This window comes from Pan troglodytes, chromosome 2 (assembly GCF_028858775.2).
Source record: "Pan troglodytes isolate AG18354 chromosome 2, NHGRI_mPanTro3-v2.0_pri, whole genome shotgun sequence".
In the NCBI taxonomy this organism is placed as follows: Eukaryota; Metazoa; Chordata; class Mammalia; order Primates; family Hominidae; genus Pan; species Pan troglodytes.
Window position 1 is genome coordinate 180,602,972 of NC_086015.1, and position 288,358 is coordinate 180,891,329.

Consider the following 288,358-nt stretch of genomic DNA (forward strand, 5'->3'; position numbering starts at 1 on the left):
TGGGGCAAACCAATGCAAAAACATAGGCTGCTTTTATGTGTATATGATCATGTCTTATAGGATGTTGCACTCTGGAAGGATGGATTCAAGAATGTGTGGGTCATGCTAATAGAAGTCTCAGATTCAAACTTTTACTGGCATCATCAATGGAAACTCAGTCCTCCAAAGTTCTTCTTCTCTCCTTGTCAGGGCCCCCAGCATGGTTCAAGTGCTCTCTGGGGGTGGTCATTATAGTTCCTCTCTTTGCTAACAGGAGGTCATCATTCACCCTTTCTGACCATATTGCAGTTTTGCTAGTTGCTCTGTTGCTACCACCTTTTAATCACAGGGTTCCCATAAACACTGCCTTGTTGATTGAGTCTGGGCTTTTCTCTGATTGAGATTCAGAGACTGGAATGGGTGTCACATGTCTCCTCCAATTCATAAAAAGGCAACTTATTGTTTGAATATTGTTCATTCATTCACTTGGCACCTGATTCTATAAGACATTAGAGACAGTATAATAAATGAAGGAAAGGAGAAAATACATAGCTGTAGAAATCAGTACCAAAGAAGGATATGGGTAGGAAACTAATAAAGCAAGAAGTGAGCATAGTATACTAAAGCACATATTGCAGACATATGGCCCTGCAGAGTTTTTAGATGTAGGATATTAATTTGGCTTAAAAATTCCTAGCAGCCATAACAAAGATGGAAACCAAACAGGTATAGAATTCACTACATTCACATTTACAAACAAAGCAACTATTTAGGGATACAGCTTTTGTTGACACTCAGCAACAATAAATGTTTCCCCATGGGTTTGGGTAAGGTGGACACTGTGTCAACGTAGAGCATGATGCCTTCAACAGCATCTTTGTGTTAGATTCCTTTTGTCCTTCAGTGTTAGATTATACTGTCCTTCAGTGTCAAGCTGATGGCTGTACAGCTCGCTCGTGCTCTTGCTTGATCCAAAGCTTAAATTTGAAATGTCTGGGAGAATTGACAGACTGCAAATTCTCCAGGCACCTTTCCATCAGTATTATTTTGGGCAAGTGCTTTCTACCTGTCTTAACTCCTAAGAGGCAGTATAGTGAGTAGTTAAACATGCAGGCTCTGGAATCGGACTACCTGAGTTCAAGTCCCAGCTCTGCTATTATTACCTTCAGTTTCTTTATCATGAAAAAAGGATAATACATACCACATAGACATGTTATCAACATGACATGAGGTAATGCTTTTTTTTATTTTCTTTTTTTAATTCTTCCTATGTGGCCCAGGCTGGTCTTGAACTCCTGGGCTCAAACGATCCTCCCGCCTTGGCCTCCCAAAGTGCTGGGATTATAGGTGTGGGCCACCATGCCCAGCTGAGGTGATGTATATAAAGTGCTCAGTACTGAGAGTGCTCAATAAATATAAGCCACTGCAGTTAGACTACAAACAGTGGCTTTACCATCAAAGTGCCTTCTGAGCGACATATTGCTCCTTTTTTGTTTGCCCTCTCTCTTCTTTCAGTGGTAGGAAGATTATCAGAATGCCCCCATAAGTCATTGATGCTTCTTGCTGATATCCAGACAGGATCCCTTAATTGAGCTTGACCTCTTATCCCCCTAGAACGGACAGGTTTTCTATTTGGCATCCACAGCAGGCATTGAAGGGATAGCCCCATTTTCCTCCAAACCTGAGTTTTTCAGTTCCCTTCATTCCGCATGATGTGTTCTAACTCCTTTTGTAAAGGAAACTCTGGCTAATCTACCTTGACCCACCTACATTCCTGAGAGGCGCATGGAGTGTAAGGCTTCTTTTGAGATTCTTGATATTCACATACTGGTAGACTCCATTAGGGCTAGAGGTTGCATATGTGGCCTCAGTGTTCAGTCAGCACAGCATCACAGTATTTTGTAATAAATGTGAAACCTTTCAGGACATGTGCTCTCTAATTTCCACTGTTCTCACCAAGGCTTGCGTTCATGCAGTCAATATAGGCAGAGCCACAGTGGAGTTGTGACATAAAGGAAAAATCAGTATGCTATTGATCCTGTCTGTATTTAAAAATTTGATATTTTGGCTGGGAACGGTGGCTTATGCCTGTAATCCCAGCACTTTGGGAGGCCGAGACGGGTGGATCACGAGGTCAGGAGATCGAGACCATCCTGGCTAACATGGTGAAACCCTGTCTCTACTAAAAATACAAAAAATTAGCCGGGCGTGTTGGCGGGGCACCTGTAGTCCCAGCTACTCAGGAGATTGAGGCAGGAGAATGGCGTGAACCCAGGAGGCGGAGCTTGCAGTGAGCTGAGATCGCACCACTGCACTCCAGCCTGGGAACAGAGGGAGACTCCGTCTCAAAAAAAAAAAAAAAAAAATTGATATTTTGTTAAAAATACATAGATTTTTACATTAATTTTGTTTTATTGAAATGTTATTTATCTTGATCACCAAGTTTTTGGTATCCCCTAAAATTTTGCACCTAAGGCCAATGCCTCACTTTCCTGTAGGACCCTTGTTCCCTGCCCTGCATGCAGATCCAGCGATTTGCAATGTCCTGGTTCTCGAAGGTATTTGAACTCTAGACTCTAAGGCACTTGTTCTCCAATGCAGGTCTGTGACAAAATTTTCATCCTACTGAGGAGAAATAAGAAAAGGAAGGACAAATATTAAATTTAAAAAATCAAGCTAAGTTTAAATAACATGATAATGCCTTTTTAATTTTTTGAATTAACATTTATTTAAAAAACAGAACCTGCAAAAATATTATTAATGCTTTAAGTCCTGATGCTAGTGGGTGTTAGTAGCTTTATAAACATGCACTTATTGGGCAAAACAACAGTGTGGTGACTCAATTAAAAAAATAATGACCTACTCCAAATATTCCTACACCTACGTGAAGCTCTTCTCTAGGAGCCTGGTCAACCCTCTCACCCAGGACAGCTAAGGAGGAGCAATGACAGATGTGGTGGCTGGAAGTCCATAGCAGGGAGGGAGAGATCAGGAAGCTGGCTGAGAGGAAATAAGGCACCTGCTAGTGATAATGGAAGAATGATGGGTGACAGCCTCCTGTGTTCAACCAGGGGCAGGCTCTCCTGGATGCAGAGGCCCGGAAGCAGGTGGCAGGAAATGAAAACGGGCCAAAACCAAGAGCAAATATTGAGCTGCAGCAGCAGGGGTGTTGGAGAGGGAGGTACACGTGCTGTTTCCCAATTGGCGTATATTCCAGCTCTCTCCTCATAGTGCTTTCAGTGCACCAAACTGCAACCTCAGAGAGATTTTCTGAGGAGAAGAAAGATATTTTTTAATATATCTAGTGAATTTGTAAAACCAAGAAAGGTATAGATGTGTTGAATACGGAACAATTCCTGGAAACCTACGACTATAGGCCCGCATTGTATTTACTGAAAGAAGCATAACTTCACATAGCAGGTAGCAGACAAATGGTACTCACCAAGGACAATGAAAGCTTAGGAATGGAGATAAATTCAAGGCAATAAATCCAAGGCTGATTTTCCTTGAAAGTGTAGATGTTTGCAAGAATGTTCCCTATCTTTGAAAAAAGCAGAAGTTTTATTTTTTCTGGTTTTTACTCATCATCATTGTTACATTTTTTTTTGCGTTGGAAATAGTTTGCAGTTAGAGTAAAAGGAATTGAGCCTAAGTTTTAGCTTTTTCATTTACTTTGTTAGTTGCGTTACTTCAAGGAGGTCATTGTATTCCTTCAGGCCTTGCCTTCCTCATCTATAAAAAGACAGAATTGGTCGGGTGCAGTGGCTCATGCCTGTAATCCCAGCACTTTGGGAGGCCGAGGTGGGTGGATCACCTGAAGTCAGGAGTTCAAAACCAGCCTGGCCAACATGGTGAAACCCCGTCTCTACTGAAAATACAAAATTAGCCAGGTGTGGTGGCGGGCACCTGTAATTCCAGCTACTTGGGAGGCTGAGGCAGGAGAATTGCTTGAACCTGGGAGGTAGAGGTTGCAGTGAGCTGAGATCGCACCATTGCACTCCAGCTTGGGCGACAGAATGAAACTCTGTCTCAAAAAAAAAAAAAAAAAAGATAGAATTGAACATTATTGAATTATCTTGAGTTACAAAATGATAAAATTTGTCATGATTTTTATGATGACTTGAAGAGAACTCCTAGTAAGCACTTCTAGTTACCCTCTTTCAAGTTCAGAAAAATGCTTTGGACCAGAGCTGCCTGTAGAGAAATTTCCACCTTCATTCTGATATGTTACTGTGCAGTTTCTTATATGATTAAGTTCTTTGGAACTAAAAGAAGGTCATTGAATTTCTTTGGGCCTTACTCTACTATATCTGTAAGACTGTTTTTATGCCTGTATCACAATCTTGATGTTTTCTGGATGAAGGAATTAGCTACAGTAATGCATCACTTTTTTTTTTTTTTTTAATTGATCATTCTTGGGTGTTTCTCGCAGAGGGGGATTTGGCAGGGTCATAGGACAATAGTGGAGGGAAGGTCAGCAGATAAACAAGTGAACAAAGGTCTCTGGTTTTCCTAGGCAGAGGACCCTGGGGCCTTCCACAGTGTTTGTGTCCCTGGGTACTTGAGATTAGGGAGTGGTGATGACTCTTAAGGAGCATGCTGCCTTCAAGCATCTGTTTAACAAAGCACATCTTGCACCGCCCTTAATCCGTTTAACCCTGAGTGAACACAGCACATGTTTCAGAGAGCATCGGGTTGGGGGCAAAGTCATAGATCAACAGCATCCCAAGGCAGAATTATTTTTCTTAGTACAGAACAAAATGGAGTCTCCTATGTCCACTTCTCTCCACACAGACACAGCAACAATCTGATTTCTCCATCTTCTCCCCACATTTCCCCCCTTTCTACTTGACGAAACCGCCATCGTCATCATGGCCCGTTCCCAGTGAGCTGCTGGGTACACCTCCCAGACGGGGTGGCGGCCGGGCAGAGGGGCCCCCCACTTCCCAGAAGGGGTGGCCGGGCAGAGGCGCCCCCAACCTCCCGGACGGGGCAGCTGGCCGGGCGGGGGCTGCCCCCCACCTCCCGGACTGGGCGGCTGCCGGGCGGAGACGCTCCTCACTTCCCAGATGGGGTGGCAGGGCAGAGGCGCTCCTCACCTCCCAGACGGGGTTGCGGCCGGGCAGAGGCGCTCCTCACATCCCAGACGGGGCGGCAGGACAGAGGCGCTCCCCACATCTCAGAGGATGGGCGGCCGGGCAGAGACCCTCCTCACTTCCTAGATGGGATGGCGGCCGGGAAGAGGCGCTCCTCACTTCCCAGACTGGACAGCCGGGCAGAGGGGCTCCTCACATCCCAGACAATGGGCGGCCAGGCAGAGACGCTCCTCACTTCCCAGATGGGGTGGCGGTTGGGCAGAGGCTGCAATCTCGGCACTTTGGGAGGCCAAGGCAGGCGGCTGGGAGGTGGAGGTTGTAGCCAGCCGAGATCACGCCACTGCACCCCAGCCTGGGCAACATTGAGCACTGAGTGAACGAGACTCCATCTGCAATCCCGGCACCTCAGGAGGCCGAGGCTGTCAGATCACTCACGGTTAGGAGCTGGAGACCAGCCCGGCCAACACAGCGAAACCCTGTCTCCACCAAAAAAATACGAAAACCAGTCAGGCGTGGTGGCGCGCGCCTGCAATCGCAGGCACTGGGCAGGCTGAGGCAGGAGAATCAGGCAGGGAGGTTGCAGTGAGCAGAGATGGCGGCAGTATAGTCCAGCTTCGGCTCGGCATCAGAGGGAGACCGTGGGGAGACGGGAGACGGGAGGTGGGAGATGGGAGACGGGAGACGGGAGAGGGAGAGGGAGAGGGAGAGCCTAGTAATGCATCACTTAAGGATGACACATTACTAAGCCCGGCCAACTTTTCTTTTTCTAATAAGTAGAAGGGATATACTCTAAAATCGTCATAAAACTATAGTAGAATAAATATATAAACCAGTAGCATAGTCATTTATTATTATTATCAAGTATTATGTACTGTACATAACTGTATGTGCTATACCTTTATATAACCGGCAGTGTGCTAGGTTTACTTACACCAGCATCACTAAAAACACGTGACTAATACATTGTGCTATGATGTTATAACAATAGGAGATAGGGATTCTTCAGTTCTGTTATAATCTTACAGGTGCCTTGCCATATATGTGGTCCGTTGTTGACTGAAATGTTGGTATAGAGCATGGCTGTATTGTTTTATTTGTTAACATGAATGTCAGTGATAGTGACTTTGAGAAGCAGCGTTGACCTAGCAAGCAACGCTCAATAGCACTCCATCCCCAATCTTATCCCCCGCCAGCAAATCTCTTGCACTCCATTGACTGAGGTGCCTGGAATTTCAAGATTCATTTGTTTGCTTTCAGGATTTCCCTATTTCTTAGGGCTGCCCTTTAATTGCCCTTTAATTAGTGATGGCTTGATGTTTTTGTTTTTCTTCCTTTAGCGGTCACGGTGGTCTTACTCATGCCTGTATCCAAGCATGTGTGCAGGGCACTCTCCCAGCATGCTCCTACTCCCTGGCACTTGTGGCCAACATCATACTGAGCAGGGAGAGAGCATCCAACTGCCCAGAGACCCAGCTCCCAGATTAGGGGAATTCTCTATTGAAGAGTCTCAAATGTTCCAAGGGCCACACAAGTTTCTAGTAAAAACACCCTCAAGACAGGCAATTCAGGGAGCAGCTAATTCTTTAATTTAAAAGCCATCACCGAAGTATGACTAGGACTGGCCCTGTTGCTTTGGGAAATGCAATAAAACTCACCAAATCATGATTGCATAGTCTTCGCCTACCTTGAGCTGACATCTGAAGAGAGAATTCTCAGCACTAACTTGATGTCACATTGCTTATTTTATTTTGTAAAGACGCTGTCTATGTTAACAACGTGTTTCCTGTTCTCAGTCTTTGTCTCAGTGATAAGATGGGAGTGGAAAACAATAGTTACACTTGAACATAATATCTTATTTCTTAGAGGCAGCTGGTTGCCAATTAAGCAGGAATACTGTAAAATAGCAAGTGGATATTTACCCACAAACAACAGGGAACTGGAGAGACAGAGAAGGGCCTCAGGAAAGAAGCTGTTATTGTCAATAAAATAATGATTGGATTGTCTTTATGCAATTATTTTATCCCCATATTTAGTTGAAAAGTCCTAACCTGTCATTTCCCAACAATTCCTATATTTAAAATGGAACTGCTTACATCTCTGATGGTATTTGCATTTACTTTACATGTTTGGGAATAGCTTATGGGTTGGAATACATATATATATATTTCGATATTGACATCCTTCATGGATCCAGGGTTACCTCTTTCTGAGCCTTCTCTGAGTCTCTGGGCAGAGTTTGTCACTTCCTCTCTATGTGTCCTCACTCTGTGCTTATTTCTATCATAATGTTGATCTTAGTATGTGGCAGTTGTTTATTTATGTGTCCATCCCCCTGACTGTTAGCTCTTCAGGGGCAGATAACCTGGCAACTGGAAGATCCTCAAATATGTTGGGTCATGACTCAATACATGAATGAATGATGATGGTGGAAGAGCTCATATCTTCTCCTCAGCACTTGCAGTTGCCTTTCTCAGCCACTTGTCCATCAGCATGGGAACCCCCAAAATTTGGTGCTAGGGTGGCCACCCTGGCTCAGTAGAGTCAAGGAACAATTCTGATCCGCTTACTATAATGAGGCTTTAGTTGCAATCATAACAGATATGTGGAAGATGTGGGCCTTGGAGAATGGGTAGCAATGGTGGCAAGTGTGTTTCCCATGGAAAAGAGTGGGATCAGCAGTTTTGTGTTTTCATTTTGCTGGAGTATAGAATGCTTGACAAAGAGAGATAGATGGATAGACACACACACACACACACACACACACACACACACACACACACACAGAAAGAGAGAGAGATTGAAGGGGGCAGGCTGAGATTCTGAGACTCTTAGGGACATGGAACCAGAACAAACTGCAACCTCAAATCTTACTCTATTTCTGTCCTCCTGGTTAAATGAGAAAATAATTTTCCTTTTGTTTAGGGCAGTTTAATTTGTGATTTCTGTTAGTGGCTACAAAAATATCCTAACTGATAATAACATTTTATTGGAAAGAAAAGTTGGAGCCAGACTATTGAGAATAATATTTCAAAGGCAGGTGGAGCCATTTAAGGTTTTTCAGCTGAGGAATAAATTGATTATAACTTTAAGGAGATTAATCTGGCAGATGTATGTAGGATGTTTTATGGAAGGGAAGAGAGTACCCACAAAAAAAGTGGTACTCCCTCTAAGGTAAAAGTCTCTACATGTGGAATTATCGTGATTAGCAAATCAAGTCTTCATCTTAAGTCAACTGAAATTTTGCATATTAAAATGTAAAAGGAATCCCTGTATAGCTGAGGAGAAATCCTAGACTAGCAAGCTCCTGTCTGTCCTTGAATTGATTCGCGTGGTACAGTTTTTGTTTCCCCTGTTGTCATCAGATCTACATAGTTTTAGTTACCCTATACAAGGTAGAAAGAGTGACCCCTTCCCAGCAGGCTCTCTCATGCCATAGATATCCTTTCCTCAACCCATGGTTTTAGATTTCCAGAAGTTTCTAGGCAGACCTCTAGTTCCAGTGGTATTCATCAATGAATATTCACAAGTGTGGAGATACTCAATAAATCGTGGAGTGTCTGGCATCTGGGACTTATCTGCTTCTGCCGCTTATTCTATGGCCTTAAAAATAATTCATTGCCTTAAGCCTCAGTTTTGTCAACTGTAAAATGAAGATGGTATAATATCCACTCGGAACATTGTTGTGGGAAGGAATGGGATAATGTAAGTAAATACATAGTAAACTCCAATAAGTTTTGTTGTGTTTGTAGTTGCTACTTGTTTTAATTACCAGGAGGCTTGGAATAAGAGATTAAACATCTGTTCTCTTGGGAGGCGTGAGGTCTACTAGCCTTTCTGTATCCCATACCAATTTAGTAGGCACTAACGAACAAACTTTTTTTTTTTTTTTTGAGACAGAGTTTCACTCCTGTTGCCCAAGTTGGAGTGTAATGGAGCAGTCTCGGCTCACCACAATCTCTGCCTCCCGGGTTCAAGCGATTCTCCTGCCTCAGCCCCCCAAGTAGCTGGGATTACAGGTGCCTGCCACCATGACCAGCTAATTTTTGTATTTTGATAGGGACAAGGTTTCACCATGTTGGGCAGGCTGGTCTCAAACTTCTAACCTCAGGTGATCCGCCTGCCTTGGCCTCCCAAAGTGCTGGGATTACAGGTGTGAGCCACCACACTTGGCCAACACAAGCATTTCATATCTGATTTTGAAAGGGCAAACAAAAGAAATGGGTAATAATAAAAACACCTTTTGGGATATTTAAAACTCAAAGATCACTGATCTTTTAATTTATTGTTGACTTACAGGTATGACATAAAAAGACGAGATACTTTGAGATTGAAAAAGACCTGAACCAATGAACTGGAATGGGGAAATTATGAAGAGTGACAATTCAAAAGAGAAACATTGAGTTTTGACAATATCTGTGAATGTTCTCTGTGGTTTGTGCTGAAAACTGAGATGCTGCCTTCCCCGATGTTTGTGTGAATCTAATTTTAACCTAACAAGTTGTAAAAATAACATTGTCTATCAAATGTGAGGAGACAGAGGACTGTGACTTTTCCTGCCTGGGCCCTTTTTGAGACTTCCCCAATAATGCCTAGCCCAAAGTACCTAGGCTTGTCCAGTCTTGTTTATATTTTAAATTTTCCATTTTGAAATAAATTTAAATTTATAGAAAAATTGCAAAAATAATACAGTTCCCATATTCCTTTAATCCAGCTTCCCCCTCACATTAATATCTTAGTATCCATATAACAAGTATGGAAACTAAGAAATTAATATTAGGACAATACTATTCTTACCAAACCACTGACTTTTATTTGGATTTTCCCAGTTTCTCTATAAGTGTTCTTTAGTCGTTCTAGGAGTCAATCCAGGATCCCAACGTTATACTTAGTTGTCCTGTCTCCTTAGTTACTTCCTATCTGTGATGATTCCTTGGTCTTTTGTTGTCTTTCATGTCCTTGATACTCTTGAAGAATCCTGGTCAGGTATTTTGGAGACTGTCTGTCAATTTGAGTTTGTTTTCTTGTGGCGAGATTAAAGTTCTCTGTGTTATATCAGGGGCTCGTGATGTTGATGTGTTTCCCTGCTGGTGATGTTAACCTTGACCACTAAATTAAGCTGCTGACTGCCAGACTCTCCACTGCAAAGTTACTGTTTTCCCCTTAATAATTAATAACTGCCTTGGGAGAGATACCTTGAGACTGTGCACACATTCTCTTGCTCTTCAAACTTTCACCCGTGAATTTCAGCATTCATTGGTGGAGCTTGCCCATGGTGGTGATTGCCCCAGGGGGGTTTCTAACAGTGATTTTCTGTTCCCTTTTCTCCTCTTCTTACAGAATTGGAATTCTTCTGGAAGCGACAATCTTTATTTTTGATAACACCGGATAAAATTTACCTGTGACTTCCCAAGAAACATTTATACTTTAATTGTCACATTTCCATGAAAAGACTTTTTTTTTTTGCTTATTACAAATGAAATACAAATTCAATAACAAAAAGCCAAAGATAGTAGAATTTTAAAAAAGTGTAGTCTCACCCAGAGACAACCATCTTAATGTCTTAGCATCTATTTTTCCATATATTTTTCTATGCATCTATATGCATGTATTAACAAAAAGCAAATCATGCCATGCATTTAATTTGAAAACCTGCATCTTTCATTTAACAATACATTTTTTATTGCAATAGGTACATTTCCATAACATCATTTTAAAGGATGGCCTAATGGTTATTCTATGAATGTCATAATTTGTTAAATGAATCACTTACTAGATATTTTGGTTGCATTTTCACCTGTCCTTTTTGCCAACACTGATGTAATGACCATCCTTGTACTATCATTTTTATGTATAGACAATAATATGGATCAGGAACAGCAGTGATATTTATCAGACTCTCATACCTTGCTGGGCATAGTGCTGAGCATTTACATGTTTGAGCTCATTGTAACCTCATGACAGCCTTGTGAGATAGGTATGAGTGTTACCCCTATTTCACATACCAGGGCAGTGAAGTTCACATTCTGTAATTCGTTCAAAATTTCATTGAGCTAATCAGTGGCATCAGGACCTGAACCCAGATTCTGTTGACGTCAAGGACTGGCTCTTAACCACTGCTCTACATTGATCTTTAAATTACTTCCTGAAGCAGATTCCTAGAATTGGAATTTTTGGTTAAAAGAGTATGTGCATTTTAAAGACTTTTTGAAACATAATATCTAGTTGCCTGCCAGAAGAAAATCTCATCAAGTTTATCCTTTACTCCCCGTGCAGGGGTGGGTGTGTGTGCTCATTTTCTGGAACCAATACCAATCCTGTGTATTCTAATTAAAAAAACAAAAAACAAAAAACAGCAACAACAAAAAACTCTTGTTAAGGAAGGCTTTTAAAGGGGGCTGTTCATATAGATGAGAGTCTGGTGTTACTGTTCGTGGCTAACCAAACTTCCCCTTGGCTTCCTGATCCAGAATTCCAAGGCTTTAGGGAATAGAAAACAAGAAAATAGTATTTGTTTTTTTGTTTTGTTTTGTTTCATTTTGTTTTTTTGAGACAGAGTCTCGCTCTGTCGCCCAGGCTGGAGTGCAGTGGCACGATGTCGGCTCACTGCAAGCTCTGCCTCCTGGATTCACACCATTCTCCTGCCTCAGCCTCCCAAGTAGCTGGGACTACAGGCGCCCGCCACCACGCCCAGCTAATTTTTTTGTATTTTTAGTAGAGATGGGGTTTCATCGTGTTAGCCAGGATGGTCTCTATCTCCTGACCTCGTGATCCGCCAGCCTCGGCCTCCCAAAGTGCTGGGATTACAGGTGTGAGCCACCACACCCGGCCAAAAATAGTATTTGAAGAAGTGAATGAAGAAATGATTGGATACACCTGCCTCTGCTAATGGCCTCAGCTTGGCCACCTCCCATGGCAGTGGCTTGGGAAGGGGGTCTGAGGGAGTGGCCACTGTTCCCACCCTGGCCTCCATGAAAGAAGGGACCCTGCCCACTGGAGGAGGAGAGAATAAAGGAAAGCCTATGGCCTGGCTTTGTCCTTTTCAATCTCACACTCAGATATGCAAAACTGTAATCTTTATTTTCTTATAGTAAATGTAATTTCTGACTTGGCAGAAAGTTTTGATTTTAGTCATTTCCAAGTAAACTCAATCCAGTTCAGAATTTTCTCTGCAAGTTCAGGTTTATAATTCAGTCACATTCACGTTAAAATTCCCCCTCAGATCTTTTTAGTCTTCCTCCCCCACCTTCCTGGGGCATATTCTAATCACTTAGATGTTTGTGCAACTGCCTCATTGTCCTCAGAGGAGGTCACTGTCTGCCTCTTCGTTGTGACTTGTCTTGGACTTTTGCTGCCCTGCCACTCCAGACACATTCTCTGATGGCCACCTGGACAGTCTGTAGGACAGCGATGGACTTCCCAGGGCTCCCCAGGGTGGGAAACGTGCTCAGATGCAACCTCATCTGCTGTTGTGTGAAGGGAACCTCCCGCCTTCTTCTGCTACATGGCACTTGTCCCAGCCTTAGCACGTCTCTCAGCATTGCTTTTTTTGTCCTTCTAGGAGCCCAAGGCAATACTTCTTTATAAATACATTTACAACTCAGAAAAAAAATTGTCTCCAATCACATGTCCTGATTTTGACTCAGAAAAATCTGTTTATTATACCTACAGCTGACTTGGAAATATGGGAGGGACTATAGAAATATTGTTTCAAAGATCCAGTAGATAGATTCTTATCTATCCCTTTTACGCATAAAAGCAACTCTACATTTCTCCCACTTGGACTTGTGTTGTCCATACAAATGTTTATTTTGATATATGAATGCACCCTTGGCATTCACTGATTTAACATTCCTGGTTTCCACTATTTGCAGATGACCCAGAAGATTTATGACATGGAGCAATTTGTTCTTCTGCTCCAGCACAGATTTGAATCACATGCTGTCTGGCTGCAGTGGCCCGGGAGACACTTAGCTGGGGTGTACACTTAGCTGACTGCCCAGAAGCCCTGCCATGCAAATTCACTATTTTGATTTCTTCTTACATATTCTGTTATTTTCATTATGCATCTAATTACAATGTTTTAGTTCATTTCACTGCGTTTAATGGGAGAAATTCTATTACGTACTATGATAAATTTCATGAATCTAGGCTTTTGACAAGTACTGACATGTATTCCTTGGGGATACATCTAGGGTGTGTACCACAAGGCTTCCCTCTACTACCAATAATCCTGACCCCCTGCTCTCCCCACGAGGGTATGCTTGTGCTTGGAGAAATGCTCACAGCAAGGCAGGAATGCAGGGATGCTGGAGCAGCAGCTTGAGCACCTGGGAGTGGCCAGAGATCACTCAACTACCTTTGTACCAGGTGAACAGCCAACCTGAAAACTCTGCAGCCTGAGTTTCTTCCCTCTGAAGGCAATAAAGTGGCCACATGCCTACGCAGGAAGGAAGAAGAGGAATGGGGCAGGCAACCTGCAAACTCCAGCCCCAGCTTGCTCCAGCCCAACCAGGAGAATCCATGTTGCCAGTGGCCAAGGCCAGCTATCTGTTTACTGAGACTCCAAATGTGACTCTGAGACCCGCCCCCTCCAATCACATGGGAGCTTGTTAAAAATAGAGATGCTCAAGTCTCATTAAATCCGAGTCTCTGGGGGTGAGGCCTGGACTTTGTTAGTATTTAAAATATCTCACATGATTCTAATCTGTGCTGGGACTGAGAATCACTAGGCCAGAATAATAGCTTTTCTTGGCCCTGAAGAGACTGGTAGCATGGCTATGTGCTTTCTATAGGCCAGAGACACTTCACAGCCACATTATACTCCAGATATTCCCAACTTGGATATGACTATGTCTTCGCAATTGATGTCCACCTTGCTGGCTATCCCTTCTCTGTGAAGCTCACTTCTATTCATTCTTCAATACTCAGCATGAGCATCTCCTTCTCTAAGAGGCCTTTGCAATGACCTTCGCTCCCAGACTACCACTGTCACCTCCACTTCCTGGCTGGTTAGACACTTCTGTGTCCCCAAAGCCCCAGTACTCTGAATGTTAGCACCTTTCACATTGTTTCTTTCCTATGGACCTTGTAGGCCTGTATTTTTCATCTCTCTCCTCTAGCTCTTCACATGGTGCATGACACACACATGCATGTACATGCATCCACATGTGCACATGGCTACACACACACGCACACATGTCCACATGGGCAGTCACTTGCAGTGACTGCTACATGAGTGGACCAAGTTCAGATTATAAAGCCCAAGACCTCAGAGGTTGTATTAAACAGAAGGAAAAAATGGGTTACTCAAAGTTAAATATTGATATCTACTTAGATAAATGAAAAACAAAAGTATGACTTTTTTTTTTTTTCCTCTTGAAATGGAGCCTACTATTCTTCGTGTAAAGTTATGGGGCAATGATATTAGCACTGTGGTTCTCAACTTGGTAGCACATTGGGATCACCTGGAGAGTGTCACAAACTACTGATGCCTGAGTCTCACCCCAGATATTCTGATTGAATTGGCTTAGGGTCCAGGTGATTACAATGAACAGCAAAGTTTCAGAGCCCGTCATCCAGCGGTCTGTCTCAAACTTGAAAGTGTCTTAGGAGCCACCTGTGGAGCTTGTGAATTGGGCAGAACCGTGGGTCCTGTCTTGGAGATTCAGATTTGGAAGGACTGATTTGTTGACGGTTAGCAAACATCCCAGGTTATTCTGATGGGGGTGCTCCTCCGCCAGGCTTTGAAAAGCCTTGACTTAGGCAACTGGCTCTGAAACCTTCTACCAGAGCATACTGATAGCTGAGGGGAAGGCTCATGTTGTTTGAGTTTTCCAGGCTCAGCGTTTCCCTTTTCACAACTCCAATATCTCTACAGCGTTACACCTCAGATGCACACATACACATATCGTTTCTACGCAGTATTAAATATTTGTGATTTTAAATCATACTTTATATCTCTCCTAGGGAACTGCAACTCTCTGGGGCTGGGATTATTCATTTTGTTTTTTCCCTGCTTATACTTGGCACAGCGCCTTGCAAATAATAAGTGCTTAATAAATGTTGGTAGAAGGAAAGGGGTAGAAAAAGCATTTAGGTGTTGTTCTGACTCAGCAGCTCACCTAATTCAATTTAAAACAAAAGATGGCCAGGAGAGGCGCATGGAAGGTGACATTAGTGTGAATTCACATCAATTTCTAATATTTTCAGTTATAAGGCCAGGCTTAAAACATGTTTTGAAACAGTTTCTTGAGGTGTACATTTTAATTGCCAAATCATTTTCCTTCTCCCTCTGCCCCAGATGTTTACAGTAGCTGCCGTCTCAGTGGAATGGAGTTAAGGAGGAACAGTGGCAGGCTCCAGTTTGCTCAGCTCGGAGGGCATGTTCCATTAGAACTCTTCTCTCCCGTCTTATTTAGGTTCTGAAAAGCACTCTCTGAAGCCTGGGGAGGAGGCTGCCCTCCCCGCTGCCATCCTCTTCTGTTTTTCAGTTAAGATGTCATTTTGTCCTTCTGAAACTGTCCTCCTTCTTCATCTCCACACCTCCGTGGTGAGGAGAGAGGCGGTCTTTAAGGGGCTGGCAGCTGTGGCCTCCCTTGCCAGTCTGGCTGGCTGGCCTCCTCCCCTCTGAGGCTGGGGTCCTTGGTTTGTTGTTACTGTGAAGAGGGTAGGGCTGCAGGTTTGGGGATGGGCTAGTCCCTCTCTGGTTTCCTTGCATATCTTTCCCCTTCTGTTCTGTTGCCTACTCATTTCTAGGTCTTTACCTGGAAGACAGAATCTCTTCAGTCAGGAAAATCTGGGGACTGTTGCTCCCTCCCCACTTGGCACAGGGTGAAGGAGAAGGCTCTAGACTAGGCCTATAATCTGCTTCCTGCCTCTCAGTTGGACACTGGGTTTACTAATACAGAACGCGACCCTCCTTCTTAAGTCTTGGAAATCATCTCTTTCTTTGCACGGATATAGCAAACTCTTTCTGTAAAGGGCTGGATGGTCTCTGTCACAACTACTTGACTCTGCCGTTGTAGTGAAAGCAAGGATAGATGACACATGAACAAATAGTCATGGGTGTGCCAATAAAACCTTATTTAGGGACACCGGACATTTGAATTTCATGCAATTTTCACGTGTCACAAAATATTCTTATGATCTTTCAGCCATTTAAAATGTGAAAACCACTCTTAGCTCACAGGCTGTACAAAAACAGTCAGCAGGCCGGATTTAGCCTGTGGTCTGGAGTCTGCAAACCCCTGTAGAGTGCCTTTAAAAGAGAAATAAGGAAGAAGGAATGGGGATAATTTTTTTCCCATAAACTATAATGGAATGCTCTCTATAGACCCATGCATATGGGCTTTAGCATGTGAAAGGGTCTCTAGGAGTCTAGAAACCCAGTGGGTTGAGCATTCTTATCTGGAAACAGCTTCTGAACTATGTTTAGTAAAGGTTTTAGAATATGATCGAGGGTGCATTCCTTTGTCTCTCTAAATCAAATATAACTTGCTCTGAGCCCACATGAATGTGACTGGTAGAAAGCTCAATCTCTGATTAGTCGTTTTTTTGGGGATTATATAAGAAATCGGGTTTGTTTGGTACTCACAGGGCACAATGGAGATGCCCGTTTCCAGGCCATGGTGCTGCCTCCTGTCATTACTCTTGCACTTTCTACTTGGTGCTGGTGTTGAGGCTGGTTGCCTGGTGACACTGGGAGTTCAGGCAGACATTTGCTTCCTGTTGACTGCTGTGGACCTCACCATCTGTTGTGCTGTCAGTGTCCCCTTCTACAGGAATCCTGTGGTATTGGGAGTGAAGCATGGAAGAGGAAGCTGTGTCTATTATCATGGGGGATCTTTCCATCCACTAAGAAAACTCAAATCGAAACAAAAGCCTTCCCATCCTAAAGCTCCTCAACTTTTGTCTCCACTATGCTTGATCTCGCTGTTTCAGCCTAATGAATAAGACAGTTTTCTCTATCTCCAAATCTCACCAACCCTTCTCTATTCACGGGCGATTCCAGAGAAATTTCTCTTTCTGGGTGAAGTATACAAAGACCTGAGATATTTAGAAGCACGACACTCTCCTCTTTGGGGGTCTGGGACTGTCATGGGAAGGGTTAGGAAAAGGAGATGCTAATATTAGTTAATTTCTTTCATAATAACACACCCTTTTATTTCCTTCCTTTCTACCAGTCCCTGCAAGAAAATGTCCCAGCAACTTCTTGGTTGCCTCATGACTTCCTTCTTCTTTAGGGGTTTGTCCTGGTTGGAAGCAAAAATTAGAAAGAGATGAGTCCTGTAGGAACAGTGGACGTTCATATATTATTTGAAGAACTGTACTGGAATCCTTAATCTTTTCAAGTTGAGTCAAGTTTTTTCTTTCTTTTTTTTTTTGAGACAGAGTTTCGGTCTTGTTGCCCAGGCTGGAGTGCAATGGCACGATCTTGGCTCACCGCAACCTCCACCTCCCGGGTTCAAGCAGTTCTCCTGCCTCAGCCTCCCGAGTAGCTGGGATTACAGGCATGCGCCACCACACCTGGCTAATTTTGTATTTTTAGTAGAGACGGGGTTTCTCCATGTTGGTCAGGCTGGTCTCCAACTCCCAACCTCAGGTGATCCGTCCGCCTCGGCCTCCCAACAAACTTTTCCTTTAAGCATTCATCTTTAGAGTGTTATCTGAATAAGAAAAGGTAGTTTTAGACCAAATGTTGAAGAGCTGGTGCTAAGGAATCTGGACTGTATTTTATAAGCAATGGAGAACTTTATGGAGAAAGACAACACACTTGGATTCTTTCTTTTGGGTAAAACTCGGCAGCAGTGTGGATGCTGGATTAGAGGAGAGCAATCCAGAGGTGGGAGCCTGTTATTTGACTCCTCCAACAATTTACTCAACCCACGTTCAGATTCTTTACACACACATCTGCCCACTGCTTTCCCTAGATTGGGATTCTCTCAAGAGTAGAGATTGTTAGCTTCAATTTTAACTCCCTCCGCTCCCAGCCCCCAGATCCTCGAATGTATTAGCTTTCACATTTTTGGCAGTTAATAAATATTGACTGAATTAGATTAGTCCCAAATGAGCTCTTAGAATAAAAACACTCAGAAATAAAGAATCTCCATTTTTCACAAAATTTTTACTGTGGTGTGCTGTTGGAGTGAATCGCCTTAGTCAAAACAAGCTATTTTGGCAGTAAAACCAATGACAGACTTAGGTAAAAACTTCCCCCTCCCCCACATGTTAATACCAGAAACTTAATTCTCTACTCTGTTTTATAATATATATCCATGGCAATAGACTATTAAAATCGCATTCTCAAGTTATAAATACCATAAACCACATTTTCACATGGTGGCCTAGCCACTGTCTTTTGCAACAATTTGGCATGGAATTACAAGTAGCATCCATTAAATTTCATATGCTCTTTAATTTTTTTATCTCTTCATTTGCATGCATGTATTTTATAATCATTCATTCTGGTAATAAAACCCACAGGATCTTAAATTGAACTGAAGTCCCAGATGCTTTAAAAGAATTTATGTTGCATAATTGTACTGGTTGACCTGAAAACAAACAATAACATATGATTTAAATATTCTGCCCAGGAGCGGAGTCAAACTCTTCCTTAAAATTCTGTGGTTTCTATTGACCGACTTATTGTGAGGGAAAGATTCAGAAAACTAAAGGGACTATAAAAATGACAAAGCAAAGGAAGCAGACAGTAGTGGCTTTCTGAAGATTTTATCATCTAGAACCATATGCATATTTCAAATGAAATATTTGTGAAGCAGCTACAGAGCTTATTCCCCAGTCAGAGAGGGGAGTCAGTGGATTAACACCAATGATTTGTTTTTATGGAGGCAAAGGAAAATAACTCTACTTACTTCAACAAGAATAACCTGAGAAAGCCTAGGCAGGAGAAATGTTTAGTATTTGGAGGAACTTCCCAGGACTTGAATTTGTTGTCCATTTTTACGTAACAAAATACATCCAAACTTAGCAGCTTAAGGCCACAGATATTTTTTTCTGTGGCTCAGGGGCCTGGGAGTATTTTAGCTGGGTTGTTCTGGCTTAAGGTCTCCATGAGGTTGCAGTGAAGCTGTTTGACAGGGCTGCAGTCTCACATGAACACTCAGCTGGGGAATGATCGTTTTCTAACTCACTCACATGGTTGCTGACAGGTTTTAGTTCCTTGCTTGCTGTTGGCTGGAGACTTTAGTTCCTCACTCACCGTGTGTGCCTCTCTGAAGTGGCCTAAGCATCTTCATGATATGACAGCTGGCTTTCCCCAGAGTGAGTGATTCAAGACAGAAACAGAAAGAAAGAATACCCAAGTCGGAAGTTGCACACTTTTACTAACCCACTGTCAGAAGTGCTGTTATATGGGGTTGGTTATCCAGACCAACCCTGGTACAGCGAGGGAGCATATAACACGAGGGTATGAATCCTGCAGGTGGGGGTCATTGGTGGGTATCTTAGAGACTGCCTCCCCCAGGGCTGGACTGGGTAGGGACAGTGACTCAGGGCCACAACCTGGAGATGGCTTATAAATCATGCCCTTGTTTGATGAAATGTTAAAGAAAAAGAGGAGAGAGGGCTGAAGCAACAAGATGGCTCTCAGCTGCCTTCCTTTTCATCTTCTACCCAATGCTACATCTCCACACCTTTTTCTTTGAGCTGTTCCTGGAGAACACCAGAATAATGACTGGAGAGAACCCTTGTTTAGTCATCAGGAGTCATGTGATCTGGGTTTAAATGTGGTTTGACCACGAAAAACTTGGAGGCAGAAGGATGTATTATTAAATGAGTATAGACTTTAGAGTTTAATAAGTTTCACTCAAAGTCAGGCCTCAGCCCTTACTGGATGTGTGATCTTTGGTAAAGCATAGGCAAGCCTTGTGAGGTTGAGTGTGTTTGTACATTTTACCTTTTAGGATAATATTTTACCTTTTAGGCTGGTTGAAGGTTAAATAAAATGCGATTTCCCTTGCTTGTTCCCTATGGGATATTAAATCATCCCTTCACTTCTCTGGATTGTATCTCAATGGGAAAATGACAATGACAGGGGCTTCTACCCAGCGGGGTCACTGATGTGCTCTCTTTGGGACTCTGAAGTTCTGAGCTATGCCTTAGCAAGCAGATTATGCAATCTGTGCAGGGGGCTGGGCTGGGGATGGACACATGATCAAACCTACACTATGGTGACGGTGGGGATGGGCAGGGGCAGGATGAAGAGACGGGCTGAGAGCTGGGCTTTTCCTTATGCCTGAAAAACATTTTTTCACAATGTTTAAAGGGAATATAAGAAAGAAGTCTGATTGATGGTTGCATATTTTTGGTATTGCAGAAATAAGAGAAATTGTCTAGTAAAAACAATCTTAGATAAAAAACAGTGTTAAATCTCTTTTTCTTCAAATACACGAATGTTAGTCCATGTTTTCAATTTGAGACAATTTTTTTTTTTTATGGAGTCTCACTCTGTCGCTCAGGCTGGAGTGCAGTGGTGCGATCTCGGCTCACTGCAACCTTCGCCTCCTGGGTTCAAGCGATTCTCCTGCCTCAGCCTCTTGAGTAGCTGGGACTACAGGCGCCTGCCCACCACGCCCAGCTAATTTTTGTATTTTTAGTAGAGACGGGGTTTCACTATGTTGGCCAGGCTGGTCTTGAACTCCTGACGTCAGGAGATCTGCCTGCCTCGGCCTCCCAAAGTACTGGGATTACAGGCATGGGCCACCATGCCTGGCTGAGACAATTTTTTTTTTTGTCGCCCAGGCTGGAGTGCAGTGGTGTGATCTCGCTCACTGCAAACTCTGCCTCCCGGGTTCATGCCATTCTCCTGCCTCAGCCTCCTGAGTAGCTGGGACTACAGGCGCCTCCCACGACGCCTGGCTAATGTTTTGTATTTTTAGTAGAGATGAGGTTTCACTGCGTTAGCCAGGATGGTCTCGATCTCCTGACCTTGTGATCTGCCTGCCTGGGCCTCCCAAAGGACATTTTTTTTTTTTTTAATGACAAGGAATAGAAATCTACTAGCTCAAGTTCAGAAAGGCAGTTGGTGGAGGATGGGGTTAAGTAAACTCAAAGAATCCAACTGGAACTGGGAACTAGAAATCAGAAATGAGGCTATTTTCACTGTCTCTGTGGAGTTTGTTTCTTTAAGTTCTCTCTGGTGCCTTTCTTGACCTACTCTCCCTGCTTGCCCGTCTTGCAGGACACTATTGGCCCCAGCTTTGCATCATAGCCTTTGGGCTCAGTACCCACTACAGCCTATCTTTATGTCCTGTTTGCTCAGATTTGAAGAAAGAGGATCTTACTGGTCAGTGTTTAGAAAGCAAATTGGCTGGCTTTTGCTTATATGTCCATCCTAAAACTGGTTACATGGCAGTTTTCTAGAAGGAACTGCAAGAGAGACAGTCAATAAAATTGCATTTGGGAAATTATTTCACCCAATAATACATGGTGAGTATGTAGAATGAAAGTGGTTATCTGGCTACCTCTTTGCATTTAGGAGGACAAGGGTGGGGGATGGAAAAGTTTGAAGCTCAATGCAGAGGAGCTAATAGACAATAGTCAGTCTGTCTCAATTCTAGGGGATACAAATCTGGGGGTGGGGAAAAGAGAAAGCTCCTTTTTTCTTGTACCTAAAGTAATGCACATTCTCTAAGTCAGTAGTTCCCAGACCTTGAGAGCTCTTGGAGTAATAGAATTAGAAAAAATCAGGGACTGACATAGGTTGTGGATTTTATATTTTTGCCAAGTAAATATCTTAAGCCCTTCACAATTACTATCTTTTTTTTTTTTTTATCATTTCATAAAACAACAAAAAAAGTATTTCCAAAGAAATGCAAAGGACATACAGACTACAGAATAGTTCTCTAAATTAAATAGATTTAGCCTTATGACAAATCAACTATATTGTCCTTATTTACTTCCTCTCACACCATGCAAACTGTTAAAAATTTCATCACGGGCTGATGCTTGTAGGCTGACTTGTGTGTGGGAACTGTTGCTGTAGTTTATAAGGAGGGACACATAGATCATAGAAGGTTAGAGTAAGTCATCTAGTGACAAGATGAAAAAAACTGAGCTGTATTTGATCATTCATTCATTAGACAAATATGTGTTGAGTACCACTATGTGGTTCATAGATATTTAACAACTTATTTAAGATTACTAATTAATTTTTGTTAGTTAATTGCAGGATTGGGCAAAAAATTAGTAATCTTTCTTCTTATGCCTTTCAAATTGGATGGATATGGGGAGATTAAACCCAATTATTAAACATGCTGGAGCAAGACTTTTAAAAACAGGGGTCAGATCCAAACTAAACCTCCAGAAAAAAAGTTGAACTATCCATAACCATTCAAATGTAAAGAAATTGCATTTGCCAATGTCCTGAGAGGTAAAAACCTGAATCATTTTGATGAAGTGAAATCTTTAATTTAAAATTTCTTTTACTTTTTAATCTTCGGTTAACACTACTTATATAAATGCATATATGTGGAAACCCTTTTTATTTCAAGGAAGAGTGCTTATATAGCTGTGTTTTTGTACAGAATCATTTCCCCCCTCATTCTTCAGGGCGCTGTATCATTTATGTGAGTGTCTGGAAATTTCCTAATTCTTAAGATTTCTGATCATGACCACATTTCATTCAGGTGCTGCTCCTCTTCAGATAAAAAAGTTTGAATAAAACCTTTATCTTTGTTTGACAGAGAGAAAAAGTAAAGGCAGAGTGTCCCAATTCTCTCAGTTTCCATTAACTTTAAACGGAAGCTTTGCCTGTGGAAAGGAAGATATTCTGATGGCAAGGAGACTGAGGAGATTAAGTGGCTTTCACACCACCATGTAGGATGTCATTCACTGAATACCTAGATAACCTGATTTCCAGATCCACACTGAGCTATCTGCTCCACTCCATGCTGTCATTAAGGGTCCTGATTTACTCTGGGACCTTTACCTGCCTTCCAGTTGAGTTACAGGGCAAGCGATTTGCACTTTAATGTAGTTGCAAAGTCGGTGAACGTTGTTCCTCTGTGTTCCATTCCCATTGCTAAATGTTGTTCATATGTTTCTGGGCCATTTCCCCCCTCTTAAATGCATTTATAGGATTGAAGAATTTACATGAAACTATGTCTGGCTTTAAATGATGAGGAATTTAGTAAATGCAGAAAAAAACCATAAACGCAATGAAAAATCACCAGTAACCCCATTTCCCAAAGCAAACCACTGTTAGCACTTTGGCATATAGCCTTTTCCTACCCTGTAAAATAGAAAAAAAAAAGATGTTATTTAGAACAGCAGTGACTAAAGAAGCATCTGCATTCTAGAGGAGTGGCATAATTCATCTCGGGTGCGTTTTTTTGTGTTTTTTTTTTTTTTTTTTTCAGGCCAGCAATTACTCAGGAGTAATTCTGAATATGGACAACAGAATCCAGATAAACCTCATATTTGAAAAGCCAAATTTAAGACTTGACACATACATCCAAAGATAGGTATTAATCCACAGTTTGCAAGAAGTAAGAATTAGCACCCTATACAAGAAACAAAAAAGGAGAAACAATAATTCAGTCAAATTGTGGCATTGTATCTATTTACGCACAGCAACAACTACCTCTGTTTATTGTCATGCTCATTCAGGTTATAAGAGTGTTACTGCTTTTTGGCTTTACATCTTGTAATACAGTGGTTCCCCCCCACCCCCTCCATTGTGATCAAGGACTGAAGGAGGGGGGGAAGAGAGAGACTTAGTGAGCCATGACACAATTAAGATTTTGCATTGTAATGTCTCTCTGGTTTGTTGTGTTTTGTCAAAGACATGTCTGGTAGCTATTGTTTTTATTATTTCCAGCTGTCCTAATTATTTCTCTCATTTGATTTTAATTCAGCTTTCAAAGAGGAGCTGGCTTGCCAGGTGGTTATTATTTTTTCTAAACTCTTTCAGCTCTAATTAAAAAAGATGTCCAAAGAAAGTCATTATTTCAGCATTTACTTGTAACATATTTATGACCCCATTGAAGAGGGAGTCACGTGTTCTCATGCTGATTTCTATTGTTTGCACTGCACTCAGGCTCAAGGAGATAAGAAATAGGCACAGCCTTCGGAATGTGTGTGAATTTCTTCTTAAAGGAAAAAAAAAGCTGCTGTCTTCACTGGAAAGAAAATGTTGTAATAAGGCAAATGTCGCATATAAATACCCTTAAAAAAGTAGTCCAAATTAAGATTCATTGCTGCTTAAACTTTTAGTTTTCATGAGCTAGGTTTATTTGTGTTAGATTTTAATAACTGAAATACTAAAGTTGGTGAAAAAGGATATAAAAGGCTGGATCTAGGGACAAAGGGGAATATGAGGCCAAGTTCAGCTCCTTAGGGTTTGTTGGGCCATTTATTGATTTATTTATCTTTGGGAAGTGAAACAAATAAGTAAATTTTCTCATTATTAATTAACAGGACAATTATCATCTGCTCTGCAGTTTCCTTTGGGAGAGGCAGAGCCCTGCATTCATAGATGTTTTCCCATCTTTACTCCATCAACCCTCTCCCCAACTTGCCTCATTGCCGAAGGGTAATCTCAGTCCCATCTGGATCCATCCTCTTCACCCTTGCCATGTGCCCCCGATGCCTCTTCACTAACTTCCTTGGCTATCCTGTCACATCTAGGCACCACCACCTTTCACTCCTCCTAATGTCTTTTTTTTTTTTTGAGACAGAGTCTTGCTCTGTTGCCCAGACTGGAGTGCAGTGGTACAATCTTTGCTCACTGCAACTTTCGCCTCCCAGGTTCAAGCAATTCACATGCCTCAGCCTCCCGGGTAGCTGGGACTATGGGCATGCACTACCATGCCTGGCTAATTTTTGTATTTTAGTAGAGACTGGGTTTCACCATGTTGCCCAGGCTGGTCTTGAACTCCTGAGTTCAGGCAATCCACCTGCTTCGGCCTCCCAAAGTGCAGGGATTACAGGCCTGAGCCACCGCACCTGGCCACTCCTCCTAATTTCAAGTCTGATTGCTCAGTGGTGAAGGAGACACAAATGTTACTACAGACAGTCCCAGGCTCACAATGGTTCAACTTCACAATATTTTCGACTTAGGATGGGTTTATCAGGATGGAACCCCATAGTAAGTAGAGGAACATCTGTACCTTGAAAGTTGGACTTATGGGGTCTCCCAGAGGCCTTGGTTTACTCAAATATTTCACAATATAGTCAGCAGCCTGTGCTGCCCCAGGGAGGGCGGGCTCTGTATAGGCATCTGCATTGCTCCCGTTAACTTCGTTAGAACCATCTACCAATTTGTGCTGAGCACATGAAAGAGCTGGTGAAATTCCTTGATGCTCTCAGCCTGCTTTAATGCACACGTATTAAAATTACTTAGCAACAGGGAATCATGTCAAGATGGAGGCCCGCTGAGCCATGGTGTTATTTTTTTGTAAAATGGGGGCTCTGAGAGATGGGGCAGATGTGAGGGTTCAATAGTATATGTTTCAAAGCAGGCTTCAATAGATAGAAGATCCTGTCCCTTCCACCCCCAGGTAGGTATTCCAACCTCAAATTATTTCTCTAGGGTAGGTCAGTGGAAAGTGTGGGTAGAGTCCTTGCGTATTGTAGTGTTATTACTTGAGGCTATATGTGTCCCTGCTAGACTCATCCTTGCAAATGGAAGTCACGACTTACGAATAACTTCCAAAGTGTTCTAGGAATGCTTGGGCTAAGATAGTCATTTAAACTTTTAAAAAAGAAACCTAGACTGAGCGCGGTGGCTCACGCCTGTAATCCCAGCACTTTGGGAGGCTGAGGTGGGCAGATCATGAGGTCAAGAGATCAAGACCATCCTGGCCAACATGGTGAAATCCCGTCTCTACTAAAAATACAAAAATTAGCTGGGTGTGGTGGTGCACACCTGTAATCCCAGCTGCTCGGGAGGCTGAGGCAGGAGAATCACTTGAGCCCAGAAGGTGGAAGTTATAGTGAACAGAGATGGTGCCACTGCACTTCAGCCTGGTGATAGAGTGAGACTCTGTCTCAAAAAAAAAAAAAAAAGAAACCTAAGGCTAGAATTATGGACGTGACCTTTTCCCTCTCTTTGAGGAATAGGAGGATAGTTTCTGGAAGAAAGAGCTCAATGCATAAAAACAGTCCTGCACTCAGAATTGTAAAATGTGTGCTTGAACTGGTTCTAGATCTAGTTTTAAATATTAGCCCTGACACAAATTGAGTACCATTTTTGTCCTTTCACACAGAAAAACACCCAGGCTTATCTGATTCAGGCTCAGCACAGCCACGTGTGCCCAGGCACATCCATGCTTCCCATCAGTCATAGCCAGCGGCAGGCTGCTCCCCTCGTGAGCGGTGGCCCAGGCCAACCACCTCATCTGCTTCCTTTGCTCCACTGTGACCAAGAATGTCTCCATCCTGATTTCTAGGACTCCTCCTTAACCCAGGACTGAGAATCCTACCTGCCCTCCCTTAGCGAGCACCCAGCTAGTGGTTGAGGAGGAGATTAGAGGCAGGTGGTGGTTTCTTGTTGTTCACTTGTAGGAGGACTCGGATTCTCGCTATACTGAACTGGGCACCTCAAAAACTCCATCTCCCTGGCTCCCCAACTCCTGTCATTTGGAAGCAAAGGTCTAATTACCAGAATCTCCAGGTTTCTGGAACTGCCATCCAGAAATGATTCTGGGAGAATATCTTTGTAGCACAGCCTAGATAGAAATAATCGTCTAATCTTGGATTTACATAAAAAGATAATTTTGTACTCCATTGCAATTTCTAAAATAATTTTTAAAAACTGTGCACTTAAAGCTATTTTTTGCATATGTATGTAATAATGGATATGAGGACCTTTACTTAATGCTGTTTTAGGCATATGTGTGTGGTAACAGTACAATGGCTTTTGTGAATAAATTAAAATGTAATTATTTGCTAATAACCTAGAGCAGCTTTCTCACCTCAGGCTTTTCACCCTTTTGTGCCAGCTTAACTTCTGCTCCTCTTCTGGTCCCTTCCTCAGGGAGGCCGTCCCTTACTCTCTGGGCCAGGTGACTTCCCTCTGCCGTGCTTATTATTATTATTATTATTATTATTATTACCTGAGACACAGTCTCGCTCTGTCACCTAGGCTATAGTGCAGTCGTGGGATCTCGGCTCACTGCAATCTCCGCCTCCCGGGTTCCTGCCATTCTCCTGGCTTAGCCTCCTGAGTAGTGGGGACTACAGGCGCCCCCCATCAAGCCCGGCTAATTTTTTGTATTTTTAGTAAAGACTGGGTTTCGTCATTGTTGGCCAGGCTGGTCTGGAACTCCTGACCTCAGGTGATCCACCTGCCTCTGCCTCCCAAAGTGCTGGGATCACAGACATGAGCCACTGCACCCGGCCATGTGCTTATTATTTTAATTTTTACTAATTATTATTAAAGACTTATTAGTGTCAAAGAAGCAGCCAAGAGGCTCCGGGATCATATGGCACACATTTGAGTCTTGGCTGTGTCTCTTATTTGCTTTGTGATGTTGGGTAATTTGTTTCAGTTTTCTGTGTTTCACTTTCCCTACATATAAAATAAAGTAATGAAAGTATATACCTGTAGAGTTGTAGCAAGAACTAAATAAAAAATACTCCAGAAAAATTCACACAGAGCCCGGCACATAGAATACTTCCATAAATGCAAACTATAAAATGTCCTTATTGCCCACTAGACTGAACTGTAAGCTTCATGAGAGGAGGCTTTATGTTTGTCTTGCTCATGACTCTGAAGGGCTGAGAGCCTACTGCTTACTGATTGCTTAAATGCTGACTAAAAGAAACACCTTTTCTTGCACTTACCTGGGTTCCTAGACTTCCAGAAATCAAATTTGTTGAGTGAATCTCAACAAGAAGCTATCTAAGGTTGGAAGCTTAATTTAGTCTTATTATTAGTTTTACTCTTTTGTTATTATTTTTATTAATATATTAATGCATCTTTAATATCTTTAAGATAACATCTCTTATCATACCTTTATCATAACTTTCCTGCCCCCTCCCCAGAATCTTATTGATATGTTATATAAAAGGAATAGTGGCCAGGTGCAGTGGCTCATGCCTGTAATCCCAACACTTTGGGAGGCCAACATAAGTGGATCACTTGAGGTCAGGAGTTCCAGACCAGCTTGGCCAACACTTGGCCAACATGGGGAAACTCTGTCTCTACTAAAAATACAAAAATTAGCTGGGCGTGGTAGTGCGTTCTTGTAATCCCAGCTACTTGGGAGGCTGAGGCAGGAGAATCGCTTGAACCTGGGGGGCGGAGGTTGTAAGGTTGCAGCGAGCCAGGATGGCACCACTGCACTCCAGCCTGGGCGACAGAGCGAGACTCTGTCTCAAAAAAAAAAAAAGAAAAGAAAAGAAAAGAAAAGAAAATATCTTCAGGAGTTCGAGACCAGCATGTCCAACATAGCAAAATCCCGTCTCAACTAAAAATACTAATATTAGCTGGGCATGGTGGCATCCTAGCTACTCAAGAGGCTGAAGCAGGAGAGTTGCTTGAGCCTGGGAGGTGGAGGTTGCAGTGAGCTGAGATCGCACCACTGCACTCCAGCCTGGGCAATAGGATGAGACTCCAACTCAAAAAAAAAAAAAGAAAAAGTAAAAGAAAAAGAAAATAGATAACACATTATTAATCAAAGTTTATAGTTTACATTAGGGTTCACCCTTGGTATTTATTCTATGGATTTGACAAAAGTATAGTACCATGTATCTTCCATTATAAATACAAAGTTGCATTTCTTTTTCTACTTCTTGGTTCATATCACTCTTAAGAAGTAGTCAGAGCTCTTCCTGGTCACAGCTCTTGAGCCCAATATACCATCTGCCTCCTCCTCCTATTTTAGCCATCTCAAATCTTTTATAGACTCACAGCCTCAAATGTGTTGGCACTGAATAGGACCTTAGGGATCCAAGGCCAGCTCCATCATTTTACAGATGAGAAAATTGAGCCTCAGAAAGGGAAGTCATTGCCCAGCACCCGGAGCTAGTTAATGGAAGGGCTGAGACCAGACCACTGGACTCTTAATTGAGCTCTCCTGCCAATATGCCACACCCCCATTGCTTTGCATTGACATCACTCAACTTTTTAAAAATTTTCTTTAACACATTATAAATCTTCTTTTACTAGAGAACATTAACATTTCCTTTAAGAGATGTTAAACTGACCAGGTTTTCTTGCTTTCTTTTTCTTCTTTTTTCTTACTTAGGGAATCTATTTAGGTTACTCTTTGGGTCTGAATCGGGTCTGTAGAACTGAATTGCTTGGTGAAGTTAGGCCAATATTCAGCTAGAAAATAACCCACATAAGTTGTGCAGTGTTCTGCTCAGACAGTTAGCAATGATGCCCCAAATTCCCAAATCATACAGGGAGCATTGAGATCCAACATTTAGCCTTTCTAAAATGAATTTTAGATAGTCTTTTCCTGGAACAGTCTCTTAAGGATTGCTTTGATGGTTATATGGAAAAAAAGATACAATGCTACTGATTTAAATAGAAGACAGATTAAGAATCTGAAGTGTCATTATATCTTTTAGCAGGCAAACTCACAAATGGAGTAAGTTTCGAAATAGAATTTGCTGATTGAAATGAGTGAGAAACATTTATAACTTTAGTATCAGATAATGCTCTGGTATAAAAACCTAGGCTATCTTTTAGGGAAGTTACATGTTTCCGCCTTGAGCAGGGTCATCCAACCTCTTCGAAGGCCACATGGTGGCTGATCAGAAGGGACAGGTCATTTCCAGCTCACTCACACATTATACCAAGAAGACGTTACATTTATTCATCAACTAAAAATAATCACTAATAACATGTTATTAAAAAATAGCAATGAAACCCCAAGCAATAAGAAAAAGCGATCTTTGTGTTCAAAGCTTAAGACATGATAAAAGTCATAAATTGCTAAACTTATGTAATATCCATTAAAAAAATTATCTAACTGTCACAGCAGAGACCAATTTTTCACCACGCAAAATGTGACATCATCTCTAAAGGCCCCTGCTACAAGAGGCATTTGCCAGTATTGTGGGTGTATTCTTAAAGGCTAATTAAAAACTTTCAGCCCTTAGGTTTCAACAGTACAGTTTTGCTACAGCAAAGTGAGATGGGGAAACTTAAGTCTGATGGGCTATGCCAGATGCCAAGGGGCAAAGTTCCAGGCTCTCTTATAATCCAATTGACACATGCAATATTTATTACAGAGCAACAGGAGTTCGTGATTTCATCAATAGGCTGGCAGATTAGATGATTTTTTTTCAATTGAATAACTGGTCTACAATAATGGAATTCTATATCAGGTGTGGAATAAGCCAGTGGTCTGTTCTTTTATACCTCCAGTTAGTGCAGTAAACAAGGTGCCAGAATGGCGTGCTGTACGGGATGGAAAGAACATGCCCTTTTAATGGTTTCCAATAGTGGTTTTGATAGTTACTTGAGATCATAAAGCAAACATTAAAAGGGCTACCTTTGCCAGATTTCGTGTGCTTGGGTGACGAGAATGTATAGCTATGGCAAAAAAAAAAAAAAAAAAAAAAAAAAAAAAAAAAAAAATTAAGGCAGCTATAAGGGGGTGGCTCTGTTTCTTTCTTCAGAGTAATGTTAACATTTTCTCCATATTTCCTGAATAATTTGCCCTTAACAAGCTAGGAATGTTGATTCCTACACATACAATTGGAGTGGATGCTGTGTATAAATTCAGGATGCTCTGGTACCTTCCGGTTCTCCCCAAAATCAGGGGAGATACTAAAAATATTTAACCGCTAGTAAGATACAAAATGACCAATCGAATTGGATCCCGGCCAGGATGCTTTACCTGCAGGCAGAATGTAAGCCCTGCCAGGCCTTCTGTTGAGACATCTTGGGATTTGGCGGTTTTCATCTCTGAACCCACCGATGTTGGGAGGATGCTCAGATGACTCCGAATCTGGGAATTGCCCCAGAGTTGCATGTTCATTTCCTGCATATTTTTGTGTTATGGGTTAAAAAAGCATGAACAGCATGGCATGTTAGTAAGAACTCTGGATGAAATGACCACAACAATTTGCATTCATGTCCCAACTCTGCTACTTGCCAACTGCATGACTGTGAACAGTACACATGCTCTCCCACTTAACTATAGAATGAAGGAATTGGATGAAAATTCTCCTTTGCTCCACAGTTCATTTAAGCTTCACACTCATGCCTGCTCAGAGATAATTAATAAAACCTTCCAGCTTTCTGGCTTGTGAAAGTGCATAGTCTCCTGCCAGTGGAAATTTCTGATTGTTATGCAGTGTCACCCCAGAGATGTACTTGCTTTACCTTCACGAGATCCATATTTCTGCTGGGTGAGTACTATTAGCTAAAAAATTTGTCAGGTGTTCAGTGTTCTCTTCTATCTTACAACTTCCATATCATGTCACATGAAATTGGCACAGTTTCTTAAGTGGGAAACATTAAATGTCTAGGCCTTTAGACCATGCCTCTGAAGGAGAAATGCCACATGGGCAGAAAGTTTTGAAGCAAGTGTGCTGGAGTGAATTGTTGATCTCCTTCCTATACTGCCAGCCTTATTATGCACATTTTGAAAGAGGAATAAGTTGACTAATTATGTCACTTTTCTTGTGTTTCTTAAAAGTCATTGAGCACAAAAGAACTGGCCTCGATCTATCCATTACTCTAAGCAGTGGCAAGCAAAGACTTCTATCTACTTCTAGTCTCTGCCCAACTGCCGTGATGGCCAGCCCTGCTCCAACCCTGCTCCACCAACCCTGCTCCTCCTTGCTACTGCTTTTTACTGAGGGTTAAAAATGTCCATTGCCTGACAATTGTTGTGAGGAAGAAAAACTGTTCCTGCCTTCATCACATGTGGGTAGGTGGACAGGGGCTTGCTTGCCAAGTCCAAATCTTTGTGTGGGGTAAATTACTCCTTACACTGATCGTAAAATAAGCATCTGACATTTCCTGCAAATGCTCTATTTCTTAATACAGAGTTAACCTGCCAAAAACATTGTGTTTATAATCTAAATATTTGGATCATAAGCCAAAAGGGTGGGGGAGTCTGTCTTCCTCCATATTTTGCACAGTGACATGTCTAAAAATGTTAATTATGATAATAATAAATAATCAGAAAAGAACACGTTGGAGGGAAAGTATGAGGAGTCCGGGAGGCTAAATTGCATTAGTTATGAGAATTATTTACGGGAGAAAAATGAAGAGATGCCTCTGGATTGCCCATCCCCTTGCAGATATTTTCCTAGTTTTCATACCCACAAGACATGCTTCATTCTGGGACAGGTGAAAGTGTTGTAAAGACTGATGCCAGGGTATCGGCTGGAACACCACTCAGAAGGTACAAAGCTTCCTGAAGGTCTAGTGGGGGTTACGTTTTGTCTGGGAACAGGTTGAAAACCCAGAGCACTGTCTCTGGAGTCAGACGGACTTGGGTTTGGGTCAAGATTCTAACAGTTCTAAGTGGCCTCTCCTAGCCCATTTCCTCATCTCTGTTACAGGGTTAGTAAATGCTTCTGTGTCAAAGGGCTTGTATGAGCGTTGAATGAGATTGTGCACGGAAAATACTTGGCATGATACTTGCATGCAGAAGAACTCAACAAATGTAATGATGGTGGCGAGGATCACTGGAATCTCCCTCCTTTAATTGACAGCTGCGCTGGGCCTTCCCTGATGCTCGGGACCCGGTGCCCGGGGCATGCCTTCTGTTGTGCCTTCACTCCTGCAGAGGCATGCCTGCTTCTTTCGTGGACCATATGTCTCTTTTTCTGAGACAGCCTCAGCTTCAAATATTCTGATCCATTGTTTCCATAAATCAGTGAAATAACAGAGAAGTCCAGTATTTGATATATAGTAACTGAATGACTCAGGTCAATAATACAATAAAAACATGTGTCACCAAAAAATGAGTCACAGGCTGAAGAATTGATACATTAATGAGGACACATGTGTGCATGCTAGCCCACATTCGATACGATGATGTGTGTGAATGTGCTGTTGTTTTAGCTGTAAAGGTGAAGAATATTATACTTTTAAAATCTTGCCACATTAGGGGCAATGCTGAGGTGATGGACTGTAATGGGGTGGCTAAACGGTGACTATTTCTACTTGCTACTGAATGCACTTGGGGAATTTAAAATAAGTTTGAAATTGTTTCAGAGGGTCAGAATTATTTTCGTTAAAATTTTAATTTAATTTTATTTTAACATCAAAATGCAGAATGATTGCTAAAATTTGATTGGATAAGACATTTTATAAGAATTCACAAAATCAGACCAGACCAAATTTAATCTTGAAACGGTGTCTAGACTTTTTATTTGGAAATTATGATTAACATATTGCTAATCAAAATTCCTGAAGCAGAGGCCTTTGTCTATACTGAAGACTTACAAAGGAGAGTGAGATGTATTTATTTGAGATGATGGCCACAAAGCCCATGTGGCTTGCATTTGATAGAGTGATAATGGAGTAGCATTCTTAAGCCTGTGATTAATTGCAACAAGCCTTGGAAAGCTACTTGAAAAACTATGCTTTGTTTATAGTGTTTATTTCTTTGATTCAAGAATTGTTCCAGTTGCAAAACTCTCCTAGGGCACATGTTCAAATGATTAATATATTATTTATATGGAAAATAACCTAGAATAACAACTAAACTAAAAGCAAATAGTTGCCTTAGTACCAACCTATGGCACAAGACCAATTAGGATAAAAAGAAGATGAGACCCCCTTCTTGGCTTTGTGTTCATACATGGTGAGGTATCCTCAGAACTTTGTATTATGGTACCCCTCTGGAGGCTGAGATAGAAAGTTCCTTAATGATGGAGACTAACAATCTTTAGCAGCAAAGGAAGAGACTGGGCGTTTTGTACATATATGGTCATGATTTGGAGACTTATGAGGAAGGCCAAAGTGGATTGGGTGTGGTCTCGGTGTAGCACGATGGAATCTGGTGGCTTAAACCTAGCTGTCCACATTTCACTATCTGAAGAGCAGAAAATGTGTTAATAGGAGCCTGGTGAGTGGAGGAGACTGAAGATGGAGAGAGAGCCTGGACCTCAACATGAGCATTTGGAGCCATTTGGCAGCATTAGGCTGTGACCGCTTAGAGAACCGAAAGGTAAGATCCTCCGATTAGTTCCTCTTTTTCTGAGTTCATGTTTGCAAAGCACTTTCTAACTATAAAAGTTTCCTATTTCAGTTTTCAAATAGGGAGAATCTGCACTGACCAATGTTTGGTGTGTTCATCAACTTGGTTATAGTTGTCAGTGTAAATTAACTCACTGTCTGGATAGAGGGGAGAATGAAATGACTTATTCTGTGCCAAAGAGAGACAGAGTGAAAAACAGACTTCAGAAGGCTTGAAACTCAGGCCTGTTCTCTGTCTCTAACATGCTTTCATTAGCCTGTAGAAGCTTGAGAGACGCACAGACACATCTTGCAACATCTTCTGGCTTCTCGATGTGCATTTATGTGAGTGTGGGAGCCATGCGTGTGTGTATGCTGGGAGAGGAACCCCCATCTCCTCCTCCCCGGCAATGTCCCTGCTCTCTTTAGATCCTTATGAGTTGACTCAGTTCCCATGGATGGATGCTGTGTGCAGAAGCGGGCCACTGGCCCTGGGCTCCACAGCTGGCTTCAAGCTCTGATCTCTGTGTTCATTTCACTCTGTAATCTCAGTCCCAGCAGACCTCTCATCTTCCTGGGTGATTGAGTGTAGATTCTAGTTTTATTCTTTTAACACTTTTATTTACTGATGAAGGAAAATCCTAATTTATTTTCTATTGGGAAAAAAAATATGGACCAACCCCATAAAACCAGAACATTGGCAACTACTGCCATTTTGAATCCCAGTTCTACAGAGTTTGGAGATTTATTAAATTTTTCTAGTTAAAAGAGACCTTAGAGACCTTCGAGTCCACATGAGAACAAAAGAAATACATTTTATATTGCAAAATGCACACACATCCACCCACCAACACAAACCAATATTCATACAGACACACACAACTGAAAAGTTTTTTTCTTTTTGAGATGGAGTCTCACTCTTTCACCCAGGCTGTAGTGCCGTGGTGAGATCTTGGCTCACTGCAAGCTCCGCCTCCCGGATTCAGGCCATTCTCCTGCCTCAGCCTCCCGTGTAGCTGGGACTACAGGCGCCCGCCACCACACCTGGCTAATTTTGTTTTTGTATTTTTAGTGGAGACAGGGTTTCACTGTGTTAGCCAGGATGGTCTCGATCTCCTGACCTCGTGATCCACCCGCCTTAGCATCCCAAAGTGCTGGGATTATAGGCCTGAGCCTCCGCACCTGGCCAATAAAAGTTTTTAATGAAATAAACTGCTTACTGCATGGGGTTTATATTGATATTTTCTATTCTATTTCATGAAAACTACTACTGGTCGCTAACCAATTAAGTTGGTTTTAGAGTCACCTAATTGTGTGTCTGTGGGGTGGGCTTGCTGTGTTTAACACTTAACCTCTGCTTCAGTCCATCTCCTAATTCCTGTCTTCTTCCAATTGTAGGAGCAGGGACCAAATGGGACTTATCCACCTTATCTGTCACTGAACTGGGGCGTTATGATGACTAATGCAGAAGGAACACAAAGTAAGCTAGGAAGGCTGGCATGAAAACAGAGAAATGGAATAAGTGCCTGAGAGCAGAAACAAGCCTGGTAGGCAGTAATGCAGCCTCAGGCAGGGCTGGCAAGAATGTTTTGAGTATCCTTTAGAGATCTTCAATGCTGTCAGTTTTCTACATGTCACTGAGCTCCAATTCCCTTATCTGGGGCACAGTAGAACCTCCTCTGAGAGAAACTAATGTTGCTGACTGAAGGTCATGGCCAAAATCATGGTGTGCACGCACCCCCAGGGTCACATTCTTTCTGATTCAGTGATGATTATACTAAAATAATAATAGAAATAACTGCCATCATTTCTTTCTTTCTTTCTTTTTCCTTCCTTCCTTCCTTCCTTCCTTCCTTCCTTCCTTCCTTCCTTCCTTCCTTCCTTCCTTTCCTTCTTTCGTTCTTCTTTCTTTCTTTTCTTGAGACGGAGTCTCGCTCTGTCACCCAAGCTGGAGTGCAGTGGCACAATCTCGGCTCACTGCAAGCTCCGCCTCCTGGGTTCACGCCATTCTCCTGCCTCAGCCTCCCGAGTAGCTGGGACTACAGGCACCTGCCACCACACCCTGCTAATTTTTTTTTTGTATTTTTAGTAGAGATGGGGTTTCACCGTGTTAGCCAGGATGGTCTCGATCTCCTGACCTCATGATCCGCCTGCCTTGGCCTCCCAAAGTGCTGGGATTACAGGTTTAACATCATTTCTTAGTGATTATTATGTACCAACATGTTATGTACATTATCTTATTTAATTTTTGTATGAATCTTATGAAGTAGGCAATATTTCACTCATATTACAAATGAAGAAATGGAGACTTGTGGCAGGGCCCGGTGGCTCACACCTGTAATCCCAGCACTTTGGGAGGCCGAGGCAGGCGGATCACCTGAGGTCAGGAGTTTGAGACCAGCCTGACTAACATGGTGAAGCCCCCTCTCTACCAAAAATACAAAAATTAGCCAGGCGTGGTGGCACACACCTGTAGTCCCAGCTACTCGGGAGGCTGAAACAGGAGAATCACTTGAACCTGGGAGGCAGAGGTTGCAGTGAGTTGAGATCGTGCCATTGCACTCTAGCCTGGGAGACACAGCAAGACTCTGTCTCAAAAAAAAAAAAAAAAAAAAAAAGGAGACTTGGAAAGATTAGATAAGTGATTTGCTGAATGTCACACAACTAGTAAGTGGCAGAGGTAGGATTTGAACTTCAGTCTGCCTCCTTTGTTGTGTCTATTCAACCGCAATACATACATTGTATTGCGTATGTATGAAAGTGTTCAGATGACCTTTAGATTTGAGGAAACACTTTCATTAGGAAGTTGTACCTCCCCTCATTGCAGAATTGCCAGTGTTTTCTGGAGATCTGCTGCCAGAATGGGTTTTTATATCCTGCTGTTCTAGAGACATGTATAGAAACCAGACTAAACACAATAACCTTTCTTTCAAAGAATGTTTTCTGAAGATAGTAGACAAAGTTTAAAAATTCTCCCAATTGAAAACACATGGTATTTCTTTCTTTTTTTTTTTTTTTAGACGGAGTCTCGCTCTGTCGCCAGGCTGGAGTGCAGTGGCGTGATCTCGGCTCACTGCAACCTCTGCCTCCCGGGTTCAAGTGATTCTCCTGCCTCAGCCTCCTGAGTAGCTGGGATTACCGGCACCTGCCACCACACCCAGCTAATTTTTGTATTTTTAGTAGAGACAGGGTTTCACCATGTTGGCCAGGATGGTCTCCATCTCCTGACCTCGTGACCCGCCTACCTCAGCCTCCAAAAGTGATGGGATTATGGGCGTGAGCCACCATGCCTGGCGACACTGGTATTTCTATGTATGTGCTACCAGCAAAGACTAGACACAAGCTAATGTTTATAGGGGGCAAAAATCCATGTGTTATATGTATGCTTGCACTTCTATTTTCAGAAGATTCTATGGGAGAAAGTTCTTTAGTAAATCAGATCAAAATGTAAACAAAACCTAGTTTGCATGTTGGAAAATGTAAAATGGGAAATTAAAACGTAATTGTGAAAGGCAGACAGACTTTTATTTACTTAGTACCATATTATAATCACAGTGATTTAGGCCACAGGCTTTACTTGAATAAAACAAAACCTTGGGATTATAAGTATAAATGTGAGTCCAATGCTTTAATTTGCTAATTATGCTTCCTGGTGATAGAGGGAGGCTTATCATCTGTGTGGGTGGTGTTTTATTATGTTATTTTATTGACATGAGAAGAAGAGGCTATAAAAATGGTGCAATATTCCCACTTAGTACACAGATTTTTTAAAGCCTGAAGTTAGTAATTATGAATAAAATTAAAATCCATTGCATATTAGTTGTAGAAAATAATATATAAACTTAATTACATCTTCTAGGTAGCAATTATTTATTCTATACCAGTCATCACTAGAGAAACAAAATACATAACAAAGAGGTATTTATGAAAAGGATAGAAGGAGAATTATAGGGCTGTAGAGCTGGGGTATAGTATCTTAAAGATGACATTGTTGTTGTTTTTTGGATAGGAAAATAGAGTCTGAGAGTGCTTAGGTAGCTTGTATAGGTCACACAATGAGCAGTGGCACAGCCCAGGGTAGAGAAGCCATGACTCCTTATTGTCCAGGCTGGCGAGTTCCTCAGTGAGTTGTATTTCAGTGCAGCAATTAGCTTGGGCAGACTCTGGACCGTAAAGCAGGAAGGGGCCTTGATAATAGCAATCGAGAGACCAAAAAGCCAACTCACAAGTCTTTCCTGAAGGAATAACAAAACATTTTTTTTCCTCAGTGTTTCGGTTTCCATGTCCTATGGCACTACATTAATATAATGTATTTAGGGAACTGAGAGGGTTTTCTTATGCAACATATCACAATAATGTCCGTCAGTCTCATGAATGAACTGTGAAAGGATCGCTGACCTCAGGACAGCTTGGCAGTAAGCACCATTAAGCACCCAGACTCTTTATTCACACCAGCCTGGAGTAAAAATAAGGTTCTCTCCAGGTTAATGACCTTTTTGTGAATAAACGGAATCTCTGACAGTGATCCTCAGCACATGGTTTTCAAGACACGTGAGCCACTTGTTTTTGAAATAGAGCGACATGCTGAAAGCCTCAGGGAAAAATAGCACTTAAAACATAAAAACACGGCAATTCCTATTGAGCAATCCATCCCCATTGGCGTACCAGAGCTGGAACCATATGTATGAATGGCCTACAACACGGGCATGGGGTTATGATGGATGAAATACTGAATGCAAGTGCCTCTGAAAAAAAAATCAAAGATGAGAATCCCAAGTCAATCATTATCCTTCTAAGGAACCCGAACTTTAAAACCCCTACTACCATTTTTTCTCTTTTCCATAAACACCGTATAATATTAGCTACCCTTTATTGAATAGCCTTCACTGTGGGCTGGATGATGTGCCATGTGCACTACCCTAAATGGGTTTTGCAAAGACTCTCTGAAGAGTCCTTATTACCCCCATTTTACAGGTGAGGTTTGGAGAAGTTAAAACATTTGCTACTACATCATACAGCTCACGTATAAACCTAGGTTTGTAGGACAACAAAATCATCCTCTTTGTGACCAAATAATAGCAATAGCATTATTGCTATTATTATTATCTTCTAGGGATAATCCATTTAAAAATCAGGCAAACAAGTGTTTTCCCTGACATTAGATCACCAGCTAAGTCAGTAGTGGAGGAACTGACGGACTTGGGAAACCTAATATCAATTCCAGACCTAATACACAGTTTAAAAATATTGAGAATCAGGCAGCAACCTTTATTCGGTCATTTGGATAAAAGTACTGTTATTTTATAATAAAATGTTTCTGTGCTTTTTTTATATCAGAAATATGCTTAATTATTTGGTCAGTTCTGACTACCGGATGACATAGTGGCTCCTCAGCTGGTTAAGACTGATTTTCTCAAGTTTATAGCACTAGGGCTTAATTAATTTGCACATTCCGTACAGAATTTGGAGAAGAAAATTCTTAAAAGTTAATGGGCTAGTTTTATATTTAGTCAATATATCTTTAGTACAACTCTGGGCAACAACATTTCATGTTGTATAGCTTAGTGCAATAATAATAGTAAAAGAGAAGTTGTTGATGGCTATAACTAAGGTTTACATTCTGGCTTAAAGCTTTTGCTTTCTGTTTCTTTATATTAAGTCTGTTGTTAATGGATGGGAAGGATTTTGCAGGCCTGGATGAGGGTGGAGGTTCAAGTAAGGACACCGGCAAAGCAGGTGACTAGAATCTGATTGAGAAGTTTGGTATTGGAGTCAGTCCTGAGTTCAGATTCTGAGTTTGCCGCTTTTTAAAGCTATTTAACCTTTAACAATGTAACCCATCTGTGCTACAGTTTCCACATCTGTAAAATGGGAATCATAATACCTACATGATAAGATTGTGGCAAAAATTGAATGTCTCAGCTTGGCCCAAAGCAAGAGGGCAGTGAACGGTAGCCACTATCGGGAGGTGCTCATGTAAAAGACTTGAAATCTGGCTCCTCAAAGTGAGGACCTGCCCTGACCTGCTCCAGCTCCCGGAAAGGCAGAAAAGCCTGGCAAAGAGCCCACTGTTGTTCTTAGGCAGGCCTCCTCCCCTGCTTTGCACTGAGCTCATCCCTCGGGCTGTACTCACCTGGGTCACAAGGAAATATGTAGATGGTAAGTCCCAGAGTCAAGTACAGGTATTTTCCATTTTCATAGCAACTTGTATTCTATTGGGCACACAGTGGTTGTGTGGTAAATATGTCTTGATTTTATGTATAATGTGCAGGGCAGAGCTTCTTTCCCCTGGCTATGAGTTGAGAATGGTAATAGGTAGATGAGTCTGCATAATAAAGAATATGGGGCACGTGGAGAGGAAAAAAAGGAATGAGTCTTCCTAAGAGCGAATATGAGAAATAAGATTTTCCTACAAACCCAACACTGTTATAAAAAGAACAAAAGTCAACCCAGTAAACATCTTATTACCTTAACGAACACTAATTTGATACTTGTGGAAATGCGCTTCAGATTGAGCTGTAGTGTACCGTGAGCCTCTTCAAGAGAACTATTCAAGAGAACTGTGCCGTTTTTGAGGCATTTTTGTAGTAAAGCTGGGTTAATTGCGCATCATTTTTATTCATTTCTTTCTACTTGGCAACACCCAACTAAGATAATTTGAATTAGTGGATGCAGGATATTGAGAACTTCTGAAGCTAGTTTTCTTTAAACTACTAAAAAAATTTATATTCACGTAGTTTGGGGTCCTTCTGTCAAAAATGGACAGAGCCTAAAGCGTATTACTTTAACACACTATGTGTACAAGCAAAGCTACAAACACCTATGGAGTAAAGCTGGTCAACTGGGCTGAGGCCAGTCCATTTTTCAAGCTTTTATAAAGATTACTTCAGGTGACAATTTTTACTGAAAACATGTTTTGTTTTGGTTAACAGCAGTGATAGATTTGTAAATAAACTGAAATTCAAATGCTTATTCATGCTTCAATAAAACCCCTTGATAGGTTACGAGTTTCTTCTTGAGAATAGATTTCCTTACTGTGAACTACTGAGTATTTCCTGTTTTAGGTCAGATTGTAACTACCGCGAAATGATCTATTAGAAAAATTTGGGTCCTTCTAGTGCCAGAGGAAAGAAATGCACAATTAAATACACTCAGATACAAAAAGCAACTGAAAGACAAAGGAGAAGAGAATAAATAGAGAAGAGCCTTATGGTCCTGACATTTTATTTTTGAAGTGTAAGAAAATGACATTTGAGATTTTAATGTGGTTTTGTCTGAGCTCAATCTAAGATTTTACTTATTTCTACGTAACACGTCATCATTAGTTTCAGCTGACCTCATTGCCACATGCATAGCTGAGGGCTTGTGGAAAGAAATCACAGGGATTTCCAGAAAAGGTGACCTCACCACAGAAGCACAGGAGCAAGGAGACCGAGGAAGGCTTCAGGGCTGAGAAGTGAAGTTAATGGGATGAATTCCTGTAGCAAGCCGCAATGTGCTGTAAACAGGGCCAGACTTGCAGTGGCACCCAAGCAATGAACAAAGGCAAATGGGTTGGGAGACTGTGGTTGAGCCCTTTCCTCAGGCAAATCTCCTTTCTCAAGGCCTCAGTTTCCTTTTGACTCAATGTGGCAGTTGGACATAGCTGGATGTCTAAGTTTTCTTTCTCAATGCTGTGGTTCTGGGTGACCAGGTCAAGAGCAGACTCTATTTCTGTTATGCAAGATCAGAGCTCAGGGCCCTGCACCGTCACCTGCTGTGGCTATGAACCCTGTGTCTGCAAAGAAAAGAGATGGGTGGGGAAATTGCGTAACTATGAGCAAAATTGCAGGTCAGGTCTCACCCCTGTTCAGGAAATGGAAGGGTTTCCTTTTATCTTCTTGCATAATGGTATTAGCTAAAGATGAATTTATTATAAATAATAAAACAGTCAACATCTATTGAGTGGTTATGATGGGCCAAGTGTGACACTAAGGATTTTTCATGCACTGTCTCATTTACTTCTCACAATAACCCTTTGAAGGAAGTGCTAGCATCATTCCCATTTTTATATACAGATAAAATTGGAGGCCCAGAGACAGAGAATAACCAGCCTCAGTTTCCTAGACCAATAATGGCAGAACTTGTATTCAGACCCAGTTTGACTGCAGAGCCTGGGCTATTTATTGATTTAGTTTGAAGTAAGGGTTGCACTATGTCACTGAGATTGGAGTGCAGTGGCAACATCATGGCTCACTGCAGTCCTGACCTCCTGGGCTCAAATGATCGTCCAGTCTCAACCTCCCATGTAGCTGGGGCCACAGACATGTGCCACCAAGCCAGGCTAATTTTTGTATTTTTTGTAGAGATGGGGTTTCGCTATGTTGCTTGGTCTCAAACTCCTGGTTCCAAGCGATCCTCCTGCCTTGGCCTCCCAAAGTGCCGAGATTACAGGTGTGAGCCACTGCACCTGGCCTGTACCATCTTTTAAAGTCTCATGGCCCAACAGGATGCAAGTTAAAAACATATTGATACAATCACCTGGTGCAATTTTATTTTTGGAAAAACAATGGATGCTCACAGGCAAATAGAAATATTCACTGGGGCCGGGCATGGTGGCTCACGCCTGTAATGCCAGCACTTTGGGAGGCCGAGGCAGGTGGATCACCCGAGGTCAGGAGTTTGAGACCAGCCTGGCCAACACGGTGAAACCCCATCTCTACCAAAAATACAAAAATTAGCCAGGAGTGGTGGTGCGTGCCTGTAATCCCAGCTTCTCGGGAGGCTGAGGCAGGAGAATTGCTCGAACCTGGGAGGCGGAGGTTGCAGTGAGCCAAGATCACACCATTGCATTCCAGCCTGGGTGACAGAGCAAAACTCCATCTCAAAAAACAAAACAAAACAAAAACAAAACAAAACAAAACAAGAAATATTCATCGGATGGCAGGATTATGGGTGGTAACTCTTTTTTCTCTTCCTTGGTGTTCCGTTAATGCTGTCTGTGTAATGAGAAACAAAATAATAATTTTAAAAACCCAAGGAAATAGATTTCTTCTTTGATGTACTCCTTATAAGAATTTGGTTTCCAGTAAGCCACGTTCTTCTGAGGAAGGGCAGAGAACTTTGAGTTACGTGTAGCAGACGCTTATTTTGCCGAGGCTTTATGTCAGAGATGGGCTAATTCATGTTTCTCAACAGCCCCGGTGTGCCAGGCTTTGTATGTATAAGAAAACGGGATGCAGTGTTTGGATTACTCTGCCTCGGTTACTCCTTGTGTAAGCAGTATGGATATTTCTGACTATCCTTTTGATTCTAGTTGAAGCTGCTTGCCACAGGCATCTCTTAGTAGATTGCTTTGTGATTTATGCAGGTCTAAAGGAGACCAAGGATCATTTATCTTCAAACCAGGAGAGATGAAAGCGGCTCGGTAGTAAAATTTCCTGTGGAGTTAGATGAGAGCATCAAAGGGGAAAAAATGTCATTGTTTCATGAAAAACTAGGAAACGTGAGTCAGTTTCTAATGTCGCAGATATTTTCCTGTGAAGAGTTCATGTTTTTGAAAAATCTCCACTAAAGGATAAAAACAACTGAAGCAGTGAGTGGGTGCGATTGAAACGCTACCGCCACAAAACATGGCCTTTTCCCGGCGGTTAAGATGAAAATAAAGGAGAAAGTGGTGAAAATCTTAAGCTGCCTTAAGCCATTTGTAATTATTTTTCCCATGATTAAATCTAATTTTCTGCTGTTACTTAAATATTTGAACATTATTCTTCTTATTCTTTCTTCGAGGAAAAGAATTCCTCAAAATGGATGCTTCTCCAGCCTGGATATCTTTTGTTTGTTCACATTCCTCATACTCCACGGCTTTGTATTCATCGACAGCCTCTGTAAAAATGATTCTACCCCAACTGTTTGATGCTCTGCGCTAATTTGTACCATGGTTACTGTGTTTGGTATGTTGTAAGAGCCCTATTCTTTTTAAATGTGTTCCACAGATTTAGAGATATTTAAAACACTGTGATGCCCGGAGGAAAAAAAAATGTTGTAATCAAGCCATTTGTCACTGTGCATAGGAATATAAGATTTCCACCAGACAGAAAAGATATTATGGGTTTCTCTCTGGCTACTGTACATGCCATAAGTAAAACAATGATGCATGAAGTTGAACTGACTGCCAAAAATAGATCAGGAAGAAAAATTTCTCCCATGACAACTGGCTGTGATCCTAGGGATTTTCCCTTTCACTCTGAAATCTTGAATAGGACTTTATCTTTTCTCTCACTTTCCTTTTCTTTCTTTCCTTTCCTCTCCCTCCTTCACTCCCTCCTTCCTTTCCTCCCTCCCTTTCTTTCCCCTCCCTCCCTCCCTCCCTCCCTTCCTTCCTTCCTTCCTTCCTTCCTCTTTTTTCTATCTATAAACATACTGTGATTTTGCCTTGAAATTCTCAGCACAGTAGTAGCAAACAGAAGTGTGGCACTGATCAAGTTAGTTTGAATGCAGAGCCACTGCAGTGGCTTTCTAGTGGAAACATGTTCTCCTCACTCCTAGTTCTCAGACCTTCATTCCTGACTCAGAAGAGCCTGGTAAGCCTGGGGTGATGTCATTTTCAGTCCTGAGGTAATGCTATTATTCAAGACATATTATTAAGCAATTGGGTAGAGAAAGGAGTTCCTTTGAATGAATATACTTTATGCAGAAATATGATTCCTCCACAATCAGAGGCCCACACCTAAACCCAGACATTAAGAACAACAAAAGAACATCACCACCATCACCCCCCAAAACTCAGACAAAAAATTTAAAATTCCTCGGAGCATCAATACTGGGCCACTTGAACTGTGTAGTCCACACAACTATCACTTATAAATATCTGGAGAGTCTAAAAGTTGAAACCATCTGGCATTGTGCAACTGACAGTGGACATGTTGGAGTCTGGGGGTAGTATAGTGTATGGGTGCCGGCAAGCAAGAGAACTGGTATAGAATCTGAATTTTAACACTTAGCATATGTTAACTTTGGGCAGGTTACTCAGCTTTTTCCAGTTTCAAGCTCCTCATCTGTAAAACCCTTCATCCCTTTTCTGAAGCCATAAGGGAGTTATAATTAGCACGCCTCCACTGGCTCTGTTTTCCTGCTATTAATCTTTCTTAACATTTATACCTTGTCTTCTCGTTAAGATGGCGGGAGCCTGTGGCTTTGTGCACTCAAAGTCTCTATCATGGTTCTTTTTTCCGAGATTCACAGCATGAAAGCAGTAGATGAGAGAGAATGGTTTTCAGGAGTTTTCAATTGGGTTTGAAACCTGTCAAACTGGTTAAAAATTGCATGTTATTTGTACAGCACCCACTTATTTTATCAGTTGATTAATGAGGTGCTAGAGTAATGTGTTGGTTGTCTCTAATGTCTTAGAATTTGGTATGTAGTACATTTCATGTATAACTGATATGTTATAGTTTTATTTATTTATTTATTTTCTTTTTTTGTGCGCAATACATTTCTTGAATTTATTTTTCCTATTTAACCAAAATTTTCTCTCTCCCTCCCTTCCTTCCTTCCTTCCTTCCTTCCTTCCTTCCTTCCTTCCTTCCTTCCTTCCTTCCTTCCTCTCTTCCTCTCTCTCTCTCTTTCTCTTTCTCTCTCTCTTTCTTTCTTTTATTATTATGATACTTTAAGTTCTAGGGTACCTGTGCACAGCGTGTATTTATTTATTTATTTTGAGACAGAGTCTTACTCTGTTGCCCAGGCTGGAGTGTAGTAGTGTGATCTTGGCTCACTGCAACCTCCGCCTCCTGGGTTCAAGCGATTCTCCTGTCTCAGCCTCCAGCCTCCTGGGTTCAAGTGATTCTCCTGCCTCAGCCTCCTGAGTAGCTGACATACAGGTGTGCGTCACCACGCCTGGCTAATTTTTGTATTTTTAGTAGAGATGAGTTTTCACCATGTTGGCTAGGCTGGTCTTGAACTCCTGGGCTCAAGTGATACACCCGCCTTGGTCTCCCAAAGTGCTGGGATTGCCTGGCCGATATGTTATAGTTTTTTTTTTTTTTTTTTTTTTTTTTTTTTGAGACGGAGTCTCACTCTGTCACCCAGGCTGGAGTGCAGTGGCACGATCTTGGCTTACTGCAACCTCCGCCTCCTGGGTTCAAGCAATTCTCCTGCCTCAGCCCGAGTAGCTGGGACTATTGGCGTGCACCACCACGCCTGGCTAATTTTTGTATTTTTAGTAGAGACGGGGTTTCACCATATTGGCCAGGATGTTCTTGATCTCTTGACCTCGTGATTTGCCCGCCTTGGCCTCCCAAAGTGCTGGGATCACAGGCATGAGCCACTGCAGCTGGCAGTTATAGTTTTAAAAGGTTAAAAATTATATGTAGAAAGAGAAGCCATAATCCAGTGTTTCTGGAGGACAAAGTGTATCTTTTTTGAAATACCGATTGAGATCTACAAATCCAGATCAACCCCACTTACAGATGAGGAAACTGAGATTCAAAGAATGATTTGAAAAAAGACATTTGGTTGATCAACTGTGGGGGACATGTACACATGCTGCCCAGATAGCCTTTCAAGGAAGGACTTTGAGTTCAGCTGTGGGGAGCGGAGGCAGCCCCACTGCCAGCTGTCAGCATCTTCAGGCTCTGTCCCAGCAGGAGAGTTGCTGTGACTGAGGTATCGCCCTTCCTAAGGGAGCCAGCATCTGTGGACCAGATGAGCCATGGGTGAAAAGGCCTGGCCACGGGGCCCACTGTGGGACAGTTTGATGGAATAGAGTTTTGAGTTTGATGGGTAATTCTTGTTCCAGTGCTCCCTAAATTCTACCGGATATTTTGTCCGGCTTGCACTGCAGCCATCTTCCTTCCTCTTTCTTCCCTTCATGGGTGTTGATTCTTAATGAACTTCCTGACCCTCAGCTCTGTCTCAGTGCCTGCCTCCAGGGAAACCCACCTATGTCATTAATTGATTGAAATTACACAGTATATTGGCATTTCAGGAAAGGGATTTATTGAGATAGTTATCTTTAAATTAACACATTTTATAAATATGAATAAAAAGTCTTCATATCATCAAATATAAAGGGTTGAAAAAGGAATATTTCTTGCCATAAATATAAAATAATCATAAAATAGGCCAGGTGTGGTGGCTCACACCTATAATCCCAGTACTCTGGGAGGCTGAGGTGGGCGGATCACTTGAGGTCAGGAGTTTGAGACCAGCCTGACCAATGTGGTGAAGCACCATCTGGACTAAAAAAAAAAACAAAAATTAGCCAGGTGTGGTGGCAGGTGCCTGTAATCCCAGCCACTCGGGAGGCTGAGGCAGGAGAATCACTTGAACCCAGGAGGCTGGAGGCTGAGGCAGGAGAATCGCTTGAACCCAGGAGGCAGAGGTTGCAGTGAGCCAAGATCACAACACTGCACTCAAGCCTGGGTGACAGAGTGAGACTCTGTCTCAAAAAAAAAAAAAAAAAAAAAAAAAATCATTAAATAAATTCAAAGAATATTTAAAAAAACTTAACATTCTAGCTGAATTTTTTTCTGCCTAATGTTCTAGACTTCTTTTTCTCTGCATAAAAAAGATCAGCAAGTGTTGGAGAAGTTAAGATATACTACCAACAACCAATTCTCTCATCTTGATGTAATCAGAGAATAGGAAGAGAATTAAAAGGGAATAACTATCTCACTATGTAATCCAGTGTTATTTAATACTAAATGAGAATTTCTCTAATTCATATCTGTGTACCAGAGTACTGGGGCCATAATGTGGCAGACACCAACTTAAGTAAGTGATCAATTGTGGATCCACCATCATTTATCAGATATAATTTCAGTCTATTTTTGTAAAACTCAAAATGGAAATATGTCTGATGTCTTTTTCTCAGCCCAAATTTTTCCACCAATCCTCCATTCTAATGTAAAACTGGCCTACATTTTCTCTTTGTTCTGTTTCTATGTTTAGAAAAGATTAGAAGATTCCTACAGATAAGCCTCCTCCCAGTTCAGGTGAATTTACCTCTTTCATTTAAGCAGAAATAAAAAATTCAGTTCTTTCTTTCCTTGATTCATTCACTGAAGAATATATCTTTTGATGTCTACAAAGCTGGCTTAGTATAGGATAAGTGCGGAGAGACAGGGATAGAATCTGAGAGGGTGTATTTGTGAATGCTACTGTCTGGCTATAACAACCCCAGGCATGCTTGGGGAAAAAGTTAGGGAATTAGAAATTTTGGACAAGAAAGGAAACTAAAGTGTAAAGATAAAAAGAAGAAAGTAAAAGAATTAGTAAAGGAATGAAGGAAGATTTTCTTTCATTGTATAGACCCTATATATAGAATATCATTTTTTTCCTCGATTCCAGTTTATTGGAAAATAGATGTATCACAGGTATGATAGCCTCTTATATACATGTTTGAAAGAGTGATTTGAAAAAACTAATTAATATGTAAATGTTCATTGTAATGAAGGAAATGAGTCTTCAAGTTCTCAGATCATACAAAGGAATCTCATAGATTTGGGTGCTCAAAGCTCTGTTCTGGATATGTCTCCAAAAGTTCTTTACTTTTAGCTATGTACTATTTTTTTTGGAGAAAAATTGCCACTGAGAACTTAAACGTGGAATCCCCAGATAGGATTAGGCCTTGTTTTGGCACTACCTATGAGGTATGCTACTTGTTTCTGGCACCTGGATCTTCTTTGAAATTGTCAATTGGGTCCAACTGGTTCAGAAACTTCTTCCAAGTAAGGGGGGTTGAAAGGGATCGTTAAATTTGTGATTTTACAAAACTTCACCTGCTAGCCAAGAGGGAACAACATGAATTGAATTTACCCTATTGCTTGAAACAACTGAAAAGATGGATCAAATATATGAAAACAAAATAAAACAAGACAAAACAGTTTTCAAGACTTTAGACTTCAGTGTTCCCTGAGAGATGGGCAACAAATGAGGTGACTGAGTTTTGTGATTATCCCAACTTACTCCCTGGAGAGAGTTTCCGGGCCATGAGAGGGAGAGGGAACCTAGGCAGAGCCTGGCAGTTATCTTGAGTTGAGGAGGCCAAGGCAATGTAGGATACAGTAAATTCCTCTTCAAAGTTTAGCCTGTTAACTTCCCTTAAAATTCGAGAGGGAGAAAATTGTTAAGTAAAATGAGTTCTGGGTCCCTCTCCAAAGAACCAGTGTGGCAGTATGTTCAGCTTCCCTGTACTTTGTTTTCCATTTTAAAGTTTGACTTCCTCATTCTTTACATCTCCTTGCCTCTAGTTTCAGTAAACAACTCCCTTTTAGCCTCTATCACCTGCTCTGTCCTCAGTCATCCTTAGTCACCTGCTCTGTCCTCAGTCATCCTTAGTCACCTGCTCTGTCCTCAGTCATCCTTAGTCACCTGCTCTGTAACCATCCCTCCCACCAAAACTACTCACCCTGCCACTCTGGCTTGTACCCTCACTCTCTTTAAAATAGCCAGTCAGAATTAGCTTAGACTGTGTGGTCCAATCCCAGCCAACAGGGGAAAGACACAGCAGTAGGGACTAGCTGCATTAAGAATAAGACCTCCCTTCCCCTCCCTTGTCTGGTGTGCTCTCGCCATTGCTCCATCCATGAGATGTATCTTTCTATAGAAGTAAATTGCCTTGCTGAGAAAACTTTTGCCCGAGTGCTATTTTCATTTGGCGGCACAGAGCATTTACTTCCAAGAGCAGCTAGAATTTGCAGGTAGGTTGCTGTAAAGGAGACAGTTGTACAGAGAGAGGACTCTGGAGACCTGCCAAGGGTCCTCCTTGAGTCTTCAGCTGAATACCGATCAGTGCATGCTTGTGAGAAAAATATCTTCAGGCAGGAGAAAGAACTAGCTGAAAGAAGCAGAAGAAATCATCTTCAAAGTTCTCACAGGGCTTATATTATTCCTGCTTCTGCTGGCCAGACTAGAAAACATCATAATTCATGGGGCTTTTGGTAGAGTATTTGGAGGGATTTGCCTCAGTGGTGGTGTAAAATTAGTGCAGATTAAATGCATTAGAAATTGAAATATGTGGGTGCTATGGTTTGGATATAGTTTGTTTGTCCCCAATGAAACTCATGTTGAAATTTGATCCCCATGTGGTGGTGCTGGGAAGTGGCGCCCAGTGGGAAGTGTTTGGGTTATGGGGGTGGATTCCTTGGGAAAGGCTTGGTTCCATTCTCATGGTTGTAAGTGAGCTCTGGCTCTGACAAGACTGACTGGATGGGTTCTCATGGAAATGGATTAGTTTCCCATGAGAGTGTGTTGTTATAAAGCCAGGACACCCCTCTGGTTCTGTCTCTTTCCACATGTTGGCATCTCTTTTGACCTTCTCTGCCATGTTATTATGCAGCATAAAAGACCTTGCCAGAAGCCAGGGCCATGCCCTTCAACTCCTCAGCCTATAGAACTATGAGCTAAATAAACCTCTTTTATTTATAAACTACTCAATCTCAGGTATTCTGTTATAGCCACGCAAAACTTAGACTGTGAGTAAATGTAAAGACTTGTTTTTTCTTATTTTGGTGTCTTTAACAGATGATCGAAATGGTTACAGCAAAATTAATAATCATGTATTGTGGGATTTATAATGTGTATTATGTCAAATGCATGACAAAATAGGACAAAGGTTGGGAAGGAAGAAATGGAGGTAGATGTACCAGTGTCAGGTCCTTCTACTTTATGTGAAGTGAGTAGTATCACTTGAAGTCAGAATTAATTCACTGGTACAGTATGAAAGTTCAAAAAGTGTACAAGTAACGGAGAAGCTGTCACAGGCATCAAATGATATCTGAGCTGGTCGGAATGTGTAAAGTGGATTTGAAAATGTCACTACGAAGGAAGAAGGGCACTCAGGGTGAGGGAATAATGTGAAAGAAAATTAATGAAAGAAGGAGAATAAAGAGCCTGTGTTGTTTATTGTGAACACTCCTGCTTAGTTGGAATATGGGAATGTTCCAATGCATAGTGGGCAGTAAGGCTAACAAAGTCAGTAGCAACCAAACCATGGAAGGCCTTCTGTAAGTTTGTACTTTCTTTTGTAAGTAAGCAGTGGATGTGGACAGCTTGCGAGTGGTGGGAAGGCATGGTCAGAACTACACTTTAGCATTTGTGCTAATCTGTCAGTAATGTATAAAATGAATTAGAGTAGACAAAGACTTAAAGTAGGAAAGTTAGGAGGTTGAGGTAAAAGTCCAAATGAGTATAATAGGCTTTAACTAGGACAGTGGGAGAGAAGATGGAAAGAAAGGGATAGATATCAATGAAGAGCAGAGAGAATTGATGGGTTTGAGTAAAGGGCATGAGAGAAGAGAGAGGTAAAGATGTCTGCCTGTCTGATCTAGACTGGGAAGATAATGGTACCATGAACAGAAACAGGGAAACACAGGTGAACACACAGGTTTTGGCTTTGGACTTCTCGGCTTGGGGTATCCTGGATTCGTCTGGGTGGAGAGGATTGGCAGACAGCTGAGAATGCAGACTAGGAGCTGGGAAAAGAGATCGTGATGAGAGAGGGATTTAGGAATCACATGTACTATGTGAGTGTTGAAGCTGTGGAATTAGATGAGATCATCCAGGGAGACAGTAGACAGCAGTGAGAGAGGAGAGGGCAGGGAAAGGAACATTGGGTCAAGCCTTCATTTAGCAGGCAGGAAGAAAAATACCAGAAGAGGAGGAGTATGTGGAGGGTTTTTTTGTTTGTTTTTGTATGACACCTTGGTGAGATTTTTCTCTGTCTCTCTGGGAGGAAACGGAAAAAATCCTTGGAGAAATAATTTCTTTAAATGGTTGTGGACGCCCCCCTCCCTTATGCATGTATATATTTGCCAAAAAGAGCATAATTTTACAGGATGCAAATGCCAAAAGTGGAAAGAAGACTTGTGTAAAAGAAAAAACAGCACTGAATAACTTTTTATAAATGCAAGAAACAAGAAGAATAAAGCAGACCACTACAATGGTAAAAGAAACTATTATTGTTATTTTAATGAAAAGAACCAATTGACAAGTCTAATGACATTTTCGAAGGCAGGAACCACTTTTTCCAGTGATTTGCTTCCCTGTGCGAGGTCTCCCTTCACCCTTGCACCACTTCAGCAAAATGCTGAGCACATAGTAGATGCCCCATTGTGTTTTAATTAGATGCCACGTACTCAGGCAGGATTCGCCAGCCGTGGTCCTTGAATGTAGAGATTTCAGAGGTGGGAGGAGGGGAAGGAAGAAGGTAGTTTTGTTTACGTTTGCAGCAGAGGCGACTGAGAAGAGGGAAACACTTTTATTTCCCTTGTGGACTGGCCGTTCACTTTGCTGTAGCAGCTGCTAATGGAAAATAATAAAACCCATTTTCATCAGGCAGTATCTGGAACACTTACAGGTCAATTGAGTGCTCAAAACAGATTGTTACAGAACACATTATTAGTTCGTCATCAGCATCCACTCTGGTCAGGGGATTTTTACCATTGGAAATTGAATTTATAGGTCATGGTTTGTTATGATTCCTGAAAATCATCAAATTTTTGTAATCTAGTGGAAGCATATAGCCAATTATTATAAATGAACACACATCTTTCCATTTGTTAAAATCACAAAGGTAGCAAATTAAGCTGTGGAAGAATTCTACAGCAGCTGCAAAAATATGACTTCACTAATTCTAAACCTATGTTATGCCTATTAATTGTTCCAAACTGAAAAATTTGGTCCCAGTTTCATAATAAATCCCATCCTATAATACAATGCCAGGAGGTAATGCCAACACTATTTTTGTAAAGCACCGAAACCCAAGCATGAGATGAAATTCAAGGGTGTTTTTCTGTTTGCTATCATTCTCGTATATGAATGTGCTGTTTTAAAATGATCCTTTCCAAATGCAGAGTTAAATGAAGTTAGCTGGACTTTTTTTTTCGAGATGGAGGTTTGCTCTTGTTGCCCAGGCTGGAGTGCAATGATGCAATCTCAGCTCACTGCAACCTCCGACTCCCAGGTTCAAGCAATTCTTCTGCCTCAGCCCAGCTATTTGGGATTACAGGTGCCCACCACCATGTCCAGCTAATTTTTTGTATTTTTAGTGGAGATGGGGTTTCACCATGTTGGCCAGGCTGGTCTCAAACTCTTGACCTCAGGTGATCCACCTTCCTCAGCCTCCCAAAGTGCTGGGATTACAGGCGTGAGACACCGTGCCCAGCTAGCTGGACTTTTAAAACACAATACCCATGGTGGGGATTGAATGGTCTGGTGGAAAGAACCCTGCCCTGGGCATAGGGTGCTAATTTTGTCATTTGCTAACTGTGGGACCTCGGGCAAGCTATAGCACTGCCTGGGCCTCAGTTTCCTCCTCTGCAACATGAGGAATTTGGATTAGATGTTTTCTTAGAACACTTTCCTGTATGTTTACAAAATATTCGTTCTTGTTTCTTTCGAATTACATAAATATATGTTTATGGTGGAGAACTCCCAAAATAAAAATAAGCAAAAAAGAGAAAGTGAAACTCATGTATAATGCTACAACCCAGAGATACACACTATTAACATTATGATGTCTGTTCTTCCAGTTCACTCGTGTGTATACCTATGTACATTTAAATATACACATACCATTCTATATATACGTCATTTTGCAACCTAATTTTTTTCACTTAAAAATAGTGCAAGTATTATTCTCTAATGTGATTTTTTTTTCAAATAGAATCCCATTGTATGAATAGGTCATTAATTTCTCTAATTCCCTATGAATGGATTACTTGGTATTTTTCAATCTCTTGCAATTTTTCACAATGTTTGAATAAAAACTAATATGGCTAAATCTCTAAACATTTCCAAATTCTTGTCTTAGGGCAAATTGCCAGAAACAGAATTGCTGGGTTACAAGGTATGCGTGCTTCTTAAAGATTTAATGTCTATTGCTAAATTCACATAAAATTTAAATTATGTGTTATGCTTTTTTGTCTCTGGAGATAATTAATTACATTCAGAGTCAGGAATCCTGAGTGTGATACTCCCTTATAATAAGATATGGCTGGGTGCATTTATACACATACACTTTTATCCATGAACTGTTTTGATATTATGCGGTTTTGTGATAACTCAGAAGAATTGCAGTACACATTTATGTGGCTATCTTTCTGCTTTCCTCCCAGGGAATGTTGTTAGAGAAAGAAAACAAAATCGCTATATATTTCTGAGTTTGCAGAGAATTTTAAACCGATTCTCTAAGACTCTTTCTAGCTTTTATAATTTAAGTTGGTGTTTGTTTTATCTCAACACACTTATTGAGTTTCTACTACATGATTAGTAATGAGGCCTGTGGCATGAAGAAGCATGATGTTTGGGAAGAAGAGTTATGCAGCAATGATGAGCGTACATTGTCAGAGGCAAGCTGTATAGCGTCGGCAATCGTGCTCCAAGGATGTCTGGCTGGCCTATAGAATAAGGAGATGGGGAATTCAGTGAGGTCTGGGAAGATACTGTGTTAGCTGGAACTCTTTGATTAGCACCTAGAGAAAACCACCTCAAATTAACTTAGCAAATAGGGTTACATTTATTGACTCATATAATCAGGCCCTAGAGAGGCCGGGGTTGGAGCAGGGCATGACTGAAGCAGGAGCTTTCTTCCTTTTTTTTTTTTTTGTCTTCTGTTTTCTTCATTCTCTCGGAATTTTCTAAGCTGGTGGCTGGAATTAAGGATCTTAGCTGCTTATGCTTACATCTTTAAAGCCTTAAGTCCAGAGGGAAAAAAGTCATTCTCTCAGCTCCAGTTTGAAAAAGCGTAAGACATCACTCTGGTTGGCCTGTCTGGGGTGACGGACCCACCACATGGAACAGGTATTGGGCCAAGGAGGAAAACCATGATAGGCCAGCTTGTGGCAATCCCAGGACGGGGGTATTTCCTTAAGAAGAGGGAAGAGGGTGCTGGACAGAAAAAAAACATGAATGCTTAAGATGGGCAAGATTTCTATAGGCAAAAAAGGAATTTAGCAGAGGGTGTACCAGTAGCAGGTGATTAAAATTATGCATTGAATAAATAAATGAATGAAAGGGCATGAGTAGCAGTGGAAAAGAAAGTATCCTCCTTGATTACTAGGAGTCTACATTAATTATTTCTTTTCATCTCCATGAAACCTCTCGGATACGTAGGTTCCCATTTTGCAGATAAGCAAAGTGGAGAGGATGAATTAACGTCCGTCATTACGCTGCTAATGGGATGCGTGCTTATAAAGTCACTATTAGCTAGGCATGGTGGTATGCACCTACAGTCCCAGCTACTTGGGAGGATGAGGTGGGAGAATTTCTTAAACCCAGGAGGTCAAGGCTGCAGTGAAAACAAACCCAATTTTCCTCCTCAGCAAATACACAATAAATTGTTGGCACATTTTGTTGGCTATGTCAGGGCAAATGGCCAGAGAGATCATTGACAGGTGCTGTAGCAGGTGTCTGGCCCCTTATTACCCCTGGTATTCCAGGGCAGCACGCTTCCATCTAGCAGAGTTGGGAATCCATCTCCGTGGGGAGAACTAGATTCTGGGAGCAGCAGCCCATCTTCTAGCAAGATCAGGGGCTGGGATTTTATTTTATTTCTTCTTACTTTTTTGAGACAGGGAGGGCTTCACTCTGTTGCCCAGGCTAGAGTGCAGTGGTACAATCATAACAGTCACAGATAGTGTTTTGGTTAAAAATCAAAACAGAACAAAGTAAACTACAATAAAACCACATTCATCTATAACCAAAAAAGAGTTTGAGAATAATTGAATTTTTTTTTTGGTTTCCAGAATGCTTCAAAGAGGAATCCTCAACTTTTTGTGATCTCCCCCACTTTTCTTGCCCTGTACTGGCTTGAGCTCCAAGCATCTCATCAGCCCCAGCCCTAGCTCATGGGCCTCTATTTTCATCTCCCAGCCCCATCATGACTCTGCATTCCAAAGCCGGAAGTCACTGGTCTCAAAGAGATAGACTTTCCTTGGATATAAGGGGAAAGAAGACTAGGAAGAAGCTGGTTTAATGAGTGAGTTGGGGGAGGCTGTGAAAATTCCTGCATTATTAATTTCGTTACAACCTACTTGACCTACTTTTGAGTGGCGCTGTGATTCTGACTCAGATCTCACTCTCAGATCTGTGTGTTTTGCCCCTCACCATTCTACCTGGGGAGAGCAGTGAAATAACTTGGAAAAAGACTGAGGTTTTCTCTTATCATCCCAGGTTCTGACTTCTTGATTTCTACTATCCTAAAACTTATATGTAACACCTATCACATAATTAATCACCGAATGATGTATAATAATAGCCCGATTCTCTCATTATTTCCCGTGTTTGACTTAGGTCAACACAGCACATCACTATTCCCTCCCTCTCAGGTACACTTTTCCTGCTTTGTCCTCTGGTGAATGCCTGCTCATCCCTCAAAGCCCAGCTGATGTGTTTTCTTCTCTGCTATGCCTTCGCTAGGGCTTTGCAGGATTCTGTGAACATATTTTTAGTGTCAGCTTATCACAGTGTGTTGTAATTGTTGTTTACCCATTTGCCAACCCCAGGAAAGTTTGAGTTTCTCTAGGGCAGGGGCCATGCCTTATCCATCTATTCTCCCTCCAGTGCCCAGCATGGCTTCTGTCACTTAGTAGGTGCTCAATAAACATTTTTTTAAATGAATAAAAAACATGAATGACTTGGTTTTTCCTGTGTGTAGCAGAGGGCTATGCACCGAACAGGATGCTGAGTAGTATGAACTGATTGATTGATTGATGTGAGAGTAGGAGGGAGACACCATAAGTCCTGGAAAAGGGAATGGCATTATGAAATTCATGTTTCAAGAGAATGGATGTGGCAGTAAGATCTGTTACTTGAGACTTTCAGACCTTGGAATAATTGCCTGTGTTTTGACATTCTTCTGTAACGTTGGGGAAATAAATGGAACTAATGGGAAAAAACTCTTCTAGGACATTCTCAGATGTAACTAATATTGACTCAGCAAAACAAGACTTCGGAAAGGATCCTGGCACATTTCCTTGCTCCCCAAGGTTCTGGGAGTAATTTCCTTGTGCTTGGTCTCCCTTCTGCTTTCTACGTTTACCCACAGTTGTTAGTGCTCTCCACAACTCAAGTAAGATTTAGAATAGGATCTGATCTTCCTTATATTTACCACTCTACCAATTTTTCTTCATAGGAAATTGGATCTTGTACGATTGGCTCACATTTGATGTATAAGATTTTCAACCACCCCGTAAGGACTTAACTTGTTATTCAAGAATGAAATATTCTCTGGTCTACAGGACTCATATTTGGAATCTCCAAACCCGGATTGCTACTGCCTGGATCAGCCCAGCACAAGTCCTGCCAACCTCTGTCTTGGCATGCGCTTGAGTTCTGTGTGTTCTCACATGAAAGCAGAGTTTATAGATGTTCAAACAGAGAGAGCTGAGAGTCAGTGATGCTAAATGGTTACTTAAGGTCACACAGCTCTAGGAGAAAGCCCCAGACCTTAAAAACACATTTCAGGAGAATCTGGAAAGAGGAAGACCATTTAGAAAATGGTGAGGTTGGAATTATTTAGGACCATTTAAAACTAAGGAGAGAGTGTGCTCAGCATGTGCTGAATGACACTAAACCACTGACATAATTTGAGAAATTTCTGGGACTTAAAAATTTTTGTTTCATGACATACAGAAAGGTAACAGAATCAACTTTCTGTTGGGCAGGAATTTAAGATGTAGTTGGTTCCATGTAAGTGGCTGTAATTTCCACAGTTTTGAGTTAGGCCCTTCTGGTATTTTGTAGCTGGGTATCGCTACCTGCAACTGCACAGCCTTCTGTAGATTAAAACATTAATATGAACCAATCATGATCTTGAGTTCCAATTTTAAATTTCATTTGCCTGAGTACTAATTTATAAAGATGAAAAAAATGCAATGTGGGTAATCCAGCTTTTCATTATGTATTAGTTGCATGCTGGGAAAGAAAGATACAGCAAAGACCCTGCCCTCAAGGAACTCACAGTTAGAGGAAGGGCCAGAAACCTCATCAGTCATGGTGGTGATAGAAACATGGAAGTAGTCCACCCTAGAAACCTGGGAAGTGATACCTTATGTGTTGAAGGATGTGTTAAGAATGACTTGAATTAAAGAAAGATACAAAGAATACAGCATGGACAAGAACACTGAGTTGTAAACAGATGTTATTTCAATATGAGTCATCAACCAAATTAACATCGGCGGAGATATTTTCTCTATCTCAGAGTAGAAGTTTTAGTGCATTTCTAATTACATATTTTACATGTTTGTGAAGACCAGTTTTTCCCATTTTTAGATCTCTGGTTGACTTTGCTGTTGCTCTTCCTGGTTCCCTTCCTTCACGTCTGCTGTTCATATTTAGATGTGCACTATCATTTGGATTTCAACAAGGAAAAAGATAAAGATTACGTTGATTAAATTATCATCCTGAAAAAGACGCTTAAGGAGGCAGTTTGGTTCACAGATTCATGTAAATCCAATGCATGGAAATGATGTACAACAATCTCTCATGTGAAAAGTCAATTGGAAAGTGATATAAAGTTCAGGCTTTGCCCCTGGTATTCAGTTATTTGAATTTTGTGGCAAAAACTCCCCCAAACTCATATTCTAGTAAGTTGAGTGTGACTATTTTATACTAGCAGCTACAATTTTAGGGAGACTCAAGAATTTTGGATTCAGAGAGGTGTGCGTTTTAACTCACTGCTGTGTTTTATTTATTTATTTGTTTTTGCGACAGAGTCTGTCTGTGTCGCCCAGGCTGGAGTGCAGTGGCGCCATCTCAGCTCACTGCAACCTCCATAACCAGGGTTCAAGTAATTCTCCTGCCTCAGCCTCACAAGTAGCTGGGACTACAGGTGTGCACCACCATGCCCAGCTAATTTTTTTTGTATTTTTAGTAGATACGGGGTTTCACCAAGTTGGCCAGGATGGTCTTGATCTCCTGACCTCGTGATCTGCCCACCTTGGCCTCCCAAAGTGGTGGGATTACAGATGTGAGCCACTGCACCCGGTCACTCACTGCTGTTTTTACTTTGAGCTAGTAACTTAACTTCTTTGAGCTTCAATTTCTCCATTCACAGAATGGAAGAGAAATATCCAAGTGCTATTTTGGGATAAAATAAAAAACATTTAGTAATGCTAAGTACAGGACCTGGAACATAGTAGGTGCTGAATAAATAACTGTTATTATTATTATTTTGCTACCTTCATTCCCTCTACAATATCATATTGCTTGGGGATTCAATATGTGACATTCAGAGTCCAACTTCATAGTCTGAGGTGCAAATTAACTGCCAGAGTGATTGAGAGTGTAAAAGATCAACTCCTCTATTTGTCAGTAGGAGTAAAAAGTGTAGAAGTCCAATTGGCCTTCTGCAACTCCTTCCCTGTTATACACTCAGAGAGCTCCTGAGTTTCTTGGGGAGAGTCTAGTCCAGCTCTGCTCTGTTGTGTTGTGCTGTGCTGGTGGTTGTGAATGACAGTGAATGCTAGCATGAATAAATTGAGTGTGAAGTGGAGATGGTGAATGTGGTTCCCAGCTCTTAAGGTGGCAGTAGCTGTTTGGGTGGTATTGCCCCTACACCAGCTTTCACACTTTTGTTGGCTACCAGTTCCTTAGTGTACCTGGCACTTCTCTCACCAAAGAAGAGAGGGGAACAACCAACCAAACAAACCCAATTTTCCTCCTCACCAAATACACAATAAATTGTTGGCACATTTTGTTGGCTATGTCAGGGCAAATGGCCAGAGAGATCATTGCCAGGTGCCGTAGCAGGTGTCTGGCCCCTTATTACCCATGGTATTCCAGGGCAGCACGCTTCCATCTAGCAGGGTTGGGAATCCATCTCTGCGGGGAGAACTAGATTCTGGGAGCAGCAGCCCATCTTCTAGCAAGATCAGGGGCTGGGATTTTATTTTATTTCTTCTTACTTTTTTGAGACAGGGAGGGCCTCACTCTGTTGCCCAGGCTAGAGTGCAGTGGTACAATCATAACTCACTGCAGCCTTGACCTCCTGGGTTTAAGAAATTCTCCCCCACCTCATCCTCCCAAGTAGCTGGGACTATAGGTGCATACCACCATGCCTAGCTAATTTTTAATTTTTTCTTTTTTTGTAGAGATTGGGTCTTACTGTGTTGCCCAGGCTGGTCTTCTTCAACTCCTGGCCTCAAGCAATCCTCCTGCCTCAGCCTCCCAAAACACTGGCATTACAGGCATGAACCACTGTATCCATCTCTAAGGACTGGGATTTGATAGCAAAATGATCTGGCAGGATCTTGCCTCCATGCCTATCTTGTCAGCCAAGTGTTTGTGACTGCAGAAGCATTAGTGCCTGTCTTGGCAGCATTGGGGGCTGGGGTCCAACCTTGAGGTTGTGGTTGGTGTGATACAGTGAGCTTATGGCATGATTCACCACCACAGTGTTCATGGCTGGGGAAGCATTTGTCCCTTCCCTGGTGTAATTGGTGTGGGTGAGGCTGGGGGCCAAGTCTTGCAACTAACTGGAATTGAATGCCTTGCGTACTTAGCAGTGGCTGGTTTCCATGGATATTTGCAGGAGACCCATTCCTTTTTGGAAGACAGACTATAGAGAGTGACCAGAGACAAGGTAATCCTAATCAGTGAAATACTGATCGACTATTGATGTTACAGTTTAATATGAAAACTAGAATTGCTTTCTTCTACTTTGTTAGCCATTAATATAAATTTATTTATTTTTTCCACTTTTAACAACAAATTAATTGAGGGCTGCAGGAGTTTGGCATCTGATCCTATTTCTTGGGCTTGTAGTAGGACCTTGTTATCTGCAGTGGTAATGAGTCTGACCTTAATCCATAACACCCTTGATAAAGATGTAGAGAAGCAAGTCCCTGTGGACTTCCATGTAGTTGTTTGTTCATTCATTCAGAAAACTTATGCTTACTCATGATCTGCTGATTACATGCAGCAGACTAATGGAAAAACACTACTTGGGGGATTAATAGCTTGCTCAGAAAGGAAGATGAGCCTGTGGTATAACCAATGTAATAAATGCTGCAGCAGGAGTAATTGCAAAGTTCTCTTGAACTATAGAGGTGGGAGTAATTAACTTGGCCCTGAATAACTGGGGAGAATTTCACAGTGGGTATACTATTCAAGTCAGGTCTTGAAATGGGAACAAGATCTTCCCTAGTGGAGTAGAGGTGGAAGGACTTTCCAAGTAGGGCGCATCACTTGTGCAAAGGCCTGGGGGTGGGAGGACCATGACTTATTCACGAAGTGGCAAAAAACCAGTAGGGCTGGAATCTAGGTTTGAGGCTGGTGGTGGTGGGGGTGTGTGTGAGAAGAAAAATAAGGGCCCGTCTGTGACTAGGAATGTGGGAAAATCTGTAGAGTGGAGAGAATATTTAGGGGCGGGGGAGGGGTGTCCCACTATAGGCGGGAATTCAGAAGTCTGCTTTTCTAAGACAGGATTTCCCCAAATATGTCCCATGGAGCACTAGCCCCTGAGATATTCTTGGACTGAGAGACTTGCAGACAAACAAGTATGGGAAACGCTGCACTATATATATCTCTCTATATATTCACATATATGCAACAATATTATAGAAGCTCTGACAAGTCATGTAGGAAAAAAATCTGTTTAACTCTGTTTGACCTCATATTTTACCAACTCATTTGACCATGATTTGATTTTGTGTTATGGGGTACTTGCTAATATCCCAGAGAATCAGCATCCTTCGTTTCACGTATGGGAACGTTATTCTAGGGATATGTAAACTCAGAAAGTAGATCTGGAAGGGGGAGAAGACAAGTTGGCCCCATATTTTGTTAGCTAAGGTCCCAAGAGGCCACTGTCTATGAAGCTCTGGGCTGTTGATTAATGAGGACACCGAAGGCAGATACCTGGAAGAAGTAGAGACAGGTCTTTAGCACTTGGGAGCAATATTGAGGACCCAGCCACAGAGGGGGTGGTTTTTGGGGGTGTGCACCCAGCCCTAGAGCGCTAGACAGTGGCATACTGATACATTAAGGTCAGAGTAGACTCTTAAGAGAAGCCTGAAATGAAAAACAATTTTTTTAAAGGAGACTGGCTTGGGAACAGTTTACATGAGACCTCATGCGTTCTTGCAAAGTCTCTAGCCCTGTGGGGTGGGGGTAGGGTGTGGATGGATGCTAAAGGGGATTTCATTTCCAGAAGCTCAGAGAATGAGATCATCAAGCACATCCAGTCTCATTCTCTCTCCTCAACTCACTCCCTTCTGTTGCCCTCAGGACATATTCCTGTCCTTAATGTGGCTTATAAGGTCCTTCTTTTTCCATTCCCTGCTGCTAGCTCCAGTGTCTTGTTTGAAATTCTCACCCGCCCCATGCTCCAGAACCCCTTGCTGTCCACCAACAATGCCGCCCTCTGTCTCGTGCTGTTAGAAGCTACCTCCCTTCAAATGCTTATGATGCATTAGGTTCTGTGCTAAACACTTGACATAAATTACTTACGTATAGTGTTTACAGTAATCCTATAACGTAGAGGTGCCACTTAGGAATGTATTTGGGATAAATTATAGAAATATCCCACTCACAGTGGCTTAAACAAATATGGGTAATTTCTCCCAGATAAGAAGAAGCCAGAGGGAGGCAGCTGTCGAATTCATTCTCGGTGATGCCCCTACAGGCCCCAGACTGTAGCTTTCACTCCATCTTCCTTCGCTGTTTGATGATTGTCCTCGTGTTTTGACCTCATGGTTGCAAAGTGGGTGCTGTACCTCTAGGCATTGTGCTGACATTTCACTTTACCTAGAGTGTGTGAACAAAGCCTTCCCAGAACCCCTCAACTGTTTCTGTTTTGTCTCATTGGCAAGAGCTATGGCCCATAAATTTCCCAGCGGAAGAGAAGCTGGGAAATTGGGGATTTAGCTTCCTATTCTTTATAGTTGAGGGAGGCAAGGATGAAATGGATTGGAAATGGGTATTAGGGTAGCCAACCCTCAGGGCCTGCTTGATAGGCATTGTTATTCCCATATTAGAAGACAAAGCTGCTCAGGAGGCTAAATTAACTGGCTTGGAGTCTCATGGCTGCTAAGTGTCAGAGGCAGATTCCAAGCTGACTCCTGGCTCCACAGCCTATGGTGGTTTCACTGTTTCACATAGGCCCCTTCTCAAATTCTCAAAGTTCACCTCAACCTCTGTTTATTGAGCATCTACTACATCTAAAGCTCCCTATTGGTGTCACATATGGATACACAGATGAGGAAAACATTGTTCCTGCCCTCAGGAAGTGAATCACCTTGATGGAGGGAGACAGCTATGCACATTGCCAGTTTAAGGTAGTTTTTTTTTTTTTTTTTTAAGACATTGTCTCGCTCTGTCACCCAGGCTGGTGGAGTGCAGTGGCGTGATCATGGTTCGCTACAACCTTTGCCTCCTGGGTTCAGGCGATTCTCGTGCCTCAGCCTCCAGAGTAGCTGGGATTACAGGTGGGCGGCACCATGCCTGGCTGATTTTTGCATTTTTAGCAGAGATGGGGTTTCACCATGTTGGCCAGGCTGGTCTCGAACTCCTGACCTTAGGTGACCCACCCATCTCGGCCTCCCAAAGTGCTGCGATTACAGGGATGAGCCACTGCACCCGGTCATGAGGTAGATTTTAATGGTTAACATCACTGGGGCACAGACAGTAAGTTGTGGGTATTCTGGGGGGAAAGAGAGGAATTCTGCCTGGGGGATTCAAGAAGCCTCCCTGGAGAAGGAGAGTTTTATCTGGGTCACCTGTATGTAGATGTTTCTTTCATAAACATTGTGGCGGTTAGTTTCTGTTTCATTAAACCTAAGGTAAGTTTAACGTATTTTGTTCTGGGTCATCTCAGGCATTGTTTATGGAGGAAGCTAATGCAGAGATATAATCTTTGAAAGTAAATCAACTGACCATGTTTCTGTTCTTATTTTAATATCTCCATAAAAACCATAATCTTGTACTTTAAACCAAAATTTGTCTAGTCTATGAAATTAAAATTCATGAAGTAAAACATTCCCGAACAGTAATAAACACAAGGCAATTTAAAATAAGCATAACCCATTATATATTTTCCTAAACAAGTTTAAGTGTCAGGTTGCATTCCATAAAGAAAAGTTTTTATATTCCAATTACACAAAGGAATAAAATGACAAAGGAACCATTTTTAACCCCGACACAAAAGACAATACCATGTATTGTTCTTTCAGTGGGAGAAAAATTAGTTACAATAGATTTGAGAGAAAGTGAAGTGAGAATGATTTTAATTATAGACCTTAGCCAAAAAAAAAAAAAAAAGAAAGCCCTCAAAAGATAAAGGGGCAAAGGGCATGATCAGAATGTTCACAGAAGAGGGAAAAACAAATGGCAAAAGGCATGTAAAAAAATGGAAAGCAATAGAGAAATGCAGAGAAAAATGATGCAGACATCATTTTCTCTCTGTTAAATTAGCAAAGAATTTTAAAAGGATAAATCTATGGCAAGAATTTGGTGAGATGGCAATTTCATAAGATTGTTGTAGGACTGTAAAGTAATATAATCTTACTGGGAAGCAATTTAATGGTATATATCAAGAAACTCAAAACATTGATACGATTTAATCCAGTAATTCCACATTTAGAAATAATTTGACATGTTAAAAAGATATATACACGAAGATATTTATTTCGGAATTATTTATCATAATATAAACATGAAAATTTAAACATTTATTAATAGGGGATTGGTCAAGCACATTATAGTATTAATATAAGACAATGATCTCATCATTATGAAAAACATTTTGAAAACCTAATGATATGGGGCAATCCTAACATGATGTTAAATGTATAAATAGTGCAATTGCAACTGTAAAAAAACATTTAATAGGAAAAGTCTGGAAGGAAACATCAAAATGTAAGTTTTTGTTGGGCTTTGGCATTTGGAAACGTTTATTTTTTTAAATCGTTTTTTGTACCTTTTACATTTTCTTTATTGAGTACATGTGATGTTTATGAGAAAAAAGAATGATAATAAGTATGACCCCTGAATCTGCCTGGTGACATTGAATGCCCTTTGTTGCGTCTCTGAGACATCAGCCTTGCAGCTGAGCCTTGTGGCTGGATGACAATCCTGAGCTTGATGTTTAGAAGCTTTCTCTTGGGGAGGCAATGGCTGCTTCAATTCATCGCAGTCCTCGGCCAGCACAAGATCGTTGAAGAAATCCCCACAGGATTGCAGTATTTGAAGGGCAAGGCAAGGCAAGGAAGCTATGACTGAGACATCTCATGTTTCCCATTGTGGTCAGGTTGCAGACTGCCCCCATTCTGGCTTAGCAATGGGGCAGAGCTGTCAGCTGTGTGCTTGGAATACAAACGTGCTGTTCAGGAAGACAACTTTACAGAGCATCAGCACCTACATCTAGAGGGCTTTATCATCTCTGTGTGACAGCCATGGCGTCCACCAGCTGACCAACTCTAGGGTAGCTGTGAGCAGGCTGTAAACCCTAGGGAAGTTTGTGATAGTCCTGGAGATGAGGCAGGATAACAAGCCAACGATAGGCAGGATTGACTGCCCTACTTTAGTGTCTAATTGTGTGCTTCTCTAAATTACATAAACTCTCTTTTCTTGATAGGACTCGGTTTATTTCATCCATGGAGTCTATCTAGGCAGTTATAATAATAATGATAGTCACTCAGCACATATGCTGGGCCGTTCACCTACGGTATCTCATTTAATTGAATCTTTGCTAATATCCTTTGAGGTTGGTGTCATTGTCCTCATTTTATAGATGGGAAACTGACTTAAATCTCACCAAATTATGGGAGAGCAGATCCAGGATTCAAAGTCAAGTCACTCTACTTCCAAAGCCCATAATGTCTGTAACCAGAACACGAATGTTTCCCCCAGTTTAGTCGTTTTAGTGTTCACTACCTTCACCAAAGCCATGCACATCTAAACGCTACATAATATTTAATATTATAATATTATTAATATATTACAATATTATTATATATATTATTTAATATAATAATATTACATATTTTTAAGTCAATTTATTTTTTTCCAGTTAAAAAAATTACCCTAATCCTAAACAATAATTGATGTGAAATCATGAGTTTAATGTACTCGTTGTGTTTTTTCTAATGTGTACAGTAAAAAAAGCTAGAAAAAATGTAAAAGGTTTGATCCCTGTATTTTCTAAAATACTTGCAATACCAGGCGATATGTACTGCACTTTGGGAAACTACATTATGGGGTCTCTTTGACTATGTTATCTCTTGGTGGGAATATTGTTATGGCAATTCCTGCATTAGAGAAGGAACTGACTTATACAGTCTTTAAGGATAACAATAACATCAATAATCTAATGATACTCTACTCTTGCCAATCCAGAGATTCTCTCATGATTTTATAGTCTCCATGAACAACTGATATTTTGGGGGCTTATTATTGCTGGATGCTCTTACTAGTATGCCAATGATATCTGTAGAGAGTTCGTATGTTTCTATTTTTCTGTAGCATCCCTCTTATGGTGGTAGAGGTAACAGGAAATTCAACAGTTTCTCTTCACTAATGGTCATATCTTTCTGCCCTTGGTAGACTCTAACTGGCTGTAATTGCTTCTTTTTGATGTATCTATCCCAAGGCAAATGGTTGCTCCTAAGAGCGTCATCTTTTCCTCCTGTTTTCCATTCTAAGCCCAGTGTCCCACATGTGCTGCTCCCAGGCACAGGCACTGCTGCACGGGGCTCCCCAGCTCAAAGGTCAAGCACATCAGGCTTTGAGAGACCAGAGCAATGGGGCTGGCTCTTCCATGGGCATCTCACAGAATGCCTGTGTAATATAATTTGCAGCGTCAGTGTTGTGGAGCAGCTTTGGGGACCTCCTAGGACCACTTTATTTTGCTTAGCAGTGTGAGACCTAGCTGGATGGCTGAATGCTGTCAGTCGTGCATTTGGCCATAAAACATTTTATCTGATATAAAGTGTCACAGGGAAAAGTTAACATTGCTTCACCCCGTGCCGTAAATGGATGACACTTTCAGGATTGTGGCGCTAAAGACAGAGAGTCTGAGAAAAACTGGAAAGCAGCAAGCTTGCCTCATGAACAGAACACTCAACTAGGGATTAGCAGGCCTTGGTTCTCATCCCAGCTCTGCCAGCTGTGTGACTGCAGGAAGGTCCCATGTTTTCTGGGCTTCTGTTTCCTCATCTATAACGATATCTGCCTCACAGAACTCCCGAGAGGTACCTTGAGCGTGCAACAGCACATTGTCAATTAGAACATTTCTGCTGAGGTCGTTGCTATGATGCATCCTCATATAAAACAAGGGAGCCACAGCAGTGAACTTTGGACTTCTCCAAGCTCTAGGACGCTGACTCCGGGGAGCAGGCAGAGGAACAGAGGGGTCTGAGCACATCACACAGGCATATTTGGTTAGCTGTGCAAACAAGATGGATGACAGTGTCCTCTGTTTCTATTAAGCTTCAAAACTTATTTGGGAGATATGGATTTGGGAGCTGCACTGAGGCAGAAACAGAAGAGAGAGAAATGAAGAAACATTAACAATAATCCAGTCATCCTCACCCTGAAGCATAGTTGAAGGGAATCAGTGTAGCCCAGGAAAGGTAATAGCACCAGGGATAACCACCAAATATCTTGTTCATTGGCCAAAAAAACAACGACGACGACAACAACAACGACAACAAAACACAACCCAAGATGTGTTGAAAAAATAGAGTGGCTAAACCCAATTATTGCACTACTGTGTTTTCTGGCGAGATGGCCATAAAGAGTTGTGTGACCTCTATACATGGTCATCTTTTACAGAGTGATTTAGTTGTTTTTTTTTTTTTTTTTTGAGATGGAGTCTCGCTCCATTACCCAGGCTGGAGTGCAGTGGTGCAATCTCAGCTTACTGTAGCCTCTGCCTCCCAAGTTCAAGTGATTCTCCTGTCTCAGCCTCCCGAGTAGCTGGGATTACAGGCATGCGCCACCACACCCGGCTAATTTTGTATTTTTGGTAGAGATGGGGTTTCTCCATGTTGACCAGGCTGGTCTCGAACTCCTGACCTCAGGTGATCCACCTGCCTCGGCCTCCCAAAGTGCTGGGATTACAGGCGTGAGCCACCGTGCCTGGCCCAGAGTAATTTAGTTCTGTTATCATGTTAACTCCCAACAGCCCCCAAATTTAGGAAATGATTTTAACAATACTGTGATTTTTCTAGTAATAGCTCTGTGCAAAGCATTTTAAGAGGGAAATTGTCTTTAATCCTTATAGCAGTGCCATGGAATAGATAGTATCACCTCCTTTGTACTGAGGAGAACACAGGGCAGGGTGGTTCAGCCATGTTCCCGAGGCTGACTGCTTAACAAACAGCAGAGCAAGGGGCTCAGATCCTGCTCTGTTTGACTCCAAAACCTATGCTCATGGCTGAATGCTGCTTCAATCTTCACTCAGTAATTCTTTCTGAGAGGGTAAATCAACATCGTTGAGGATTAAAAACATGACTTTTATTGACGCGATTGCCAACTCTTGACAGATCATTAAGAGGAGCAGGGAAAAATATGTCGCTGAATATGAAGTTTGAAGTTTATTACATTAGTTATCATTCAAATAGGTTTTGGAAATCACTTATCTAATTAGCTACGATGATTATTCGTCAGTTGTTTCTATGGATACTACTCATCTTATTACTCAAAATAGACACTCATTTATGTGCTTATTTCTGCACAGTCTAGTCATCAGCATCTGATAGTTCTGACACAGGAGGGAATCCTGTTTTTTTTTTTTTTTTAGTGGGCCGTTTACTGGTTACACTGAGTCCTATCTTGTAAATACTCGTAATGCACTTCCTCAGGCTTTGAAGTAAGTGAATAAGCGCAGCCCTCATGGATTTCATAGCTCGAGAACAGTGTTTCTTAAACTTGGCTACACATTGGAATCACCTGGGGGTGATTGTCCACTCACAGAAATTCAGAATCTCTCCAGGGTAAGACCCAAATATCATTGATCTTAAAATCTTCCAGGTGTCTCCAATGGACATCTAAGTTTGAGCACACTGGCTCTTAGGGTAAACAGGTGCAAACATTCCTAAGCAAACATTCACAAAATTCTCTCTCCTCACAGGCATGCTAGAACATGAAACTGATTGGGTTGGACATTAGACTCACTGGGTAGTGGGGCGGGGGAGGTGGGCTTATAGACAGACTGATGCCTGGCCCCCACCCTCATCAGATTTTTAATTCAATGGTCCCTGGAGAAGGCTGTGCTTAGCGATCAGTATTTTTAAAAAGCCCCTTAGGCCACTCATATAAACAGCCTGGTTTTGAACCACTGAGCCACACCTACTAATCTTGGGAGAAGGCCCAAGGCTCAAGAGAATTATGTTTCCGTTGCATTAATTTCCAGTAAGGCCTGATGCTTTTCTTTTTTTTTGTTTTTTTTTGTTTTTGTTTTTGTGACAGAGTCTCGCTCTGCCACCCAGGCTGGAGTGCAGTGGCGCAATTTTGGCTCACTGCAACCTCCACCTCCCGGGTTCAAGCGATTCTCCTGCCTCAGCCTCCTGAGTAGCTGGGATTACAGGCATGGGCCACCATGCCTGGCTAATTTATGTATTTTTAGTAGAGATGGGGTTTCATTATGTTGGCCAGGCTGGTCTCGAACTCCTGTCCTCCAGCGATCTGCCCACCTCGGCCTCCTAAAGTGCTGAGATTACAAGCTTGAGCCACCATGCCAGCCAGCCTGATGCTTTTCAGCAGACATCTTCCTGGTTCTGAAACGAAGAGGTGAAGAGTGAAAAATTCAATTTAAATAAGATTTTCCAGCAGTGTAGGGTTGGAAAACCATCTTGCCAGCCTGAGTTATTGAATACCAATGTCAGGAATAATTGAAGCAGCAGCACAAGGGGTATCTGTGAGGGGCGGAAAGGTCTAGTTTAGTTGATCTATTTGACCTTGTTTGCTAGAATTTGAAGTCTTCTTTTCCTCGCAGAAATGAAGAGTTTAAAACAACAACAAATCAATGACCATATCACATTGTATTGGAATATTGAAAATATTCAGGCTGCTTGATAATGTAAAACAGCCATACTTATATTAATTATTCAATAGTAGGCAGCTATCTATATTTTGAACTTTTTCCTATTGTTTCAGCTAGGAGCAATTCTGCTTTTCACACGTGTAGCTTGCCTGTCTGTTTCTTTTCCCTCTTTAGACTGTAATAGTGCTGAGTTCACCATGGCCCCTTCATCATAATGAGAAAGAACTTTTCTAATGACTCAGAGATTTCTAAATTAAACCTAAAATGTTTATTACAAAGATGCTGGACACACATTATGCATCGCTGTTGCAATACAGTAATATAATTCAGATAGAAATTATCTTTGCAAATGGCAATCAATTTTTGCTACTACTTTTTGCATTCTTGACAATCTGGTCACTGGGCTGTGGAAAAGTGCTTTTACTTGATTACTTACACGGTTGATAATCACTGTGGTTTTTGGCAGAGCTAAGGCATTATATCACAGACCTGCATTGCAATAGGGAACGGGTGTAACTTCAAAATACTGCCAAAGTTCCTGTGGCTTTAGCCGACACCAAGGAATGTACAAACTCAAGCACAATTCTTAAGAGACTTCATTCTTTTACAGTGGTTTGCCACAGGGCAGTCCACATGCAGGGACAAGTTAAACAAATATGGTCCCTGGAGAAAGTGGGCTCCCCTGTAGCCCAAGAAGTCTACTGCTGTGGAGGTCTTCAGGAACTATCTGCGTCTCCCACTTAATGCCCAGGACACATATCCTCCCACTTAGAACTTTGGGTTTAAAAGGGAGGAAACATATTTTAAAGTATTAGATAATTCAAAAACCGGCCAGGCACAGTGACTCACGCCTGTAATCCCAGCACTTTGGGAGGCCGAGGTGGGTGGATCACCTGAGGTCAGGAGTTCGATACCAGCTTGGCCAATATGGTGAAGCCCTGGCTCTACTGAAAACACAAAAATTAGCTGGGCCTGGTGGCAGGCACTGGGAGGCTGAGACAGGAGAATTGGTTGAGCCCAGGAGATGGAGGTTGGTTGCAGTGAGCCGAGATGGCGCCACTGCACTCCAGCATGGGTGAGAGAGACTCCATCTCAAAACAAAACAAGACAAACAAAAAAACAAAAAACAACCCTGTGGTGCCACTGCACTATTTTCAAAGGGAAAAAGAGCCACCGCTCCAGGCTGAATGTTTTCTTATAGATCATATGCTGATAAAGAAATGAACACAGACCTGTAATGTGGCAGATAACCCTTTGCAAGCGACTGCAAAATAATAAAGAAAGATAGAAGCAGCAGAAAGAGCTATATTAAATGACTGCCTTATCACTCTTAGACAACTCCTACCTTTGATTTTTAAAACATTTAAACATTTCAAACAAATCATTATGCCATAGTGGGATGCTCTTGGGAAACACAAAAACAACAACAACGACAAAAAGAAAAAACAGATTCCGATTAGTCCAAAAACATCTCAGCAGGCAATCTAAGGACTAGAACTGATTTAATTTCTTTCAAAAAACTCTCCTCTATCATAACAAAGGTGTCAGTTATAAAGGGGAACATCTGTTTTGCTAGACCCTAAACTAAAACCTCTGATTCTTTTCACATCAGTCATTGAACAGCTGTCAGATATATGAACAAGTTTTAGACACCTGAGAACTATGACTTTGAACACGTGACCTAGAGATCCTCTGCCCCTGTTATCACTTCCTTGGGCCACCCGCCATGGCAGACTACACAGTCATTATAGAAAATGCCATCACCCAGTTTTGTTTGAGACTACACCAGCATGTGTTCAGCATTTTGAGTATTTTTCTGGTTTAAGTAGCACTTATTCCTGATTGCTTTTGGTCTTGTCCCTGTCCTATTTTGTGATACTAGTATCTGCCAGCCACTAAAGTCAGAAATTGTAATTATCTTTAATTTACTAACCCTGGCTGATCTTTGGCCATTGTGGCTGGTGAATTCTTCTTTTCTTCTTGTGCATTACCATTACCTGAATTCAGGCTGGCATTCTTACATCATCATCCTCTTTGAATAGCTAAGGGGCATTTTGGCTCCTTTAACTCCCCACTCATTCTTCCCTTTACTGCCAGATTTTCATCTTAAATTAGAGATCAAATAATCTCATTGCTATGTTCAAGTTTTTCCATGGTTCCCCACTTGTCTTCAAATTCCTTATCATGTTATTCCTCACTACTCATGTTAGTAGTAACACTACTCATGTTAGTAGTAGTCTTCTAACACTACTCCACCTGGCTCTGCTGCTCCACTGAAGACCCTTGATTATAACCTCAGCTCCAGCTCTGCCTGGCGATTTTTCCTTACTAACAGCGTATGTAGAATCCTTCTATGTTTGTGTTAATACACAGTCGCTCCCGCTTAGGACTCCTCCTCTTTCTCCTGCCATCATAATACACACCTCTTAGAAGGCTCATATCTAATGTCACCACTGAGAAGTCTTTTCTGCCTCAAGAAATGGAATACTTCGGCTGGGTGCAGTGGCTCACTCCTGTAATCCCAACACTTTGGGAGGCTGAGGCGGGCAGATCACGAGGGCAAAAGATTGAGACCATCCTGGCCAACATGGTGAAAACCCGTTTCTACTAAAATCAATAAAATAGTGTGGACTTACATACTTTTACATGAGCTTCCTACAGACCAGAATTGCATCTTCTTCATCCTTCTGTGCTCAATATTTGGCCCTCTATCTGTACATTGTAGGTGCTCAGTCAATGTTATATTGAATTAGGATTACAGAGCACTGGCTTTCTGTGTGGTAGTTCATGGGAAGCTTCCTGCTCAGTGCCTATCAGGTGTGCCATTGCATGATATATGAGTTGATCTGAATGCCTCTTGAGTTCCTTGTGAGCTTAAAAATTGGAGGAATATGTAATCCCAGCACTTTGGGAGGCCAAGGTGGGCAGATCACGAGGTCAGGGGATCAAGACCATCCTGGCCAACATGGTGAAATCCCATCTCTACTAAAAATAGAAAAAATTAGCCAGGCGTGGTGGTGCGTGCCTGTAGTCCCAGCTACTCGGGAGACTGAGGCAGGGGACTCTTTTGAACCCGGGAGGCGGAGCTTGCAGTGAGCTGAGATTGTGCCACTGCACTCCAGCCTGGGCGACAGAGTGAGACTCAAAAAAAAAAAAAAAAAAAAAAAATTGGAGGAATAACCCAGAAAGTAGACAACTATTTCCCTCCTGTATTGTCTTCTCCTGCTGGCCTCTTCTGTGACCCCTTAACCTTCCAATCCCTTCCATCCTGCTGTCTCTGTCTTTGTTCCTCTTTTTGTACCATCAGAGCCGTTTCAAAGCACAGCTCACATTGCACCTTCTACTGCGAGCCTTCTGCTTTGGATTTGCTTTTTTGCTGATCTCTTTAGGACTTCAGAATCTCTTTTTCACTATTCAGCATTTTATTACTTACAGTTTTGTACCAATTATTCATTACTTGGTAAATTGTTCCCAATTAATTCAACTGAGAACTACTAGAGTCTAGCTTAATTTTCAACAAAGGTATTCCAGTGTCTCTCCTGAAGGCCCTGGCTCTGCCATATCAGATACATAACTCTGGGAAAGCTTTAAAAATGGCCTAAACCTCAAATATAAAATGGGGAAAATTATAGTGTCCATCTTATAGACTATAGAAGATAAAATACATTTGAAACATTTTGTGTAACATTTATTAATCTCAACATATGGTAATTGTTTTATCATTATTATTATTATGGACAGTTTTAATCACAGCCTGTTGAAATTAACTTATCTTTTATTCAAAGCCTATCAAATGTAGGCAATGTTTGATACTTTTAGGTCTTTGTCATATTTCTCAATAATTGTGATAATTAGTTTGGCAAAAAGTAATCCCTTGCATAGCTTTTGGAACCACTCTTGCACCTTGAATGAAAAACAGCCAGTGTAGGTACTGAAACCATGATCTGTTCAGTGGTGTCTTCTGGCTCAAATGAAGCACAAGAGCTTGTGAATTGACCTGAAACACACAAATAAAATGTGATTCATTAGATACTAACTAATAAACTCAGTGCGTTTTTGGTGCCATCATACCCAGACTATAAGGTCATTGAAATAAATCTGAGACATTTCTCTTGAAAGACGTTATAGTCAACTCATTTCTCTGCCAAAAGAAAAAAAAATACAGCCCTATCTCAACATAATAATCTAGGACGTATTTATTTTAAAACCATTCCATTTTGCTTTCTTAATTTCTCATCTCCTACCCCAGAAAATCGGAATTAACATGGCAAAAGTCCACTGTTTGACTTTAGGAAAAACAGTATAATTCTTCTGTATCTTTCACAGACTTTGCTTGCTGGGCCAGAGCCGACTCATTTGGACACAGCTGTACTCTGAACTTATGTCGCTAGTTAACATTTCCACTTCTAGGCATTCATTTGGCTTATTTGTTCCAGAAAGTTTTCTGTTCTCTGATTTAATGTTTCACTGTGCTGTACCCACAGATCCATAACCTAATTCAGTGGCTGATTTTTGAAGACTGTGATTTAAAGAGCCAGAGACTTATTGAAAAAAACTATATCTTTTCACCATTGGATCTAAGGCCTTCTTATACACAACTTCGGTGTAGGTTAAGTTTTGTCCTCGGACCTAAAATTGCCCCTGTAGGGCTCTTTCCACCCCTATAGAATCTTCCCAGCTAAATCTGTGGGGTTTATCTAGTGTCCTTTTCTTAATCTGAATAGCTGTATCATAATCCTTATTAAGACATTGTAGCTCATGAAACTATTTACATCTGAAGTATGTATGACTGAAACTTGGAAAATGTTTTAAGACCCTGAAGAATGAAAGAATAATGGCAGAATGAATGGGACAAATCAAGGCTTATGATAACAGTGATTTTATCAGAGTTATAATTTGGGAACAGCAGGTCTTGATCCTTATTCTTCAAATCGAATTGATCTTGTAGAGATTTATACTTGGTATAGGCTTCTGTTTCCCATAAAGAATGACCAGGAGTCAACTAGCTGGGGTTGTTTATTGATTAAGACATAGGCAGTATAGAAAGAATAAACCTGCCCATAGGAAAATGGTTAAATGCTGTTCTCACTCACAGGCTCTCTGGTGGCTGATCCTACTCACTGCAGAGTAGAGTGGGAAACTGGTTGCCAGGAGAGCACAGGAGCACAAGGCTGGTGACCGCGGGTGTGCTGGTGAGAGAGCCACCATGACATCTGTATTTAGAGACGAATCTTATCTCCAGTTCACAGACATGGAAACTGACACTCTTGCCTGGGTAATCTGTGTCTCTCATTTCCCCTTTCTGTGCCTCAACTTTCCTTATCCATAAGATTCAGGGTATGGGATAGATGATTTCTAAGTTTCCTTCCTTCTTCCTTTTTGATTCTTATTGAATCCTGGGACAATGACAATCAGAATGAGGCTCTGTGGGGCAGTAGGAGTGGCTGGAAAACTCTTTGAGCTGTATGTCAAGTTGCTCTGTCAATATTTAACTAGGGCCAAACAAATCTGCTGAAGACCAGGACTGTGAATTAGGGTGGATCTGGAGAGCCCATTTGAAGGGTGGGTCTGAAGAGCCCATTGTTATGACACATAGCAATTCAGATCACCAGTTCCTTAGGTCATGTTACCACTTGCTCCTCCACCTCCTGCTATTCTTCCTGTTCTCAGGCAAACCCAGCCAATGACTTGGTCAGCAGTTGGGCTCTGCATATCCAGCAGACCTTTCTCGGGGACTAAAGGACAGCCCATTCTTTGGCTTCTGTGGTGATTGGGGAATTCTCTAGAATGTGCATGAACATGATATACACCTCTCAGTATGGGCTATCCACTTTTTGGTGTTAACTCTAGTGTGTGATGGTCCTTGTGGAGGATGGGTGAAATGAGAAAAGTGGAAAGCATGACATTTGAATATGTGTTACAATATCTCAAAGAGATGAGAAAGGCCTCCAAGTAGCTTCCACCTATTGGGAATGATTCTGCAAATTATGTTATGTGTTTCCTTTCATAAGGCATTGTTAGAGAGCTCGGCTAGAGTTATGCGCCTGTATTTGTGGAGTATTTGCAATGTAGGGTGTTTTCTCCAGCAGAGCCATTTTGGAAGCAGTTGGTTATTTCTTCTCAGTAATCTAGTAGTATAGTATCATTCAGTGAACTTTCTGTGACAATGTAATTGTTTTATATCTTGCCACTAGCCTTATGTGGCTAATGAGTGCAAGCATACCTCAGAGATACTGAAGGTTCGGTTCCAAACCACCACAATAAAATGAGTCACGTGAATTGTTTTGGTTTCCCAGTGCATACAAAATTTATGTTTATATTATACTGTAGACTATTGTGTGAAATAGCATATTGTCTTAACAAAAGTACATACCTGCATAAAAATACTTTATTGCTAAAAATTGCTAACAATCATCTGGGCCTTCAGCGAGTCTTATTTTTTAATTTTTTATTTATTTTTTGCTGATGGAAGGTCTTACCTCTATGTTGATGGCCACTGACCAGTCTGGTGGTTGCTGAAGGTTGGGATGGCTTTGGTAGTTTCTTAAAATAAGACAAAAATAAAGTTCATCACATGGATTGACTCTTTTTTTTTCCTGAAAGTTTTCTCTGTAACATGCAATGCTGTTTGATAACATTTTATCCACTATAGAATTTCTTTTAATCATCTCAAACCCTGCTGTTGCTTTATCAAGTTTGTGCAATATTCTAAATCCTTTGGTGTCATTTCAACAATGTTCACAGCATCTTCACTAGATTCCATCTCAAGAAACCAGTTTATTCTGTCATCCATAAGAAGCAACTTCTCATCTGTTCAAGTTTGATCACGAGATTGCAGCAATTCACTCACATCTTCAGGCTCCACTTCTAATTCTAGTTGTCTTGCTGTGTTTACTACATCTGCAGTTACTTCCTCCACTGAAGTCCTGAACCCCTCAAAGTGATTCATGCGTGTTGAAATCAACTTCTTCCAAACTCCTGTTCATGTTGATATTTTGACCTCCTCCCATGAATGTTCTTAATGGCATTTAGAATGAAGAATCCTTTCTTGAAGGTTTTTAATTTGCTTTGTCCAGATCTATTAGAGGAATCACTCTCAATGGCAGCTATAGCTTTATGAAATGTATTTCTTTAATAATAAGACTCGAAAGTCAAAATTATTCCTTGATCCATAGGCTGCAGAATGTATGTTGTGTAAGCAAGCATGAAAACAACCTAAATCTTGTACATCTCCATCAGGCTCTCTGGTGACCAGGTGCATTGTGAAAGCAATAATATTTTGAAAGGAATCTTTTTTTTTTTTTTTTCCTGAGCAGTAGTTCTCAACAGTGGGCTTAAAATATTCATTAAACCATGCTGTTAACAGATGCCCTGTCATCCAGGTTTTGTTGTTCCATTTATAGACCACAGGCAGAGTAGATTTAGCATCATTCTTAAGGGTCCTAAGATTTTCTGGAATTGTAAATGAGCATTGGCTTTCACTTGAAATCACTGGCTACATTAGCCCCTAACAAGAGAGTCAGCCTGTCCTTTGAAGCTAGGCATTGACTCCTCCTCTCTAGCTATGCAAGTCCTAGATAGCATCTTCTTCCAATATAAGGCTATTTCATCTACACCAAAAATCTGTTGTTGAGTGTAGCCAGCTTCATCAATGATCTTAGCTAGGTCTTCTGGATAACTTGCTGCAGCTTCTCTATTAGCACGTGCTGCTTCATCTTGCACTTTTGCATTATGAAGATGGTTTCTTTCCTTAAACTTCATGAATCAGTCTCTCCTAGCTTCAAACTTTTTTTCTGTAGCTTTCTTACCTCTCTCAGTCTTCATAGAATTGAAGAAAGTTAGGGCCTTTCTTTGGATTAGGCTTTGGTTTAAGGAACTATTCTGGTTGGTTTGATCTTCTTTCCAGATCTCTAAAACTTTCTCTGTATCACAATAAAGCTGTTTCACTTTCTTATCACTCATGTTCACTGGAGTAGTATTTTTAATTTCCTTGAAGAACTTTGCCTTTGCATTTACAACTTGGCTACATGGCACAAGAGGCCTAGCTTTCTGCCTAGCTTGGCTTTAGACATGCCTTCCTCACTGAGCTTAATCATTTCTAGTGTTTTATTTAAAGTGAGAGACTTGAGACTCTTCTTTTCACCTAAACACTTAGAGGCCAATGTAGGGTTATTAATTGACCTAATTTCAATATTTTTGTGTCTGAGGGAATAGGGAGGCCCAGGAAAAAGAAAGAGACAGGGAATGGCTGGCTGGTGGAGCAGCCAGAACACACACAATATGCGTTGATTAAATTCACCATCTTATATGGGCACAGTTCTTGGTGTCTGAAAATAATTAACAAAAGCAATATCAAAGATCACTGATCACAGAATTATAATAATACTGAAAATATTTGAAATATTGCTAGAATTACCAAAATGTGACACCAAGACACAAAGTGAGCACATGCTGTTGGAAAAATGTTGGTGATAGACTTGCTTGAGGCAGGGTTGCCACAAGTCTTCAATATGTAAAAAAATGCAGCATCTGTGAAGCACAATAAAGTGAAACACAATAAAACAAAGTGTGCTTGTACCGAAAATGTGGCTAGTGCAAATAAAAACTGATTTTTTTTTGAGGCGGAGTTTTGCCCTTGTTGCCCAGGCTGGAGTGCAAATGGTGTAATCTCGGCTCACTGCAACCTCTGCCTCCCAGGTGCAAGTGATTCTCCCGCCTCAGCCTCCCAAGTAGGTGGGATTACAGGCATACACTACTATGCCCGGCTACTTTTATGTATTTAGTAGAGACGGGGTTTCACCATGTTGGTCAGGCTGGTCTCCAACTCCTGACCTCAGATGATCCACAAGCCTTGGCCTCCCAAAGTGCTGGGATTACAGGCGTGTGCCACTGTGCCAGGCCTGAAAACCGAATTTTTAATGTATTTCATTTTAATGAATTTAAGTAGCCATGTATGGCTATTGGCTACCAATTTTAACAGCACGGTTTAGAAAACTATTGTACAACTTCTCTGAGGCAGACTCAATCATTATATGTTGAGTTTGAATGTTACAGTTCTTCAGGGCGCTCATTAAAAGATGTGCTTTTGACATATGTTTTTCAAATGTCTAACACAAATTATTCTCAGTAATTCTAGATTTTCTATTCTTTTGATACTTTACTAAAAAAGTTATTATAAGTCTGGAGCTAAACAGTCATTATGACTAAAGCAGTGTTTCAGGGACTCTAGGACTTGAGAAAAACAATTCCCACAATAACGTATAATAGTTCTGCTGTTTCCATAAACATGCATTATAGACTCTGTCTGCCTTCCACGGTGCTTCCTAGATCATTTCCTAGTGAAAGCAGGAAACTGATAATTCATGAATGTTTCCATTTTCTCTCCACTGAGAAGGAGGAAAGTGAGCAGCACTTTGCAGTAGGAGATGTCTGGGTGTGAATTCCAGTTCTGAGGTCTTGGAAAAATCATTTCAATCTTTAAAGATTCAATTTTTCTTCTTTATCAAATGGCAATGAAAAGAATTCTTTCAGGCCTAACTACTTTTCAGAGTTGAAGTGTAAAAACTTTTGACATAAAAAGTAGGCAAGGCTTTCTGAGCTGTACAATACTGTATAAATATTTGTGGCTATGGTTACTTTTATCTCAATCGGCACTGGAGCATTTGTATTGACCTTTATGGCATATTTTTTTCATGCCTGTAACTAATCATTCAGCCACTGCCTATGATAGCTGGAGACTTATCACTGAAACACTCAGGATCTTAACTTATTCTCTTGTTGTTCTCATATGCATTTGTTAAGTATCCATCTGCATAGTTTAGAGCTGACTGCTATGTAGTAGATTGGTTAGGTGAAGCCAACTTTCCTGTGACAGGAGAAAAGTTGATGAGTTCTCACTCCCGTATTCTGTATTGGCTTGATGATATACTTGCTTCCTGAGATAGCGAGAAATCTTAGTTCTGGGTCTACCTCCAGGTTTCACTGCATGACTAGGAAAATTCATTTGATCTGTGTATGGATTCCCCAGAAGAAAGATGAAGTTTGTGGTAGCAACTTCTGAGCCCCTGTTGAGTCTTTAATCTCTGTCAGGTGACTATGTCTGGATTTTGTGATTTGATTTTAAACTCCTTGAAGATAAGGGACGTACCTAATTCTTCATTCTTTCTAAAAACTGTGTTCCTGAGTCACACTCAGGATGTGGAGTACACTTGTGATGAGGCTGCTAATTTAACTCACGCTGCTTGCAGATGTACAAAGAAAATGCAGCTTCTTTATTGTTCTATAGCTGATTTAACATTTCTCTTGATCTTTCAATCTTTTGGGTAAGAACAAGGATGTTAGTTTTCAATATCTGCAATGCTGCATGATACATTACCCCAGAGTTTAGCAGCTTAAAAGAATAAACATTTATTATCCCACAATTTCTGTAGGTCAGAAATCTGAGTGTGGCCTTACTAGGTTCTCTGGCTCAGGGTCTCTCCCAAGGGCACATTCAAGGGGCCATCTACAGGTCAGTCTGTGGTGACCAACTGTCTGGGGTTGCTCAAGACTGAGTGGTTTCTTGGGATGTGGGGCTTCTGGTGCTAAAACTGGAGACACCCTGGGCAAATTGTGCTGAACTGGTTATCTTATCTGGGTTTTATCTGAACCCTAGACAGAGGGACAGTCCTCTTCTAAGCTCGTACCTTGTCATGTGGCAGGACTCTGTTCTACGTGCGTTCCTGGACTGTTCTTCTCTGGCTGTTGGCCAGAAGCCTCCCTCAGTTGCTTGCCAATATGGAACTTGTTTCATCAGAGAGAGCAAGTAAGAGAGAAAGAGAGGTGAGCAAATTGGAAGCCAGAGTCTTTCAAATTCTATTTGTTAGAAGCAAATCACTAAGTCCAAACCACACTCAAGGGGAGTAGATCACACAAGGGCAGGAGTAGCAGGAAGTGGAGATCATTGGGAGCCTTAGAAGCTGCTCACTACAGGGTGAAAAAACAACTTGCAAATGTGGGTGACAGTATCTTTTGGGTAATCAATATGATTTACTTATCTGTGGGATCTAAAATCGTCAAAGTTGGAGCAGAGAGTGGAATGGGGGATAGAGACGTGCGGAAATGATAGTTAAAGGGCAAAGCTTCAGCTGTGCAAAATAAATAACTTCTGGAGATCTAGTATACAGCATAATGCCTATGGTTGACAGTATTGTATCATATACTTAATATTTGCTAAGAAGATAGATCTTACATTAAGTCTTATCATACACACACAAAATAATAAAAGTGGCAGGAAGAAACTTTGTGGGGGAGGTGATAGGTGTATTAGTCTGTTTTCTGTTGCATATAACAGAATACTTGGAACTGGGTAATTTATAAAGAAAAGGAATTTATTTCTTACAGTTATGGAGGCTGAAAAGTTCAAGGTAGAGAGGCTGCATCTAGTGAGCGCCTTCTTGCTGGTGGGGACTCTGCGGTCCTAAGGTGGCGCAGGGCATCATATGGCCGGGGGCTGAGCATGCTCACGTATTAGCTCCAGTCACTCTTCCTCTTCTTATAAAGCCACTCCCATGATAACCCATTAATGAATTAATCGATTAATCTAAGAGTGGATTAATCCATGACCCAATCACCTCTTAAAGGCCCCACCTCTCAATACTGCCATATTGGGGATTGAGATTCAACATGAGTTTTGGAGGGGACAATCAAACCATAGCAACAGATATGTTTATGGCCTTGATGGTAGTGATGGTTTCACAGGTATATATTTAACCTCAAACTCACTGAGCTTTTTGCAATTAATATGTACAGCTTTTTATATGTCAATTATACCACAACAAAGTGATTTCGAAATAAAAGAATTCCAGATTTTCTTCTCGTCTTCTTTTTCTGAGATGATTTTTCAGTAGATAGCAGGAGGCAGACTGGCTGACCTGGTGGCAGCGGGAAAGAGGGTTCCCAGGCCCATGTCTGTCCTTCCCTGGCTCCTCAGTCCTCTGCTCTGCTGTCTCTTTCATTCCCGCTCTACTTGCCCTGCTGCTGGGCAGCTGAAATTGGGAGCTGTCAGACTCCTGCTCTATAATCTGTTGGTTTGGTTGGACTTGGTTGTTCTCGCTGCTGATTTGATGCCACTTTCATTCTTGAGGACAGGCTGTTACTCCCACCTCATCCTCTGGTCTAGCAGGCTCCCTTCTGATTCCCAACAGCAAGCCCAGAGTAAGCGCTCTACCCAGTACCTTCAGATACAGCCTACTTCCTATCTCAGGGCAGGTGGAAATGGTCAGATAGGATACTTGGGGACCAAGAGAGCCTCTGGGGGCTAAATTCAGGCCCTCCTTCTGCATAAACGAAGTGTTTCTCTGATGCAGCTATTCTATGGTAGTTTGCTATGAGTCTCAAATGGGAAATGAGGCAAAACACTCTCTGTTTGGCTTTCCTCTAAACCAATATAAGCCCCATTCTAGAATTGCAGCCCCGTGTGGGGACAGGGACAGGGAGGAGCCATGATGCTTGGTCCCATTTGCTGCCTCCTTTGCTTCCTGCAATGCAGCAGGGCTGAAAAGGCAGTTTTTATTTTTTTCTGTGTTCTCTCCAGAGTTTGTTCTCCCTACCCAAGTCATGTGATGCCCTCTGGTCTGCCAGGCCTGGCTCTTGCTATGCTAGATAGAGGCTAAGGGAACTTAGAATGGCCTTTTCTGTCTACCCAAAGCTTGGCCTTCGTGACAATTGTTTTGATGTGGACTTACAAAAGTCAGATTTATGACGCTTTTTGGCTAAGCTTGGATGCTGAGGTTGTGAAGGTGCATGATTTAAGGGGGAAATGAAAATATTCAAAATGCCAAAAATACTATCCCCATTACGCGCATTGGTTTTTACTGCTGCAGGTGACTTCCTAGGGTGACCACCAGCCCTGGCTTTGGGGTTCAAGGACCTACTCATTCTGCTAGAACCAAGATGTGCTGGAAATGGAGGAGTTAAAAAAATGCTTTTCTAGTGGCACTATCATGAATCCAGCATTTTCCTGCCAAAAGGATAGCATTTTCCATGGGTTAAGCGAGTAACTCCACATATTTGAGTGAGCTGAAAGAAATGTTTGTTGTGTGTGTCTGGAGGCGGGGGATGGGGGGTGGGTACGTGCTTAAAAAGGGGACAAGGACGGGAGTCACATGTAGTGTGCAGGGGAAAGTTGAACGTGTAAGAGGCATGTGATGGGAACAAAATGGTTAAACAGTTCCCTTCTCCCCGCCCCTCCTAAGCAGCTGCATCCAAGAGGGAAGTTTGCCATGGAAACACAGGAAGTGTCAGAGAGCTGGGCAACAAGGGAAGCTTTTCTTGTAGTATCCACACTGGAAGTAGCTCTCTTCCCACCAAAAAGCCTGGAGCTATATGACACTTCTCTTTGCAACAGCACAGGAAATAGAGATTAACGTCTATTTATGACAGCAAGCAGCCAGAGATGACAGTTTGCAGAACATATTTGGAGAAAGCAACCTCCTGACAAATGGATTCAATGGGGAATTTGAATTAAAAGTGAACTTTGAATAATTTCAGATGGAGAAATGGCATTAAATAATTGGCATGAAAAGTCTTGACTCAGGAGAGTGACCCCTTCAATCCAGATGGTGTGAGACACAGACACAGAGGGACTCAGCAGAGGGCAACGGAAGAGCCAGATATGAAAGACAGAGGAAGGACAGCTGCAGGGGACCAGGGCAGACACTCCCCTCAGCCACATCTGGCCAATTAAAAAAAATTCTCTTAGCTATGTAGGATTGTATGCTATTATCAGTTCTATATTGAATACCTTTTGCAATTAGCTATATATTCAATTCAGCTTAACTTCTTGACATATAAATTGTATGTAGTTCTCGTTCCACAATGGGGTTTGAGTCAGTCTCAAAACATTCTTTTTTTCCTCTTTTTAAATGAAGTCTGCAGTTAAAGAACCCTCCCTGATAATGTTACATATATTTGTTGTCATTGGGAGGATCTAAGTAATAAAATTTGGGTGCCAAGACTGGGCAAACCAGGACTATAGCAACTCTAATAGAAAGTAGTTGAGTGAAGCTCATTCCTACGTGGAGGTACCTTTATTTATTTATTTATTTATTTATTTATTTATTTATTTATTGAAGATGGAGCCTTGCTCTGTAAACAGGCTGGAGTGCAGTGGCGCGATCTTGGCTCACTGCAGCCTCTGCCTCCTGGGTTCAAGAGATTCTCCTGCCTCAGGCTCCTGAGTAGAGGGGATTACAGGCATTCGCCACCGTGCCTGGCTAATTTTTGTATTTTTAGTAGAGATGGGGTTTCACCATGTTGGCCAGGCTGGTCTTGAATTCCTGACCTCAAGTGATCCACCTGCCTCGGCCTCCCAAAGTGCTGGGATTACAGGCGTGAACCACCACACCTGGCCCCATGATTTATAAAAGCAAGAAAAAACAAAAAGAGAGATGAGAGAGGCTGATTGGGACATAAAATCAGAGAGAAAGAAGGAAGTGCAGTTGAGAGTGAGCACATAAAGCATAGTGTGCGTATTAACGGGTGTAGGAGAATCTGTAAAGCGATGAACAGATCTCAGAAGAAGGGACTGGTGTAAGTTGTGTTGTGCTTTTGCTTTTAGCTGAAGAAAGGAAAGCAAGTTGGGAGGAGGAAGAGGGTTGGTTGTGTAGACTTTGAGAGCACAGAAAGGTGTGTTATCTCCTGGCTCTAAGGATCAATATGCAAGTCCTCTAGAGAGAGAAATTGCTAGCAAAAGCAGAAAAAACTATTTGTCTCTGTGACCCAAGTGGAAGGGTGGAGGGGGCATTACTCCCAATGATAAACTGAATGCCGTGCCTCTGCAGCATCCTGAGAGATTGCTGCTATGTAGTCTCATTAGGAGACAGCCTTGTTTTAGGGGAGCATCTGTAATCAAGGTAGTGATGAGGTACTGCCCTCAGTGACTTCCTGAGACCATCCACCATGAAGGTGTCTGGATCAGAAGAGGAAGCCTACTGTTAGCATCAATGGTGATTCATTTGTAAGCACTCATGAAACACCATCTGAGAACTTCTAGTTATAATTAGATGAAAGTTCCTAGGGAGTGGCATAAGAATGTGGGGACAGGTGTCAGTGATATTTTACTTATTCTATTAATATGCACCTTCTGTACCAGGTTCGAGAAGCTTATTATTATCCCTGTTGGGAGGGAGGCTTACCAAGGGTAAGTAATGTGTTTGCTGTATCTAAACAAGAAGTGGTAGAGCCAGGATTTAAAGCCATGTTTATCTGCCTCCAATGCTTATTCATGGTACCACTACACTGTACAAACTTCCAGTAGAATCCCAAAAGCGGTTAAAATAAGAGGAAAATTTAAAGGGGTAAGTCTTCAAGTCATGTGTCGGATCTTAGACAGTGAAACTTGAGACATGATAGAAAACAGTGGCTCAGGCCGGGTGGCCATGGCTCACGCCTGTAATCCTAGCACTTAGGGAGGCCGAGGCGGGTGGATTTCTTGAGCTCTGGAGTCCAAGACCAGCCTGGGCAACATGGTGAAACCCTGTCGCCACAGAAAGTACAAAAATTAGCCGGGTGTGGCTGTGCGTGCCTATAGTCCCAGCTACTTGGGAGGCTGAAGCAGGATTGCTTGAACCTGGGAGGTCAAGTCTGCAGTGAGCCAAGATGGCACCACTGCACTCCAGCCTGGGTGACAAAGTGAGACCCTATCTCAAAAAAGAAAAAAAGGAAACAGTGGCTCAACATGGAAACTAAAAATCATCTCTGGCCATGGGAGGAGGAACCTCTTCGTATCAACAAAGTTCAAACATGGGTAAGTTTACTAATAGATGTTCTTATAATCAAGTGTTAATTTGGCCAAGTTGTTAAACTTGTTTGGGTTTAATTTTCTATCTGTGAAATGAAGAGAATGAAAGCATCTGTTTTGTAGGTTCATTGAGAGAAGTCACACAAATACAGAGTGTGGTAGATTGTATTTTCCAAAGATGGCCATACAAATATACATATCTGAGTGCCACATGCATTTCTTAAATTGTAACTGACACCTTCTTATTTAATGCTGAGATTTATATTTTCTGGGTTTGGATCAAGACAGAAACTTCCATTTTTGATCAATAGATGCAGCAGAAGTGATGCTATGTGACTTCCAAGGCTAAGGCCATAGAGAGGATACAGCCTCCATCTGATTCCTCTCTCAGGACACCTGTCCTTGGGACTCAGCTGTTATGCTCTGAGGAAGCAAAATTAACTTGCATGGAGAGGCCAATATACAGAGGAACTAAGGTCTTCAGCTGAGTGCCACCATTGTACAGTAGACACGAGTGAAGACGCTTTCAGATGATTTCAGCTCCCAGTCTTTGAATCTTCCATCTGAGACCCCAGACCGTCGTGGATCAGAGACAAGCTGTCCCCACAGTGTCCTGTCCAGTTTCCTCCACAGAATCTGTGAGCATGACACATTGCTGTTTCATGCCACTGAGTTGTGGGGTAAATTCATATGTGTCCTTAGTAACTGGAACAGATTTTGATGCCATGTAAAATGGTACAAAAGAAGAAGAAGATAGCTCGGGAATTTTTGCAACTTGCTTCTTATCTATTAATTTAATTTGATCCATTGCTAGACCAAGTACTTAAGAGTTAATTCTGTATCTAACAATTTAGTAACCAGATTGTCAGTAAAATGCAAGCAAAATTTAGAAGGACAATGATATTTTGTCCTTCTGTCTTGTATTGACAGATTCAACATGGTACTGGTTCACTTTCAGCTTCTGACAAAGGATACTTTTGTTTTCCTGGTCTCTCTTTTTTTGTTGTTGTTGTTGAGATGGAGTCTTGCTCTCTTGCCCCGGCTGAAGAGCAATGGCGCGATCTTGGCTCACTGCAACCTCTGCCTCCTGGGTTCAAGTGATTCTCCTGTCTCAGCTTCCTGAGTAGCTGAGATTACAGGCACGCACCACCACACCCGGATAATTTTTGTATTTTTAGTAGAGATGGGGTTTCACCATGTTGGTCAGGCTGGTCTCAAACGCCTGACCTCATGATCCACCTGCCTTAGCCTCCCAAAGTGCTGGGATTACAGGCGTGAGCCACCGCGCCCAGTCTTTTCTGCTCTCTTACAATTGTTTTACCTGAGCGCTTACTAATTTACTCTTAGCTAAAGTTCTCCTGTTCAGGAATGAGGAAATTCTAGTAGCCAGCTCAGAGGTGGTCAACCAGAATTCTTGTATTATAGGAGCTCATAATAATAAAACTTTATATTTATAGATGGTTTTGCACAAGGTTTTTACATCCTTAATCTCAAGTGAAGTTTACTAATGCATTTGTGTGGGCTTGGCATATAGTGGCCAGAGACTATAATGATCTAGTATGTATTTGCTGCTTCTTGCAGCTGTTGAAATATGTGATACAGTATATGCATACTAAAGATAAAGATGTACAACTAGGGGGAAGAAACAAAGAAACTAGTGCCTACTTTTGGCATCTATGTGAGAATGTTAAGAAATAGAATTCTGGGGGTAGAGTCCTATGGGGACCTGGTGAATTGGCACATGGCCAGATGCTATGTAAATACATAGCAGCCATCCCACTCTTGGAGGAGAAATAAATACTATGAGAGGGTTGGGCAGGTACAGAAGGTCATTTTGTAACTGCCAAGACCTCTGAGGGTCTAGGATTTTATCTACTTGCAAGCTCACAGATTAGCCAGCCACAGTTTCAAGGATGCTGGTTGGAGACTTGAGACTCCCGGGTCAGAGGTAAAGGACAGTAGCCAGAGAATTAGCATTTTTGTCCTAATCCCTAAGCTCCAGTTCCCACAGGAGCTACATAATAACTGCACACTCAATGGGTTTGTTACAGAAGAGTCCCTGAACTTAGGGAATCTGAATCTTGTGTAATATACATTTAGCATGCTTGACCTTTGCTTTCAGAGAGAAACATTTTCTTTATTACACTGGACAGTAAGCATACCTGCCTTTTGCTTCAGTGGGAAATATCGCCTTTAAAATCGTGGCGAGGCTGTAAGCAACCTGCTCTTTGCTTTGGAGGGAAACACACTGTCTATTATTTCCATGCTGTTTGCTATACAAATATCCTTGAAAAGATAGTTCAGAACAAAAGGCCGTCAGTACTTCTGCTTATAAGATGTGCAGAAATATTGAGAGATCCATGGAAAATTGTCTGCTAACAGTAACTCCCAATCTTCAGAGGATCCAAATAAATTGCAAACCAACTATTATTGTTAGGCTAGTGATGAAGGGTCAATGACAGCCGTATGCATCAGGAAAATTAGAGGGAAATGTATACTATAACTTGAATTTACATGTTTTTTCTTCTTATCTGCACTTCAGGATTGTCTCCATCAATGGGGTAGCAAAGACAACTTTCTAACAATTCAATTTCCCTGTAGTTCAAGTCTGTCTTCTTTCTATATTGGTTTGGGGACCTGGTGGCTACCATTGAGACTCTGAGCAGCATCATTCACATTGAGTCTGTGAAATAAACAGAATGGGTACTTATTCTTTCCAGCTGATGGGAAAGGACATTTACCCATGGCTGGCTTTAGGGAAAAGAACCCCATGTGATAGGCTGGTAGTGACAAATGCAGAAGGATACTAAAAAAAGCTGAGTTCCTGAGACCTGCTTAAAAGAAAAAGGGGCTTCATTGGAAGCTGCTTTGCATTAGATATGGTGTTGGTCACTCACCTGTTTTCTTCCATATCCAATCTTTACCCTTTTTCTGTTCTACTCGATTAATTACTTGCACCCTTTGTGAAGGAGGAATTAAACAAACTGCTTATTGGCTCAGCAAGATGATAAAATGAAGAAAATTTATTACCAGCAGACCCATCTAAAAGAAATGCTAAAGGAAGTAGTTAGGCTTAAGGGAAGTGATACTAGAGAAACTTGAAACTTCAGAAATGGAAGAAAATGGTAACTGTCTGGGTAATATAAAAACTGTCTGGTAATATTAATATATTAATATTAAGAACTTAATATTTTAAGTTCTTAAAATATGTATGACTATTGAAAGCAAAAGTTGTAACGTTTGGCTAGGCATAGTGTGGCTGGAAGCGGTGGCTCACGCCTGTAATCCCACACTTTGGGAAGCCGAGGCGCGTGGATCACCTAAGGTCAGGAATTCAAGACCACTGTGGCCAACATGGTGAAACCCCATCTCTACTAAAAATACAAAAATTAGCCAGGTGTGGTGGCACATACCTGTAATCCCAGCTACTGGGGAGGCCAAGGCAGGAGAATCGTTTGAACCCTGGAAGGGGAGGTTGCAGAGGGCTGAGATCACGCCATGGCACTCCAGCCTGGGGGACAAGAGCTAGACTTCGTATATAAAAAAAAAAAAATTGTAACTTTGGTAGGGTTTCTCGGTATGTATATGCAAAGCATCTGACAGCTGTGACACAAACGGGAGAAGGCAAAGGGTTGCAGGACTTCCATGTTTTGCTTGTAGTGGTAAAATATTCCATCTAAATAGACTGTAAGAGGTTAGGTATGTATTTCATTATCCTTAGCACAATCATAAAAAAACTATACAAATAGATATAGCCAAAACACCAACACATAAACTTAAGTGGAATATTTAAAAAATTCAAAAATAGTTAAATAAATTTTCTAGAATTGCAAAATATCGTCATTGAAATGGAAATGCAGTGCATGGTTTAATCAGCTGGTTAAAGACAGCTAAAGCAAAAAAATTTATAAACTGAAAGTTAGATATGAGAAAATTGCCGAAAATGCAGCACTGAGATAAAACAATCAGTTGTATTGATAAGGAGAGACAAACATCTTTTGAAAGATTTCAGATTATATCTAAAGTGAAATAATTGATGAACAGTGTAATCATTTATCAGTTAATATTCAGTTTCATAAAAGTCAATTCACCATTCACATTAAAAAAATGTTGTAACATATTTGTTGATGCCTGTGGATTTAGACCCTCCGCTCAGGACCAGGTTTTACTTCTGCATCTGTGCATTCATATACCACTAGAAGGTGAAAACATGGATTGGGGTCTGTTCTGAAGTATGAGGAGAAGTTGGTTAGGGTGTTTGCCAAAGTGACCTCATCCTTGTGGGCACAAACATCCACTGTTACTGATTTGAAGAAAGTGGTTCTGTAATTTCTACATCCACCTGCTGCAAACTGCAAAATTCCTTGGCAACACTTTCAATTCCCTTAGCAACTCAAGGTGCATGAGTCACTAGCCTGAAAGTGGAGCCCAGCCAAATCTTGGTGGGATCATAGAAACCCGCTCCCTTCTTGCTTTCTCGAGGGAGCTTCCTACTGGGAAGCAGCAGAGGTGCCCCTGGGCCTGACAGTTCCCTGTGGACATGCGGAGGGAGGCTGTTCTTAAAATGTCACTGAAAACAGAAGTTGGCAGCAATGGGGACTTAGTGATCAGCTCTACTTCACCTTAGAGAATAAGAATCAAGGTTGTACAATATTAGTAGATTACATGCTAGTCAAATAATAACAGATCCTGTAGTAATAAATGTAACAACTTTACTATTTATCTGTCTAGGTACTGTCTTCTTTAATCCTTTCAACAGGTCTAAATGGCAGGCATGATTATTCACATTTCACAGATGAGGAAACTGAGGCTCAAGAAAAGATGAAGTCAAAATTCTATCACAGACTTATCTAGCCCCAAGGCCTCTCTATTACCACTGTGCTGTCTCCTAGGTAATTCGCAGTATTATTGACGACTGTGGATGTGTGAATCGATAATGCTATCTATTCAAAGTGTATATGATATACACATATACACACCTATATAGGCACTTTTAAATTATATCCATAATGAAAGACGGCTTTGTTAGATTGAGACATAACCCAATATGGAAACTCACCATTTTGTATGTCTTAGATTCACTTTGCTGGACATCTTCTTACTTAAGTGCCCTTTGCCTAGTGAAGGGGAGTCTATGACCAGCTTTAGAAAATAGGGTTAGGTTATCAAATGTCCATCAATGATAGACTGGATTAAGAAAATGTGGCACATATGCACCATGGAATACTATGCAGCCATAAAAAAGGATGAGTTCATGTCCTTTGCAGGGACATGCATGAAGCTGGAAACCATCACTCTAAGCAAACTATCACAAGGACAGGAAACCAAACACAGCATGTTCTCACTCACAGGTCGGAGTTGAACAGTGAGAACACATGGACACATGGCGGGGAACATCACACACCGTGGCCTGTCAGGGGGTGGGGGGCTGGGGGAGGGATAGCGTTAGGAGAAATATCTAATGTAAATGACGAGTTGATGGGTGCAGTAAATGAACATGGCACATGTATACCTATGTAACAAACCTGCACGTTGTGCACACATACCCTAGAACTTAAAGTATAATTAAAAAAAAGAAAAAAAAAAGAAAAAAAAGAAAATAGGGTTAGGTTATATTCACTACCCTTTCTGGTAGTTATAGTTTTGTTGGTCAAGCTTTTGGTATAGGCACTGGAAATTGTTATTGGTTTATTTGGGAATAAGTGAGTGTTAATTTTACACACACACATGCAAAATACATAATCATTATTTCAGATTTTACATAGCGAAATGAATCACTGGACAGCCGAGGTTATCTATTCACCCTAGAGCCTTCTCAAGAGCATGCCAGCAGATGATCATGAACCTATGAGTCCTCCAGAAAAAAACAGGCCCTGCTGGGGCTCAGCAGCTAGAGGATCAGGTCCTGGAAGGGCCTTATACGCAATCATAGAGCACAAGGATGCCTTCATAGTGTGTTTTAGGAGGTTCTAAGCCATAACCAGTTTGTGTCCAGTAATGCGTCAGGCTCTGGATTTACAAAGATAAAGAAGTCAAAGTCCATGGCCTCTCAGCTTTCCCCATCCAGTTTGAAAGGAGGACAGGAAAGAAAATAGTGGCGCTGTAACAACAATCAGGGTTGCATGTGAAGCTCTATGAGGACATATATGTGCATATAATTAATGCTGTAAGATGGGAAGGTAAGAGAAGAAAGTCAGCAGAAGCTGTAAGAAGATATTTAGGTTGGATGTAATGGCCGAGTTAGAATGCAGCAGGGTTATGAGGGCACAGGGCATTGCAGCCAGAGGGAAGTGTGGGAGTAGAGCTTTGAGAGCCGAGCCTGGGAGGCTTTGAAGAGTCATGGGATGGAGACTGGAAAGGTGCAGAGGGCCACATCACAAGGAATGTGGCTTTATCCTGTTGGCTATAGTTAGCCAACATCAACCAAACTGGGACACTTTTGAGAGTAAAAGGAGGTGCTAAAAATAAGTGGAACTTAATCTTTTGAATATTTATTGACCATCAAGTTGACTCTATTAAAAACTTTTTGAAAAAAAATCTTTTTTTTTTTTTTGGAGATAGAGACTCCTTCTTTCCCCCAGGCTGGAGAGCAATGGCATGGTCTTGGCTTCCTGCAAACTCTGCCTCCCGGGTTCAAGTGATTCTCATGCCTCAGCCTCCCAAGTAGCTGGGATTACAGGTGCGCACCACCATGCCCAGTTAATTTTTGTATTTTTAGTAGAGATGGGGTTTCACCATGTTGGCCAGGCTAGTCTCGAACTCCTGACCTCAAGTGATCTGTCCACCCCAGTTTCCCAAAGTGCTGGGATTACGGGCATGAGCCACCATGCCCAGCCTGAAAAAAATTCTTAAAATATAAAAATATTGCCTGGGCACAGTGGCTCATGCCTGTAATTCCAGCACTTTGGGAGGCCGAGGAGGGTGGATCACCTGAGGCCGGGAGTTTGAGACCAGCCTGACCAACATGGTGAAACCCCATCTCTACTAAAAATACAAAAAATTAGTCGGGCATGGTGGCATGCGCCTGTAATCCCAGCTACTCCGGAGGCTGAGGCAGGAGAACCGCTTGAACCTGGAAATCTATAAGTTGCTTTGGACAGTATGGTCATTTTAATGATACTGCTTCTTCCTGTCCATGAGCATGGAATGTTTCTGCATTTGTTTGTGTCATCTCTGATTTCTTTGAGAAGTTTTTTGCGGTTCTCCTTGTAGAGATCCTTCACCTTCCTAGTTAGCTGTATTCCTAGATATTTTATTCTTTTTGTGGCAATTGTATAGGCACATATTTTAATCTATTTCTTATCTAAATCTATCCCTAATACATGCCATTAGTATCTTTCTGAAGAATATATGTATTTTCCATATAATCTTATTAAAATGTTCTAATAAAATTGAGTAATAGTCAAAGCTTTATATATATATATATGTATTTTTTTTTTTTTTTTTTTTTGAGAGAGGTAGTCTCACTGTGTTGCCCAGGCTGGAGTGCAGTGGTGCAATCTCGGCTCACTGCAACCTGTGCCTCCTGGGTTCAGCCTTCCATGTAGCTGGGACTACAGGCGCATGCCACCATACCTGGTTAATTTTTTGTATTTTTTTTTTTTTAGTAGAGATGGGGTTTCACCATTAGCCAGGATGGTCTTGATCTCCTGACTTTGTGATCTGCCTGCCTAAGCCTCCCAAAGTGCTGGGGTTACAGGCATGAGTCACCACTCCCGGCCTCAAAGCTCTATTTTATGGTAAATAAATTAGAATGTTTGATGACTCCAATGAATTATTCTCTTTTTTTTTAAATTGAGAAAATACTTTCCCTTCAGAAACTGAAGCATATTCAAAATAAATTCTGCTCGATGTAGGATATTCGCAATGAAAAAATTTTTTTATATTAAAATGTGTAAACATCTCAGGTTGTTTCCCCCCTCTATTCAGTGTATTTTTATTCAACAAATGTTTTTATAAGACAAAAACTCATCAAATAAGTCATCTGTGTTTATGATGTTTTTGAAGTTTTGCCAAATACAAATGTTATAAAATTATAAGTTTTTAAATTCTACTCCAGAACAGAATATAAATTTGTTGAATTAAAAATAGTTGCTCTGTCAAATGATCTCCCTAAAAGTAATATATTCTGAAGAACAATTATCAAATTTGAAAACTGAAACTTGTTTACCCTTTAAGCCCTTTTCATTTGATATGTTCAGTTCCTTCCTTGTATTAGGAAGAATAAATTTCAATGTCTTTATTGTTATAAACCTTATTTTTAGTAACCAAAATTTACTAAAAACTTCAACACTTTTTTGTTGTTTTATTTATGGAGTACTTTTATTAAAGAGTTCCAACTAATTTTGAACAAAATGCAACCATAATTTAGAGGACTTTTTAATTTAAAAATTCAATTCCATTGTAGGACACTGGGGTTAATATAAAAAATTCTTCAATGGCTCAAACTTTTTTTTTTTTTTTTTTTTCTGAGATGGAGTTTTGCTCTTGTTGCCCAGGCTGGAGTGCAACTGGGCGATCTCAGCTCACTGCAACCTCCGCCTCCCAAGTTCAAGCAGTTCTCCTGCCTCAGCCTCCCGAGTAGCTGGGATTACAGGCACTTGCCACCACACTTGGCTAATTTTTGTATTTTTAGTAGAGATGGGGTTTCGCCATGTTGGCCAGGCTGGTCTTGAACTCCTGACCTCAGATGATCTGTCTGCCTCAGCCTCCTAATGTGCTGGGATTAGAGGTGTGTGCCACTGCGCCCGGCCCCCAGGCTCAAACATTTCTAATATTCAGTTGATTGTAGGCATCAAGAAAAAGAAAGTTTGTATTGCAGTATTGAATTTTTTTTTGTCTTCAGCATGTGTCATCCTAAATTTTATGTAGTTAAACCACTTATATATAGAAGTGATTTAAGTATACCTATATATGTAAAGTTTGATAATTATAGTTTTTATTTTGAATGGTAGAATATCACAGCTCGTATTAACCGACTTATGAATTACATGTACACCACAACCAATTCCAAGTAGAGCTCTGCTCCATAGTTTCTATGTTTTTAAGTTTTGTGAGATCATTGTTTTTACTACGATGCTGGGCTCCACCAAAATTTCTAATTGTTTTATCACAACAACAAAAGTTTTAACTGAACTTAAAATAGCATTCACAAAATGTCAGATGTTTCAACTATGCCAGAATGGGCTATATTTTTATTTCATAAATCGTTGAAAAGAATAGAAGTATTTTTATAATTAAGTGATTTTCAATTTGAAGCTGAAGACTGCTGTAAAACTTGTACCACTTAACCATTTTATCAGGGAAGATAGTTCTCTTCAACCAAGCACAGAGCTTTGGCAAGGATGTACATGGGGCAGTGAGGGAGGAAGGGCACAGCCACATAGCCAGCCGGGTTGGCAGCCACATCAACCTTGGTGATCAATATGGTGACAGATATTGTGAATAGATCACCCTCACATCCACCATTTAACTATTTTAGAAGTTTTTCTTCTGCTAATGGAGATAACACCTTGATAATGATCACTTTATTTTCAGACTCGCACAAGGAAACTTGGAATAAAAAATGAGTAAAGTTAATTTAGAAGATGCATTTGATCTAAATAAAAAGTCATGCTTCACAATGTGATTTGTGTATTTTCTATAGCTGCACATGTGAAATCACCATCTTTGGGCACAGCCTTCTCTTGACTGTTAGAGGAGTTTCTGATATTTCTTCATATTTGTGTCTTCTGGTTTTCATTGGGCCGATAATATCAGTAGCTCAAGTGGTAGATGGTAATTCTCAACAAATATTTGGTATGAGTTACTCTTTCATTGTCAATACTTTTGAGAAGTGGCAAGTCAGGCCAGGTGTGGTGGCTCACACCTATAATTCCAGCACTTTGGGAGGCTGAGGCAAGAGGATTGCTTGAGCCCAAGAGTTTGAGACGAGCCTGGGCAACATAGGGAGACCCTAATCTCTAAAAACAAACAAATAAACATTAGCCGGCCATGGTGGCATGTTCCTGTCGTCCAAGCTACCTGGGAGGCTGAGGTGGGAGGATCACTTGAGCCCAGGAGTTCAAGTCTGTAGTGAGCTGTGATCATACCACTGCACCCCAGCCTGGGTGACAGAGTGACACCTTCTCTTAAGGGAAAAAAATAAGAAGGAAAAATCAGTCCTAATTTTTTATAAAACTTGAATTTTTTTTTTCTTTTAAGCTTATTGCTGCTGAATGGTTTATTGTAAAATAAAAATGCATTGACAATAAAATATATTTATTTTATCTTAATAATTATGTATGGTGTAAATCTATAAGTATTTATAATAAAATCTGTATTTATGTATGATATTTCATATGTAAAAACATTTATTATATATGCATATTTATAGATTTCCACTCTACAATAGTTGAAACTTTGTTTTAAACACACTGTTACTGGCTTGAAAAGATGATAAACTTGTAGAGTAGGACCATTCAGACTATTCTGTATAGACTCTGACAGGATTGGTCAATCTCTATTCCTTGCACATATTTTACTTATGTTTCTACCTGATTAACCACCTGTCACCCTGTTGACTAGGTGCACCTGGAAGGCATTGCCATTGGACTAGAAGGAGCTTACTGATCCTACCCAATTATATCCAAGTACACTTCAACTTATGAACGAATTATGAGTGAATAACCCTATATGTTGTCCTTGGAAGGGAAATGTAAACTAAGTTGGATCTTGAAAGGGTAGAGGAAAGAGAGTTGGTTTATCACTGTTATCTTTTAGCTATAATCAAATGTCAAAATAAGAAATCTATTTATTGTACATGCTTCTCACACAGTACCAGAAGAGACTATGGCAGAAGCTGGAAATAAATATAAAGTAGAGGTTCATGAAATATACCTTGGCTTATTTTAATACATATATAGGTGTTATTACTTTATTAAGAAATAAAAACCAGGACAAGTGCTAAATGAGAGGGGACCCCAGGACAAGAAGCATAAGCCAAGATGGCCTTGGGCAAACTGGAATATATGGTTTCCCTAAGCTTAGGGTATTATTGCAGGTTTTAAGTAATGAAGTTATATAATTAAACTTATAACTTTATAGGGATAAAGTTGGAACTCTTATGGCAATGAGTTGTATTGATTATGATAGAATAATTTTTAAAGGGAGATTATTTTAGAGATTTTGGCCACAATAAATCATTATCTGCTTTTAAATACTTTAATATAGTTAATTTATTGTGTGATTAGTGTTGCCTAAAACCTAGAGAAACTAGAGAATACAATTGAAAAGAAATGTGACCCAGAACAGGAGTGTTTCAACAAGGTTCAAATGAGCTGGAAATAGAATATAGAATATGGAATATTCTCACAGATGTCAGAAAAATGATCTGTGTCGTGGATTGCTAGTTGATCCCTGTCTTGGTCTGTGCTGCTATAACAAAATACCGAAGACTCGATAATTTACAAGTAACAGAAATTTATTTCTCATAGTTCTGGAGACAGGAAAGTTCAGGTCAAGGTGTTGGCAGGTTCAGTGTCTGGTGAGGGCTGCTGTCTGCTTCCAAGGGGGCACCTTGTTGTTGAGGATGAATGCTGTGTTTTCACATGGCAGCAGAGATGGACAGGAGCAAACTCACTCCCTCATACCATCTTACAAGGGCTCCAATTCTATCCATGATGGCTTTGCCCTCATGACTCAATCACCTCCTAAAGGCTTCACCTCAATACCATGGCATTGATTATTAAGTTTCAGCATGAATTTTGGAGGGGACACAAACATTCAAACCGTAGTCATCCCTAGTAGCCATTACCTGAATGATTCTTATTTTTTTGAAGTCCTGGTTTTCAGCTGGGCATATGTTTGCTCGACCTCCCTTGCAGTTTGATGTAGCTATTTAAGCTCCGATGAATAAATGTCATCTGGAGTGTCATGCATAATTCCTGTAAGTGTCTTTAAAGAGAGGGAGAATGTCCCCTCTCTTTCTCTTTCTTGCTGTCTGGAACGCAGACATGATGGCAGAGCTTATGTGGCCAACCTCAATCCTGACGAGGAAATTAGGTGCTAAGAATGGTCGAACATCAAGAGAGAAAAAAAAAAGCATCAAAAGAGAAAGAGTTTGGGTCCCTGCATCCTGTAGCCGTTACACTGGCCCTGAAGAGCTTCTCTCTCAATTTCTTTCACATGAGAAAGAAATAAAATTCTAACTTGTTTAAGCCACTGTCACTTTGGGTTGTCAGTCACATCAGCAGAACTTAATTTTAACTTGCTTGAGCAGCTTACACAGTATAATGTTCACTTATAAAACAGTCAGACAAAACATTCCCTATTTTATCTTTACAACAGCCTTTTAGTTAAGTAAGGCAGGTGAAAACCCCTTTTACCAAGGAAAAAAATAAGACTTAGAGAAGATAACCACTTTACTTAAGGTCACAGAGCTAGATAAGGATAGCTGCAATATAGAATTCGAGGCCTTCTTACTCTATATTCAGTGGCCTTGTTAAATGTGGAGTTGGCACAGCCATGGTAAGTAAAAAGAGGTTTGTTAGGGGAAGAGAGAAGTCATAAAAGATTAATTTTCCTGGGGTCTGACATAAAGGAGGGACAGTGCTATGGCTTGAATGTCCCCTCCAAAACTTGTGTTGAAACTTAATTGCCAGTATGATAGCATCAGGAGGTGAGGTCTTTAGGAAGTGATTGGGTCATGAGAGCTTCACCTTCATGAGTAGATTAATGCAGTTATGTTGGGAGTGACTTAGTTATTATGGGAGTGGCTTTGTTGCAAGAACCAGTACTCTCTCACATGCATTTCTCTTGCCTTCCATTTATTCATCATTGGATGGCCCTTGTCAGATGCCAGAACCATGCTCTTGGACTTCCCAGCCTCCAGAATTTTGTGCTGAATGAACTTCTTTTCTTTGTTCATTGACTGGTCTCTGATATTCTGTTATAGCAACAGAAAATGGACTAAGACAGAAAATTGGTGCATAAGTAGAATTGTTGCTATAACAAATAACTGAAAATATGGAAACAGCTTTGGAACTAGGTAATGTTTAGAGGCTGAAAGGATTTGGAGGAGCAAGCAAGCTAAAGCCTAGACTATCATAAACAGAACATTAATGGTGATTCTGGTGAGGGCTCAGAAGAAGACCCCAGAACTAGGGAAAGTCTGAATTTTCTCAGAGACCACTTAAGTGATCATGACCAGAAAACTGGTAGAAATATGAGTAATAAAGGCCATTCTGCTGAAGCCTTGGATATAAATGAGAAATAAAGTATTGGAAACTGGAGTAAAGGCCATCCTTGTTATGAAGTAGCAAAGACCTTGGATAAATTGTGTTCATGTCCTAGGACTTTATGAAATACATAAGAGCGATGACTTAGGATATCTGGCAGAAGAAATATCTAAGCAGAAAAATATTCAGGCTGCTGCATGGTTACTATTAACCACATAAAATAAGATATAAGAGCAAAGAAATGACCAGATAGAATTTATAATTAAAAGGGAATCACAGAAGAAAGATGTGGAAAATTTGAAGTCTGGCTATGTAAAGGGTTAAAAAGCATGTTTGGGAGAGAATACTAAGAGTATGGCCAAATGATCATTTGCTAAAGAGAGTAACATCGATAGAAGGGAGCCAAGTGCTATTCATCAAGAAAATGGGAAAATGACCCTGAAGGCATTTTAGAGATATGTGAGGCTGTCCCTCCCATCGCAGGCCCAGAGATCTAGAAGGGCAGAAGAATTTCAGGGAAACAGCCCAGGGTGCCTTCCATGAGCTTACTGCTCAGAGCCACCTCAGGTTTCTGCTCCCTAAATTTTTGACACAGCATCTCTCAGGTGTACAAGCTATGGCTCAAGTGGGTTTATGTGTGGCTTGACCCACTGCCCCAGAAGGTACAAGAATGTAAACCTTGGGAGTCTTCATATGATGCTAATTTTGTAGGCATGCAGAATGCAAGAGCTGTGGGGGAATGACTACCTTCCTCTAGGTTTCAAAGGCTATCACAGCCTGGAGGACCAGGCAGAAACCTGCCACAAGAGCAGAGCTGCCACACAGAGCCCCCACTAGGGTAATGCCTAGTGGAGCCGTGGGAGTGGGGCCACCATTGATATCCTAACATTATAAAACTACCAGTGTGCAACACCAGCCTAGGAGAGCCGTGTGGGCTGAGCCCAGCAAAGCCACAGGGATGCGGCTGCCAAAGGCCTTAGGGGGCCAATCCCCACACGGTGTATCAAAGAAGTGGGACGGGGGGTTGAAGGAGATTATTCTGCAGATTTCAGGTTTAAGACTTGTTGGGTTTTGGACATACCTGAGACCAGTTACCACTCTTTGACTGCTGATTTCTCCCTTTTGGAATGGGTATGTGTATCCTATGCCTATTCCACCACTGTGTTCTAGAAGTAGATAACTTGTTTTGATTTCACATGTCACAGCTGGAAAGGAATATGCATGCCTTTAGTCTCACCCGTACCTAATTTAGATGAGACCTTGGACTTAGGACTTTTGAGTTGGTGCTGGAACGAGTTAAGACTTTTGGGGCTATTGAGATGGAATATTTGAGATGGAATTGAGTTCTGGGGGATGAAGGGTAGAATAATGCTTTTAATTACCCCTCCAAAACTCACGTTGAAATTTAGTTACCATAGTAACAGTATTAAGAAGTGGGACCTTTAGGAAGTGATTAGGTAATGGGGGCTTTCCCCTTGTGGATGATGATCTCAGGAGTGGGTTAGTTATGGGAGTGGCTTCATTATAGAAGTGAGCTTTCCTGAATGAGCTTCTCTTGCCCTCTGCCTTGTGTTGACCCCCATAAGACGTCAGCACCATGCTCTTAGACTTCCCAGTCTCCAGAACCATGAACTGAGTAAACTTCTTTCCCTTATAAATTACCCAGTGGTATTCTGTTACAGCCATAGAAAATGGACTAAGACAGGCAGCAATCAGATATATAAAAGTCGAAGGGTTTCCTCAAAGTGATACAGTGTAATATCTGATCTGCTTAACATATTGCTGAATAAAAGTGCCTTTGTTGCTCTTGTCATGGCTTCTTTTAGTATTCTGAGACCCTAAAGCATAGTATCATGTCATGTCATTGTAGGCAAAGGGGAACCTTATAAAAGCCTTTTAAATTATTGAGGTGATAAACTTTATGTATCACAAAGCGTTGTGTTTATTTTTTAAGTGCTCCTTTATTAATATGTACCTGTTACAGTAGCAGTCACATTTTTTACCTTGAGAGACTGAGTGAATGAGTAGGTATGAATCAATTGCTAGTTGCACTAGTATCAAACCCAGCTAAACTAACGTGTGTTAATTTAATAGTGGGCTGGAGGATCTAAAAATTCAATACATTATTTTTTAGAGGAATTTTTAGCTACCTCTTTTATAGGCTCCAATAACCTGAAGATAGATGCTGGTTTATATTTGTGTTTTATTTGTTATTTTAGAATACCAATTTGATTGAGTTATGGGGTTAATTCTCTACAACATGAAGGCAATTATTTTCATTACCAGTAAAATTTATTTTGAAAAATTTGTAAGTTCAAACTGAAGGGTTTGTTTGGAGGCAAAGTTTTCATGAACTCTAAGGTAATTATATGTTTTTAATATTCTGGAAGCCAAAGGGTGGAAAGGAACAAAACGACATCAAACGTTAAAGTCTTCTCAGTATTTAATGGAATATTACAGGGTTTCTTCAAGGTCCCTTTAACATGCAGTTGCAAAATGTGGTAACTATGTAAATTCAGCAATCAGTGGCATAGAAAATATTCATTTTGCACTGACACTTAGGATGCCAGCTCATAAACTGAGCTTCTAGGATTCTGTCAATGCTTGACCATGCCAGCAGGTCATATAAACCCACTGATAATTAAAGCAGAGAAAGCACAAAAAGTAAAAGTAAATGAAAATTTTCTAATCTTGCAAAACATGTTAATAGATACATTTTGTAGCAAAATTTTTGACATGTTGGAAAGAATACTTAACTGGGCGGTGCCATTATTCCTCTTTTGCAATATATCATGCTAAATATGTCCCTTGTGCACTATAAAATCACCACATATCCGTTTTGTAAGGCAGTCCTGAAAGAGTTAAAAGTTCCTCTAGAGAAGTCTAGAGGCTATAGTTAATTATTAGCAAGCTCTCTTTTTATTATATATATTTTAAGATTTAACAAAGCCACTCCTCATATTTTCCTGTGATCAAAAGGCATAATGATTTGATGCCTCTGAATGCTGATGGTGTCCTGTGGGGACATAGGATTCTAGGACTTCCAATTCTATCATGTATTTTTCATGTATCCTCAAAGACTACATTGTGAGTTTCAATGTCTGTTAGTATTTGCAACACAGGGCACTGAAAAATCACCAAAATTACCTAATTCTAAGTTTTCTTTCTGTTATAAACAACTCTGAGAAAATACTGTTTTACTATAAGGAACTTAGGAAGTTACTCTTAGACATGTGTTGATATTTACAAATTATGGCAATGAATGATAATGACTGAAAGATTATTTTTAAATTTTAGAGCAAACAGCTTAAATGGTCCTAAGAGACTGGAACTTTTACATAAAGTGGTTTGAGGAAGGTAATTTCCAGAGGAGAAATACTCTGAACTTAAAATAGAGTTAGGGTATTGGTTACTTTCTAGTTCAGCCAATTGGACCTGGTCAGTATGAAAATGACATAGACATCAAGATTTGTTTTTGTATTCTGTGGGAATCTTCCAAGTTCCTTAGTATCTACTGAACATCTGCTGCTCTTTGATTCCAGGGTGTGCAGACTGCGGTGATGTTTTTGTCATGGTATGCTCAATGAGGGCCTCCTGGGGTTGGGTATAGTAACTTGGCCATGCCCAAAATGCGCCTGAGGTGTCTTGACACTTCAACATGACAAAGCTATGGAGATTCTAGTGGCATGCTCAGAGATTATTCTCAGGGTTGTTCCAAAATAACATGATGGCATCTGGAACCATCTGGAGGGAGGGTGGTGCTTCTGAGGAGTGTTAGTGTAGGAAGAAAGTCCCAGCTTGAGTTTGTTTCTTTCTATGAAGTTGAGAAGAAAACAGCATTTTCAGTTCTCTGCCTTTTCTTCTCATGTGACATGATGCATAGATGTTTGTTCAAATGGATATTTACAAATGATGACCATGAATGATAATAATTGAAAGATTTTTTTTAAATTTTAGAGCAAAAAGCTTAAATGTTCCTCAGAGGCTAGAACTGTTACATAAAGTGGTTTGAGGAAGGTAATTTCCAGAGGAGAAATACTCTGAACTTAAAATAGAGTTATGGTATTGGTTACTTTCTAGTTCAGCCAAATAATAGTTGCCAAATAAACTTAAAGATTTATAATAAAGATTTTTTTTTTTTTTTTTGCCAATCCTCTTCATTGCCTCCCCCTCAAAAATAAAGAAAGGAGAACAGCTAGATAATTGCAGCTGTTGGAAAATTTCAGGTGATTACCACAGTGCATTACAATCCTTCCAAGGCAGAGGTGAAAGGGACAAGGAATCAGGTGGTGATGTGTGAAATGCTCTGAGGTCTTCTCCAAATAGTGCCAAGCAGATAGGGTTAGTTGGGAGGCTGAACATATCCATTCAGTCTTGGGAACTGGAGCTGGAGTTTCTCTGTACTTCTTTCAGACACCCAAGGGGCTGAGGATTGTCATCTATGAATATGATGCCAGGAAAATTTCTAATCATCACAAAAACCAATATTTTTCCCCTTTATATTTATAAAATGGTCATCTTTAACATGCTGATAGAAATATGTCAAAAGCTCTGAGGTTAGAGGGGCGTGCTTTGCCCAGGTGCTGTCACTTGGTGACCCTGTATGCCTCTGCTCGCCAGGCTGTTGAATTTTTCCTATCATTCACCTTGGCCTTCAGAGTTAGTTGTGCCCTCATCTATGCTCCTGAAGCACTTACTACTCTGAATAGCCACAGTCTATTTTTTATCTGTGTCTCTCCTATTGGATTATGAGCTTCTTGAGATCAGAGTCTTTTTTCTTATTTATCTTTGTATAAATTATAAATGTTTGGTAGTGTCTAGTGTGCTTAAGACATTGTTGGTTTAAATAAATAAATAGATTACAGCTTTAATAATATTGTTTCAGGGTAATCCTTTAATACAGTTTATAATTTTATTTACAAAGCAATAGAATTATCATAGAAATTTTAGAAAATAGAGCTGAAGAAAATAAAATCACCTATTACATCACTATTAGGATGACCGCTGCAAACATCTTGATATATATCCTACCAAGCTTTTTTCTAGTATGTGACTATAGATCTAAAAACAGGAGAAAGAAGAATGGTATTATATGACACACACTCTCTTATAAGCTGCTTTAAAAAATGCCATTATACTGTGAATGTTTTTCCATATCACATATTCTTCTATGACAGTGCTTTTAATGATTCTAAAATGTACCATAATTTATGTAATCATTCTTCTATTGTTGGACATTTATGTGGTTTCCAATATTTTGCATCTACAAAAACTGCCACAATGAACATCTTTGTGTGCATCCCTGATGACTTCCTCAGAATAAATTCCTCGTAGTGGAATAGCAGGCAGAAGGGCATATGCATTTTTAAGGTATTTGGATTAGATTACAAAGTTGTAATAATTTATATTCTCTACAACGACATATGACAATTTCCATTTATCTGAATGCTTGCCATGAATAGGTGTTATAATATACATGTCAAAAATTGTCAATCTAACAGTCTAAAAACCACATAAAAATCAACGTGATAAAATGGTCTATCACCAAAGTCACGCATGAAGGCCTAATATTGTTGGAAAATGGTTGTGTGTGGGGGGGAAAGGGTTAGCTTAAAATCTGTTGAAGGTATAGCTACTGGCAATGAGGAAATAGGATAGATGGGGCTGGAGTTGTGAGGTTTAGGGAGCAAAGAGAAAGACAGAGGACACCCCTGGGAAGTTCAGAACCTGAGTGGCGGTGACTATGGTGATGCCATTTCAGAGCCCAAGGAAAAAGTGTCCAGTCAGAACAGAGAACAATTCAGGTCAGGACTCAGGGACTAGAGAAGAGGCAGGACATGCCAAGCATTGAGAAGTCAAGGAAAGACTAAGAATGTATGAAAGAGAGAGTAAGTCTGGGAGAGAAGGTTTTAGAAACCCACACGAGTTGAAAGTGAACGTTGGATCAAAGTTCCTGAATGGGTGGAATGTTGACATTGTTTGGGAGACCATGAAAGGAGAGATGACCTTTTCATCAGAATCAGTCAAAGCTGGTTTAGAGTTTTGGCTTTGCCACACACTGTGACCTTGAGTAAGGTACAGAGGTTGTGTGGTCTCAAGTTTCTCCCTCATTAAAAAAAAAGGGGGGGAGGAATTTAACAGTTTGGTTAAAAGGGTCTCTAAGTAAGGCTTCTTCCAGCACAGAAATTCTCTGCTTCTATTTTAAATGAAAACAAACCGGACTTTGGGGTTTGTTTCTTGGACTGTGGGAAGGGGGCAGTCTCTATTGCGCAACCATGGATTTAGCCTATATTTAGATTCATGCTTTCGGATTATTACTTCTGACAACAAGTCATCCTGCAGAAGTCCACTAATAATTTGAAATAAGGACTCTGTGTTTCAAAATTCTGAACTGTGATACTGCTTCAGTTTATTTGAATGAACAGTGGTGATATAATCAGCTGCAAATATTTTTCTATCCAAGACATCTGCCATGTTTGACTCGTAACAGCAATCCATAAATGTGGAAGGCTGTGCCATCAAGCATTCTTATTTCTCTGTAGGTCTTGTCATTAATGAGAACTTTGGTTGAGTTGAAAGGGACTGGAAATCTGAGGAAAGCATGGGACTAAAACCCCAACAAATGTAAGCAATAGCTGCTTAATTTGAAGTGACACTTTTCTGTGTTTGACATTTTTGGCACTGCAAGCTGGGATGTTTGCCACTGGAAAGTCAAAATGCCTGCAAAAACAAATGCCCAGTTTTCAGATATCTGGTCTGTATCATTTATTTTTAATACTAAATGTGACATAGTGTAATGTTCTATCGATTAAATTAAACTGCACGAGTGAGGGAGATAGAATTTCAATCGAATTCTTAGATGAAAAATGAGCTGCCTGTCGTAGAATTTTCCTGGCAATCGTCTAACATCCTGATAGATATTGGCTGGCTCCACTTAAACAGCTGCAACCTTGCAGCCATCAAGCTATGCCTAAACAAGGGGCACCCCCATTCAGGAGAAAAAAATGTCTTGGGCCTTTAAAGAAGAGGGAAAGGATTTCTTGGTTAGTCGGGAGCTTTACAGATTGATTTTCCCCCTCCATGATTGACATCTTCTTCTTGGAGACTTTGTGTGTTTTTTTGGTGAAGTATTATGAGATGCTACACAGCTGCGATGTATGTTTAGAAGAGGCACTCTGCATTCAGTCCTACCGCCCTTCCCAATTGCCTATGAAACAAGAAAGTCTATTCATGTTGCTATCTGCTGTTTAAAGAACATTCATGTGTCTCAGGCTGGTGTAGTCCAAATATGATGCGGTAGGAAGGTGTTAGCAAAATTCAAGATCCTAAGGAGACATTTCCGGTGGGATAACAACATTCTGACGGGGAGCTACATTTCCTGTCTTAGCATGATTTATATTGTTCCTTGCCCCCACAATGCGGAACAAGAATAACATTTTTACAAGAGACCTATATTTCTGCACAAAGAAGGGTGAGGGTGGGTGGCGTGAGAATCTCCTTGGTGATGCTTTGTCTGGAAATTCCTCCTTCTTATTTGGCAACTTAGAGAAACTGGGAGGCAGGGATGTTGAGAGAAATATGACAGGGTAAGACCATTTGGGGCCCAGCAGATGTGCTCAATTGAAGTAGGACATTGCAACCCATGAGGTCACTGACCTTGTAGCTATGCAGCCAGGGCATAGTTCCCTAGAGAAAGACCAAGGCTTGAGATCTGTCCTTTAAGGATGGATGGTCAAAGGTGAAATGCAGCCTGGAGAATCCAGACTGGGAGTGCCACAGGAAGGGAGCACTATGGGTCAGCAAGGCCTGGGAGACAATGTGCTTGCCTGGAACCGGAGCTCAGCACAGGTAGATGCAGTGTATAAAGTGCGAGAGACAATCAGAGGAGGTGTGAGTTTCCCTCGGAGGACAGCAAGGAGGGGCTCTTTCAGCAGTATAAAGCAATGTATGAACTGTACAGGCAAAGAGACAAAGACAGATGGAATATACAAAAATATAACCCGTAAATAGCAACAGTGGTGGCAGGAACAACTAGAGCAGTCAGCTCCATGCATTGGAAACTGAGCTTAAATAAATTCGGAAGGAATAAACTATTAGAAACATGGACTCCAGAGAAAAGATGGTGCAAAAAAACCCAAAAAACCAAAAACAAAACAAAAAAACCCCCCACAGAATAGATTATGTCTTAGCTTTATAATAGAATACTATGAAGTCATTGTAAAGAATACATAGATTTATTTGCTTTCCTATGAATGTCAGATATATACTAAGTGAAAACATTATGTCCCAGACAGTGTACTCTGATCAATTTGTGGGAAAAAACTGTATCTATACATAGGTATGTGCATGAATATGTTTGTGTTTATATGCATTTATGTCTGTAATATTTTTCTATGCATATTTACATGTATGTGATATATGGCACATTTTTAGAAGTTTTTGTAAATCTTCTAGTAGTTTTAGGAAACAATTCAGAGAGGGTCAAGTTGAGATGGGGGAAAGATTAGAAGAGAATATGAAAACAGAAACTTTATCTCCTTGTACACCGTTGGCATTTTTTTCTTTTTACACTAAGTGTATATTACTTTAGTAGTGATAACAATGATGATGACGATGGCAATGGGCAACAATAAATCACAAAGCAGAACTAGTGTGTATGTGGCAACTTTGTTTCTGTTCTCATTAAAGGAAGCTAGCATAATTTAACAATTGCTTAGTGAGTGACCAGTAATTCACCTAGCTGTGTGTTACTCATTGAAATGTGCTATAGAGGGGACAAAATTAAAATCTGAGGATACTTAGGTATGCTATACCGTGTTTTCATCCCTCAGTGAATCCTTTCATGTCCAAAGTTCTGAGTGTACCCTCTCAGTCAGCACAACCAGAAATTCTTTGGCTGAGCTGACACTGGCTAACCTTGCTGCCGCGATGCACGTGTCCAGGTCGGGCCTGTTGATTCCGGCTGGGGTGTCTCTAGTCACAGAGGTTCCGGCCACACAGCTGGTGCCAGAACAAGGGTCTGGCTCTTCTGTCAATCAGCCTTACTGAAATGGGCTGCAAACACAACCGAATGCTTGAGCTGACCTATGATCCTTCTGATTCAGGAATGTCTCATTTAATGCATCAACGGGCTTGAGTCTCCCCTTCCAGTGTGGGAGAACATGAACTACTTACATATCTTCTTAGGCCGGAAGGAGGGAGGCATTTCTCAAAAGCTATTCCTGAATGTCTTCCTCTTGTGATTTTAAGGGAGGAGGAGGCTTGTGGGGGTGGGGGATGGATAACATTCTTCAGTTTCTGGCTGGGATGCCAGCCCAAAAATCTTTCATTTTTTTTTTCTGCACCATATGGATACAGGAAAAATATAAAGGATGTGTTCTTTGCCCTTGAGGAATTTATAATCTGGTTGGGGGGCAGCCAAACTGCTGCTGGGTAGCCTCAGATCGGGTGCAGCATGAGCTGGTGAGAGGCCGTGTGTGCTGTCCCAGCAGGCCCCAGCTGTTCCCTTTTCTCGGGGTCTCGGCCTGAGCTCCGCCTGGGGCTGCAGGTCAGTGGGCTGCAGGCAAGGCACTGTCTCATTTCTTTTGTTTCATAGCATTGGTTTTGGCCACAGTCAGGAATTTTTCAAACTAAAAGCTTCTGGTGAACAGTCTCTGGTTCAAGTTCACAAGCCACATCATTAATCATGAATAAATGGTTGTAGAACACGCTTTCTCTTGCCAGGGAAAATACAGAGAGTTATAAACACACAAACAAATAAACACACAGCGCCCCCAACTAGAAAATTGATACCTTCTGTGGCCAGGGCATTTTCAGAATTGGAAGACTTTAGACACCACCAGGTTAAGCCCTGTCATTTCAGTTTAGGGACAGAGAAGTAAAGGCCCATGTTCCATCGATGAGAGATAATCTATTAAATAGCCCATATTTTCTGACTCCTCAACCAGTATTTTTTCCCATGGTAGAATTTGAGAATGCCTGTTAATGTGGACTGAGTTCCTGTCATTCCACTGTATGTAAAATGAGAAGAGATGAATTTCTAAGTGATAGCTTCGTTTTTACTTTTTGATTAGGTGACTACCTAAAGGCAACATGAGCAGTAAGAAAATAAAAGTTTTTTTTTTGTTTCGAGACAGAGTCTTGCTCTGTCTCCAGGCTGGACTGCAGTGGCACGATCTCCACTCCCTGCAACCTCCGCCTCCTGGGTTCAAGTGATTCCCCTGCCTCCTGAGTAGCTGGGACTATAGGTGCGCGCCACCACACCTGGCTAATTTTTTGTATTTTAGTAGAGACAGGGTTTCACCATGTTGACCAGGATGGTCTTGATCTCCTGACCTTGTGATCTGCCCGACTTGGCCTCCCGAAGTGCTGGGATTACAGGAGTGAGCCACCATGCCCAGCCAAAAAGTTTTTTTTTGAGAAGGAGTCTTACTGTCACCTAGGTTGAAGTGCAGTGGAGACATTTCAGCTCACTGCAACCTCCACCTCCTGGGTTCAAGCGATTCTCCTGCCTCAGCTTCCCAAGTGGCTGGGATTACAGACACGCCACCACGCCCGGCTAATTTTTGTATTAGAAAATGAAAAGTTAATTTATCTAATTGGGTTTTTGTCTCTGTCAGGTATGAGAACAGAGTAAAGATGGGCTGGGATGGGGAGGCAGAAGGGCCTGGGTCTGCAGATTAGATGGCCCATCAGAGCAAGTTAGGGGCTGAGGTGGGTTTATAGCAGAAGAAAGAGAGATAACATCTAAGTGAAGGTGGGAAAGAGCAGGGGCTGATGTCTGGCAGCGGCAGCAGGGAGCGGGGATCTGTCAAGAAGAGAACCAGCAAGACTCCAGTCCAAAAGGACTTGTGACCAAGGCAGGGATTCAGCCATGGGAAATGAGGAACGTCCCCAGATACTGAAATGGGCTGCTGAGCCAAGGACTGAGTTATGAGAAGTAAGGCAAAATTTTAGAACTAGGCACAGAGTTCTACCTGGATCAACAACAGGGCTCACTAGTGGAGTTGAGCCTGTGGAGTCTAGAGTCTGTCAGGTTGGGATTCCTTAATTTCTTCCAAACCATGAATGGGTTCTGGTGTAAGGCTTAAGTCAGCAGGAGGGAACAGGGAGTCGGGCTGGTAACTGTAGGAGGTAGATGGGAGCAGAGCCTAGAATTTGGAAATGGATGAATTAAAAGCAGCTGGACAGTTCAACACAGAAGGGATTGGAGGTATGTGAAGGAGAATGGGCCCAAGGTCAGCTCAGAAAGGCTTGGCTTTCCTCGTTCTCAAAAATTTTAAAGAAAAGCTGTTAATTAGAATGGTTGTTCATCAATGTATAAAAAAATAGGCAGAGTCTAGAGGCAAATGTTGGCAGTGCCTGTACAAACACTAACCGGAATACAGGATGTGAATGTTATCAATAAACTTGGAGTTTCTGGGTCTCACTGCTTGTATTAGTCTGTTTTCACACTCCTATAAAGAACTACCTGAGACTGGGTAATTTATGAAGAAAAGAGGTTTAATTGACTCACAGTTCTGCAGGCTATACAGGAAGCATAACTAGGAGGTCTCAGGAAACATAATCATGGTGGAAGTTGAAGGGAAAGCAGGCATGTCTTACCATGGTGGAGGAGGAGTGAGAAAGCGAGAGAGAGAAAGCGAGAGAGAGAATGTGCCACATACGTTTAAATCATCAGATCTTGTGAGAACTCACTATCATAAGAACAGCAAGGGGGAAATCACCCCCATGATCCAATCACCTCCCACCAGGCCCCTTTCCTGACACATGGGGATTACAATTCGATATGAGATGTGGTGGAGACAGAGTCAAACCATATCACTGCTGGACTAGGACTTTGGTGAAGAAGCCATGAATTATGTGGATTGTCTTATAGAAGCTCCTCTTGCCTCCCTCTGGTTCCACACCCTCTAGACAACCTTCTGAGTGAGATTTGACTCCTTATATAGGCAGGACACACCAATAAGTATGCTCTGGTGCAAAGGAAGTTTAGTTTCATTGTAATACATTGAGTTTCTGATTTAGACATTGGTCTCTGTGAGCTTGGTTAAAGTGTGATTGTCATTAAAAGATGAATCTGTTCTTGATGTGTTGTCAAAATCTGCTTTTGTAAAGCTGATGGTGATACGGGAATGCTGGGAAGGGAAGAGCATGGTCCCTTTAAATGATATGGAAGAGGGGAAGGGAAGTGTTGGGTAGAGGAGGGGGTGGTCCCTGGCTAGGGCTCTATCCCCGCCATGGACCTAGGTGAGGACAAGCATTTCTGCTGTGACGGCCAAATGTTGCAGTTTCCAAGACCACCCTGGCCTGCCATGCCCCCATGCTGGGCCTATAAAAACTGGAGACCCTAGCAAGGCAGAGACAGAAGCTGCTGGACGGCGGGAGGAACACATTGGCGGAAGAACACAAGCGGCTGGACATTGAGAGGATGCCAAGGGAAGCACGCCTGCGGCAAAGCAGAAGAGCACGCCTGCGGCAGAGCACGCCTGCGGCAGAGCACGCCTGCGGCAGAGCACGCCTGCGGCAGAGCACGCCTGCGGCAGAGCACGCCTGCGGCAGAGCACGCCTGCGGCAGAGCACGCCTGCGGCAGAGACACTGACAGATGCAGCAGGCTAGCAGACGGAAGGAGGTGGAGTTTGGCCAGGGCAGTGGGTGGAGAGCCTGGGTCACCCAGCAACTTGACTCCGGGGGAAAACCACCTCCCTACTGGCTCCCCCATCTGCTGAGAGCTATTTCCACCCAATAAAACCTTGAACTCATTCTCCAGGCCCAGGTGTGATCTGATTCTTCCAGTACACCAAGGCAAGAACCCGGGATACAGAAAGCCCTCTGTCCTTGTGACAAGGTAGAGGGTCTAATTGAGCTGGTTAACACAAAGCACCTATAGACGGCAAACTAAAAGAGCGAAACTAAAGAGCACCCTGTAACACATGCCCACTGGGGCTTCAGGAGCTGTAAACATTCACCCCTAGACACTGCTGTGGGGTCGGAGCCCTACAGCCTGCCGGTCTCTACGCCCCCCTAGAAGTTTGAACAGCGGAGCACTGAAGAAGTGAGTCACACCCCCATTGCACACCCTGCAAGAGGGACAAGGGAACTTTTCCTGTTTCAATGGGGATTGGCAAAGGCATCTCAAAAAAGGGCAGCTTCCAAACAGAGACTCAAAGGACTTTGTAGGAGTTGGAGAGAGTGTAGTAGAGTGAGGGGGAAAGATGAGAATACAAGAATTTCTTTCTTTTTCTTTTTTTTTTTTGAGACGGAGTCTTGCTCTGTCGCCCAGGCTGGAGTGCAGTGGCGTAACCTTGGCTCACTGCAAGCTCCACCTTCTGGGTTCACGCCATTCTCCTGCCTCAGCCTTTGGAGTAGCTGGGACTACAGATGCCCGCCATCACACCCAACTAATTTTTCTATACTTTTTTTAGTAGAGACAGGGTTTCACCCTGTTAGCCAGGATGGTCTTGATCTCCTGACCTCATGATCCGCCCGCCTCAGCCTCCCAAAGTGCTGGGATTACAGGCGTGAGCCACCGCAGCCCGGCCAACAAGAATACAAGAATTTCAATAAGTGGTCTGACTTGGGAGGTATAAAGGTGAAGACAGCAAACCTTAAAAAGTCCTTGCGGTGGGGCGTGGTGGCTCATGCCTATAATCCCAGCACTTTGGGAGGCCGAGGTGGGCGGATCACGAGGTCAGGAGATTCAGACCATCCTGGCTAACACTGTGAAACCCCATCTCTCCTAAAAATACAAAAAATTAGCCGGGTGCGGTGGCGGGCGCCAGTAGTCTCAGCTACTCCAGAGGCTGAGGCAGGAGAATGGTGTGAACCTGGGAGGCGGAGCTTGCAGTGAGCTGAGATTGTGCCACTGCACCCCAGCCTAGGCGACAGAGCGAGACTCCGTCTCAAAAAAAAAAAAAAAAGTCCTTGCAAAAACTTGTCTCAGAAAGGGAAAAAAAGTGAGATACAAAGGTAGTTAGAGCAGCGGTTGCCAACCTTTTTGACACCAGGGACTGGCTTTGTAGGAGACAATTTTTCCATGGACAGGGGGAGGGATGGTTTTGGGAAGTAACTGTTCCATCTCAGATCATCAGGCATTAGATTCTCATAAGGAGTGTGCAACCTAGATCTCTAGCATGCGCAATTCACAATAAGGTGCGTGCTCCTATGAGAATCTAATGCTGCCGCCTATCTGACAGCAGGTGGAGCTCAGACAGTAGAGCTCGCTCAACCGCCACTCACCTTGTGCTGTGCAGCCGGTTCCTTACACACAGGGGGATGGGACCCCTGAGTTGCAGAACCGGTTTCCCTTGAGGTTCTTGACATAATGGACACTCATCTTCACTCCAAAAAGTTTGCTTTTTCTCCCTCTGTGTTGGTGGGTAGTTGGTGAGGAGTGTCATCTGGTAGCTTACCCGGTGATGGAGGGGAGAGCTCTGTTTTCACAGGCTATTCTCAAAATCTTAAAAGCCCAGAGATTTGGCCTTGCCTCCCACTTTCTAACACTTTTCTTCATCACTTCAGAATGGATCAGCACTTAGTAGATCTGAAAGTTAATCTGCTTAGCAATCGGGTTGCTAGGTATTAATATATAGAAAATAAATGTTTTTTCCCTTCTCCTTGAATCAGGAAAAAGCCTGATTGAAAGAAGGATCTAGGAGGGATTTAGAAGTCCTTCTCCTTTCCATGACTCTGAGGTGTGTGAAGTCTATCTGAGTGGTTTGTTGCCACTACATGCTCTTTGCTAAAAGGGGTAATTGAGTGAAGGAAACGTGAAGGAACCACAGGTAAAGAAAATTAGGATAGTGCTCCAAAGTGATCTCAGCTCCATAGGATCCCTTCCAGGGTGGGTCCTGAAACTCTAGATCAGAACACGTAAATGTTTGTATTTGGCCAACCTGCTTTCAATTATTAGCATTCACAGACCGATTGTGCTGTATGATGCAGTTGAGTGATAGTGAGTGAAAGGCCAATTGGCCATGGAAAATCACCTGGTGAAGATCACAGTGAGTGCTCTCCCTGTCATGGAGCTTGCCGGTAAAGAATGCTGCACTGTTCTTTCAGAACCACATTGATAAATGTCCCCTGAAGAAACTAACATTCCCATCTCTACTGACTCATCTGAGGGGAACAATCAGTTCACAAACCGATGTGTGGGCTAACCCACATGGCCCATCCAACAAACATTGCAAAGTATATCTTTTTTCCCCATATGCTAACAAGTGATGGGGAAAAGGAAGCTGTTCTCCCCACTCCACCCACCTTTCAATATCGATTGACCTGCATTCATCTCATATTCTCGGAATCAGGAATATGCTAAATATTGTAATGGTAGTCAGGTAGAGAACAGGGACAGAAGACCTAGGACAAGGAAAGGAGTGGGGAGATATTTTATCATTCAATATATTATTATTTTGTCAGAGGCTATTATTAGACTCCTTACACTCAATGAAAAATAAACAAAATAAGCCTTTGAACCCATTTGAACAAGAACAAACATGCAGGTGGGTTATTTATTCACATATATCTGCCTGTCCCTTTCCACTAAGACTATTTTGGAACCTACTGGAGATGATTTCTGTATGTCATAAGCAAGTCATCAGGCAAAAATAGTGAGTCTGCACCAAGTTGTACCATTAACTAGGAATGATAAGAGTGTGTTTATACATAGCATTTAGTTTATGAAAATACAGATCTCCTGTTTGCGGCTCCCATTAACTTGTCCAACAAAACAAATCCATCGATTGGCTTTAGCTGTAGGTGGCTTGTTTACCAACTGCCTCTTTTCTCCTGACTTAAGAGACAGATGTAATTTAAAATGGGGATTAGAAATAACTGTCCTGAAATCCATGTAATTCTGGTTTTGCTGCTGGTAAAGGTTATTGTATAATTAGCTGATTCATAACAAACTGTAAGTATCATATCAGAAAATAGAACCCTTTGGAAACTAATGACAGATGATCTACAAATAGATAGCCTAGCAATGTAAACATTAGTGGGGGGAATTCATTAAGTCCCTGCTAAAAGCATTTGATTTAATTTTGCCTATCTTTTATCAGATTTTTTCATGTATAAGCCAAAATGACAAATGATAATTATCTTGAAGGCATGTGGCATGATAAATTGGAAGACACGTGATGTGTTTTCTCATTTTTCACAGTCTCAGATTTTTTTTTTTTTTTGGTCTGGTTTGTTGTGTTACAAAAAGCTCGTGATTTTTCACCCATAGTTCACCTCCTGGGAAATACCATAATTAAGGTCTCAAGAATGAAATAGGCTGGTACAGTCATCGAATGACAATGAGCCATCCATGGTGTTGGGACATCAATGTAATAACATAAAAACTATTGGTTTTGAAAATTTTCCTCTATATAATTGCTGTTTCCACTTCTATAAAACTGAGGTTAATTTAAGATAGATTTATTTCTAGTCAGTCCCACTAATGTTCCAGGACTTTTCATATTCTGTATCATTTGATATGTATTGTCATAAAGCTTTTATATTTTTCAAACACTTCAGCAGTTTTATGCATTGAGTTTGTTATGAAATGTCATTGTGTCACTTTATGGGATCCTATTTAAAGAAAGTCAGTAGCTAGGAAAAGAGATGAGAAACATTTATAATTTGACCCTAAACTCAAGGGCAATACAGGACTTAGTAAAAGAGAATTTATAAGTTTCTCAGGTGCTCTTCATAAAAACAAAGTCAAAACAAAGCAAAACAAAAAGAAAACCCAAGGTGAAACCACATCAAACAAAAAGTTTACTTGGTAATCACCTGGTAACCAGATATTGGGTTTTATGAATAAGAAATTCCAGACGAGGTGTCGTGTTCTGGAACAACCCTTCCTATATTTCACAATCATGTAAAGCCTAGCTCAAATGTCCCTTTCTCTACCTCCCAGGAAGAATTAGGGACTCCCACACTCATATACTGTAGCATTTTGTTCATACATATGCTTCCTCTCACATGGTCAAATGGTTAGTTTTTTTATCTGTTTGACTGCCAAGCAGCGGACTTTGCCCTATCCATCTTTGTTTTTTTTAGTGTCTAAGGCCTGGCAAATGGAAGGAGCTCAGATGACACTTTTGAAAAAGCAGGCTGTTTATATGACTTCAGCTCTTAGAATATTAAGAATTGCATCATCATTGCACGGGAAGAAAAAGGTCTGATTGGATCCTTCTCTCTCAACAACTGCCTTAATGGTTTAGTGGCAGGATGGCTGGGTGTACGTGGCAGAAAATGGAGCAGAAGTTTGACATTAGTTTAGTGTCAATAATGCATATTATTGAATTTATACAATATAGATGTTTGAGGCCTTTTTTAATTGGGCCTTTCCAGGATCAAAGAGACTTGCATTAAATTTATTATTTTGTTTATATGGAGATCCTTCTGTTTCTCCAATTGTTCTGGGTATTCTTTTTTGAAGCAGTTGTAGCTGATGTCTTCCCTAAGAGGAGAGGAGTTGAACTATATCTCAAGTTGGGCCATAGGACAGCTGTATAAGCAGTTGCTTTTGCAGTATCAAATCCGAGGAATATCAAAATACTCTTGTCCTGAAATACATCCTGAAACTCATCTCCTCCCAATAACATGCTCCTCTTTAAGGATAGGAATCGAAAGGTTTTGGATATTGTTCTGGTTTTTGGAGTTGCCTCTTCCAGCACTACTGGGCACTCAGCTCTGGTTTCTGGCTGTGGCCCCTTCCTTTGGTAAGTGGCATCCCTGTTCTGAAGACACTCAACTACCCTGAGAGTGTTCCTGTGAATCTGATTCTTATCTTTAACCATGTAGGAAAGATGACAGGCCTCTCAGTTTTGCAGAAATCAGGAGATTTGCCAGCACTGAACCAATTGCGTGTGATCACCATCACCTGTTGACTTCTGGTGGGGATGTGTGGTCTCTCCCTTCCCCCATCCCTCCCTGTGTTTCAGCCTTAGTTTGCCTCACTCTTTAAGTCACCTACTAGACCTTCATAGGCATGTGAGTTAGCCGTCCATGCATTCCACCTCTGACCATAAGCCTGTTCTTGAGGACCATCATGCTTTCCATATGATGGTGGCTGCCATTCATTAAATACCATCTATACCCAGAGTGCCCACACTGAAAGTGAGATAATCAACTGTTGTGCTCCTAGCCAAGATTAACAGGAAGAGTATATTCTTTTATTGCTTTTATTTTATTTATCAAGAGATTAAGACAAAGATGAGCCTACAGTTCACAACCGTATGTGAAGATGATGCAGTTGCCTTACTCTGTAGAGTGAAGCCAAAACCACAGGCAGAAATAAGCATAGTAGGCTATGAGAAGATGAAATGTAGCACTGTGTTTGGGATGGGCATCTGAGGAAGTTGTGTTCAGAGCACCCTGGATCTTCTTTTGGTGGCTTTAGGTCTCCCCATCCTGTTGCCCTATTTCTGAGCCAGGAGCTAAACTTGAACTGATGCCTAGCTGCTCCTCTTTCACCCCCTTCCCCAACCAAGAATGAAAATAAGAAGGATTAGTGGTGGTACATAGCCTGGTTTTTCTTTTTCTTTTCACAGCTCCATTTCAATCCTAAAAGGTACACTCTCTATCTGTGTGACACACAAATCACTTTGCTTTCTTTTAGAAATGGCCTATTATAAGAAAAAATTATAGGTCCATATTCTACCTTTTTAAAAGTTATAATAATTACTCTTGGTATTTAAAGAGAATAGTTACAGAACATAATTTTAAGTGAATATAATGGTTGAAAAGATGCTTTAGTGTGGAAAATAGACAAAATGATTTAACATTTTGAAAAATCACATTCTGACCTCATTCTAATACATGCCATCAGTAAACTAAATTTGAGATGCATTCCATTCGTGACTGACTTGCTTACAAAGGAAACAAGAGCCTTGAAAGAGATTCCGTTTGTTAGCTTATTTCTTTGCAGTTGAACTGGCAGAGTAAACATAGGGAGGAGACGGTTGAGGTGTGGTTAGATCAAGCCCTTTTCAGTGCCCTGTTCTCCTATGGAGCACTTATAAATTACATGAGGAAGGTAGTATTTAGACTGATCATTAGAGGAACGATCAGCATGTTGTTAGGAAAGTTTACTTCTAAGGAACCTTGTAATTTGGCCAAAGAAAAGGTTACTGGACTTCAGGCATCTCCGCGATGAGGAAGTGGTCTCTGTGGTCAGCAGCCTGGGCACAGTTTTGATGGGGTTGGTGAGTGTTGTCTGGTTTCCAGATAGTCTGGACAGAAGAGGACAAACGTAGGAGAAAAGAGGATGGAGACAGTATTTCTGTTTTGCTGGCTGTTCCTGCTAAGGGAAAATTGGTTATCTGTTGAGGATCCCACGTGTCATATTTGTGGGCGCTGATGGCAGGAAAGAAGAATGGATGGCATCAGGAGTGGGGAGCCTCAGGCTGGGAAAACGTGCCAGACAGTCTCAGCTGCATCTTTTGGCAAACCATGGTGTTGCCATAAAATTATTATTCCATAAAGCCTTGAGATTACTCAGCTGTGTCAATATATTTTTCATTGTTACTTTTGCAATTTGTAAAATTAAAAATTGCTTTTTTCTTGTTATAAAAGCCATTTTTTATTATTTGAATTATAAATATTAGAAAGTACAGGTAAGGAATGAGAAGATTAAAAACACTCCTAATCCTACTTATAAGAGTTAAGCACTACCCAACACTTTGAAACAATCTTCATTTAACAAAACACGTGGACATAATTTCTGTCAATAAATGCTCATGTAAGTTACATCTGAGAGAGAGAGACCATTAACGCTCCGGAAGAGGGAAGTTTGGAAGGAACTTACCCAGCCTTCTTCCTCTACCCCAGGGTGGAGTGGGCTTATTGAAAGGTGTAAGCTCGGGAAAATGGAACCGGAGACATGTGGTCCACAGTCTTCCCGATTCTCTCTATTCTGGGAAGAATAGGGCAGAAGGGAGGCTCTTATTTTTTGGTCCCCTCCAGCCCCATTACTTGGTCACAGTGCTGCTGTCGCTAATGTCTCAATATGAAATATGTTGCTGGGATTCTTTTGCTGCAACTTGGAATTTTTAGAGTAGGTAGTTAAGCAGAAATGAGCAGGGCAGGAGAAGCCCCCGCTTGGCCCCAGGAATGTCAGGCGACGATCAGGTGATGGCCAGGCCGTTGTTAAACTGTCTCTCTAAAACAGTAATTGGTTGCAGCTGGTGCCAGGGAAAGGCCGGCTCCCAATAGATAGAAAACAGCTGAAGCTGGTGATCAGCAGCTTCCCAATAAGATCTCAGGAGTTGGGCAAATGGGCTCAGGCATGCACGCTAAGAGGCAAAACGGCAGAGTTTAACTGGCATATGACCTTCCTTTAAGAACGCTTGACGGGTAAGGGAAAAGTGCCTCAAATGAGCATATACACAACTTCAGTAAACACACTGCACATGCAGCTCCTCCCAAGTGCTGGCAGGCCACTGCACATATGGACAGCCCACTCAAAGAGAAGAATCAGGGGAGAAGAAATGCAAACTTCAGAACCAGTCAATGTGTAGAACCCAAGTCAAGGGCTAGATGAGACACTTGGATCTCTCAGTCGCCCTCTTGGCCCTCTTCCAAGTGTACTTTACTTCCTTTTGTTTCTGCTCTATAACTTTTTAATAAATGTTCACTCCTGTTCAAAAACTTGTCTAGGTCTCTCCCTCTGCCTTATGCCCCTTGGCCGAATTCTTTCCTCCAAGGAGGCAAGGATCAAGTTGCTGCAGACCTGTATGGATTTGCCACTGCTACCAGAATGAGGGATCAGATGCAGTGAAGACATTCCCAACTATGAAACTGTAGGATAAAGGGCCAGGCCTGATAATACTTCTTCTTTTTTTTTTTCCCTGCAGAATTCAGAGAATATCCTCAACACTCTTAGGTTTAGACTCTAGTGTGAGGTAGAACCTCACACTAGATCAGGTAGAACCCTGATCCAGGCAAAAAGTTGGAATTGATGGCAATGACCTATGAAAAGTTACTTTGAAGCAATTTGAAAATGGAGGTCTTGCTTTTGTCTATCAGACCACAAAGCCCTTAGCACCAAAAACCCAGCCCACAGTTCAGGTGTCTGGTCTTTAACTTGGCCAAACAGGTGGATATTTGGGAACTTCCAGGCAGATGTTTGGGATAATTCAGTGGTTAATCATATAAGACCAAATGTTAGGGTGGTTATTAATTGTTTTTCCTCTCCCTTTGAGGTACTATTTACACCCAGTGGGATTTGAATCACTGTAAGATTTTTCTACTGCCTCCAGATGAGGTGGAGAAGGTGGGGTTTTAAGGACAGGGGGTTTTACCTCTGGGCATAGCTCTTTGCAATCCATACCCTTGCCCTACCTCAATAGCCACTACCTTTATCTGAGCCTTCATCTTCTTCCTGAATTACTTATTAGCCTTCTGTACTCCAGGCTCTCTACAAGCTAAGCTGCCCTTTGACTAACTTCCTGGTTAATGTAAAGATCAGAATGGATCCCTCTCTTGACAGTTTTACACTGAATCATTTTGCACTGCTTACAGAAGAATATCCAATCTCTTATGGTAACATTCAAGGGCTTCCAAAGCCTGTTCTCTACTCGTTGTTCCTGAATTAATTCATTTATTTTACATGTTTTTGAGTACCTATTATAAAGTGGTGAGCATGGCTTAGTTTTGTTTCTTACTGCTTCTCTAAGGTTCTTGTGAGTCAACTGTATGGACTTTCCTTCTGGGTTTCTGCACATCTGAGCCTCGGTATCAACCATGACTTCTGACTGGGATACTCTCTTCAAGGGACTTGGTTAAAATTCCTTATGGCTCAGTTTAAATACCACTTCCTCCATGAAGCTGGCTGTGATCCCTCTAGCCAGACTCATTTTCTTCTTCTGAGCTTCATTGGATGACAGTGTCTTCCTCTCTTGATTGACAGCCTACACTCTGCCTTGCATTATAGTCATTTCTGAATATGTATTATCTCTCTATTAACCAGTCAGCTGTTTGAGAGTGGAAAGTACCTCTCACTTACCTTTCTTTTCTTCCCTCCTAGAGGATAATAAAGCACAATGATTTAGAATTTGGGGCTATGTGGTCAGATAACTCTGAACCTGAACCTTAGCTCTACCAAATTATCAGCCACATAACCCGAGGCAAGTGACTCACCCTCCTCAGTTTCTTTATCTGTAAAATGGGACTAACAGTTGGACTCAGAAACTTGCTTGTGAGAATTAAATAAGATAATCTATATACAGTGCTTAATACTGTGTCTAGTACAAAAGTAAGTGTTTAGTAGACTTTGCAACAGGCATGGTTAAAATACATAGCACCAACTCATTCTTGGTATACGACTGGCCATCAATATATATTTGTTAAATAACTGGATTAGCAATTGGTGTCTTAAGTAGCTCAGTAATAAGTGTCTGTTTATGGAAAAAATGAATCTTTCTGTATTCATCTCTATTTATAAAATATTGTTTAGAAAGTGGGATTATCTGGAAAATCTTCAATTTCTACATTTTCACCTTCTTTAAATAGGCTGTCAAACTATATTCTTTCTCAAATGTTCCCCTTGCATTTGGATATTAATAGTAAAAGCAATGCTGAGTAGTGATTGTGAAATGTATATAAGCAGCCAACATCTCCACAGAATTTTTTAAAGATAACCTGATAGCAGTGTTTTGCCTGCATTTTCCACTGGAAAAGAACTCAGTCTCAGGAAGGACAAGGCTCTTCCAAAGCCCCAGAGAAATAACTGCTTAAGCAGAAATAGACACAGGCCTCCTGATGCAACCTAGTTTTATAATGAAGCTGAGCCCAAACCACCTTCTTCCAATTTGCTTCTTTTTTTTTTTTTCTTTTTGAGAAACAAGTTGGCCTTATAAAAAATATTCAACAATTTTTTACCACTGAGTGGGGAACATCTGGTTCTGTGTCCTGTGAACACAAGAGAAGGCTGATTATTACAATCAAAGTTTCTGGCATCAAGCTATTAGAGACGGCTTTGTGTTCGAACCTGAGTCTGGGACTCAGTGTCAGAGTGGGAACAGGCATAGGGAGGATCTAGAAGGGGTCGCAGAGCTGATCTCACTTGCTGCCAGCAAAAAGCAGTGTCATGTGGCCAAAGCCAGACTGCCAGAGCCCTGCCACATGTCAGCTGTGGATGCCTGGTTAGTAACTTTCCCTATCTGTGCCTCGGTTTCCTTTAATGTAAGAAAGGAATAAGAGTACTTGCCTCATAAGGGGGAAATGAGGATGAAACCACTAAGGTATATAAACTATTTAGAACTTAGGCTGTCCCCTGGGGATAACTTGATAAATATCAGCTATTAATATTAGTGGTAGAAGAGAAAAAAGAGTCAATGTAAAGGTATTTTTTAGGGCTCTTTTAATATGACATATTTGGAATAGCTTCTCAAAATATTGTGTTTATAGACTGAAACTGACACTATTCCCTACTGAAGGAAGGTAACAGTGTTACTGCTGGTGAATGGAGAATTACCGTTTGGGGATTATGTAAAGGTGAGGGGCCAAGGCACAGGGAGTGGAGGGATTGGTTGGAGTTGGCGCTTTAAGTGGGTAGAGGGCTGTGGGAGATATGTCCCCTCAGAACCTTCCTGGTGTAACAGTTTCTGGAATTCCACCTTTGGATCGCCTCCTCTTTGGGCCAATTACAGCATTTTCTTTGCAGTTCTCATTTAAAAGGAAGACATTTCGTGTTGGGGTCGGGGATAACATCAGGAGCTTAACAGATTAGCACTAGGCCTGAATTAATTTGCTCAAGGTTCTTGAAGGTTGAAGCCTCTGAGAGAGGCATTCAGTACTGAAATAATACAAAAAAGGGAAGTGCCAAAGTCAAACTTTACTTCTATTCCAATGTTGCCTTTTGTTTTCCCAGACTTGCAGAGCTGAGAAGGAGATGGCTAGTGCACCACAGGCCTCCTGGGCCCTGGACTTGGCCTTCCTTAGTGCTGACAGAGATTGCTTAGGGAGTGCTTCCTCAGCTCATACCTTGGCCAACGCCATACAGCTGAAAATGTGACGGCAGCTCCTGAGGCCCAGAGGCATCAGAGATTCTTGGAGGCAGAATAGATCTCTTGGTGGTTTGGGGGAATGCACAGCTCCGCTTTTACTGCTTGCCTGCTACCAGCATGTTACCTGTGACTACATTAGAATAGCTGCTTTATGGTACACAAAATGGTATTTTGGCCATCACAAAGGATTAGACACTGAGAATCTTCTTATTTATTTATTCTTACAGTAAACTTTAAAATTGCTAATGCAATGCATATTCTAAATTAAGAATAGAAAGAAAGGCTCTTAGGGTGAAATTCTGTATGTCAGACTCCATCAAGAATTGGGATCGCATGGAGAGATTTAGAAACATCTGGTAATGTGTTATTAATAAGCTAGCAGAAATGAATCAACAATTTCAACTGAGAAACATTAATTTGTGTAAGATGCTCAATAAAAAAGAATATAGAATATACATTTTTCATCATATATAGCAATTGTGCAATCTAAACATTATTAAGCATACCAACCAACCAGTGAATTTATAAATTGTTGAAGACCAGGTTAAATTTGCAAATGAAGAGAAAAATCTATTTTTTTAAAAACATTATGTTTACTATATCTTACAAATAAATTACACTGTTAACGGTAGTATGCACAGAAGTAGATAACAGAAATAAGTCACATATAAGTCCGTTTGAAGTGAAACAATTGTTCTTTTCCACTAACAAAAAGAAAGTGGATGTATAGTTAAAAATGTAGCTCAGAGATCGGTTCAGGCTAACACAACAAAACCTGAGTTTTGAATTTTTTAAATTAGGTGCTTTATAAGGAATATGTGTTGTGATGGTTAACACTGAGTGTCAACTTGATTGGACTGAAGGATACAAAGTATTGATCTTGGGTGTGTCTGTGAGGGTGTTGCCAAAGGAGATGAACATGTGAGTCAGTGGGCTGGGGAAGGCAGACCCACCCTTAATCCGATGGGCACAATTTAATTGGCCGCCAGTGAATATAAAGCAGGCAGAAAGAACGTGAAAAAGAGACACTGGCCCAGCCTTCCGGCCTACATCTGTCTCCCATGCTGGATGCTTCCTGCCCTGGAACATCAGACTCCAAGTTCTTCAGTTTTGGGACTTGGACTGGCTCCCCTTGCTCCTCAGCCTGCAGACGGCCTATTGTGGGACCTTGTGATCATGCAAGTGAATACTTAATAAATTCCCATACATATATTCCCATACATATATATCTCCTATTCGTTCTGTCCCTCTAGAGAACCCTAACTAATACATGTGTGCCATTTGCTTTACATTCTAAAGTAGTGTTGAGCAGGAGGAGAAGAAAGACATGTACGTACATGTTGTTAAGAAATACAGTGAGTTTCTCTTAGTTGACTGTTTATTCCGCAACATTTTTTTTTCTTTTTTTTTTTTGAGGAGTCTCGCTCTGTCTCCCAGGCTGGAGTGCAGTGGCGCCATCTGGGCTCACCGCAAGCTCTGCCTCCTGGGTTCACGCCATTCTCCTGCCTCAGCCTCCCGAGTAGCTGGGACTACAGGCGCCCACCACCACACCCGGCTAATTTTTTGTATTTTTAGTAGAGATGGAGTTTCACTGTGCTAGACAGGATGGTCTTGATCTCCTGACCTCGAGATCCGCCCGCCTTCGTCTCCCAAAGTGCTGGGATTACAGCCGTGAGCCACCTCGCCTGGCCTTATTCCACAACATTTTAACTGTGTCCTGGAGCACGTGGCTTCTGAGTGTCAGTTGTGCTCATCTCTCCCCAGCTCTGCATTCAGTGATGCTACATTGGGAGCTTAAAATTGGCCATGGTGGGCTGGGTGTGGTGGCTCATGTCTGTAATTCCAGCACTTTGGGTGGCGGAGGCTGGAGGATCGCCCGAAGCCCCGTATTTCAACACCAGCCTGGGCAACATAGGGAGACCTCGTCTCTACAAAAAGTCAAAGAATTAGCTAGGCATGGTGGCCTGCACCTGTAGTTCCAACTACTTGGGAGGCTAAGACAGGAGGATCCCTTGAGTCTAGGAGGTTGAGGCTGCAGTGAGCCACTGTCACACCACTGCACTCCGGCCTGGGTGACAGAGCAAGACCCTGTCTTGGGGGAAAAAAAAAGAAAAGAAAAAAAAAAAAAGAAGCTATGGCAAGCAAAAGTATCTACACCAAGGAAAATGGCACAACCAATGCATTAGGCCTTTTTTTTTTTTTTCCTGGAGAGCCAGTTGTGAAATATTAAAAAATGAATTCTGTGTGCCCATGAGCAAGTTGCTGAGCCTCTTTGTCCCTCAGTTTCCTCATCTCTAAAATGGTACGAGGGAATAATTTTTCAACCCCATATGGTTTTGATGAGGTTTGAATGAGATAATTTAGATAATTTCTTAAACACTGCGTAGCCCATGGCTCCTAAAAAATAAGAGTTAATGTTGTCGTATTTGGGGACAACAATATTGGATGTATTCTAGTGGATAAATTCAATGTATTCTAGTGGATAAATCAATCTGGTAAGTTCTTTTGGTGTATACTAGTGAGGATGAATACTGTTAACATTTACTGACTATTCACTATGTGCCAGGAATAATTCTAAGCATATTCCGCATATATGTCATTAAATCCTCACCCCAACCCAATGAGGGAGGTACTCATTTTATCCCCATTTAAAAAATGATGAACCTGAGGTTTAGTAAACAATGTATCCAAAGACATAAACTGTAAGTTGTAAATCTGTGATTTAAATCCAGGCAATTCACCTCAGTATCCTACTCTTAGGCCTATACTATTGTGCTTCCAATAGACTTCATGAGATGTTAGAAAGAATAAGACCTTAGATCAACCTGGTCCAGTGTCTTGTTTTTATGATGAGGACGAATGAGACTCAGAGAGAGAATGACTTGCCCAAGGTCACAAACAAGCTTTTGTATTTTCTGATTGCAGCTCAGCCTTTTGTTTAACAAGGAGACAACAGGACAGTGCTTACACTCAGAGATAAATGGGAAGCATGTACAAGGGAATTTGTAAAACAAGAAATACGTTTAAAACAAAAATTTTATATTTTAGGATCTGTGTCATAAGTTTGATTTCCCTCCTTTTCACTAGACCATGAGGCTTTTCATGGCAATGGGATGGAGTTTTCACTGCAGCAAGAGGCTGGGCTTCATGTAAACTTTTAATTCCCAATCAGTGCAATATTCAACCCTTACTTAGGAAATGCATTTCTGGTTTTTTTTTTTTTTTTTTTTTTTTTTGAGACGGAGACTCGCTGTCGCCCAGGCTGGAATGCAGTGGCGCGATCTCGGCTCACTGCAGGCTCCGCCCCCCGGGGTTCACGCCATTCTCCTGCCTCAGCCTCCCGAGTAGCTGGGACTACAGGGGCCCGCCACCTCGCCCAGCTAATTTTTTTTGTATTTTTAGTAGAGACGGGGTTTCACCGTGTTAGCCAGGATGGTGTCGATCTCCTGACCTCGTGATCCACCCGCCTCGGCCTGAAATGCATTTCTTTTCAGCCCTTCCGCTTGAACCTGGAAAATTTCCCGGTGTCCAAGCCATCCGACCCTTGCCAGCTCTCATCTCTTTCCAATCTGGAGCTATTTGTTTATGTTGGGCCAGAAGGACATGTGCATATGTGTGTGTGTGTGTATGGGCTTGTATACAGACACGTATGAGCATCTACAGTTAACCACTCAAAGAAATGTCACGTTTCTGTGTTCCCACAATTGGAAGGGTGCCCTGATCTCAGGACCAAGAAAGCAGAGATTATGACTTGATGACAAAATTTTGTTCACAGTCTAACCCAGAGATTGATCTTAATCCTCACTGGGTAATTGTCCTGGGCCAGGCAATCTTATCTGGAGAAGGCCTACTCTTCAATGCCGTTAAAAAGATAAAGTGATGCAGAAGGCTCCCAAAACAAAAACGTATTCACTGTTCCTCGTGTACAATCTGCTACCTTGACAGAACAAAATCTTTGACATAACTTGCTCAGGAAAATGATTATAGTTTATGAATATTTTCTACTTCTATAGGTAGGAAAAACATTATATGGTGATTGAAAATACCCCATGACAGCTGTGTAAAGTTTGGAGTGAGTTAGCTGAGGAGTTTCTAGATAGAAGGAAGATAATGTAGGATCCTGAGAGTAGTGGAAGTTCTTAGAGGAAGGATGTTCTGGAGTCAGAGGATAGGACTGAAATGAACAGTCCTGGGTTTGGGAGAGCATTGAGATTGTCTTAGTTTCTAGAAGCAGAGCCTGAGACAGGAGTCTGGTATATATGATTCATTAAGGAGGTGCCCACAGGAGAAGGGGAGTGGGGGAAGTACGAGGTCAGGGGAAGAAGGGTAAGAAGGATGCGTTTTCGGCTGGAGCCTAGCGTTATCTTGGACTTCTAGGGAGCTTTGGATAGCAAATTGCACCACTGAGTTGGTGGCCCTTTAATGCAAGGGGTCAGCTTTGTGTCTGAGGTAGTCAGTCATTGGCCACTGGCCTAACTTCCAAGGTGAGGCAGGCCCATTAGGCAGGATGCAATTCTTCTGCAATGGACACAGCTGTGTGCCTTTTGCAGACCACAGCCACAGAAGCTGGGAGCTGGGCATGTTGACCTGGTGAGAGAAATATGAACAGGTACCAGAGCATCCGCTATGCTCATGGAATAACCCAGGCATGTAGTGTTGACAGTTTGTGTCCTATCCAAATTATGCTGAGGAAAAGGGTTATTGGGGTGGCATTGAAATTCTTAGCAGTAGAACAAACACAGGTTTTAGAGCAGACTGTGACAGCTGGAAACAACCAGCCCAATAGAATACAAATTCCCTGGCTGCTGGCAGTGAGGGGCCGAGGTACCTGCGGGACTCAGAACTCAGGGGGACTTGCCCCTTCTCTCCTGTTCTTGAAATGCTGGCTGGAAAAGGGATCGTTATTGTTTGGGGATTTGGGAATTCTCTAATGTTTTGGGGTACGGGAAATTGAGGATGAAACAGGTCATCTAGAGGTTCAGCTTTTCCGTGGCCTGTGATGGTGGTGGTGCTGGGAGAGTCAAGTGAAGGTGGGAGGAAGGAAGATGGAGCTCAGCATGTGGACTTGGCCAGCCTCATCTTTGTCCTCCTAACCAGAGGCCTAAATTGCTGTTCACCCTGAGTCCAACCGCTGGCCACTTACAACTTCATGGCCTGGGGCAAGTTGCTTAACCTTTCTTTGCCTCTCTTCATCAACAAAAGAAGGCTTATAGTACTGAATTTATGGTTACTGTGAAGACTCTATAAAATATTTAAAATTTTTTTGCATGTAGTCAGTGCCAATACATTGCATTATTATGATATATTATTATTATTATTAGATACTAATGGATTTTCTTAGCAGTGAAAAACTTTAAATCTCTCTTCCACTCTTTCCTTCTCTTTTTCTATAAATCACATGCTTTGAGTACATTCAGATTATAGTTTAATATATAAACATAAGGGAAATTTTAAAAAGGGCAGAGAACTCAGAAAGTCATGAAAGAACAGCTATTCAACATATATTTTTCCACATGTGTTATTACCATTCAGTATGGTGGTTTTCTTTTACTCTGCACAATTGCATTTGTGAAACTAATTTGGGAGTAGTTAGAGGCCAGGAGATGAAACAGAGTTGAAGTAAAATCTCATTAGTTACCATGTAGGGGGCTGGCAAAATTTGACTTGAATTAGCCAGGTTAAAATGAGCTCGTATTTTAATAAACTAACAATAAGACTGTCTAGGCAGTTGAGGAGTGGGAATTGTTTTGAATTACATACTACTCGGGGAAAAAGATCTGTGATCAGAATAACAAGGTTTTACTGTACACTGCGTATTGTATGAATTCTGCTGTCTCTTTGTGTCTTGAGTCTTTTATGATTGTCATGCCATTCTGGGAGCCACTCACTCAGTCTTTTGTGTCATTCTATTGTCAGCCATAATGAAATAATTGGGATGACAATTATTTGCTTGTTTAGTTTCAAAAGTTTTCTGTGTTCAATATCTTCTATTGTTTGCCTCATGGTACCATGGTGTGATATATCATCCCTGCCCAGATTCCAAGAATAAAAAACATGCATTTTTTTTTTTCCGGGAGAAGTGTCCCCTTAAGCACAATATTTAATGGCCATATATTAAAAGTGCTATAGTGAGCATATATGTAATAAAATAATTGCAGCCATCCATAACTCAAATAACTGTAACATACCAAGATGGTAGATGAGGTCACAGTCTACCATGGGAGTTCAGCAGTCTAATTTTATAAACCCAAATCAAAATAGATAGATTGACAGTGAGAGAGAGAATGTTTGAGACTGGACTTGTTAGAAAATACAGGAACTAGTCAGCTTGAAATATAACAGTATAAATTATACCTTGCCCACTTTAGTGATTCAAATGGCATGTATTTTTATTGTGAAGACTGAGTAACTTTGGTTCCCTTTTCCTCCCGAACCATGCTCAAAGATTTTCGGAATTAACTAAGGGTTCAGTAATGAAGCTCTGGATCAGCACAGGGGCAGTTGTCACCATTACTCTACTTTATAATCTTGTGGGGAGGGGGCTTAACCAGGACTATCATCTCAGCCTGGGATGACATGCTTTGAAAGTGCTCCAGTGTCACTTTGAGGAGGGTGGCCACCTGCAACCCAGACTAAGCAGTGTAGTTGCATTACTAAGAGGTGTGTTTGGAAGTCAGACAAACTTGCCTTCAAATACAGACACTTGCTTGTTACTTAACTTTTCTGAGTCTCCTCATTTGTAAAAAAAAAAAAAAAAAGAAAACACAACAAACACCACCAAAAAACCAAAGAAAAAAAAGTAGGAGAGTGAGAATAATAGTTCTTGCCTTAAAGAGTTACTGTGAGAATCAAATGGGACAATGCAGGTAAAGACATTTAGCCTAGAGCCTTGTACCTAATACGCACATTTTAAATAGTAGCTTTGTATTATTTTGTGATTCTTCCCGCCCCTGCTGCATTCCCCAATGCCTCATCTACCAGCAATTTGTGTGCACACTCAGGGTCAGCAATTCTTGGCTCGGGATTGCAAAGAAGGGAAGTACAGCCCTTTTCTGCTGGCTTTGCCTGGGTTGACCTCCCAGCTTTGCTCCTTGGCCTGATTCAGGGTTGGCAGGCGTAGATGGAAAAGAGCCATTGGTTGTTAGAATCGTCCAGCAGGAGATGAAGGGAGATCTCACCCTGCATTTTGTATCTAAAACAATTGCTTAAATTTGTCATCTTAGGGACACATGTACATAGGTAAACACATGCAAATACTGTACACATCCATGTGTACAGCTCAGATATTGTCTATAGGAGAACAAAACGTCTTGATGAAAATGAGTAATTCAGCTAATCACCCAGATGTTTTAGCTATATGTTGCCACACAGCTGGGTGATCTGAAACAGCTATCTGTTTGGTGACTTGCAGATAAAACATAGATAATAGAATCTCCCTCTTTTCCTCCAGTTTTTTGGCATCACTTAGATATAATCTAAATGATATGGCAACATATGGGAAAATCTCTCACATTCAAAAGCATGCAAGCAGCTAGCTAACGCTTTCTACTAAAAACTTTGCTTATAGGTATTTTGATGAATCTAGAATTCTCACAAAGCACATCATTTGAAAGAAATACGGCAGCAAAACAAACTGCTGCATTCAAAGCAGGGGTATTGAAAAGTGTCAGGCAAACATTTTTAACCTTGTGTTTGTGCTCGGTCTGGTCAAAATAGAATAGATTTCCTTTTATGGAAGTGGTTTAAAAAGGGGTAAGAGACAAGATTTAGTGTTTGCAGGAAATCCTTTAGTTGTTTAAAAAGCTTCGAGGGTTCCATCTTTGGCATCCAGGTATTATTCTCATTAAGTTAGCATTTTAGGTTTCTGAAGTGTTTGGTTCAAGTGAACCAGATTAATGTTATGCTTTGAAATTGATTACTATGGAAAGTCTTTGTACATTTGACTGTAAAGCAGAAATCAACTTGGACAGGAAGCAAAGCGGATGAACAGGAAGCTAAAGTCAATACCACAGTGACACGTGAGGGGTGGAAGGTGGTTAGTTTATTTTTTAAAGAGTTTTCAGACCATCAGTACATACGTTTCAGTTTCTAGATCCAAATCTCTAAGTGCTTTTCTCCAACTGGTGGGATGATTGAAATTAGAGAGTAAGACGAGAATTCACTGTGCTGGATTTTTCATTCCAGGTGCAGAGCTTTAAAGGATTATGGAGTCTGAAGACCAAATGGGATGATGGAGAACAGCTATTCAGTGGTACAAATGTAAATGCTCCCAGGCCCGGGCAGGTAATTTAAGTGAGTGAAGCAGGGCAAAGTGTAATTGTGTAAGTAGACATTTGCTGACTCCACATACCACTAGGGAACTATACTTTCCCCTGGCAGAAAGACAATCAGCTCCAGCCTATTATTGCATACAGTAAGGCTAACCAAAGTGAGGGGCTACTCTAACTTTTCAGGAAAATCCAGCAGTCTTGATTTTTATGTAGTTTCCAAAATGTTTTTGTTATGGTTCATTTGGAGAGCAGCCTTCTGATCTCCAGTTTGCTACTTTTAATCTAGTCTAATCACACATCTTGCAGTTGTAGAAACCAGGCCCAGAGAAGCTGAGCACCTTGCTTAAAGTCCTGCAGCAAAGGATAACACTGGGGCTCAAACCCAGTTCTCCTCCATCTTCTTCTCTGGCATTACCCTTCCACTGAGAGCACAGCATCCCACCCACAGTGGGCTTCAGCAGGCTTTGTTAGAGGAAACCCATGGATTTTTGAAGGTTTTAATAAGTTAATGAAACTCTTTAATTAAATTAAATAATTTAATTAAGATGCTCCCCTTTTTCCCTAAGATAATTATTTACTCAACCAATGTTTGTCATTGGTGCCTCTTTTAAAATGTTGTGTAACATTTTCATTGTCTTTCATTCAGTTCAAGTTACTTTTCTTCATCTCTATATTTAATATTTCCTCTTTGTTGATCAATGCTTCCAAATTCTCTTTACTTCACATATATCATTTGTCTAATTTCTGTATTTGACTTTTTAAACTCAGTCGCTCAGGGTCTGAAAGTGTCTTTAACTGGATCTATCTGTATTATATATTGCTATGCATTCATTGGAGGGAATAAAATACGAATTTGTAAATGTGAACATTATACTACATGGGGCCAATGGAGAGAGTCCATTTTACATGAAGAATGCCACTACTTTATCCCTAGAGAGTATGAGGAAGAGTTTCACCCATCTTTAGCCTCAGATCTTAGATTCAGTGCTTGTAAGAGAAGCAGCACTTATTCAAAGAAGCAGGTATATATACTCTGGTTGTGAATTCTTTCTGTGATTTCAAACAATATTTGGAAAAACTCATTTCCGAAGTCCTAAGGTGCAGGGAGACGAAAACTACTCTTGCGAGGATACAGTGGTAACACCCATGAGGGTTCCATTTGCATCGACTCTTAGCCATAGCTGCACCATAGCACCAAATTAGGTAGGGACTGTGCTGCTCGTACCTTTGGGCTCAATGGAAAACTGTCCTATGATTCTGTTACTAATCATCTCCTACATTTGAGTGGCACTTTAATTCCCAAGACATTTCACATATTACGTTTGCCATTTTACAATGAGGAAACTGAGGCTCAGAAAGGGCAAATGACTTGCTCCTTGCCTCACAGCTGTGTTGAGGAAGAGGTGGACTAGAACTTCATGAATCCTTCTCTTCTCTTCTCTTCTTTCTCTTCTCTCTCTTCTTTCTTTCTTTCTTTCTTTCTTTCCTTCTCTTTCTTTCTTTCTTTCATTTTTTTGAGACAGAGTTTCGCTCTTCTCACCCAGTTTGGAGTGCAATGGTGCCATCTCGGCTCACTGCAACCTCCACCTTCTGGGTTCAAGCGATTCTCCTGCCTCAGCCTCCTGAGTAGCTGGGACCAGAGATGCACACCACCACACCCAGCTAATTTAGGTATTTTTAGTAGAGACGGGGTTTCACTATGTTGGCCAGGCTGGTGGTCTCAAACCCCTGAACTCAGGTGATCCACCTGCCTTGGGCTCCCAATGTGCTGGGATTACAGGCATGAGCCACCATGCCTGGCCGATCCCCCTGCTCTTTCTACTGAGTACTATCTTAGCTTTATGGCTGTTCCAGCTAGCCCCCATATCATAGTCATGTTCGCTATTAGATGACCTGCTGGGATAATTTTGCACATTCTCCTGCCCAGCAACACCCTGGTTGGTTGCTGCAATGAAGACAATGGCTATGCATAGAAGAATTTTAAAATACCAATAGAGGATCTCTAACTCTCTGGCACTCTACTATTTGTACATGAGGGGGCTGTTATTGTAGAAAAGGAAGAAACATTTTCCTGGTTGGGATTTTCATACTGGCAAATTGGCTATTCTGATTTAAATTCATATTGTTACTAATTGGTGTTAGAACTTTTGTTCTGGACTGTGCTTATGCTAAGTAGAGATTTTTCCCTCCTTGTTTGATTATGGATTAGTCCACACATTTTTACCTTATGAAAGAAAGAAACAGCTTGTGCCGCCTCGGGAGGAAATATGTCATCTAATAATTAGGCTCTGAGGCACTGGCATCATTGAATACTGACCTGTGGGCAGGCTGTGGACAGAATCATGGAAAAAGCTGCATTATCCAGGGCTTTTTCCTCAGATAGATTTAAAAAACAAATGTCTTTAGAGCAAAGCACTGAAGGGCGAGAAGCAGCAAACAGGCAGATTATTAAAGCATTTGTCATGAAGTTACAGGTGGGCTCAGGAAGGGTCCCAGTCCTGCAGGCCGGGCTGCCTTGCTGAAAATATCTTGTAAATTATGAGTTGTTCCCCAAAGAAATCACTAGGCAGGAAAGGGCAAAGTTACTCCCTAGCAACTCTGGTTGCAATAGTTTCTGAACTATAGTTTCAGAAATCTGTCAAGGCAAGGGTCAGTTACACATGGGAGGCTGAATTTTTGTATTGGAAGACTAGGTGTTTAGGATTACAGCAGTGATCATTCCTGGAGCATGTGTATTTACACTTCTGTTTGAAAGAATGAGAAATACACACTTAAAATGTCGGTGCTTTTTGTCATCTAAAAAAAATGATGAAGTATGTCCTCTTGCATTTACAGATTCACTGTTTATCTTTAGTCTCATTAACTTATGCTGTAGTTCAATCATTTTGTTTCTATTCATTTCATATAGAAATGCACTGAAATTTTGCTTCAATCTTTGTATAGTATTTGGCCAAACTCTCTATTTGGCTTTAGTTTTGGCCATAGCCTTTAAAGGCTGAGTAAACAAATGTCCCACTTCTGCGTTGTTGATGGTATCTCTGAACCTGAGCTGATCAATGACAGCCTGATCGTATTATTTATCATCATGCATAATTGGCATAAAAAATTAGTAAGAGGAACAAAGCATGCCCATCTGAATAATTACATTAAAATACAGGTAAAAACATTCTATATGTAATGTGCTTTATATATTGAAATTCTCTGTCCATTTAAAATTTAAAATACATAAAACAGTATGTTTATTATTGCAAGAGTACAATATTGCAATTATGAATGGGGATTATGAATGTAGTTAATTTTATAAACAAAACAATTAAGAAACTTCAAGTAAATAAGACTACAGGTTGACAGTTAATATTGATATTAATAGAGAGTACCTTAGCTACATAGCTTTCAGGATGATTATATCTTTTTTAAGCCAGCAAATGCTCATACACAAATTACTTATGCAGAAGAACATTACAATGGAGATTGCATTATATCATAATTACCATCTTTGTAAAACTGTTGCATTTGAAAAATTAAGCAAAATAAAAGTTTAAGAATAATATTTGCTTATTATTTAACTTAATTGTGAATTTTCCATTATATTTAGAAAATTCTTCACAGAGATATTGTTATTGCTATCATTATTATTTACTATGATGCCAAACTTTAAAAATATGACTGGTAAGCTGAATGTGGTGGCTCATACCTCTAAGCACAGCACTTTGGAAGACAGGCAGATCACCTGAGGCCAGGAGTTTGAAACCAGCCTGGTCAACATGGTGAAACCCCGACTCTACTAAAAATACAAAAATTAGCCTGGTGTGGGGGTGCAAGCCTATAGTCCCAGCTACTCAGGAGGCTGAGGCAATAGAATCACTTGAACCCAGGAGGCAGAGGTTGGCGTGAACCAAGATCAGGCCACTGCACTTCAGCCTGGGCAACAGAGCAAGACTCTGTCTCAAAAAAAAATAATAATAATAGTAAAAGACTGATAGCACTTTTTAAAAGTCAGGTTTAATGACGAATAGTTTATATATGGTGAAAGTCACCCTCTGTAGGCCTACAATTTTTAGCTTTGACAAAGGTAAACAATTGATTTCATAATTGATCACAATCAAAGTATAGGATTTTCCTGTATTAGTTTGCTAGGGCTGCCATAACAAAGTACCCCAAACGGTGTGGCTTAGACTATAGAAATTTATTTTCTCACAGTTCTGGAGGCTGGAGCGTCCAAGACTAAGTTGCAGGCAGGCTCGGTTTCTCCTGCGGCCTCCCTTCTTGGCTGTGTCTTCACTTAGTCTTTCCTCTGTGTGTGCACATATATGGTGTCTCTCTGTCCAGGTTTCCTCCTCTCATAAGGATACCAGTCAGATTGTGTTAGGCCCACCTACAGACCTCATTTTAACTCAATTATCTCTTTAAAGACCCTATCTCCAAATACAGTCCCATTCTGAACTACTGGGGGTTAGGGCTTCAACACATGAATTGAAGTGGGGTTGCAGGGGCGGACAAAATTGAGCCTGTAACAATTTCTATCACCCCCGTTAAGTCCTCTCATGCCCCTTTGCAGTCCATCCCCTTCTCCATTGTCAGCCTCTGGCAACACTGGCCTATTTCTTGTGCCTATAGTTTTGCTTTTTCTAGACTGTCATGTAAATGAAATCTTACAGCCCTCTCCTGAGGGATGCCTGCTTGCTGCATGGAGGTGGTAGCACCATCCTGGTGCAGGCACCACCCTGGTGTAGGACCACTTACATGGAAGTGGCAAGTCTAAACTCCAAAGTTGTCAGTGCCCTCAGAGTCAGTGTGGTTGCGAGCTGGACACCTACAAACTCTCACCAGGAGCAGCTGTACTAACCAAGCCAAATCCCTGTTACCCTGGGCAAAGCATCCCTGCAAGGGAGCAAAAGCAACAACAATCCATTTGCTGGGTGAGATGGATTCACTGGTACTGATCCAGGCAGGGAAAGCCAAATGGCCGCCCCTTCTACCCTGGGCACCCGACTCCCCAGTGCCTGGAGGCCTGGGTCAGCCCCTTTGGCTGCCCTTTTCTAGACCATGGATGTCGTCCCCCTCATGCTAGGCCTTTCTTCAGATGGTTTACAAGACAATTGATGAAGTCACCACTTTAATAACATTCATGGCCATTGCCATTTGTATACTACTCATAATGTGACAGGCATTAGATTAAATGTTTTAGGTAAGTTGTAGAGAATCCCCATAATAACATAGTTAATTATTCTCTTTATTCAGCTGGGCCTTATTAAAAATGAGGTGTAAGTGTTTCTACAATTTGGGGATACATAAGTGGATGTTTAAAGGGCTTAAGGTATTTGCCAAGCTCCTACATCCTTCTTAAATTTAAACTTATTTTCTGGTACCAACACTCTAGTGTGGTGATTAGACTTCCTAAATTTTCTCCTGTTTGCTTGGTCTTTTTCTGAGGCGGAGTTGTTCTTTCTCGTTGCCTAGGCTGGAGTGCAGTGGCACCATCTTTGCTCACTGCAACCTTTACCTCCTGGGTTCAAGCAATCCTCCCACCGCAGCCTCCATAGTAGCTGGGACTACAGGCATCTGCCACCACGACTGGATAATTTTTTTGTATTTTTATTAGAGATGGGGTTTCACCATATTGGCCAGACTGGTCTCGAATTCCTGACCTCAGGTGACCTGCCCGCCTCGGCCTCCCAAAATGTTGGGATTACAGGCATAAGCCACTGGACCCAGCCTTGTTTGTTTAATGGGACAACAGGAAAATCCTCATCATGAGCTCTTGCCACCCCTACCCTGAACAGAGATCCAGTTGCCCTGTGACTACAGCAAGGAAGAGGTTAGAAGATGAGATGATAATGACAAATAATAACCATAAAATCATTTCCCTTCTCTTTTCGAGAACACATTACAACTAGCAAAATATTTTTAAATTCGTGGCCTCATTTGATCCTGTCAGCATAGCTATTTTTGCTCTTTCCTGTCTAAAGGAAACCCTTTAGTATGGGTTCATAGAAACACAGTCCTGTAGAATTGGAAGATACCAGATAAATTATTTTTTCTTTAAAGTCTTAACATTACAGAGAGAAATTCTTAGCCCAGAGGCCGTGGAATTAATGAAATTATTTTTTTACAAATGAGGAAGCCGAGGCCAGGAAAATTTTGGTAACTTGATCAGTCACAGAAATGGATTCCTGGTTGCCTGATTCTCAATGTACTGTTCGTCCCATGCTTCCACCTGCCTTCAGACATAGAGTCAGGTTAGGGCCCAGCGTGATGGCTCATGCCTGTAATCCCAGCATCTTGGATAGGCCGAGGTGGGCAGATCACCTGAGGTGGGGAGATCGAGACCAGCCTCACCAACATGAAGAAACCCCGTCTCTACTAAAAATACAAAATCAGCCAGGCAGGGTGGCGCATGCCTGTAATTCCAGCTATTTGGGAGGCTGAGACAATAGAATCACTTGAACCCAGGAGGCAGAGGTTGTGGTGAGCCAAGATCACACCATTGCACTCCAGCCTGGGCAACAAAAGTGGAAACTCTGTCTCAAAAAAAAAAAAAAAAAGAGGTTAGATTCCCACCATTTTTTTTTCTGGCCTAAGGCACATTTGACATATGGGATTCATTTTATGTTCCAACTCTAATATGTTTGAAGCAGTTACCAAAAGCATTGTGTTGAGCAGGATTTTGAATCTGCATCTGGGCTTAATGGGAACAGTGTCGTACTTGATTACTGACGTTCCGCCGTGGATTCAGGTTGGGGAGAGTAGCAGCACCCGAGTCTGCTGCCTTGGGTTAAGGCACTGCCACTCCAGGAGACTTTTGTTTTGTTTTGTTTTAATAGAAACATCTTTTGGAATACTATATCACCATTAACAACTTGTGGTAAATAAATTTTATCAGCAATTAGTAACTACTGGAGATAGGCAAGTTTTGAAGAGTGACAGAAAATACATGGGTCTGACGCTGGACAAATTGTTCATGGGGCAGAGGTAAGTGAGGAGCTGTGGAAATGGTGGGTGAGGGTCTGGGACAGGAGCAGAAACAATTAGACGCAGCATGAGGGCCTCAGATGTCTACAGCAGAGCTATGGCTAGCACCAACAGGCAAAAAGGATTCTGAAATTGGAGGTGGGAAGGCGCTAAGATGACTGACCATACTGGATTTTCTGAGATGCGGGACTTTCAGTTTGAAAACAGAGACTGTCCTGTGCGAATCAGAAACACTAATCACCCTAAAAGGCACCAGCAAAAATTTTTCATACTTCATTGTTTGTTGCGTCATGCCGTTGGTCAATGTATTAATAAACTATTGCTATAATAAAGCTACAAAACAAACAGCCCCCGTAATCTTAGCGGCTTTCAACCACAAACATTTCTCTTTTTGCTCTGCAAGCCTACTCTGGTTTGGCTGATCGAGACTGGACTCAGCTGGACTCTAGCTTGAGAATTGAATGTAAGTCTCCTCTGCATGCTTCTTCATTCCTCACTCATGTTTTTTCTAGGGCAATTTATTCTTCTAGAAATGGTAAGCACAAGAGGCCAAGGCAAATTTTACAAACACACTGAAAGCCTTGGTTCACATCAAATGCACTAACATTCCGTTGACTTAAGCAAGTCATGTGCCCAGACCCAACATCAGTGGTGTGGAGAAATGTGCACCACTTACTCTGATGCAGTATTATTGCCAGGTTATCTGGTAAAGCGCATGGATGTGTATTCCTTCTATATGGAGGGAGTGAAGAGTGTGAACAATAATCTATAGAGTCAGTAAGTAACTTGAGTGTACAGACTCAGCCAGACATATCTGTGTTTCTCCAGTGTCTGGCATGGTAGGTGTCCCATAACTATTTGGTGAATGGATGAATGAATGCCTCCAAAATAGAATTTCCTGTGATGAAGTGGTACATGTTCCCGGTTTTTAAAAAGGTTATTTGGTCCCTCTATCATTAGATATCAGGAACTCCTAAATGACTGCTGAAAAGCCGATGTCTTGGCTATCAGGAAAGCTTTCCTTCCCCTGACCTCCTATTACCCCTTATTGTCTGTTTTTTTTTTTTTTTTAATTTTCTTCTACTTCTCGTCTTCTGGCTAGCCAGCAGCTCTTGGAATCCTGGGGGAGTGTGAGAGATGTCCTTGGCCCTTCTCATACCAGGAGGACAAAGTTACCTACCTATTCCAGGGACTGGTGGGAATTGCCTTTTATCTCCCTTTTCCCCTCCAACTGCCTTCCTCAGTACCTCACCCAGTGGTTGGCACATGGCTGGCTGGTGTTCCAAAAATATTTCTTGACTTAAAAGCCAAGCATGTGATTTTAAAACTTTGTGTTGCTGTTTCAGAATTAAATGCAGACGTTACCACCTCCTCTGCTCCTCTGCCCCCATGGTCTTTGTGTGTGTGTGTGTGTGTGTGTGCGCACGTGCGTGTGTGTGTTGTGGATTTGCTGAACTCATTCTAAATGTTTTCCATGATCCTATGCATTACAGCTCTAATTCTGGATACTTTTGAAATTCTTTTCCTAAGCAATGAAAAGGACAGCTAGCGGGGGGAGAAAGATAGAAAAAGTTAGCCAAGTGTTAGAAGAGCCCGCATGGAAGTTGAACCCTCTGTGGCACACAAAGGAATTCAGAAGCCTCTATTTCCTTTAGCAAGAACTCAGGTGTTCTTTTATACTTGAGTTACAAAGTACACCGGAAAGAGTCAAGGCTCGGAGCATTTAAGGTCAAACTTGGCTTTCAGCTCTGAAGACTTCCAAAAAAGAAAGTCTGAGCTTATTGCACAGCAGAAGCCACAGTCTCTTTTCAAGCTAGGAAATTTATTCAGAGGCTCAAAATAAAGCCACTGGATGGAACCAACTGTCCTCTCTGTCCAGCCACTGCACCCTCCTGTTTACTCCTTTTCACACAAAGTTGAAGGAGACAACTGAACACCAGTCCCTCTCCCTATTCAAAATAGACATGTTCCTGAAGAGTTGGCAGGATAATACATTTTAATATGGAGAAATATATTTTCTCACTGACTTCAACAAAACAGAGGAATATACCTTCCAACAAAAAGGTGGCATCTAGGGCCTGGCATGTTGGCTCACACCTGTAATCCCAACACTTTGGGAGGCTGAGGTGGGCGGATCACGAGGTCAGGAGTTCGAGACCAGCTTGGGCAACATGGTGAAACCCCGTGTCTACTAAAAATACAAAAATTAGCCGTGCGTGGTGGTGCACGCCTGTAATCCCAGCTACTCAGGAGGCTGAGGCAGGAGAATCACTTGAACCTGGGAAGTGGAGGTTACAGTGAGCCAAGATCATGCCACTGCACTCCAACCTGGGTGACAAGAGCAAGACTCCATCTCGGGAAAAAAAGAAAAAAAAAAGGTGGCATCTAAATGTTATCATACCACATGACAGAATGAGACAAAGAGAGGACACACAATGTTAAATTCATTTAACAAGAACTACTAATTATGGATACTATGGATGCTAATGCACATGCCGTTTTGTGAAATATTGCTAACAGGTGCAAGGTATTAAAACTGTGAGGATGGAGTTGGTGTGGGGTCAGGTCAGGGACTGGACCGCCTTCAGGGATTGGGATTCAGGTGTTTTAGAGTTGTGATTTCTCCATCCCTATGCCTTCTTCCTCTCCTTTTTATTTTCCGGTGTAACAGCCAGGTAAATGGAAAGAAACTCTGCATACTGTTTAGCGCTTGTGATCATTTTCACGACTTCAAACCCTAAGGAGTATAACACACTCCCATCATTAATGATAACTCATTATGACAGTGATTTTTCACTGGAGTGAGTGTCTACGGGAGTGTCTGTGTAGTTAGAAAAGCCTTCAGAGTAACGTCCCTGCCCCACCCCACTTGCTAATCACCGTTTGTGACATACATAGGTCATTTACTACTTGTTTTTACTGTCTGGGTCTCTAACTTGGTCAGGCACTCTTTATGCCTCAGTTTCCCCAGTTGTGAAGTGGACATAGTGATACTTTCTTTACCAAAAAGTCTGAAGTGGCGCAGTTCTATCTCCAGACAGCAATTGGAGACGTGTGAGGTGTTATTTGGGTTGTTCCAGTAACTGAGCTTAATGACATGTAACACCCCTGGCCACTCCCAGTAATACCAGTCATATTTCTGGTACTATTGGTATTAGTACTGTTATGAGTGGGGGGCGCCAGGGGTGCTAAATGTCCTACAATGCATGAGATGGCCTCACCCAATGATAATTTGTCCCACTCAATGATAATTTGTCCCACCCAAAATGAGAAACACAACAGAGCAATATAAGCATGCTGTGAAAAGTCTAAAATGGTGATGAAAGCAAAGGAGTAATGTTTCTGTGCCATTATTTCTGAGAGTACTGTGGTGGTTCCTTGAAAACTTGCTGCTTGTATTCATAATTGCAAAAATGTGGAACCAGCCCAAATGTCCGCCAATCAATGAGTGGATAAAGAAAATGTGATGGCCGGGTGCGGTGGCTCACGCCTGTAATCTCAGCACTTTGGGAGGCCAAGGCGGGCAGATCACGAGGTCAGGAGTCGAGAACAGCCTGACCAACATGGTGAAACCTCATCTCTGCTAAAAATACAAAAATTAGCCAAGCGTGGTGGTGTGCACCTGTAATCCCAGCTACTGAGGAGGCTGAAGCAGGAGAATTGCTTGAATCCAGGAGGCGGAGCTTGCAGTGAGCCGAGATTGCGCCACTGCACTCCAGCCTGGGTGACAGAGCGAGACTTCATCTCAAAAAAAAAAAAAAAAAAAGTGATATATACACACACACACATACAGACACACACACACACACACACACACACAATAGAATACTACTCAGCCATAAAAAGGAATGAAATAATGGCATTTGCAGCAACCTAGATGGAATAGGAGACCATTATTCTAAGTGAAATAATTCAGGAATGGAAAACCAAACATTGTAGGTTCTCACCCTTAAGTGGGAGCTAAGCAGTGAGGATGCAGAGGCATAAGAATGATATAATGGACTTTGGGGACTCAGGGAAAAGGGTGGGAAGGGGATGAGGGATAAAAGATTATACAGTGGGTACAGTGTACACTGCTTGGGTGATGGCTGCACAAAAGTCTCAGAAATCACCACTAAAGAAATTATTCATGTAACCAAACACCACCTGTTCCCCAAAAAACCTTTTGAAATGAAAATTAAAAAACAAGAAACAAACTCCTCAGGTTGTAGACATGAGCTGTTAAAAAACAACAAAAAACAAACATTAAATCTGAATCACACGGGAAAGGCAGGAGACACTGTAAACTTCTTTCCCTTATTAAATTCAAACCTCTTACAATTAAGAAAGGAGAAAAATCATAAAATATATGTATAAAACTTACATTACTTTAAAACAATAAAATAAATAAATAAATAAATGACAGTTGCTGCTTATGATAAGACTTGCTTCATCTCCCCTCTTATCTGTTTGCAAAAGGGAAACTCTGATTTGCTTCCGATGAGGCTGGTGGGTTCATTTTCTATTCAGCCAAGCCTATTTAGGAAAGTAATACTAGTAATCACCATGACAGTAACTACTCTTTCATGAGCACTTACTATTCTCTAGGTAGACACCCATGAAGTTTTTGTGCTTTGTCTCACTTATTCCTCATGACAAACCTGGGAGCAGATTGTAGGAGAATTCAACACACAGATGAAAAAACCTGGCCGGGCGCGGTGGCTCATGCCTGTAATCCCAGCACTTTGGGAAGCTGAGGCGGGCAGATTAACTGAGGGCGGGAGTTTGAAACCAGCCTGGCCAACATGGTGAAACCTCGTCTCCACTAAAAATACAAAATTAGCCGGGCATGGTGGCGAGTGCCTGTAATCCCAGCTACTCAGGAGGCTGAGGCAGGAGAATTGCTCGAACTCAGGAGACGGAGGTTGCAGCGAGCCGGGATCGCGTGCCACTGCACTCCAGCCTGGGTGACAGAGTGAGACTCCGTCTCCAAAAAAGAAAAGAAAAGAAAAGAAAAGAAAAACCTTGCTAACTTCGTTTTGAACTAAGAACCAGAGCTCACGGGTGGCGTTGTGGGTAGTCTACTGCACCTCTACAGAGGTGCTTCCTGTGTTCTCTTTGTTCCCCCTTGCCCTTCCTCTACTCAAATAAACAACATTAAGCAAATAAACAGAAAAACCAAAGTGTTTCCTCTTTAATAAAGGGATTCAGGGCCACCAATTTAGTTTGCACACGCAGTGCACTTCCCACCTCCAGAGGTCACCAAACATGAGGACTACCTTGCTATTGGTGCTCCTTGGAGCAGTGCAGTGTGGTAGTTCCAGGAACCTTCCATTGTATCACTTGTCTTAAAATGATAGGGACCCAACTCTGCCCTAGGATGTACTAAGATGATGCTTTGGGGGCACTTATAGTCCAGCCTTACTATGCAGGTTGCTTTTAGCTTGGCCCTAGTCTGCGAGGTGGGGTCAAAGCAGCACCTAGAACCTTCTCATACTGCAGATAATACACACCTGCGTGTGCTTTCTTCTTTTGGGTGCTTTGGCTCTACAAATTTGTGAACTTGAGATGTCTATAAGATGAGAGTTATTTAACATCATAAATGTTTCTCTCTCTTTAAAAAGAGGAACAGCTTTGTATAAAGATCAACTTTAATTATAAGAATATATGATGTCATTATGGTATTGGTTTGCTGAAAGCCTAATAATTGGATTATATTGTGGGTTGTCATTAAGTAGAACTTCACTGTAGATTATAGGAGAGGCTTAACTTGAGTCACAGAGCATTTTGTGGGTTTGTTTTCTCCCCAGAGAGCCAGGCCACCCTCTTGTGTAAAGTAGTTTTTTTTTTCTTGGAGTTACGTACAAGGATGTACCATGTCTGCCTTTGCTGTTTTTATTCCAATGAATAAGAAAAGCTGCTTTTTAATCTGTTTAATTCATTTTCACAGATCAGTGCATTTGCAAAAGTGGAGAGCAGAGACATGAGGTGAAATGGGGAGCCCTGACAAAAGCAATCGGCAAAGGCACAATTTACAATAAATGAGAATCTTGGAATTCTATTGCCAAATTATGCACACCTTTCCAGAAAGAGCAAGTCACAGCAGATCAGATAACTGGCTCACAATTAGCACTGACAAAGAGCAGAATTGCACCCTGTCCTGTTCCTTTTATTTGTTTCCTGTGGGTGTCCATGATGGAGAAGCCTCTGGGAAATTGTGAGGGGATTAGTTTGATTGGAAAGAAGGGGAGAGAAGGAGCTGACGTACAGGGAGGAGGGCCTGCATCATTTACACCCTTCCAGGGCTCACTCCTCTGTTGCCTGGAGGCTGAAGGTCTGTTGGATCTTTCAAAGCCAGGAGGGGCTACAAAATCACCTCAGTTGGACCCAAATGAATTAAAATGACCAGTTAACTCCCTTTGAGGAGTTTTGACCAAAAAAGGGGCTCAAGGCCTGGCCCACACAAGTTAAGAATACTCCATTGAAAAAGGAAGAAAATCTCAGTATATAGTCCTTATATTTTTGCACTTGAGGGTTCAAATAATGATAATACAACCAAATCCTGAATGACTCAAAGATGTTCATATAACCACATAAATGTGTATTTTTGGGAACTGGGCATAATGTTAATATGTGAAATTGTGGCTAATCCAATGTTCCAATTCTGGCCTGGATCTCTGCCTCTGTGTCCCGTTGGGCTTCCGCCTGGCTCCATTCTGCCTCCCTTCATTCCTGGCACAACTCTATTGTTTTCTAGTCCAGAACTTGATGTGGTCCTTGCAAATCAGAGAGCCAGATGGACAGGGAAGGAGGTAATATTGAGCCATCTCATTTGTCCTCACAGCATCCGTTTGAGGTAGGGAAGGACAGGAATTAAAAATGACATTATAGGTAGACACACTGAAGCTCTCAGAAATCAAGTGCCAAGATGGTGGTGACTGGGGATGAAAACCTAAGGCTTCTAACAGCCAGCCTGAGACTCTCAGACTACATGAATCTGCTAGCATACAACAGGAAAACAGTAAAGCTCGGTTAATAGTTTTCTTAAAATAATCAGTAGACCACATCCCATCTAAACATAATGGGAAAATAGAGAATATTTCTCTCTCTTTGTTGCATTTATCAAGCTAGATTTTCTTTTTTACATCCCCTGCCTGGTCAAAAGCATCTGGAAAAGCAGCCAAGCCAGTGCCCACTGTTTCCCTTTTGTTCTCACAAAATAGAATTGCAAACTGAGATTATGCATACAACCTCCTGAGAGTGCAACTGTCCATCCCTGAAGCTGTCTCTCAGCACTGAGCCAGCCCAGTCGGCACCACTGGGCACCAGGCTCTGCCAGGGAAGGGTTTCAATACAAACATCAGGCAATGTGGGCTGCCAACCCAGGCTTCATCACTAAGTGCTGTCCACGTGTTCTGTAGAGACTTCTATGGAGGGGGCTGTTTTCTTCTAGAAATATTGCTGGTAAAAAAGAGTCAATACCAGGACTTTAGTATCCTTGTGTAGCTCATGTCTATTTCAATGCTCTTGGATTTCTTCCTCCCAATTGTTATTGTCTCTCCTAGAAGCTTCCTACATTGAACCTTGATGACAGAAAATTGTAATGGAAAGAAAAATCTCTGGCCTGAGAGCTCTAAGACCTGGGTTCTTTTTAATGTATCTACGAACACATTCTATTGCTAGGCCATTTATCTGGCAGTATGATCTGTCCTAGGGACATTTTATTCTTAATTAAAAACATTGGTTTTAACCTCAAGGAACTTCCAATCTAATTTAAAGAGACAAGGCATGTGTAATTGTTCCTTAGTTAAAAAATTAATATTTGCAAAATGACTGTTGGTGGTCCAAGGGTTGCTTTTGTCTGCCAAGTTAATTCAATTTCAGTGATTTTTTAAATTTATTGTTTACCCCTACTGAATTGCCTTGTTTTAATCTTTGTGGTACAGCCATTGCCAGCTGTAGACTTTCAGTGCTGAAGGTACTTGGAGTTCAGCTCTTTCTTTTTGCAGACAAGGGCACTCAGATCCAGAGACATCAATGCTCTTGCAAGTGTATAAGACACATCCTCTTCCAAATGTATAAAAAACTCACCTGCATCTAATAAGTCATAGTTACTGACTGGACAAGGATGCAAAATACTGAATTGCTTTCGGGCAGCCATGTCTACAAAAGAGAAAATACATGATTTTGTTCCTATAAATGTAGTATAATGCATCTCCAGTAGATAATTAGAAATTTTAATATATAGTAATAATCTGGAAAAGATAAATTTTAAAGAAATACCAGTTATGTCTGTGCAGACAGCATAACTGATCACTTTCAATAAACATATGATGAAAGTACATAAAATGCCCCCATTCTTCTGTGAAATTATGTATGCAAATGCATCTTATACACCAAAAAATAATTGTAGTAACCTTTTAAATCTCATATAACCAAAGTGGCCTTTGCAAACACTCCTTGCCCCTTCAGAAATAATCACTTGTAAACAATACTCAGAATTAACAGGATTTCAAAGTTTTTTTCCTCTATTACTAAAAAAAGCCATTGCAGAGAGGGCAAGGAGCTGGTGGGTGGGGAGTGGGAAGTCTCAGAGTTAAGCGCTACTGCTGCCAGAATTCCACACCCAGTGGCTGGTTAGTGACTCAATGTTGAGGGCAATTGAGACAGAATCTCAGCTGGTGCTTAAAAAAAAAAAAAAAAAGAGTGCAAATCTGCTCTCAGCAAGTAACAGCCTCCATTTTAACTTGGACCAACTGGGTGGAACTGCCCTTCCTTCCTAACCCACACACTCCTCTGCTACACTTGACTTTCCTTTTATTCTGAATTTACCAGTGAAAAACACAGATGGGGGCCGGGAAGCACAGTGGGAACTGCCCCAGGCTGCACTCCAGGCCCCGGACCTGAATGGGAACTATGTCATTAGTCCATAAATTGCTCTCTGGGTTTTCCTTGGCTTGTAAAGTACTTTTTGACTTATATACATTAAAAACAAAAAACAAAAAAACAGCTTGGTGTTGAATTGGGCAGCAGACCTGTCTGTTTGCTCAGCTTGATCTAAATTGGCTTTTGGTTGAAACTTCAGGTGGCTTTTCAGTTTGTCTATGCGCCTCACCCTCCAGGAAGACAACTTAGCCCCTATTTAGCATTTTTGCTGACAGAGAACCAGCAGGCTTGCTGTTTGAACCTACATTTGAATGTACTATTTGGCCAAAAAAATTAAAAAAAAAAATCAGTCCTTTTAGATTTGTTGGATTTGGTTGCTTTATTTTTGGCCCAAATGCTCCTCTGTCATATTATTTTACATTTCTCTGTAATTCACTCTTTTGTGGCTCTTTCAGCAGAATTCTCTCTGCATTGTCAGCTTTTATGAACAAATGGGAGACAGTTTGAATTATGAATAGAGTGTTCATCCATCACAATCCAGTGACAGGCAACACCTATAGACTGTCCACAGCACACAGATATGACCTCCATGGAAGACTGATTTTAAAAACAAAATTATCCCTTAATCTCTTAAATCAATCAAACCTTCACACTTAGTAGTTAGTGTGTCAGTGATGAACATATGTATCCTCCTAACAAAGTAATAATCATTACAGTGCAGGTGCAATATTATATATTAATATCATCAGTTCAAAACTTTACATAGCATATTAAGGAGAAAAAAATAGAAAACTAACTTTCTTTTCTATAAGTTAATTTCAAACAACATTTTTCTTTAAAATTAAGTTCGGGATTCTGTATTTGACTTAATGTAAATTAAAAAAATTTGGGATAACTTAGAGGTTCATAAAAATTGCCCTTTACAAAATTGCTGGGGTAGTTATGGTTGTATACTGATCTAGCTTAGAATTTATGAGGGAAACCAAGTGGAATGAGTGGATGGACAGACACAATTAAAGAATTACTGCTGTTAAAGGAAAATTAGAGCTTGACAATAAAGTGGCCCAAACAGGTTTTATTCAGGAACTATTGTAATGGGAGAAAAGAGATCTCAGTAGAGAACTGGGCTCAATTTTGAATACAGCTTGGACAAGTGGGGATTTATAGCCAAGGAGCAGGGTAGGGGTGAGTGGATGGCAAATACTGTTAGGAAACAGCAGCGGTAGGGAGGGTTTTGGTTAAACAGACCTACAAGGATTCTTGCTGAAGGCAGGCTAGGGTGATCAGGGTGGGGGATAAGGAATCTGAAAAGATGCTGAGAATGATCAGAGATCACAGGTGGAGAATTCTCTCTAAACTGACCATGATGGTTAATATTGAGTGTCAACTTGATTGGATCGAAGGATGCAAAGTATTGTTCCTAGGTGTTTCTGTGAGGGTGTTGCCAAAGGAGATTAACATTTGAGTCAGTGGACTGGGGGAGGCGGACCCACCCCCAATCTGGGTGGGCACCATCTAATCAGCTGCCAGTGTGGCTAGAATAAAGTGGAATGAAGAAGAAAGTGGAATGGGCAGACTTGCTGAGTCTTCCAGCCTTCATCTCTCTCCTGTGCTGGATGCTTCCTGCCCTTGAACATCAGACTCCAAGTTCCTCAGCTTTTGCACTGTTGGACCTATACCAGGTTTGGCAGGGCTGTTGGGCCTTTGGCCACAGGCTGAAGGTTGCACTGTCAGCTTTCCTACTTTTGAGGTTTGGGACTCGGACTGAGCCACTGCTGTCTTCCTTGATCCTCAGCTTGTAGATGGCCTATCATGGGACTTCACCTTGTGATCATGTGGGTCAATACTCCTTAATAAACTCCCCTTCATGTACATCTATCCTATTAGTTCTGTCGCTCTAAAGAACCCTAACTAATACAGTGACTTAGCAGGATTTTTGCTAACATGGCATGATGCAGGCCCAATTAGGTAGACACCAAGGTCGGACTTAGAGGAGCCTGACTAAAGTTTAGTGAAGGAGAGAATCTTTACTACTGCAAAGATGTATGATTCTTGTTTTAACTGGGGTAGGCTAGGTATATATTGTAACAAGCTCTCCCACCCCCAGATGACAATGTTTGTTTCTTCTTGCTGGTAGGTGGATGCTATGGTTTGAATGATTGTCTTCTCCAAAACTCATGTTGAAATTTAATTACCATTGTAACAGTATTAAGATGTGGGACTTTTAAGAGTGATTAGGCCATGAGGGCCCTGCCCTCATAAATGGATTAATGCCATTACTGGGGGAGTGGGTTTACCCCCTCTTGCTCTCTGTCTCTCTTGTGCCCTCTCTTTGCCCTTCTGCCATGTGATGGTGCAGCAAGAAGGCCCTTGGCAGATGCTGTCATCGTGATACTGGACCTCCCCGCCTCCAGAACTGTAAGCCAATACCTTTCTGTTCATTATAAATCATCCAGTCTTAGGCATCCTGTTACTGCAGCACAAAACAAATTAAGGCGGTGGAAGAGAAAGGAGTTTGTTTTACACAGTCACTCACAGAACCTGGCTGATATAGCCTTCTCCATCTTATACCAGCAATTTCTGGAATAATCTTCCCCCTTTGGTTACCATGGCAGGGAAAGAGACTAAAGAACTCTACCAAGGCTTTTCATTGCTTCATTCCAGATGTGGCCTTGTAACTTCTTCTCACAGCTCATTGGCCAAGCCAGTTACGTGGTCCTACCTAGTGACATAGGGAGCTGGGAAAAGTGTGCATACAGTGGAGTATTTCGTGAGGATTACTGTGGGTTCCGCATTTACACTTAGATATATGTATGCAATAAATGTCTTCTCCAGTAGCAGTCCCCTGTTATTCAACATTTTGCTTTCCTTGAATTAGTGACCTGTGATTAACTGAGGTCTCAAATAGGTGAGTACAGTGCCATAAAATATTTTGAGAGAGGGAGACCAAATTTACATAACTTCTATTACAGCATATTGTTATAGTTGTTCTGTTTTTAGTTATTGTTAATGTCTTATTGGGCCTAATTTATACATTAGTTTTTTTTTTAGATGGAGTCTTGCTCTGTCACCAAGGCTGGAGTTCAGTGGCACAATCTCGGCTCATTGCAACCTCTGCCTCCCGAGCTCAAGGGATTCTCCTGCCTCAGCCTCCTGAGTAGCTGGCATCACAGGCACCCACCACCACGTCCAGCTAATTTTTGTATTTTTGGTAGAGACGGGGTTTCACCATGTTGGTCTCGAACTCCTGATCTCAGGTGATCCCCCTGCCTCGGCCTCCCAACATGCTGGGATTACAGGCATGAGCCACTGCACCCAGCCTATAAATTAAATTTTATCGTAGGTATGTACAAATAGTCCCCAATTTATGATCGGTTGACTTAAATGATTTTTCAACTTTAGGACTGTGCAAAAGCAATATGCATTCAGTAGAAGGCAGTACAATACTATTTTTTTGTATGTTTTTCAATAGGTTTTTAGGGAACGGGGTTTTTGGTTACATGGATAAGTACTTTACTGGTGATTTCTGAGATTTTGGTGCACCCATCACTCGAGCAGTGTACACCGTACCCAAAGTGTAGTCTTTCATCCCTCGCCCCCTCCCACCCTTCCCCATGAGTCCCCAAAGTCCATTGTATTGTTCTTATGCCTTTGTGTCCTCATAGCTTAGCTCCCACTTAGGAGTGAAAACATACGATGTTTGGTTTTCCATTACTGAGTTTCTTTACTTAGAATAATCGTCTCCAGCTCCATCCAGGTTGCTGTGAATGCCATTATTTAGTTCCTTTTTATGGCTGGGTAGTATTCCATGGTGTACACACACACACACACACACACCCCACATTTTCTTTATCCACTTGTTGATTGATGGGCATTTGGGCTGGTTCCATATTTTTGCAATTGCAAATTGTGCTGCTATAAACATGTGTGTACAAGTATCTTTTTCATATAATGACTTCTTTTCCTCTGAGTAGATCCCCATTAGTGGGATTGCTGGATCAAATGGTAGCTCTAATTTTAGTTATTTAAGGAATCTCCACACTGTTTTTCATAGTGGTTGTACTAGTGTACATTTTCACCAGCAGTGTAAAATTGTTCTCTTTTCACCACGTCTATACCAACATCTATTATTTTTTGATTTATTAATTATGGCCATTCTTGCAAGAGTAAGGTAGTATCAAATTGTGGTTTTGATGTGCATTTCCCTGATCATTAGTGGTGAGCATTTTTTCATGTGATCCTCTCTCGTGATAGTGGGCAGAGGCAGTGCACGCAGTGCACTGTGTTGTCAGGCAATTTTGCCCAAGTGCAGGCTAGCGTAAGTCTTCTGAGCATGTTCAAGGTAGGCTAGACTAAGCTGCGATATTCCGTAGTTAGGTGCGTTAAATACATTTTTCAGCTTAGGATGGGTTTATTGGATTGTAACTCCATTGTAAGTGGAGGAGCAGTTTCAGTTCTCTAGGTAGTTTCAGGCATCCATGGGGGGTCTTGGAAGGCATGCCCGCCTGGATGGGTGTGGACAATTGCATTTTCTTTTGGGAGGAAGGGCAAGAGAAAATGTTGCAAATATGGAATACAAGCAGAGAAATTCTTAAATTACCCAGGATGTTTCTTGTAATTTCAAGTCAGCACAAATAATAAAACATATTTAAAGCATCAATAAAATAGTGTAGTGTCGAACCTCTGTGCACTCCAATGGCGATGGCATCAGGTTTAAGAGGCCAAAGAAGAGCCTCAGAAACAGCAAATGAGACATAGGGTTTTACTGGGGGTTGATATCCAGGGGAGAGAGTCCAGTGGCGGTGGGCTGGGCAGGAGAGCCACCTTATGCATGGTCCAAAGGTGGTGGGCTGGACGGGAAAACCGCATTGCAAACAGCATGCAGTTTATATAGCATTTTCCCTTAACCCCTTCCTCTTCCAGGTCCCACCTGGCAACCTTCATTTAACCCAAAAATTCAGGGTCTCAATCCTCTGTTTGGCCCATGTTCCACAGGATGAACTGAGGGCTCAGATGTTCCTCATAATCAGGAACAAATTTCTGGATTAGCCACTCCCAAATCCCTAGCTGGGAATAGACATTCGGGTGCATCTGCCATGCAGGGTCCATTCTAAGGGTATGCTTAAGTTATTGCTATCAGGTGTGTTTACCCTACAAATAGTTACATGAATTTTCCTCACCCCAGATACAAAAATTCTCAAGTGATGGATATTTAGATCTCCTATTTTCAGGAGTTACATGACCTTTGAACTTAATGAAAAGGAGACATTTTGGAAAATGTTTTGAAGGGTGAAAGCTTATGATTTTTTTTGTGGTATCTCCTTTTGGAGAAGTGCTACTGGGAAGTGCTGTATTAGCCTAGCAGTAGTAGTTCTTTTGGCCAGATCAGTATATATTAAAAGAAAAAAAGGGAAAATAAAAGGACTGTATTTAAGTGGGTTGTGCTCTCTGCAGTGTGGCACAGGCCCCATGATGCCCTATTATCTATGCCCAGTTCATTTCCTAATTTTTTTTTTTTTTTTTTTGAGATGGAGTCTCGCTCTGTCACTGAGACTGTAGTGCAGTAGCATGATCACGGCTCACTGCAACCTCCACTTCCTGGGTTCCAGCGATTCTCCTGCCTCAGCCTCCTGAGTAGCTGGGATTACAGGTACCCATCACCATGTCCAACTGATTTTTGTATTTTAGTAAAGATGGGGTTTCACCATGTTGGCCAGGCTGGTCTGGAGCTCCTGACCTCAGGTGATCCACCCGCCTCGGCCCCCCAAAGTGCTAGGATTACAAGCGTGAGCCACCACGCCTGGCCTCATTTCCTAATTTTATGTTACATGTCCAGGCTCCTGAATTTGTTATCCCTGTAGAAAATGGGTGAAGAAAGCCCCCTGTTGGGCTGTTTCTCTAGCACTCATTGGAGGTATGTAAAAGAAACTGATTGCCTTTTAGAATCAGTCTCTCCACAAACAGTAGGGAGATTTACCAGTTATTTCAGAGGAATTAGAGAATAAAGTGGACATGCTGCGTAAACTATGCTGACTCTGGCAATACTGGACATTTAAGAAGTCAAAAAAGCCTCTGTTATGGCTAAGAGAAAATTGCAATTACGTAAATAGGGGGTTTCACTATATTAGCTGTGTTAATTTCTTGTCCCCAAAGGAGTAAATGGTTTTAGTATATGGTGTACAACACAGAGTCATTAAGTCCATAAAAGCAGTGTTTAGTGGGAGAAATAGAAAAGTCAAATTTAATTTAAAATTGATGCGTCATGGAGAATGTCTGGCTTTTCAGTATCAGCACTTCAGAGCCATAAATGTGGAACAGATACAATTTCCCCACTGCATGGGAAGCGGCGAGGCCACTCATGTGTTGTGCCCTGAAAGAGCTGCAGGGCAGGTGTCGATATTATGGTGGGTCTGAAGCCAGACCATTTTCTCTTTAACCCAAATACATGACTGGGAACAGAAAATGCTTGATATCCACATGTCAAGTCGGTTAGAATTAACTAGTTTGCTGAACAGCTGAACCAAATTTGACAAACTCAAGCTCGTTTGGGGTCCTAGCTTCCTTCCCGGCATGCTGATTTTCAAGCTGGTGCCCATTATGCTGCTCATATTAAAATGCTATGAAAGCAAAGCATTTTGTGTTGAGTGGTTGAGCAAACTCTATTATACAGTAATTATACTATCAGTATAGAATCTAATTTTATATGGAGGAGGGGGTTTTAACCAAATGAAAGAGGAAAACTCACGAACAGTATTTTTTCATTATCACTATGGGATGGTAAAATTGCAGAACTAGGCTAACTTGGGAGGCTATTTTTAAGCCTATTTCTACTAATTGAAATTAACTCTGTTTTTGCTGGATTTTAACAAAACTTAGCCACTATAACAATAAATGTAAATTCTAAGGAGTTCCCTCTATTAGATGCTTATTGAGGATGCAAAAATTTGTCTGTCAATGACCAATCATAGGCACACTTGCTCTATTATTCATGCTATTTTAAGCATCATTGAGACACTAGGTTACAAACGAATGGGCCTCAGGTTACAAATGAGTAGAACCACCCCAGAAAGAATTCTTGCTGACAGTGGGGATGTAGAAGATGAGGGGTGGGGGGCGGGAAGACCTAGTTTGCTGTAGTACCAACTGAGATACTCAAGTTACTTACAACCAAGTAAAATAAGGTTGGTTATGTCACTTGTGGAATTTAATTAAATAATTATTACTAAATACCTACCACATGCAGCACATTATGTGGGGATTGTTACTATTCAAAGGTGAGTAAACGTAGGGTTTGTGCCCAGGGAATGTATAATCTTCTGTAAATCAATTGCAGTTGTTTATTGATTGCTACATAAATATTGAGTATTAAGTTAATTACAAAGGAAGCGGTTATCTGGTGTGTGGATTATCTAGGCTCTTTGTTGCTGCTTTTCCTCCGATGACTTTGCAGCTGTCTCCCACCTCCTTAGCTAGAAAGATGAAAAAATGAATGGAAACAAAACAAAAACCCTAATTTACTGCTTGTTAGCAAACCTGGAAAACTGGATAGTTTAACCAGTTAGAACAAGAGTTATGGATTGAATGATTTTTGTTTGTTGTCTGATGCTTATTGACAGATAAATAATATATATGTGTTCATTTGCTATACATACACTATATGTGCAAAGATATTTATATATACAAATATATGAATATTTGTGTAGTACATATCCTACACTGCTTAGGGGTGTGCGTGTGTGTGTATGCATGCATAATGTCTATGATCTGTTACCGCTAAAGTGAGAGAAAAAGCAAATCCACTAATCAGCCTCCAGTCTGTATTTCCACAGTAAAAGATTATTATTTATTCGAGACTTGGGTGCAGGGTGCGTACCACCAGTCTGTGTTCCTTCTGTGGAATGTGTGGCTTGCACAATAAAACATACTTGTGGGAAGCAGATTTTTATTTAATGAGATTTAATGCATTAATATACACAGAAAACCTTAACAAAAGAAAAAATAAAGTCCTCATAGTAAAATAACATCAGAAATTGGGTGAACTCATGGCTGCCTTGTCTGTCTCTGACATACCTCATTGGCAGAGAGCCTTCTGCCAAGAAATATGCCATTTTTACTGGCATCATTTACTCTAGGTTCTACTTTTCTTTTTCAAATTTGAGAAGAGAAACTCTACTTCCAGGAGGAGGAATTCTCAGTTGGCCAGAATCTCAGGAGAGAAGGTGTTATCCCTAGAGAAGGTCAGAGGAAAAGGCGGGGTGCTGCCCCCTACCCCCCCTACTTTCCTTTCAGTCTGGCCACACCCCTCAGAGGAAAGCAGGCAAGTCTTTCGGTCTACTGCTCTCCCCTTCCAGATCTCATCCTCTTCCTTTAATTCAGTAGTTTCCAATCTTTCAGGCTACGAATGATAGTACTAGTCAACCTAAAAACGTTCATAGACTCCCACATGATATAGCTGGTTTCAGGGGTTTTTTTTCTTTTTCTTTTTTTTCTTTTTTTTTTTTTTTTGCCCTGTTGCCCTGGCTGGAGTGCAGTGTCGTGATCTCGGCTCACTGCAACCTCTGCCTCCCGGGTTCAAGCAATTCTCCTGCCTCAGCCTCCTGAGTAGCTGGGACTATAGGCATGTGTCGTCACGCCTGGCGAATTTCTGTATTTTTAGTAAACACAGATTTCACCTTGTGGCCCAGCTGGTCTCAAACTCCTGGCCTCAAGTGATCCACCTGCCTTGGCCTCCCAAAGTGCTGGGATTACAAACGTGAGCCACTGCACCCGGCCAGTTTCAGGTTTTTATCATTCTTTTGAGTCATGATTCCAGAGAAAGAGTTTTTCCCTCATATATAGGTTAGGAAAGTCGTGGAGAATTTTCTTATTGACCTGAGCCACGTATCCCCATCTTACTGGCTTAGGTTACATATCCAGCCCCTTCTCATGAGTCCAGCCCTCTGGGCAGGATTAGCCCCATTTAAACCACATGGAGTGGGTCCCTCACAGAAAAGAGCAGTTTTGTGGTCACAATAAAGGAGACAGAATGATGAGCTGACAAAAATAGTGAACGTTTCCCCACATTTAGAAAAGTGCTTTGAAAAATTGTGTAACAATATATAAATGTATAACATTGATAGCCTTTTCTCATTCTGCTATAGACTTCAAGCATTGATTTTAAAAGTAGAGCAATTATGTTAACAAATATAGCAAATACGTAGGCAGTGTGCCCTACTTCACCAGTTTTTAGTGCATGTAGAGTAAAATCTCCCAGCTGTCCATTCAGTAGCTCAAAGGCCCACCTGCTTTTATTAACAGAAATTCTAATATGTCTCTCTTGGACCTCCTGTCAACGCTGATTTGTCCAAAATGTTCCAAAATCTACTCAGATTAAAGAGTGCCAATCCCTGATGCTCTTAGAGATTCTTTCTTGCTGTTGCTTTCACTGCCAGGTAGTGCCCCTGTTGAAAGCTGTTCTTGTCCCAATGATGGACCCACTGCTTCAGACCCCCCGAAGACCCCTGAAGACCCTGGCCTTGTCTTGGGCTCCAGGGCTCCAGCTCACACGCACAGACACTATTGATCAACACTCAAGCCAAGAGGGGATGATTTCCAACTTTGGCTTAACACTGTGTGGGAGCTGGCCATTTCCAAGAGTCTTTGGGCCAATGGATGAGACTGCAGGACCACATGTCCCTATTCCTGGTGAGTTCTCCTCTAGGATTCTTTTTTTTTTTTTCTGTGAGACGCAGTCTTGCTCTGTCGCCCAGGCTAGAGTGCAGTGGTACAATCTCGGCTCACTGCCAGCTCCGTCTCCCAGGTTCACACCATCCTCCTGCCTTAGCCTCCCGAGTAGCTGGGACTACAGGCGCCCTCCACCATGCCTGGCTAATTTTTTGTATTTTTAGTAGAGACAGGGTTTCACCGTTAGCCAGGATGGTCTCCATCTCCTGACCTCATGATCCACCCGCCTCGGCCTCCCAAAGTACTGGGATTACAGGCATGAGCCACCGCGCCCGGCCTCCTCTAGGATACTTGAGGTCTTCTTGACACTAGACCTACATCATGGTCCCCAGTTCTTGCTCAGTGGTGTCTATACCTTTGAGTTAAGGTAAAACCCTGGTAAAACCAGAGGCCATCTCTCAGAAGGCCTCTGGGCTACTGGGCTTCTGGTTTATCAAGCAAATTGGTTTATCTTCTTATATACTAAAGGGAAGGACTACTTTTCCTAAGTCTCTGGAAGGATGAGGTTTTTAAATGCACTTTTCCCCAGGGCAAGGGGTGCTTTTTAACTTTAATTTTTACAAAGCAGCCAAACTACTCTTTCAAGAACAACAAGAATAACAAAATCTTCCCCAAGGAGACCTCTTTCCAGATGGTAAAATGCTGGCATAATTATTTTAAAATTCTCCCTCCCTGGGCATCCTGTTAACAGAAATGTAAACCTGGATTTCTGCCTCAGGCTTGTCCCTCCTGATGTGTTCACAGTGTTAATGAATGACATCACTCTCTACCTGGGTGACCAAGGCAGAAACCTGGGAGTCAGGTTTGGCTCTTCTTTTAGACTTGTCTACCACATCCAAGCAATTAGCAAGTCTTGTCATTTCTACCTCCTCAATATCAACCGGTTATGTCCACTGCCTTCCAACCTCATTCCCACTAAGTTCCCTAATGTCTCCTCTGAATTTTAAGGCGAATCCTTCTGATTTGGTGTTCACATTATGGTCTGGATATTTACTAAACTGTAAATGTGATCGCATGACTTGTCTACATACAGCTTACCAGTGACTTCTCATTGTTTTTAGGCCAAAATCCAGAAGCAGTCCAGCGTCTTCCTCGCTTCTCCAGGGTTATTTCCCACTGTTTCCTTTTTCATAATCTTTGTTCCACCCATACCAGAGTCCTCACGCTCACACGGGGCTCCAGGCTCTCTCTGACTTCCGGAGCGAGCACTCATTCAGATCCTGTGCTCTGGAAACATCCCCTCCCTCTCTCACTCCCCTCTTGCCATGTTGTGTGTGCTCCTGTTTAAACTCAGATTGCTCACGTCCGGCCTGGTTTCCATGCCCTGCTGTGCATTCTATACGGCAGGGGTCCCCAGCCCCAGGCCACACAGCAGGAGGTGAGCAGCAGGTGAACAAGCGAAGCTGAGTTCCGCCTTCTGTCAGGTCAGCTGCACATTCGATTCTCATAGGAGCGTGAACCCTATTGTGAACTGCGCATGTGAGGGATCTAGGCTGTGCACACTCCTTATAAGAATCTAACACCTGATGATCTGAGGTGGAACAGTTTCATCCCGAAACCATAACCCCTCCCCACCCTGCCGTGTCTATGGGAAAATTGTCTTCCATGAAACTGGTCTCTGGTGCCAGAAAGGTTGGGGATTGCAGCCGTACGTCCTCCACCATTTCACATTCTTCAACGCTGTCTTTAAATAGCATTTCCTACCAATGGAAGTTAGGAAGTCAATGCTGAGCCTCATGATGCCACCAGCCATATCTGCACAACCACCATCATGTTTCCAGAGGTTAGAACAGCATCTTGTGTAGGGTGGACACCTAATACCTATTTATTTAAATAGTAAACACATTAATAAACCTTACAAGGCAGCAAAGGCTTGGGGAGAGGATTTTCAACGGCAGTTAGGAGGTGTGATTTTTTTCATCTTTTCTTACTCTTTGAATGATTTTTATGTAAGACTCTGCATTACTTTTTCACGGGAGACGAATGATCATGCCCTAACGGGACAGAGTCTGGTCCTTAGTCAGGGGCTCCTGGCAGAACTGGCCTTCTGGAGGAAGCACTCATCAGCTCCTTTTAATTAACTGTCATATTTTCTACCTGTGACCCTAACTACTTTAAGAAAAAATGTGAATGCCACACAGGCACCTCAGAATATGAAAAAAAATGCATTTGAAGGCCCTTGAGTGAGATGACTGATCAGGCTAACTCTGAATTTCCAGTCCAGTCCACTTGAAGTGAAATAATGGTCCCAGAGATAAAATTATACGACAAGGAATAATGTTACAAGCTGATAACACCAACTTTCTGACCCAAGGATGGTTTCTTTTCCCTCTGAAAATCATATTTCCACCAATAACATTCAGAAAGCTGCTTACCTGGGCTGGAGTTCATGTGACGAGGTTAGGCATGAGGTATGCTACAGTGGCTATTTGTACTGATTTTCTCCTCTTAAAGCATGCACTTAGAAAGTTCCTGTAAAGCAAAATAGACCTTTTTTTCTTATAGTTTATTTTTCTAAAAAAATGGCAAATCATAAACTACTGACCTTAAGAGAAATTCAATAAATCATTAAAATGCCGCCACCTGCAAACCCAGCTCTGACTAATTCCTTAGGCCTGGCATGATCAGATACACTAAGACTTCAGTCACCCTTACCAACCACCTAAATACTGCACACCATGGCAGCCTGCTGAATGTGAGCCCCTGGATCAGGGTGATAGGGTTTTCTTTTGGCTGCAAATGTATTGTGTATGTATTTATTTTCTGGAGTGGAGGAAGAGGAACACAAAAAATGGTTTCTGTGCAGCCCATGTGGTGAAACGTGTCCATTTGCAGAGAGGTGCTTCTTGTGAGAAATGGCCAGTTGGGGCCTCATACACAGAGAGAGGTGGATGTTTTCCCCTGTGGTCTTAATTATTCTTACCTGAGAGAAATAATAGAAGATCGACAGAACTAAAAGTATCATTCATAGGCTAGTCTCGTTTTGAAAGACTAAATGTGAGGATAAATACTTTTTCCTTTTTTGGGGGTGTGATTTTAAAGTTTCTGTTACTTGAATTAGAAAACTAATCCCCTCTTATTTTAACAATTCAGATGATACAGATACATGTAAGAAAATTAAAAGTTTTCTCCAGTTGCCTCTTCTCCCACCTATATTCCTCTGTTACTTTCCTTATTTCTTTGTGATTATATAAACATATAGGCACATGCATGGGAACTTTGTTTCTATTCTATGTAAAAACAATAAACATACTGTCTCATAACTTGCGTTTTTGTTTATTTATTTATTTATTTATTTATTTATTTTTGAGATAGAGTCTTGCTCTGTTGCCCAGGCTCAAGGCTCAAGTGTAGTGGCGTGATCTTGGCTCACTGCAAGCTCCACCTCCCATGTTCAAGCAATTCTCCTGCCTCAGCCTCCCAAGTAGGTGGGATTACAGGCACTTGCCACCACCCCCAGCTAATTTTTGTATTTTAGTAGAGATGGGATTTCACCATGTTGGCTAGGCTGGTCTCGAACTCCTGACCTCAGGCGATCCACCCACCTTGGCCTCCCAAAGTACTGGGATTACAGGTGTGAGCCACTGTGCCTGGCCTTGTTTTTAGTTTTTTTTTTTTTAGCTCAATGTGTCAAGGATATCTCCAGTCATCCCGTCTTTTGAACTCTATGGGGCTTCTGTTCTGTGCCATGAACATGACACCTGTGTACTCTGTTACGCTCTTGTGATTGCTCCTGTTTCATATATTCCTGTCTTCTCTTCTGACTAGGTTTAAAGAAAAAGACAGTATTATTTGCCCCTCTCCCCCAGTGCTCAGACTCACTAACTGACCCTTTTGAGTTGTTTCTAATCAACTCTTTGGGCTGAATTTCAGTTTAAGTGGAGTCCTTTTTGTAAGCACCTGCTTTGAAGCCATGTATTTTGTGTTCCTTGGCGACTACCCAATTACCACACCAAATGTGCGCAGTTAACTATCTATGCAACCGAAGTGAAGCAGTTGTGCAATTACCCAGATAATTCAGGGAAAGAAGGGCGTGCTGCCCTAATGACTCAGGTAATACTTGCTATGGAAATCTGGTATAGGAAGGAAGATTTCTTTCTTTTATTAAATGTTTTATAGATATGTGGGTGAATCTTCTTGGGGTAGACTTCATGGTGGGCTCTTGCCCACCTGGTAAAAGTTCCCTAGGTAATTGTGAAAATCACCTTCCTTATTTAAAGATTATTGTTACAGGGAATGATTACATAACCAGGCACTTCTTCTGAGATAGAAGTTAGGAAGTCAATGCTGAGTAAAAATACATAAGGTTCTTGCCCTCATATGGGTTATGGTGTGTATTAGTTTCCTAGGGCCGCTGTAACAAAGTATTACAAACTGGGTGCCTAAAACCAATAGACATTTATTCTCACAGTTCTGGAGGCTAGAGGTCTGAAATCAAGGTGCTTGCAGAGCCATGTTCTCTCTGAAGACTCTGGAGGAGGACTCTTCCCTGCCTTTTCCGACATCTGGCAGCCCCAGGTGTTTCTTGTCTTGTGGCAGCATAAGTCCAGTCCCTGCCTCCATCTGCACATGGCCATCTTCCCTCTGTCTGTGTGTCTTGGTGTCTTCACAAGTGCTCCCCCCTCTCCCTGTGGGTCAATGTTTGTGTCCAGATTTCCCTCCTCTTATAAGGACATCAGTCATATGAACTCAGCTGACCCTAATGACCTCATCATAACTTGCTGAAATCTGCGAAGACCCAAGTACCAAATAAGGACATATGTACAGGCATTTGGGATTAGGACTTCAACATTATCTTGTTTGTGGGGACACAATGCAACCCATGACAGAGCCTAAGTTTTCACCCTAATGGGCCAGACAGACATTTAGTCAAATCATTAGGGAAACAGATACAAACTTACAAAAGGAGAAGGTCTATAGAGGAGAGAGACAGGGTGCCCCAACAACTCACATAATGGGCATTAGACTTGGCCAGGATTCTGGGGAAGTAATGCTTGGCTGAGTAAGCATTAATTAGGTGCAGATGGGAGGGAAAAGCAGGTTCAGGCAGCGTAATCAACATATGCAAATGCCCCTAGGGAGAGGAAGGATGTAATTACCAAATACTTGTGTGAGTGGAGTGGAGGGAGCAAAGGCATGTGATTAGGATGGCTAATGTTTGTGAGACTCACCATCACATCATGCAGGACCTGGAAATGGATGCCGGGTATTTGTTTTCTTCTCCTAAGAAAAGCAGGGTGCATTGAAGGGTTTAAGCAAAGGACAACTTATGATTTTCATGTCACATCAATCACTCTAGCTGGAGAGTGGAGGACAGATGGGGGCAATGCAGACTGGATGAGCATAGGCCAGTTAGGAAACCCTGGCGGGTATGAGATGATAATGCCTAGACTGGGATGGTAGAGCTGAAGGAGGAAAATTTCAAAAATTATCTGGAGGATAAAACAAAATAGAAATTAGGAGTTGATTACATAAAGTGAGGACCTTGCTAAGGATGGCATGGAGAGTCCTGGCCTGGGAAGGCTGGTGATGACTTCATGGAGACAGCCCTGAAGACCACCTGTTTTGGGGAAGGAAGATGGTAAGAGTAGTTGCATTTGAATTGACATTAAGACATTCAAGAGGAGACATTAAGCAGGCATTAGATATACAGGGCCCTGTTGGAGGAAACTAACACTTTATTTAGTAACTGAAATTTAGTGCTAACCTAAACAAAGAGGTTGGGTAAGATCCTGGGCCTTAGAGATTTCAAACAGGTTTCAAAACCTAAGGCAGATCATTATCTACTAGCCATATGTATTAGTCCATTTTCTGTTGCTATAACTGAATACCTTAGACTAGGGAATTTACAAAAGAAAGAAATTTATTGCTTACAGTTCTTGAAGGTGAGAAGTCTAAGGTCAAGGGGCTGCATCTGGTGAGGACCTTCTTGCTGGTGGTGGCTCTGCAGAGTTCTGAGACAGTTCAGGGCACCACGTGGTTAAGAGACTTATGAAAAATGGCCAAACTGGCTTCTGTAACAGACCCACTCTTGTGATGACTAACCCACTCCCTCTATAACCCTGTAATCCATTAATCCATGAGTCCGTTAATCCATGAAGGAATTAATCCACTCATGAGGTGGAGTACTTATGACCCAATTACCTCCCCAAAGTCCTACCTCTCAACACTGCTGCATTGGGTACCAAGTTTCCAACTCTTGAACTTATAGAGGACACATTCAAACTATAGCACCATGTTAACTATAATTTTGGTAGCTACCATCAGACAATGACTGGGGGAAGCCTGCTAATTGGTACAAAGGCCTAGTGAATGGAGTATTTCAGACAAAGCTGAGGAGACAAAAATGGCACATGATTCAGCAAATTTTAATTTTTGCATAAAACATTTCACTAAAATAACAGGTGAGTAATTCATGATCTCTAATTGCTGTTTTGTTTTGCATCAGAGAAGATTTATATAAACACTTTTTGAAAAGGCTGGTGAAGTACCACTTTTTGTAACCTTACAAGCATTCTTTCAACCTAATACAACTTAACTTCCCTTTCTGTTCTCTTGAAAGCATTTACTTTCTCTTACATCTTAAGTTTCCCTGCATTTTCCCTTAGCTTTCCTGGGAGACACTTGTAATTTGAGTATTAAAAATGTTTTAGCTCTTCCTCTTGCTGCTTGAATTCATCCAGGCTTGTCAGCCGAATGGCTTTCCTAGCTCAGTTTTCATGCTTGCATCTCGCTAATTTGCCACCCCTCTCCTGAAGGAGAGAGAGAGCTCCTTGCTTTTTCTTGGGGCTGATCTCATCCTGCTCTGGGAAGCTCCGAACTGCCTCTCACTCCAAGTGCCAATCTCTGACACCCCACCTTGCTTTGGTTATTCAGACTTTTTCCAAGACTGAGAAAGAAATGTGGATGGTGTACCCCTTTCTCTCAAATCTGGCTCTTATCCTGAGACAATTTCTTTCCAACCAGGGGAAAAGCTACCCCAGCAACTAAGCAACCAACTAACGCCAATTAACGTTTCCACTCCTCCTTTATCAATATTCTATGAACATCCAATTGCTTCTTTGCTATGCTCAAAAAGCTGAATTGGATCAAGGACTGCAGAGGGGTGTGGTGCGGAATGTCATGAAGGGGCCAAAATGTACAGAGGAAGACCCAGAACCTGATGAAATTTCCTCATAGTTTAAGTCTACTGTATGCATCTGAGATGCAGCCGCTGGAGGGGATAGGGACAAAACTCTGAGGTAACAAAGATAAAATTTCTGGCACTTAGCAGAATGAGGGCTTAGGAGCACAAATAGGTAGATTAAAGGAAAAATAAAACAATTCTTTTTTGCGTTTTGAATTTATGGACCGAAATTTATATTGCAGTTGTCAAAAGTAGTGGAGGACAATAAAATGACACCTAGTAAATTTATAGACTGTTTTTACTGTGAAGGTCACAGGGTAGAAAGTGGTTTGTTCCTAAAGAAATGAAAGGGGAAACGAATAGGATACTAGCCTTTCTCTTTCTACTATTTCTGCAAGCTGAGAAATATTCTAATCTTAATATTGGTTTAGAAGCCCAGATAGTTTCCTCAGCTTCTCCAATTGTAGAAACAAGTTGCTCAGTTGGAAATTCTCAATGCTTTATACATTTACTTCTTCACCCTCATTCTCACTTGCCCTAGACAATGCCTCCATTCTACACAGAGCCACGTATTTCTTTTTTTTCCTTTTTCTTTCTTTCTTTTTTTTTTTTTGAGATGCAGTTTCGCTCTTGTTGCCCAGGCTGGAGTGCAATGGCACAATCTCCACTCACTGCAACCTCTGCTTCCTGGGTTCAAGCGATTCTCCCGCCTCAGCCTCCCTAGTAGTTGGGATTACAGGGATGCGTCACTTCGCCTGGCTCATTTTGTATTTTTAGTAGAGACGGGGTTTCTCCACGTTGGTCAGGCTGGTCTTGAGCTCCCCAACTCAGGTGATCTGCCTGCCTCGGCCTCCCAAAGTGCTGGGATTACAGGCGTGAGCCACCACACCTGGCTGAGCCACATATTTCTTATCTGCATCATTCTTTCTGGAAATAAATGGGGGGTAAGAATAAATGCATGTGTTCTATTCTGACAAATTAATCACTTAGGTAAAACAAGTGAATTAATACATAAATGCACAAAATAATCTTAGTGAACCTCACTGGGAGCTTACTACCTGACGTGCACTGAGTACTTGGAGTATCTCACTAGGAATGCCCCATGAACTAGATGCTATTGTTCTTATTTTACACTTGAGGGAATTGAGGCTTGCAAAATCTATGTATCTTGGTTAAGGCCACACATTGAGCCACCAAAGGTCTGGGATTTGGATCCAGGTCAGCTTAATGTCAAAGACATTTACTCAGTTACTAACTATGCTGTCTGCATGAGCAGGGAAGAAAAACGATTTTCCTACTTAGGCACACGTCTTCAAATGCTGGTCCAGGGATGCTCTGACCTTGACAAGTTACCACATAAAGCTTATGCTTCCAGAGGTGCAAGTTAAGTGTCTATACAAGGGGCTAATTGTACATGAAATCCTAAGTGGTGAGATTCATCTCTCTCTGCCCATTGTATAAAATAACTGTGTATACACTCTATTTGTTTATGAGCAGCTAACCCTGGGACTCAGGGCTGCCAGAATGAGCAAATAAAATTAAAAGAGGCCCAGTTAAATTTAAATTTCAGGTAAATAACAAATCATTTTCAGTATAAGGATGCCCTATGCAATATTTGGGGCATATTTATACTAAATTTTTTTTATTGTTTATTTGAAATTCAAATTTAACTAAGCATCCTGCCATTTTATGTGGCAACCCATCTGGGACTGTTCTGTCACTGTAAAGTACGTGCTTATATTCTTTGCTCTTCTGCCTAACACTGAGCTCCACCATGGCTAAGGCTGCAAAGAAACACACACACACACACACATGCACACACACACACTTGGTAGCTATGTAAATACCAACTAGCGCAGCCCAGGAAGACATCCCATGTGGGTGTTTTGTCCTGGGCTGGTCTTTCCCAGCAACTCCTCCCTCCCACTCAGTGCTTGCTGACTGAGGAGCTGCCCATAGCTTGGCTCTCCTTCTCCTCCCTATCATCAGTATTTCCCTCCCTGATAGCAAACACTCCAGTCACTGCCTTTCACAATCAGTACCTGGTGCAGATGATCCTAAGGTCAGAATGTTAGAGCTAGAAAGACTCAAAGAGGACTTTTTACAAGTGAGGAAGCCGAAAACATCATAAAGATCACTTGTTCAAAGTCACACAGCTAGGCCGGGGCGGAGCTGGTGCTGGAATTAACATTCAGCAAGGATTTCTTCTAACTCGGGTGGCTCTGCCTTACCACAACATGGGGTCAATGTTCCACCCCCCTGTTTACTTCCATGATGTGGGGCACTTTTCCTCTTCCTTGATGGTGCTGATGATGATGGTGATGATCATAACAATGTCCGATTTCTTTGATTCTAGACACATAGCATATCATTTAATCATCACAATACCAACAAGGTATCTCTTATTCACTGCCAAAGTTGATCCACCAGCTTTTCATGCTGCTAACTCTAATTTTTACTCTCCCCAGGAACAACAGGGACCCATAATAATAATTTGCAAAGAGAGAGTTTGGGAAGTACATATTTGTGCTTATTAAACTCAACAACTCTTTCTCTTTTTGCTTCTTGTTTGCAAGGGGTGGGTAGATGCTGCAACTGGGGAGACAACTTACGTAGCTCTAATCCTGTTCCAATATATATAGCCTTCCAAAGACTTCTTAAATTTCCTCCTTTTTTTCCCTACTAATTCCAGCATGCTTTGCAATGCACACTAATTTTATTGCTTTGAGGAGGAAGAGATTTTTGGGTGTGTGTTTCCTTTAAGGAAGGACGAAGCAAGAGTATAATGCAAAAGCTCATAGAAATCTTTAATTCTATCCATTTGGACATAGTTGTATTTGATAGAAATAATTGGGGAAGAGCTTGTATTCTTTGGAACATATGGAAATCTAATAATTACTTCATTTATTGAGCAGTAATTATGTGCTGGACAGTAAATAAGGTATTATATGTTACCTACTGTATTTTTTGTTCTCCTGGTAACCAGGTGGGGTAGGCATTACTATCCCAATTTCACAAGAGAGGAAAAATGAGTCTCTGAGGGGTTTAAGGAGTTTCCTCAAGGTTACATAGTCAGAAAGTAGAAAAGTTGAATATGGGACTCAGGACAGTCCAATTTGAATGTCAATGTTCCTTGTTAGTGTGACACTTATTAATGTTGGAAATTATGCAGTTGTATTTTTGAGAACCGCTTTATATTGTTTCTTTTTAAAGTTTCACAAAGCATACTAGCATGTTAAAGACTGAGAATTCCTGCAAAAAAAAAAAAAAAAAAAGTCTGTTTGACTTTATTTAGCCCAGAGTTTGCATACAGAACATATCTGACCACGGACCATGAAGTTTTTTTTCTTCATTTTTTTTCAGGGACCGTCTTTGCAATAGCTTTACCTATTCCATAGTAAAGGCTATGGTTATACTTGGGATTACAATGGACTTAACACAGTGCCATTTGAGGCTCAATTAATGACCTCGGGAGGAAGCTTTTATAATGTAGAAAACTAACAGGCTGGAAAAAAATAATAGTATTTTGAGATATCTGAAATGCTGTCATGTGAAAGAGGGATTAGATTGTTTCAAATGTCTATAAAGGGTAAAACTAGAACCAACGCATAGAAGGCACAGGAAAATACATTTCAGTTTCACTTAAGGAGAACTTTCCAATGGTTACAAGTGCCAAAAAAAATTAACTAGATCCCCCTTTACCAGAAGTAATTGACCATAGTCTCCATGCTACTTGTGAAAAAAGCACTCTAACATCAGCAGAGCTCTTGAATTAGGTGACCTTTAAGGTTTTGCCAACTAAGATTCTGTTTTTATTTAAACTGGTTAATCTTATCCACAAAATATCAATTTAATGCTGAACAGTTGGTCTACCAGTGTATAATTGTATAGAAAATAGCCAGTTGCATAGCAAACAACAGATTATATGTCTGAATTTTTTTAACTCTACAATTTTTTTGGCAGTACATACTGCAGGATATTGATGTGAATGGCCATATTTTCTTTCAGAGATGAGTATTCTTTCTTAATGTGTGTTTCACTCTGCAAAGGATTGGTTGTTGACTTAATTGGGGGCTTAGGAATGGTTTCAGGAGAAGCGCCGATGGGGTAGAATGTGAGTTATTTTCTGTGGTGCTGGTATGTCCAGGTTTTCTCCTGTGCAGTAGTAATAAATTTCTGAAAGGATAGGTCTAGGTAAGCAGGTGAGGTTTTAAATATCTTAGTTATGTTATGTAAGTAAACTTATATTAAATATGTTTACATATGCTGTCCAAACTCTCAGAGAGGAAATGGTGAAAACATAAAAACTCTACAGTCCCCACACCCACTGTGACCTAAAATACTACAACACCTCCAAGGAGCAGACCACTGGGAGCCTTGATGCTATTTATGGAATACAACAATGTGTGATGTATTTGACTCCATTAGACAAACTATGAACCGTTTTACAGGCAGGAAATATGACTATCTTATAAGTATGCATTATAAAACCATGGCCATGAGCATGAAAATCACCCAAGCTGTAAAACCAAGTACATACTTTTTTCTGTTAATGGGTGTTTGCTACCTATTTGTTTCTTGATGCCTGCCAATTTGCTCACAAAGAGTGGCGGGCAGTGAAATTAAAAAAGAAAATATTGTGAAAAAGACTGATGTAATCTCAGTCCAAGTTTCCACCATTGAGTACCATTCTGTAGGAAATTCAGTTCCCTGTTGAATACCCGAGGATTGCTGGAGATTGCTTTCATGTCCTGATCGTCACTTGCCACTGCCCTTGCCCACACCACCTCTGCTGCTCCAGAGTCATTCCACAGATTTCAGTTACGCAAAGTCTGTCTGACCCCCTCCAGCAGTAGGTGGGCATTTCCTGGCCCCACCTTAACCTTCTGATGAGAATCTGCATTTTAGCAAGCTCCCCAGGGATTCAGATCCACATCAAGATTTGAGAAGCTCTGTTCTTGGTCACCTCTTGGCCTCTCATAAAGGCATTGTCCCAAGCATGGACACCGAGGGGCCTTTAGCCCCCCTTGCCCCTGTTGTATGTACCACTCTTAACTAAAGGCATCCAAGGACCAAGGACGATACACAGCACAGGAAAACTAAAAAGTGGATCTCAGACATCTCTGCACCCTAAGCTTCTCACAGCATTTACAAGATAGGGGCTATTTTCTTCTTTAAACCTTAGGCTAAAACTATGTTGCTAGGGCCTACATCTTCTTCAAATTAAAGTCACCTTTGTCATGTATTTTTCCCTTCAATTCTCAGAGCAGTAAGTCCTTGCCTCTGGTGTTCTCAGGGCAGCCCTAAATTAACATCATAACCATCTTTGCCCCCAAGAAAGAAAATCCACTCTACTGGGCAATTTCACTTTCCTGGTTCAACTTCTCCTTCTAGGCCTTGGGTCTGCCCTTTCATAAACATAGCCAAAAATCTCTTTAAAGGATTTTCCTAAGCCAAATAGCAGATTTCCTCCAAGGACAAATCATATAGCACCACTGGGAGATGGAAACAGCTTCAGGAAGATCTTAAATGATATTTATATGCATATGAACATGTACATACATATACATATATGACTTGCTATACTTTAAAAAATCTATTAATATAATTTTTGACAAACTAAAGAAAGAATACTATTATTTGGATACCAAGTTCTATGGTGAGTATTGTTTAAAAAACTGTCATCTTATTCTTTATGCTATATTGTCTAGTTTCAGTTTGGTTTGGATCTCTCAATTGATATTTTAGGTGATGATGCCAAACCATCCAAGAATTTCTCTGGAGATAGACATTATTTTGTTATAAAAGATATTTTAGCACTTTGGGAGGCTGAGGTGGGTGGATAACCTGAGGTCGGGAGTTCGAGACCAGCCTGGCCAACATGGTGAAACCCTGTCTCTACTAAAAATACAAAAATTAGCTGGGCGTGCTGGTGCACATCTGTAATCTCACCTACTTGGGAGCCTGAGGCAGGAGAATCACTTGAACCCAGGAGGCAGAGGTTGCAGTGAGCCAAGATCGTGCCACTGGATGCCAGCCTGGGTGACAGAGCGCGAGTGTGTCTCAAAAAAAAAAAAAAAGATATTTTAGGGCAAAATTCAGCCTTTGTCTCTATGGTCTCAGCAGCTCTTTGAGAGTTTCTACTACTTTTTTCAGTTCCTCTTAAAGTATAAGATGCTTGAGGCTGAGGGCTGGGTTCATTAACGTAATACTTTTTGTGTGTATCTCATTTTACATTTAATCATTACAACATGTTTCTGATGTTGATATTATTTTTATTTTAAAACCAATCAATCAATAGATATTAACTGGACATCTACATGCCAGACAGTGAATAAGACCAAGTCTTGTCCTTAAAGAACTTACATTCAATAAACAGTTGAATTACATTCAATAGACCTAAGACCAACTGCCTCATTTTCGAGGTGAAGACACTGAGGCTCCAAGAGTTGAAGTGTTTTGTTCATGGTCAGCTAACTAGTCAGGTCAGAACCAGGACCGAACCAAGTCTCCCAGGCTCATGTTCTTCCTTATGTTGCAGGATTAAATTGCACAGCCTATAGCTTCCCTGTAGGTATCTGTGCAATGATGTGGTGAAAAATCTGTTTGGAAAAAATATGCTTATGAGATGCTTAGGGTGGAGATGAAGATCTCCGGGGTATGTTCAACAAAAGAGTCTATTGATTAGATTAGGAAGGCCCCCCAACAAAGCAAAAGATGAGAAAGTAGGCATAAAAGGAAATAGGAGAAGGAGAATAGGGGCAATAAGGATGTTAGGGCAGTGTACCAGTCAATTCAGTGGCTTCTAACTCCAAAGCTACAACTAAGGTCTGCTAAAATAGTCATGAGTGCTTGGTATGTGTGGAGTCAAGTTCTGTGGGGTCTGAAGTTCATGCAGTTGAAGAGGACTTCTTTCTGAAAAATGGCATCAAGTCACAAGTGAAGCAAATAGAAACAGAGTTTTGGAAGGAACCTGCGTGAGAACCTGTGAAGGTTATGCATCACGAGCTCATCAGCCTTATGACGAATCCACCTCTGAGAGGATCCAGATGCATTCAGAGGGTGTGGGAAATGGTGAAGGGATGGAATGCAATGTCTGGGTTGAGGTGGGGCAAAGCAGTGACAGTATACATATATGTTGTGAGAAGGGCTTGGAATGAGAATGCAAGTTCTGATGAATTAGCAGAGATTTGAAGAGGTGTTTGGACCTCCCTCCAGAGCAGCTTGGGGTGTGTGTGTGTGAGGTTGAGTCAATCTTATCTACGGCCCTGAAGACAGGAGATCCCTTGCTACTACAGAGTTTTTTTTTTTTTCTTTTAATTAAATTAACAAATAAGCCAGGCATGGTGGCATGTGCTATAGTCCCAGTTAATCAAAAGACTGGGCTGGGAGGATTGCTTGAGCCCAGGAGTTCAAGGCCAGCCTTGGCAACTTAGTGAGGCCCTGTTTCTAAATAAAATAAAATAAATTAATCAATTAACAAATGAAATGGTTACTGTTTCTTTTTATGCATTCTATACTCCAGTCAAATTGAAATACTTGTTGTTTTAATAATGTACAAATAAATATATTTTTATACCTGAAAATTTCAGAGAAAATAACAAGATGCATTAACAGGAAGGTCTATGGTGATGGTGGAAAAATTATTCAGGATTTTGGCCCAATGGTGACTGATTTCTAAAATGAAGACTGACATAACTTTTATAGGTAAGAATCTAATGGACCAGTTATTATTAGGTACAAAATTAACTTATACAGAAACATTTTTGGAGCACCTGTCTGGAGCTGTGTTCCAGATAACAGTAAGATAATGAAAAATAAGACAATAATTCTCCCCTCAAAGAGAAGACAGACCATTTAAGGGTTATCTCAATATTTTGGGAACAGGCAGAAAGATAGGATTGAAAAATCATTGGATTCTTAAGGAAATCCTGCCATTAACTAAAGGCAGTAGCTTGAGCTTGGCAGAGTCAGCTATTTAAATTCCCTGGACGTTGCACTGAAGATTAGCTAGCTGTTTCCCAATCCATTTTCTCTTCCTCTTGGGTACACAGCAAAACTAGATTTTCCAGCCTCTCTTCCAGTTAGGTGTGCTGATGTGAATGAGTTCTGAACAATGGAAGGTGGTTAGAAGCAATCGTACCTTGAGGAGTTACCCTTAAGAACCTCTCACAGGAAATCTACATTCTTTCTACTACAATGACAATCTTGAGAGCATTGTGTAGAAATGGAGCCAGGAGATGGAAGAAATCTATGTCCCTGAATTATGGCTTTGAAAGTAAGAAAAGAGACCTACTAATCAAGAATACCTATTTTGCACATGTGTGGGAAATAGATAGCTATTGTATTAACCCACTAAGATTTTGGGTTTTTCACAGGGACTACATTATCCTGATTCTGGGTTCAACAAACTGTGACCTATAGGTCAAACTCAGCCCATGGCTTACTTTTGTATAGCCCATGAGATGGTTTTAAATTATTTTATATTTTTATGAGGTTATTGGGGAAAAAAATGCAACAGAGACCACATGTGGCCCACAAAGTCTAAAATATTTACTATGTGGCCTTTTATTTTTTATTTTTTCAAGACGGAGTCTTCCTCCATCACCCAGGCTGGAGTGAAGTGTTACAATCTCGGCTCACTGCAACCTCTGCCTCCCAGGTTCAAGCAATTCTCCTGCCTCAGCCTCCCTAGTAGCTGGGATTATAGACGCATACCACCACGACTGGCTAATTTTTGTATTTTTAGTAGAGACTGGTTTCGAACTCCTGACCTCGTGATCTGCTCGCCTTGGTCTTCCAAAGTGCTGAGATTACAGGTGTGAGCCACTGCACTGGGCCCTCTATGTGGCCTTTTATAGAAAAAGTTTGCCAATCTCTATTTTAACCCATACGGAAATTTCATATGACAGAAATGTTCCAGACAGATATGAAGTCCTCAGACGGGCATGGTGGCTCACATCTGTAATCCCAACACTTTGGGAGGCCAAGGCACGTGACTTACCTGAGGTCAGAAGTTTGAGACCAGCCTGGTCAACATGGTGAAATCTTGTCTCTACTAAAAATACAAAAATTAGCTGGGCATGGTGGTGCATGCCTGTAGTCTCTGCTACTTGGGAGGCTGAGGCAGGAGGATTGCTTGAACCCGGGAGGCAAAGGTTACAGTGAGCCAAGATCGTGCCACTGCACTCCAGCCTGGGCAACAGAGTTAGACTCTGTCTCAAAAAACCCAAAAAAACTCACAACAGATAGGAAGTCCTCTAGTTATATTAAAGTTACTTTTCATATGCAAATATATTTAAATATATTGAAAAAAGAATGATAGATTTCTACTTCCAGAAAAAGTGGAATAACAGATTGGTTTTACCAGACTGGCTTTACCTTCTGATTTGAAACCATTTTTTTTTTTTTCTGGAGACGAAGTCTCGCTCTGTTGCTCAGGCTGGAGTGCAATGGTGCAATCTCGGCTCACTGCAACTTCCGTATCCCAGGTTGGAGCGACTCTCCTGCCTCAGCTTCCTGAGTAGTTGGGATTACGGGCATGAGCCACTGTCCCTGGCCCTGAAACAGTTTCTAAAAACCTAAAAACTCAAATACATGGTTTTCAAGACATTGAATGTTAGTCAATGAAGAAGTGACCCCGAAGAGATAGGAAACAAATGAAGTGAGTTGTGTGATAAGGCAGCCTGTTGCCTGTTGCCCAAGAGAACTTCCAGGTCTCCTGTGTGTGAGTTGGGGGAACCTGGAGTGGCCCAGCTGCCTCTTTGCACAGAGGAGGCAGGGCTGGGCAGCTGAGGAGGCTAAGTTGGCTAATCTTCACAAGGCAGAGAACTAGGTTGAGAGCTGCATACAGAAAGAACTGTGGCAAGGTGCAGAGATCCCCAAGTATGCTGTTGATCACTGATTAACATATTCATGTGAGAAAATTACTTTAGTCCAGGGGAAAACCTGTCCAAGAAGAGTAGAGGAAACAATCCCTAGAGTGCATGCAGCCAGGACTGGGAAGAGTTTCTATTGCCACCAAACAGAAAAGAAAAACCTCAAAATAAATAGGACATCTGGTAGAGCACTTAGAGGGATTTGCCTTAACAGTAGGGCGCAATAGCCCTAGACTAGATGCTGTTCTAGTTTACTTAATAGAGCTCAAAAGCAAGATCCAGGAAGATTAAACTTTTTCCATGTAATTCACCTGCATCCCAAAACACAACTCAAGAATATTTGTAGGAAAATAAAAATATCCAATTCCTACAAAGGTAAAATTTACAATGTCAGGCATCCAATAAAAAATTACTTCTCAAAAGAAGACAGTTATACAGCCAACAAACATATGAAAAAAAGCTAATCATCACTGGTCATTAGAGAAATGCAAATCAAAACCACAATGGGATACCATCTCGTGCCAGTTAGAATAGCGATCATTAAAAAGTCAGGAAACAACAGATGCTGGAGAGGCTATGGAGAAATAGGAACACTTTTACCCTGTTGGTGAGAGTGTAAATAGTTCAACCATTGTGGAAGACAGTGTGGCAATTCCTCAAGGATCTAGAACCAGAAATACCATTTGACCCAGCTGTCCCATGACTGGGTACTTACCCAAAGGGTTATAAATCATTCTACTATAAAGACCCATGCACATGTTTGTTTATTGCAGCACTATTTACAATAGCAAAGACTTGGAACCAGCCCAAATGCCCATCAATGATAGACTGGACAAAGAAAATGTGACACATATACACTATGGAATACTATGCAGCCATAAAAAAGAATGAGTTCATGTCCTTTGTAGGGACATGGATGAAGCTGGAAGCTATCATTCTCAGCAAACTAACACAGGAACAGAAAATCAAACACTGCACGTTCTCACTCATAAGTGGGAGTTGAACAATGAGAACACATGGACACAGGGAGGGGAACATCACATACTGGGGCCTGTCAGGGTATTGGTGGGGCAAGGAGAGGGAGAGCATTAGGACAAATACCTAATGCATGTGGGGCTTAAAACCTAGATGACAGGTTGATGGGTGCAGCAAACCACCATGGCACATGTATACCAATGTAACAAACCTGCACATTCTGCACATGTATCCCAAAACTTAAAGTAAAAAGTAAAAAATAATTACCATACCCAATAAGAAATGGTTGGAGGACTTAAGCAGATACTTTGTCAGAGAAGATATAGGGATGGTAAATAAGCATGTGATAGATGTTCCAATTCATTAGTCATTAAGCAAATGCACATTAAAACCACAATGAGATGTCACTACATTGCCTATTAGGATGTCGAGATTTAAAGACTGTCTCTAAGTTTTGCTGAGAATATGGAGCAAGAGAACTTTCATATACTACTGGTAGGAATGTAAAATAGTATAACCACTTTTTGAAAACTGGTGTTTTTGTTTGTTTGTTTGTTTTTTTGAGACGACGCCTTGCTCTGTCACCCAGGCTGGAGTGCAATGGCGCGATCTCGGCTCACTGCAACCTCCGCCTCCCAGGTTCAAGCGATTCTTCTGCCTCAGCCTCCCGAGTAGCTGGGATTACAGGCACCCACCACCATGTCCGGCTAATATTGTTATTTTTAGTAGAGACGGGGTTTCACCATATTGGCCAGGCTGGTCTCGAACTCCTGACCTCAGGTGATCCACCTGCCTCGGCTTCCCAAAGTGCTGGGATTACAGGCGTGAGCCACTGCACCCAGCCAAGGTGTTTTTTGTTTGTTTGTTTGTTTGTTTTTAAATAACGGAACATTTACTGTATGACTTGGCCATAAATACGAGGTGTTTATCCAAGTAAAATGATAGCTTATCTCTATACAAAGATACGTACATAAATTTTCCTAGCATCTTTATTTGTAATAGCCCCAAGCTGGAAACAAAGCAAATGTTTGTCAATAGGGTAATGGATAAACAAGCTGTAGTAAATCTTTATGTATTAGTTTGTTAGGGCTGCCATAACAAAATACCCCTTAGTGGCTTCAACAACAGAAATGTATTTTCTCAGTTTTGGAGGCTAAAAGTCCAAGATCAAGATGTCAGTAGGTTTGATTTCTCCTAAGTCCTCTCTTCTATGGTTGCCTTCTCCTTGTGTTCTTATTATGTTCTCTCAGTGCATCCTTGAGGTCTTATGCATTCTGTGCTTCAGTCAAATGTACCTAATGCTTCTGCAGGTATCTAATCTCCTCTTTTTATAAAAACACCAGTCAGAAAGGATTAGGGCTCACCCTCATGGCCTCATTTCAACTCAATTATATCTTTAAAGCCCCTATCTCCAAATGCAGTCACATTCTGAAGTATTAGATTCTAGGACTTCAATGTAGGAATTTTGGGAGGACACAATGTAGTCCATAACACTAAGTAACAGAATACTACTCAGCAATAAAAAGGAAAGAACTATTGATACATGCTACAACATGGATGAATCTCAAAATAATGATGCTGAATGTAATAAATTAGACCGGAAAAAGGAAATACTTTATGATACCATTTATACAAAATTCCAGAAGCTGCAGACTACTTTATGGTGACAGAAAGGATCATTGGTTGCATGGGGATGTGAAAAGGTAAGAGGGCAAGACTGCCAAGGGGCAGGAGGAAACTTGTGGAGGTGATGGATGGGTTCATTTTCAAGCTTGTGGTGATGGTTTTATGGATGTATATGTATGTCAAAATACATACATTGCAAATTTTAAATATGTGTAGTTTATTGCATTTCAATTATACCTTATAAAAACGTTTTCTAAAGAGCTATAAACATGTTATAACTTCATTTATAACCCATGGCAGACCTAAGTTCACATGGCAATTTTGTCATTTTAATAATAATAATAAAGATAACTACCAACAAAAGTGACCTGTGTGGATGAATCATAGTGGTTTTGGGTTTTATCTGCTTTGAGCACCTGCTATTTTGCTTGTGCTGCACTGCTGTCCTCCTTTCCCCTGGAGGAAGCCCCTCCAGTCTTTTGGTAACTGTTCCTTTCCCTGCTCTCATCATGGGGATGCAGGAAGAATACCTGCTTTTTTAGACACAATTGATTGGCTGATGGGTGGGCACTTCGAACCTAGTCTGTCCAATCAGATCACTTTCTTGGGGTTTTTCTTACTAAAACTGTGATGAGTTACATCAGGCTGGAGATAGAAGCTATGGGATGAAGAGTTTCTGACTGGTGGTTTCCATGTTTTCTTCCATCTGGAGAAAGTTAGTGTGTGCTGAGAGAGAATGAAGCCCACACAGAGAGAGGCAGAAATGACAGCTGGAGAGAGAGGTTTGGCATTGTTTGAGGTTCTGGTTCTGGTTTCATTTATTCCTGAGAACCAATGATATCCCTGACCTTTCCATAATTTTAATTTTTCCACATTTCCTTATATTTTTTGTGCTAATAATTTCCTCATTTATCAAGTTAATTCAAGTTAGGCTCCTGTCATACCAAACACCGTCCACAGTTTGTTATGTATTTAAGACATATATTTCTAATTTCTCTTTCAATGCCGGAGATCCTGACATATCTCTGAGTAAATAATTGGGAGTAGGTCTGACCAAATCAACAATTCCACTTAATTCAACACATGTTTATCAAATACCTACCAAGCCAAGACAGTCTCATCAAGAATGCATGTAAATGGCCACTCAGAATTGGAACAGCTAAATAATTTTGAGATATTCCACTATAAATAATTTTGTGGCAAACTCCCAAGTGTACATTGCTGAAAAAAATAGATGGAGCCCCAAATTGAACTCATTAGAAATATGTGACCATAGGGAAATGAAAATCATTCAATGATAACTTTTATTTTCTTAGCATTTCCTGGATTCTAAATCAACTGTGGACTAGAAACTGGCTCTTAGACTTTATCTTTTATGGTAACTTACACCATAATCAAGAGAAAGCTTTTTGGTTCCAAGGAATTGTAATTCAGTAAGATACTCTAAATTCAGTCATCCATTTCTCTCTGTTGCCCCAAACCACTAGGAAGTAAAGAAACTGAGCAAAAGCTATATAGCTCTTCATTATAATGCTACTGTTTTGTTTTGTTTCATTTATTATTATTTTTAAATTTGTCTTTTGTGTTGCACATGACAGGTGATTGGGTATTTTCTTAGTGGTTTAAGGAGTAAACCACTAAGTCTTCCATGTCACTAGAGGGTTTTAAAAATAAAGTGTGGTGGTGTTTCTTGATAACAGAGTTGAGTATCAAGTGCACGTGTCTCCCTCGTATAGGGTTAAATAGTCATGGTGAGAATGTCTTAGAAATGATCAGATAAGGCCAGGCGCGGTGGCTCACGCTTGTAATCCCAGCACTTTGGGAGGCCGAGAAAGGCGGATCATGAGGTCAGAAGATTGAGACCATCCTGGCGCTAACACGGTGAAACCCCATCTCTACTAAAAAAAAAAAAAAAAAAAATTAGCCGGGCGTGGCAGCACACGCCTGTAGTCCCAGCTACTTGGGAGGCTGAGGCAGGAGAATCGCTTGAACCCGGGAGGCGAAGGCTGTAGTGAGCCAAGATCGCACCACTGCACTGCAGCCTGGGTGACAGAGCAAGACTCTGTCTCAAAAATCAATAAATCAATAAATCAATAAATCATATCGCGGCAAGTAGAGTGCTAAGCAGAGTATAGGTACTTAATAAATAGCTACTAACCGATTACATAGTGAGAGGTATTCAGAAAATGTATACCCAAAATTCACATATGAAGCTGCTTCTATCTTAAAGTTTGTTAATAAATTCTTTAAAAATTAATAAAATCATAAAAAAGCACATGCTCTTAGGAAGGTTTCAAGGTTTTTATTGTTTGTTTTGTTTTTTGGAGCAAGCATGAATTTGTTTCTCTGTTTTTGCCTTGTTACCAAACCCGAACTATCTCTAACTCATCAGTCCAGGAGAGGAACCCAGTATTATCTTGCCAAAATGTAATTTTTAGTATTTCTCATATTATCAAACTGTAATTCCTGCTCCCATAGGGCCCTTTGCCATCACTAAAATACCTTACTTTTCCATCTATCGCTCCCTTTGATTAGTCACAGTTTAGAAGTGATGACTACCTTTTTTTCTTAACTCATTTTTTAAATTACATAAGTAATATGCTTTTAATAGTATAAATGTTGTGTTAGGCAGTTTTCTTGCTATAAAGAAATAACTGAGGCTGGGGAATTTATAAAGAAAAGAGGTTGAATTGGCTCACAGTTCTGCAGGCTGTAGGGGAAGCATGGCGCTGGCATCTGCTTGGCTTCCGGGGAGGCCTCAGAGAGCTTTTATTCATGGCAGAAGGTGAAGCAGGAGCAGGTGTCTCACATTGCAAAAGCATGAGTAAGAGAGAGAGGTGGGGGTGCGGGGAGGTGCCTCACATTTTTAAACAACCAGATCTCACCTGAACTTATCACCAAAGGATGATGCTAAGACATTTGTGATGGATCTGCCCCATGATGCAAACATCTACCATCCGGCCCCACCTCCAACACTGGTGATTACATTTCAACATGAGATTTGGTGGGGAAACAAATCCAAACCATATCAAACATGAAAAAATGAAGGTGACCCCCTACTCCCCAAAAAGAAAGAAAAATCACTCTTCATTTCCCTGCCCAGAAATGTCTGTTGTTAACCTTTTTGTAGGTTAACAACATCTTGTTTCTTTTTCGTCAGCTTCTTTTGCTTTTCTTCCTCTTCCCTCTTTCTGTCTCTGCCCATTACACACACACACACACACACACACACACACAGAGTTGTTGTACAGTACATGCCTGCATGTTTCAAACTGCAGTGGAATTGTACTCTTTATCCCATATCATGAAAAATTTTAATGTCAATGAAAACTCACATCCAGTATTATTTCTAATGACAGTACAATGTTTCATTGTGCAATTATACTTCAATATAGCTTCCAGAAAAATTAAAAATATTATCAAGAGGAAGTATAGTCTTTAGGATAAAAGATAAAATGTTATCAAGATGAGGTATCGTTTTTAGGATGCCTCCTAATCCTCTTTACGTAGACTTGACTATGTCTTATAATCTCACTGCTTCATTTCCCACCCATAAAGCAGGACACTTTAAATCTACCCAGCACATTCCACAGGGGTGGTAGGTGGGATTAATTAATACTTTCAAAAATAATTTAGAAAGTGAAAATTGAAGGACTGACCTGAGACAAAAGTGTCAACTAAGAAAGACTGATCTTGAGACTCTGTTTACTTATCTGTAATATGGGATTCATATCAATATTATAGGATTGTAATGAGGATACAAATTAGGTCATAATAAGAAAGCATCAACCACTGACAATGACATCCAAAAAAGAATTCGGTGAACATTAGTATCCTGTCTGGGAGCTCCACTTTTTTACTCTAAGTCTTCCCTGTCTCTTCTTGCTTTGTCAATTTTCCCTCTTGTCCCACCTCCGGTTCCTGGGAACCTTGTGCTTTCTGTCCTTCCTGTCAAAAGCTCAGCTTTCAGATCCTTCCTTCATCATAAAGTGTCAATACCTAGCAGGTGATTAAAGAACACTTTAACAGGTAGCGGATGTTCAGATGCCTGGAATTTTAGATATCTGCAGCTGGGTGGGGTGAGATAAGACCCAGTGAGTGGGTGTTCACTTACCTTGCTTACCTATTCATTTACCCTTGCATGAGTCTACCATGATGACTGGTAATAGTGGGGTTGATATTCAGGATATTTAGCAACCAGTTCTTCCTCATCAGAATGGATGCTGACAGAAAACAAGTGATTTGGCCAGACAGTATGCACTGGCTGTGTGTTAACCTCGGTAAATCGTGTTTAACGCACTCTTGTGGTCTTTACTTTGTTAACTGAGCTATTCACTTTGTGGTAGGGTCTGTGGAGCAGTAGAAATAATCTGAGATTTGGGCTTCCATTCAAACCCTGGCTCTGTAATGTCCTGCTTGTGTAATGTTGGCCACAATTTTCTTATCCCTAAAGAAGAATTATACTACCTACCTCATAGAGTTTGTTTGTTTTTGGTGAGGCTCAAAAGTAGTTTCTATAAGGGAATATTTTATAATGAGAAAAATGTGATAGAAATACTAGCTGCCATGATTCAGGAGTTCTTCTTTCTCTATATGTGACAAAGACAGCACCAATTATGCACCAAAGCTATAGATTAAAAAAGATTCCAGATTTAGTATAAATGATAGTTTATATTTTAAGGCTTAGTGAGATGGGGTAAAATGTATATTTCTGGGTACCCATAGCTCTTTCTCGTCTATGAAATAAGACTGTCCTAAATCATCCTGAGCTTCCCTCTAACTCTTCAAATCGATGCTTTCAGGGCCAGGGCTTTTTATTGGGCAATTTCTTTGGGGGTTTGAGTCTTCTTTGCCAGGCTACTCGGACTCACTTTAATTGAGTGCAGCTGCGGAGAATTAGCTACCCGCCCCCCTCTCTACTTCAAGGCTAGGCTTGAACAATTCTGTTCTGAATCCATGAGTGGCCCAGAGAATGAAAGAGACAAAAGGTTTCAGGTTTCTCAATCAAAGTTTCCTGTGGTCCTACCCATACCAGCTATTGTGTGCTTTTTTCCCTGAATGACTCAACTCTGACCTGTCATGCAGTGTTTGATATTTATATTTCTGGAAATGGTTAGCCACATTACTAGGTAATAAGGTTGCAAATTCCAAGTCTCCCTTGTAATCGAGGTCAGATGTTGTCCTGGGAGTGGGTGGGAAGGTAGAGAGGCCAAGATTGAGGCTGCTATGCTTAAGGGCAGATGATGAGATCAAGCCTGGCTGCCTGCATTATTCCCTGGTACTTATCTCTGTTTTGGCAAAGGACCTCCTGAGCTCTTAGTTCAAGTTTTCTGGTCTTTTACTTAAATTTGCATGGCTCTTGGATCTTTTCAATTGTTATTATTACTCCATATTTAAATGGAATTTGCCTTAAAACATAGAATATTAGAGGCCGGGTGTGGTGGCTCACGCCTGTAATCCCAGCACTCTGGGAGGCCAAGGAGGGCGGATCACCTGAGGTCAGGAGTTCCAGACCAGCCTGGCCAACATGGCGAAACCTCGTCTCTACTAAAAATACAAAAATTAGCTGGGCGTGGTGGCAGGCTCCTGTAATCCCAGCTACTTGGAAGGCTGAGGCAGGAGAATCACTTGAACCCAGGAGGTGGAGGTTGCAGTGAGCTGAGATCGTGCCATTGCACTCCAGCCTGGGCAATGAGAGTGAAACTCTGTCTCAAAAAAAAAAAAAAAAAAAAAAAAAAAAGAATATTAGCCTGGAAAGAGAGCCACAGGATTAAACAATCCAACCTACTCCTTTAGAGTAGAGGTAATACACATGGAGAAAAGTTTCTTGACTTGCCCTGGGCTACAGAACTGCTAAGTGGAAGAGATAGGTCTGAAGGGCCTGGTTTCCTGATTCTAAGTCTGTTGTTTTTTCAAGATGACTTTCTGTGCTAATTCCTGTTGGTGTGGTTTGCCCTTGGACACTTCTGATGCTCTCAGTTAGCTTCATCCATCTGTTTGTTCCAAATAAACACTATTATTCCCCACATACACACATCCTGGGACATTATCCACATACAGGAATCTAAAAGTGCTCAGGATGTGGCAAAACCCCAGGGAAAGAAGGAAGGGCAGGGGAATAAAAGGGATGGGAGTGAGGTTGCTGGGGGCAACTGAATTCACACTGGCACAACCACCGATTCAGTCCTAAGTCAATCTAGTCAGGTACTTTAATATTTTAAGTCTTTCCTTGGGATGGCCCAGGGTGGTGGGCCAGCTCCCTCCTCTCTTTGCTCCTCCTATATATAGGCACCTGGAGCCAGAGGGTTTGTTAGTTTTAAGACCCCGCCTACATTTCCTATCCTGGGTTACTGACACTGGCAGGGACTGACTTGTAATGGCAGGAGCTGGCTAATCAGTTGCAAGTTCCTGACATCTGGTAATGGAGAGGAACAAAGAGTGGGAGGCCAAATAGGGAACAGACAAGCCCCATGCGGGGGAAAGTGAAATAGGGCAGAAGTGGCTGGGCAGGAAGACCGAGAAACACACACATGACATGTTCAGACATATCCACATTCTCTCACACAGGAAGAGGTGGCGAGAGCCCACAAAAACTGTGCTACTCCCAAACACCAGTCACTTCCCTGGTGCATCCATGAAGTTGACTAAACTGCTATACATTCCACTGCCTTGGAGGTCCACAACCCTGTTGAAGAGCTCAGTCTAAAGGAGGGAGCTCTTTGGAGCAGGGCAGTGGCTTCCAAGGCTGCCTGACCTTCAGGATCACTGGTGCCTCTTGTTCAATGTGCAGTTTCTCCAGTTGCTTGGTTCCTCTGAAAAGAACCTAACCACCTTTGGGCTTCTCTATTAATAAGCTATACAAGAGATTCTTAGGACAAGGGATGTTTGGGGGAACTGATGGGGAGAAAAGAACCTGGGATGTGGAACCACATGATCCTGTATTAGCTTTGTACTCTTGAGCAAGTGTTTTCTGAACTGAAAACAGAGGAGGTATAGTAATGAGTTCAAAGGTATAGCTCTGGAGCCAGAATGCCTGGGTTTGAAATCCCGGCTCTGTTTCTTATTAGCCTTGTGTCATTAGGCAAGTTATTTAACATCTTTTCCCCTCAATTTCCAATCTGTGAAATAGTGATAATGATTATAGTACTTTTCTTATTTTCGTGAAGACTGAGCTATGACTTAACTAACTTGGAAAGATACCTGGTTCATTGAAAGACTATACAACCATTTGCTGTTAGTATTAAATAGTGGATAATGATGTTATTTCCCATTTTGTTAGGAATTATGTAAGAGGATATAGATAAATTGCTTCATGCAAAGTTGATGCTCAATAAACAGTACCTGCTTTATTGTGAGCTGTATACATAAGAATGTTTACAAACATTGTCTACGTGGGAGCATATTATCATATTGTAAACTGAGTACGTAAGTACTGAAGAGACCTCAGGGAAGGAAGATCCTAGAGTCTTCTGCAAGCCTAATTTATAAGTCAGTGCATCAGCTGAGGCCATCAGGCTAAATTACAGCTGCTCAAAGGGGAGATGAGAATATCCATTATTTTATGAGTATATCCATTGAAAGTAATGGCAAAAACTGCAATTATTTTTGCACCCACCTAATATGAAGGATAGTGTGGATGAGCAAGACTGGAGGCAATTGTTATCAGTTCAAATCAACTCAGATCCTCGTGAAAAATCAAATGGATTTTAAAAACCTAGCTCATCGGAAAACTGCCAAAATGCATGAGAACAGCTCCGGAAATCCCATCTGTTTCATATTTACAGAACTTCTCGTTCCTTCAGTCTGGGCACAACTGACTCACTTTTCATTGTGTTCCTATGGCAGAGTGTCTTGTCATTTCCAGAGAAACCAGACAGCAGGTTTGATGTGGGTGAGAAATGCGCATGCCCGCTTTTGTAATTGGTAAGGCTAAGGATTTGATTCCTTGTGAGCCACATGGGAAAGGGATTATATAATTTAGCAGATTTACAAATATATATTTTAATGTGAGGTAATGATGCCCGGATCATAAACTATGCCTTTTCTTTTGCTCACAGGCACCGCTCTCTAGCCAGACTGCCCGGCTCTATTCTTATCCCACTACTTAGTAGCCATGTGACTTTGGGCTAGTTACTTAACTTCTTTTTTTTTTTTTTTTTGAGATGGAGTTTCACTTTTGTTGCCCAGGGTAGAGTGCAATGGTGCGATCTCGGCTTACAGCAACCTCCACCTCCCGGGTTCAAGTGATTCTCCTGCCTCAGCCTCCCGAGTAACTGGGATTACAGGCATGCACCACGATGCTCGGCTAATTTTGTATTTTCAGTAGAGACGGGATTTCTCCATTTTGGTCAGGCTGGTCTCGAACTCCTGACCTCAGATGATCTGCCTGCCTCGGCCTCCTAAAGTGCTGGGATTACAGGCATGAGCCACCGCGCCTGGTCTAGTTACTTAACTTCTGTGTGTGTCCCAGTTTCCGTGTGGATAAAATGGTTAAAGTAAGAGTACCTATCAGTATTAATTAAAACTACCTGCTGTTACAGCCTCCTAAACCTTAGAACAATAAATATTTATGTCTTGCTCTCACCAATGTCTGGTGGGCATCATGGTGTTTTTTTTTTTGTTTTTTTTTTTTTTTGTGGCTCCCTTCCAAATAGTGATTTAATCTAGATCTCTTTCATCATGGGACTTTGTCATCCCCTAGGGCTGTGCTCTCCCGTATGGTCACTAGCAACATGGGGCTTTTGAAATTTAAGTTAATTAAAATAAAATATTAAACTTCACTTCCTAGTCACACCTTAAGTGCTTGTCAGCCACATGTGTCTAGTAATTTGCTACATTGAATAGCACAAATATAAAAAGTGTCTATCTGTTAAAGAAAAAAATTATTCAATGACAATTTTAAAAGCATGATAAGGAAGACATTATGCAGGGTCATTGTCATGGGTAAAAGGACCGTGGCAATGGGGTCTTGCACTCAGAGAGAGATTGAGTTCAACTGTGAATACAGCATGAGTAAGTAGGGATTTATAGCCGAGAAACAGGGTGTGGGTCAGCGGATGGAAAATTAGTAAAAGGCAACATCAGGGTAAGGGGGGTTCTGGCTAAGCCTAACTAAAAGGATTCTTGCTGAAGACAGCCGGTGTTATCAGATATTACCTGTGGCATCATGGAGGATGAGACACGTGATCAGATGTTGAGGGTGGGGAGGTCTTGCCAAACTGATTTGTTCATGCTCTCGCGAAAGCTGGATTTTACAAGGAAATGCACAGATAGGCCTAGGAGAAGGTTCAGGAGTCTAAGTTTGTTCAGCAAAGAATCTTTGTCACATCATCATAGAAAGTTTTATTCCACAGTGATACCTTAGGGCTTCCTTGGAGTTCTCTGCTGCATTGCTTTCATTTAGCCAGCAAGGGAGCAGACAGCCCTCCTGGTATGTCGAAGGACAGTAAGAAAGGGCTTTAGGATTTTTCTGCTTCTATATCATACTAGGCTCAGGGCCTAGTTATCAATAGATCAAAGGAGTATATTTTCTGACTATAGAAGATACAATATGATGTGAGTTCCTTAGGCTTGCTTTTTGATATTCTGCAAAATTATAGAATATGCTCTCTCTAGTTCTTGACATAGCCTGCTTTTGCGCCTATTTGCTGAAAAATGTTATTTGAATATCAGAAGCTGAATATTATTTTGTTTTTTCTCTTTGCTTTCCCTTTGTAACACTCTCCTCACCACTGGTGCAGGAGAAAGTCTCACTAAGCCTGGAGAGAAGGCGCTTTAATATTTTTCACACTGTTATCCCTGTTAACACATCTTGCCTCAGTTGACGAATTTCTGCTTCTTTCACAGGGGTCAAACATCAGACTAAACGTGGAACAGTGTGCCTCAGACTAAGACTGCAATCATACAATGGAAATAAAATTGTTTTATTTAACCAGTCAGTGACAAGGGAGCAATCAAGTTGTTTTCTTGGCACTGTGTATCCAATTCTATAACTATAATTTTCATCTTTGAAGAAGTTGCATTCTGTTTTCAGGAAGACAATCTTTGGTTGCCTTCCTCACATCATCTTCTGCCTTTTCAAAGTCATGACTAGCGAATATATTAGAAATTTTCTATATAAATCATAAATTTGCCTCTGAATATTATAACAATATTTTATTCATTTTCATACATCATTTGACTCTTCTACCCTCATTATTTTGTTCTACTTTGATTGTATGTTTGGCCCAGAACACTGAGTGAAGGAGGCATGCAATTGCTGTTTTGAGGATAACCAGCAGGCCAAAGTTAATTTACACTTGGTGGATTTCCAACTGCAGAGGAGTTGGTGAAATTGTCATTGGAGCTTTTATTTTGAAGTATTATGCAGTTTTGTGTTACCACATGTTTAATAAGATTGAACTAACTGAGCACTTGCTACGTGCACAATAGAGAACTAAAAAAAAAAAAAAAAGACCTGTCACATCACCATTTATTTCCTTCACGGCACTTATTGCATTATCTGATTCTCTTGTTTATTTACTTGTTTACTTACACATTGTCTGTCTTGCCCACTGGAAATGCAGACATTCTGCCTCTCTGTTTTTGTGGTTATAAATCCAGCACCTGGCACAGTGCCTACAACATAGAAAGGTTCAAAATATAGTTTGTTATCTGACAGAAAAAAAAGATGTTTATCTTCTCTGGTAAGAATGTTTTTCCTCTTTCAAATCTCCCATCTCATAAACTTTCCATTCCCAATCATCCTTTGGTTGGTCGAAGCAGCCATTTTCTCCTCTGATATCCCAGTGATGACCCTTAGTACTAGTCATTTGATGTATTATTATACACCAGTTTATAATGACTCTTTTATTCTCATTTAGGTTATGTTTCTCTTACATATCTCTGCACTGATACACGCAACAAGCATTTTGTAAAATGTCAAACACCTCTACAAGTATTGCTTATGATGACTGTTGTAAGCTCCTTGAGGTCAGTGGCGCTAGAATACAATTTCTCTTATTAAACCGTAGTGACTGATCCCTGTGTTATGTCGATGAATAATTAAAGTAGCAATGATTTTGTCTATATCTCTAGAGATGAGGACCAATCATAACCCCACCTCCAATTTGGAGATTATTCTCAACTGTATTTGCGTCTTTATGTAAACCCCTCCTATTAGCTTCATCAAGAGGTTTTATCCCCTCCTCTTGGCTTTCAAACCAACATGAATTTTCAGCTGAATATAGGGCAGATTTGCTGTTCAGTGTCAACTTGCTTGAGGTGGGACTGGGAGCAATTCACTTGCTGAAGGAGACTACAGTGAAGTCCTCCAGAAACTCTGGGGAACTGGTCACATTCACAGGTCACAGGCTCTGCCTCAGACGTGGCTTTGTCTAGGTTGTGGACTGCTGGAGTCTTTCCAGGAAGAGAACACCTTCCTTTTATCTTAAAACCATGCTGTGATTGCCCCAACATATTCCTGACTGCCCAAACCTTGTTAACTAGGTGAGCCAGATAGAATTTGAGTGCATGCTCATTAAGCATAGATGCTTGGATATACACATATACGTACAGCAAGGAGTCATGCCAGGAAAAGGTGCCAGACCCCAGTGCTGTGGAATTATACTGGATTTCTGTGGCAAAAGCATCATGGAAGACCCTTTTGCAAGGGAGTGGGCTTTGCCAGAGTTTTCATGCAGAGTCATAAGGATATTCCCTTTTAGCATTTGGCACCAGTTATTTTACACCAACTTGTGAAGCACAGTGCCAAGTTCTATTGCCTGGAATCTCCTTAAAGGTTTACTCAGATGTTGGCAGAAGCATCCAAAGTCATATTTTCTGTTGTTTATTCTTTTGCTTTTTTTTTCTCTTTGCAAATGAAAACCAGAGGTGTAAGTGTTCCATCCCAAAGGAGGAAGATTGTATCAAAAGCTATACCTCCTTCTGCTCACTCATACAACTCCCATGCACATCCCTTGGCTTTAATCACACAGCTTTCCACGCTGCTGACTATGCCAGGGCAACTCTGTTCTGCATGTCTGTATTGCTTCAGGGCACATTTCAGACCAGAACTGGATGGACTCACCTGGCTGGGTAATTTAGACATTTGTGGTTTGCAATGTTCCAGTGTGCTCCAAGCTATCCCAGCTTACTGGTTTCTTCCCAGGAAGTGGGAGAAGACTTTATCCATTTGTTTTCTGACAAGAGACATTAGGGCCATAATTTAAGCAGTTTTCCAGAAGTCTGGCAGCAGAGGGTTACAATCTAGCAGGATTCGGTGTTGCCTAAGCAAATTTGAATTTGTACTCTGGCTCACTCAGCCCATTTTAAACCCAGCAGCCTGGGGAGAATGAATCCTTATGAAATCAATGCGGTGGCTTCAGTTTCCTGTGGATGGCTTCCAGAAATGCTCCAGACATTGCTGAATGCTCTAGGTAGACTCTCAGTGCTTCGACCAAGGCACATTCAGACAAGCCTTTTTTGATTCACTACATATATTTCTGTTTAGAAGCGGCAAGGCTGGACTGATGACCCTGCAACGCGGTTTTGTTTCCCTCTCATTATCTATCTGGCTTCACAGGAAGTGAATGCTTGGCTGGTGAAGACAAAAAAGCTGTTCTCCAGCCTCATGCTTCATGGCTGGAACATAGCCAGTTTAGGCTTGTGAAGAGTCCATTAAAAACACACGGAGGCAGTTGAGGGATGGGATCTGTGTATGTACAGGTCTTTCAAACGTAGGCAGCCTATGTTTGGCTTATGGGGCTTGGAGGAGAGGCCTTCTTTGATGTGATTCTTGGATCACATATTGATTAAAAAAAAAACAACCAGAAGTCTAATACCCACTGTAATGCATCCAGCAGACAACCTCTTAGCATCTCTATAGAGACCTTTCCTCCTTTACTGGGTCACACTTAGGGCACATTTAGCTCTCAGATAACCTTAAATAACCCACAGTTCATTTCCTGTTGACTTCGTGTATCCTCTACTTCCTGAAAGGTTTTCTTCTTTTTTTTCAGTTGCCACTCATCGTTAATATGACATTCTCCAGGTCTTCTCCGCACTTCAGAATTCTCTTCTGGGCTTTTGAATGTTCTTGTTTTTTTGCTGAATTGTTTTTCCTGGGTTTTCATCTTCTCTTACCCTGTTCACAGTGGAGAGGGAACTACATTTCACCCCTGCTGTCTCAGAATGTTTCTCATACTTAACATTCTATTTTCCTACTGACTTGGAAAAATTGCATTATAACCTTTGATCTGGCACAGTTCAATCACATTTTGGCTGGAAATGTTTTACACATTAAAATGATGAAGGATGACTTTATTTGCCAGACAAAAGATGTTTAAAATGGAAAAAAAGAAAAAAAAAAACTCAAAAAGGTCTTTCTGGAGCTACTGTATAAAAAAGACTCTTGAATATGCAAAAGCTTTTGGAACACAGAAGGGAGTCAGTTGCTTCACTTTAGAGTCAGTTTAGCAAAGGACGGATTTGTGGTGACTTGTCACGGCCTTGAGATTTTTGAAAGCAGGTCTCTCCAGAAAGCCTGTCCTTAAAGACAGAGTGGCTTCTTTCCCCTTTGGCTAAGACTGACTGCCAAATTTCACCAGGTTGCATACCCAATGGTGGAAAGTGCCAGCTTCTTGGCTTTGCATAGGCAAATTCCTACCTCCCTATTTTCTCTCCAGTCAATGCAGCAGTCTGTTTATGCTGTGCAGACGGATACCCACCAGACAGGGTTTTCTGAACCTACTAGTCTATTTAGGATCCAGTTTTTTTTTTTTTTTTTTTACAGTGCTGCAGCCTAATTAAGCTTGGCGATATCATTAAACTTCTATTCAATTCGATTACATTTTAGTTCAAATGTTATTGATGCCATCCACATGCCAGGACTGTGTTAGGCATTGGGGTGGGTGGCGAGAAATGGTCCATACCCTCACGAAACTTAGCGCCTAGCTTAATTTTCTCATATTTATCAATTTGATCCTGACGAAGTAGGACACCAATATATAATGCTAAAGACTAGATTTCTTCCATCCATACTAGTTGAGTTGTATAACATGAGTGTCTTAAAAACAAATTCAGGGCCATCTATTTTGCAATTGGATATGTAAAATAATTTGTACTATGGCTATTATGGGAAATAGGATTCAATTAATGACTTGTGGGAACACTTTGCCAATAATCATGTATGAGAGACTTTTCCCCAACTGGTGGAAGCAGAGGGGAGGGAGGAAGTGAGCTGATGACAGAATGTAAAAGCAGAGAGTACATTGAAAAACCCACTTCATATAATTAGTATAAAGTAAGGTAGAAGCAAAATAAAACAAAAAGTGCTATTCATTTTGGTCCCAGAAACCATTGTTGGTGAGGGCTATTAAGTAAGCATCCAACTTACTTCCTGTAGCTTGACTTCCAGAATGTAGTGATATTGGAAACTACCCTGTGGATTTTTTTTTCCCAAGCCACTTCCTTTTCTGAGGAAAGAGACCTATTCTATGCACACAAGTCAGTTCTTGTTCGTTTTATGTTTTAGCAATGTGGGCCCTTACAAATCTTTAAAATGACACAATAGATCTTCATATAAGAACCTTGACAAGTGAAGCTGTGATACAAGCAAAGGGCAGAAGTGGAAAGGGTGTGGGAAAGAATGGAGCAAGAGGAAGGAAGGGTGGGGTTGGGGGTCCAGGGATGCTCCACGTGTGTGTGCCCTCATAGGTTAGACATTAGGAAGGCTTCAGAAACACCATACGTTTGGGCAAAGCCTATACTCTTCGTTATTTCCTTCCTGCACAAACTTACATACCACCCCGTGCCTGCTCTACCTACCACCCTTCACGATTCCATACCTCCTGGCAGGCAGTGCTCCTGTAACAAACCCCCCGACATTCAGGCTGCTTATATTTCTGTCTCAAGTGAATACATTTCTAAAATACTGAGTTTGAATAAACAACACAATAAAGCAAGATTTAAAAATATGTTTACATTTGGCTGTTTGCCCTGGTTTGGGGAAGGGAGTAAGTATAGACTGTGTTATTCCCTCAGAATCCTCTAGAAAAATTACCTTTAATGATGACCTGGAGGGTGGGGTCCCTTAATGATTTGCAAGAGATTCAGGGAGAGGTGTCTCAGGATGGTTTCTTCTGTTACTAATGTATTTTGTTGTGATTTCTTGGTCTTAATTGCAATTTTGTAGTTCATTCATCTAACATGGCATTCTTATAATAAATAAAAATGTGTAACTTCCTTCCTAATTATAGAAGTCATGCATAGTTATTGTAGGTCATTTGAAAAATTCAGAAAAGTCCAACTAAGAAGCAAAATCAACCATCATCCCACCTCCCAGTGTTATGTATTGTAAAGATTTGGTGTTTGTCTTGTCAATCTATGGTTGTGTTTTCCTCTCCCCATCCAATTCATTTTCATAATATTTTTATATATTGGCTAGTGTGACCAGAGTTTGGTTCAATCAATGGTCGTCAAGTGACTAAAAATGTTCGTGAAACACTTGCTTAGGAAATTTTTTAGTGGAATTAGCTAATCCTTTTTGAGAAACCAAGCCTATGTCTAGAAATACTCATCATAATTTGGAGAAATCAATCAGCTTACTTTTAATATCACAAATCAGGAATTTTATGCAAGCACCAAACATGCATTGCCTTAATTTTATTTTTTTCCTTAACTCTTATTTTTTTCTAAGTTGATATATTTGTATCTTCTTAAGCAGCAATAAGATAAAAGAAGGAACAGCGAAGTTGGAGTCAGAAAATCTGAGAAGAAGTCCTAGCTAGGTTTCTTAAGAACTTTGTGACATGGGCCCAGAAGAACAAATGTATCTGGGCTTCAGATTTATCATCTGTAAACTGTGGATAATAGTGCCAACCTCATTGTGTTGTTGGGGTGGAAGGAGGGCAGAGGAGGAGCAAATAAGAGAATATATGTGGGTCACATACAAACTGAAAGTACTGCACAAATGAAAAGTATTTCATATTATATCACCTATGAAAACGTGGACACATTTTTCACCGGAGATGTCTTTAGATGAATTGCTCAAAAACCTTGAATGAATTTTCAAATGATAATTCCTCATGTTGCAACTCTCTCTAGGAAATAGTAGCCATTTTGTTGTGGCATCATTTCTCAAACTTTTCTGTACCAATTAGAATAGCTCTCTGAGGTCTGACAGGCAGAACTGGCTGAAGAGCCTAAAGGCATTGCTAAGATAAGTAGTCAGGCAAGTTTTTGATACCTAGGAGCTTGTGATTTCTTGTTATTGGGTCCTCTTCTTAATTAACAATCATTGTTCCTCTATTGCAGCTAGCACACACCCCTGTCAGCAAGCTGCTTTTCAGAATGAACCTGCCTGGACAATAGCAATGTAAGAGGAAACACTTCCACACAGGTGCAAAACCTAACCACTCCCAGATAGACAGGGAATCCATCAATCAACTCTGAGGATAAATCCTGCTGATACAATCCTCTGGTGGTGTCCCTTTGAGAGTATTATTATTATTATTATTTTTAAACAGAGTCTTGCTCTGTTGCCCAGGCTGGAGTGCAGTGGCATGATCTCAGCTTACGGCAACCTCTGCCTCCCGGGTTCAAGCAATTCTCATGCCTCAGTTTCTCAAGTAGCTGGGATTACAGGCGTGCGCCACCATGCCCAGTTAATTTTTTTGTACTTTTAGTAGAGACGGGGTTTTGCCATGTTGGCCAGGCTGGTCTCAAACTCCTGACCTCAAGTGATCTGCCTGCCTCTGCCTCCCAAAGTGTGGGGATTACAGGTGTGAGCCACTGTGCCCAGCCTGAGTGTATTTTTTTGAAGTCTCCAAGTCAAAGATGCAAAGACTCCTCTGCAATCCCTCCCTGGCTCCACATCTCATCATCAAATATTTCTAAATCCTTTCTGGGCTTTTCTGACAATATCAATCATAACAGAAATAACCTGGAGCATTAGTATCAGCCTGAATAATCTTGAATCAGGTACTCCTTAGACTACACATGGTCCATAGTTTAGATTTATTACATATAGTTTTATAGATACTGAAGTGGAGACGTAAGGAGAGATTAGGTGATTTGCCACCAGAATGCCTTGGTTGATGGACAACTCAAAATGAAGAATTCTTGATACCCTCTCCTTTGTTGGGTCCCTGTTATGATCTAGAAATCAGGACAATACATCTGCCCCTTTTGAGAAACTATTTTTCCCTTCCCTTATTATCTCATTCAAATGTACTCTTACTCTTTAATATTAGCCATTTTATATTCAGAGCTCTCTTCCTCTTTGGTTTTCTTCATTGTCAAATTGTCGTGTTACTCATTTATGTTTCTCTTTTCATTTGCCTTCTGAAATTTAAAGATTTTTCAGCTGGGTATTTCAGGCTTCAATCTCTGGCATTGTAAATATTACTTGCATGGTGACCCCAGTGAGGTTAAGAAAAGGTTTACTAAGTGTGTGTGTGTGTGTGTGTTTGTGTGTGTGTGTTGGGGCGGGTAGTAACATAAAATACTTTGGTATTCACCTGTCAGTGTGCACTTAACAGAATGCAGAAAAGAAAAACTGAGCTGGGAACACTGTAAGAGCAAAGAATTAATTGTTTGTTAATAAAAGGTTATGAGTCATAGGCAAAAGGGAAGCGGTAGTTCAAGAGAATAAGAGAAATAATTAGGTTCAGAGAGGCAGAAACTCTGGTCCAGATGGTGGGGGATGCAGGGGAGGGTAAACTGCACCTCAGGGAGCGATAAGAAAAGGAGGAAGGAGGATGTGAAATAGGCAGGTGTCCAACAATTGTATGCCAGGATGGTAGGAATGTGAGAGGAAATACCTCCACAAAGCTCCAAAACCTAACCACTCCCAGGTAAGTGGAGAAAATCCTTAATAAAAATAGTTTTGGTGTTGGAGTGTCTGGAGGGCTGGTCCTATTTGCCCTTCATAATGAGCATAATCATGTCATAGCTTGGAGGTTCCAGGGAGCCTTGTTGGCACTGGAAACAATGAGAAAACCAGAAAAGCAAGTCTTTTGGCTCCTAGCTACCTTGAAAGAACTCATGTGATATACAAAGGGTGATCCATTCCCTTCCATAACCCCTTCACCCAAGCACATAAACAGGGACAAAATGCGAAGGAGGAATTGTCCTGCTGATTACGGTGAACTGAACCGGCCTGTTGTGTAGAAAGAACCTTATCTCCACTTGTTCCAATTCAAATACCAGTTGACAGAATGTTCCCCAATGACTGATACTTGTCATGCTGAGTATTAGGGAGTCATTTTTTTCATGTCAGAACTTCTAAGAATCTCAAAATGACCAACTCAAATATGCCATTCTGTGGTTTCTTGCCTCACCCCTTTCCCTTTTACAAATGTGGAGCCATATGTTTCAGAACATACAGCTGTCCTTGCTCAGAATAGCCCAAAATAGCTAGATTCCCCTGCACCTCTCTGGGTGTTAAATGTATTTACATTTCAAAATGCATGTGGGGAAGTGGTTGATTTTACATAGTTTTTTTTCTTGGCTGTCAGCAACTTCTCTCTTCTGTGTAAACTTAACTTAGTTCAACTAACCTAAACTTGAAGTTTAGTTCCACTCATTACAACTGCATTCCAGGTGCTCAGTCTTCCTTTCATGATCTTATCATTTCCATGATAACTGAAACAAAAAAGAAATTTTCCATGAAGAATATGATAAACTCTCCTAGAAGTCAAATGTAGGGCTGGCTAAGGTTATTTTAGTCCACAGGAGTAGTTTAAACTTATGTTTGAAGTAAACAGAGACAAGAATATCACACTCCTGTACCAGAGACTCGCTTTAAATTTGACTTAACCTAAGACAAAAGATTGTAAAGCAACAGTGAGAATGAAGGTGGCTATGTTTTCTGATTTTTTTTTTTTTTTTTTTTTTTGAGATGGAGTCTTGCTCTGCTTCAAGACTCAGTTCACAATAATCACAGCCTCCTGTGTTCAAGTGATTCTCCTGCCTCAGCCTCCTGAGTGACTGGGATTACAGTCATGCTCTACCACGCCTGGCTGATTTTTTTTTTTTTTTTTCAGTAGAGATGGGGTTACACCATGTTGGCCAGGCTGGTTTCGAACTTCTGGCCTCAAGTGGTCCACCCATGTCAGCCTCCCAAAGTGCTGGGATTAAAGGCATGAGACACTATGCCCAGGCTCTTTTCTGATTCTTAATTGGCTCGATGAACCAAGATATTTTGAATGAATACCTCTCCTTCTCCCAAATGGTTTTCTAGTGAAGTGCAGGCTCCACGGACTAAACCGATTAAGTGGAAAATAAATGATTGTCTAAGGTTCATTGAAAAAGGAGTGCTGCAAAGTCTCAATTCTGGGAGATTACCCGTGATAAGGTCATGTCATGGAAATTCCAAGGGGATGCTCCAAATACCAGAGATTTTTGTTGTTTGTTTTGTTTGCAATCCTTATGAAAAAAGACAGGTCCTGTAATCCCAGTACACTGGGAGGCCGAGGCGGGGGGATCACGGGGTCAGCAGATCGAGACCATCCTGGCCAACATGGTGAAACCTGGTCTCTACTAAAAATACAAAAATCAGCCAGGCGTGGGGGCGCGCATCTGTAGTCCCAGCTACTCGGGAGGCCGAGGCAGGAGGATCGCTTGAACCCGGGAGGTGGAGGCTGCAGTGAGCCGAGATCACGCCACTGCACTCCAGCCTGGGTGACAGAGCAAGGAGGCTCTGTCTCAAAAAAAAAAAAAAAAGAAAAGAAAAAAGACAGGTCATATGAATAAAGAGATTTCTTCAGAATAATTGACTTGAAATCGTTACATACTACAATTTAGCTTAGCTTGCTGAAGGATGGGGACCTAATAAAAGTGAAGAATATGTAAATAAAGTGCTATTTTAATGAAAGTCAAAGAAATATGCTTCCTGTGTCTACTATATATATGTACTGGCTCCTATGTCATTTCCCCTCCATACTTCTGGGCACAGTGAATGTCTGCTTTGAGCAATGGTCTCTTCTCTCTTCTTGTCTGGGTGTTACCTGCCTTTTAACGCCAGCTCAAATCTCACCTCCTATAAAACCTCCTCCTAACTTGTCCCCGGATAGGGTTGTCTTCCTTCTCTAAACACAGCTCTTGTTATCTGTAGTTCCCTAGCGCTTGGCTTATATGTCATCATGTTATTTAATTGATTATCTATATATCTAGCTATTTGCCTGAATCCCAACTTTATGTGACCACTATCCAGGTTAAGACATGGAACACTTTCATTCTCTGTAAAGGCATCAGCTCTATTCTCATGTTTAAAAATTGCAGGTTGCAATAGTGCTATGATCTGAATGTTCATGTTTTTCCAAAATTCATATGTTGAAACTTAATCCCCAGTGTTGGGAGATGGAACATCTGGGAAATGGTTAGATCATGAGGATGGAGCCCTCTTGAATGGGATTAGTGCCCTTACAAAAGAGGACTGAGGGAGCTCGTTTGCCCCTTCTACCATGTGAGGACACAGCAACCAGGCACCATCTATGAGGAATGAGCCCCCACCAGACCTGAATCTGCTGGCACCTTGATCTTGGACTTCCCAGCCTCTAGAACTGTAAGGAATAAATTTCTGTTGTTTATAATGTACCCAGTCTAAGGTATTTTGTTAGAGCAGCCCAAATGGACTGAGACAAATAGTAATTGCCCAATTCCTTAAAGGAAATGGAAGGTGTCAGTTGTGAATTTAAAGTTCTGTTTGGAATTAGCAGGTTTGAAAAAAAAAAAAAAAAAAAAGTGAAAGGATGGCTCTTCCCCAAAGCTCTTCTCCAATAAATATACTGATTTACTGCTGCAGAGATACCTAACAACTTATAGTTTCAACACAGCTTTCATGCCACCAGTGTTAAGATCACTCAGGTTCTTCCCAAGTCATTAAATACCTGTTAATGCAATTGATGAATTAGCTCTCTGTTGAATGCAATTAAAGGAAAAGATGACAATATTTCCTATATAATGTTTGGTAGAAAAATTTTATGACTTGGGTCTGTTAGTGTTGTTTAGCTAATAGTGCCTCAACGTTGTATTAGCAGTTAAGCATTGTTCCTGGCCTACTGTTTACTGGGGTTTTGGTGGAGAAGAATTTAACTTCTCTGGAGTTCACAAAGTAAGAACCACAACATAGTTTATTTTATTTATATATTTTTTGAGATGGAGTCTCGCTCTTATCGCCCAGGCTGGAGTGCAATGGTGCCATTTCGGCTCACTGCAACCTCCTCCTCTCGGGTTCAAGCGATTCTCCTGCCTCAGCCTCCCAAGTAGCTGGAATTACCGGCACCCACCACCATGCCCAGCTAATTTTTGTATTTTTAGTAGAGATGGGGTTTCACCATGTTGGCCAGGCTGGTCTTGAACTCCTGACCTCAGATGATCCGCCTGCCTCAACCTCCCAAAGTGCTGGGATTACAGGTGTGAGCCACTGCGCCTGGCCAAGAACCACAACATAGTTTAATGGAAAATATTTCTTGTACAATTTGTGTTCATCTTTAGAAGAAATTTTTCTCTTCTGAAGAAAGAAAATACAAATACAAATCTCTTGAGCATATCTTTAATCAGTATTTACTAAAGAACATTAACTTAAGTGATGCCATTTTGTCCAAAATATAAGCTAAACTCTTGACAAACTTCAACATGTTTCGGAAGCAGAAATAAGGGCCTGTTGGAGGTTTCTATTTAGTTTCAAAGGAAAGCACAGCAAATCAGAATCCTGGAAGATTAGACCACCCGGGAGTTCTGCCAAGGTGAAGCTTTTATGAATCCTGGATTGTCTTACGTTTTATTTCCATTCACTTATTCTGAGGAGATCTAACTCATCAGGAGACTTGAAGATAATGAGTACCCCTGGAGTATCTTGTGCTGATTTTTGTGATGCCTCAGCTGAGGCAACTGGTTGAGAAAGGAGCCAGATAGCATCTTTACACTAAGCCCCATGGAGATAAAGCTACTCCTGTTTCCTGTGATGCCCGGATCACATCGAGATGCTTTGCTTGACCTGTTGCTACTCTCACACAGCTTTCATGAAATGCTTCCTATTTGCTATCCTGAATCATAGTTTGACTTTGTTCACATCATCCTAGCCCTTTTAAAAAAGATGACCTCATCAGCCAGGTGAGTTGGCGCCCTGCCTCTAGAAATCTTCCTATCATCTCTTTGTCTGCTTTAATCTTGGTCCCCGCTCCAACTTCTGTTCAGCTCTGTATTGAAGTTCTACTGTTTGGCCCTGGTGCTCGGCTAAACTGCCTGGTATCAGCTTCTCTGGCTCCGTGTTAGCCTTTGCCTTTCCCACAGCCCTCATGTTTGTCATTTTGTTCTATACACTTAGGAAAACTTGCTTGCCTTACTTTACCTGGTTCCTCACAAGGAAAAGAGCACAGGACAAGCCTGTTTCCTTTTGTAAAAAAATCACTGTGCAAATGGTCTCATTAGCATAATTTAGGAGAAAATTTTAAGTCTTACCAACAGAGATTGAGATTTCTGCTGTGGTAGCTGATAGGCTGAAGAAGAATTTCTAGATTCTTAGCTTTGAATGACATTTACTGAAAGAGGGAGAGGAGGTGGCGGGGGGAGAGAGAGAGAGACTGAGCAGCAAGTGGAAAATACTATATTCTTCTTTCTCACTTAATGTGTTCCTGGGCTCCAAAGGCAAACACAATGAAATAATAATCTAAGAAAAAACCCAGGAAGCAGATGTCCTTGAAAAATACCATACGTGCATTTAAACAGCTGCTTTAGATGATCTGTGCCATGGTTGCTCTGTATTACGGCAAATAAGCACTAGGGTCAACTCTATAGTTGATGCATGGTAGCTGATAATTACCAACCAAGATGAGCTCAGAAGACTTACAGAAAAACTCAGGCCGAATTCTCTCTTTGAAACATAAACTAAAAACATTCCATTTATAGCCAGCTGCAGAAGAAATGTGTACTCATTACTAATAAAGTAATTCTGAAATCCTCAAAAGGAACACATCCTGAAGAAGAAATGATTGGAGTGGTCCCCAAATCTGCCACACTCTCAGTTGCATTTAACTTGTTTGGCTTAATAATTTTATGCAAGTGACAGACAGACTTATCTTCCGAGCCCCTCCCCTCTGTATACTGGAATTTGACAAACAGCGTCTAGGGGAGAGGGGACTCTGAGGTTGGAAGGTAGACACAAATATCCTTGGAATGGAGAAGAGAAATTGATCAGGCTGCTATTGCATGATAACATCCACCTCCTCTGTTCTATTTCTAAAATCACCAGGAAGTCTTCGGATCTGTAATTTGATTTTCTGTGTAGCTCTACCTACCAAAAGGGAATGTGCAGACAGTTGGCCTAACTCCTGGGCCAAGCCATGTCGCCAGTTCTAAATGAGTAAATTGGCATTCTGGCTTAGTAAATCAGACTTCGGGTTTGCTTTGCATGAATCTAGCTCCAGAGACATATCACCTCTGGGCAAACTTAAAAATTGGGTAGTGGGGTCCAGGAAAGGGCTTTGGTGATACATGGACATATGTATATTTACATAGGAAGAAACTCATGACCTTTGCTTTAATTCTCAAATGGGAACTAACACTAAAAATCGATGATTTACTGACATAATGTGTGTAGTGAAGCTGAGGCCACACCTGGGCCCAGGGTGACCCTTTCCAGGTACTGACATAGGAAGGTTTCTGCCCAAAGCCATTAGTGACTCTCTTCTCATCTTTTAACTGAGGTAGATTGTACTCTTCTGGGAGCTAAAAGGACTTGACTGAGTCTTTTGAAGAAAGTAAATTATTCCATTGCCTTGCAGAAATGTTTCATAGAGCTGTCCCTACAACTCAGTGATTTCCACCAGTGTGTTGTGAGCAGTTATATCAAAGCCCTTCTTGCATGTGTTAAATTCAAACTGTTTATTTATTTAAAAAATTATTTTTTAAAAGAAACTTTACAACTTGAGAGAAGACATAGAAAGGAAATAGACAGAATGGGAAAAGTGAAATCATCTAATCTAGGTGAGGAAAAGTATTCCATTTCATTTCCCATCTACTCTGTGTGGAATTGTTTTGTTCTATAGTTTTAAAAAATTAACAATAGCATAGACATTTTAATTTATGACTATATTTTCTTTATATCACAAGACAAAGAACCCTCTCTCTGTTTCTGGAAAATGATCATTCTGTACCAGATACACGCAGATTGTTGTGCATTATTACAGTGCAATGGGGAAATATTCAAATATCAGTTCCAAGTGCTAATAATAACAAAAGAACAGTGAGATTTGGATAAGAAGGGAAAAAATAAACTTAAAATTCCTGCTTTATATTTATGAGACACCTTCTTGCTAAAAGGTATGTTGATGAAAAGAGTTGATGAAAAGAGTCAAACTCTGTAAAATCTTTGAAGAGGGTTATTCTAAGCCAAATGTGAGTGACTGTCACCTAAGGCACAGTCTCACGAGGTGCTGAGAACATATGTGCCCAAAATGGTTGGGCTTCAGCTTGATTTTACACATTTTAGGGGGATATAAGACATCAATGAATATAATGTGAGGGATACATGGGTTCGGTCTGGAAAGGCGGGACAACTCAAAGTGGAAGTGAGGTGGGGGTGGCATAGAGGGTGGTGGGGGATGGCTTGGGGTGTGGTGGAGTGGAGTTTACAGGTCATAGGTGGATTCAAAGATTTTCTGATTGGCAATTGGTTGAAAGAGTTAGTTATTATTTAAAGACCTGGAATCAATAAAAAGAAGTGTCTGGGTTAAGATAAGGGGTTGTGGAGACCAAAGTTCTTATTAGTAGAAGATATCACAGAGGTTGCTGCCCTTAGAGACAATAGATGGCAAATGTTTCCTATTTAGACCTTTAAAAGGTATTTGACTCTCAGTTAATCTCTTCAGGGTTGAGGGGGCTGGAAGGGGAAAGATCTAGTTATGTTAAGTTAACAGAGATTCTTTACAGATGCAAAAGTTTCCCCACAAAAAATGGCTTTGCGGGACCATTTCAAAATATGGCAAAGAAACATAATTTGGTGTAAAATATTTTGATATCCTTCTTTATCTGTTATGTGATATTATACTAGAGTCAGGTTGGAATTTGCTGTATTATTGCTACAAAGAATCTGTTCTTGGCTGGGTTTCAGGCCAAGATTCAGTGCTCACACCTGTAATCCCAACACTTTGGGAGGCTGAGGTGGGTGGATTGCTTGAGTCCAGGAGTTTGAGAGCAGCTTGGGCACCATGGCAAAACCTTGTCCCTACAAAAAATACAAAAAAATTAGCTGGGCATGATGGTGTGCACCTGTAGTCCCAGATACTTGGGAGGCTGAGGTGGGAGGATCATCTGAGACTGGGAGGTTGAGGTTGCAGCGAGCCCTGATCATGCCATTGTACACCAGCCTGGGTGACAGAGTGAGATCCTGTCTCCAAAACAAACAAACAAACAACAAAGAAACAAATGCCTGTTCTATTTTAATGTTAATGCTGGTCAGCTGTGTCTAAACTCTGAAAGGGAGAGAGCATAATGATTCCTTCCTGTCACAACCTGAACTAGTTCTTCAGATTTCTTTGGAATTTCCTTGGTGGAGAGGGAATCCCTGCATTCACTTGGAGGGGCTTACAGTTTTATTTTTGGCTTACAGGTGGTCAAAAACATACTAAGTGCCTCACAAACTCCGGGCACACAAAGACAGCCAATAATTAATACTTCCAAAAAGATTTGAGGCTAACAAATTATACAATGGGTTGTTTAAGAAATCCAATAATTAACTCAGGCAATTCTAATGCAGGGAGCACATCTTGGCTAAGAGGAAGTGAGCCCAGCTAAGTGTTCTAGAACAGCAGAGGAGCGGAGACAGGCAGCCATATTTTAGGGTTAATGGCACAGCTTGGCCATATTTGTGCATGTGTGCAGTGATTTGTTTTTCAGACACAGACTCAATGACTTCCCAGGCTAAAAGACCAAGATATTTTGTGAAAAAAATATAAAACCACCCAGGCTTAAAAAAAAAAAAAAATCTCAGCTAGCAATCCACAATGTTTATCCTTTGCTGGAATCAATTCAAAGTCTGAGCAGTTATATGGATTTCTGAGTGGATACATTTACAAGATAAATGAACAAAAAAGTCCACCTAAACTAAGTAAATCTGAAGATTTAGTGATTTTTACAATGGAATAATAATCTTCTGTTGTGGGAATTTATGATGTCAGTGTCTACGGCCATTTAACCCTATCAAGTCAAATTTAAGTTTCTTGGAACCATAGGAAGTGCCACTGGGAATGGTGAAAGCTGTGGAATTAGGTTATTTGGATTTTTGTTTTTTAAACTCTCCCTGAGGGGCCGAGGGTCATTTCCTCCATATTGTTTCTTCAGGTTTAAATTGCTGCTTCCCCTCTGAGGCAGTGTGAAAAAGTGAGCTATGGAATAATGAGTCTTTTCAAGTCAAAATGCAAACAATTCCACCTTAAAATAGCAGACCTCACCTTAAGCCAGCTTGGCAGCCTGCCAGAGAAGGGCATGAAAGCTGCACTTTAATCAAAAAGATGTGTATTCTTTATGCGGGCTGTGGAATGAACAGCTGGGAAGAGAGTTTTTATTGATTCTTTTTATTTCCCTCTCCTCTTCACCCCCCACCACGCTTTCTAACAAACACATTTAAAATTTACTGGCAGACTTTTTTCTTTTCTGAAACTATTGGAAGAAAAACTTTTTCCTTTCTAAGTGCCCCGTAATTTGGAAGCTTCCTAAAGGGGCTACAAGCTGCATCTCGATACTGCCTTTATCTTGACTGAAATCAAGCCCAGGCAACATTAGTTGCACAAGAATCCTCAGAGAAAAGGGAATAGTGAAATGCTCTGGCAGAAAGAAGCACTATTCTACTGAAGGCTGGATGGAGACACCCAGTTTTGGTCCAGGAATGACAAGTGCTCTGGCTTTAAGGGATGAAGGCATCACACACTGCTCTACCCCTTCGTGACGGAAGTACAGGCTGTAAAGCTATAAAGGATGATTTAATTGCACATAATTTTTGCTGCGGAACCGTGTAAGAAGGAATTTTAGGTATATACGAGACTAGGGCACATCAGTACACAGCAGCAGTAATCAGTAAGGCCAGCAATCATCCTTGAAAACAGAGCAACACAGGGCAGTGCAGACATCACATCATGAGTATTAAAAATAATCTTTGTATGCTTTGGGGACCAAAAAATACACGAGGAGCAGTTGATCACTTTGACAGATGTAACAGTCCTCTCCCTCTCCTCTCTCTCTTTTTTTTTTTTTTTTTTTTTTGAGACAGAGTCTCACTCTGTCACTCAAGCTGGAGTACAGTGGTGCAATGTTGGCTCACTGCAACCTCTGCCTCCTGAGTTCAAGCGATTCTCGTTGCCTCGGCCTCCTGAGTAGCTGGGATTACAGGTGCGTGCCACCACATTAGGCTAATTTTAGTATTTTTAGTAGAGACGGGATTTTGCCATGTTGGCCAGGCTGATCTCAAACTCCTGTCCTCAGGTGATCCATCCACCTTGGCCTCCCAAAGTGCTGGGATTATAGGCATGAGCCACCGCACCTCCCTCTCTTTATTCTGTGCTAAAACAGAGATGCAAATTGGGGGTCTGGACAAAAAATCCAGCAAGTTTGGCCTTCATAGTGTCTTCTAACAATCTTTAACATAGTGACAATGTGTAATTCATAGTATCTTCTAACAATTTTTAAAATTAGTGCTAATGCAAATTGGGGACTAGACCACAAACCCAACACGCAGACCTGTTTTGTTTGGCCAAAAAATTTTAAAGTTAGTGCTAATGTGTAATTTAGAAGTTACCATATAAACCCAGCTTTTCAGCTTCTCTTGAAAAATTGGAGATGTGGCACACTGGGTGTGCATCTCCAGATGAAAACAGCTGAAAAGATCTGAGTAGTAGATGCCCCATTAGATGAGGCAAGTGCTTGCTAGATTGATAACCTTGCCTTCCTATGCATGGAACCTGCCTGGCCTAGGTAAGCATTTGAGTTTACAGTCCCTATAGCAAATGTGCAATAGTTCAATTAGCAAGTAGCTACTGAACATCCTTTATCCATGTGCAGATTCTATTATAGCACTTCCCAGTTGAAAGCTTTTCATAGCTCTCTGCTTGCCAACATTATGAGATGCAAACTCTTCAGGTTGGAATAAAATCTCCCAACCTTTGCGTCATTCACTAATGCTGAGTTCTCTTCCCACACGTCCATGGATACTCACACTTCCTATCTTCCAACTGCACAAGTTGTGTTTGTCTTCATTTGTTCCCGGAATCCCCCCTTCTGAATAGATGCTGCTGACTGTCCTCGTTCCACCCTTCTTTCACATAGTTAGCTGTGGAAGTCTTACTCATCTGCAAGGACTAGGTCAAGCCTGATTCATTGAAGACCACTCTTCTCAACTTCCTTGTGCAGAAGGGCCAATTTCCTTTTCTCTCTTCCTTCCTTTTCCCTTTTTTTTTTTTTTGAAAATTTCCAATCTGCTCACAGACATACAAAGCACAAAGCACAAGTTGTAATTTTTTATTATGAGATTCAGCAGGTAGAATTTCTACTTTGTCAATTGCTGTAAGAGTTTCTAAATAAATACTCTCAATTTCTGAACTTATTTCATATGGAGTAATAATGAGAGCTGGCTCTTGGACCATATTTTGAGTATCTTTTGTCAGATACTCTCAGGTGAATTATTCTCCCTGTTACCTGCATTCACACAGAACTGTCTATACTTTTACCATGGCAAATTGTATTAGAGCTGTTTAGGTTGCTCTGCCTGTTCCATTTTAAACTTTAGGAGGACAAGAGCTTTTTTGAGTCTGTCTCCCTCATCTTGGCCCCTCTGGGCCTATTTGCCAATGAAAGGGGTTGAGTCAATGTTGGATTTTCAGCACCGTTCCCAGGAGGTGTCAGGAGCGGGAGGATTCAGAATCATTTTGCCATAGTGGTAGCCTTCAAGGAGTTTATAGTAATGTTAAATAGAAGATTAATGTTAAAAGAGAAACTTTAGCAGATTAAACCTTTAAAGAGTTTATTTGAGCAGACAGCAATTCATGAATTGGACAGCTCTAGACTGGAAGTGGTTCAGGGCTTCAGCAGAGGTGGTTGATGGAAAAGCTTTTACAGGGTGAATGAGAAAACAGAGCAAAGAAATTATTTGATTGGTTGAAGTTTGGAAAATTGCCTTATTTGGACTATCTTGGTGGGAAGTTCAAGACAATAATCAATGCCCAGTTGGCTATGTGATTGGTTGAGCTTAAGTTTCATTTCTTTTAAATTAGCCTCTTGCATGAAATGAGGCTGAGCTAGGTTTTAGTTTCCTTAGGTAGGAACCCAGGGTTCCTGTCTAATGGCTTCTCATTTTATTATTTCAATGTTAACTTGCATAAATATATAGCAGATAGTACACAACAAATAATTGCTGAAGTTTGTGATACATCTTATGAAAATGTAGGTAGAAAATAAGGTGCCCAATGAATGCTGGGCCAGGCTTAGATTTCAGTCTATAACTTGAGAGAGACCTTCCCATTGAAGATGGCAGCCCTAAGTGGTTGTTTATATGGACAATGTACTCTGTGCTTTAGTTTGCTCCTCTTTCAATTGAGGGGTTCAATTAAGGGATCCCCTTAATTTCCATGGCCATATGATTCAGAAGTGTCAACAATGGAATAATCTACTATGTATATAGTTTGTAGAAACTAGTTAGAACGCACATATTTTTTCATCTTTTTTTTCCCAACCTGCCTAGGTGAAAATCTAACTTGGACATACTTCTTTATAACAAAATCTCTATAGATACAAATGACAATTTAGATCCAATTTATCACTTACTCATGTTAACTAATGTTCACTCCAGTCAGCTATATTGAAAATATTAAAATAATTAAACAAATTTCTGGGAGTTTGTGATAATGGGATTTGACTGGTTCTTCCTTTGGTATTTTCTGTGATGTTTCTCCTTCATTTTATTGCCAAAGTCAGAGGGATTGTTATAGTATAGGCCTGAAGCCTGCTTTCAGGATCTGTGCAGAACCAACCAACCAAGAGAGCCTTTTATTTTGTCCCCCAGTTGACCTCCTTCCAGATATGCTGAGTCCATTTCCCTGAAATGACTGAGCGGGGAGAGGTAACTGCAGCTGTGTTTGGATACCTTCTTTCTCTCCCTTGGCTCCAGCCCAGGAAAACGGGCACACTCTTTCACAATCACACAAACCACTTCATTATCATATTTTTGAGGATGTTGGCCAGGGGAAAGGGCAGACCAGTCAGTAGGCTGGAAAGTTAGAAATGTGTGCGTTTATTTTTCCCTCCCCTCTCCACTGTGCTATTGGAACTGGTATAGAAAGGGAATAGTCATTCACAGTTGCCCCTTTTCAGGAGGGTGAAGTTCGGAGGAAGAAATGTTTGCATAGACATTTGATAATCATAATAAAAAGACCATTAGAAGCTCATTGATTAAACAGTTACTGCAGATTTCAACTACAACTTAGAACTGTTTTTTTGTTTTTGTTTTTTTTTGGTTTTTTTTTTTTTTAGACAAGATCTCTCTCTGTTTCCTAAACTGAGTGCAGTGGCATGATCATGGCTCATTGCAGCCTCAACCTCCTGGCCTCTTGGGCTCAAGCAATCCTCCTACCTCAGCTTCCCGAGTAGCTGGAAGCACAAGCATGTGCCACCATGCCTGGCTAATTTTTTAATTTTTTGTAGAGATGGGAGTCTCCCTATGTTGCCCAGGCTAGTCTTGAACTCCTGGGCTCAAATGATCCTTCTGCCTCGGTCTCCCAAAATGTTGGGATTTATAGGCATGAGCCACTGCACCTCACTAGATACTTAGGTACTTTGGAAAGAGGAGCCCAGATGGGCAAATGTATTAAGGGCTTGTCATTTATGATTGGCACTAGAGCTGTATCACATAGTGTGGAAGAAAATTAAATTAATTCTCTCCCTGTAAATGTGCTTTGTAAAATTTTAATGTGCTATGTAAATAAGTTGGTAATGTTTTCAATGCATAAAGCTGTAGCTTAGATTCAATGAATGTTTATTTTTAACTTATGAAGTGAGATTGTAGCTCATTTTATGAAAGAGGCTAACAAACCTTTGGATGTATAAATTCTGATATATCTATTGAACAAGGTATATGTTTTATTCAATGATCCGATATTGGCGACCTACTATGTGAAAATTACTTGAATAATGATAGTGAATACTTTTATGATACTATAGTTTACATGCTGTTCTTACATGGCATTAATTTATTTTACCTCTATGAATACTATCGGTTATCACCTCCTGCAGATGAGGAAACAAAGGCATGGGTGTCTTTGACTTGGTTTTAGCGATGGAATTATAGGTTTCCAAAAATAGCATGGGAGTGCAGAGGGAAATCTAGGAGGCAGGATCTGAGTTGTGAACATTAGGAAGTTGCTAGACAAATGCTACGGTTTGAACGTGTCCCCCAAAAGTCATGTGTTGGAAATGTAATCTCAATGCAACAGTCTTGGAAGGTGGGGCCTCACAGGAGGTAATTAGGTCAGGAGGGCTCTATCCTCATGAATGGCTTAATGTTGTTATTGCAGGAGTGGATTAGTTATTGCGAGAGTGGGTTTGTCGTAAAAGCAAGTTCTGCTGCATCACTGTCTTGCTCTTTCTCCCTCTCTCTCACATGCACTCTATGAGAAATACATTTCTTTTCTTTTCTTTTGTTTTTTTTTTTTGAGATGGATCCTTCCTCTGTCGCCCAAGCTGGAGTGCAGTGGCCCGATCTCAGCTCACTGCAACCTCCACCTCCTGGGTTCAAGCAATTCTCCTGCCTCAGCCTCCCAAATAGCTGGGATTACAGACGCCTGCAACCATGCCCAGCTAATTTTTGTATTTTTAGTAAAGACAGGGTTTCACCATGTTGGCCAGGCTGATCTCAAACCCCTGACCTCAGGCGATCCACCCGCCTTGGCCTTCCAAAGTGCGGGGATTACGGGAGTGAGGCTCCGCGCCGGGCCTAATTTCTTTTCTTTATAAATTACCCAGTCTGTGGTATTCTGTTATACCAACACAAAATGGACAAAGATAACAAAGGAGGTAGGAAAGTACATTGAAATGATTCCACTGTCACAAACATTTCTAAATGCTTTTCCAATGTATATGTTTTAAAATTACTTTCAAAATATGTGGCACATTTTTCACTATCCTCAATTGTGGCAAATCTTTGGATGTGAAAGTATATTTGAATGTTGGACAAAGTGAAATATCATTCACATTCAAGTTTAGTAAATGAAACCAGTTATTTTTTCAATATTGGCAAATGGCTTAAAAAATAATACTAATATTTTGCATGTGCTTCATATATAAATAGGTTCTAAGGCTAATACCAAAAAAGTCTGAAGAACATTTTCAGCTTATCTTACAACTAGAAGCCCAAATAATAGGAATATGAATCTACATATGCAAATGAAAACCAGCTTCATTTTAAAAGTTTAATGTGGGCATTAGATATACTTGTGTATTGTGCTTCCAAGGATCTGTGTGTACAGCTCTATTATCATACACTGCATTAGAGGTGGGTGTGAGTTCCACCTCCAGCCTGTGAGATGCCTGCAGAGAGCTGTCCTGAGTCCTCCGAATTGACACAGTGTCTTTGGGGTAGGAATTTCCCAGTGAATGCTTACTTAAATGAATTCAGTAAGTGCGTTTTGATTTTTCCATAGATTGACACAGTGGAACGGTGGCTAAGAGATGATTCTTTACTATAAGCACCCTTCATAGGCAAAGTGGGAATGTGCTTATTGATGAGGTCAAATAATTCAGACTGCGGTTCCCACATTGGTCTTGAGTAGTGGATGGCTCCACTAAAACACTAGGTTTCATGGGTTTCACCTGTTTTCTGGTAGTTAATTTAAGGAGATGGTGCACTAAGACAACTTAGATGGAAAAAAATAAATAGCAGCATAAAAAGCAAACTGTGATTGTATAGAACTGTGAGATAATATTCAACTTCATTTCATTTATTTATTTATTTACTTAGCGACAGAGCGTCGCTCTATTGCCCAGGCTGGAGTGCAGTGGCACGATCTCACTGCAACCTCCGCCTCCCAGGTTCAAGTGATCCTCCTGCCTCATCCTCCTGAGTAGTTGGGATTACAGGCACCTGCCACCACTCCCTGCTAATTTTTGTATTTTTAATAGAGATGGGGTTTCACCATGTTGGCCAGGCTGCTCTTGAACTCCTGACCTCAAGTGATCTGCCCACCTTGTCCTCCCAAAGTGCTGGGATTACAGGTATGAGCCACTGCATCCGGCCTCAACTTGATTTTAATGTGTGGTGAGAAATATATGTTCTCATGTACTCAGTTTTGGTTTAAGTGTATAAATGGACTTACACGTGACACAGGTTGGAAAGAAGCAGATAGAACACTTTAGGCAACAAGGCACTTGATGAAGGACCATGGTACTCTAAGACCTTCTCCACTTTGTCCACATCCCACCTTCCTTTCATGATGCAGCTCTCATTCCACCTCCTTCCTGAAATCTCTCCTGACCTCTTCATTCTAATTAACATACCTTTCTCGGGACATCCAGAGCATCTCATCTTGCCTTTCCTAAGGTACTTTTCCCCAACGCCTTCCATCTGGTTTAATACCTATCTGTATATATCTTCTTCTCCTCCCCACCACTATATATTATGCCCCACAAGGGCAGAGTCTGTGTATCTACATCTTTGTCTCTTTACATGGTGTCTGGCACAGCACCTTCTTCAGAGTGGGTTTTCAATATGTGATTATTGAAAAGTAAATGAGCAAGATGGCCATGACAAAGCAAAGGAGTAATAAACAACTTCTTCCTAAGAGACGAAAGATATACAATGTTTTGCTTTGTGAATACACAGCCATGCAGGTCTAGAGAGAAATGCAATGTACGTTTATTTTTGTTGTGTTTATTTGTTCTTAGTCAAGGTGTCTAATCTACTATGCTGTTTCCTTATGCACAGATGGAAACTTATCATGCATAGGAGACTCTGAAGGAAATAATTTTTGTTTAAACTTTGCCTTAGAAACTTCAAGGGAATTCAGAACAGGATTTCTTTAATGATCTGGCTGTATTATATTACCGATTACCAAGCTGAAAAATGCTTGGCAGAACTTTTGGCTTCTGAGGTTTTGGATGTCTTCCAGGTAATCTGCCTCGGAATTTTGAAATACAAATAAATGAGTTCCAGTTCAAATTTTAAAAAATCTGAGCTGCTAGGCCTTTGTTTACCTTCCATCTGAACATTTTGGTACAGATATACCAACCAAGCAGAAAGAAGATAATCAGTCGACATTTCTGAGGTTATTAATGGCCTTGGTTTAAAAGAACAAAATGAGAGTAAATGGTTTAAAACTTCCTCATGTTTCTTCCTAGTAACTGGCTTCTGGTGTTGGCATTTATTTTCCAGGATGTTTTCTCCCAGTTTTTATTTGGGAGAGGAGGACGAGGGTGTTCTTTGCTGCTTTGTTTCTCCCAGAGGGAAGATTCTGAATGTTCCTTTGTTAAACGTTACACACTTAGCTTTTGTTTTACTTTCTTGTCTGGTAGCCAAGTATTTTTCAAGTCACTCAACATTCTACTGAGGCATGCTAGTCCACTGAATATGATTATAAAGGAAAGCCTAACATGACCTAAAAAGAGGGAGGACGGAGAGCTTTGGCTGTTGTGAGCACCACAGCTAATGAAGAAGCAGGATAATTTGCATGAGCGATATCCCTTCAGTTATTTCTGTAAATCTCAGAGCCAGTTCCTGTCAAGTTGTGAGGAAACAAACATTTTTTATTAAGGAATACAAAGATAGGCCAGGCCCAGTGGCTCACACCTGTAATCCCAGCGCTTTGAGAGGCCGAGGCGGGCAGATAGCGAGGTCAGGAGTTTGAGACCAGCCTGGCTAACATGGTGAAACCCCGTCTCTACTAAAAATACAAAAATTAGCTGGGCATGGTGGTGGGTGCCTGTAATCCCAGCTACTTGGGAGGCTGAGGCAGGAGAATCGCTTGAACCCGGGAGGCGGAGGTTGCAGTGAGCGGAGATAGCGCCATTGCACTCCAGCATGGGCAATAGAGTAAGACTCTGTCTGAAAAAAAAAAAAGAGAATAAAAAGAGAAAGAAGGAAAGCCCTTACTTCCACCCCCTAAACACACATGCGCACATTCCACGCACACATATATGTGTGTACATGCTCGGAAGTGAAGTGGTTTTTGTAGGATTTCGTGGCTACAACACCGTCGTTTATGTTCTGGGAGGCTGGGGTGAGTCAGCAAGTATTCTGAAAGGGAAAGACATGGTGGGGAGGATAAAACGGCTCTTCATTTTAAGAAATCCCTCTTATCAAGCCTACTATTAACTTGTTTCTTTGGCAACTACTATGCATTTGCTACGGAAATATATCCCCAGAATAAAATTTCCATGGAAGGAAAATAATAGCATCAAATTTTTCCTCCAAAGTTTCCGATACAATGAAATTTATTTGTCCTTAACTTTGGATTGGTGGAAGAAGACCAATACCTCTCACAATACAATTCAAAGACATGCGATGAAAACAATCTTTCTCACTTTACAATTTTGGATGACATGTTTTATTTAAAAACTTTTCGTTTCTGTGGGAGGTTTTTATAGGAAACTACCTTTAGTATTTCATATGACCATTGTCATTTGAAGATGATGCTGAACTTGTCTTCCCACTTGTAAGCTCTTCTTACAGACCAGCATGAAACAAGCAGCTTAGCCTATCAGCTAATGCCCAACCTGAGACTGGGCTGGCAGGACAGGTGGACAAGCCACCTGAAGCCTAGAAATGACCTGACCTCTCTACTCTGGTAGGTTCTGAGACAGCCACTTAGCTCTAGTTTCACCAGCATTCTTTTCGATATCTTGGAATAGAATAGGCCCTGAGAAAACTGTGAAACAAACAAAAATAATTTTTTTCCAGGAATATTTTATTCTGCCTCCTGCCTTCTTCCCTTCACCAGGTTCCTAGTTTCTTTATTTCTTTACCTGTTCCTGGCCCTGCAAAGCCCTCATGTGTCACTGTTCTGGGTGAGAATCTTCTCTCTAAAGCATTTGAGACCCTTGCTCTTCCCTTTACCACCGTATCTCCAGACCCTAATTCCTTCCCTAGTGCAGACTTAGCATTAGATGGTGATGATATGAAAATAGGAGCAACTAACATTTGTCACATTCTTTCTTTGTTTATGCCCTTTGCTAAGCCTGGTAGCTGACCTGTCTCATTTAATTACTACAACCATCTTATAAGCTCTATAGAATTTTGAATTCCAGTTTTATTTCTGAGAGACAGAGGCACAGAAGCAAGAGTCACTCAGTTACTACACGGGAAATGTGGATTTTCATCTAGGCCCTAATCTGGGTTAAGTAGCATTCTAGTTGAAGAGTATATAGTGGCAAGCGTGAGACAACCTGAGCATTTAAAAATGACTATGAATGTATAAAACTCCGCAAGTACATAATTAAACTCAGAAAAGAGAATGTCTTCCAAAACAAAACTCATTTGCCATCACTGGAGGTGATTATTACATGAATTGGTTATTCTGAGAATTGAGAATTAAAAATAATTAAAGATTTAATGTCTTTCTAGAAGACACTGAATTTCAGCATAACTAAATAGTTCTACTTGATGAAAGAAAACTTTTCTTTATTGAAGAATGTCAGCTGTGAATGTAGATGCAATAATATGGTCAGAAAGTCACCATTTTGCAGCCCTTGATAGGATGGAAATTCAAATAAGAACCTTTGACAGATGCGGAAACCACTAAAAGAAAGGTGGACAGGGACCATTGTGACAGACTTCCCCAGATGATTGCCAATTGAGTGTTGGGGCGGGGGCATAACTCTGCAGCAGAGGCATCTGTCCATCATCACCTAATGCTATGATGCCCTTGACACTGCTGTTGATGCAATGGCCAGTTACTGTGAAGATCCAAATGTGGTACAACATAAAGTTGCAATATCATCTATGAAGCATTCTTGCTGAAAGTGAATCTACTCAAGCCTTTAGTTAAAGTTTCCATTTCATAAGAAACACAGAAACTAGAGGAAAAACTTAATCAGCACCACAAGGAAATAAACAAATCCAGAAGGCAGATCATTCTATAGACTGATCTTGATTCCTTAGCAATTAATGTCATGGTACAAAAAGGGAGTAGGAAGGAGGTGTTTTAGAATTATATAATTAGCAAATGTTATTCATGATTTTTCGCAGGATACTAGTTTGAACAAACCAACTGTAGAAAAGATACTTTTGGAACAGTTACAGAATTTTGAATATGGTATTAGGGAATTGGTAATATATTTTATCAGGTGTGATAATGCTATTGTGATTATGTAAAAAAAAATCCATCTTTAGAGATGCACGCTGAAGTATTAAGGAGTAAAATACTATGACATGTTAACTTATTTTAAAGTATTTCAACAAAAACTGAAGCAAATATAGCAAAATGTCAATAGTCGTTAAATCTAGGTGATGACATGGAAGTAGGAATTTTTGAAAATTTTACAATTAAAACATATAAGAATGAAAAAAAAAAAAAAAGAGTGGATTGTTCTCAATACAGAGAGCTCTGGATTGCAGTCCCAGCTCTAACCACTTACTTTTTGTAGGGTTTGGGCAAGTCGCTTCACCTCAGTACCTTCCTCTGCAAAACGGTGGCAATAGCAGTGTTTGCTTCCTAGAATTGTTGTGGGAAAAAATGAGTTAACACAAGTAAGGAGCTCAGAACAATGATTGGCATGTAGTAAGCTTTCAACAAATGTTTGCTATAATTGTTTCATGTAGGAGGAGTCAGATGGAATTAGGTTTAAATCCTGGCTCTGTCTTTTATTAGCTATGCTGCCTTGGGTTGTTTGCTTAACCTCACTAAAACTCAGTTTTCAGTGGAAGTAATAATACTGCTAGGGTTGTGGTGGGATTAATAACCTAGCATATATAAAGTCACTAGCATATAGTAACCACTTAATAGATAGTGGCTTTGACTATCAGTGCTGTCAGATAGCTGTAATTTTTATGAGGCCTTCAATGCCCTACACCAACGCGCAGCTAAAACTGGAGTGTCCTGGCACTGTAGTTGTATAGGAGAACGCTGATAGATCTGCAAAGGGAGTGTGGGGAAGCCTCTGTGGTCTCCACTCATGTCAAGACAAACATCATGCCATATAGGTGGCTCCTCACTCTGTGTGTTTGGCAGAGGCCTTGCTTTAAGGATGGTTGGAGAGAGCACATAGGGCAGGTACAGGAGAAGATCTGGGCTTTTTCAGGGTACAGAATGTGGATAAGACCCAGAAGAAAGGAAAAGAGATGGGGAACTAGGGAGTCTGGCTCATGTTTGTTTCCACCTTAACTTCTCTTGGAAGTTTGAAATAGTCCGTGAAAGTGAAAGGACTTTTCATCACAGTCATCAACTGCTATAGGCATTTGCAGCCTGCAAATAGATTAATTTCACTGGATGTTAATTTCACTGTGAGGCTTTAGCCAGCACTACTGTTTCTCAACACATAGCCTTACCTGGAACATGTAGTGTTGCCATGTGCCCAGGGAGATAATTTAGGGACTAATAGGCCTTGAAAGAGAACGCGGCCACAGAAGATAGCATTTCTAATACTTGACTCTAGTGATTATATAGATTTTTAATGGCATCAATGGGGCAATGTGAAAATCTATTATTTTCTTTTTCTTTTTTTGACAGTGTAAAGAGGTGTTTTCGTTTTAACTGTGTGTATGTAACATTAGGCAAAATTATTTAAAGTCAATAGATTTTTATTCAAGGAATTCCATGTTGTAAGTTCTTCCGCTGTCCATCGAGGTCACTTTAGATCCTCTAAAGAGCTGGAGTCAAAATTTATCTTCAAAAGATTTATCTTCAAGTTAGCCCTTTTTAATGAAACTGATGCTTATTTTAATGCAGTTGTCCTGTCAGGCCATAATTCTTTGATTTTGGCATCTGTCATCATCTCCTTTTAATATGGCTATACTGATGAAGATTTCAAAATTTACCTTTGGAAAAATCAAGAATCTTTGAGATCTAATTTCTTCAACCAATTTACTTTAGGGTCATTTTTAGTGTAGGTGGATCTGCCTAGTTCTCAATTTGACACCCTCTCTAAACCTGAGTGAGTTCAAATCATATTCATTCCTAAGCGATCACACTCAAGAATAGTGCAGAGTGTGGAATATGCCAATACATAAGGTAAAAAAGTATTATCAGGTCTTTCATATATTTAGTAACTGTCTTTTTCATACTTGCAGTAACTGTCTTGTAGTTCCCACAGATCTAACAAGAGTCCTGTGAGTAAAGTAAAACCACAGAGTTAACTCTATGAGGCGTTTCCAATGATGTGCAGCCTACAGAAAAGTCCCATCGGGAAAGACCTCAAAAAATGTATCATTTCCTTTTGCACTCTGAGCCTCCCTATTTTTCATCTTCTGTCTTAACAGCTATCTTTTTGTTTCTACTTTAGACCCTAAGAGACTTCTGGACTACCTTTTGCACTCTGAGCCTCCCTATTTTTCATCTTCTGTCTTAACAGCTATCTTTTTGTTTCTACTTTAGACACTAAGAGACTTCTGGACTACCTCTTTTCTCATTATTAAGTTTGGCTTATAGGAAAATGTGTACGCCTAGGCATTTACGTAAAATCAAAGGCCTGAACACAGATCAAAGGATATGCATGAGTAACGGCGAGTAAACAGTTAAGAACAAACAAATCTAATCTAACAGGCCTTTATGGCTCTTGAGACGAATGTATGCCCAAGTTCACCAACATTGTTGTTTTTGTCTCCCTGGGCACAGGGCGACACCACGTGTTCCAGGTAAGGCTATGCAGTGGCATTCTGGCCAATTGGATATGAGCTGGAGCAACACGTGCCACTTGCAGAAATGACCTACATACGCTTCCTTTGTGTGGTCATCACGTTCTCTTTTCTGCCTTTTTTCTCATTAGCTACCTTGAAAGAACTTTAAGGGCCAATATGAGGGTGGAGCCACAAGATTGAAGGTGCCTGGGTTCATGAATGAATGTGGAACAGAGTCCCTCCATCCTTCCACACTGCGCTGTGACATGAGCAAGAAATAACAGTTTCACTATGTCAAGCTGCTGCAACTGGGGAGTTGTTTGTTATAGAAGTTAGACTACGTCGAAATAATATATTCCTTTTGACTGACTTTCTTTGCAGCTGCCAAGGATAGCAGAGATGTCCTCTGCTTTCTAAATTACATGTTTGTTGATATTTTTACGATCAGGGACTTTTTAAGTAAAGAAACCAAGAAGCTTGTTCACTAGCCTTCAGTCACCTCACATGGAAGTCAGTACCTTCCTGTATAAACACTAGGGTCTGAACATTTGTTACCTTATTTAATCTGAGTACTTTGTGAGGATCTTGAGGGATGAGGAAACTGGGGCTTAGAGAGGTTAAATGACTTGGACAAATTTCCACAGCCGGTGTTTTCTTCAGATCCAGGATTCAAATGAACATTTTTTGTTTTTACTTCAAAGACCTTGATCTTTTCACTACAACATACCCTTTCTAAGAAAAGAATAGTCGGGAAGGAGACAGAATGCAGAGGGAGTGCATAAGGAATTTCTGGAGAGATAGCAAAACCTCCACAGAAGCTAACTACCAGTTTTAGTTCAGAAACTTACAAGACAATAGACCATAAAACAAAAAGGTAAAAAGGAAAGAGAATAATCATGAATCCAGATCATAAGATGGGTTGCTGGGATCCCATATTCAAAACTTAGTTCAAAAACTTTTAGTGTTCCTCTAATCAGTTATTTAGGTTTAATTTAAATTGTTTAACAAAATGTTATTATTTACTCAGAATCTCTGAGTTTATTATACTCAAATAAGTGTCTTTTTTTTTTTAACTTTGATTTTAAGTTCGGGGTACATGTGCAGGATGTGCAGGTTTTTTCCATAGGTAAACGTGTGCCATGGGGGTTTGTTGTGTAGATTATTTCATCACCCAGGTATTAAGCCTAGTATCCATCAGTTATTTTTCCTGATCCTCTCCCTGCTCCCACCCTCCACCCTCCGGTAGGCCCCAGTGTGTGTTGTTCCCCGCTGTGTGTCCATGTGTTCTCATCACTCAAATAAATTTCTTTTTATTTCAAGTTCTGGATCTAAACCCTAAGGGGTTTTAGGGGATATGTATTAGTCAGAGTTTTCCAGATCAACAGAACAAATAGGATGTGTGTGTGTGTGTGTGTGTGTGTATGTGTGTGTGTGTCTGTAGAGAGAAAGAGAGAGATTTTAAAGTAAGAATTGGCTCACATGATTGTGGGTGCTGGCAAGTCTGAAATTTACAGGGAAAGCCAGCAGGCTGGAGACACAGGGAGGAGTTGACATTGCAGTTTGAGTCTGAACGCAGTCTGGAGACAGACTCTTCTCTTCCTTAGGAGATCGCAGTCTCTTTTTTTTTTTTTGTCTTAAGGCCTTCAACTAATTGGATGAGGCCCACCCACATTATGGAGAACAATCTGCTTTATTCAAAGTCTACTGATTTAAATGTTAATCTCATCTAAAAAATATGTTCACAGCAACATCCAGACTGGCTTTTGATGAAATATCTGGGTATCATAGCCTAGTCAAGTTGACACATAAAAATAGCCATCCTAGGTGATTAATTACAAACATGTTCAAATCTAGGTGGACCCTAATGAATGTCTCTGGTTACTGGTTTGGTGGTACTCCTCCTGAATGGGACTGCTTCACTCCCGTCTGTCTGGTACGGAGAAAAAGAATGGCTATTGAAACCCACAAATACATGCTTAATCAAGCATTGAAGCAAAATTCCAAACACTAAAGTCAAAGAAATTTTAAATATCATCCAGCAGGTGAGCAAAAAATGTCTTGGATCATAGCGGATTGCCTTTTCTACCTCCACTGAATATTAACCCTCATCAGTGCCTGTTCTGCTCCCTCCCTGCCCAAAGAGACTTCTCAATGCCTATTGAACTTAAAGCTGCCATCACTTGTTTAATATTGAATTTTTCTCTGTAGGTGTTGGCCTCTGATATCCTTGCGGCTCAGCTGCAATGTATTTCAATCCTTTTTAATAATTCAAATATGTACCATGATGTTACATCCCATTCTAGTATTCTCTCATCTCTGGGTCTTTTCTTCCATTTCCCACTCCTCTAGCAGTAAAAGCTCTTGTGGCATTTGCATCCATGTACAACCAACAGATCATTACTTTCATGGGAAATTGTCAGGTGGCAGAGCTTTCCTTTTGCACTACTCCTAGGACTATAAAAAGCACACCACAAGCATATTTCAGCAAAGCTAAAATTAAAAGTTTAATTAACAAAAATGCTACTTAATAATACATTCGGATCGATCTGGCTATGTCACATAGTGACTGCCAGTCATATCTGAAAAAACAGAAACGACAAATGACAAAATGATATAAACCTCTCAAATCATCTTGTGGATGGATCACTTTGTGGTCCAGGAGTCACAGTTCCACAGCTGTCACTGTACTTGCTTGAGTGTGTTGGTCTAAGACCCCTTTGGCACCTCTGCATCAAAGTGCCTGTTCCACCCCTTCCTGCAGCCTTCACATGCCTCCGATGCTGGAGGGCATGCAGGAGCCCTCTCTGCAGCGCTCTTCCTTCCTATTTTAGATGCCTACGACCAGCGACATGAGACCTGCACTAGGATCTGCCACAGTCGCCTCTGCTGATCATCTGTGCAGCATAACATCATTGGAGAGTAGGAAAGGGAACTTAGTTTATTTTGTGGTGGTCAAACCATCTTTTTCTGCCCTCTATTTTATTCTTGGGATGGTGGACTATTTCCTGATCCATCTAGAAAATAGTGGACTTATAATCCTTTCTTATTCTAAAATCCAATGAATATTATCTTCCCAATGTAGGTTATAAAGTTTTTGAAATCACAAACTGTGTTCCATATTTGTTGAGTATCTTCACATAGTAACATTATATACTTTTAAATATTTGGTGGGTGTTAGGGGCTCAATTTCTGTTGTCCTGAGTGATTTTCTGTCAAATTAATAATTGGACTGCAAATGGGTAAAGTGTATTGAAAAAAGTCTTCTTACAGAACGTTAAAGACACTCAGATTTGATTGAGAGGCAGAATTTATATAAATAAGAAAATGACTTTGAGAGAAAAAATATTTCTAACTATTATTTTTTTTTGAGAAGGGAGATGTATTAGTCTGTATTCATGCTGCTGATAAAGACATAACTGAGACTGGGCAATTTACAAAAGAAAGAGGTTTAATGGACTTACAGTTCCAAGTGGCTGGGGAGGCCTCACAATCATGGCAGAAAGCAAGGAGGAGCAAGTCACATCTTACATGGATGGTGGCAGGCAAAAAGAGAGCTTGTGCAGGCAATCTCCTCTTTTTAAAACCATCAGATCTCATGAGACTCATTCACTATCATGAGAACTGCACAGGAAAGATCCGCCCCCATAATTCAATCACCTCCCACCAGGTTCCTCCCAGGGCACATGGGAATTGTGGGAGTTACAATTCAAGATGAGATTTGGGTGGGCACACAGCCAAACCATATTAGAAAAAGTACTGAAGAGTCACTCAAAGCAAGTAAATGTCATGTGTCTGAGTTACTGTTAGATACTCTTTGAAGAAGTCTTTGAATAAAGAGTACATTTCTGGAAACATGTGGTTAGTCAGGTGACTAAAGTGGTTGATCATGGACACAACTGACTGCAGGCTCCACAGAGCAGCTTTTGGAGTCCAAGATCACTGCCAAAAAAGAACAGAGGGATGGGAGGGTCCTTTCTGATTATAACTGTAAAACTCTCAAGAGATGAGCTTCAGACAGAGGAGAGATCATTATCCCTAGTTTTCAGAAAAGCAACTTATGCCTCAAGACTTTTAAACGTTTTGCCCATAATTTCATGAAAAGTTACTGGTAGAATGGTGGCTAGCTCCAGCTGTTTTTTTTTTTTTTTTCCCCAGGGCAATGTTTGTTCTCTACACTGCACTAAATGGAGAACAGCTCCACTGCTTCTTTTCTCTTGAGCACATTGTCTGTGAACCAATGTTTAGGTGGGTTTTCAGCGACACTCAAGGTGTCCCTCCAGAGTGTCTGGGGTGCAAGAAGCAATGACAGGAAAGCAATCTTGGAGAAGGAAAGGAAAGCAAATGGGAGAGCAGGAGGAACAAAGAGGGGGAAGAAAAAAGATACACAGAAGAACCATCTATTGATCTAGAATGTTTGGAAATGTTTATTTTGGTTGACAGAAGGCTACCCTTCATCTCATTCACAGTCAAACAAGTCTTAAAGATGTCATTTAACACCAAAACTAAACTGGGCATAAGTTAACTTGTTTCATATCATGATCAAAGTCTTATGATTTTAACTTCTAGTTATTATTGTGAATTTCTAAGAAAAACTCTGGTTCTATTGAGTCCAGATAGATGGATTTTACTGCATCCATTGTATACCATGGACAATTGTTTCAGATGCCATTTGTTGTCCCGAGTTGTCATGTCCTAGCCTGCCTCACTGGTTCCAATTTATTATTTCAACAGAAAAGAGAAAACATTTCCATGGAAGAGGAAACAGGAAATTCCAACAGATCAGCAACAGTTGGAGTGCTAACCTGTCACTGGAATGAAAAAAAATGCTGTCGTTGACACATCTTTTCCTTGTTTTTGACACAAATTAGGTAACTCACTGACTTACTGTCTCTTCACAAAATTGGTGGGGGTGTGAAAAATGTCTATGCAGTATATAAAGATATTCATAACAAAGACTTATGCTACGAAAAATGTCCTTTGTTCACAATAGAAAGAATAACTCATGCTTTACATAATTTGCACATATATATTTTGTTGTTGTAAATCCTGGTTTGCTCACTAAGCTGAAGTTCATTTTCTCACCATGATTCTTGAGCCCAAAACTCTGATGAATCAAAAGGATCAAATATTGGGCTCCTGCATTTTATGTGCAGTAGTTGCGCAGTTCACCTCACTGAGTCTGCATTAAAGCCCCCACTTTAATGAAAAGGATTGTTTCTTATTCTCAAAAGCAATTTTGAAATTCGGACTCAGAGACTTTTTATTCCTATGTTTTGTGTTTCTGGAAAGAATAATCCCAGATACAAGGATAATTACCCTATTTTTGATTATTTAAAAATATATTCAATATTCACTCAAAAATACATATGATTTCTGGTTTCGATAATTGTATTAGGGTGATATATAATGTTAATACTAGGGGAAACAAAGTGAAAGGAATGGAAATGTAAAAAGAAAAATATTTATTGACCTGCTACCGTGGGCCAGGAATTGTGTGAGGTACTTGGTATGAAATGGTAATTAACCAGACAGAACCAATAATTCCCTCCTCTCCTCATTTAGTTATGAAGTTGTCATTTAATCATACCAAAGTCTTTTTCACTGCAATTGAAGGTAATTTGTATTTTATTCTCTTCTAGAAACCTTGATTTTACTACTTACTGAGCATTTACAGCATGTTAAGCACTTATTACTAGGTGTTTTCCATATTTGATTATTTCATTCTTACAAGCACCGACTGAGTAAGTGTTATTACCCACAATTTGCAGATGAGGAAACAAATGTGAGTAAGTTAAATTAGTTACCTCATATATAAAGTGGCTGAGGCCGGGCACGGTGGCTCACACCTGTAATATCAGCACTTTGAGAGGCCGAGGGTGGATACTTGAGGTCAGGAGTTCAAGACCAGCCTGGCCAATATGGCAAAACCCCATCTCTACTAAAAATACAAAAATTAGCTGGGTGTGGTTGAGCGCCTGTAATTCCAGCTACTCAGGAGGCTGAGGAAGGAGAATCACTTGAACCTGGGAGGCGGAGATTGCAATGAGCTGAGATTGCGCCACTGCATTCCAGCCTAGGCAACAAGAGCAAAACTCCATCTCAAAAATAATAATAATAATGATAATAAAATAAATAATAATAAAGTGGCCGAGCTGGTACTTACTTTCACATGGGATCATCTAAATCTATAGAATGTTCTCTTCTCTCCTCACAGCCCATCACTGATGATGAACACCTCCATGCCATGTCCTTCCAGACTTAAATATTCTCTCAGGATAAAGACTGCCAGATTCCTTTCATCATAGCCTAATTATATCATTTATTACGTACTAACAATCTACTTTTCTACCTCCTTCTGTGGTTTACTTAGCAGAACCATAAACTGGACATCAGTTTCTTAATCACGGCTTGGTTAATGTAGAAGGAGTTAAGATAATGGGTGCAGAGCCAATATTATTGTTCATCTTCTGATGAACATCACGTAGATAACAAAGAACTTTTGTGCCAGCGATGTGAGTGGGTTTGAAGTATCTCTACTTAAATGCTACTTCCACCATCCCTTTATAATTTTTTCTCAAGCTAGCCTTTTGTTTCCAGTTACCATTTAAAGTCAGAAAAGAAATCCTTGAATAAATTATTAAATTTAACTTCTTAACTTTAATATGAAAAGGTCTGACCAAGGGATGCCTAAGTTGTCTGGGCTAGAAAGTATACTGGTTCTTTTTAACTCAGTGGTATGGAAATTTTAGGATAACAAAGAGGCAGAGAGAAAACAAGGCACATTTTTTTTCCCAACAAACATGAAGTTCAAACATTACTCACCATCTCTTAGCTTCTATGTGAAGATGGACACACCCTCAAGGCTTCTGGGCCCCAGAGCTGTTGTTGCCTTTTTTTTTTTTGAGGCAGAGTCTCGCTCTGTTGCCCAGGCTGGAGTGCAGTGGTGCAATCTCAGGTCACTGTAGTCCCGAGTAGCTGGGACTACAGGTGCCTGCCACCACACTCAGCTAATTTTTGTATTTTTAATAGAGATGGGGTTTCATCATGTTGGCCAGGATGGTCTTGATCTATTGACCTCACGATCCACCCGCCTCAGCCTCCCAAAGTGCTGGGATTACAGGCGTGAGCCACCACACCCAGCCTGTTGTTGCTTTTTAATGATTGGAGTAGATAGTGCCAGAGCAGGTGCCTATGCGGTATAGTCCAGTCTCCTCATTCCTAGTAAGATCATGTGCAAATTTCTCTCAGGACTCAGTGCCAGGCAAGTCTACAGTTCTTCCAGTAAGTAAATTGCTTCTCTCAGACATTGTGAATGCCTTTTCTTTTTGTTTAGCTGGTAGGAAGCTTAATTCCAAATTTAAGGCTCTATGTTGTCCTCAACTTGGTTTTGGCTTCATCTTACTTTCCCATTATATCATCTTTCATTAATCCTGATTTCTTTCTTTACTTTTATGCTTTATGTATCTCTGAAAGCAGCTTGAAATTCTTTCGAGAATGAGGCTACATGTAAATAATCAATACTACTATTAATAATATTTGAACAGCTTTATCCTTTATCATCTCTACTTCCCAAATAATTATACTGTTAACAGTTCAATGAAATATTCTGTTGTCTAGGGGGAAGAGCCAGGGCTCTACCAGGGCCCGCCATGGTAAAAATCTGACTTCAGTGATCTTTATAAAATTTTTACAGGTTAATTTTGCATCTGAGAAAGAGAACATACAGCTATATTGACATTTTTATAGTTCTTAATATCCACTGTCTCTTTCCAAAGAAATTAATCAATTATAACTGCCACCAACCATGAGTGAGATTGCCTGAATTTGTGTATCTTTGCCGAAACAGGGATTTATAGCTTTACTTTTCCCCCCTACATTTGTAATACATGCCAGTCATTTCTAAGGTTGTTTTCTCAAATTGGGGACCATAGATTTCTGGGTTACTTCATAGATTCTGAGAAAGTTCCTGGTTTCATAAAATGATTTTGATGGAAAAGAGGAATTAGGTCACTCTTCTGCAATAAATCTTTTGCTATGAAATTTAAAGATGAAGACTGTGATTAAGAATTAAGAGGCCAGGCGCGGTGGCTCACGCCTGTAATCCCAGCACTTTGGGAGTCTGAGGCGGGTGGATCACCTGAGGTCAGGAGTTTGAGACCAGTCTGGCTAACATGGCGACACCCTGTCTCTACTAAAAATACAAATGTAATCCCAGCTACTCGAGAGGCTGAGGCAGAAGAATGGCGTGAACCCGGGAGGCAGAGGTTGCAGTGAGCCGAGATCACGCCACTGCACTCCAGCCTGGATGACAAGAGTGAAACTCTGTCTCAAAAAAAAAAAAAAAAAAAAGAATTAAGAACGACATTTTAAGAGATGAAAATGGATGCTAAGAAGAAAGATTAATTCATCCTTTCTAGTTAGGAGAGAAGAAGGCTGAGATGTAACATATAATGAAGCTTTATGTAAGGCATTTGATACAGGTTTATTGGATAAATAAATGAATTTAATAGTCATCTAATTATGTTACCAAAAATTGAAAAATAGATAAGGCTACGTAAATCTTATTTTGCCTAGAACACATTAACATCTTTATGTCTGTCTACATTGTTTTCAATGACAAAGTCAAAGTACAATAATATAGGACCATAACAGTTCAAACCCTCATGCATTTTAAAAGGAAAATTAATCCATACGATCTAAGTTTATTTGCACTTAAATCATTGCAATGTTGAACAGTAAAGACAACCTGATATCTAAAGAAGCTTCTGGGTTTTTAAAAACAACAACTTCTATCAGTTTTTGCCAAAAATAAAATGCATTTGAGAATCAGAAGGTTTTATAAAGTGTAGCCCAGCCTTTTGAGCAGGTTTTACACTTGGTGTTGTAAACCCTGCCATTGTATCAAGACATATCTCTGAAAATGGAAAAAGACAACAAAAACAAAAAACCCAGAGCCTACTGAAAATGTGGATAGTACAAAGCTTAGTGAAACAGTCAGCTTCTGAAGCCAATATTTTCATCATGTCATCACTTATTAATAAAAACAAATGTTCGCATTCTTTCTTCTCTACTTTCCCACAAAATATTCTGTTTGTGAAAAGGTTGATTCAGTTCAGTTACATATAAACAGTTAACTATGAATATGTCTCTGCTGCCAAAGGAAAGTTATCCCTGGTAGGGGAGACAAACAAGGGTCAAAACATTATGAGTAAGGATAATATGTGGTTAAGTGTTACAAGAAAGCTTCAAAGTACTGTGGGACACAAACCCGGAAAAGATTAATTTGGCAGAGATCAGACTGGGGAAAACTCGATGGAAGGGGTAAAGCATTAGACATTATAAATTTTAACACTTCAGCTGAAATAACTAAATATAGCTATGTGTTGCTTAATGATGGGAAAAGATTCTGAGAAATGCGTTGTTAGGCAATTTCATCATTGTGTGAGCATCATAGTGTACTTATGCATTCTTAGACAGTGTAGCCCGCTCCACACCAAGGCTCTGTGGTGTAGTCCATTGCTCCTAGGCTACAAACCTGTACAGCATGTGACTGTACTGAATACTGTAGGCAATTGTAACACAATGGTAGGTATTTGTGTATCCAAACATTCTATCTATAGAAAAGTTACAGTAAAAATATGGTCTTATAATCTTATGGGACCACCATCATATATGTGGTCCATCATTGACTGAAACATTGTTAGGTGGTGCAGGACTGTACATGATTTTACTATTTGCCAGGTGAAGAAGGAACATGGAATTAGACAGACTGTATAAAGTTTGGGCTTCTCCTGCTGGAATAGACCATGGAATAGAGATATGTGCCTCAGACAGGTAATAAGAGTAATAGATTCAGGACAAGTAAAATGGGAAGAAAGAGGAGATAAGATAATAGTCCAGGCAGCTTTCTTTTACTTTCTGATTTTACTTCTTTCATAAAGAAGAACACCTCTGAACTTTTGCTCCAGCCCTTTTACCACCACCAGTAATGATTCCTCCACTGCCTACCTAGAGTCCCTCTCCAAACCAGTTCTTCAAGGCTAAGTTCAAAAATCATCAATTCTGTGAAAGCTTTCTTTATCCTTCAGGTGGAATTTTTGACTCCCTCCTTTGGGTTTTAACAGCACTGTAGATTTTATTCTTTTTTAAAATGTATTTTGTATTTCAATAGGTTTTTCTGGGAGCAGGCAGTGGTTGGTTACATGAATAAGTTCTTTAGTGGTGATTTCTCAGATTTTGGTGCACCCATCACCTGAGCAGTATACACTGTACCCAATGTGTAATCTTTATCCCTCGCCCCCTCCCACCATTTCCCCTGCATCCCCAAAGTCCGATGTATCATTTTTATGCCTTTGCATCTTTATAGCTTAGCTCTCATTTATGAGTGAGAACATACGATGTTTGGTTCTCCATTCCAGAGTTAATTCACTTAGGATAATAATCCAGGTTGCTGTGAATGCCCTTATTTTGTTCCTTTTTATGGCTGAATAGTATTCCATGGTATGTATATGTATATGTATATGTATATGTATATGTATATGTGTATGTGTATGTATATGTATATGTATATGACATTTTCTTTATCCACTCATTGATTGATGGGCATTTGGGCTGGTTCTATGTCTTTGCAATTGCAAATTGTGCTGCTATAAACATGCATATGCAAATATCTTTTTCATTTCATGACTTCTTTTCCTCTGGGTAGATACGCAGTAGTGGGATTGCTGGATCAAATGGCAGATGTACTTTTAGCTCTCTAAGGAATCTCTGTACTGTTTTCCATAGAGGCTGTAGTAGTTTACATTCCTACCAACAGTGTAAAAGTGTTGCCTTTCCACCACATCCACATGAACATCTATTATTTTTTGATTTTTAAATTATGGACATTCTTAGAGGAGTAAGGTGGTATCGGATTGTGGTTTTGATTTGCATTTCCCTGATAATTAGTGATGCTGAGTATTTTTTCATATGTTTATTGGCCACTTGTGTATCTTCTTTTAAGAATTGTCTATTCGTGTCCTTAACCCACTTTTTAATAGGATTGTTTGTTTCGTTCTTGCTGATTTGTTTGAGTTCTTTGTAGATTCTGGACATTAATCCTTTGTTATATATTCAGATTGTGAAGATTTTCTGTCATGCGTAGGTTGTCTGTTTACTCTGCTGATTATTTCTTTTGCTGTGCAGAAGCTTTTTAGTTTAATTAAGTTCCATCTATTTGTCTTTGTTTTTGTTGCATTTGCTTTTGGGTTCTTGGTTATGAAGTCCTTGCCTAAGCCAATGTCTGGAAGGGTTTTTCTGATGTTATCTTCTAGAATTTTTAAGTTTCAGGTCTTAGATTTAAATCTCTGATCCATCTTGAATTGACTTTTGAATAAGGTCAGAGACAAAAATCCAGTTTCATTCTTCTACATGTGGCTTGCCAATTATCTCAGCACCATTTGTTGAATATGGTATCCTTTCCCCACTTTTATGTTTTTGTTTGCTTTGTCAAAGATCAGTTGGCTGTGAGTATTTTGCTTTATTTCTGGGTTCTCTATTCTGTTCCATTGGCTTATGTGCCTGTTTTTATACCAGTACCATGCTGTTTTGGTGACTATGGCATTGTAGTATAGTTTGAAGTCAGGTAATGTGATGCCTCCAGATTTGTTCTTTTTGCTTAGTCTTGCTTTGGCTATGTGGGCTCTTTTTTGGTTCCCTATGAATTTTAGGATTTTTTTTTCTCTAGTTCTGTGAAGAATGATGGTGGTATTTTAATGAAAATTGCATTGAATTTGTAGATTGCTTTTGGCAGTGTGGTCATTTTCACAATATTGATTCTACCCATCCATGAGCATGAGATATATTTCCATTTGTTCGTGTCATCTATGATTTCTTTCGGTGGTGTTTTGTAGTTTTCCTTGCAGGTGTGTTTCACCTCCTAAGTATTTTATTTTTTGCAGCTATTGTAAAAGGGGTTGAGTTCTTGATTTGATTCTCATCATGGTTGCTGTTGGTGTATAGGAGAGCTACTGATTTGTGCACATTAATTTTGTATTCTGAAACTTTGCTGATTTCATTTATCAGTTCTAGGAGTTTTTTGGAGGAGCCTTTAGGGTTTTCTAGGTATAGGACCATATCATCAGCAAACAGTGACAGTTTGGCTTCCTCTTTACTGATTTGGATGTCCTTTATTTCTTTCTCTTGTCTGATTGGTCTGGCTAGGAATTCCAGTACTATGTTGAATAGAGGTGATGAAAATGGGCATCCTTGTCTTGTTTCAGTTCTCAGGGAGAATGCATTCAACTTTTCCCTGTTTAGTATAATGTTGGTTGTGGGTCTGTCATAAATGGCTTTTATCACCTTAAGGTATGTTCCTTCTATGCCAATTTTGCTGAGGGTTTTACTCATAAAGGAATGCTGGATTCTGTCAGATGCTTTTTCTGCATCTATTGAGATGATCATGTGATTTTTGTTTTTAATTGTGTTTATATGGTATATCACATTTATTGACTTACGTATATTAAAGCATCCCTGCAATCCTGGTATGAAATCCATTTGATCATGTTGGATTATCTTTTTGATATGCTGTTGGATTCAGTTTGCTAGTATTTTGTTGAGGATTTTTGCATCTATGTTCATCAGGAATATTGGTCTGTAGTTTTCTTTTTTTTGTTATATCCTTCCCTGGTTCTGGTATTAGGATGATGCTGGCTTCATAGAATGATTTAGGGGGGATTCCCTCTTTCTCTATCTTTTGGAATAGTGTCAATAGGATTCATACCAATTTTTTAAATATCTGATAGAATTCAGCTGTGACTCCATCTGGTCCTGGACTTTTTTTGTTGGCAATTTTTTTTTTATTACAATTTCAATCTTGCTGCTTGTTATTGGCCTGTTCAGAGTTTCTATATTTTCCTAGTTTAATCTAGGAAGATTGTATATTTCCAGGAATTTATCCATCTTCTCTAGGTTTTCTAGTTTAGGCACTTATAGGTGTTCATAGTAGCCTTGAATCGTGTATTTCTGTGCTATTAGTTGTGATATCTCCCGTTTCATTTCTAATTTAGCTTATTTGGATCTTTTTCTCTTCTTGGTTAATCTCGCTAATGGTCTATCAATTTTATTTATCTTTTTAAAAAACTAGGTTTTTGTTTAATTTACCTTTTGTCTTTTTTTGTTTGTGTGTTTGTTTCAATTTCATTTAGTTCTGCTCTGATCTTCGTTATTTCCTTTATTCTGCTGGTTTGGGTTTGGATTGTTCTTGTTTCTCCAGTTCTGTGAGGTGTGACCTTAGATTGTCTATTTGTGCTCTCTCAGGCTTTTTGATATAGGCATTTAATGGTATGAACTTTCCTCTTAGCACTACTTTTGCTGTATCCCAGAGGTTTTGATAGGTTGTGTCACTATTATCATTCAGCTCAAAGAATTTTTAAATTTCCATCTTGGTTTCATTGTTGACCCAATGATCGTTCAGGAGCAGGTTCTTTAATTTCCACGTATTTGCATGGTTTTGAGGGTTCCTTTTGGAGTTGATTTCTAATTTTATTCCACTGCGGTCTGAGAAAGTACTTGATATAATTTCGATTTTCTTAAATTTACTGAAACTTGTTTTGTGGCCTATCATATGGTCTACCTTGGAGAGTGTTCCATGTGCTGATGAATGGAATGTATATTCTGCAGTCGATGGATAGGATGTTCTGTAAATATCTGTGAAGTACATTTGTTCTAGGTTATAGTTTGAGTCTTTTTTTTTTTGAGACAGACTCTTGCCCTGTCACCCAGGCTGGAGCACAGTGGTGCAATCTTGGCTCACTGCAACCTCCGCCTCCTGGGTTCAAGCAATTCTGTGTCAGTCTCCTGAGTAGCTGGGACCACAAGCATGCTCCACCATGCCTGGCTAATTTTTGTATTTTTAGTAGAGATGGGGTTTCACCATGTTGGCCAGGCTAGGAGTCCATTGTTTCTTTGTTGACCTTCTTTTGATGACCTGTCTAGTGCTGTCAGTGGAGTATTGAAGTCTCCTGCTTTTACTGTGTTGCTGTCTATTTCATTCCTTAGGTATAATAGTGATTGTTTTATAAATTTGGGAGCTCCAGTTGTATATATATAGAGGCATATATATTTAAGAATGTGATATTTTTCTGTTGGACTAGTCCTTTTATCATTATATGATGTCCCTCTTTGTCTTTTTTAACTGCTGTTGCTTTAAAGTTTGTTTTGTCTGATGTGAAACTAACTACTCCTGCTTGATCTTGGTGTCCATTTGCATGGCATATCTTTTTACACCCCTTTACCTTAAGTTTATGTGAATCTTTAGGTGTTAGGTGAGTCTTCTGAAGACAGCAGAAACTTGGTTGGTGAATCCTTATCCATTCTGCCGTTCTGTATCTTTTAAGTGGAGCATTTAGGCCACTTACATTCAACGTTTAGTACTGGGATGTGAGGTACTATTCTATTTATCGTGTTATTTGTTGCCTGAATACCTTGTTGCTTTTTCATTGTGTTATTGTTATATAGGTCCTGTAAAATTTGTGCTTTAAGGAGGTTCTATTTTGGTGTATTTGGGGATCTGTTTCAAGATTTAGAGCTCCTTTTAGCAGTTCTTGTAGTGCTGGCTTGGTAGTAGCAAATTCTCTCAGCATTTGTTTTTCTGGAAAAGACTGTGTCTTTCCTTCATTTATGAAACTTAGTTTTGCTGGATACAAAATCCTTGGCTGAAAATTATTTCGTTTAAGCGGGCTAAAAATAGGACCCCAATTCCTTCTAGTTTGTAGGGTTTCTGCTGAGAAATCTGCTGTTAATCTGATAGGTTTTCCTTTACAGGTTACCTGATGCTTTCATCCTACAACTTGATACTTTCCTTCAGCTTGACTTTAGATAACCTGATGACTGTGCCTGGGTGATGATCTTTTTGCAATAAATTTCCCAGGTGTTCTTTGGGCTTCTTGCATTTGGATGTCTAGATTTCTAGCAAGGCCGGGGAAGTTTTCCTTGATTATTCCCTCAAATATGTTTTCCAAATTTTTGGATTTCTCTTCTTCTTTGGGAACATCAATTATTCTTAGGTTTGGTCATTTAACATAATCCCAAACTTCTTGGAGGCTTTGCTCATTTTTTGAAAGTCTTTTTAATTTGTCTTTGACAGACTGGGTTAATTTGAGAGCCTTGTCTTCAAGCTTTGAAGTTCTTTTTTCTGGTTTTTTGATTCCATTGCTGAGACTTTCCAGTGCATTTTGCATTTCTCTAAGTGTGTCCTTGATTTCCAGAAGTTGTGGGGTTTTTAAATTTATACTATCTATTTCACTGAAGACCTTTTTCTTTCACATCCTGTATCATGTTTTTGATTTCTTTAAGTTGGACTTCACCTTTCTCTGGTGCCTCCTTGATTAGCTTAATAATCAACCTTTTGAATTCTTTTTCTGGCAATTCAGAGGTTTCATCTTGGTTTGGATCCTTTGTTGGTGAGCTGGTGTGATTTTTGGGGGTGTTAAAGAAACTTGTTTTGTCATATTACCTGAATTGTTTTTCCGGTTCCTTCTCATTTGGGTAGACTATGTCAGAGGGAAGATCTGAGACTCAAGGGCTGCTGTTCAGATTCTTTTGTCCCACGGAATGGGGCTTCTTGAGAGCCGAACTGCAGCAATTGTTTCACTTTTCTGGGTCTGGCCACCCAGCAGAGCTACCAGTCTCTGAGCTGGTACTGGGGAGTGTCTGCAGAGTCCTGTGATGTGATCTGTCTTCAGCTCTGTCAGCCGTGGATACCAGCACCTGCTCCACTGGAGGGAGCAGAGGAGTGAAGTGGACTCTGGGAGGGTCCTTTGTTTTACTATTGTTTAGTGTGCTAGTTTTGTGTTGGTTTGGCCTCCAGCCAGGAGGTGGTGCTATCAAGAGTGCATCAGCTGCAGTTGTATAGGGAGGATGCAAACTTGCCCTAGGGACACCTGGTTAAGTATTTGTGTTTCTCAGGTGGTGGGCAGGGCCATAGAGCTCCCAAGAGATTATGTCCTTTGTCTTCAGCTATGAGGGCCTGTAGAGAAAGACCACCAGGTGGGGCAGGGATAGGCATGTCTGAGCTCAGCCTCTTTTTGGGTGGGTCTTCCTGTTGCTGCTGTGGAGGATGGGGGTGTGGTTCTCAGGCCGAAGAAGTTATGTTCCCTGTGGGATTATGGCTGCCTCTGCTGAGTCATACAGGTCACTAGGGAAGTGGGGGAAAGCCAGCAGTCACAGGCCTCACCCCGCTTCCATGCAGTCGGTAGTCCTAAAGGCTGGTCTCACTCCCACTGTGCGGTGACAACAGCACCGAGTCTATTTCCAGGCAGCCAGTGACCAGGGCTGAGAACTTGCCCCAGACCATGAGCCTCCCAGCTGAGAAAGCAAGCAGACTTACAGTTTTTCAGCATCTCAGGGAGCCTGCAGCAGTGATCCAGTTCCTTCAGAGGGTCTGTGGATTCTCTTGGCTTTCCTGGTATGTTCCTGTGGTAGTTCACGATGTGGGTCTCCACACACTGCTCTGTCGTCCGAGAGGGAGCTGCAAGCTAGTCCTGCCTCCTATCCACCATCTTAATCCTCTGATTTTTTTTCTAGAACTGTAGATTTTAAGTGAACAAGATTGTAAGCATCCACATCTTAGAATTATTGAGAGAGGATTTAAAAAAATTAACATGTAATTTCTTCAAATATGGCATTAGAACTACTGAGGACTCGCTCTGCTAGAATTCCTAGCATGTAATGGTGGGCATCCTGTGGCCTGCCACAATTACGTGGTGTTGGGAGTGCAAAGCCAGAGAGAAGGAGAGGGTAGGGTGGAGCCTCAGCAAGGACTTGGCAGTCTCCTTGGTGATGCTGGAGTTAGTAGTGCTCTTGGTTGTTCTCAATCATAGTGTTCCTTTGGAATTATGATAGCTAAACTCATCAATGCAGAGCAGGTTAGCTCCTGGATATGCCATTAGAATCATCTTCTACAATATTTTGGTTTATCTTTTATTCTGTCTTAACACTTACCACATTGTTTAAAGTGAGGTCTGAAATAGTTGCATCTTCTATGCATTTAACTCAAGCAATTTGACCTATAAACCAATGGCAATGGGGCAGGGGCTAGAAAGAAGTCAAGAAGACAGGGTTAGATTAAAAGATCAAGAAGGAGGGAGAGTGAGAACAGAGGCAACACTTGATGTAAAAAACATTTCTGTTGAAAAAGCGGTGGGTTTAAGTTGGGAGATATTGAACCAAATTGCCTATTTGCGCTTTGTACCCTGTACACTCTGAGCGTGCAATTTGCTATCTTTGAATCCATCTACAGGGAACAGATAATCCCTTTTCGATAAGTATCTTAAAAATGTGGGGCCGCATATGTTGCTTGTTTTGACCATACGTTCTGCTCCTCTCATTTGATTAATAAGAATCATGAGCAGCTCTAGAAAGAAGAGGGGTCTACAACTTTCCTTCTGGGCTGAGTGGGCAGGTGAACGACAGGGCAGGAGGGCCCATTGGAAAGGACTCTGAACCCTCCACTTCTTGGAGCCATACTGGGTCTCAGCTGAAATCAAGCTGTTTGTCTGGGGCATGGAAAAGGTTAATGAAACTTCTCCTCGTCATCTCTCCCTCTCTCACTGTGAGGTGACTGTTGCAGTGGGTGCAGACTCAGCCTGGGAGAGCTTACGTGCTCCTGCTTAATTGTTTGGGAGCTAAACAACAGACATGGAACAGTGAGAGGCAAACTGTTTCCTGGGTATGTGTTCAGAGGGGCACTGCTTAAAGCACTTCAAGCCCTCCCCCAACCCCCTACCATTGTTTTTGAAATGAGGTGAAGTAATTATATGAATAAATGGAATCCCAGAAAATCACAAGAGAAGAAAACTCCTTCTCCCCATTCAGATTATTTTCAGACAGCTCATTTACTAAACGCCAGGCAACCATTCCCTTTCAGCGTCCTTTCTCCATTGCCAGCTCAGCTCCTGGCTGCTGCTGTGCTGGGTGCTGGGTCCCAGGCTCCACCACAGGGATGGTTCCGGCTCAGCAGTTTGCATAGCCCAGCCCCCTCCACAACCTCCCATGCCCACGGCACTGCCACCAAGCACACCACCTGAGAGCAGTAGTGAAGCAGTGGGCGCTGTCACAGGGACCAGAAAACTGTTCGAGGAGAACATCCACCGCAGATTTGTCTAGAGCTGCAGCTGTGGGAGGCACTTTGGCCTAGCAGCATCTGTCAGAGATATTTTCAGAAACCAACTTAATACAAAAGACACACACCGCAATATTAATGGTAGTCTCTGTACATCCGATGTTTGAGAGCCGTCCTTTGTGCCATGATGTACCTTGATGGCAGCTGCTCGAGTTGTCAGATCCTGTAAAAGCCACAAAAATAACAGCACAATACTTATTGGCTGAATGGTTTTGAAACAGGAAATGTTTCTAGCATGAAAGAAGATGAAATTTATGCTAACAACCAAAATAATCTCAAATCTAGGTTATTAAAACCAATATTGTATTTTTAAGAAGCTGCACAAACTTAGCTAACAGACTTTAAGAAAACCAAGTAGGCCGGGGTGTGGTGGTTCACGCCTATAATCCCAGCACTTTGGGAGGCCAAGGCGGGCGGATCATGAGGTCAAGAGATTGAGACCATCCTGGCCAACATGGTGAAATGCCGTCTCTACTAGAAAATACAAAAAGTAGCTGGGTGTGGTGGCATACGCCTGTAGTCCCAGCTACTCAGGAGGCTGAGGCAGGAGAATTGCTTGAACCCTGGAGGTGGAGGTTGCAGTGAGCCGAGATCGTGCCACTGCACTCCAGCCTGGAGACAGAGCAAGACTCCGTCTCCAAGCCAAGAAAAAAAAAAAAAAAAAAAAAGAAAACCAAGTGATTCTGAATGGCATTAGATAAAATGAACAACGTTAACTGTGGAAACAACGTAACTGTGGAATTAGCATGATAGTAATGAATCAGGACTGTTCATTCCTCTCTGTACTTTTTATTTGGTGGTTGAGGGATTAAATCTTTTTTATAAATGGGGAAAGAAACAAAAGTCTCAAAGTGGTGTGGAAAATTCCGTTTTCAGGTGCCAGGTCATGTATACATCACTGATTATTTTCATTGGAAAGCATAATAAATCTCCACAGGACACAAAGCAAAAACTTTGGGTTATTTCAGGTATTAGTTACATTTTCAAAAAGTTCTTCTAATGCAGTCTTTTATTTCTCTTATTGGTTTACACATATTTGTCATGAACTACCACCCAAAGAACAGTTTTATAGCCATACTCAGCACCAGGTTTCATTACATCGATTGCGCAGATCAAGAAACCCGTAGTAATAAGGACATGGCAGCACAGATAAGCAGCTCCAAATCCTTACACATTGGCCAAGCAGTAAGGGGCATTCTGATTTGCTTTCAAATGTCTATTCCATTTGTTCAAATGGGCAAGAATTCCCTCACAACTCAGAAGACATTTCTATGAAATATTTTCATGCCTTTGGATAATTTTTCAGCAGTAAAAATGGAGGAGAGAAGAGGCTGAAAGGAAAAAAATATATCTCTAATTTTCTTCTGCCCTAGATATAAATATTTTCTCATATATGTTATTTTCTAAGATGACAGAAATAAGGATGCACCAGTCTGCCCAGGTCTGCTCTACTTGATAACGGCATCAAACAAACAAACAAACAAAACAAAACCAAACAAAAAAAGAAAAAAAGAAAGGAAGGAGAGGAAAGACCCACTGTGAAAAATATGAGCCTGCCACATTCAGACCTTAAAACTGAGCAGGAGGACAGGGTACAGTGGAGAATAACACTAAGTTATTTAGTGCTAAGAATGTCAAGGTATAATTTTCAAAAAGTTAAAACAGGGCTCTCAAAACAAATATAGAATGAGCATGTGTCAAAGATATTATTCAACTCATTAATTAATGAGAGAAATAAAATCATTAAGCTGGTTCAAAGAGCATTCAAGGAGCTGAGTATTTATAGGCAGTTTAATAAAGGAATGTTAAATTAGATTGCTAGGTTACAAACAAACTAGTAAATCTCCGGTAGGGTAATAAATCATAGAATTTGGGGTTATTTTTTTCTCTTAGAAAATATTGCTTCTGTAAAATAACGTGGAACTTCACAGAGCACGAACCCTTAATTTGTATTTTAAATAGCAGAGGCAAGTCATGGTAGATTATTTTAGAAAATAAGTAATCCCCAAATGAGCCTCTTAAACACTGTTTGAGTGTGACATTGAAATAACATGCAGTTATTTTTTGTCCTTGTTTATAAGTTATGGATAATTTTTCTTAACAAGTGATATAAGGAATCCTGAGTTGATCATCTAATAATCTGTTACTTTTTTTTTGGACAGCATGATGCTTGATAGTAATGAAATTTCAATCAAGTTTCTATCAAACTTTTGTCACTTCCTTGATTTTTTTTCAACATTGGTAGTTGGCACTCATGTACTTTGCAACTTATAAGTTAGGCTCAGTGATTGTTTCAGTTCCTAGCAGCCTGGCTTGCTGAGCAGGAAGCGTGTAGTGACAGTGAGAACCTATTCCACCTTCATATGCAAGGATGCTAGGATATTGTGAGGTTAGCTACACCAAGCCCCGCAAACACACACACACACATGTACACACACACACAATGGGAGTGATGGATCCAGACAAGGATGCTAGGATATTGTGAGGTTAGCTACACCAAGCCCCGCAAACACACACACACACGTACACACACACACAATGGGAATGATGGATCCAGACAAGGATGCTAGGATATTGTGAGGTTAGCTACACCAAGCCCCACAAACACACACACACACGTACACACACACACAATGGGAATGATGGATCCAGACAATGTTATGAGGAAAGGAAAAGTGCAAATCTTCCTAGACTAAGAGAACCTTCATTTGAGTTTCCTGATTAGCTAAGCAATAGAACCAAAGACTTTGCGTTGTACGGGACCTTAGAGGTCACCTATTCCCACTTCCTTGTCAAAGCAGGAGTTTCCAGAAAAGTCTTTTTCTGTCATCTTTGTAAAATGTAAATCTGATCATGTCACTCTCTTGTTTTAATATCAGTCAATGATTCCCCGTTGTCCTCAGGATAAAGTCCATATTCCCTAACATGACTTACAAGGTCTGGCCCCTCTTATCTCTCTCTACTCTCAGATTTCTTCACTCTCTCCCATTGCACTTTTCCTGTTAACATATGGATTTATTCTAGTTTTCCAAAAGTGTTATTTTCTGGTTAACCTCGGTGTATAGGCTGTGTCTTCTCTCTGGACAGTTCATAGTTCCCAAGGCTGGTCTGAACAAGAGCCTGGGAATTCCACCCAACAGTCCTTGTTTTCTTCTTAGAGTAATAGTCAATGCCTTTTATCCTTGAGCTAAAACTATATATGAAAGAATAGCATAGAGTTGGTAGATCAGGAGATTTAAGGAATGACAGAAGTATAGCACATTGCAACTTTGGCTGGAATCTGACAAAGTCACTCATGGTGTCTTTTTGAGAACAGTAAGAAGGGATGCAGGTTGGTACTTCCCAGTACTGTGAGTGAAATTCATAACTGGTTGAAAACAGAACCCAAAGGAGGCATGAGTATGAGGTCAACTGCATACTTGAGAGTGGTCTCTGTCTTAACCGACCACATGTCACTATTTTCAACAGTGTTTCAGAGGTGGATATTAATGGCATGCTGATGAAATTTTCAAATGGACTCAAGTTGGGAGAAGTGAATATTTAGATGAAGATTAGCTGACAAAGTGCTCTTGACAAATTGAAATAATGAGTTATATCTAACCAGACAAATTTTAAGTGGATAATCATAATGAAACAGCACAATGATAGGTTGGGGTAGGAGTGGGAAAGAAGATTTGGATCAAATAGTTGGTGAGTCTAGTTGGGAGTAAGTTCCACTTGAGTGCCCAGGGCAACATGACTTGCAAAAAAGTTTAGGTTCCTTGGCCGAGTTAATAAAAGCTATTATTTATATCAAAGAGGGTTTTAAGTGTCTTTCTTGTCTGGCTTGCCCAACTCAATGATGGGAGCCTGCGTGTGGATTTCCGGTATTGTATCTTAGCATGCTGGCCGACTGCAGTGTTGGAGAGACACACACAGCCTGGAGAGGGACAGGAAGCTCTGTGGTGGAAGGTTGGTTGAAGACATCTGCATTGTTTAGCTTGGAAACTATTACTTAGCTTATAACATTAATTGCTAAGGATTATTTATTTGTAACAAAAATTTACAATGAGAAAAACCCTCCAATACACTTCAACTGAACTAATTAATCAGTGTGGTTTATGAAATGTTTGAATTGGTCACCCATTACTATCTTTGTATTAAAGTTTACCATGATCTTTTCAAAGAAGTGTTGAGAAAGAAGATAATTTGGATTTATGGTGTGTCTCTTAGAATTTGGTCTCCTGCAATTCTCTGTCAATAAATTTGCTTGGGGAGTATCTGTTCTTCTGTGCCAATAAAAAAGGTATGAGTTTTATAAATAATAATAGTCCACAGGCTTGAATGTGCAAAGCTGAAACTTTCTATCTCTATAAATGAATTTAACGCTCTCTAGTTCCTATTTCTGCTTCTAATGGAAAACTTAATGTTATCACTTTGACAACATTCACTTCTAGTTTAAATCAAAACTAAAATCTAAATTTGGTCTAAAATTCAGTCTAATCAGAATTTTCATCGCTGCTTCTGCTTCCCCGAAGTTCCTGGCAGGTTGGTGTGGCATAAGGAAAGAAAATCTGATTTTCCTGTTTGTCTCTGATCTCTGTGGTTCTCACAGAGGGTGTGTGGGGGGGTCTCCTTCCGTTTGGTCTTTGGTCTTCCCTCCATGGAAGGTTTATGCACTCTGTATCCTCTGACCTGGAACTGTGAGTGGTAACCCCTTTTCTCAACCACTTCTGTGACTTTTTTTGTATGTGCATTGGGATTGTGTGCCTTCTTAGGTACTCTTGGCTCTTTTCCACTTACCACCCTGCAGAAATCACAGCTTTGGGAACTGCACCTATATTCCTCCTTCGGCCCTTTGACCTACAGCTTGGCATCATGTCAAACTCAGGGCTTTGCTGTGAGCTGCGCAGTATCTGAACCGCATTGTGGAAAGCCAGGAAATGGGCTCTTTTTCTCTGAAATCCCCAGTTCTCACCTGTGACTTCTGGTGTGGATGCTACCAAGGTCCTATGAGAGATGGCATTGTCAGTGTGCCAAGCCACTTCTCAGGTCCTCACAGCCTGCAAGCTCTTACAATTATTATTTCTTCTCCAAGTGGTAGGAAAGCTGCTCTTTGCACAGCTAGTTTCCTCTGAAATGTTTCCCACTCCATGAATGCTTTGTTCTGAATTTTCCAGAATTTATCTTTTGTAATTCAAAGCCAAATCTTCAGAATCTCCAATAGTTTTGTTTTTTCTTGTTCTCAAGTGCCTGCCTCTGCTAATGTCATGAATCAGTTGTGGAAATGCAAAGCCCAAAGTGTACTCTATTTTCCCCACCATCAGCCTCATGTACCCCTCTATAGACTGCAGAGAAAAAAAAAATGGCTAAGCAGGAAAAATACAAATGTTTCCATTATATTGGGCAGGAGAGGACGTGGTAAGGTTAACATTGGAATTGGAGTGGGAGTGGGAGGCTGTTAGGTGGGAGGGGTGAAAACTATTGTTGGGCTTGTGGAGCTTGGAAAATCTCCGTCTGTGGTTCTGATATAATTCTTGCCTCTCCCTAGAACCTCACTTTGTGAGGTTCAGTGTTTACCAATGTCTTTCATTGTGTGACACATTCTTCAATAAGCCATCGTGTATTGAGAAGTGGGCTGTGGGTCATTGTTCACTGCACTTCAGGGCACTCATCCTTTCCTCTGTCCCTAATGAACACAAGAACCACACCTGTCTTTTCAGCATCCTGTCTTGCAAGCCCAGTCACACGGTGGGTGCTCTGGAAATATTTATTGTATGAATGATTGAAGACGGTATGAATGACTGAAGACGGTATGAATGACAGCCAGGATTAGTTTTGGGAAAAAATTATATTCAAGACAATTGAGGAGGTGATGCTATTCTGGATTACGAAAAGGAGAGGGGAAAAAGGGAAAATAGCTTCTATATTCCAAGAGACTCATATTTTGAAACCCAAGATGGCACAGAGAGTATTGAGTTGTGTTTATTAGGGGCTGAGCAGTTTCTAGTGTCTGATAGCCAGAACATTGCATCTGCCTTCCCCTCTTATCCCCTCTGCAATAAGACATGAAGTCTTGGTTAATCTATAGGTCCTTGAGCAGAAGTGTCCTGGGTTATCCAGTCCTCAGCATCAGCAGTGTTCATCTATTGATCAATTGGAGCCTCAATCAGGTTCTTTGAACAGCTTTCCTTGGGCCAAGGGCCAGCTTCCCCAAGTGAGTGTTCTGCATAGAGGCCTGCACACCCCAGCCAGGTCATACCACCTAAAGTCACTCCACAGAGGTAGACACAGAAGGAGGAAACAATTCCAAACCAGGAATTTGTTTCCCCAAAATGTTTCTATCATTGATTTTCGCATTTATTTTCTACTCTTAAAACCATTAATAACCATGAAGCTGAAATAGATGCCTGGTTAGTTTCAAATCAGTTCTGTGACATTATTGACTTCATTCTATATCAGAGGAATAAGGAGAATTTTTGGGGAAATTATTTTAAATTCTGTCCTACTCTGTCTTACCTTGACTTTGTACTTCTTGATTTTTGAAAGCAGTGTGGTAGTGAATCATTAGCTATACTATCCTCACAAGCCCATGTCAGATTTTTTAGTATTCCTTACAGGAACACATTCTATCTAATAAATTTTTCAGTCAGGAAATCATAGGAGAGAAGCCACTGGTCGTTGCCAGATTGGGCAAAAATGGAAATTCAGCTTCATTTAAAAATATTCTCTCTACTTGACATATTTAAATATGTTATTCTTTATTATGTTTTGATTACATAAGCAAAGATATTTTGCAATCTGCCATTTTTATTTACAGCAAAGTCATAGAAATGAATCTTTCTCTTTTAGTTTATGGTTGTGTGGGAAAATGTGTTACTCTTTAAGATCATTGAAGCTTAAAATATAAGCTTGAAGTTTTACATATTGATAAGTTGAAATATTTTGGCAAAAAAATTGTATTAAGCAACCAAAAATTTGAGAAAGTATGGCTAAAATATCTTTCCTCATTGTAATAAAATAGAGATGTGAAGTTAGTAACATTAGTATAATATGGAGTTTAATTCAATAGAAATCACGCACTCAAACCTTTTCAACAACCATTTATTGAATATTGACAATGAGCAAGGCGAAAGTCAGTAGAGAATTAAATAATGAACCAAATCCATATTCTGTCCTCAATGAATGTATAAGATAAAGTATAATCAAAAGCAAGGTGGGGAGTGGTGAATACCATAAGGAATTTGGAAAAGGCGTGTACTGCTCTTAGCAAGAGACTAAGGAAGAATCTGGGAGGAGTCAGTAGCTTTTGAGTTATTTCTGGAAGGATGATGTATGAAGGGAATCCTTGTAGTAGAAGAGCAGTATATGAAGTATACATAATTTGAAGACTGCTTGTACTTCACTTTTATTTGGGATAAAACACATTTTGAGACTTGGCCTAGGGACTTAACCAAAGATAAATCCATTCTAGCCACAAAATCCCCTTGGACATTTTCTCCCTTTCTGGCCCTAGGATATTTATGTTTGCTGCTCCCTCTACCTGGAGTGCTTTCTCCCTGAATACCTGTTGGTTTTCTCCCTCAGCTCCTTTAGGATATATAACATTCAAAATTTCAGCTGTGATTTCTGTCTCTCTTTCCTGCTTTGTATCCACCATACTTATTACTGTCTAATATACTACATATGATGCTTATTTATTTTATTTGTCTGTTGTCCCTCACTAGAACGTATGCTTCAGGAAGGCAAGGATATTTAATGTTTTGTATCCCCAAATCTTATAATAGTGCATGGTGCACAGTATGCATTCGATATATTAAGGTATTTGTGGAATGGTTGAGTGAGAGCATAAAGACGAAGAAGCAAAGTGGCTCCGAACAGTTTATTTTAATTGTTTTAGGTCACAGCACAGCTATAAGCTGAATATGTATGCTCTTGTCTGGTGGCAGGTAGCTTATATGGGATACGAATCAGCATATAATGGCTAAGAGCACACTTACTAGCTGTGTAACCTTGGGCAAGTCACTTGACCTCTTTGTGTCTGGTTTTTTTCATTTGTAAAATAGGGCGAACAAAGTCCCCTCTGCATAAGATTATTGTAAATATTAAATAAGTTACTATATTTACGTGTATCTGACATAGAACAATTGGTACATAAGTATTTACTATAATTATTTGCTTTTCTGTTACAGAATTGAGTTTGGTTTTGCCCATCTGAAATATCTGTAAAGACTCTGAGGACAGAACAGATACTTTGGAGTTTTCTTCAAACTTGCATAGCTCAAGGGGTAACTATTTCCTTCTGCATGGGCCGTCACCCTCCCTCCTGTCAGACCCTGCCCCTGTGCTTGCCTTCAAGCATTCATACCTTCAAAACATCTTGCTCTGGTCACCTTTTATAGATGATCTTTCCCCATCTTAATTTCTCTATTCTGTGTTTTGTGGCATACCGATTCTGGGTATGCAGTATGTGCTCAGCCAGCAAATCTGGTAATCATTATCTTAATTGGCTTGGTATTTCCCAGTGTTCCTTTTTCCAAGGCATAATTTATTCTTTCTGTTTTTGAATGCAGCACATAGAATTGTATTACCTGAATTTCACCATTCTGTAAATCCAGTCATTGCTGTATACTTTTCTAGCCCTGACCAGGAAATCTATTCTTTATTTATCATGCTAACAACAACAACAACAGAGAGAGAAGCAAAAGTCTTGCTTAAATGCTTTTAATTGCTATGCTGTCCACATGTGCTCATGATGAGAAACGCACCTCTCTCTTCTTCTTCTACCCATTGCTTGGCCTCCCTACTTCCATTTTCTTAGTTTACTCCTAAGAGCCCAATGTAACCCTGACAGTTTCTTTTAGATGTTGGAACAAACTGTTTTCCTGATGTTGAGTTTCTTATCAGTGTGTAAATGGCTCTAAAACATCAGTTTAAGCTCTGTCCCTTCCCTGTTCCAGATTTTGAGGTCTAGCAGGACAGGTACACAGAGGCTCAGCTTCTGGATCAGATCTTCCTGGTATAGGGAGTTGGATACGACCATCTCTGCAACTCATCTAGCCCTGAAGCCCATTGGAGATCTCAGGGCCACTGCACACTGTTTTTCTTTACTTGGGGTAGTGCAAATAAGCTGTCACCAGTTAAGAAGTGGTCTCTGTTTAGAGTGGCAAAGACTCACTTTGAGCACTAAAAACAAAAATGGAGAAGAATGTTAAACAAACCAATATTATTTTTACATAAAATACCTTACTTTTTTTTTTCTGTAATGCATTCCTGGATTCAGCAATTGAAAGCAGAAAAGTGAAAAATGCACATTTTCTTTATAGACCTATGTTCACTGCATAGCTGACAGTAAGTTAAAAATACTTGGCTGGTGAAAAAGGTGAGAAATGGATGATTCAGCCCCTCCAAATAAAGAACCTGCAGCTGAAACTAAAGGCTGGTCGGATGTAGCATTGCAGAATTGGTTTTAGGTTCTCTTCTACTAGGCAAAATTTAGGGTAGTGAGCAGCATGGGCTGCGGTATCTAGACATAAAAGCCTTTATAAAAGTGAAAAAAATGTCAAAATGATAATTTTGAAAAAATGAGGTTCAACTCTTACTCTTAATTAGAAACACCAGAGAGAACACATAACACAGGAGTTCTTGTTACAAATCCGGCCTCTATTTACCTAACACTTTCCTCTTGCGGGTTGCCTTGTCTCATTTTGAAGGCACTGCAGGAACTGTTTATGACCCTGGCCTGCTCACTCCCCCACAGCTGGCTTATTTTTGACTGCCAGTCAGTCAAGGTGCTAATTGTGCTTATGAATACCTCACAGCTGTTCTTAACACATTGTTCCAAACAGTTCTCTTTGGCATTTAACCATGAATTTTGACTTTTTTTCCCCAGTGCTAACATTCAAGACTCCACTGGGTTGAGAGCTCCTACTTTTTTTTTTTTTTTTTTCCTTAACTTATATTTTAGGTTAAGGGTAGATATGCAGGTTTGTTATGTAGGTAAACTCCTGTCACACGGGTTTGTTGTATGGTCCCAATGCTAAGATACTAAGCCTAGTACTCAATAGTTATTTTTTTCTGCTTTTCTCCCTCCTCCCGTCCTCCACCCTCAAATAGGCCTCAGTGTCTGCTGTTCTCTTCTTTGTGTCTATGTGTTCTCATCATTTAGCTTCTACTTATGAGTGAGAACATGCTGTATTTGGTTTTCTGTTCCTGTGTTAGTTTGCTAAGGATAATGGCCTCCAGCTCCATCCATGTTCCTGCAAAGGACGTGATCTTGTGCTTTCTTATGGCTGGGTAGTAGTCCATGTTGTATATGTACCACACTTTCTTTATCTGGTCTATCATTGGTGGGCATTTAGGTTGATTTCATTTCTTTTAATTTGCCCAAAAACCCCCAAACAACCCCATTAAAAAGTGGGCAAAGAACATGAACAGACAATTTTCAAAGGAAGACATACATGTGGCCCGGGAAGCATATGAAAAAAAGCTCAATATCGCTGATCATTAGGGAAATGCAAATCGAAACCACAACGAAATACCATCTCACGAACCAGTCAGAATGGCTATTATTAAAAAGTCAAAAAATAATAGATGCTGGTGAGGTTGCAGAGAAAGGGGAATGCTTATACACTGTTGGTAGGAGTGTAAATTAGTTCAACCATTGCGGAAAGCAGTGTGGTGATTCCTCAAAGAGCTAAAAACAGAACTACCGTTGGACCCAGCAATCTCATTATTGGGTATATACCCAAAAGAATATGAATCATTCTACCATAAAGACACATGCACGTGAATGTTCATTGCAGCCCTATTCATGAGAGCTCCTACTTTTGATGTTAACTTCCATTTCCTTTTAATGCTCACCTCTTCTATTGTTTCTTTGCTGCAACCACCTTCCATTTTATTTTTTAAAATAAAATTTTCTTTTAGTAGTTTTAGAAAAATGCAGAAAACATGAAAAGATAGCAAGGAGTTCCCATAAATTCATCACCCAGTTTTTCCTATTTTTAGCACCTTAAATTATTATGGTGTATTTGTCACAATAAATGAACCAATTTTAAATATAGTTCATACTTTATTCAGATTCCCTTAGTTTTTACTTAATATTCTTTTTCTCTTCCAGAATCCCATTCAGGATGCCACATTACATTCAGTATGTCTTCTTAGACTCCTATGGGCTGTGACAGTATCTCAGAATTTCCTTGCTTTTGAATATATTGAGTTTTGGTAAGGTATTTTGTAGACTATTCCTCAAGTGGAATGTATCTGATGTTTTTCTCATGAGTAGACTGGGGTTATGGATTTGGAGAGGAAGACCACCATATCATATCAAGGGTGCATGCTATCAATGTGACTTCTCACTGTTGATGTTTGATGGAGGTAACCTGTTGGTAACCTGACTGAGGTAGTGTTTGCCAGATTTCTCCACTATGAAGTTACTTTTCCCCTCGCTTTCACACTGTACTCTTTGAAAATGAGTTTCTATACACACGCCATACTTAAAGAATGGGGAATTATACCTCACCTCTTGGAGCGTAAAGTGTTCACTGTATATAAATTATTTGAAATTCTTCTTTTCTTTTCTGTTCTTTTTTTCTTTCCTTTTTTTTCTTTCTTTCTTTCCTTCTTTCTTTCTTTCTTTTCTCTTTCTTTCTCTTTCCTTCCCTCCCTCCCTCCCTCCCTTCTTTCCTTCCTTCCTATTTAAAAATCAGTATGTGTGTTATACTTTGGATTATACATAATCAAATACTACATTATTTTTAAACTTAAATTGGAGACCAACTTTATTTTTAAGGAGTCACTTGTCACTTCCGACACCCCATCTCTTAATAGTCTTGATTATTATAAGCAGAATAGTATGGTTTAGAGAGTTTAAACTGTATCAACACAATTCTAGACAGCTATTTTCAAAGGCTTCTTCCAGATCCTCCCTTTCTATCCTCCTTCACAATCCCAAGACATTTAAAAGAATAACCTGTGCTTAGAACCCTGCTGATAGAAATGCTTCTGGTTTTAGGTAACTGCCCAAACTTACTGGAACATTACCCTACTCCACTTCGCTGATGTAGTTTTCATCATATCTTCTGTGTGTTGTATTGAGCACTGGCACTCAATAAATATGAAATGATGATCAATACAAGGCACTAAGTGGTCTCAGTTGAGAAAATACTGAACAGAAACACAAAAATATCAAGGTATAATACAATTTTCTTTTCCGTCATCACTGGTTAGCCCAGTTTGAACTTTCTAGATACAGAAGATAGAACATCATGTTGTCCAAAATATAATGAAAATTTCTTCCCAGAAGGCTTTTTAAGGGCAAATGGAAGTACATTTTAAGCCCATAAATCTGTTGCTCATTGTAGATTTTTCTTTACTATATTTTTCAAGTTCATCCCAAGCCATAAATGTCTAAGTGACTTCATGTGCTTGAGGCTCTGAATTTTTACGTTCCCACCACATTCAATTAGTTGGCTCCTTTTGCCCGAGGAAGAAATGGCTTGTTATTTTTTGACTAAAATGCTCCATCTGTTATAATGGCCTTCGTGTATTCATTTTTATCAAGTTACCAGCCACATGTGCCGCTCCAATTATTAGAAATGGAGTTTAGAAAATCTATAATCCCTCCCTAGACAAATATCTTTTTAAATGCTGTTCCACTGGTTGACTTGAGTCCAGTACTCTTTGGGGGCGATTTTCGTTTTCTTTAGTAGCAGCCCCTGGAATGCTTTCTACAAGCATGGAATTAGGCAATGGTAAGCACTTCTTGAAGATTACTCTTCTGTTTCAGCCTGGTATCTTGAGGTGGATCTCCTTGGTATTTCTGATCCACGATGTTTGCAAAGCCAGACCACTCCCTTATGACGCCAAGGGGCTTCCTGGTTTATTGCTTCTCTGGCCTAGCCTTTCCAATGTTCAGATGTGGTATATGACACAGTTACCTGCTCTGCGGTCTTGCAATGATCATTTATTGTGTTTTTTTTATAAATCATGTCCCCCCAAATTTGAAAATGATGGGCTTATAGTTGGCATTTTTTGGGTGGGCCCATATATATGGATGCTGTGGAATCGAAGTGTGGTATAGAGTACACGCATGTACAGCTGTTTGGTTGGTGGCAGAGGTAGCACTAGGAAAATGGGAATGGTGGTTGCAAAGGGGCCACAGGTATGGTGTAAGATCTTGACATATGGGAAGCTGTCAGTACCTAACATACGGGAAAAACATTATTTTAGAGCTACATGTGCCTGCTCTCTAAATCATAGAAGCATTGAAGAAAGACTTTGGATTTACCTGAAGTCCTGAGTTCTAGTCCTGTTTTTGTCTCCAACTGGTTATGTAGCCTACAATAAGTCACTTGGACTCTATAGACCTCTGTTGTCTCATTTGCACCTAAGCGGGTTGGACTAAGACACTTTGGTTCTTGTGATATTGAATAGTTTTTGACAATTTTTCACAAGGCTGCCTTATTTGCCAAGCTAGCATAAGGTCGAATTTTGTGGATATAAAGAATGAAGATAGGTTTTAACCATCTCTCTTTTACTGGAAACAAGAGCAAGCTGGAAATTAAAATGAATTTAAATGCATTTCTACCATGTAGATTTATTGAGTGCATGATACTAAGAATGCAGTAGTGAATAAGACACAGCCCTGTCCTCAAATGTGCTGTTTGTAGACACAAAACATGTCACTTCCCCCTCCTTCTCTCCACACTCCTACCAGATCTTGAAGGAAACAGTCTGGGACCAAATCTCTGGTTGGCTTTTTCCAAAAGCTCTATTATCTCAGGGTTGTGGCAGAGACACTTGAAGAGTCAAAGTAAATTCAAGAGACTTCCTAAAAGTGACAGTTTTTATCTCTACATTGTCAGGTTTTTGGACAATAAATCGTTATCCAATCATATTTATTACCCAGGCTCCAAGCTGCTGGCGTATGTGGTACCTTTTTACAGATAAGGAAATGTATCCTATCCAGAAAAATTGCATCAATGTGTGCCCTCTGTGCACAATTAGGGCAAGGCCCTCCTTCTTACAGGCTGACTCAGCCTCTCACCAGAGCACCCGGTGCCATGAACACACACAGGAGCCTATCAGACCCTGTCCAGACCCTCAGCACATGCCCACACATGATCACCTGGCATCCCTAAGAGCCTCCCTCAGAACAATGCTGCTCTTTGGACGTTTACCAGGAAAGAGGGCTCTCTGAGAGTCACTCTCCTAACAGAACCAGGCTGTTAAGACAGAGTCTATTTCCTTCATGTTTAAAATATGGCACCGTGTGCAAGCTGCCTGGGGGTTTGGGTGACAGGCATCCTATTTTTGTCAGATTGTCCTGGTTTTTAATACTTTTTTCCCTTCGGTGTCCTGAGAAGTCCTTCCGAGTGGCGATGTGTCCTCTTTAATAAATGAAACCACCCATAGAAGAACACAGCACTTGAAATACAACTATGAGGAACATGTAGAAGCAGAGTTGTGATGGCACTGCCAAAGCTCACTGAGCTGGATTCTCTCTCACACACAGTCTTGTTTAATTAGCCTAATGAGTTTGGCTGATGTGACCAAGTGATCAATCAGGTTAGTGTTATGAGATATTGGAAAACAGGATTAGAGAAGAGAAAAGGCTTTTGGCAAATTGACTACAAGACAGGGAGACAAGAAGTCTTGATTTAACAGTTGAACACTTTTTATTTTTTCTCTCGTCCCTTGAATGCTGATAAGACATAACAAAACCTACTTGGATGTGCTTGCTTGCACATGTTTCATTGGTATTCATTTTACAGACCCCCTCTGTTTTGATTCAAAAATGCTTTTCTTTTTCTCAAACACAATAAGCTAGAAGTTCTGCCTCTTATGAAACATTCAAGAACCAATGAATGCCTGCTATCTAGAAAAGTGAAATGCCCTCATAGAATTCTTGCGACCTTTATGCATTGTCAACAGATTCTGTGAATAAAACAAAACAAAACATGAATTTTAACACTGATGTGTAACATTAGCTTCATTTCAGCATTAGCCACTTTGATCCTATGTATTTGCTGAAGTGGGTGACTGACCAGAGAGAGGATTTTTGAGTGTGGACTTTCTTTCTCCCTCTTTTCAAATGGCTATTAAGGGAGGAAATCCTGGGGCCATCTCAGTCCAGTAACTGAAACTGCTTGAGACAGACATTCTTCCAGCTCTGGGAAGGTGAGAAATCAGGTGAACTTCTCATGCTTGGCTGGTTTTCCAGTTGACTTGCTGTGTGGGAGGTAAATATGGGTACCCTGCAGCATGTGGAGTTCTGCAGTTCATTTACAAAGACCCAAGGGCTTGATTTTGTTTTCTAAAAGGCAAATTTGAACTTCAGTCAAATTTGTAAAATTGGTATAAATTTGCTCCTCACCTCTGGGAGCAGGAAATGTTTATTTCAGTTCAAATAAATCTGACTCTGTTCCCTCCTCTTCCCTGCAATGCTGGTAGGAAATTTAATTTCATCTATTTCTGCCCCACACTTTCCTTTCACCATTCAAGGGAACAGAGGGTCTTATACCTTTCAGAAAATCTGAGGAAGGGCCTCTGGTCTTGCTGCTGAAGGGGCTCACTGGAAAGAGGGTGTATCTGGTGCCACACCCTGCACATCTAACTTGGCCCTGGGAATTTTTTATCCTTCCTGGACCACAGGTTTCAGGATTTAGACCTAGGCCTCCATCACCTCATTAGTAGCCCTGCATAGGATGGGGCCTTAAGGTCCACTGGGATAAAAAGGTCATATCTTTTAGAAACTTCTGAGCTTTCCTCTTGAATAATACAACTATCTCCTTTGGGAGCCTAAGCTTCTGAAAACTCTCTTCCTTGGAGTGAGTCAAGTCTCAGACATCTAGGTCACAGAGCCTTGCTTTCTCCTTGAGATGGACCTAGGGAAAGTATCTCTCATTCTCTCACAATAAACCTACAGGCATACTTAAATTCTCAATCTGTGTTCCCTGCCACATTTGATGTCATCTTAATTTTTTTCTTATTCTTTTTTTTTTAAATTTTATTATTATTATACTTTAAGTTTTAGGGTACATGTGCACGATGTGCAGGTTGGCTACATATGTATACATGTGCCATGCTGGTACGCTGCACCCATTAACTCGTCATTTAGCATTAAGTATATCTCCTAATGCTATCCCCCCCCCCACCCCACAACAGTCCCCGGTGCGTGATGTTCCCTTTCCTGTGTCCATGTGTCCTCATTGTTCAATTCCCACCTATGAGTGAGAAATGCGCTGTTTGGTTTTTTGTCCTCATGATAGTTTGCTGAGAATGATGGTTTCCAGCTTCATCCACGTCCCTACAAAGGACATGAACTCATCATTTTTTATGGCTGCATAGTATTCCATGGTGTATATGTGCCACATTTTCTTAATCCAGTCTATCGTCATTGGACATTTAGGTTGGTACCAAGTCTTTGCTATTGTGAATAGTGCCGCTATAAACATACGTGTGCATGTGTCTTTATAGCAGCATGATTTATAGTCCTTTGGGTATATACCCAGTAATGGGATGGCTGGGTCAAATGGTATTTCTAGTTCTAGATCCCTGAGGAATCGCCACACTGACTTCCACAATGGTTGAACTAGTTTACAGTCCCACCAATAGTGTAAAAGTGTTCCTATTTCTCCACATCCTCTCCAGCACCTGTTGTTTCCTGACTTTTTAATGATTGCCATTCTAACTGGTGTGAGATGGTATCTCATTCTGGTTTTGATTTGCATTTCTCTGATGGCCAGTGATGATGAGCATTTTTTCATGTGTTTTTTGGCTGCATAAATGTCTTCTTTTGAGAAGTGTCTATTCATATCCTTTGCCCACTTTTTGATGGGGTTGTTTGTTTTTTTCTTGTAAATTTGTTTTAGTTCATTGTAGATTCTGGATATTAGCCCTTTGTCAGATGAGTAGGTTGCAAAAATTTTCTCCCATTCTGCCTGTTCACTCTGATGGTAGTTTCTTTTGCTGGGCAGAAGCTCTTTAGTTTAATTAGATCCCATTTGTCTATTTTGGGTTTTGTTGCCATTGCTTTTGGTGTTTTAGACATGAAGTCCTTGCCCATGCCTATGTCCTGAATGGTATTGCCTAGGTTTTCTTCTAGGGTTTTTATGGTTTTAGGTCTAACATGTAAGTCTTTAATCCATCTTGAATTAATTTTTGTATAAGGTGTAAGGAAGGGATCCGGTTTCAGCTTTCTACATATGGCTAGCCAGTTTTCCCAGCACCATTTATTAAATAGGGAATCCTTTCCCCATTGCTTGTTTTTGTCAAGTTTGTCAAAGATCAGATAGTTGTATATATGCGGCATTATTTCTGAGGGCTCTGTTCTGTTCCATTGGTCTATATCTCTGTTTTGGTACCAGTACCATGCTGTTTTGGTTACTGTAGCCTTGTAGTATAGTTTGAAGTCAGGTAGCATGATGCCTCCAGCTTTGTTCTTTTGGCTTAGGATTGACTTGGCGATGCGGGCTCTTTTTTGGTTCCATATGAACTTTAAGGTAGTTTTTTCCAATTCTGTGAAGAAAGTTATTGGTAACTTGATGGGGATGGCATTGAATCTATAAATTACCTTGGGCAGTATGGCCATTTTCACGATATTGATTCTTCCTACCCATGAGCATGGAATGTTCTTCCATTTGTTTGTATCCTCTTTTATTTCATTGAGCAGAGGTTTGTAGTTCTCCTTGAAGAGGTCCTTCACATCCCTTGTAAGTTGGATTCCTAGGTATTTTTTTCTCTTTGAAGCAATTGTGAATGGGAGTTCACTCATTGTTTGGCTCTCTGTTTGTCTGTTATTGGTGTATAAGAATGCTTGTGATTTTTTACATTGATTTTGTATCCCGAGACTTTGCTGAAGTTGCTTATCAGCTTAAGGAGATTTTGTGCTGAGACGATGGGGTTTTCTAGATATACAATCATGTCATCTGCAAACAGGGACAATTTGACTTCCTCTTTTCCTAATTGAATGCCCTTTATTTCCTTCTCCTGCCTGATCGCCCTGGCCAGAACTTCCAACACTATGTTGAATAGGAGTGGTGAGAGAGGGCATCCCTGTCTTATGCGAGTTTTCAAAGGGAATGCTTCCAGTTTTTGCCCATTCAGTATGATATTGGCTGTGGGTTTGTCATAGATAGCTCTTATTATTTTGAGATACGTCCCATCAATACCTAATTTATTGAGAGTGTTTAGCATGAAGCATTGTTGAATTTTTTCAAAGGCCTTTTCTGCATCTATTGAGATAATCATGTGGTTTTTGTCTTTGGTTCTGTTTATATGCTGGATTACATTTATTGATTTGCATATGTTGAACCAGCCTTGCATCCCAGGGATGAAGCCCACTTGATCATGATGGATAAGCTTTTTGATGTGCTGCTGGATTTGGTTTGCCAGTATTTTATTGAGGATTTTTGCATCGATGTTCATCAAGGATATTGGTCTAAAATTCTCTTTTTTGGTTGTGTCTCTGCCAGGCTTTGGTATTAGGATGATGCTGGCCTCATAAAATGAGTTAGGGAGGATTCCCTCTTTTTCTATTCATTGGAATTGTTTCAGAAGGAATGGTACCAGCTCCTGTTTGTACCTCTGGTAGAATTCAGCTGTGAATCCATCTGGTCCTGGACTTTTTTGGTTGGTAAGCTATTGATTATTGCCTCAATTTCAGAGCCTGTTATTGGTCTATTCAGAGATTCAACTTCTTTCTGGTTTAGTCTTGGGAGGATGTATGTATCAAGGAATTTATCCATTTCTTCTAGATTTTCTAGTTTATTTGCATAGAGCTGTTTATAGTATTCGCTGATGTTAATTTGTATTTCTGTAGGATCGGTGGTGATATCTCCTTTATCATTTTTTATTGCATCTATTTGATTCTTTTCTTCTTTATTAGTCTTGCTAGCGGTCTATTGATTTTGTTGATCTTTTCAAAAAACCAGCTCCTGGATTCATTAATCTTTTGAAGGGTTTTTTGTGTCTCTATTTCCTTCAGTTCTGCTCTGATTTTAGTTATTTCTTGCCTTCTGCTAGCTTTTGAATGTGTTTGCTCTTGCTTTTCTAGCTCTTTTAATTGTGATGTTAGGGTGTCAATTTTAGATCTTTCTTGCTTTCTCTTGTGGGCATTTAGTGCTATAAATTTCCCTCTACACACTGCTTTGAATGTGTCCCAGAGATTCTGGTGTGTTATGTCTTTGTTCTCGTTGGTTTCAAAGAACATCTTTATTTCTGCCTTCATTTCATTATTTACCCAGAGTCATTCAGGAGCAGGTTGTTCAGTTTCCATGTAGTTGAGCGGTTTTGAGTGAGTTTCTTTTTTTTTTAGAACATAAAGTACGGACTTTATTTAATAATAATACTGTATCAATATTGGCCCATTGGTTACAACAAATGTACAAATTAATACATGATGTTAATAATCGAGGAAAATGGGCATGGGCTTATAGGAACTCTCTGTACTATCTTCTGAATTTCTTTGCAAGTCTAAACTTGTTCTAAAATAAAAAGTTTATTTTTTTTAAAAACTAACAATTATTTCAGACATGAAGACTAAACCAAACAGAATATAAGAACAAATGTGGACAATGAATGGACTGTAAAAGAAATAGAAGATGTAAAGAAGAAAATTTTAAAAGCCAAAAATAAATGAACAGATGCAAAGTATATTAGAGAAAGTGGTAAATACAGAAGACAGGCAGACATGTATAAGAGTGGTACTCAGTGAATACCAACAGGGAAGAAAATTTAGACTAAGCATAGGAACACAATACAAAACACCATAGCATCCCACTCTCTTCCAAAGCACTCTTGGAAATTACATATAGAAATTCACATTATTTACCTGGGGACAATCTCTCAGAATGACTGACTGACATGGAAAATATTTTTTTTTTTTTTTTAAAGTGGGGATGTTTATTTTCCCACTCACTTTTATTTTTTTATTTTTATTTTTATTTTATTTTATTTTTTTAAATTATACTTTAAGTTTTAGGGTACATGTGCACATTGTGCAGGTTAGTTACATATGTATACATTAGACCTAAAACCATAAAGACCCTAGAAGAAAACCTAGGCATTACCATTCAGGACATAGGCGTGGGCAAGGACTTCATGTCCAAAACACCAAAAGCAATGGCAACAAAAGCCAAAATTGACAAATGGGATCTAATTAAACTAAAGAGCTTCTGCACAGCAAAAGAAACTACCATCAGAGTGAATAGGCAACCTACAACATGGGAGAAAATTTTTGCAACCTACTCATCTGACAAAGGGCTAATATCCAGATTCTACAGTGAACTCAAACAAATTTACAAGAAAAAAACAAACAACCCCATCAAAAAGTGGGCGAAGGACATGAACAGACACTTCTCAAAAGAAGACATTTATGCAGCCAAAAAACACATGAAAAAATGCTCATCATCACTGGCCATCAGAGAAATGCAAATCAAAACCACTATGAGATATCATCTCACACCAGTTAGAATGGCAATCATTAAAAAGTCAGGAAACAACAGGTGCTGGAGAGGATGTGGAGAAATAGGAACACTTTTACACTGTTGGTGGGACTGTAAACTAGTTCAACCATTGTGGAAGTCAGTGTGGCGATTCCTCAGGGACCTAGAACTAGAAATACCATTTGAGTGAGTTTCTTAATCCTGAGTTCTAGTTTGATTGCACTGTGGTCTGAGAGACAGTTTGTTATAATGTCTGTTCTTTTACATTTGCTGAGGAGTGCTTTACTTCCAACTATGTGGTCAATTTTGGAGTAGGTGTGGTGTGGTGCTGAAAAGAATGTATATTCTGTTGATTTGGGGTGAAGAGTTCTGTAGATGTCTATTAGGTCCGCTTGGTGCAGGGCTGAGTTCAATTCCTGGGTATCCTTGTTAACTTTCTGTCTCGTTGATCTGTCTAATGTTGACAGTGGGGTGTTAAAGTCTCCCATTATTATTGTGTGGGAGTCTAAGTCTCTTTGTAGGTCACTAAGGACTTGCTTTATGAATCTGGGTGCTCCTGTATTGGGTGCATATATATTTAGGATAGTTAGCTCTTCTTGTTGAATTGATCCCTTTACCATTATGTAATGGCCTTCTTTGTCTCTTTTGATCTTTGTTGGTTTAAAGTCTGTTTTATCAGAGACTAGGATTGCAACCCCTGCCTTTTGTTGTTTTCCATTTGCTTGGTAGATCTTCCACCATCCCTTTATTTTGAGCCTATGTGTGTCTCTGCATGTGAGATGGGTTTCCTGAATACAGCACGCTGATGGCCCTTGACTCTTTATCCAATTTGCCAGTCTGTGTCTTTTAATTGGAGCATTTAGCCCATTTACATTTAAAGCTAATATTGTTATGTGTGAATTTGATCCTGTCATTATGATGTTATCTGGTTATTTTGCTCAATAGTTGATGCAGTTTCTTCCTAGCCTTGATGGTCTTTACAATTTGGCATGTTTTTGCAGTGGTTGGTACCAGTTGTTCCTTTCCATGTTTAGTGCTTCCTTCAGGAGCTCTTTTAGGGCAGGCCTGGTGGTGACAAAAATCTCTCAGCATTTGCTTGTCTGTAAAGTATTTTATTTCTCCTTCACTTATGAAGCTTAGTTTGGCTGGATATGAGATTCTGGGTTGAAAATTCTTTTCTTTAAGAATGTTGAATATTGGCTCCCACTCTCTTCTGGCTTGTAGAGTTTCTGCAGAGATATCAGCTGTTAGTCTGATGGGCTTCCCTTTGTGGGTAACCTGACCTTTCTCTCTGGCTGCCCTTAACATTTTTTCCTTCATTTCAACTTTGGTGAATCTGACAATTATGTGTCTTGGAGTTGCTCTTCTCAAGAGTATCTTTGTGGCGTTCTCTGTATTTCCTGAATCTGAATGTTGGCCTGCCTTGCTAGATTGGGGAAGTTCTCCTGGACAATATCCTGCAGAGTGTTTACCAACTTGGTTCCATTCTCCTCGTCACTTTCAGGTACACCAATCAGACGTAGATTTTGTCTTTTCACATAGTCCCATATTTCTTGGAGGCTTTTTTCGTTTCTTTTTATTCTTTTTTTCTCTAAACTTCTCTGCTCACTTCATTTCATTCATTTCATCTTCCATCACTGATACCCTTTCTTCCAGTTGATCGCATTGGCTACTGAGCCTTCTGCATTCGTCACATAGCTCTTGTGCCTTGGTTTTCAGCTCCATCAGGTCCTTTAAGGACTTCTCTTATTGCATTGGTTATTCTAGTTATCCATTTGTCTAATTTTTTTTCAAAGCTTTTAACTTCTTTGCTATTGGTTCGAATTTCCTCCTGTAGCTAGGAGTAGTTTGATCGTCTGAAGCCTTCTTCTCTCAACTTGTCAAAGTCATTCTCCGTCCAGCTTTGTTTCATTGCTGGTGAGGAGCTGCATTCCTTTGGAGGAGGAAAGGCACTCTGATTTTTAGAGTTTCCAGTTTTTCTGCTCTGTTTTTTCCCCATCTTTGTGGTTTTATCTACCTTTGGTCTTTGATGATGGTGACGTACAGATGGGTTTTTGGTGTGGATGTCCTTTCTGTTTGTTAGTTTTCCTTCTAAGAGACAGGACCCTCAGCTGCAGGTCTGTTGGAGTTTGTTAGAGGTCCACTCTAGACCCTGTTTGCCTGGATATCAGCAGCAGTGGCTGCAGAACAGTGGATATTGGTGAACCACAGATGCTGCTGCCTAATCGTTCCTCTGGAAGTTTTGTCTCAGAGGAGTACCTGGCCATGTGAGGTGTCAGTCCGCCCCCTACTGGGGGGTGCCTCCCAGTTAGGCTACTTGGGGGTCAGGGACCCACTTGAGGAGGCAGTCTGCCCGTTCTCAGATCTGAAGCTGCGTGCTGGGAGAACCACTACTCTCTTCAAAGCTGTCAGAGAGGGACATTTAAGTCTGCAGAGGTTATTGCTGTCTTTTTGTCTGTGCCCTGCCCCCAGAGGTGGAGCCTACAGAGGCAGGCAGGCCTCCTTGAGCTGTGGTGGGCTCCACCCAGTTCGAGCTTCCCGGCCGCTTTGTTTACCTAATCAAACAACTAACTCGGCAATGGCAGGCGCCCCTCCCCCAGCCTCGCTGCCACCTTGCAGTTTGATCTCAGACTGCTGTGCTAGCAATGAGTGAGACTCTGTGGGCGTAGGATCCTCCCAGCGAGGTGCGGGATATAATCCCCTGGTGTGCCGTTTTTTAAGCCAGTTGGAAAAGCGCAATATTAGGGTGGGAGTGAACCGATTCTAGGTGCTGTCTGTCACCGCTTTCTTTGACTAAGAAAGGGAATTCCCTGACCCCTTGTGCTTCCCAGGTGAGGTGATGCCTCGCCCTGCATCGGCTCACGCACGGTGAACTGCACCCACTGTCCTGCACCTACTGTCTGGCACTCCCCAGTGAGATGAACCCGGTAACTCAGTTGGAAATGCATAAATATCCGTCTTCTGCGTCATTCATGCTGGGAGCTGTAGACCGGAGCTGTTCCTATTCAGCCATCTTGTGCAACCCTCTTTTCTTATTCTTGAACTGTTGAATAAGCTACCAGCATTTTAAATAAGTTCAGGATTATGTTGCCAGGAAATAGTCTTTGATATCTGTGACAATTTTGTTGTTGCTGTTTGTTTTTTCTTTCTTTCTTTTTTTTATGGGGAAAAGCATGAAGTTGTCTTTCTCATTGCCTTTCTCATCATGTTTTAAGTACAGAGTTCTTCTGAAGGGCACACTTTGTGGTTCTCATGGAATGTAAATAGCTCAAATGGCTCCACTTCCAAGAAACCTTCTTTAACCTTAAGGCTGAATGAAGTAAGCGCTTTCTCCTGTTCTCTAGTGTATTCCCAGCAAAACTTTGAGCATACTTTAAAAATGAATTTATTGCACATACTTCCATATCCAGGGAGAGCTTTGATTCCTCCTCTCATACACTCCAAGAGGAAGGGTCAAGGAAGTATTGAACGCAGGAACTTTTTTTAGGGTGGTGGTGGTGGTGAGAATCTCAATATGAAGAAGGAAGATTTCATGTACGTCCGTGTGAAGAGACCACCAAACAGGATTTGTGTGAGCAACATGGCTGTTTGTTTCACCTGGGTGCAGGCGGGCTGAGTCCGAAAAGAGAGTCAGCAAAGGGAGATGGGGTGGGGCCGTTTTATAAGATTTGGGCAGGTAAAGGAAAATTACAGTCAAAGGGGGTTTGTTCTCTGGCGGGCAGGAGTGGGGGTCGTGAGGTGCTCAGTGGGGGAGCTTTTTGAGCCAGGATGAGCCAGGAAAAGGACTTTCACAAGGTAATGTCATCACTTAAGGCAAGGACCAGCCATTTTCACTTCTTTTTTGGTGGAATGTCATCATTTAAGGTGGGGCAGGGCATTTTCACTTCTTTTGTGATTCTTCAGTTACTTCAGGCCATCTGGGCATATACATGCAAGTCACAGGGGATGCAATGGCTTGGCTTGGGCTCAGAGGCCTGACATTCCTGCCTTCTTATATTAATAAGAAAAATAAAACAAAATAGTGTTGAAGTGTTGGGGCGGTAAAAATTTTTGGGGGGTGGTATGGAGAGAGAGAATGGGCGAAGTTTCTCAGGGCTGCTTTGAGCGGGATTAGGGGCGGCGTGGGAACCTAGAGTGGGAGAGATTAAGCTGAAGGAAGATTTTGTGGTAAGGGGTGATATTGTGGGGTTGTTAGAAGAAACATTTGTTGTGTAGAATTATTGGTGATGGCCTGGATACGGTTTTGTATGAATTGAAGAACTAAATGGAATAAGAGAAAGAGAAAAACAGGTATAAAAGGTCTAAGAATTGGGAGGACCCAGGACATCTGATTGGAGAGTGCCTAAGGAGATTCAGCGTAGTCCTGCCAGCAAAGATTATTTATTTACCTCAAGAGTTAAGAGTGGCGGTTTGGGGATAGCACCAGGAGATATCAGCTGTGATGGCTTGGAGAAACAGTGAAAACTGGCAGTGTAAACAAGAGCAGGGCATGTATGAGTAGTTGAGAAGGGTGAATAGGAGTATGACTAGACAGAAGATAGTAGGGATGACAAGTTTTTTGGGTTACAGTCTAAGTTGGTCTGGTGTCTGGAATGAGACTGGGGCCTAATAAAAAGGAGCGTCTATACAGGAGCTTAAATGGGCTGTACCTTGTAGCATTCCGAGGACAGGCCTGAATTCTGAGAAGCGAAAGTGGTTAAAGTATTGTCCAGTCCTTTTTAAGCTGGTGGCTGAGCTTGGTGAGGTGTGTTTTTAAAAGACCATTAGTCTGTTCTACTTTTCCTGAAGACTGAGGACTGTAAGGGATATAAAGGTTTCACTGAATACTAAGAGCCTGAAAAACTGCTTGGCTGATTTGACTAATAAAGGCTGGTCTGTTATCAGACTGTATAGAGGTGGGAAGGCTAAAATGAGGAATTATGTCTGACAGAAGGGAAGAAATGACTGTGGTGACCTTCTCAGACCCTGTAGGAAAGGCCTCTACTTATCTAGTGAAAGTGTCTACTTAGACTAAAAGGTATTTTAGTTATCTGACTCAGGGCATGTTGAGTAAAGCTAATTTGCCAGTCCTGGATGGGGGCAAATCTTCAAGCTTGATGTGTAGGGAAGGGAGGGGGCCTGAATAATCCCTGAGGAGTAGTAGAATAGCAGATGGAACACTGAGAAGTTATTTCCTTGAGGATAGATTTCCACGATGGAAAGGAAATGAGAGATTCTAAGAGGCGGGCTAGTGGCTTGTACTATAGCATAGCCTGCCTTTGCTGGTGTGTGGCGATTAGGCCTGGTGGAACTGCCATCAATAAATCAAGCGTGATCAGGGTGAGGAACAGGAAAGAAGGAAATATGGGGAAATGGGGTGAATATCAGGTGGATCAGAGAGATACAGTCATGGGGGTCAGGTGTGGTATCAGGAATAATGTGGGAGGCCAGATTGAAGTCCGGGCCAGGAACAATGGTAATTGTGGGACTTAAAGAGTGAGTACAGCTGAAGGAGCTGGGGAGCAGAAAGTATATGCGTCAGGTATGAGGAAGAAAATAGATTTTGGAAGTTATGAGAAATGTGGAGAGTGAGTTGAGTATAGTTTGTGATTTTTAGGGCCTTTAAAAGTATTAAAGCAGTGGCAGCCACTGCACGCAGACATGAGGGCTAGGCTAAAACAGTAAGGTCAAGTTGTTTGGACAGAAAGGCTACAGGGTGTGGTCCTGGCTCTTGTGTAAGAATTCTGACTGCACTAACCATGCCTAGGAAGGAAAGGAGTTGTTGTTTTGTAAGGGATTGAGGTTTGGGAGATTAATCGGACACGATCAGCAGGGAAAGCATGTGTGTTTTTATGAGAATTATGCCGAGATAGGTAACAGATGAGGATGAAATTTGGGCCTCACTGAAGTAATGGGGGCTGTCTGTGAAGCCTTGTGGCAGTACAGCCCAGGTAATTTGCTGAGCTTGATGGGTGTCAGGGTCAGTCTAAGTGAAAGCAAAGAGAGGCTGGGATGAAGGGTGCAAAGGCATAGTAAAGAAAGCATGTTTGAGATCCAGAACAGAATATTGGGTAGTAGAGGGAGGTATTGAGGATAGGAGAGTATATGGGTTTGGCACCACGAGGTGGATAGGCAAAACAATTTGGTTGATAAGGCACAGATTCTGAACTAACTTGTAAGCCTTGTCTGGTTTTAGGACAGGTAAAATAGGGGAATGGTAAGGAGAGTTTATAGGCTTTAAAAGGCCATGCTGTAGCAGGCAAGTGATAACAGGCTTTAATCCTTTTAAAGCGTGCTGTGGGATGGGATCTTGGCTTTGAGCAGGGTGAGGGTGATTAGGTTTTAATGAGATGGTAAGGGGTGTGTGATCGGTCGCCAAGGAGGGAGTAGAGGTATCTTATACTTGTGGGTTAAGGTCGGGGGGATAAAAGAGGACACAAAGGAGGCTTTGGATAGGGAAGAAGGGTGGCAATGAGATGCAGCTGTAGTCCAGGAATAGTCAGGGAAGCAGACAATTTAGTTAAAGTGTCTTGGCCTAATAAGGGAACTGGGCAGGTGGGGATAATTAAAAAGGAGTGCTTAAAAGAGTATTGTCTAAGTTGGCACCAGAGTTGGGGAGTTTTAAGAGGTTTAGAAGCCTGGCTGTCAATATGCACAACAGTTATGGAGGCAAGGGAAAGAGGCCCTTGAAAAGAAGGTAATGTGGAGTGGGTAGCCTCCATATTGATTAAGAAGGGGTTGGGCTTACCTTCCACTGTGAGAGTTACCTAAAGCTTGGCGTCCGTGATGGTCTACAGGGCTTCTGAGGCGATCGGGCAGCGTCAGTCTTCAGCCGCTAAGCCGAGAAGGAGTCAGAGAGCCTTGGGCCAGAGTTCCAGGGGCTCTGGGAGTGGCTGCCAGGTGAGTTGAACAGTCCGATTTCCAGTGGGGTCCTGCACAGATGGGATGCGGCTTAGGAGGAATCCTGGGCTGCAGGCATTCCTTGGCCTGGTGGCCAGATTTCTGGCACTTGTAGCAAGCTCCTGGGGGAGGAGGTTCTGGAGGAACGCCTGGCCAGTGCGGTTCAGGCGTTTGGAAATTCTTGTGTGCTGGAGATATGGCTGGGGTTTGTCTCACAGTGGAGGCAAGGAATTGCGACTTTTTTCTATTATTGTACACCTTGAAGGTGAGGTTAATTAAGTCCTGTTGTGGGGTTTGAGGGCCAGATTCTAATTTTTGGAGTTTTATTTAATGTTGGGAGCAGATTGGGTAATAAAATGTATATTGAGAATAAGATGGCCTTTTGACCTTTTAGGGTCTAGGGCTGTAAAGCGTCTCAGGGTTGCTGCCGAACGAGCCATGAACTGGGCTGGGTTTTTCATATTTGATGAAAAAGCTTAAATGCTCAGTGATTTGGGAGAGGTCTGATAAAGAAAAGGAGCATTAACCTTGACTATGCCTTTAGCTCCAGCCATCTTTTTAAGAGTAAATTGCTGGGCAGGTCGGGGAGGGCTAGTCAAGGAACGAAACTGTAAGCTGGACCGGTTGTGAGGATGGGAGGTGATAAAAGGATTATAGGGTGGAGGAGCGGAGGCTGAGGAAGAACTGGGACCTAGCTCAGCCTGGCGAGGAGGGGAGAGGTCAGACGGGTCTGTAGAAAAGGAAGATTAGAAAGACTCAGCGATGCTTGGGGTTGGGACTGAGGGGACAGGCAGGAGGTAAAGAAGGAAGATTTGGGATGAGTTGCATTGGGCACAGAGACTAGGAAGGGACTGATGTGTAAAAGAATGCCTGGATGTCAGGCACCTCAGACCATTTGTCTATTTTATGACAAGAATTATTTAGATCTTGCAGGATGGAAAAATTGAAAGTGCTGTTTTCCGGCTATTTGGAACTACTGTCGAGTTTGTATTGGCGTCAAGTGGCATTGCAGAAGAAAATAAGACGCTTAGATTTTAGGTCAGGTGAGAGTTGAAGAGGTTTTAAGTTCTTAAGAACACAGGCTAAGGGACAAGAAGGAGGAATGGAGGGTGGAAGGTTGCCCATAGTGAAGGAGGCAAGCCCAGAGAAAAGAGAGCATAGAGACATGGAGGGAAGGGGTTCAAGGGTTCTTACCCTCCAGAAAAGCGGGAAAGGGGTCGGGGCGTGGAAATAAGGGATTGGGGGTTCTTGCCCCCTAGAAAAGCGGGACTTGCCGCTAAGGGTGAAGGAGAAGGGGTTGAGGAGTAGTGAGGGAAGTTGGAGAAGAGAGTAAAAAGAGGCCACTTACTGGATTTGAAATTGGTGAGACGTTTCTTGGGCTGGTCGGTCTGAGGACTTGAGGTCGTAGGTGGATCTTTCTCACGGAGCAAAGAGCAGGAGGACAGGGGATTGATCTCCCAAGGGAGGTTCCCTGACCCGAGTCATGGCACCAAATTTCATGCGCATCCATGTGAAGAGACCACCAAACAGGCTTTGTGTGAGCAACATGGCTGTTTATTTCACCTGGGTGCAGGCGGGCTGAGTCCGAAAAGAGAGTCAGCAAAGGGAGATAGGGGTGGGGCCATTTTATAAGATTTGGGCAGGTAAAGGAAAATTACAGTCAGAGGGGGTTTGTTCTCTGGCGGGCAGGAGTGGCGGTCGCAAGGTGCTCAGTGGGGGAGTTTTTGAGCCAGGATGAGCCAGAAAAAGGACTTTCACAAGGTAATGTCATCACTTAAGGCAAGGACCCGCCATTTACACTTCTTTTTTGGTGGAATGTCATCAGTTAAGGTGGGGCAGGGCATTTTCACTTCTTTTGTGATTCTTCAGTTACTTCAGGCCATCTGGGCGGTATATGTGCAAGTCACAGGGGATGCAGTGGCTTGGCTTGGGCTCAGAGGCCTGACATAAGGTAAAAGAATTGCTTCAGTTTTTGTGGCCTCTGGTCTATGTTTGGGCTTATTGTTTTAGGTTCTTTCCTCATTCATTCATTCATTCATTCATTCGTTTCAACAAATTTTTCTGGAAGGCTTACTTTGTGTCAAGTATTGTCTAGGCCCTGGGAATAGCATAGAGATAATTCAGACAGTGCTCCATGTCCCTATCTTATATTTCAGTAGACTGTCTCTCTTAGGCCTAGATGGTACAATGAGATTACCTTGGGCTTGCCTACCTCTTGGGAGGGGTTCCTTTTTCCTAAGGAGGCCAACTGGGAAGCAGAATGGGTCTTTAAAAAACTAGGTATCATCCATATTAATGCTTCCACAGTCTACCTAGTTAAAGAGCTTATAGCTTAAAAGCTGTCTGTCCCAGCCTACCTTTGCTTTGTGAAGCAAATATGAAGCAACTGCCATGTGCATGGCAGTCAGTATTGAACTTGATTGACATGAAGTCATCAAGACCATGTGTCATGAAGACTATGTGTACCTCCAGCCTCATCTCTGATAACATCTCCCCTGGGAGCCCAAAGTTCTCTGGATTCCCAGGAGGAGGCTGATTGATAAGTCCTCTTCTCGAGTCCCGCCATCGCCCTCTTTCTAAGTCATTTTAAAAGCAAAACTAGGCAGGGCACAGTGGCTCACGCCTCTTATCCCAGCACTTCGTGAGGCTGAGGCAGGTGGATCTCTTGAGCCCAAGAGTTCTAGAGCAGCCTGGACAACATAGTGAGACCTTGTGTCTACAAAAAAAAAAAAATAAATAAAATTAGCTGGACATGGTGGTTTGTGCCCCTGGTCCCAGCTACTCAGGAGGCTGAGGTGGGAGGATTGCTTGAGCCCAGGAGTTCAAGGCTGCAGTGAGCCATGATTGCACCCTGGTACACAAAACTACCCATTACTACATTGTTGCAATGATTTTCTCAATTTCTTGTGTCCCTACATAAATTCTGGTGGGCAGAGACCATGTTGTCTTTACTCTGGTACCCTGGCAAAAGTACCTTGCATTCTAGCAAAGCTCCTTGTTCTTACTCTTGTGGAAAAAATGAATCTGGAGATACATTCAGGGGGAAACGGAATGATGCTGAAACTATTCTCTTCTGCAGTTCAAATGGCTCTTTTTGTTCTTAACTATGTATCACTTTTGGACTTAGGAAAGTATGTGGATATATTGTGAACAGATGAATCAATGTTGACGCATTTCTTTTACTCAAGGTACTCTACTAGATCTGTGAACTACCAAGCAGTAAATTGTTGTGCACTTAGTGCTCAGGGTATATGGTAAGGGAGATAAGACACATATGAACGACCATGATAAAGGATCAGAAATCCTGAGAGTCAATAAAATGCTTCAAAAATTCTGAGGAGGCGAAATGTCCTTAAGATTATTCATATGTTTATTTTTGAGAGTTTTTTTTTCCCCCATCACAATAGAGGCTACTGATTTACTTATGGGAATGGGGGAAAGGTGAGATTCCAGGATTTGGAGTTTTTTGTTAAGAGGCACGTGTGTCCTAATCTTCATGATTACGAAAATGTTGGTCAGATTCAGGGGACATACCATGGGGTGAGAGTCAAAGGGCAAATCCAGGGCCTTATTTTTCTCTCTCTTCCACATCTCACCGGATCTCGTCTCACCTGCCATACTCAGCTGGGAAGTTGTTAGAACTCAGAAGACTCCAAAGGGAACATAAGGTCTTAACTTGTTTTCTGTTATCTCGTCCCCCACCTTATTCTCAACCTGAAAAGAACCTATTTTTTATTCCCCAAGCTTTAGGATGCCTGCATTTTGTGTTGTTTTTGTGTACATTTTCATTCTGACTTCAGTTGCTTAATTCTAGCATTTGATCTGTGTTCTGTATAATGTCCTCCATTATTCTCAAGCTTGTCTTGATAATAGAGTTTCTCTGATTCATACAAATTTTCATTTATACCGCATGTTAGATAATTGCCTTGAGTTTCATCCTCTAGAAATTGTCTCTGGCTAAAGCTATACCAGGTTAGAAAAATCTGGCTATATGACATTTAATAAAATATAAACACCATGGTGATCATTGTTTACTTGTGAGATCCCAGGTTTCAGAGGTTCTGAGAGGGCTGCAGCTGCCTTAGCAATTGGATAAAGGCTATTTTGAAAACAGTGTCATCACATGCCAGCCTAGTAATCAATGCCAAGTTTGGGACCACTAACAGAGCATGGCTGTCTTCTTACACTGCCTTTTAACTTAGCCAAAGGATGGCAGGTGGATTCTCTAAGCATTTATAATTTTTTAACTAAAAAGCAATAGGAAAAGAGAAAACTTATTGGCTCACCAGAGGCCATAATAAACATTCAGAAACAGCTCATCTGCCTATGGAGTTCATTTAAGACAGAACCGCAGGAAGGGCTGTAACCCATGTTCATTGGAAGTTATGACTCAGCACATTTTTCCTGCACAGTCTTGTGCGTCAACTTCTGCTCATTTTTTTCAGGGTCAGTGTTCAAAATGACATTTGGAAGATATGCCTGACTTCTGTCTGGCTTTCAACAAATCTGGAATCTTTTGCTTGCAGGCCCATAGCAAATGCTGGCAACATTTTTTGCAAACATGGGCCAAATTTTAGTTTCCTTATAAAATGTAAAGTCAGAGCTGGCTTTGAGTTTTGCTCTAACATTTCACACAAAACTAACTTGCAGTTCTTCCACATGGATTCAGCGTCTAGGGCAGACGGCCTGCTACTGTAAAATGCATATGGTGTAAGGATAGTGGTAGGGGAGGGGATAGAGTTTGTTCCTCTGTGGGAAACAGGAAGGTTTTGGGATTTGCGGCAAGAAAGAGTTAGATTTAAAAAATTACCCCAGCAACAGCAGCTTTATCTAAATAGTTTCAGTATTAGCAAGGGAAAATGGCAGTGAATCAACATTTTATGGATTGATTAGTGCTAGGTATTGTGCGTGACATATATAATCTTATTCAATCATTACAATAATCCATGAGGAGAGTATCCATTTTTCCTTTTAACTAGAGAAATAACTCATTTACCTCTGGACTCTAAAAATCACCTCTTTTTCTCTGCAATACATCAGATGTGTGTGCACGTGTATTTATCAACCAAAGGGTACTTTTTTGGTGAGGAGTCGAAAATACTCTCCAGTTAGAGGCAGACCCAACTTGATTATGTTTCCAGTTCTTGAGCAGGGCTGCCGCACACGGTTGTGCAGGTTGCTTACTGCATGAGGCTTCCTGGCCAGGGGACAGGCCAGGGCTGTAACCTAACCCCCCCTCTACTCACTAAGCTGCACGCTTTGTTTCCAGACTATGTCCACAGGAAGAAGGGGCACCTTTTTCTAATTTCCTCCAGTATGTTAGCAGTGACTGCTGATGCAAACAACAAGTTAGCCACCTAGGAAAGAGGCTACGTAACTTCCCTTTCATCCTGGCATCCTGGGGTATTCCTCTTTTCATTTTTTCCCTTCTCTACCATGCACCCTGGGGCTGTCCGTTGGAACTCCATTTATCCTGACTGCTGATCGCACTCTGGACTAGACTGGGCAGGGGGCTGAAGTGGAAAGTATACACCTGCCTTCCCCTCTCCCTCTCTCTGCTATGCACTAGTCTTGGAGACTGGGCACTGATGCGGTACCCCTTGCTCCTTTCTAGGCATTGCTCTGTATAAACTGCTTAGATGCATATTCAGGTTTGTCTTCTCTTATACCCTTTTCTCCAACACTGCATGAGTAGTTAAGAAAGTATACGTATTTTAAATCCCCAGAATTTCAAACTTTAGAAAATAGCATAAAGGAAAATTTGACTGAAGTGTTATTCTTCAATTCTTAAGCAAGTATGTTTAGCTGCATAGATAAATGAGTTAAGAATAAAACACAAAGAGGGAAAGATTGTTGTAAATTAATTAACAAATGTTTATTGAGCATCTTGCTTTATTCTATTTTTTTTTTGGACAGAGTCTTGCTCTGTTGCCCAGGCTGGAGTGCAGTGGTGTGACCTTGGCTTACTGCAATCTCCACCTCCTGGGCTCAAGCGATTCTCCTGCCTCAGCCTCCCGAGTAGCTGGGATTACAGGTGCCCACCACCACAACCAGCTAATTTTTATATTTTTAGTAGAGACAGGGTTTCACCATGTTGGCCAGTTGGTCTCCAACTTCTTACCTCAAGTGATCTGCCCACCTTGGCCTCCCAAAGTGCTGGGATTACAGGCCTGAGCCAAGGCGCCTGGCCCAGCATCTGCTTGCTTCTTAAAATGCATTAAATGCAGGAACAGATAGAAAAATTAAGACACAAGAATGGATTTAGTTTAAAAAGATGTGAAAACCGGTAGTGTAATATAACTCGTATATAATCTAAGTGTTGGAAATAGGGACCCCAAGACTCAAATTTGTTCCCCAACTCTGACTCTTAATGTCCCCTACCATCTTAGCAAGTTGGTTGACCACTGGCTTTCATTTTCCTTGTCTGTGAGTCCACTCTCCGTAATACCTTCCTCCAAGGATATTGTGTGCCTGGAATGAGACAATGGATGTGAAATACTTTAAAATGTGTGAGGCTCTTTATACATTTAAGGTTTAATTGTCCTTACAAAGAAAGATGAAAAGATCATTGAGAGTATCTTTAAAACACATATTTTCCTTTTTAAATAACACATACCTTGAAAAATGTGGAGAGAATAAAGTGTACATTAAAAGAGAAAAGCACAAAAATCCACTTATAAGACCCTAGAGATAATTATGGTTAATATTTTGATATATAATTTTGCAGTCTTTTATAAATTTAAATTAGTTCATCACAACTCAGATACTACTGTTATATATTTTTAAAGCCAGTTTATCACTCAACTTCATATCAATTTAATGATTTACGGTACATGCACAACTATCTTCTGGGCTCTCAGTAAATATCAGCTTTAGAAATAGTCCAGAGATTTTTGCCTAGTAGCATGTCATAATCTGATTTTCATTAGATTTAAACACAAAATCAAGACGTCTCTATAGAGTCATTAATATATAAGCTTAAAATATAGTAATTTTCTTCTTATCAACTCCGTGCTTTCAAATTGTATCCTGTATCAGGAGTTGAGTAACTCAAATAATCTCCAGTAAGATATTCAAATAAGAATATCCTAAGTGGAATGTTAATATAGGCAAATGTTAAAAACTCTGGCTGCTTTCCAGTACCGTTGTCTCTTATTAAGTGGTTGATTTGCTCACGAGAGAATGTAAGTAAAGTGTTAAATACACAGGGGGAGTTCTACAGTATCTAGACAGTGTAGGGGTTGCAGAAAAAAATGATTACTTGGAAATTTAATTCTGTTGCACCTTGGGACTTTTCTTTGTATCGTTGCTTTTCTTATTTCAAGCCACACTGGGAGTTTCAAATCATATACGCTTAAAAAAAATGAAAAAAACCCTCCATTTACCACAGACATTGGTAAATACACATTGCCCCCTTTGGGCCTTTTAATATGTATCATTTGCCTCATCTTGCTTGGTTAGAGACACTAGTATGCTTATGATTATATAAATTGTCTTAGGTGACATGATTCTCTCTTTCTTAATCATGATTAAATGTAAAATGGCAGAAACATTCCTTTTGGGCAAATTACTTTTCTCATTTTAAATGAGTTCTATTTAGAAACAAAACAAATGAAATGGTGGCAATATCAATTACAAGGATGATAAGGCTTTATCTGATCACATCTTCAAGGTTTTATGCCTTTTCCTTCGTGTCCTGTCCTTCCCTCCTCCACTCCCCACTCCTGTTTCTCTGTATGTCAGGTTTCAACAAGGGAAAAACAAAAACCTTGCAAGGATATTTTGAGGGTGAGAAAATGTTACGATGGACCTGCATTTCTTTATTAATGGTGAGTTGCATAACAAATGCCATGGAGTTGGGGTTGGTAGGTTTTACTGTGTCTGTTAAATATTAACAGTACTTGTACTTTCTGAGGTATTGTTGAATTGCCTGGATACCGCTCAGCCAATCACAAAGAAACAGGTTTCCATGGAAGCATGCTCACGGATTCATTTCATTCACAATGAAATTCACACAGCAAGACAGATCTGTAAAAATAACCCATGAAAAATCGAAGCAAAATATTTCTGGGTGTTTGTTCTATGCCATTTAGTGTGTATGTCTGTTTTCCATCTAAAAAATAATCTAAAAATATCTGGGACTTCAGGAGAGCTTCCAAAAAAGCTGGAGCTCTTGCCTCTGCCTTGCTGTTGGTTGCTATTCTTTTGGGTGTGTATACCTGTGTGCTTGAAGTGCCCAACCCCCTTCCTTGTTTGCACTCTTGAACACAACATTTTATACCTAATTTTAAAATGAAAACCAGAATCCTCTGAATGTGTGGAGAGCATAGACTACTTTAAAATGCATTTATATACTACTAATCAATCAGAAGGAAAATAATCAATGATTTTTGATTTTCCTCTATGAAAGGATTTAATAACTCTCTAAATTAGATACTATTATTACCTGTACTTAATAGTTGAAAACAGAAGCTGAGAGAGGTCAAGTAACTTCTTCAAGATTGCACAGCTAATAGGTGGCAGAACTATGTTTCCAGGTTAGATTTGTCTAATGGTGGATGCTGTAATCCCAAATTACTATGCTATGTTTTTATTTTCATGAAGTAGAGCATCAGCATTATCTGTTACTGGAGTCAAAACATATCTGTCTCTGGACCTAACTATCTATCTATCCATGTATTTAATTTCCAGCCAGAAATACATATATGCACACACAAATACACACTACATATATATATGCACACACAATACATATATATACATATATACACATATATTGTTAATGGATCTATATGTATATATGTGTGAGCATACATACACACACACACTAAATGATGCTTACTCCTTTTGTCATTGCTCTCATAATAAGTCTTGTGTTTACAGCTCTAACATGGCATTTATTTTATTTCAGTGACTGTCTACTTGGTTCTTCATGGCTAGATTCTGAGTCCAGGTGATCATGGATGGGTTTGTATTGATCTGAATATTTCTTGAGGCTAGAACTGCTTAGCACAATTGCCACTTCATATAAACTTAGTTGATTTAGAATTTACAAGAATTTGAGTGACAAGCAAAGAATTTTTAGACTCTAAGCAAAAGTAAAAGCAAAATCATACTGAGGCTGGGATGCCATTTGGATAGACAAAAAACCTTTTCACCACTGTATCTCCTGACCAAGAAGTGAAGAAATGTCCCTGGCATACTTGGATAAATGACTGAAATAGATATATAGAAGCTTTTCAGAAGGATTATTCTTCAACTCTCAATATGTTAATTTGAGAACATGCATATCTAATTATTAGTTATTAAAACAAGTCCTTTAAAATTAAAAATACTCCCAAGTACTTGAAAGTAACAAAACTGGAGTAAAAAATAATAGAGTAGACATTTGACAGTTTCTCCCTCTATTGTTCTCAGTTCTTGAGCATGGTTAACTAACATACTCACACTTCATCTATTGGTTGACATTCAGGAATAAAGTACTTGCAATGTTTAGATTCTTAAAAATACATTTTATGTATCAAACCTTTCTGAAAACCATTGTTAATGGATAATTATCTAGGATGTATTGCTCATCTTCCTGTCTTATTAAACAGTCTATCAGATATGACCTAACCTTTTCATTAAGACTCAGCACCATCACTTTATTATTTGTAAACTGTAGGGTCACAGAATGGTATCCTCAGGTGTCTGAGCTTATAAAAGGCTGTGGCTGTTTGCTTGATTTCTCTTTTGACTTTTCCTCTGCCATTTCCTATCATTTGACTGGCTTCCCTGGGTCTGCTTCCTACATACAGTCCATTGTATGTTTAATTTGATGTCCTCCGTTGGCTAAAGACGTTCTGTTGGTTTCATGAATCCTTGAATATGTCAATTAGTTCTGGCCTTTATGGCTCCAGGGTGACCTTATTTATCGTCTGCTATAAAGTCTATAAACCTAATCTAAGTACATTCCTCTTCAGTGCTAGAGTCTTTTTTGTTATTGTTGCTGTTCAGTTCAAGAGGGAAAATGTATTTGGTTGAGTTTCTAGAGAGCTGTCTGCTGAATATGTGAGACGATTATAATGCACAACAAAGACTATAACCTACTCTGTTATTTTGAAGGAAAAACATTTTAAAAGGCAGCTTCCTTTGGGAATATTTCTAGGAATAGTGACTTTACATATGTATGAATGTGTGTATATATGTATATGTATATATATGCATATATATTTATATGAATTCACTTATATTCTATTATTTCTGAAAAAAATATAAGGCAGCAGTAGTGACACTAGGAAAAGAAAAATGGGTAAAATTCATAAGCCTACACAATGGTTGCCAACACTTCCCTTTTATTAACTTGGCAGCCTGATATTTTGCAGGGTTTTTTTTAACACAAACACACTGAAACTCTTCATCGGGTTGTAGCAGGATGTCCCTCCTTAGGCCGTGAGTAACTGCTGGGGCAGGTGTGGTTTGGGTACAGTTACAGTCTTGGAGGAAAAGTTTAATTTTTGTTCTTTAGCTATCTGTTGATGTTTTTTCAAAGGCATATGTAAGGGACACCACAGACCACTGATGTGTGCTTTCAACTATTAATTTATAAGAAGTGTTTTGAGATAACCAGAAATAGAGGAGTCAGAGTGTCTAAAGGGAAATGACTCAGGCATCCTTTTGAAAAGATACCAGCTAATGAAACCGTTATCTTTCTGACTGGCCCCAGGCTGAGGTTTTGCCATGAGAGGTCTTTCAGTGTTAATTTAACCAGGACAGTTGCTGTTTTAAAAGGGTTTGCTAGCCAGGATGCCGGATCTGACAGAAAGAGTAGCTGCCTCCCTTGGTGTGATTTAAAGGGCAGTAAAAGTTCAGCCAGCCCCTGATCTCCTCCCCAGTGGCCTTACTTCACTTGGAAATGTTCATGATTAGAGATACTCCATTGGGCAAAGACCTTGTCTCCAGAAGACACTAATAAACAAGACTATATTTTACCTGAATTTATCACTAATGCCCTTTCTGAATTCATGAGCAGATGAGTGAGTTAGGCAACCAGCTGGAGCAAAGCCTGATGATTGAGACATGAGATGGGTACACTTATGATGAGAACATCTGAAGCAAGAGCAAGTGGTATTGTCCCTGGATGACGTGGGTAGTAAGGGGTGATTAAAAGTTAAAGCCATTGGACCTGAGGAGGGGCATTTGCTGACTATAAGATAATGACAAAAGGGGAGATAAGAAGGTGAGGTTTATTTTACAGTTTTGCTCAAGGCTGGTTTTGCTTCTTGCAGTAACAGATAAGCTTATGAAGGACAAACCCAGATCTTTTACTATTATTGACCTTTTCCAATCAGATTATATAATAATTTATAAATAATAACTTTCTTGGCTTCCTGACTCAACATGCCACCTAAATAGCTAAATTCTTTTGAGTTCTTGGTGACTCATCTTTGCTCTTGACTCTGTGACTAGACTGGTTTCCAACTAAAAGTATTTAAAGAAATTCAGCATCTAGTATGTCTTCTTTGTCTTGTTCCAATCTTGTGCCCCAGTTCTAGATTATTTTGTGTTCTTTGTTGCTGAGGCCAAATACTCACTTCGCATCCAAGACATAATCACTAAATTCCAGCTCCATTCATTTGTTTATTCATCAAATATTTATCGAATGCTTGCTTGGTGTCAGATACTGTGCTAGGCACTAGAAATACAAGGGTGAATGAAATATGGTCTTTGTGTTTTAGAAGTTCCCTTTAGTGCCCGAGAACTTGCTATGACACTGTGCAGTTCTTGAGGCCCTCCATAATTGGGGTCTAGACTTGTTGAAAACCCCTATCTCCCTGATTCTCTTCCTTTTCCTGAAGAACTGGGATCTGCCCCAGAACAACACTTCATGACCAGAATCCAACTGTCATGTATGACCAAGAGAATATAATTGAAGGTATATGGGGGTTTGGGCTTTGAATGTTTTCAGGAGAAAAATTAATTTTAAAACACTTGGAAGGTCTCCAGAGAGGCTTTGAAATGTTTCTGTTTGTTCCAAGGGTTGTACATTGTCCTCACAGAAGGGACTTGGGATTCAATTGACTAGAAGAAACAACCATTTTAAGACTTCTGCATCCTTGGAATTTCAACCATTAAGGAAAGTCCTTTGGCAGATTGCTTTGTGCTTTTACATGATTGACTGCTTCCTGTGAAGATAATTTTGACAAGGAAAGCTGTTGGAGCTATGACCTTTGACTTATGCTGCTTAGATCCCAAGGGTAATAATTTAGCGGAATTTAAAAAAAAATATGTTAGAAGTGTTGCCATTTCACTAAGATAGTCAGCAGAGTTCCTCTACTTGTTTTTTCATAATCTATGATGTTTTTAGTGGGCTTTATATAATTAAGAAAATGCAAACAAAAGGCTCGAATCCTGCTCCTTGAAGCAATCTTTCCCCATCTCTAACCCCCATAGTGTATTTTCGCTTTGCCTTGCTCTAAAGTTTCTTTTTTCTTTCTTCCCTTCTTCGTTTCTGTTCTTTTTCCTCCTTCCCCCACCCCATGCATCTTTCTTTCTCTTTCTCTCTTGTAGCTAATTTTCCACCAAAGATTACTACCTCCTTTTCATAGAGTAGAGCTGTTGCTAGGAACTGTTGCTCAGCTAGGATGGTATTTCTCAGCCCTTGTATCTGTGTGGCTGCTTCTTACCAACACAATGAGAGCAGAAGAGGTGCAGGTCACTTCTGGGCCCAGGTAGCTAAGAAGTAGGAGGCCTCTTCATGCTATCTGCTCCTGCCTGTGCAGGATCCAGCACAGGAGCCATGGCCATGAGAGGTGGCGCCACAAAATGAAAGTTGCCTGGGTCCCTGAAGCACCACCTAGATGACAGCCACTTCCCCTTTAAGAACACCCATCGATGTGGGTGAGAAATAAACTTGTAAGGTGTCAAGAAACTAAGAGCTGGGTGTTTATTTTTACTGTAACTAGTATTACTCACTTGATACTACCTGCTTAGTACAAATTAATAGACCTAGCCACTTACTGTGACACAAAGATGAATGAGACAGTGTTTGCTCTACAACCTAGAAGTTTGGAGGAAAGAATGCAAACAATTATAATGCAAGTCAGAATTTAATCACTTAGAAGTTTAATAAGACTCTTTGAGTTGCAAGTAACAGTCATCCGATTTGAATTGGCTTCATCAAAGGGGAAATTCACTAGCTGGGTACTCATATTATTGATAAAAAAGATTGAAAAATCAAACAAAGAGTCAAGCAAGGATGTAGTTGGTTACAGGAAGAAACTGGCACCGGAGGACTTACATGCTGCTAGGACTCATTCCTTACCAATCAATTATGGTCAGGGGAGTGGGACCATGAAAGAAAGTGCAGTTCCCGTGGGTATTACAGGATTCGAGGTCGGGGGCTGGAAGGAACAACACCCAGAAGTAGAGGAAACCTCTTTTATTCTTAGAAGAAGGGAATCGTATTTAGCAGACAAAATAATTGGTTTCCTCTACAGATGGATTAATTATTTGCCAACTCACCCCCCTCCCCGTACTTTTTTTTGGGTTTTTGTTTTGTTTGGTATCTTTTGCATTGTTAACACTTCCTGCTTTTATGTCTGGCTCCTGAGCTCAAATTAGATCTTTTCTTTTTGTCCTTCTGCCTTCCCCACCCCCAACAGTGCGTTGCATATAACAGGGGCTTAACAAAAAAAAAAAAAATTTTTTTTGACCGAGAGAATATAATTAGAGGAATATAGTGGGCTCAGGTCTCTTAAAGTTGTGTCAAAGACAGACACTCTCTTATCACCATCTCCTGCTCCTTTTTGTGAAACTTCAACTCCAGACAGCCAAGGCTTCTGAAGATGCCTTTTGCAAATAGCCTCCTTTGATATACTATTTCTCTGGTGTTCTCCTTACTCTTGTTTCCCTTGGGAGCCTGGTCTCTTTCTCTCAGCCAGTCCAGAGTCTATCATTCATGCCTTGACAGGTTCACAGCAGGTCCCCTTTCTGCAGGGAAGCCTTCCTAGGCCATCATGTTGCATACTGGCTTTTGCGTCTTCTAAATTCTTATCACTTTGAACCAACTATTGGCAAGTAAACATGTTTTGTTACATTGTCCTTGTAAAAACTACAAAGTATATTATCTCAATTTTATTTTTTTTCTCCAATTAGATTGTAAACTCTTTGAGGAGCAAGAAGACTATCATAGACTCCATAGGAGCTGATACAATAGCTTGAATGATAGACTCCTAATAAGTCTTTGCCAATAGATTGAATCCATTCCTGTTATCAGTTTCAAGATGGTTATCCCATTTGTATGACAGCTGAGACTCTCCAAACATTCCTATTAGTACAGTGGTTTCTTAAATGTGTATATTTTCCTTTCATTTTTATATTAAAAGGATCTGCCAAATGGTTAAGTGGAATATCCTATTCCAGGCATTTTTTTTTTTTATTTCAGATACAACCTTAGAGATAATGAAGCCTATTGCACAGAAAGAAACTGGAATCAGGCTGTTTATTGACTGCAGAGAAGTAGCGTCTCTTGAATGGTTAATGGCAATTGTTAATTAGATTGCTTTTCCTACACTGCCCTGTGTGGTGGTGGATGGCATACGTGGTAATCTGAGTGTGGTAAGCATGAAAAGCACAGAATGTGTGAAAGCAGGTGAGAAAAGGCTGGGCTGGGAGAGATGAAGAGCTACCACAGTTTCTGATAGGCTGAGTGTGCAAAGATCAGGAAATACCTAGACCCAGAATACGGAGGCATTAAATATTTGAAAACAAATTTACCTCTCTGTTTCCTTCCCTTCAGCTGCACCGTACATCATTTCCTTGTAGGATTCTATCCCACATCTTGTGCCTTCTAGAGTCTCCTGCTGTTCTTATGGGCTTCTTTTGAATCTTGATTGTCTCCTATTTGCAAATGACACACAGAGTAGAAACTGTTTCTTATTTTGTGGCTCACAAAATTATGAAAAGACTGTTTGCAGTTGGAATAAACAAGTTTTTGTATTAGAGACAAATCTCCTCTCAATTTCTTCTTCTCCAAAACTGTTTTCATTAATTGCTAAAAAAAAAAAAAAATGTAACATGGAGTTTGATATTTGAGGAATTTATAGGGTAATAAGAGTTTAAAAAGAAATTGCTTTGGGGTATGTCTTGTTCAGATCCCCTATATTGTAAATTGAAAAAAAAAAAACAAAACAAAAAAACAAACCCTAAAGTCTGTATAGCAAAAGTGAAAAAAATTCAGAAAGCAGAGTTCAGCACTAATGACCACAACTTTACAAGTAAAGTATACATCTTCAATTTTGAAATTCAATTTAAAATTGTGCTACAAATCTGATAGATAAAATAGTCACCCAGATATACATGAGGTTGTAGTTTACACATAATTACTATATTTTCATTTATTTGGCTTGTTAGCCAAAATGCAAGTGAACAATCATAGTCTCCACTGTGCAAGGGGCCATTATTTCAGTAGACTCCATGTGAGAAGGGCCTGCTCATATATTAATAAATCAACAGGTTCAGGTCAAGGAGGAATGGCCAAACCATTTTCTCGCTAGATTACACTTTCATTGAAAACCTGCTCATTAACTTATTTATAAAACTGATATCTCTATATTTCATATTCTGATATATTAACATGATTTAATGTTAAGAAAGATGCTCTATATTTTATTCTTCTCAAAGTCCCTAGGAGAAGACTGGAAGACAGTTAATTGCTTATATTGTAATGCTGATAGTTACCACATTTATTTTTTCTTTTCTAGCAACAAACTTCACATCCATCAAATTCTTAACATGAACCAGGTTCTTTGCTTACATTCGCATAGGCATATCGGTGAGTGAGGTGCTGGTTATTATTTCCATTTCACTGATGCTAAAACTGGGCCTAGACAGGTTACCCACCTTGTAAGCTGGGAAGCTAAAATTTGAATCCAAAGAGTGTAACTCCAAAGGCTACTTACTATTATGCTAGACTGATTCTCTAGGCAGAGCTCTGTTGTGATCAGGGGACTAGCATCTCTTTCCGTTCTAGTTTCAAGCCTAGGAACACACTGAATAAATCAAACGTGTTCAAGAGGACACTGTGTCCTTCAGGATGACCTGGGGAAAAGGAGAATGTGGTCAGGTACATCGATGGTTGTCCCTTTGGAGGGACAGAATAGGGGTAGAGTTAGAGAGCTGGTTTTATTTGGCAATTCTACCCATGACCACAAATGAAGCCTCAAAGTTCAGTTATAGTTTCTCCTATTCAGATCAAGATAAGGACAAGAGGATAACCCTTATAAATGGTAACCACGGGTGTCCATTAAAATAGCTTCCTATTTGCTGTCTTTTGCTTCTCTGCCAAGTGAATGAATACGGTAAGTGCCTGACTTTTTCAGGCTAGTCAAATATTCTGTCCTGTTTTTCCCTCATAGTCCCTAAAGGCCAATGTTTTGTCATTCAAACTCTTCGCTTAAAGATAGCCCAAGGGGAGTCCCAGAAGCCACACAAAAATTCTCTATGACATACTAGGTTTGATTTTTGGTTTAGAAAATATACGCTTAGAGTAGAGAAATAGCCTTCACACATTCTTCTTAAGAATGATATCTTCAGTCTTAGTTATGAGAACACATTTCATTGCAGCTTCAGATCCAGAAACCTCTGGCCACTCAGTTCTCCTGCAGTCATGGTACCTGGCAAGCAGGTTGCAGATAATTGGCCTGTCTCCCTAGGGAATATGTGCTTTATTTATTGGTAATATGAACTCAAAATAAAATAAAGAACAAAGTTTCAATGGAGCCATTCCTCTCCCCCCATGATGTTGTTAATAATAAATGAAGCCCAGAATTTGGTTCAAAACAGGGTTTCTGGAACCTACACTCCTACAGTCAGTAAGTGGACCAGGTTCTTTTTCAGTGCCAGCGTCTTCTTTTATACTGTCTTAATTAGGTTATTTCAGGGTAATAAGGACACCTGTGCCTTTCAGCGGAGTCATCCAACAATGCTGCTTCCACCAGGCCCAAGGAAACATAGGGGCAGGTAGGGTGGGATTCGAAGGCAGTACCAGCTCCAGCGGGTCAGGGGCCACCAGGGCCCAATGGCGGGAGCATGAGTGCAGTAGCCTTGTTCTCCTTTGTTCTTTCCTTTCAGGACCAAGTAGAGGCTCCCAGCAAATCAGGTGGGATACAACCCTGACACTTAGAGAATATTTACTGCGATCCAAGTACTTTACCTTAGCCCCTTGAGAATTTGCTCATTTAGTCCTCCAAAGCTACCTGGTGAGGTAGGGACTATTACTACCTATCCCAACTTAAAGACAAGGAAGTTGAAGCACAGAGAGATTCAATGACTTGCCCTAGGCTATAGAACTGGGAAGTGCCAGAATTGAGGTTTGAACCCAGTTGGTCTAAGAGAGAGAGAGAGTATAGAGCTCCCTCCTGTGTTCCTTGGATCCTAGGGAACTATGCCACATTCTACCCACTGGACTGTACACCCCACCCCATGTCATTTTAAAGGGCAACGTGACTTGCACCAGGAAGCAAAAGACTGGGAGCACTGCTTTCCATCGCTCTGTGGCATGATTTCTAGTGGTGCCCTTCTCACCCCCAGACACTCCCATGATGCAGGAGGTCCCTTCCCCTGGCTGCTCCTGGACCAGGCCACAGCTCAGGCTGAAACCAGTTTGTCTCTGAAAATAGAGGACGTGGGCAGAGAGGTGGCTGGATTCCTTCCGCGCCAAGCAGGCACAGTGCCGCCCCCTCCTTGAAGAACTCTGCCTATTTTCCTTTCTCCTCGACCCAGTGAGCGAAGGAAGTTGAGTCTTCAGGCAATTCTTCGTTGCTGTTGAAGATGGAGTCTTATTCTAGAGAGATGAGAGTGTGAGCATTTACTCTGGGGTATGTTTCTAACAAACTCTGAAAGGTCAGCCTGCCCTTCTTGAATAAAAGCGTTGGTTTTTACCATATGTATGGCCCTGCTGTCTCTCTCTCCCTCTTTCTCTTTGTGTGTGTGTGTGTGTGTGTGTGTGTGTGTGTGTGAAGAGTTGCCGAAATAAGAAGAAAAAAAAATCGGGCACTTCACTGAGAATACCTTAATAATATTTGAAGTTGGGCCTGTTTGTTGTCTGAGTATAAAGCATACATGATGTAGAATGATCAAAACCAAAACCGCTGTCCTATTCTGAATTTGAGGTCATTTTTTCTCTGTCAGTAGGTCTGGTTTTACTTGTCAGGAGGGACTGAAGAAAGCACAGGGCGTAAGTTCCTCCAAGAGCATTCTTGGAGCAGCATCTCATCGCTGTCCTCGGGTGTAGCCTCCCTTTTGTGAGGTTCACTCCCTCAGCTGGAGGATGAACCACAGTGCTGCTGCAGGCCTAGCTGATGTCACAGTTGTTCAAAAGGTACATTTTCTTACCCTGGGGGGTAGAGCAACGTGGCTCCTTCAGTTCTATGAATGCTCCTTACAGCCAGTCACCCTCCCTCCATCAGAGCAGAGCCGAATGCAACCCTCAGATCCAGGCAAATCCAAAGCCAGTCATTCCTCAGAGCATCCCTCCGCCACGCCACTTGTGACCTGGAGGTCCTGTGCACAGATATATATTCCTTCATATATTTGTATAAGTGTGTGCACATGCACACATACACACATGTAATATATATCTGGAAGAACGAGGCCCCATGTTTATGCAAATAGTACTCAGATGAGTGACACATACATATTTTCCTTCATAAATGGATTGTGAAAAGGAAAACTACTTCATAGAAATAGTAAAAGAACTGAGAACAGTGTTTTCAATTTTCTGGGTGGAAAGTCATTTTCCCAGATTAAATTGTCTGCTACTACCTTACTGGCTGGGCTCTCTCAGGCTAGAATTCTTGGAGTGCCCTTGAATTCATGTCTGTGTTTTGGATGCTTTATTAATGTGTATGTGTGATACTTTATTGCTAGAATTTGGTAAATATTAACAGATTAATGCTTCCTTCCCTCTTTTCCTTTCTGTGGACCTCATCTCTCATAACTCCTCTCTGTTCTCCCCACCTTGGCCTCAGAGACAAGAACACTTATTGCTTTGTTTTACGGCCATCGTGAAAATAGACATTGGCTCCAGCATAGTGTAGTATACAGAATTTTAATGAGTACAGAGCAAGCAGTTCAGTCCTTCACTCCGATATGAGAGGGGTGATGTCAACCTATCCAGGAAATATTGAATTGATTTTAAAACTGCTGTAAGGGCGAATAAATCGGTGGTGCTGTGCATTAGCATGAGACTGCCTGCACCCACCCATATCTCCCCGTTTATTTGTCTTAATGCTAGGATTATTAGAAACCAGCTGAATAGGTGCCCTTCAAAATACAGATCGAGGGATCAGAGAATGTTGATTTTTTTTAAGCCTAAATTTTGTAACTTGGCATTATCCTAGACATATTTAGCTCCCTATTTGAGTATTTTCTTTCCAATTCTAGTATTCGGTTCATTTATGAAAACTGGGAACTGTGCTTTTCCATCATCTCTTTTGCTCCTCTCTCTTCCCATCTCCCTCTGACAAGTTTTCTGAAGCATGTTTTGGTGCCTCAGCAAAAAGGGCACTATATAATGTTTTATTTGTTTCCCGTTCTGCTATATGAAATGAAAAACCCTAGCATCCAGTGTGTGAAAAGCTGCCATTGTGAGCTCTTTGCAGGAAGAGACACTATTCAGGGAGACACAGTCTAATATCAAAGCCAGATAAACTCTCTTGATACCAAAAACCAAACCAACAATAAAAACTCCAGCCCCAGTGCACCACCAAATGAACAACTCCTTCTCTCAACTCTCTAGAATGTGGTTAGGTTTTTAGATTGATACCGTTATAACCATTTGCATTTCTTTTTGCGACCTTCTTTACACCTTGCTGGTTTCGCTCGTGATTTGCTAGTTAGTTAGCAAAGATTTCTAACATTCTTTGAAGAATAAACATACTACTTGTTGCAAGGCAGCATTATGTAACATTAAGAAGATCAATTTAATTCTCCAAGCTTCTTACAAAAAACAAAAAACAAAAAAAACCCACTTTTTAAAATTCACCTGCAATGACGTCAGAAATTTTGTTAACCTTTTCAGTAACTAACCTTAGTAACTCAAAGTTTTGATGTTTTGCTTTTTAGTTGATTCCATAGATAATTTTCTACTGGAGATAATTCTCCATCAATATTCTCTATCAATGACCATTACTATAAAGACCATTCTCCTCCCATTCAAGCTAAACTCAAAATTTAATCCTTTGTTAAGCTCTATGATATATACAAAAGATACAGGCCCTATAATTTGTCCTCAAAGAGCTTACAGTATGCATAAAACAATCATTCATAATAAAAGACAGGATCTGACGCATCAAGTGAGTAGTGTTGAATAATCAGTGTCCTGGGAGTGAAGAGAACCATCTCATTGTGGGTTGTCATAGCTCCCAAAAGGGGTCCAGTGTGGGGCGGGGAGGGGGGAGTGGTTAAACTTCAGGTTGGTCTTCAAAGGATTTATAGTCTTTGTCGAGGTGGAGTTCATTCTAGGTTGAAGGAAAGCTGCCAAATACAGAGGTAGGTATGCTTGATACTGTTTAAAAGTTACTGCATAGACAGGCCTTACTTTAACGCTAGGATCATTCAAGGTTAGGTAAGTTTAGAAAAATACAAATTGTATTTAGCTTATAAAGAAATAGAATATTTTATAATACCCACAGGTACCATAAAATGTAATATTTTATAATACCCACAGGTACCATAAAATGTAATATTTTATAATACCCAAAGAAGAAATCATTGGATCCTTTATTTCACCACTTTGAAAATGGCAGAAGAGTAATCTTTGTTGGGTAAAAGGATCAACCGATCTACAGTGCAGAAATTATGTCACGATGGAACAAAGGGAAAATAGGACTCAAACTGTGTCTGGTGTGGGAGCAGCATCTGCCTACTCCTTCCTCTTTTCCAATAATTACAAAAGAAGGGGAAAAAAAACCCAACTCAAATCTGTCAAAATGCCTTCCACGTAGCATTGTTCAATACATACTGAATGGATATATGAATAAATAACCATTTGGTTGATGAACCCAATAAAATGAAAAAGAGCCATCATGTAAAGCCTAGAAGGAAATTGCCTTCATATAACCCACTTTCTACTTCATTAAAAATTAATTCACTTTTATCTACATATGACATGAAGCTGGACAAAGAAATGGATCCTTTTACTCTACATTTGAAAGACAAATGAAGAGCACAGGGAGCAAACAAACTAAAACAAAACAAAACAAGGCAAGGCAAAAGCCTGATATGTTCCACATGTTAACAAGCTAAAATAATGTATTGCCGATTGGTTGTCCCTTGGGGAAAAAGTAGCTAGCCAACCTCTTAAGTACATTTCAGTGTTTTCCAGGTGGCTTTTACTCTGTCCGAACCCATTCTACTGAATGGGGGATACATATTTACAGGCTGCTAATACTCAGCTGATAAGAAACCATACCTGAATTATTTCTAAGTGTCCTGGGAGCCCAGAGGTAGCTAAAAGCATCTCTGCTTAGATGTCACTCTCAATCAATTGCAGCTGTTGCCTGAGTGTCATTTGCCCATAATCAGGGAATAGAACTTGAACCTGAATCAAGCTTCTATTTCCTTGCACGTGAAATTCAGCAAAACAGCAAAGAGCTAAATAAAATATAGTATTAGCAATGTAATGGTTGCCTTTTAAAGAGAGGAGGTGATATAATAATAAGTTTTGGACCAGTTACTCAGAAACCAAAATTGATTTCTAATCTTGACTAGTTTTCTTTTGACCATTCCTGCAAATGTGGGTCTCCCTTCAATGAGGATTTTATTATTGTCATGATTACTAGATGATGGTTTATATATTGTTGCCATTTGTAAGCTCTTTAGGAAACTCAGGGGACATGGATTAAGCTTATTTTTTTAAATAGAAAATATTACTCATTTTTATTATGCAGGTTCCTCTTGAAGAATGAAATCCTTGGGCTGCCATTAGGAACTGCATGCAGTTAAGCCGTATAACCTCTCTGATTTTTAGTTTCTCCGTCTATTTTATAAAATAAAACATTGAACTAAATTATCTCTAAGGCCTATTCTATTATTATTTATATCATTTTCTAATCCTATGATTTTAATATGGTTTCCATCCAAATTGACAGTGAGCTCTAAAAGTTCAAACCTGAGGTATGGTAGCATGGTTGCCTTGGTTCACCAACATGTATACTAAGTGGGCTTAAACACGACAAAGCCTATTCACAGGAGTACAATATGACCTTGTTTTTTTTCAGCCATTTGTCCTATTTGGTTACAGAAGTGGTTTCCAGACCAGCACTGGCCGCATCACCTGCAGATTTGTTAGAAATGAAAATTTCAGACCCCGTCCCAGACCTACTAAGCCAGAAATTCTGGGAAGAGACCCAGCTTTCTGAGTTTTAACAAGCATTCCTGGTGATGCTGATTCCTGTTAAAGTTTAAGAACGCTGCCCTAGAGGTTAAAGTTGCAGGTTCAAACACTGAAGTAGCCACTGATTTAATTCTGTACCCTAACCTTAACTCACAGTATTATAAATAGAGCCTCCATTGTTCATCAAAGATTGGGGTACACTGCTTGGCCAGATCAGCTCTACTGTACCTCGCAGATCTTGAATGATTAATTTGTGTTTTAAAGTGTTTTTCAATAAGCCTTCAAGGGCATCTATTGCTTTGATTCCCAATTCCATACAAATGAAATCTTTTCTTCAATCACTCCACTGTGTCACCCTATCATCTTTGGTTAATCCTGCTTCCTCACTACATACTTCACTCATTTTTGTTCCTTATCACCTCCATAGCTTCTCTATTGCCTAAAATACAGTCTGTATTTTCTTGCTAACAATCCAAATGCATAACACTTGGAGATAATTACCATCTCCAAGAAAGCTGTCATTAATCCCATCCCATGGGTACTTCTTGAAAACCCATAAGCCACATCACCTGGAGCACCATTCCTCAAATGGAACACTACAACCCAATCACCTGAAAGAGGTTTTAAAAATATAGATTCCTGAGTTCCACTCCAACCAACTTACTGAATCAGAATCTCTAGGGTGCGGGATCTCTGTCTTTAACCAGATTCTCAAGGGATAGCTGGGCAGCTAGGTGAGGTGTTTGGAAATTACTGAGATGGAACAGGGGGTGGCAAACCTATTTTGTAAAGGGACACAAGGTAAATATTTTGTAGTGGTGGGCCATACAATCTCTCTGACAATGACTGAATGAGGCTTCAATCTCAGGTTTGCTGTTACAGTGCAAAAGCAGCCATAGACAATATGTACACAAATGGGTATGGCTGTGTTTCAACAAAACTTTATCTACACAAATAGGAAACAGGATGGTAGTATATCGAACCCTAAACTAGAATGTTATTTAATTGGATAAAAATGAACTACAGTGTCTAAAATGTTACTCTGCACTCAGTATGTGCTTTTGAAATGAACTAATAAATAAAGGAACCAAAGTAATGTAGCTGTTGGAGTATTAAACTTTTGAAATAGATAATTATCACACGATAATGTTACTGTAGTCATATGTTGCTTAACAACGGGGATACGTTTTGAGAAATGGGTCGTTAGGCAATTTTGTCATTGTACCAACATCATAGAATGTACTTAAACCTAGGTAGCATAGCGTACTAAACACTGAGGCTATACGATATAGCCTATTGCTCCTAGGTTACAAACCTGCACAACATGGTTATATATTGAATACCATAGGCAGCTATAACACAATGAAAAACATTTTTCCTATCTAAACATAGAGAAGGTACAGTAAAAATATGGCATAAAAGACAAAAAATGGTATACTTGTACCTGCAGGGCAGTTACCATGAATGAAGCTTGTAAGAGTGGAAGTTGTTCTGGGTGAGTGAGGGGTGAGTGAATGTGAAGGACTAGGACATTACTATACACTTCTGCAGACTTTATAAATACTGTATACTTAGGACACACTAAATGTATTAAAACATTTTCTTTAATTCTAAATTAATCTGAACTTACTGTAAGTTTTTAAACTTTATAAACTCTTTAATTTTTAAAAAAGCCTTTTTACTCTTGTAGTAACACTTAGCTTAAAACCCAAGTACATTGTACAACTATATAAGAATATTTTCTTTTTGTATCCTTATTCTATTTTTAAAATCTTTATTTTTACTTTTACAACTTGTTGTTGTTAAAAACAAAGACACAAGCACGCACATTAGCCTAGGTCTATACAGAGTCAGGATCATCAATATTACTGTCTTCCAACTCCACGCCGTGTATCGCAGGGAGGTCAGAGGCAATAACATGCACAGAGCTGTCATCTCGTGTGATAACAATGCCTTCTTCTGAAATGCCTCTTGAAGGACCTGCCTGAGGCTATTTTACAGTTAACTTTTTCCTCTAATAAGTGGAGAAAGCATACTCTAAAATAACAGTAAAATATGTAGGGTAGTAAATATATAAACCAGTAATATAGTGGGTTTTTTTTCTTTTTTTTTATTATTATACTTTAAGTTTTAGGGTACATGTGCACATTGTGCAGGTTAGTTACATACGTATACATGTGCCATGCTGGTGTGCTGCACCCACTAACTCGTCATCTAGCATTAGGTATATCTCCCAATGCTATCCCTCCCCCCTCCCCCCACCCCACAACAGTCCCCAGAGTGTGATGTTCCCCTTCCTGTGTCCATGTGATCTTATTGTTCAATTCCCACACAATGATAGACTGGATTAAGAAAATGTGGCACATATACACCACGGAATACTATGCAGCCATAAAAAATGATGAGTTCATGTCCTTTGTAGGGAAATGGATGAAATTGGAAATCATCATTCTCAGTAAACTATCGCAAGAACAAAAAACCAAACACCGCATATTCTCACTCATGGGTGGGAATATAGTGGTTTATTATCATTATCCAGTAGAATGTGCTGTACATAACTATGTGCTAGACATTTATACAATTGGCAGCACAGTAGGTTTGTTTACACCAGCCTCCCCACAAACATGTGACTAATGAATTGTACTAGGACATTCTGATGGCTGCGGTGTCACTAGACAATAGGGATTCTTCAGCTTCGTTGTAATCTTATGGGACCTCTGTTGTATATGAGGTCCGTTGTTGACTGAAGTGTTTTAATGCAGTGTGTGACTGTCTGTAGATGATCTTGAATAAAATCGTGCTGACATATGGAAACCCTTGGTGGTCTGGGGAGAGGGATAATGGGAAGCATGGAGTAAACAATGGGATTCTAATTTGGCCTGCTGATTTTCTTGGTTTTGCATCTGCAAATTATATTCTACCTAATTGACTTACCAACAAAGGGTTTGTTGAGGAGTAATTTGTTTAATGTTTTAAAAATGTTACATAGATGCTAAGTGTTATTACAGATATAGGTTTCTAAGGAAGAACCAAAAATAAGCCACACTAAAGCTATGTTTTTTGATTCCTGAGCAAAAGCTTTAGTTAAATGTCTCCTGGAAAGTGGCACTTTGCCCCCAACTCAAATGTCGCTCTTTTCTCCTGTTTTACTCAGGAAAACCTCAAATACATCGTGTGGGTGATACTGAAGGATGTCAGGATCAAAGCGCATTTAAAGTTGCTAAGAGGAAGCAGATGTTCTTAGCTGGGCAAAAGATTCTCAGAGTTTCCAGTGAAATATAAACTTCTTGAAGGCCCCATGGGATCATGCCTTAAAATGTCGTGCTTTTGTTTATGCCTCCCATATGCAAAACAGTGGTGAAATGTGTGGTTCTGTGAGAGACAGAGGAAAGTAAATGAGCTAGAAACAATAAGGAACTCTGTACTAAGAAAAAAATTGGAACGGATGTTATCCTTAAAAAAAAAAAAAAAAAACTAGAGCAGATAAGAATAGTCATTTCCCTCAATTCTGTGTGTGTGTGTGTGTGTGTGTGTGTGTGTGTGTATACATATATATATCTTTAAAGATCTATCTCTGAATTACCCTCTTTGGCTGGATTACCAATTAGTTTTCTTCAAGACTTTCTGCTCTCTTGTATTTCCAAGTAGAAGTTTTTTCTTAATTCCCCCATGAATTGTAACTTTTTCACTATAGCTGCTAACCAAGAAATAGTTGCAAAGGAGAGAATTGTTGGTGGCTTTTAAGCTTGTGCTGAAATCCATATGAAACTAATGCTTTGAAGAATGATGCCAATGCAGATAATTATATTTTCAGCCAGAAAAAAAGGTAAAAAGACCTGCATTCCTCCCTGATCACAGTGGCATCGAGTAGTTGACCCTATAGAGAAATGCTAAAGAAATGTAATGTTTTGTATATCTTATTTTCTTAAACTTGAGGACAATGTAAGTCCAGGGAGATGAGATATCATACAAGATTCAAGACCAGCCTAAACATGAGAAAGGAAGCTAGGAAACAACTTGAACATTCTTGGTTCTTGAATTTTTGTAGAATGATGTATCTATTGAGGTCAAAAGTTAGAGTGAAAAACTTGTTTTTTATGTTTACTCTTTCTAGATAAATCATTGAAGAATTAATT

The 288,358-nt window shown here is 40.8% G+C and overlaps 1 long non-coding RNA gene and 1 other non-coding gene across 2 annotated transcripts; one reads left to right on the top strand and one right to left on the bottom strand.

The window, feature by feature from the left end:
• Nucleotides 1-33,929: 33,929 nt before the first annotated feature.
• LOC129143556 (uncharacterized) lies at nt 33,930-221,420 on the top strand. The gene is made up of 3 exons (XR_008547177.1): nt 33,930-34,186; nt 131,339-131,437; nt 221,108-221,420. It is a non-coding gene; the product is annotated as an uncharacterized LOC129143556 (long non-coding RNA).
• LOC112208831 (small nucleolar RNA SNORA18) lies at nt 215,832-215,959 on the bottom strand. Its single transcript, XR_002943385.1, has one exon. It is a non-coding gene; the product is annotated as a small nucleolar RNA SNORA18 (small nucleolar RNA).
• Nucleotides 221,421-288,358: the final 66,938 nt, after the last annotated feature.